At 44.8% G+C, this 202,081-nt stretch overlaps 1 protein-coding gene and 1 long non-coding RNA gene across 2 annotated transcripts; one reads left to right on the forward strand and one right to left on the reverse strand.

Annotated features, from left to right (window-relative positions):
* The first annotated feature begins 48,391 nt into the window (after positions 1-48,391).
* On the forward strand, positions 48,392-201,726 carry ELAPOR2 (endosome-lysosome associated apoptosis and autophagy regulator family member 2). Its single transcript, XM_075926150.2, has 22 exons — positions 48,392-49,654; positions 111,614-111,734; positions 135,591-135,786; positions 136,726-136,873; positions 140,815-140,901; positions 143,241-143,346; positions 147,254-147,406; positions 151,644-151,732; positions 155,802-155,982; positions 156,362-156,490; positions 160,084-160,174; positions 162,680-162,782; positions 163,306-163,443; positions 166,163-166,426; positions 167,093-167,266; positions 169,580-169,769; positions 173,679-173,775; positions 175,801-175,902; positions 186,768-186,894; positions 188,586-188,764; positions 191,069-191,234; positions 200,869-201,726. The coding sequence occupies exons 1-22, from the start codon at positions 49,478-49,480 to the stop codon at positions 200,926-200,928; spliced, it is 3,078 nt and encodes a 1,025-aa protein (XP_075782265.2). The 5' UTR covers positions 48,392-49,477; the 3' UTR covers positions 200,929-201,726.
* Positions 89,491-91,711, reverse strand: LOC112544803 (uncharacterized). The gene is made up of 3 exons (XR_003088135.3): positions 91,095-91,711; positions 90,748-90,802; positions 89,491-90,400 (listed from the first exon to the last, which is right to left on the reverse strand). It is a non-coding gene; the product is annotated as an uncharacterized LOC112544803 (long non-coding RNA).
* Positions 201,727-202,081: the final 355 nt, after the last annotated feature.

A 202,081-nucleotide genomic window follows, 5' to 3' on the forward strand; every position in this document is an offset into this window, starting at 1 on the left:
CCTATTGCACCTCTGTGTGAGTAGGTGCTAGAAATAAGGGTGCTGCCTCAGGCTTGAAAATATAGAAGGCTTATAGTTTGGTTCAATGGCTCTCAGCACCCCGCTGTACAAGTTGTCCCCTCACCATTGCCTACTATATTATGTTTACTCTTTAAAGGGAGACTGTACGCTGCTCCTCTATGGCATTGTCTACACTGCAGGGTTTTTGCGCAAGAAGTTTTTTGCGGAAGAGTTCTTCTGCAAAAACTTCTTGCGCAAAAGCACGTCCGCACCTCAAAAGCACATGCAAAAACAATGTGCTTTTGTGCAAGAGAGTGTCCATGCTGCATGGATGCTCTTGCGCAAGAAAGCTCTGATGGCAATTCACAGAATGGCCATCAAAGCGCACCTGTGTTTTTTCTGATAGGCTTTTTTGAGCAAGAAACCCCTGTGGAGTGTCCACACCTGCCTTTTTGCGCAAGAGCTGTAGTGCAAAAAGGATTTATTTCTCATGGGGAGAGGAATAACTCTACTGGCAAAAGCCCTCTGTCCTGTCAATTTACTGGGGGGAGAAAGGGGTTGTGCAAAAATGCACTTGAGATGAGGATGCTCCGTATCAGTCTTGCTGAGGGGTAGGCCCCAAACATTAAAGATCCTTCATGTTTAAAAATGAATCAAAAAGGAAAAACCTGTAATAAATCTGTAGCTCTTCATTCAGCTTGAAATGCTCACAAATTGTCCGTTGGCAAGAGGCTGCACTGAAATGCTTTTATTCTTGGCAAAAGTCCACTGTCTTTCTACTTGTTTAACTGAGATCACAATATGGCCCTTAAAATTTGCCCTTTGCTAATAAAGAGGGGGGGACCGGATGTCTGGATTTTATTGGGACAGGTGTGATATTCAGGGCTTTGTCTTATATCGGCACTTGTTGCCCCCCTGATTTTTCACAGTAGCTCTTTGGTCACCTTAGGACATTTTAGACAAATTCTCTTCTCTTTCCAGAGGGAAGATTTTCCCTGATATTATGTAAACTGGGATAATGGAAATTCTGGACTTCAGTTCTTGACAAACTCATAGAACCTGATTCTCCCCTCATACAGACTTGTATAAATTAGGACTAACTCCATTGAAATTCATAGGAATATGCTAGTGAAAAAAACTGACATATATCTATTTTCTGTCAGTGATTTTCCATTTCATAGACTCATGCATTTCCCTCTTCACACTTGTACTGTATTAGTCTCTTGAGTTACTTATCTAATACAAGAGAATGTCACTATTTGGTTTTAATGGCAGAGGACCTGATGTGGATCAGTGAATTTTGCAAGTTAGTAATTAGAATAGACATAACACAAAACCAGACATGGGACTGGTTCACAAACTGTGTTTCGTTTATTTCTTTTTTAATCTAGATAGTTTAATTACATATGAGATATTGTATAATACTTCATAATGGGCTCAGTCCTTACATCTTTGAGGACATTGGAACTATTTTTTATAAATAAAGCGTATTTGCAGCCATGAAAATTGTCCAAAGTATCCTCTAATATACTCAGTCAAAGGAAAATGGGACATCACGACGGTACTTTTTTTATTAAATCCTTGCAGAGAATGGGAGAGATCAGATTTGTTTTGTGAATTATAAAATGTGCAAATTAGACACATTCTGCTCTTCCCACTGTATCTCAGAGGGGCTTTAAAACTAAGTACTTTTACTCATCAAAGACAATTCTCTTTGTCTCCATTTACTGAATTGTAAGGTGGGGATAATACCAAGTCTTGTCTTGAAGGAATGTTACAAGGTTTTCTTAATGTTGGTTAAGCTTCACATAGCTTTGCAAGAAGAGGATCAGGAGAAGGGCTATACACTGGATACATTGTTAACTGGCTTTAGCAGTCAAGAACTAGAGGTGTCCGCTAATCCAGAAGGGAAGATTTAATTTGTAATCGTTAAGGCTTCCCACATTTCTTCAGTCATTCTTTACTTCAGTAAGGTTCTGTCTACACTGCCCCCCTTGCGTAAAAAAAATGCAAATGAGGCAAAGCATGGACTATCACCATGTCTGATTTGCATAATTAAGGAGGCTCCATTTTTGCACAAGAGGCTTTTGCACAAGAGCCATTCTTCCTGAAAAAAAGAGAAAGAACAGCTCTTGCACAAGAAAGGGTTTTTGCGCAAAATGGAGCCTAATTAATTAAGCAAATGAGGCACGGCGATAGTCCATGCTTCACCGTACTTGCATTTTTTTTTTGCGCAAGAGGGGACAGTGTAGATATAGCCTACATGTTTTTCTCTGTGAATGTTTCATGGTTATAGTAGCAGAGATAGCACTAGTTTACACTTAATGGTGCCTGACATTTCTTCTTATAAAAAAACCTGTTGACAGTTGCTTATAACTTTGCCATATTTAACAGTTCAGGCTGACGTTTTCCTTGTCAGGTGTCTGCCTCAGGATGAATAATTGGGAAATTTCATCCAAAGTTGTTCAGCTGAATATCAAAATGAGATTTGGGGAAAAATATTATTTCACGCATGTTAAAAAGTTCTTACAACAGTTTTATTGAGAAGCTTTAGTGCCTCCATAATTTGGAGTAAGGTCTTGAAATTTGCCAGAGGATTTTCACAAGTGGCAATGATGGCTTTTGCCATCCCTGTGAACATATGCCCAAAGTTAGCCAAGTTATGAGCCTCTAAACACCTCAGCTAGCACATTCTCAGTTGGGACTCTTATACTACGTCTACACTACATTCTAAACCCGAAATAAGATACACAATTTTTGCTATGCAAATTGCGTACTTATTTCGAGTTTATTTCAAAATAAAATGCTATTTCAAGACTTCCCTTAACACTCATGGAATGAGCGTTACTGGGATGCCGAAATAGCGTTCCCATTATTTTGAAAAATATTTTGAAATAACGGGTGACTTGTGACGACGCGGAATTTGCATATCCTCTTGTGACTGTTCCACATAGTCTAGATAAGCCCTCTGTGTTTAGTTATTATTTTGAGATACAGGTTTCAAGGAAAATGCTCTGAGACATCTTCTATTTTTCCAGCCAGATGCTATCTGTATTTTCAGAGATTTTTTTTTTGTTTGCTGCTCTGAATTTATCTGTTTAGCATGAGAGGCTACCTTTGTCACATTGGACTGGTTCAGTCAGATCACTGATTTGACCCTGTCATGGGGCAAGCACTTACCCCCACAGTGCCTCCTATTGGTCACCAGGGATGGCCTTACCATGAGGCGAACTGAGGCAGCCGCCTCAGGTGCCAAACTGTGTGTGTGTGTGTGGGGGGGGATGATGCCCCTAGGACTCTGAGAATTGAGACCTTTCAAAGTTTTGGCACAAGCGAGGGGGCGTTTGAGCTCCCCGCTTCAGGTGCCAAAATGTTGTGGGCCGGCCCTGTTTGTCACCTGGGGAATCAGCTCTTCAGCCCCAGAGCGCCCCCTTCCTCCTAGTACTGTCCTATGTCAATGCCCCTTCACCCTAGGGGTCCTCCTCTCCCAGGGAATCCCCAATTCCTCTATACCTACCTTGCCTCATTAACCCACTGCCAGCCGTCATCTAGCCCCTTACCTCAAAGGCAAACTGCTATGTGAAATGGCCACTCATCATTGGCAAGGGGGTATGGACCTGCTGCCTTTTCCTATCCTGGCTGTTTCCCTGCCGCCTTAGTACACTCAGGCCTTGCCTCAGACTCTGCAGCCTGGGAGTGAGGTCAGGCCAGAGTTCCCCAGCTCTGCCTGCCTTTTCCCAACACTGCTCTGTCTCAGGAAACCTCCAGCTTCCCTGGCAGCCAGATCCCTCCTGCTCCCAAGGTAGAGCAAGAGTGTCTTCTCCTTCCCTCCAGGAGCCCTTATCTGCCTCAGGCGCAGGTTCCACAACCCCAGCCCTTTCCCAGGGCTGGGTTTTAACTTTTAAAGGGCCAGTGCAGAGCAGACACCATGTCACAGACCCACAAACCGACAGTGCATCTCCATCAAATCTTTATTAACAGTGACAGATGACAGTGGTTCCATACAATAGTCCTGGCACTATTAGGTTTTTTCATTATAAAACTGATTTTTATATCAGATAACAATTTGTTCCAGGCAGAATGCAAGTCACTGTACAAGACACAGATTGCACCTGGGGATTTGTGTGTGGTCCTACCCTTTTGTGTGTGGGGGAGATAAGGATTAGTTGTTTCCAAAGATCTGTGCCTCCTTTCCCTATACCTGTGGAGGGCTCTCCCTATGGCTGGGTATCCAGGAGTAGGAAAAGAACAAGCAAGTGATGGAAGGCAAAGGGCAAGGCTAGGAGGGAAACACATCCTTCCCTCCCACCTAATCCTGTGGAGAATCTTCTCAGTATTAGGTTATTGTTATTATCTATTTGCAATTGCACTCATTCTACGTCTACACTGGCATGATTTTCCGGAAATGCTTTTAACGGAAAAGTTTTCCGTTAAAAGCATTTTCGGAAAAGCGCGTCTAGATTGGCAGGACGCTTTTCCGGAAAAGCACTTTTTGCAGAAAAGCATCTGTGGCCAATCTAGACACGCTTTTCCGCAAAAAAGCCCCGATCGCCATTTTCGCGATCGGGGCTTCTTTGCAGAAAACACTACTGTGCTGTCTACATTGGCCCTTTTGCGCAAAAGTCTTTCGGAAAAAGACTTTTGCCCGAATGGGAGCAGCATAGTATTTCCAGAAAATCACTGACGATCTTACATTAGATCGTCAGTGCTTTTCCGGAAATTCAAGCGGCCAGTGTAGACAGCTGGCAAGTTTTTCCAGAAAAGCGGCTGATTTTCCGGAAAAGCTTGCCAGTTTAGACACAGCCATTCAGTGGTAGGAACTGTGCAAACACTTTAGGATGCTTTGAGGAGCTCACAGTCTAAAGGGGAAGGGCAAGGGCAAAAGTGGATAGTGAAGTTGTATGATCTCTCCTCTGCAGCCTCGAACCTCTCTTAAAGGTTTTTTTCCAGAAAAGTGACTGTCAGATAAAACTCTTGTTAAGTTGCCTGCATGAGAGCCATGCTGCGAAGGAGCCTGGGGAGAAAGTTGTGGGTCATTTTCCATCCTATGAAGAGATTGTCCATGGTTGGTGATACCATCAGTTTCACACATGTTCCCTTACCTGCATCTCGGTGCTGTGCTAAAAGGATTGATGCTGCCAGCAATGCCCTCTGGCACTACCCTTCTAATGCTCCTTCCTGTAACTGATATCATGAGGCTGGCTGGTTATCCTCCCAGTCTGGAAGCTCAGTGCTCAGGGAAAACATTTCCATATTTCAGCATACCCAGTGAATCTCCTACTGCAGCCTGTGGAGCTGCGAGGAGGGTATATTTTGCTGGAGGGTCTAACTGAGCATGTCCACTGTATGTAGATTGCAGAAGCTGCTGCTAGTTTTATCCTCAAGTTGGACAGTATTAAATCTCAGGGTACCTGCATAGAGGTTGTCTGTATTTGTATATCTAAATAAAGAGTCGGAAGAGAGAAAACAGGAGCTGTCTGTACGGACTGGAGTTGCCAGGCACCAGTGGGAGCCATCAACAAATTGGCATCAGAAGTTTTGCAAGTGGGACTAGATCTACCCGTGGGAGAGGAACTTCCAAGGGAGACAGCAAGAAGGGAATCAGGGGGAGGGGGAGTCCATCCAAAGCAGTAAATGGAAAGGTGGGCTGGAAGGAACATCCAGGTGAGCAGGAAGAGACAGCCAGGCTGAAGAGCAGCATGAGCAGAGGGATAAGGGAACATGTGCAGTGGGAGAGGCAGGGGATGGACCAGATGGGAGAGAACCACGCAGAGAGGAGAGAAAGGAGTAGAACAGATGGGAGTGGCAGATGGAATAAAGAGCAAATGGCAGCCAGCCTGATCAATATTTTTCAAAAAAAAGGGAATATTTAGGGGCAGATTCAGACAGCCTTATTCATGTCAGGAAGTAACTTACTATTGCCACTGAAAACAAAGGGAGCAATTACAGAGTAAAGCAGTGCGCTACATGAATGGGGGGGGGGGGGCAAATCTGGCCCTTATTGCATTAAAGACAGAAAAATACATCAGTACTTTCCCCTGTAATCATCGCTGGGATTTTGCATAATTGTGCTTGGAAGGAGATGCTATATGTGCAGCTGTGTATGGGAGAGGAGTTACACCAGTGGAATGGGGCTGGATCCTCAGCTGGTGTAATTCAGCATAGGTTCAATGGAACAACAGTGATTTATACCAATTGAGGAGCTGGCCTTGTATCTCTAATAAGTTCCACGTGGAGAAAACAGTTTGAGAATACCTGCTTTAGAGCTACATGCTGACAACTGTTTAAGGTTTACCTCAGCCTAAGCAAGGCTTGGCCCTTTATCATTCAGTGACAAATGCTGCATCCAGTGAAATCAATGGCAAATTCCCATTGATTTTAAAGGGACCTGGATTTATTCTTTAGTTTCATTTACTGTGGAATTTCTCCTCTTCTGTCAGCAGGTGGTGCTGTTACATGTTCAGGATTTACAACCAAACATTCAGGAACACTGGCAAGTTTGAAATACTGTAATGCTTTTAAAAAAATACGCTTATAAATAAATTCTTAGTTTTCTAAAACAACGTCACTTTTAAAACTCTAATTTACTCATCACCATTAATGTTCCTGGCTTGGCTTTTGTTCTGCATTCAGCTTTCACAATTAAAATAGACAAGTCATTTTTATTTCTGGCTCTGATGCATTACCACAGTTCTGCAATGTTGGAGCTACAATCATTGCCAGCTGAAAATGTTTAAGTCTAAAGCCACATTTTTTCATTAGAAGAAAAGATATTCATGGCATTATTTCTGTGGATCCCAGATTTCCCTTTGCCGCCACAAAACCGGTGCTTTGGGCCTAAGCTGGCCTGAGAATGTTCCTTTAATACTGTTTATTGGAATTGTTTTCAGTGTGCGTAACAGTATTTATCTTACTTGTGATGTTGTAGATTTGCTACTTCTCACTTGTTTTTGCCACAGGATAGGATGGAGTAAAAGAGACATCCTAATGGATTTTTTTCCTGGGGAGAAAGTTATTGTAAATAATTAAAGTAAATCTTGGAGAAAACTAATTTGAATGTCTAATGAAGAATCAGACAATTCTGCAAAGTTCTGAGCACCTCTTCCATTAATTCCAACCCCCTTTAACACAATGAGAGTTGAGGATACTTAACATAAGATTGAGCCCAGTGCCAATTTTCTAACTTGGTAGTTAACTTGGAGTGTCCAAATCCCTACTGTGGGTGCTTTTATGGATTCATGTACTTTAGGCCCTTATCCTTCAATGAGCTCCATGAGTCTAGACCTATGTGTCCACTGGGTACCTTATTGACTTCAGTGGGGCCAGTGGGCACAGGAATGGAATGGAAAAGTCATTGCAGAATTGGGTCTTGAAGCACCCAGAATTTAAAACTGAGTTAACAGTCTATTGTGTCCAGAAGGAGGTGTGGCAAAGTTGGCGAGAAAGCACTTCAGAACTAAGCAAATAAGAAAAAAGCAATTAAAACACTGCAAAGCACAGCCTGAATAATCTTATACATTTTCACCTCCTGTCTGCATAAGTGACACATTTGTGCTTTATGCATTTCTATGGGTGGTTAACAGAAAGTATTTTATGCTTCAGTTTAAAATGGCAAACTGAATCAATAATGCTGCATGACAGCTGTCATATTAGTAATGATTTGGTGTTGAAAGATAAGATTGGCTGAAGAACATATGTTATGTAGAGGGCCCCACCAAATTCATGGCATTGAAAAATGTATAGTAGATTATGATATCTGATCTCCCACAGAAAACCTGGCACCCAGGTGATATGCACATGCCCCCAGCAGCTAGTTCTGGTCCGGGATGGGGAAGGACAAGGCTTGCTCTTCCACTTCAGAGGCTGCTCCTGGGGCAAGTCACACCCACCTCCAAGAAGTGCAGGAAGCTCTGTGACCTGAGCTGTCAGCTCCCCGACCAGAGCAGGAGGCCATAGCTCCAGTTGTCTCCTACTTTCTCCCACCTTGCACAGGGAGGCCATGGCTCCAGCTGTTATCTCCACTGGGCTAGGGAGGTGGTGGCTCCAGCTGTTATCCCTCCTCCGCATGGGGAGGCTGTGGCTCCAGTGGAGATTCAGCTCCAGCTGTCATGTCCTGACACAGGGAGGCCATGGCAAGAGACTGATGGGAAAATTGGACATATGATGACCCTCATTTCTGTGCTGCTGCTGGCAGTGGCAGTGGTTTTGGGCTGGGTGCCTGGCCAGCAGCCTTCATCTCTGGCTGCTCAGCTCTGAAGGCAATTCCCCTTCCAGCAGCAGGGCATGAATAAAGGTGGCAATCCCATGACCCCCGCACAATAGACTTGTGACATCCACCCCTCCGGCCACTTCTTGGGTTGGGATCCCCACAGTTAGGATTGCTAGGCATCTGGTTTATGACCAGTCTGCCTGGTTGAAAAGGGACAATGGAGGCTCCAGTTGGCAGTGCCAACCAAACCATTAAAAGTCAGGTAGGCAGCACAGCAGGGGCCTGGAGCTAAGACAGGCTCCCTACCTGCCTTGGCACCACATGGCTCCTGGAAGTAGCTGCCAGGTCCCTGCAGTCCTTATGCACAGACAGGCTCCGTCCACACACTGCCTCACTGGCACAACTCCCATGGGTCATGGTTCCTAGCCAATGGGAGCTGTGAAGCCATCACTTGGGGGAAGAGGCGGCATGTAGAGTGCCAGCTCCTATTGACTGAGAATCATGACCTATGGGAACTGTAGTTGCGAGGGCGGCACATGGATGTGCTAAGGGCTGCAGGGACATAGTAGCTGTTTTCTTTGAGTCACAGTCAGCTGCTAGGACCTTGCATCCCCAACTCTGGGAAGGAGCAAGTGAGAGGAGGCTCTGGAGAAGCAGTGGGGCAGGGGCAGGCCTGTGGAGAAGCTGAGGAAGGGCAAGAGTGTTTGTTTTGTGCAATTAAAAAGCTGGCAATCCTACCCACAGTTACAACATCATGACATTTCAGATGTAAATATCTGAGAACATGAAATTGATTAATTTTAGCTCCGCCTCTCGCAGGCCATGAAATTGACCTACATGAACTGTGAATTTGGTGGGGCCATACTAACGTATTCTGAATACCTACCATTTAGAAGAGAACAAAATAGAAATATTTTAAAGTTATAATTACAGTCATGCATTCTGTTCTTTGGACAGCATGTAAGATGATTAATGGCATCAGGAGCCTAAACTGAAGTGGCTGTATTAATAGCTTTATTGAAATAAACTTGTTTCCAATGAATTAACTGAATCAGACTCATTTGCAGAAGAGTTGGAATGAAACAGTCAAGTTAATGTAAATCTGCTTATTCAGGGCCAGCTTCTGAATTTGTTCCATAAGCAGAACTGCCACTGGCATGAATGGATTGGAGCTTCAAGTATGGGATGAGTGTAGATGTTCCTGAGCATCTACATCGTTCAGTAATGCTGTGGTTGCCTCAGAGAAAGTTTTAGCATTTCTGAAATCACCTAGCTAAGTGTATGTTCCAGCTCATTTAAAGAATTTTTCACAGTGCCTGTCACATCTGAACTCTTCACTAACTTTTGCAAACAGCTGTTGCGCAGTTTACACTCTACTTTTGCCACTGAATTAAGGTGAAATGTAATCTACTATATATTTCAGAGAGTTTGTCTGACTGTGTGTCTGTCTGTCCCCCAGCAGGGGACAAGCACTCCTCTCCCGGCTGTGCCCGCTGGAGCTGCAGCGGCCATAGAGAGACACTTTTCACCTGACTGGGGTAGTCCTCCCTTTCTGGGGCAGCCTGCATCCTAAACCCCTCATCCCCAGCCCCACCCCAGAGCAATGATTTCAATGAAGAAAAACAAAACTTATTTGAGTTAATGACCCAAGCAACACTGAGAAAATCTAGGCTCTGTAATATAGAAATACAGGTAACTGCTTCAGATCCCAAACTCATCCAGCCCTAGAAGGGGGATGAACTCAATGTGCTAATAGGTCTTTTCCCAACTCTTAGTTCAATTATCCATGCCTAAGTTCTCTGTTTTCATAAAGCCCAAGAAAATGGGTTTTGCTTACAGGTTTTCTGCGGTAGTGGGATAGGTTTTGGCTGCTTTGAAACACCCTTGTGCTGATTGAGCATAGCACTGCTGGTACTCCCTGCCTCTGTTTTCTTCTCCAAGGTGGATCTCATCAGCTCTCCAGTCTTTGGACTGTGCTAGAGATGTGGCTTAGGCTAACCATCTGGCTACATCACAGACATTCCTTTCTGGGGCAGCAAAAATCCTACTAAGACATTCTAACAAACAAAAAGTTTCTTTTGCTTCTCTTGGCTTTTCTTCAGCTAACTGATGGGCCCCTTTTCCAGCCTCTTTCTGGGCTACCTTTAAGAGCCTTTCTGGGGTTAGAGGGACTAGAGCACTCAACCCCTAATCTGGTTGCCCTGGAGTATCCAGCCTCCTACTGGCTCCAGCTCAGGTCCTGCCCAACCCCTGTGTTTCCAGTCTTGAGAATGAGATCACTCAACTCTTTCATGTGGCCCAAGCATCCATTAAGTTATCACCTGACCCTCCTTAGTCTCCCCTCACCCCAGCCTGAGAAGCAGTTAATAATGGCACAAGTTTGGCTTGCCCTATCTCCTCTTAAAAGGGGCCAATTACCATGTGGCAAGGAGTCAGAAGGATGGATCCCATTTCTCAAGCTGTGGATTAGCAACAGTGCTATTCTTGGGTTTCAGTACTCTTTACTTCTCCTGGGCCAAGTCTTCAGCTCCATTGAAGCCAATAGAATTGTTCCAGTTTACAGCAGTTAAGGATGCTGTATTTGAGGTTGTGGTGAGGAAGTTGTTCTCTCTAGATAGGCATAGAACTGCTGGCCACATCCTGCCTCCTGGTCCACCCCTGAGTTCAGCTCTGGACTGCATGGATGGAGCTCCAACAGCTCAAGGCTGTTAGATATTGTGTTATTGAATAGTTGTGTAACTGCATGAAATCTTAGCAGTTACTGGGGAGCCCCCTGCCACTCTGTGCTGCTGCCTCTGTATTGGAGCAGCAACGTGGTATGGAAGCAGCAGCCCTATCCACGGGAGTCCAGGCTCCTTGCAGACAGAGGCTGATTTGTGGCAGCCTCCCTTGCACCCCTGCATCCTGACACTGCTGTAGAGGCAGAAGTGCAGAGGAAAGGGGGTAGGCGGCACCGTAGAGCTGGTGATGGGGGGAACTGGCTTTTAAGCCAGCTCTCCCCTAACACCGGCTTCTGCCTGCTCCCACTTTGCTGCCTCTGAATCGGCTTCGTGTGTGTATCGGCTCTAGCCTATCAGAGGTAGCAGCACAGAGATGGGGAGGGGACAGGCGAATCCAGTGCTCGTGGGGACCCTGATAGAGAGGCAGCAAGGAGGGGGAGTGCTTGTAGTCAATAAGATTAACCAATAAACATAGGTTTATCAGTTAATCATGTAGTTGACTAAACATTGACATCCCTATCACAGACTGCTCTGAAGTTGCTCTCTGTAATCTGGCCCATCCTTACTTTGTGGCAGTCACATTACAGTGACACCGCACAAGACCACACAAGGCCTTTTGGAAACTATTCTCCTGCACAAATAGAGAGCAGAGGGACAGGATATGGGTGTTAATATCACATGAGTTTATTCTTAAAATTAACAAATAGATAAATTTCATACAAAAGAACTGACAATCAATTCCTCATTTACTTAGTTGCCAAGACTAGAGTCCAGCCTTTAGTGTGTAATTTCTTTGTGCTGTGATGTTACACCAAAACATTTGCAGATAATAAATAAGTCATCAGCTATTTAAGGACAGAGAGGGTATGTCTACACAGAAGTACAGCTGACATTATTTTGAAATAACAAAATGTGTATCTACACAGCAATCCATTATTTCGAAATCATGTTGAGCTGGAAGACTTCTTACTCCAACTCCTATAACCCTCATTTCACGTGGAGCAAGGGAAGTCGAAGGAAGAGTGTGTAGACAGCGCCAAAAGCCAAATTAAGCTATTTTGACTTCAGCTATGCAATTGACATAACTAATTCTACTTTAGCCCTGCAGTGTAGACATGCCCAGAGAGCTCTGAAACCAGCTTTTGGGAATAAAAATTATTTCAATTCCAGAATATACTGTGACCCTGATCCTTGGTTATGGTGAGGAAAAAGGGCACATAAATGACTTTAAAGCATAATTGCACTCTCCTGATCCTGGGGCTGTTTTTGCCGCAGTCTGGTCCTTCAGCCAAAATTTAAGCAGTCCTTGGGCTGCCAATAGCTCTTAGGGCCTTTCCAAAGGGGGATCACTAAGTCACTGGGACATCCTACCTACATTTGCTAACCATATCCTATTCCATATCCACACCCACAAGTTGTCCCACACATGGGTTAGCCTCCAAGGCTGGGTTAACATCTACAGCGTAGCCAAAAATTGCCTCAATGCAGAGCAAAACAAACCCTGTATTTTTTATTTTTAAATCCACACATGTAGATGGTTCATTATTTGGGAGGGTTTTTAAAATTCATTTATTGTGATTGCATTTACACAGACACTCAAGCCAATCGTGCTACTCTAAATGTGTTAATCTTTCAATAGCTGAGCGGAAGGGAGCATTGTGCAAGCCTGAGGGAATCAGGGAACTCTTGTCCAGATACAACCAGCAAGAATACGGTCTGCTCTACATCATGGTCACAGTGGAAAAAGAGAGAGGCTAGGGTTGCCAGGTGTCCGGTTTTGAACCAGACAGTCCAGTATTTGAGCTTTCTGTTCGGGAAATAAATTGAGAAAATATAAATGTCCAGTATTTTCTAAATAAGATGTAATGTAGATTGTGATGTAATTTCAAGTGTGTCCGATATTTTTGTTGAAACCATCTGGCAACTCTAGGAGAGACATGAAGGTCCCACTTGCAGCCATTTTGTTGCACATCTGATCACTCAGCAACCAAAGTGATTGATTTTTGCCTGCAGATGGCATAGAAGGGCAGAACCAGAGGCTGGCCTGCTGGACCTGTCATGAGACAGGCGTTGGCTATATTTGCAGCTTGTCCTTGACACTTAGTATGCTATTTGGAAGTGACTTTGATAATCTTTTAAGGAAGGGTACGTCTAGACTACAGGGTTTTGTCGACAGAAGTTTTGTCGACAGATATTGTCGACAAAGCTTCTGTCAATGAAGAGCGTCTAGACTGCATCCAGTTCTGTCGACAAAGCAAGCCGCTTTATTGACATAACAGTGTGGTCGCAAAGGACAGTGTAGATGCAATAATGCCTTCTATCGACAGAACTCTGTCAACAAAAGGCGTTATTCCTCATAGAATGAGGTTTACATACGTCGACAAAACTGCTGAGTTTTGTCGACATAACTCAAAGGCAGTGTGGACGCAGGTATAGTTTTGTCGACAAAAGTCCACTTTTGTCAACAAAACCCTGTAGTCTAGACACACCCGAATTGTCCAAACAGGGTGTCTTGAACTGAACTAGTACTAGATTGGTAGATTAGACACATCTTTAAAAAGGCATGGATGGGGCATGTCTTGCACTCTAAGGAGCAGCTTTTGCAAAGGGACTTGTCATTGCTGGACGAGAGCAGCAGCAAGTTTATGATTTTGTAGATATAGCTCTTAAAGCATTTCAGTTCACCTTAGGACCAGATTCTGCTGTTTGTTTTATGCACAGAACTTTTAGTTCAGTGGGTATTTTGTGGGGAAAAGGACTACAGAGTAGTAATTTTGTGGTACATTAGATATAATACAGAATTATATCTTAGGCCCTATTTGAATCGTGGGATGATTATCAGTTGTGGCTGAGCTGCGTACAAGAATGGAAAATTGCAGAAAAAGAATAATGAACCTTTATTAATAGTGGTAATCTGGAAAAGCCAGAGAAGGCCTATTAGTTTAAGAAACATTTGCTGGAACAATATAAACACTCAAGTATTATGTTATGCCTGCTATTTTTTTTTTTTTTTTTTGATAACCAGGCATTGTGCTGCAGCTATTTTATAATCATTAGTGGGTACGGCTGAGAGCAGAAGCACTGCTGTGTGCAGGGATGACAGCCTGAGCCCCAGCTGCTATCATCCTGGCAAAATGGGATTGTATGTTACTAGTAGGGGAAAAGTGTGTATTGCAAACCTCAAAATGTAGGGAAAATTGTGACCTGTGCAAATTAAGCTAATTTAAATCAAAGTTGCAATGGGAGCCTAATATTGCAGGATTCACAATTTTTTCAAGAGAGTAAATTAAGTAGGACCTTAATTGTATCCTAATTTGTTTAGAACCATGAAAAATGTCAACATTACCAGTAAGGCTAATCAGATCATGTCCAACCATGAAACTTTTCTTTAAATATGAAAATTATCCACTATATTATGCTTTCTCTATTAATATTTAATAATAAATTGTTTTATCATTCTACATGACTGAAACACATTAATCAATTTTTTAAGAGAAAGTAGTGATCATTCCATGATTTAAATGTAGTAGCAATATCTTTCTATTGTCTATTTATCTGCTTTCCTTTACTACCCATGGGACCAAATTCTCTTAATTTATGATGCCTTAAATCTGGAGCAATCTCACTGAAGTCAGTAGAGTTACTTTACATTTACATCTGTCCAATTTTTTTTTCAGCATGGTTTTTCACTTTAAGACTAAGGATCTAACAATAGGACTTTTGAATCATGGAATCATAGAATAATAGAGTTGGAAGGGACTTTAGGAGGTTATCTAGTCCAATCCCCTGCTGAAAGCAGGACCAACCCAAATTAAATCATCCCAGCCACGGCTTTGTTAAGAGGGGCCTTAAAAACCTTTAAGGATCAAGATTCCATGACCTCCATAGGTAACCCATTGTTAATTAATAAGCAGGAATTAGCCCTAAAATAAATGACTCATTTCCCTAGCTGTCTTGCTAACATTTTCCTAATCCCTTTTGAAATAAATTAATGGAGATTGTCTAGCTCCCCGAACTGGAAGGGACCTTGAAAAGTCATCAAGTCCAGTCCCCTGCTTTTACAGCTAAGTAGCATCCCTGCTAAGTAGCATCCCTGACAAATTTTTGCCCCAAATCTCTAAATGGTCTCCACAAGGACTGAACTCACAACCCTGGGTTTAACAGGCCAATGCTCAAACCACTGAAATATCCCTCTCCCACTATTACTCAAAATTATATAAAAATGAGTAATATTATGCTTTTGAGATCACATTTCCTGTATCATAGCAATCAGCATCAATGACAGTTAGTCACCTGTGAAGTCCAACTCCCATTCTAATTGCTTTTTTCAGCTGCTCATAAGTTTCTGAAACAAATTAATTTTTGAATGAAATTTCCCACATTCTCAAACATAAATAATTTATTTTCATTTTTAAATTTTGAAAGCATTAGTCATTTGTAGTTAGTCTATTAAAAATCATCTCTTTTTAGTTATTCCATCAAAAAACTACATTAAAGATCAGGATCCAACTCCCATGATGTCAATGAGTTTTGAATTGGGCCCTAAGGCTTTGTCTACACTATGAACTTTTTGCAGAAGAGGCAATGCAAATGAAGTGCTCATTAGCAACTTCGCGCACTTCATTTGCATAGTCTCTTCCGATCCTATTTTAGAAGCATAAGGATCTTGCGCAGAAAGGGGTTTTTGCGCAAAATGGACACGTCCACATTGCTTGCTTTTGTGCAAAAACCTCGTGCACAAAAGGGTCAGAAGAGACTATGCAAATGAAGCATGCGAAGTTGCTAACGAGCACTTCATTTGCATTGCCTCTTCCACAAAAAGTTCATAGTGTAGACATAGCTAAGAGAATATTTTGGTGAGAGCCAGACACATCATGTAGATCTAGACTTTCCTCTGACACTTATAACTTCTCTCCTTGTTAAATCCCAAAATGTACTTGAAATCTGAAAACCACCGACTTATCAAACATTGATAAAATGGAAAACATGCCAGCAAAAAATGAAGTCATTAAATCCTGAAAAAGGCAGTATTACCTGTGAAAGCATATCTAGCCTATCTTTAACAAGTGATTTTGAGCTATCTGCTTAGGAAATTCTTTTTCATCCCCACAGCTGCTGAAGAATGTCACCATGAATCAGAAAATCGGTGTTCAAGTCAAAAAGGCATATCTGGTTCCAGGACTGACAAGAAGAAAAGAAATGAAATAGGTTTTTCAAATGGAAAGTAATCCAAAGAAAATGTTCAGGCGATTTGGAAATAAAGTGGAATTTATCCTGTGTTTTGAAGGCCTCAATCCAGCAAATACTTAATACACATGCTTAACTTTGCTCATGTTACTTTTCATGTGAGCAAAATTAAGCATGTGTGTAAGTCTCTGCAGGAGCAGGGACAAACTGAGCAAAATAACCTCCTGTAAGAGGTTAAAATGAGCATATTTAGGGTCCCCTATTTGGAAACCCTTAAGCTCATGCTTAATTTTAAACATGATTAGCCCCATGAGTTCAAGGGAGCTACTCATTTGCTTGCAATGAAGCACATGTATGTTCACTGAATCAGGGGTGGCCCATGGATGTAGGCAACCTTGGCAGTTGCCTAAACGGGGTGCCCAATGATGATGTCACGCCATTGAGGGCTATGGAGGCGGGGGCGCCGATCGCGCATTCCACCTAGGGCGCTAGTTACCGGCAGCATTCCTCAAGCTGCTCCTGCGTGACAGAATCAAGGCCTAAATATACTCTCTTTTAATTAACATGTGGATGTTTAGGACCTAAGCCCAAGAATGTCAGTATCTCTACTAGTTTTAATGGGTGTTGTATCAAGTTCTTGGGCTGGAATTACCAAAGCCTTCTAAAGGAGTTTAGTTACGCAGTTCCCCTGTGGCTCCTTTGAAAATTTCAGCCTTCCAGCACTGTCCAATGTGTATCAAACAGCAGGGAGCTCTCAACAGTCTATTTAGCCATGGGATTAGAATGGAGGGTAAATTCTTATTCTTTTAAAAATAAACTTTAATTTTTGTTATACTTAAAAAAAACACAGAAAAAAATCCACCTCATGAAATAATCTAGTTTTTAACAGAAGCCATTGCATAGATCATGCAGTTCCTCAATACATTTACCTTTTGCCAAACTAAGAAGTGTGTGTGTGTGTGTGTGTGTTCTGTACCTTTAAATGTAGGAGCAGTTCTGCGTCAATGATCATGCCCTATTTCAGGTCTGATGCAATATCAGATTTACACCAGTGTCTAAGGATCAGGCCCTTTATGTTCTGGTCTTTATGTTGATGGAGCTACCTTTGTAGTAAGATGCTGCTAATCTGGAGTAATGGTATTGGAATCTTACCCTTCGAAATAGTTTGCAGATACTAATCCAGATCCAGTCTGTACTCTGTCGCAAAGTTGGAGGATATTCATATCTGAGGTTTTGGTTCAGCCATAGCAAGGGGCAGATGTGAAGTTCACACTGAAATCCAAACTTTTCCTCAAATTTTGGAGGTGTCCAGATCAGGGCATTTGGTTCAGGTTGATCTCAAAGATCAGTCAGATAAATATTTACATGAACCACTGTGTGACGCTGTGAAAGGAAGTAACTGGTTCCGCTGTCTGCATGGAGTTTTGGGAATGCAGCTGCATTCTTTCTGTATAGCCATTGTTTAACTTGACAATATGCAGTATAGAGTAGATGCATTATACATGCATGAATGGCTGAGCTGGATATGTGAATAAAAGGATTTTTATAATCCACAACACAAATAAAAGGATCACAGCCCTGAAGAAGTGACTAAGGCACTACATATCCTTCTATATCAGTTCTTGCTCTGCCACTTTATTGCATTATTTATTCTTCACTAGCACTAGAAAGACAGTTGAAGAGAGAATTGTTATTCTTTGTAGATTTTTTAAAAAACAGCTTTAAGATAGTTGATAATGAGAAGGTCTTGCATACACAGAGATTGATGTGTGGTTGCTAGAACAGTGTCGACTGTAGTGTTTATTTTTGGGAAATTAAAATATTCAAATTGGGTAAAACATTTGGGACCCTTGCGAGAGGGGAATGATGCAAGATAATGTGCTAGCACATATCTAAAGGGACAGTAAAATAACTTGTTAACACTGAAGAACATAATAATGAAATCCCAGACACTAAACTTTGTTAAAAGAATTCAGGTTGCAAGAAAGAATGTAATAGGAAAACCATTTACATGGATAACCAAAAAGGCTGGGGTTATCAGTTACTGTGAATGGGTTACATGCAGGCTCCTGCCCTGTTTCCAGGGAGCCATATGCCACTTGGCACTGTTGGCTCTGTATCAGAGCCTGCAGTGCAGGGCAGCAGCCAGTATGTGCCAGGATCCAGCTCCCTCTATCAGAGGCAGCAGCATAGGGTGGCAGCTGGCTTCCTCGGGGCAGCATCAGCAGGCAGGAGCCTGTACACATCAGGAACTGGCTTAAAACCCGGCTCACAGTGCATACTGGCACCCAGAGAGCTGGCTGCCACCCCATGCTGAAGGTGCACATAACTGTAAGGGTGTGTCTAGACTACATGCCTCCATCGATGGAGGCATGTAGATTAGACAGATAGGCAAAGGGAAATGAAGCTGCGATTTAAATAATCGCGGCTTCATTTAAATTTACATGGCTGCCGCGCTGAGCCGACAAACAGCTGATCAACTGTTTGTCGGCTCAGCACAGCAGCCATGTAAATTTAAATGAAGCCGCGATTATTTAAATCGCGGCTTCATTTCCCTTTGCCAAAAAAACAAATCTACATGGCTCCGTCGACGGAGCCATGTAGTTTAGACATACCCTAGCTGCTGAGATTTTCAGCTGAAGTCCGATAGATTCCCCTTCTCCCACCAAGAACAATGCTCTTTTGCAACAAACATTTTATGCCTTCAGAAAATCCCCAAGTTTGTTAAGCCTGGAAACCAACATTTCAGGGAACTGCCTTGTAACGGGGTGGTTACCTCTCACTGGCATATAAGGTGACAAAACTGCCCTGGGAGAGGGCTGAGACTATGAGCCAGTCAGGAGAGGCTTGAGACAGCCATACAGGGTCTGGGTGGGCAGTATAAAAAGGATGACCGGTTGGAGGGAGCTCAGTTTCTTTCCAGCTTTGAAGGGAGATGGATCTAGCTGCCTATTAGGGAAGGTACCTTGGACAGAGCAGTGCAGGGGAACTCTGGCTTGATCCATACCACTCCCAGGCTGAAAAAGTGATAGAGGCCTGAGAAGGAACGAAGGTTGCAGTGGAGCAGCCAGGACAGGAGCAGGCAACAGGTCCAACCCCCCTTTGCGAATTATAAGTGGCCGATTCAGACTACACTTTGCCCCTGAGGAAAGGGACTAGATGAAGAATCTCAGTGGGCCACTGAGGCAAGGTGGGCTTAGGGGTAATGAGGTTCCCTGGGAGTCGAGGACGCTGGATGTGTGCGCTACCAGGAGGGTAGTACTCAGAGGGAAGGAGCACTGTGGTCTGGGAGACACATGGATCCTGATGAGTGGTAGAAACAAAAGGGCAGGTTACAGCAGATAAGACACCGACTAGAAGGGGGTACTCTGGTGCCAGAGAATTGCTAATTCCTGGACTGATGAGCAAGAGATGTCTTGGCAGTGAGTCCAACCCATTACATGCCTGCATCCCTACTGTCATAACCCACCATTATTCACTATTACCAGACTTACACACTTACCATCCAACCCATCCGTAGAAGTCTGTGTCTTTGAGCGGTGTGACTGCAAAGTGTATGGAGCAGAGTGAGAACCTAAATAGGAACACTGGAGCATAGGAATTATCAGGATAGGAAAATAGAAGCCATCAATTCCATCCAGCTGGAGCTATCTGGTTTTTTTCTGACTGATCTTAAATCCACTTTCTACTTTATTGCCATGTCCTTCAACCCTCCTTATTTCCTTTTTTTTGTAACTTCATTAATGTTCTCTGCTTCAATTACCTTCCCAGGTAATTTATTCCATGTGCTTACTACATTTTGAGTGAAATAGTTCTGTCTGAATTCTTTCCTTGTTCTTGTTATTTGGTAGGAACCCCCACACTAATACGAACAGTTTATATCTCAGGAGGAAGCACAGACTAGTGGAATGAGAAAATTTTAAAGATTGCTTTTTTGCCTCTACTGGCCTCCTTTACTCTGTTTATCCAAGGTGGCATTCCTATTTGATTTTTCATATTCCTTTAGTGTGAACCTCTGTTACAGTGTTTTTAAATATTCCCCATCCTACTTTCAGGCATTTAACCCTGTGACAGCTTCTTTTAATTTCTATCAAGCATCCACATTCCTGTGTACAGGTAGGACCTCCTTGGTCTGGCACCATTGAGAACTGACTGGTCCTGAACGAGAGAATTTGCTAGACCGGGGGAGGTCTCCTGCCATCGGTTCCCAAGGCTGCCCCAGCAGGCACCCTGCTTCACCTCCCCCTTCCTCCTACCCAACCTGGCTGGGCTGCTTCCCCAGCTGCTGCCGGCTCCCTAAGCGGAAGAGGCTCCAACTCCTGCTGTGGAGCTCCAGCCCTGGGCATCCGGGAGCTGCTGTGGGGCTCTGACCCCAGCCCTGCACTCCAGTGGGCTGCTCTGGGCTCTGGCCCTGTGCTGCCATGGGGTTCAACTCCAGCCCCACGCTCCAGTGGGCTGCCATGGTGCCCTGGCCCTGTGCTCAGGGAACTACTGTGTGGCTCCGGCTGCAGCCCCATGCTCCAGAGAGCTGCTGGAGGACTCTGGTCCCATGCTATCGCAGGGCTCTGACCTCATCCCTGAGCCCCTGGGGGCTGCCACAGGGCTCCAGAGCTACCATGGGGCTCCAGCCCAGTGCCAATCTATGCTGATGGGGGACTCCTGCATGGCCCCGTACTGCCATGGGCTGCTGGAGGCTTCCACTGGGCTCTGGCTCTGGTCTCACGCTGCCCCCAGCCGGGCTACAGACCCTGTTGCCCTGTCTGTCTGGCCCTTCTGCCATTAGGCTCCCAGGCTCTCTGATCCAGGAGCATCCATGGTCCTGCCGGACGATGAATGTTGCTGGACTAGAGAGTACCAGTTTTTGGAGGCACAACCTGTAGTTCCCTTTCTTAAAGTTAAATTTTACTGTGGTGTTTTTCTTACCTGCCTTATAAAATGTTAAGTTTAATTACATTATGATCACTCTTCCTGAACTGTTTAGCTATAATCACCATTGGACCAGACCCTGGGCTGCACTTAGTACTAATCAAGAATTGCCTCTCCTTTTGTGGGTTTCAAGACCATAATAAGTCATTTGTGGTGCCTAGAAATCTCTATGTCCCTTCTCTCTGCATCTCTTCCAGAGGTGACATGTACCCAGTCAATGAGGGGATAGTTGAAACCTCTATTATTACTGAGAGTTTTTTGTTGTCTCTCTAATCTCTTTGAGCATTTCACACAATCTCTATCACCATTTTGGTCACATGATCAATAGTATATTCCTCTTCTTATGCAAGCATGGAATTTCTATCCATAGAAGATTCTATGGACTAGTTTGTTTCATGTCAGACTTTTAGTTTATTTGACTCTAGGCTTTTTAAACATTTAATGCCACTTCTAAACCAGTGCAAACTATTCAGTCATTCCTATATGTTTTGTACCGTGGCATTTCTGTAGTATTTTGTCCCATTGATCATCTTCATTCCATCAAGCTTCTTTCATGCCCTTTATATCAATATCCCAGTGTTCAGTTGCTTGTGTAACCCACACACATCCTGGGTGTGGTGTATTGTCCCATCTAGTGGCACCGAGACCACTTATATAGCGAATAATGAGTGTGCTCTACAGCCTTGTCTGATACACAGTCGGCATTTCGTTCCAGAGAGCTCAGGTCTGATTCTGCACATAGGTGACCAGTGTCTGTCGGCGTCACATTTGCCTTGATGTACTGTATTTAAATGGGAATCACTGTCATTTCAAAAAGTTTTGTATTTTACCAGCTTCTTTCCAATCCTTCATCTTATGGGTATGTTATTCTGTTAAGATATAGAGATTCCTCCTTTAATAAATTCATACCCAAGGAATGTCTCTGCCTGAACCATGTGATCCTCCACATCTGTTGTCTTTCCTACAGCCATTAGTTAAAAAAAAATCCTGTACAAACTTCTTAATTTTATGTACCAGCATTCTGATTCCATTTTGCTTTAGGTGGATCCTATCTTTCCTGTATAGGCAACTTCTTTCCCATAAAGGTTCCCCAGTGTCTATACTTAAATCCCTCCTTTCTGCACCATCATCTCATCCACTGACTGAGACATTTGCAGTTCTGCCTGTCTTACTGGCCCTGTGCATGGAACTGGAACCATTTCACAGAATGCTACTAAGGAAGTCCTAGAATTTAATCTCATTAGCAGCCTAAACGTGGTCTCCAGGACCACTTTCCTACTTTTCTCTTTGTTACTGGTACCTATTTGTACCATGACCAATGGTTCCTGCCCAGCACTACTTATAAGGCTACCTTAATATCTTGTGAGATCCGGTCCTTTGCAACTAGCGGGCAATGCACTGTTTGGTTCTCCCTCTGATGGGATGCTTCAGCCCTGTACTGTAGATCAGTCTGTGGGCTGATAAAAGCATGGTACACCTGATTCCTGCCCTATCTTGTCTAGAAAATAGATGTAACATGGTGAAATCTGGGTTTCAATAGGAGACAGTTAAGCCCATTGTTCATACATAAAGGAGAGGGGATGTTTTCAACTTGTTTTGATTTACAATAAAATATCCTTTAATATTTTGTTACAATTCTGATGCTGCACTTTTGATTTTGCTTTGTACCTGTAACCAAGTGCTGGGAAATGTGAATGTGTTGGAGGCTCTGTGGATTTGGTGTGCATTGTAGAAGACTTTTTTTAACAGAAAATCGAATTCCAGATAAACATGATTATAAAAGCCGATTTCTGATCTAAGGAACACTGGACTCAGTTCTGACTGGTATTACTCCAGATACATATAGGTGTCTCAGAGCAGAATTGGCCCTTTTGAAGTATTTGAATCTGTATCTGAAGTTTCTAAAAATTTTACGTTAAGGCACCTTCTTTGCCAACAGAACACCTCTCCTCCATTTTAGCTTTCTGCTCAGCTCTTAATTTGAGACCCCTGAGGCTTCTTTGTGTGGCTGTACCACATTCTCTTATACATATGGAGGATCATTTTTTTTTGTCTTGGTATGAGTAAAATATTACTTTTCATTCTCAATCCATTTCCATAGTAAGGGCTAATGACCAGTGATGGAACATGGACTAATCTGGTTTTGCAAAGTTGGTCTGGTAGCAGAGACAGATACTAATTTAAAGCTTTCCAAGTCACATGAAAGAGCTGATCATAGTGTTTTGGGTTCAGTTATTTCTTTAAAATAGAAACAGAGGGTGTTTCCCCAGGCAAAGACCATCAAGACTTCTTTCCCTCTGCTTTTTGCCCAAAGGAGATTCTGTTTATATGAATTCTGCACTACTTAAAGACCAGCCACCCCTCATCTTGATGCACTGAACTCTTGTGTAATAAGACATCTAAATCCATCTATGCATCATTGTAATGTACAGTACAAACATAGTGACTTGGAACTCCCTAGATATTGATTAAAATACTGGCACGAATGAACATACTGGTTCAGCAGTATGTGCTTCTTACAATTACAAAATTAGAGCAGATAGCTGACAATCCTTAAGCAGTCTGTGAGACACAAAGCAAATCTTAGTCACAAAGCACTACAAGGTTCCTTGTCTCACGGTTTTAATAATGCAGCAGGACCCTTATATCTGAGCTGGACTCAACTTCAGTCAGCAGGGTTCTGCCTGTTTAAATCCACTGCAAGCCTGGAACCTACATTTGGTGAGATGCGTATATTGTATGTATTTTTGATAAACTCTCTCTAATCAGAAGATAGCTGGAGTGCTCCTTGAGGACGACTGTTTTTCTGCTGTATGCTATTTGCTTGTGCAGTTATTTGAGTTGTGTTCCCACGCAGTAACTGTGCAAATTGGGCGTGCATTTGAAAACCTGTCATGGTTATGCTCCTGGGTTAATGCTGATGATGAATAGGGCAGTTAATGGGAATGGAAAATGAAGGACAGCCGAATATGCAAAAGGGCAGAGCTATCCAAACCATGGCTCATCTAATGAATTGTTGTCTTCTACGATAGTTCTCTGGAGGAAGAGCCTTGAGTCATTCCATGTTACCGGAAGCCATAGAGTGAATGACAAGCTTAGATGTCAACCTTTAATGCTGCTTTTCACATTTGTCATATAGAAGAAAAAAAACCAGGAACAATTCACACCTTTCTCTCTCCTTGTGCTACATCTACAGGCTATTTAAAATGCTCCTATATTGGATCCAATCTGAAATGGGATCCTGGCAAACCATGATGAGTGGAAACTAATTTTTAAAAATAAATGCAAACTTGCATCACAGGGAGCCTGACTCTTGTTGGGGCCAGTGATGAATTAAACAGGATGGCTCTGGCTCATGGGCCAGGATTTGAACATCCCAGTCTACAGCAAGATGAAAAGTGAAACTTTCCCCACAGCATTGAATGCTAAGGACTGCAGGACCTGTTAGGCTTTTACTATGACTGATACAAAATAACTCTTGAGTCTCTGGACTATTCTATCCCTGTGCATAGAGCCCTGCGTGGATACAAAACTGGTATCTGCATCTGCAAAAATGATCTGCAGATACCCATATCTGCAGATGTGGATATTCATTGATATAAAGCAGATATCCACAAATTTGCAGGGTACTACATAACAAAATTTGTAGTCATATCTGCATCCATATCCACAGAAATGAGCTGCAGATGCAGATACCTGAGGATATCTGTGGATTTCAGGGCTCTACCTATACATTTTCCATGGAGGTTGCACAAAGCTGTGCATTTCAGTGTTTAGAATGTAGATGAGGTACACATCCACTGCTCCAGAGATAGTTTCCTTTCCTGCACGTCTGAGATTTAGCATGGGCTCTGCTTTAGCTTTTCTTGCATATGATTTAACAGCAACCTGTCACTGTGCCATGACAGTTCCAAACCTTTTTACACGATCCCTATGAATTACTATTTAATAAATAGTGCATTCCTTGATGAACACAAAACTCCATTTGAAAGTAATTTAGTGCAAGTGAATACTGCTGGGATAACTGTCATAGAGAATGAACTGTATATCCACAGCATGGGCAGTAGCAGTTCAAGCTTCCTCGATGTTACCCTGCCATGATTTTTCAGCTAAAGCATCTAGGTTTGAGATGATTAATGAGTCTTCATGTTTGTATCTCCTCCTGGTTAGCCTGATGGCCAAGGTACTATGAAATGCTAATTGTGGGGCTGATTTTCATGTAGAATCGTCCTACTAAGAACTTAACTGAGGGCCTGATCCAAAGCTCATTGAATTCAAAGGTTTCTATTGGATTCAGTGGACTTTAGACTGTGCCGTGAAACCCTCAACTCATTTCATACTTACCACTATCAACTTGGTGTAATTTAGAACCTATGTGTGAAACGCTCCATAACCAATTGTCATTTTTCACCCAGCTGTTATTTATAGAGTTGCAGAAGGTAACATCGAGCTTGGAAACCAGGGTGTGATTTGCCATCAACAACTCCATTAGACAGTAGACCTGTCAACAGCAAGAGCATAAAATATTTTGGGCAATATAAGGAATAGAACAGAATGCAGTTTTCAGATCATCTACTATATATTTTAGAGTCTGTCTGTTTGACAGAACTTTTCCTGAGCAGTAAGAGCCACCAAATTTGTAAGAGTACAGCTTCCTCTTATCATAACTTAAAACAACACAAGGATTTGGTTGTGCCAGGAAAACGAGATGTGCCCGGGATGGGATTGCTTCTCATAAAACCAAATGGAAAAGAGATAGAATCACCAAATCAAGTACAGTCCTCAAAACTGACATATCTCAGTGAATGTTAAAAGAGACTGAACCAAAATGAGCCAGAAAAATAGGATGAACCTGGAACAGGATTGTTTCTCAATAAACCTTATAGAAAAGAGATAAAACAGAGACATTTAGAGTATTGTTCCTGTTTTGGCACTGCTAAATCAATGCTTGAGGTTTGAAAACTAGAAACCAAATTGACTATAGCCCCCGTTTTTGCTAAAACCTAGGGTACTTCTACACAGCAGGGCTAAAGTTGAATTAAGCTTCACAACTTCAGCTACATCAATTGTGTAGCTTAAATTGAAATAGCTTAACTTGGCTTTAGGTGATGTCTACACAGCAGGAAGTCATAGGAAGAACGCTTTTCCTTTGACTTCCCTTACTCCTCATAAAATGAGAGTTACAGGAGTTAGAGTAAAAAGTCCTCCAGGTCACCGTTATTTCGAAATAAAGGCTTGTAGTGTAGGTGCGCTTTTTGTTATTTTGGAATAACAAAATAACTGATGTTATTCTGAAATAACGCTGCTATATAGACATATCCCTAGAGAACAAGTGTTTTAGTGATGAAAAAAATACACTTGATGGAATTCCCATTTAAAAAATTACTAAAAATAATTAAATGGACAAGTTTTAACAATTCCTTTTTAAAGAAATCCAAAATAAAAATTAACTTCATAAAATAATACTATAGTTTTGAAAAATACAATTATTTAAATAAAACATGTACCTTTTTCTTTTATTTAAAAAATAATTAATTGAGAGAAGGACATGAGCACCACTGAGAAAATCTGCTTCTCGTAAAACAAAAGACAGAACTATGTAGCACTTTAAAGAGTAACAAGATGGTTTATTAGGTGATGAGTTTAATATTTCTTCCACATATTGATCTGAGGAAGTGGGTCTGGCCCACGAAAGCTCATCACCTAATAAACCATCTTGTTAGTCTTTAAAGTGCTACATAGTCCTGTCTTTTGTTTCAGCTACACCAGACTAACACGGCTGCATCTCTATCACTGCTTCTCCTAAATAACTGCCAATATAACCTTTATACCTTGTCCCACTACTATGCTTTCTGAATATTCTTAGTGAGATCTTTTCCTTTTGTATTTTTTTATTTGCAGATTGAGTCTAAATATTTTCCACTGGGGCCTGGCCTAAGTGGAAGGAGAGCAGCTGGGGTGATTCATGGTAGTGTGGATTAGCTATAGCTTCTGTATGGAGGGTCTGTGGCTCATGGCGAGACACTACAGCTTACTAGTTCTGTACTTCTGACACATTGCTTGTTTTGATTGGGTGCTATTGGACTATAAATAAGAGGCTACATGATTTGGTGCTTCATAGTGGTAAGCGATGTGGGTATGAGTTGCCCAGCTACTGCAGAAAGACCTGGTTATTACTGTCTTATTCACTAAGACCTCTCATCAGCTTTTGAATATACCTATAATATTTTCATTGCCTTGATAAATACCAAAGGTCACTTTGGTTTCCAAAGCAGAGATCACTCAGATGAGGCTGTTAACTGCAGACTGACATTATTCCTACCTTACTGTCATGACAAAGCATTTTTAGAGATTGATTCATACATACTATTTACCTTGCAAGGTTAATTTTATATGTGCAAGCCCCTGCAGTTCTGTTAGATTTTAATTACATTAGAATGTGCATTAATAAAGTGTAGGGGTAAAAGAACAATTATATTCAATCTTTCCCAGCGCCTTAGACTTGCTGAAAAGCAGCTATCTCTGGGAAATTGTTGGTTAATTTGTTATACTGACATGACCACTTCTGTTCGCTTAATAGCATGCAACTAGACCATGATAGAGCCTATTGCTTCCCTAATGTTCCAACTTGAAAGGTTTCTAAAACTGATTTGTACAAGATAGCAATGATAATTCACATTTACAAAGCACTGTGAACAAGTTGTACTTCTATTTTACGCCAGAACAATCTAGATGCTGGGTTAATGTGCACCTGCCACATTGAGTCAGCAGGACTCCAATAGCATCAAACTATAGTATTTAGCTTAGTTACTTATATGCCCCATTGTCGTAGTATCTGAGCAGCTCCTAATCTTTAATGTAGTCTTTCTCCTAACACTCCTGGAAGATGGAATAGTGGTATTATCCCCATCTCACGGATGGGGAACTAAAGCACAGAGAGACGTGGGCTACATCTATTCTGCAAGCTTCTTTTGGAAGAAGCTTTTTTTGGAAGAGATCTTCCAAAAAAACTTCTTCTGAAAGAAAGCGTCTGCACTGCAAAAGTGCATTGAAAAAAAAGGGACAATGTAGCACTTTAAAGACTAACAAGATGGTTTATTAGATGATGAGCTTTCATGGGCCAGACCCACGTCCTCAGATCAAATAGTGGAAGAAAATAGTCACAACCATATATACCAAAGGATACAATTAAAAAAAAAATGAACACATACAAGGTCTTTGTAGCAGAATGCAGGTAAAGGCCTTTTACATCTGCACTTGAAAGGGAATCCTCTGAACTGTCATTCATGTTAAAAGTCGACACTCTCCAAAAAGGAATGAACAAACACTCAAGCTATCTTACCCATTACCAAGATAGCTTCCCCAATTATCACCTCTAATACCATTAACTCACAAACATCCCACTCTCCCCACCTCTAATATCATCAATTCACAGACACTTACCTTCCTTCCTCCCCCCCCCCTTCGTCCCCCTCCTGTTCTGAAATGTGATTTGTCCTTTTCATATGTGTTCATTTTTTTTTAATTGTATCCTTTGGTATATATGGTTGTGACTATTTTCTTCCACTATTTGATCTGAGGAAGTGGGTCTGGCCCACGAAAGCTCATCATCTAATAAACCATCTTGTTAGTCTTTAAAGTGCTACATTGTCCTGCATTTTGCTTCAGCTACCCCAGACTAACACGGCTACACTTCTATCACTATTCTGCATTGAAAAAGTGATCTGTTTTTTTTTAAAGAGAGCATCCAGACTGAATGAATCTTGAATGTAAGCTGTGATTGCTATGGATGGAATGGCCATCAGGGCACCTGTGCTTTTTCTTCTTTCTCTTCTTGCAAAAAAAACTCCCTCTTCCCCGTCCACACATGCCTTTTTGTGAAAGAGCTCTTTCGCAAAAAGGCTTCTTCCTAGAAGAATGAGGATTATCAGTGTCGGAAAAAGCCGTCTGTTCTTTCAATTTTCTTGTGGATGATCGCAATTGTAGTGTGGACGTTCCTCAAGTTTTGTTGGAAAAACAGCTGTTTTTCCAGCAAAACTCTGTAGTATAGACATACCCTAAGTCTACATCTACATTGGCAGCTTCTTGCACAAGAACAGCTGTTCTTGTGCAAAAACTTGCCGGGTGTCTACACTGCATGCGTGTTCTTGCACAAATAAATTTACAGTACAGGGTCGGAAAACAAGGCTTCTTCCAGAAGAGTTATTCCTCTCCCCACTAGCAATAAGCCCTCTTGCGCAAGAGGGCAGTGTAAACAGGCAACATGAATTTCTTGTGCAAGAAACCCCTATGGCTAAAATGGCCATCAGAGCTTTCTTGTGCAAGAGAGTGTCCACACTGCCATAGATGCTCTTGCACAAAAGCACATGGCAGTGTAGACACGCTCTTGTGGAAGACTTTTTGCACAAGAACTCTTCCGCAAAACAGTTCTTGCGCAAGAAGCTGCCAGTGTAGACGTGACTTGTCCAAGGGCATGCATGAAGTCTGTGTCAGAGCAGAACTAGCTAGTCCCAAGTTAGCCTCAGAATCGCTGCACCATTCTTCCTCTTCTCTCTATATTTCTATCACCTGCTAATAGAACAGGCCAGCTGTCCCTTTAGAAATACCTTTCATCAAAATATCTGAAACTATTCTTAAAAAGTGGGTTAATATTCCCAGTTCACAGAGAAACTGAAGCACAGAAATGTGAAGCGATTTGTCCCAGGATAAAAAAATAAAAGATTTCTCCCGTAGAGGAGGCCAGAAAAGGACAATGTATTGTTAAGTCACATTTTGAGAGCTTAAATGTCATATAAGGCCTATGTATATAATGGCACTCTGCAGAAGAGAGAATTTCACCCACACTGAGTCTGTGGCCAAGCCAGGACAATAGAACATCTCTAGGGGTATGTCTACACTGCAAACTTAATGTGAAATAACAGCAGTCTAGGTGGAAAGAGCTTATTTTGCTATTTGGCACTGTGTAGACGAAATTTTAAAATGTACACCAAATTTTAAAATAAGGCACTATTCTGACAAATCCCTTAACCCTCTTGGAATGAGGTTTACAGGAATGCTGGAATAGCGCGCCTGCAATTTTGGGAACTAGCGGGAGCATGTAAAGACATAGCGTTGCTATTTCAGGATTCTTCCAGTATCCCGAAATAGAGCTGCAGTCTAGACGTACCCTCAGAGGGCTCATTCTATTCTGCACTGCTAAAGTTTGTCCACAGCCATTGAAGCTTAACCATGAAACTGGTTCACTATCTTTACAGTGTTTCAGAAACTTTTTACAGCAAGAGACAAATCCATAATATTTTCTTCAACTTTTTTAAGAGGAAAAAGGGTTATTGGGGAAATGCCGTTGGGAATTGGTTGCTGCCTCTTTAGATAAAGTCATAAATATAGCAGAAGTTTAAGTGGTCGGGATGAATCTAGTTAAGAAAAATGACATATGAAAGACAAAAGCAAAATCATGGGCAATGATTAATGCACAGAAAAGTTAATTTCAGAACTATTCTATTTTGCTCATTGCTACTATAACATACTGTGTGTTAATGTGGCAGGATATTTGTATTGAAATATATCAATGTACTCCTTAAACTGCAAATTTGCATGCTTTGTATATTACGAGGTAGTACTGGAGTGTAATGAAAGACTCCTGAAGCCAACAGAATCATCTGTTCCTCCTGTATTTAATCACTGTAATATATTGAGACTCTATGTCAAAATAATATTATCCTGAGGGCTTTGGTACATCAAACACTTGCAGCCAAAGGAGCAGTCCATGCTAAAATATTGTTACATTCTCTGTTCTTTAGTGGTTTTATACTCCTTAAAGCAGATATAATGCTTTTTAATCTATGGAACACAGAACAGCTGTTTAATTTAGTTCAGAACTCCATATGTGAAGCAATCAAAATTGATTGTGTTCTCCTGAATGTTTAGGTGGCTGATGGAAAGGAAAGACAAGGTGGGCAAGATAATATCCTCTATTGGTGCAACTTTTGTTGGCGAGAAAGACCAGCTCTGGAGCTTACACAGAGCTCCCCTTCAGGAATGGAAAGAAGTGTGTTAGAGATAAGCTTTCAAATACCACCCACGCTGCCTTGCTTTAGAAGATAAAAGCAGCATGGAAGCAGCAAAGCTGAGCTGCTCTCAGAATGTACTTGGCTCTTCTTTCAGAGTCGATGGGCAGAACTGACCAATGTAACAGAATGTGCCTTTACATGTAGCCCTGTGCCTGTGGCATGTATCTGTGCCACCCAGTAGCAGTGCATTGCTTTGGAGGAAAGTAACCTGCGATTGCCTGGACCCAGCATAGATTATATCATCCCACCTTGCAATGGCTTTGCACTGGACTTGGGCTCTGACAATTCCTCACACCACTCCAATGTGTGTCAATGTGGAAGTTCTGGGCATGCAGCCCCTGCTTCCCCCAATGTCTGTAGCAGAGATGTGGTGGGGGGGTCGTGTAGGGTCATATTATGCCTTGCTCCCCTGAGCAAGCATCTACGGGCTAGTCACACACTATCTGTAACTGAACACCACTTCTGTCCCCAAGATGAGCTTTTTCTCCCTTTCTTTCTTGTAATTGGCCCAAGCCATATAGCTTAGATCTGGAGCTGAACTTTCCCAATGCTGGCTTTTGCCTTGGACCCACCTCTCTTCTGAATGCTCAATTTCAATAAGGGCACAGAGAATCAAGTTCAATTCATTCAATTAAAATGTGCTGGAGTTTGAGAAGAGTGGAGTTTGCATATTGGCCTACAGTGAGGCAGGTGAACAGTTTTCTTTCTTTATGAATGTACTAGAAGATTTACTTGGCATTTCTTGGGTCCTTAACTCGATTAATTGTTGGTGTTTTTGGAATATAAAATGAAAATGTCCATGCTTCATTTAAATCATTGCACTGTGGTGGGTTGGGGGTGAGGGGTTCCATATGCAGGCTGCCCGGGGAGAGAGGACTACTCCAGCCCTCTCTCAATACAGAAGCTTGGGGCCACATGAGAAGTGCCTCTCCATGGGTACAGCTGGGGGAGGGTTGTATGTCCCCTGCTGGGGCAGTACAGGATCGTCTGCCCCCTGACCTCTCCAGACACCGTGAGAAATTCAGCAAACTGTGCACTTTCCCCTCACTCCCTGACCAAGGAGAACAGCCAGCAATGAACAGCCACCCTGTATGAATTGGGGGTGGGGGCAGAAGATAACTTCAGCCCCCCTCTTCCCTAAAGGGTGCCTGAGGGGAGGAGGCTCGGGGTTGGGACACTCCATGATGGGAGGGGGAGGCATGCCCCCAGCCAGCCCTTTTCACCTACCTGGTGAATCTGTCTCCTTTTTACATGGTTTTAGGAGAAGCAATCCCATTCCAGGCACATCCAATTTTCCCAGTACAATCCAACATTTACCTTGCTTTAAGTTATGATAACAGGAAGCTGAATACCAAATTTGGTGGTCCTAGCTCTTAGTGTCTAGGAAGAGTTTTTGAACAAACAAACAGATGGATAGACAGACAGGCTCTCACAACTATATAGTAGATAAAACATCATCCACCCACATCTGATGTGCTGTAAAAAATGTAATATAGAATTTAAACAAAAACTGGGCCCTGTGGCTCAAAGCACCCAGCCAGTCCCTCTAATACCGAGATACAGGACATTTTAACGGCCACCTTTGCCACATTAAGGCAGAATAACTTCCTAAATAAATGGAGTGTGTGAACAGTCAGATCTGCACATCAGTTCCTACAGCTCATATGAAATCACAGTTACATTTCTGTATTAGAGTGCAAGTTTGAAGAAGCTGATGCTTCATTTTGGGGCATCTGTTGGAGATGGAATGTGCCTTATGGACAGAGGACATTATCAATAGCACTATAAGTTCAAAGCTTCTGCTATTCATAATTAAACAAATGATTATGTAAATTATAATTATTTTTGTTCTCTTCCAGGATATCTGCATAGCTGGGGGCTTTTTAACTTTTTATTAATAAAGTCCTGATGCTGCAAACTTATCTGCATTGCTCTACTGCTGTCACTGATTTGACTGTGCCTGCGTGCGGACTTATGAGTCTACTTGTGTGCATCAGATGATAGGAATATGATATTCTGTAATACTGATTTCCCTTACCCTGGTGTAATTACACTGAATTCAGATATTCTGTACTTACCTTGGCGTAACTCAAATCAGAATGTGGGCATTCCCATGGAAAATGGCATCTTTGCCTTTTTTTCCCCCTAAAATGACTTTGCTGTAAGCTCTGAGGTTTACTTCATTCTTTTGCCATGACAAATTTTGGTGAAATTATGGGGAGCATCCCTTAGCAAAAGTTAATGCTGATGTTAATACTTCATCATTTTCTGCTATTATATGCATCCACATTATCAGTTCAGTGCAACTAATTGTATTGTCATCCAGAACCACAATATGGAAATAAATATGGTTTAGTAGGGCATCATGTAAATCTGACAAACATTTCAGGTGGGATTTTAAAAAACATTTAATATGGGCCAGGCCCACTGTCAGCAGTTCTGGGCCCCAGGGCAGAACAGTCAATGGGCCCTCTACGACAAGATCCACCTGTCATTTGGCCAGTGCTGCACCTGTGCTGCTGATGCCCTGCCCTGGCTAACCTCTTGAAGTCCCTTCCAGTTCTAATATTTTATGATTCTATGTTTCCTATTTTTTTCTCATCCTGTGAGCAATACATTTTATGCGCACCAGGGTATATGTGGATGCGCACCACCAGCAGAAACAAAAATGCCTAGTATCTACTATATATTTGAGAAAGTTTCTTTGGGAGTGAGCGAGGCTGTCTGTCTGTCTGTCCATCTATTTGTTCAAGAACTCCTCCTAAACGGTAAAAGCAAGGACCACCAAATTCAGTACATAGCTTCTTTTTATCATACCTTAAAGCAAGGTAAGGGTTCGGTTGTGTTAGGATAATGGGATGTGCCTGGAATGTGACTATTTTTCATAACACAGAAAGGGATGGGGCTGTTAGCAGGGACAGTTATACGGCATAATGACAACAGGGGGCAGCAAGGGGCCAGAGGTGGACACCAGGGCATCTATAACCCCATAGTGTCAGCAGTGGGCAGAGACAGAGGTAAGCTTCTTGTCCACTGCCTGGAAAGTGAGGTTGCCGCCATGCCCAGCCCTAGGGAGTCGCCACCCAGCTGGCGTGGCTCCTACAACAGCCAACTGCGGGGAGCCACCGTCTGGCTGCTGCGACTTATGCTGGCTTCTGCCCTCCCCACACCTCCTGCCCTGATCCCCTCTTCACCCCAAACCCTGATACCCCCCCACAGTCCCCTGCCCATAGCCCCTCCTCAGCCCCCAACTCTGATTCCAACACCTCCCATATCCCCAGCTCCCTGACCTGAGCCCCTCACACCCTCAAACCCTGACCCTGCACCACCCCCCACTTCCAGCCCCCTGCCCTGAAGGAAAGACCAATCAAAATACTAAAATAACACGTTAAAAGAATAAAATTGAGTAGCATATGTATGCATCGCAGGAAGCACCAAGAAGTAACAACAATAATACAAGTTTATGTTGGGAGATGAGTGTGAAAGAGACTGTGTGCGAGAGAGAAACAAGACTCTGTGTGTGTGTGTGTTTGTGTGTGACACACACACACACACACATATACTGTCCTGTCAGTGTGTGTGCGCAAGAGAGAGAGAGAGAGATTCACATACTCAGGACACTGTGAGATACACACAGGACAATGAGAATGTGTGTATGTGTGTGTGTGAGAGAGAGAGAGAGAGACAGAGAGGGGAAGGGACGGTGTGTGTGAGAGAGACAGACAGGACAGAGAGAGAATGTGAGCTGGCTGCTGGGAAAACCGAGTGAGGCAGGCAGACACTTTCACAGCTCATCCTAGACCGCAGGCAGTGAGCTCTGTCCAACGGGAGTCCTCCTGAGCGGCCGTGCCTATGCTCTCTTCCCTTGCAAGAGATGAGGGACAGAGGCGGGGGGACACCCTGACAGCTGCACCCTTTCCCTCACCCAGCTCTGCACAGCGTGGGTGAGGGTCCCTGGACCATCTGCAGCAGGACAGAGCAATGTGGGGGAGGGGCACCTGAACACATGCTGCCGACCGTGCTCTGCTAATCATCCAGGCAGCACTTGAATTATTCCTACATGGCTGGAGCCCCTGGGCCCCTTTAAGTGCCCTGGGCCTCTGGGCAACTGCCCCTTCCTCCTACCTTCCCCCTCTTAGGTGGGCCTGGCCATAGGCTTAACGTTACTCCTGATACAGTCAATGGGAGTGCTCATCGCTGGCCTAACTCTGTTGCTGTCCATGGGAATCTTACCGCTGAGTGCAGTGGGAGTCAAGCCAGATCAGCAAAAAGCACCTTTGAAAATCCAGTCCTTCAGTCATAAAGGGCATGCTCTGGCATTCACTGAAGTCAATGGAAAGGCCTCCATTGACTTCCAAGGGCATTGGGTCAGGCCCCAAACAGCATAGAACAAGTTCAGAGCTGTCATTACCTTTCATATGAGGGGGCTGGAGAATAGGAGAAATGTTCTAAGGACCAACCGCAAAGAAACTGAACTTGACTCTGGGTCACAGTGGCAGAGAGAACCCTTCCTGCCCAGACCACTGTGGAGGTGGGGAATCCTGTTGCCTCAGTGCCCCTGGAATGAATCTGAATAATGGTGAATCCCCCAACCTGGCATCCTTGAGCTGGGCTCCCGAGGTTCTGGAGGGAAGTGTCGGGGCAAAGGCAGAGCACTCCTGGACAGGTGGATCTCTGCCTCCAGCTGCTTCTTAGAACCAGAGATCCAGGCAGATCGTAGGTGAGCTGCAGGTTCTGAGCTTATCCAGAAGAATCATCCTCTGCAGGGACACGGAAATTACAAAAAGACTATTGGCCTCATCTCCAGGATCATTGTAACAAGAAGCCTGACCAGCCCAGATAATACCTCTGCACTGCAGAGAGACTGTCTCTGGACTAACACAATCCTGTCTTCTCCCTATCCTGGGGCTCAGACACCAGCTGGACACAATCAATCTGGTATAGCTTTGGGGTAGATCATGCCTGCATTTGAGGTCCAATACAAAAACCAAAACTGTGTCTGTCTTGTGATTCCCCTCCCCATCCTTTCCTGCTGAATTGTATATCCCTGTGGGCACAACTGTGCCAACATGGATACCGAAGGGTCATTCAACCAAGCCTTGGTTCTGCATACAAAGTCAGGGCATCATCAGTCAAACTCTGGCCAGCATTCAGTAGCAGATAAACAGGTCTGATGGGAATAATGTGTATGCCAGTGAATTGTTATGAAGCTCTATCAATAGTAAAAGGAATGTGATTACATTTGCCTACCACCATTTTTCACAAATGCTGTTCTTCTTTACAACAAAGAAACACATAGCCTTATTTCAATGCGCAATTTGCTTTTGACACTAAATGCACTAAAAGAAAAAACAGCTTAGTGATGTATCTTAAAATTGAAGTTAAATGGGATTTTTTAAACTCTGTAAACAAGTAGATGTTAAATTATAACAATTGTCTGAGACGGTCTCTTGCTATGGCTGAATTTCTTCTGCTTAGATTCCAGCAGGAAGCTTTAATTCTCTAATCTGGCTCTACAAAGCCATGGATAAAAATGATGCAGGATTTCTTGGCTCTTTTCTGACTATCATTTCATAGACAATGTTAAATTCTATACATTTATAGACCATCTTTAATATAAAAGCGGGGGATAAGGTTTACTGAAGAATGAAACAAATCACAATGGAGAGCAATGACAGACAAGCAAGTCAACTGAAAGTCTTCTGATTTAAAAAATAGTAGATTTATGAAAGGAAAAAGAGAATTTAGATGACTAAACAAATAGCATTAAGCAGAGGAAAAGAGAGGGTTTTTTAAAAAAGTGATGTTTGTCAGAAAAGCAAAAGGCAGGGGTTTCAAACGGCTGCTGTTACAATACAGGAAACACAGTATTTAGAAATCTTAACAGATGGAAGAATGTTGGTAAAACTACAAGAAGATGACGAAATGGATCAAGCAGGTTAAAAGGGCGGGGGAGGGGAGATCAGTACATGGAGAGTATTAGGAGAAATGGAGAGAATGCTGAAATGACAGTGAAAATTGAGGCTGTCTCTTCTGCAGCCAGAAGCGTGGACTCTTTCCATGGTTATGATTGTTACAGCACATTCTTGTTTGTATCAGTTATGTTACTCCACTAATACAGATCCAGTAGTGGTGGCTGCAGGCCAGGTCTAAAACTCACTGGAGCATGGGCACCAGGTTTGTATAATTTTTGGTGGTGCCCAGAAATGAGTCCAAGCAGAGCTGTCCTGTCCATAGGAGGGACCAGGGCAACTGCCCCAGGCCCCATGCTGTGTGGGACCCTGTGCTTCATGGAGATGTGGGGTTCACTGTGGCTTGGAGGGCAGTGGGGCTTGGCACCAGCAGCAGCAAGTAATCTGCCCCCAACCTGCTTCACTCTACCCTGCCCCACCCTGCTTTCACTCCATCCCTTTCCTAAACCCTGCTCCCACTCTGCTTCTTCCCACTCCTGCTCTGACCTCTCCCTGCCCCCATTCCACCTCTTCCCCTTCCCACCTCTTTCCAGTATCCTCCCTCTCCCCTTAGCGATGCGGGGAGCCCAAACATTGGTGGAGCTGGGCCCATATTCCCGAACAGTGATGGAACACCAGCACCATGGGCCCATATAACTCACTGCCTGTGCACTAGAGCAGTGGTCTCTTTTTGCATGCACGTGTTTTGAATATTACGAGGTAGTACAGGAGTGTAATGAAGGACTCCTGAAGCCAACAGAATCAGACCTCTTTGAATTTAAGTGCAATCCAGGATCTACCTCAAATCCAAATACCTTTGCCCCACCTCCTCTGTGCCCCTTCTCTAAGGCCCTGCCCTTGCTCACTCCATCCTTCCTCCCTCTAACTTCCTCCCTCCCTTACATCAGGCAGGGGCAGAGGGTTGGGGCACAGGCTGTGGTTTTGGGCTAAGGGATTTGGAGTGTGAGAAGGGCTCTGAGCTAAGCCTGGGGCAGGAGTTGGGGTATAGGAGGGGGTGCAGGGTAAGGCTCTGGAAGGGAGTTTGGGTCTAGGGATGCTCAGGAGTAAGGCAGGTCTTGGGGTGCAGAAGTGGGTACATGACTGGGAAAGGGATTCAGGATGCAGGCTCCAGCTGGACACTGCTTACCACATGTGGCTCCCGTGTGGCGGTGCAGTGGGGCTAAGGCAGGCTCACCCCTGCCCTGGCCCTGTACCACTCTCAAAAGCAGCCAGCAAACTCCCTCCATCCCAAATCCTGTTGTGTCCCCCCACCCTCATTCTGTGGAGATAGAATAAAGAGTGGGAGAAGGAAACAGCTCCAAGGCCAATGGCAGGAGCTGTGCAGATGTGGGGAAGAGGCAGCTGAAGTGCCGCACTTGATAGCCTCTTGGCCAAATCTGTCAGGGGCTCCAATATCTACCAGTAGATCCTGAGCTATTGGTTGATGGCCACTGCACTAGAGTAAGCGGAAAGACTTCCAATGATCTTTGCTGCGTTTTCAGCACATAATATAGAAGTACCTCGATAGTCCTTTGTAAAAGAGACATCTATAAAGAGGGTGCATTTGTGAGGGTGAACAAAGCCAGTGGACATGTCTATATTAGGGAGTTATTTTAAAACAAAGTGAGCGTCCACACAGCAAGTCCATTATTTTGAAATTATTTTTAACAGGCTTGTTATTTCAAAATAATAACCCCTGCTTGTAATGAGGAATAACGCTTATTTCTGAAATAATTATTTCAGGAGTTATTATTTAGAAATAACTTATTTCGAAATAATTTCCTAGTGTAGATATAGCCTGTTTGGCCTCAGGATTGTTTTGCTAGAGACTCCAACTCTTTGGGGATGTCTTAAAACTAGCTCCAAAACCTCAGAACCTTACTGCCAGCGGTGTCCTAATAACTCACGTGACATTGACCAGACTAGAGAGTCTAAGCAGGTTGCAAACAAAGCTAGTCCTTGCACCAAATTAGCTATGCTGGAGTTGGCAAATTAAGCAGAGTTGTTCCTGATTAAGCCAGGATTTAGTTTAGGCCCCCAGCAGTCTGTATTCTCACACTTGTCTGGAAGTAGGGTATGTAGATTGCAGCAAGGTAGATTTAAATTGGAATAAATTAGATTATGGAAAAACTGCCTAACTATAAGGGTAGTTAAACACTGGAGCAGATTACCACAGGGTGGAATTGGAACTCCCATCTCTGGAGATTTTAAGGAACAGATTAGACCAACACTTGTCAGGAATGGCCTAAGTATAATTGGTACTGCCAGTTTGGGGGGCTGGACTAGAGGATGTCTTGAAGTCCTTGTCGTACCTCGGTGTTTTCGTACCTCGGTACCTTCGGTGGTCTGGACTATCAGTGTCAGCGTCGTCTGGTCAGGGTTGTCCTGGCGTGCTCCTAATAGGACCTCTACTCCGTTGATAAACTTTCGGCTGCGTGCGTAACAATCGGTACTCCCTTTATCTAGAGTGTTAGACCCCGTGCACTTGGGTCAACACAAGAGATCTCTGAGAGGCCCCGGAAATGACAGATGCAGGCAAGGTTTGAAATCAATCGAGCAGGTTTATTGTCAAATGCGAAGCTCTCCCAGTTGGTAACAGAGATCAGTACAATGTTACACTACTGGGCACTATGGCCCGCGTTGACAAGGTACCAACACCAGGCAGGCCTATTGCCATATAACAGATATTAACAGCAGTTAGTCAAAGTTAAGCTACTGTGCACTCTGTAAGTTTAGGCAATGACACCTGCCGTTCAGGCGCCTAGTGCGCCCCCCCCAAGGTCGGCCGGAGAGCACCCTCTGCGGTGTCCTTTTATAGACAGGTACAAACAACTTACATCATTTCTTTACGCACCAGGTTACCACCCTCTGTTGCCTAGTTACCACCACTCACCTTATGGAAGGGGGGCTTACTTACTATCCTTCATGCTGTCAATTCCGACCTGGTCCTGAACCTAGGTCGGTATGTGCATTAGTTTTTAGGGAGTTTTTGTACCAAGACATTTCTTATTAAGATGTTCCATTACTCCCCTTTGGCTCACAGTCTGTACCCAGTGCCTCCCTGTGTCCTTCCATGCTCGACCTAACTTACACAATCACACAGTTATCATTAGGGCCTCTTTCTTGGCTCCTGTTACTGAGCCAAAGTCTTGCTCACTAGATTGCAGGCCTGTTGCTGTTTTCATGTTACAGGCCTCTATTTAGGCCTGCTGACTCCATGTTACTGACCCTCAACTTACTACAGTCCTTTCCAGCCTTGCATTTCTATGAGTCTGTGGAATGTCCTGGTATCTATCTTTAAGAAAGAAAACCAACTAAAATGTATTTGGAAAGATGTGTATATATCTACAATGATACACTTTTCAGTTTCCCATTGTAGGCAGGCATTAATGATTTTACTTACAGTATGATGTAGTACCATGCAAGGCATTCTCCATCTAGAGGCGTAATACTCAGGGTAGTTGTTAACTGTTATCACCTAAACTGAAATTGGCATCTATTTAATTTTAACTTTCAGCTGGTGTGATTCACTATTGGCAACATGACTGCCTTTTCTGCTCTAGTTCTGCTGAATATATGGAGAATCTGCAAATGCTCGTGTGCTTAACTTTAACATGTGAACAGATCCACTGACTTCATTCTGACTACTCCTGAATTTTAAGGTATGGTTGGGCAGAATTGGGCCCTCTTTAAAAGCTGACAAGTTTTAGGCATAGATTTTACTAGTGCAGCAACAAAAATACACAAACCTTTAAGAGCTTTTTTATCTTACATCCCACTAATGGATAGATTTTAAAAAGCAATTCTATTAAAGTTGTTTGTAATATTTCTCCAATAGCCATTGTTACTGACTCTGGCCACTAGGCCACACTGCCCTGGGAGAGAAGGGTGTTAGTATAGACACTGGCTATTAGGCCACTCTGTCATGAGAGAGAGGGGTGTTGTTACTGACTAGAGAGAGAGAGCGTGCTAGAAGCTTGGCCCAACAGCCCCAATGGTTGGAGAAGACCATGGATGGAACTGACACACATGGGGTTGAATACTATTTGAGAAGCATGGAAGCACACCGCCCTTCCCCCTCTTGAAGTGTGGCAAGACACCCCATGAAATATGGGTAGACCCTCAAGTCCCATGGGGTCTGCACAATAATTTTTCATGCAGGGGGGCGGGGAGGAGGACATTCCAAGAATTTGGAAAGGAGTCAAGGGCTGCGCTCTTCCGTGATATTAATGGAGGAGGTGAGGGGTCTGGGACTGAGGCTAGGTGCAGAAGGGAGCTTGCTTTAAGGGAGTTGGGTGCAGGAGGGAGTATGGGGTCGAGAGGGACTTTGAGTGAAGGAGGCAGTTGTAACCTAGGGAAAGGGATTGGGGTACAGGTTCTGGGAAGTGGTGCAGCGGTATAGGTTGTGACCTGGGGCAGGAGGGGGTGGCTGGGATCTGGGGCAGGGGATTGGGATATAGAGTTTGGGAGAGGATACGGGTGTAGGAGGGGGCAGAGGGTTTGGGTTATGTAGAGTGCATGGGGGAAACAGAGGATTGAGGGAGGGAGGGGCTAGGGTGCCAGAGGCAGACTATGGCTGGGAGACTTTTGGCCAGCAGCCCAGCATGTTTCTCAGGCAGGCTCCCTGCCTAATTGGCCATGGCAGGGGTCATGTGGGTCTGTGAATAGCTATGGGTATGTCTACACTACCACCCTAGTTCGAACTAGGGTGGTAATGTAGGCAACCGGAGTTGCAAATGAAGCCCGGGATTTGAATTTCCCGGGCTTCATTTGCATAAAGCCGGGCGCCACCATTTTTAAATGTCCGCTAGTGCGGACTCGTGAAGGAGTAACGGTAGTTCAGAATAGGAAGCCTAGTCCGAACTACATAGTCCGTGCCGCGTGTAGCCGCGCGGCACGGAGTCTGCACTAGCGGACATTTAAAAATGGCGGCACCCGGCTTTATGCAAATGAAGCCCGGGAAATTCAAATCCCGGGCTTCATTTGCAACTCCGGTTGCCTACATTACCACCCTAGTTCGAACTAGGGTGATAGTGTAGACATACCCTATGAGCCTGAAGAGAGGAGAAGGGTTGCTTCATGTGCTGCCTGGTCTTCGAACCAGCAGCTCCCGGGATTGTGCTGGGATCAGGGGCATCGTGCAAAGCCTGTCCATCCTCCCCTGGGTGTGTAGCTATTAAAAAACAAACAGGGCCCCATATCTGCTTTTCTGAGCAGCATGCAGTGGGCGGGGCAGGCATGGAGCCTGCCTCAAACTCTTTGCTGTGTCCATGGGCCAGATCCAGAGGCTTGGCGAACAAGATTCAGCTAGTGTGCTATATTTTGCCAAACCCTGCTCAAGAGACTGACCCAAGTGGCAGTAGAAAGTAATGGCTTACACCAGTGATAGTGGATTGATGGGGTAGCAAGTAGCTGGCAGAGCAGTGACTGGCTGACAGAGTGGTGAAGCCGGGGCAAGTGCTTGGATAGTGGATTGAGGAAGGTACCTTCTCCCCAGCTCCTCGCTCCCAGTATGGGAGGTGAACTCACACAGATACAACTCTCTGAACTCATGTCTAACTGGGTGTGAGGCCCCACAGGTGTACAGTGATAACAGCACCTGAAAGGGTTTGCTGCTTGTCATTAGCAAAGTATTGTAGGTGGCCGCCCAGGCTGCAGAGTTAAGAGGGCACAGTGGCACCCCAGTTCCAAGTTGCACCCCAGGGATCCTGTCACATAATTCAAGCTGGTGCCATGTTTTACTGTTGAAAAAGAATCTTTACATATTGAACTTGGTCCTGGTTGCTGCCAGCACCAGTTGGGACAAAGGTTATAAAAGTTCAAGTTGAACCAGCAACCTTAACTCTGCCTTCTTGTGTGTGTACATTGAGACACATTCTTTGTGACCACTTACTAATTCTCAAATGCAACAATGCTTTCTACAACCTCAGACTAAGCTAAGGTGATTACTTTTACAAACACTGCAGACAAATTATTGTCAAACCTCAAACTTCTAAATAAAGTATAGAAGTCCTGCCCTTATAGCTGCAGCTAAGATTTGAAGGATTGTCTTCATCCTGTCATGTTATATTTAAAGAAATCAGTAAACACTACTAGCACTAGTTTTACAGAAAAAAAACTTCAATTTTTTTTTTCTGTGAAATAAAGAGTGGCAAATTGAATTTTTTTTCTTGCTAAGAAATTAACATCTGTCATAGGGGTTTTTTAGGAATATATACCAGGCACTTGATATTAGCATTTTGATGGGTTGTCACCCCTGGAGTGCAGTTGATGAGTTGCAGGAATGCTGTGAGGATCCTCTCCCACACTATGTTGTTTCAGCCAGCCTCACAAGACTATCACCCAACACAATAGCAGGTGCTGCCACAAACCCAGCTGAGTTACCAGAGTGCTTTAACTGAGCCACTCCAGGGCAAACGGTCAATTTCCCAGATCCTCTGCCTTGTACCTTTACTGGAGTATACACCCAAAATTATACTGTATTGCACTGCACAGATATCTGTACAATGTCATAAGCTCATTAACAAAGATTGCCTTCCCTTTGATGTGTGAAAGATCTGCAACAGCATTTGTTCACAGAGCTAAGATTCTCCCCAGACACTTGACTTAAAGGCACATTGGTTTAGATAAAACATAAAACAAGTTTATTAACTACAGATAGATTTCAAATTGTTTGCAAATAGATCAAAGCAGGTTACCTAAGAAATTAAATAAAATGCTAACAGCCTAAAATATTAGATAGGATTTGAGTCCATAATCTTTCACTCTGGGGGTATGTCTACACTACCACCCTAGTTCGAACTAGGGTAATGTAGTCAACCGGAGTTGCAAATGAAGCCCGGGATTTGAATTTCCCGGGTTTCATTTGCATGTTGCCGGGCGCCACCATTTTTAAATGTCCGCTAGTTTGTTCCACAAGGCGTACAGATAGTTCGGAATAGGAAGCCTAGTCCAAACTATCTAGTTCATGCCGCGTGTAGCCACGGGCACGGAGTCCGAACTAGTGGACATTTAAAAATGGCAGTGCCCAGCAACATGCAAATGAAGCCCGGGAAATTCAAATCCCAGGCTTCATTTGCAACTCCGGTTGACTACATTACCACCCTAGTTCGAACTACGGTGGTAGTGTAGACATACCCTGACTGATGATACAAGCAATCAACCAATTTTTCATATGCAAGCTTGAAATCCCTTTAGTCTGGGATCAGAACGGCCCCCCCAGTTCAGTCTTTGTTCCTCAGGACTCTCTAGACTGGCCAGTTTTTCCGGAAAATTAGCCGCTTTTCCGGAAAAACTTGCCAGCTGTCTACACTGGCCGATTGAATTTCCGCAAAAGCACTGCCTTCCTACTGTAAGAAATCAGTGCTTCTTGTGGAAATACTATTCTGCTCCCATTCATGCAAAAGTCCCTTTTGCACAAAGCTTTTGCGCAAAAGGGCCAGTGTAGACAGCTCAGATTTGTTTTCCGCAAAAAAGCCCCGATTGCGAAAATGGCGATCGGGGCTTTTTTGCGGAAAAGCGCGTCTAGATTGGCACGGACGCTTTTCCGCAAAAAGTGCTTTTGCGGAAAACCGTCCATGCCAATCTAGATACTCTGTTCCAAAAATGTTTTTAATGGAAAACTTTGCCGTTAAAAGCATTTCCGGAAAATCATGCCAATCTAGACACAGCTCAGGTGTTTCCAGGTGTTCTCATGTGTGAGGAGTGAAGAGATGATGTCACATCCCACCTTACACAGCTTTTTCATATGGTGGAAACCTTTTGTTTCAAAGTCAGTTCCCAGTCCAGTTTGTGGAAAAATATAGGCACCAAAATGGATTTCAGGGCCATATGGTCAGGTCATAGGCCTTTAGTGAGTCACAGCAGCCACTACTCCTGAGCTGGCTGAAACATCAGAGGACAGCTCTTCCACGTTCCATTGTCTCTGCTGATGGGGCACCAGCACTATCTGGCTTCTGTATTGTTGTATCTGAAAGGCTAACTGCGGGCATCACCCAAAGTAAGCTCATTTGAAATACAGGTAGCCCTTGAACTTACAATACAATAGGTTCCTGAAAACTGTGTTGTAAGTTGAAATGTAAATCAGAATGGCATTACAATCTATTGTAGGACTGAGCTGAACCATGCCTTTGTGGATCACTACTGAGAATACCAAATTCAGTCCAAACTGCTGAGAATTAGGGCTAATATACCTCAAAATGCTATTGATTATTCTCCCATGATGTATCAAACCAGCCACAAAAATAAACTTATGGTTAACAAGCAGCCATAAAAGCAGTTTTGTGAGGTATTCCAGTGGTTTTGGTGGTGATACAAAGACTGGATTTGCAGATGAGTGGTTCTTTACAACCAGTCTTGTCAAATAAAAGGTTCTTCTGATCCCAAAGGACCAGCTACATAAGCAGGTCATCATATAACTCAGATCATACCCCAAAATGATGCTGTTGCCAATCCTTAATATGTAAAATCTAAAGGTTTATTTATAGAAAGAAAGGTGAGAGTTAAAATTGGTCAAGGAATCAAATACATATAACAGTTGCAGAGTTCTTGGTTCAGGCTTATAGAAGTGATGGAGTGAACTGCTGGTTTAAGTCAAGTCTCTGATTACTTTGAAATCATTGGAAGGACCACAGTCCCTTGATTAGAATGTTCTCATTATAAGTTCATAGTCCAGAGGCTTGAGCAGTAGAGAAACTTGAACAGGAAAAGGCAAAATGGAGGCGTTCCATTTCTTCTGTCATGTGGAGGTAATCCCATTGTTCTTACCATGGACAAGTATAGTAACAAGATGTTGTCTAGTCACATGGGCAAATCACTCGTCCATGCATGACAGGTGGAAGCTATTGCCCATGTGCTAGTTCGAACGTTCCCAGGAAGGCTCATCAGATGTGGATGGGCATTTCCAGAAGTCCATTGTAAGTTAAGTTCTCCTTGCTGGGTCATTCAATTTGAATAGTTCCTTAGCAATATGTTGGCCAAATGCTTCATTGATGCTACTCAAAATCAAACACATAACTACAGATATATCTACATATTATCTACAGATTCAGATATAGAAACAATAGATGCATACAAATAGCATAATCACAACCAGCAAATCATAACCTATCTATAGACACATCACTTGACAACCTTTGTACAAGATTTGTTGCAAATATGTAATAGTAGTTGCAACAATGATCTATAGGGTCATATTTTAAGCAGATAACATCACATGAACCAGGTAAAGTCAAAATCTATGGTCGTAAGTCAAATCAGGGTGTTAATTCAGAAATGTCATAAGTGCCGTTTTTAAGTCGAGCATCATAAAGTTGAGGACTGCCTGCACAGATCCAGTCAATATTCATAAATTCAGATAAAAAAATGATACACACAAATAGGATAATCATATTCAGCAAGTCATAACTTTTCCATAGAAATGTCACAAGACATCTTGTATAAAGTGCAGTATAATTACATTGTAATCAGAATCATACCACTATGAAGACTATAGAGTGCACCTCAAATAGTTCTCTTTATTTTCTCTAAATAATAATAAAAAACCAGCACCTGCTGTTGCTGTTGCACTGCCCCTTCCATTTCCAACAGTTATCACCAGTGCTACCAGAATAATGATGATAAGGGAGGTCTGATTCCTTGCTAGAATGGCATTCTTGCTGTGGCTATATTTAGTGACATTCATTTGTGTCCCTTCCAGTGTTCCTGTGAAGGCATTTTCTATTATTGGAAGTGAACCTCAATTTGTGGAGAGAAATCCTGCAAACAAAAAGCTCAAGAATCTTCTTTCAACTGTATAGCCCAACTAAAGATCAAGAGCTAGAGAGAGATGCACAATACCTGAGGGTGAATCTTCTTTGCATTAGTATTTGGCTTTCCGGATACAGGGGATATGTTGGATCCAACAATAGTTGTAGTCTGTATGTTTATGTTTATGGGGTTTTTTTGAGAGAGAGAGTGAGAGTGAACTTATAGTGCCTGCTGTTTCTCAAACTTTAAGAAATTAAGGGTGATATCCTGGCCTGCTTGAAGACAATGGGAAGTTTGTGAGTGCCTTAGGGACAAGATTTCACCCTAGGCTGTATCCAATACACACTGAAGCAATGCAAATGTTTGGGCTCTCCAGGCTAGACTGTTACAATCTGTTCTGAGTAAAGGATGGCACAAACCCAGGGCCCAAGAACATTAATTGTGAGTCAGCACCACAATTCCTTCCCTATTCCCAACTTGCTTTGGGGAACTCTAAGATACTTCATCCTTATGGAGGTATCGTTCCCTCCCCTGTACAATGTGGTATCTCCTGTAGCTGGAAAGTTTGTGGGTGTGGGTGGATGGAGTCAGGACTCCACTCCTTCTCCCCCTTTCCCTGGCCACTTACTGTAGCAGTAGCAGGGAGACATATAGCTTCCTATGCTCCTTTGCACAGGTGAGGAAGGGCTAACCTGGGACAATGTCATTCTTAATGAGCTGAGGTGCAGATTCTGCAAAATGGAAGGATAAAAACCAGAGGGAAAGCAAATAGCCAGTGACAGACATGGCGAGACAGTCATATGCGGGGTAGTTGCAGATGTGTGAGTGCAAGGATATTAGAAAGACAAGATGGGGGAGGACAGTAATATCTTTTAACCAGCTCAACTGCTGTTGTAAAATCTTAGGCTGTGTCTAGACTACATTCCTCTGTCGATGGAAGCATGTAGATTAGACAGATAGGCAAAGGGAAATGAAGTGGTGATTTAAATAATCGCAGCTTCATTTAAATTTACATGGCTGCCGCGCTGAGCCGACAAACAGCTGATCAGCTGTTTGTTGGCTCAGTGCGCTAGTCTGGAGCTCCCCTGCCGACATCAAAGCCCTTTGTCGGCAGCCCCATTATTCCTCGTGGGATAAGGTTTACCGGGGCTGCCGACAAAGGGCTTTGATGTCGGCAAGGGAGCGTCCAGACTAGCGCGCTGAGCCAACAAACAGCTGATCAGCTGTTTGTCGGCTCAGTGCGGCAGCCATGTAAATTTAAATGAAGCCACGATTATTTTAATCACGGCTTCATTTCCCTTTTTCGAATACACAAATCTACATGCCTCCGTTGATGGAGGCATGTAGTTTAGACGTACCCTTAGAGGTTTAGCCATGTTTAGACGGTAACTTTAAAAACAACAAATAGTCCTGTAGCACCTTAGAAACTAACAAAAATATGTATGCATATAGTATCATGAGTTTTTGTGGGAAAAACCCACTTCCTCTGATGAGCAGAGTGGAGAGAAAAAAAACTTCTGTTGGGGAGGGACAACAGGTTTTAGGTCACACAGAGCACTCTTTCAGGAGAGACTGTATCATACTTGACTCAGTTCACAGTTCCATGGGATGGGTTATTTAAAATGGGTGCCTGAACCTTATTTAAGAGCAGTAGATAGGCCAGAGCACAAAAAAATAGGTGAAGAAGCTTTTGGTACTGCAGGTGGTCGCTGCTGGCAAGGTATGAGGTACTGCTTGTCATTAAAACCAGGCCCTCAGCAAACATCAGCAGGACGTTTCTTGCAGAGGAGCGGGCCAACACCTTTTTCACGAAATGAAAACAGAACCGAAGAGCCTGTTGCTCTGCGGAACATCTCAGCCACCCGCCCTGCCAGCGTGCGCAGGAAACAAACCCTCTTCTCCTCCCAGTTCCTGGCAGAGACAAACCCCTGGGGCATAAACCCACCTCAGCAGACACGGCAGGAACAATTTGGCCTGGGCCCAGCAGCGCCACATGGCCTTGGCCTCTAGGGGCTGCCCTCGTGCAGAGAGGTAATGCTGACGGCGGAGCCCAGCCCGGGAGGGTGGCTGCACCGCGGGGAGGCAGCCGGGGGCGCTCAGCGCCCCGGGGGCAGGGCACGGTCCTGGGCTGGCCGTGTAAGGAGCCCGCTGCGGCTGCCCCGGCGGGGCTGCGGCCGAGAGGGGGTCTCCATCCCCCCGGGCGAAGGCTGCGGCCAGGGCCGCTGCAGGCGCGGAACCTCCGCGCTCCAAGCTGGGAGCCGAGCAGCTGCGCTCCCCGGGGCGGCAGCGCCTTCTCCAGGCCCGCGCCTGCGCTGCCACCGCCTCCTCCTCCTCCTCCTCCTCCTCCTCCCCGGGGCCCCTCCTCTCCGCGCGGTGCCGCTCGCCGGCTGTGTCAGCCCTGCCCTGGCGGTCCGGGAGTGAGCGGCCGCTGCCACCCGCGCCCACTGCCCGGCTGCGAGCCAGGGCGCTACCGCCGGCGGGGAGAGGAGCCCGAGCTCGGACACTCCTGCCCTCGGAGCCCAGCGAGCCAGACCCCCGGCAAGCAAAGAGCCGGCCAGGCTCAGAGCCGCTGCCAGCAGCCGGCCGGCCGCGGGGCTGGAAACCCGCAGCAAGCACCGAGGACCAGGCGCGGGGCGGGAGCGCAGGGGAGAGCTCGGCGTGCAGAAGATGCCGCGGCGGGCAGCGAAGACGAGATGGTTTTGTGGTCCCGGCTGCTGGGTGGTTCCCTGGCGCTCTTGCTTCCCCGCTTGGATTTGCTGCTGGGCTTTAATCTGCTGTCAAGCGGCTTGGACTGGGGATGCTGCGGAGACCTCCTCCGGCGTGCGGCTGCCTCAGTGCCAGGAGGTGAGATTTTCTTCTCTCCCCCCCGTGTGGCTCAGTAGGAGTTAGACCCGCTGCTTCCCTTGCGATGCAACCACTTCCCACGTTGCAGTGGGATGCACGATCCCCCGGGTTGCAGAGCAGCGGGTGGCGTGTGCGCCCCACAAACCACAGCGCCCCCGACACTTTGAATGTACCAGCGAGAGAGGCGCAATGTGTGTCTGCAGTTTGAATACTGTTCCATCCTTTTGATAATGCAGTTCCAAAGTCTCCTAAACAATTCCCTGAGCTGTCTCCTCAGTAGTTATAAATGCTGTGGCCTTCACATGATTGGTTTCGTTCTGGATCAAGTCACACTAGGTTTTGAGGTCTGGCTGCCCTGCCTGCCTAACTTAGCATCGTCATAAAACAAAATGTTTCCCTGATTGCTGAGCTTTTTCTTTTTCTTTAATGCCTGTGTTAGGTTCTCAAGGAGTTTCTGTTTTCCCTTGGCTGGTCGTGCTGTTTCCCGGGACATCACTCTGTAATAGTGGGATGGCAGAGGAAACAGGAGTGAAATGCCTTGGTTGAAACATTTGTAACCAAACCCAAGAGTGAGATGTTTTATTTTAAAAAACTCCTCAAAATGAATCCAAAATGACACAGGCTTCCTCCAAACAAGTGGGATTTGGCAGGTCTGGCAATTTATTATCACTGTGTCAAATACTTGTGGCAAATCAGCAGAAAGCGTACAAATTAGGAGGGGAGAAGTGAACGCAGCTTGAGCTGATGTTCAGTTGTTTACCCAGAGTAGCAGTAGTCCTTAGGTGTTCTAGATCAGTGTTTCTCAACAAGTGGTACAAGTACCCTTAGGGATACTTGAAAGAAGTCTGGGGAGGGGGTACGTCAACACAACTGAAATTTGGAGAAAACTGAATTTTTGTTTTAAGTTTTACAGCGCTTTATTATTTTTGTACTTTTTACACCCAAAAATTTCATTGCCTGCCAGGCTACGATTAAGTTGTTTAAACAAATGTGTTCCAATGGTAGAAAAAAATTGCGTGTCTGAAAACTGTAGGTACTGGGGATATTACACTTTTTTTTTGAAAAAGGGGTACTTTATAAATAAGGTTGCAAAACACTATTCTAGATTGAACATTCACATAGGGGAAGATACAAATTTTGGGCAACTTGTATCTTTCGCTGCTGTGTTGAGGCAGGAATGGGGGAGACTTTATTTGACTCTTAAGAAGTAACTCCTGTGTTTTCTTTCTTTAAAGTATGTTAGATAATGCTAGTTTTTTAAAAGTTGAGTCAGATTGCAAGCTCTTCAGAATAGAGATGTCCTCCCTACCTGTTTATAAGACACAATGATCACCTGTGTCTGTGTGCACATTAATGGATGGTGTGCTGCAAAATATAGTTTTGCACATTTTGGGGAAATAGGAGGAAAGAGACATCCTAATTTCGGACGCAGTGAATCAATGTGACAGATCAGATGTCCTGCATTGTCCATGCCAAAAAGTTGTGGTTTATCTAGAATTTGCCTAGATCTGGCTGATTTGCCTAAGACTCAACCCTTCATGCTTTACCATAGCTAATGGATTCAATTCTTTTGCACTTTAAATCAATGGCACAGCTCTGATTGTGATATATGTCAGTCACAGCATGATTAGGCACCATATTTCTGAATCAAAAGATTCAGACTGTCATTTGAAAAGTATTATAGTTTTTTTTCTTCATGCATGTCAGAATCGAAGGCATTATTACTGGCTATCCTATGGGCTTGAAAAGCTTGTTTTAATGTGTGGGCATGTAGTTCATTTTGAAATTTGTTCAGGATCTTTCCATTAGCTACAGACCCATTTTTTTTATTACTCCCTTTTTGTAGGACAGGAGTAACATTTTGCAATATGTCTTGGAGCTTTGGGCAAGCTCTAGAGCACTGGAAGAAAGTGAATGTTTCCCAGTTTTTAAAGAGGGTAAATGGGATGATCTGCATAATTATAAGCCTGTCAGTCTGACATTGATCTTAGGCAAGATAATGGAGTGGCTGATGTGGTACTTGGTTAATAAAGGATTAAAGGAGGATAGTGTAATTAATGCAAATCAGTATGGGTTTATGGAAAATAGATCCTGTCAAACTAACTTGATATATTTTTTATGAGATTACCAGTCTGATTGACGATAGTTTTCATATAACATACTTAGGCTTCTGTGTGACATTTGACTTGGTACCTCATTGCATTTTGATTAAAAAATTAGAATGATATAAAATTAATATGGCATACATTAAATGGATTAAATACTGGCTCCCTGATAGGTCTCAAAATGTAACTGTAAAAGAGTAATAAACATCAAGCAGGGCTGATTCCAGTGGGCTCCCGAAGGAATTGGTTAAGAACATAAGAATGGCCATCCTGGGTCATTTGGCCCAGAATCCTGTCTTTTGACCAATGAACAGAACAGGTAATCATCAAAGGCTATGTCTACACTACGAGTTTTCTCAGCAAAAATATGCTAATGAGGGGTTCATTTGCATGAGTCGCAATCTCATTTGCATATTTTCTCCTGATCCATTTTCGCGCTGGGTTTTTGCGCAAAAACAAGCAGTGTGGATGTTTTCTTTTTGCACAAAATCCCCCTTTTCTGCAAGATCAGTAAACATCCTTTTTTGAGGCATAAGTATCTTGCGGGAAAAGGGTTTTTTGCGCAAAAAAAAAATGTCCACACTGCTTGTTTTTGCGCAAAAACCTCAGAGCAAAAACGGATCGGCAGAAAATATTCAAATGAGATTGTAACTCATGCAAATGAGCCCCTCATTAGCGTATTTTTTGCCTAGAAAACTTGTAGTGTAGACATATCCCAAGTAATTCATCCCCTGTTGCTCATTCAGAGTTTCTGACAACGGGAGGCTAGCAACTCTTACTCTCCCACTGGAGTAAGTAAATATTTATTGGGTCAGATAATTGACTTGGTAGCCCAATAATTAGGGGACTTACCACACCAGAAGCAAGTCTTGTTCCTCTTTAGGCAGAACAGGGATTTTACCCTGGGTTCCACACATGCCAGGTGAGTTCCCTAACCACTGGACTATTAGATAGATCAAACTTTTTTTGCTCGGTTCTTGGCCTTATGCTATTTAGCATTTTGATCAATGACCTAGAAGAAAACATAAATCACTGATGAAGTTTACAGATGTGCAAGTGGGAAATAATGAAGAACATAGGTCACCAATTCAGAGCTATCTAGATTGTTTGGTAAAACGAATCCAAGCAAACAAAGTGCATTTTAATATAGTAAAACATAAATGTCTATGTCTCGAAACAAAGATTATAGGTCGTACTTACAGGATGGGGGACTATGTTCTTTGTCTCTGAAAAAGATTTGAGGGTTATGGTGGATAGTCTGCTGAATATGAGACCCTAGTGTAATATTGTGGCCAAAAGGGCTAATGTGACTGGGATGCATAAAGAGGGCAATCTTAAGTAAATACACATTATTTTACCTCTATATTTGACACTGGTGCAACCACCATTGGAATACTGTGTCCAGGTCTGATGCCCACAATTCAAGAAGGATGTTGGTAAATTGGAGAAGGATCGGAGAAGAGCCATGAGAATGATTAGAGGATTAGAAAACATTCCCTATAATGACAGACTCAAGGAACTCAATATATTTGCTTAATCAAGAGAAAGATAAGGCTATCAGACTGGCTGATTACCATGGTGCCATCTGGCCATGGACTCTATTAATCTGTTTAGTGGAATTGTGTCCGCTCATGCCAGGGTTGAACCAGATATCAGCATGAATACTCTCCATATTAAGTAAATGACTAATTGAGTTTTATATTTGGAAATCTAAGAGTCTCATCTTGTTCAATGGCAATGTGAAAATGTTGAGCCATCATGGAAATGTTGTGTAGGGGTATGTCTTTCATTTCTATGCTACATTATATTCCCTAGTACTTATTGTATTTAGTTTTACTTTTAAATCTCCTATGCAATGGGGCTTCTTACATTTGTGGTAATTGACATTTATTCTAAATTGACCTCTTAATGTCATACCGTCTCTCCTAGTTACTCACCTTTTCACTAGCCTAAATTATTCTTTTCCCTCATGTGTGTTTATATCTATTAAATAAGGCTACAGTATGGCCTAGGGATGTTAATTATCATGTAATTATGTAAACATGTAACCAATGGAATTTTTAGTGGTTATACGTATACAGGCGGGGAGCTGGTCCTCGCAGCGGGGGCAGCAGGTGGATCAGTGGAGCCAGCATGCATGGAGAACCAGCTTAAAAGCCAGCTCCCACCAGTGTTTTCCCTCTAAGATTTTCCATTTATGAGTGGAGTGAGTTTTGTCTTGTGCACCAATACTGAGGTCATGTGCACTTGTTTGGATGCGTGCCACTGTGGCACCCAAGTTATTAACAAATATCTTATAACTATTTTTTACAATGTTATGGAAGAAAGAATACTAAAACAGGACAAGTAACTAAGTACCTGACTTTAAAAGTTTCTTTAATGTGAAGTCAAATAAAAAGAAAATTAATACTGAAAAATTTCCAGTAGCCAACATTCTCTGTTTATAGTCCTCTCCCAGATCTACCACAGCTGGGCTTCCTTCTCTATGAAATCTGGCTCCCCTTTCAGGGATCTATGTTAATTGGCCTTTCAGACTAACATTTCTGAGCTTGTATAGGATATACTGTCTATTGCATACCTAGACAACAGTTTATTGAATATTTCTTGCTCCATCTCCTCCCTTCCTCATGCCTGCCTATCCTTTCAACCCCTCTTCTCCTGACACCCACTCCTCCTTCTTCCTTTTGCTCCTATTGCCTCTCTCCTCCACCCCTTCCCTTTCCTCTCCCAACATCACTCTGTCCCCTCCCTTCTTTCACCCCCACTGACACCTTCCATCCCCCCCCCTTCTCCTGCTCTTTCCCCTCATTGTCAATGTGACAGATCAGATGACCTGCATTGTCCATGCCAAAAAGTTGTGGTCCATGGCATTTGTCTGTCCTCCATCCTGCCCTTAGGTACCTTCCTCTTTCTTCTCCTGCTCTGGCCACCTCCTCTCCCCTCAACACAAGCCCCTTACTCTCCTCATAGGTTTGCCAGATGGTTTCAACAAAAATACTGGACACACTTGACATCACAATCTACATAACATCTTATTTAGAAAATACCAGACATTTATATTTTCTCAATTTGTTTCCCGAACAGAAAGCTCAAATACTGGACTGTCCAGTTCAAAACCGGACACCTGACAACCCTATCTCCTCACCCCACTTTCCCCTTAGTTCTCACTCTTCCCCTTCCCTTCTGCCTTCCTGACACCTGCACCCCTCACCCCCCTCTAGTCCCCTGGTGCCGGGGCAGGGCCACATGGTGGGCAGTTGCCCCATGTGCTGGGACTGGAGCCAGGGCCATGTTGCTATTTTTACTACCCTGGCCCCGGCCCAGGAGTAGTTGCACTGCGGGCCAGCTCCAGGCCTGCCATACAGGGCAGCCACTCACCACACGGCCCAGCCGCAGGAGCAGCTGAGGCCAGGGCTGCATGGTGGCTTCTGGGGCCAGGACTGTGGTACTAAAACTACCATTGTGGCCCCAGCTCCAGTCCTGGTACACGGGGTTGCGTGGCAGGCAGCTGCCCCATGTGCCGGGACTGTAGCTGTGGCCATGGTGCAGCTGTTCCTGGATCAGGGCTGTGATGCTATTTTTAGTACCACAGCCCCAGCTCCAGCTCCAGCAGCTGCCATGTGGCTCACTGTGGCCACAGCTCCAGCCCTGCAGAAGGCTGAACCTAGGGCCAGGGCCAAGTGGTGGCTGCCCAGCTGCTCCTGGAGCGGGGCAGTTGCCCACCACATGGCTCTGCCCTGGAGCAGCTGAGCAGCATTTGAGCAACTCTGCTAAGGAGGTGGGCGGGATTCAAATTGTTAGTGCGCACCTGTGCAGGTGCGCACCTTAGAGGGAAATTAGCTCCCCACGCGTATCGGCTTCCGCCTGCCCCTGTTCAGTGTTCCCTCTAAACTGCACAGGTGATTAATTAGTCCTGCCCAGTCAGAGGCTCAGGGCTTCATGCAGTTTAGAGGGAACCCTGTGAAGCTGTGTTGCCATGCAGTTTAGAGGGAACACTGCCCCCTTCTCCTGAACTGCAGCCTCTGATTCAGAGTGCATGACATGGGGCTCTGGAGCATGTGGGATGGCGACCTGGCAGCGATTGTGAAGGGCATGGGGTGCCGGATGCTGCCACTGTTGATGGGCCAGCTGCTGAAATAAAGAGATTGCATGAAAATCTCAGCTAGTGTTTGAAATAAAAGTAAATGTCTTGCCCTCATAATGGTGGAAAACCTAAAGCAACTGCACCCTAGGGGCTCAGAGACTGAAAGCAAAGGAAAAGATCCCAAAGTGTATTTACTTCCTCCTCCTTTCACATGCTCTTTAAGAATACTGCTAGTAGGCAATTAAGGAAGATTAAGACATTGCAGAGACATTAAATGACACCAGTATAAATCTTCTCAACAGAAGATGTTGGAGAGCTATCCCAAACCTGTTTTCTTCAGGAAATAAAGATGAGACACTGTTAGACATGGAAGCATCAAAAAAGGGAATGTTAAAACAAATTGTTAGTTCAACCAGCAACAAGTTACCAGAACTAGATAGTGGTGTTCATTAGGCAGTCGGATGCTATAGCAGTAATACGCATCAGAATTTAAATAGAACAGAAAATAGAGTGAAGTGTCTGTTCTGCTAACAAACACGTACAATCTCATTAAAAAACAACTGTGCTGGAGGGTGGAAAAATGTTAAACCTATCTTTAAAATAGGTGCTAAGTATGATGCTGTGAATAAACCATTTAGCCTTTCTGAAGTACCAGGTAAATTCGTTGATATGACGATTAAAGATAATCTTGAAGTTTTGTTCTGTCTCTTGATTATATCGGCACACTGAGATGATGTTTTCCTTGGAGTGTCCATAATGGTGCACCTGTCTTTAAGTCATCCTCACACAGATCATACCTTCCTTATAATGTGTACTGACAGACTTACCTGACATTGCCTGGGTCCTTTGGGGCAGAGGCCTGGTGTTGTGTGTGCGCGGGGGGTGCAGGAGTCCGGGCAGGGCCTTGAGGATATGGGGGGCAGGGCAGGAAAGTGGGGCACGGGAGGGTGTGAGAGTGAGGGTTGGGGGCTGAGGAAGGGATCAGGGTGGAGGTCCCATCAAGTGGGGCCTTCTATCATCCCCCCTGCCTCTCTGGCCAGCACAAGCCTTCTGCCTGAATGTCATTCTCATTCCCATTTACACTTTTACACAGCCAGAGCAGTGTAAACGGGCCTTGGTGTAAATGGGAATCAGGCTCCATGGTCAGCTAAGGTCAGCCTTAGTTATATAATAGCGATCTGCACAGAGAGTTGCTTGCTTGCTTTGCGCTCTGCTGTAATATCAAAAACTGGATTGTGCCAGGAATCAGGGCCCGGAGTAGAACTCATCTCCAGGCAGCCTCATCAGTACAGCTGTCACGCAAAAGGCTGCTTGAATGGCCATGCCACCTGACTGGTTGCAGGCATAAAAGAGCAGGAGTAGCTCACTGGCTCCTGCATGCTCATGTCCACCATTCTGCTTGCTCCTGAATTACCTTGTTCTGGCTGCTCCTTCCTGGAACTCTGCCTTGACTCCCCCTTGCCTGCTACTCTGCTCACTCCAGGGCCTGCCTTCCAGTTTGACCCTTGGTTTCAACTTCTGACTACTGACTCCAGCGTTGCCCCTATTCCTTGGCTCATGGCACCTGCTCTGACCATTAGACATGATGCCTACTTCAGCCACTGAGCTAGACCACCCTGGTCCCAGTTGGTGAACAGATTGAGGAGTCCTTAAAATTATGGACACTGGTCCTTGGCACTAGCATGGACCTTATCCAGGACCCTATGGGAATGGAAGATGCAGGGCCAGTAACCACCCTTCAATCACAGAATGCAGCCCTGAAGGGGCAGGTTTCTTTGCTGGCTTATTCTACTCCATCCCTCCCAGAGTCGAAGGTTCTGCTGCCCAACAAATTTGACAGAGACTTGGGCACATTTGGGAGGTTCCCGAACCAGCGTTGACTCATGTTCCTCCTACCCCCCTGATCATTCCCTACAGAGGAGGCCAGTGTGGGACATGTCCTGTTTGTTGATGGGAGAGGCCTGAGCTCCGCCTCTTTTGGAACAATCCAGCCCTCTCTAGCAACAATTGGAGGCATTCTTTCAAGCCAGGTCCCTTATCTTTGATGATCCCAACTGTGTGCAAATTGCTGAGGCAGCAGGCAGGACTTACAACAGGGAGGTGGGCCAGTTGCATCTATGCGGCTGATTTTCATCATTTGGGTTCCAACGTGGGGTGGAATGAGACACTATTTACAGCCATGGTTAGATGAGGAGATAAAGGACGAGCTTGTGTGAGTGGAGCCACTGTCTAGTTAGAACAGTCCGACATTTGCTCACTTAAACTGGTGATTGCCTCAGTTACAATCTCTTTTTCCAGTAAAAAACTTGTTTTATTTAATTTAATCCAGTGTGTTTAAATTGAAGTCTGGGAAACTCAATCTGGGGTTTATTTCTGTTACATAAATGGACTTGTGTTGTCCAGGAGAGGACTGGGCAGTATAGACCATATATTTCCAAGGAAAAATTTAAAACTGAGGTGTATGTTGGGGTCACCATGCAGTATAATCATGGTTGGCAGGAGCCAGAATGTAACCCAGTGGGTCTGGCAGGCTGCAGTTATCCATGAACACTTAGGGTTTGGCTTGCATCTTGGAAGGCTGTTTGTGTGTGCGAGCTACATCAGTAAAGCCTGGTAAGTCACCCAAAATTGCAGGGCACCGGTGGCGCAGCTACTATTAGTCTGAATTGTGCTCGAATCTGCCAGCCTGGCCCTCCTGCTTGTAGATAAGCGCTGGAAAATGTGAACCCTAAAAGCTTAAAACCAAGGTGGCAAAGAAAAGGAACCCAAACTTTATCATATTTAATAATCATGATATTTGGAATGCTTGGTGTCAGATGCTGATGGTGTGCTATGAAAAGCAAACTTTGCTGTAATTCTAGTTTAACATTTACACTGAGAATGGAATCCTCCAACAGTCACTAGCATATCAACAGCAAATTACCCCCTATTTGCCATCACTCCTTGCCTGTCTGCTCTTGAAGGGATGGAAGTGGTGCACAGAACAGAACCTGCTCACACCGGCACACCTGAACCCAAGGTCTGAGTAACATATGAGGGTGTTAGTGGGATTTCTTATTCCCCTGTGTGATCCTGTAAATCAGACATGGGCAACCTAGGCTAGTGAGTGGGCCACATGAATGGCTCTCCTTCATCTCAGTGGGCTGCAAGATTGTCATAACCTGGACAGTCTCCCGGGATAGGATAGTATTGCTAACTACGCTTGTTTTTGGTGTTACCAAAATACTGGACACACTTGATCTCAGATTTGGGGGAGGAAGGAAGAAGGAGGGGGGACCAGCTGGCAGGAAGCAGAGCTGGCCGGGAGGGGGTCGGGGGGAGCGGGGCTGGCCGGAGGAGGTGTGTGTGGGGGGGAACCGGACGACGGGAAGCAGGGCTGGCCGGGAGGGTATTGGGGAGAGCAGGGCTGGCTGGGGGGAACTGGCTGGCGGGGAGCGGGGCTGGCCCGGGAGCACGCAGATCCCGGGATGCTGCCCATCCCGTGCACGGGCAAGTCTGGCCCTGGGAATTCCATCCCACCCTGGCCCTGCCCTGCTCCTCTCTCTTGCATGGTTGCCTACTGCCTGGCTGGTAGACACGCTCACGCAGGGTGAGTGTGTCTACCAACCAGGCAGTATGCAACTACGTATTGATACCCATGATAATAATAAAACTTAATTAGAAAATACCGGACATTTATATGTCTAGTATTTTCTCAATTTGTTTCCCGGACAGAAATCTGAAATATCGGACTGTCCGGTTCAAAACTGGACACCTGGCAACCCTACTTGCGTACCTAGAATTTGCAGGGTGCACCAATTGAACAATAGTAGCTCTTTGGAGACAGAGGAAGTGCTCCGCTCTCACAGTCAGTGTGTGCAGTCAGCACGCACCTCACTTAATGGGCCCTTGCTTTACATGCATATCACTTTAGTAATATTGATAGGAAAAATATTATGTGGACAGAAACTAGCAGAATCTGGCAACCCTGCATGTGGGCAACAGTAAAAGAAAATGTCTCCCAGGCCACACACGGAACCCCGAGCTGCATGTGGCCCACGGGCTGCAAGTTGCCCACCAGTGCTGTAAACCAAGTCACAATTTAGCCAGTAGTAAGCTCTGCATTTGTTATTGTCCAAAAAACTGAGTCAGCCCGATGGCTGAGAAGAGAGAGAAGACTTAGGAGAGGGCTTCTCCTAACCTCCATTCATTCTTCTTTGCTGCTTGTTAAGCTACAAAGTACTTTTACTAGGTAGCATCCAATTTTTATTTGTGCTTTTGACTGCTTAATTTCAGGTATGTGCAGTTGTTATGCATTCACACTGGGCCAAATCCTGCTTTCAGGACATAACTGCAATTGAAGTTACTGAGCTACATTCTGCACCTGCCCATGCCTAGAGGCTGGTAGAAGAATAAAAAAATGATTTACTAATATTTGACAAATAATTCATTCCTTACATATACAGGGGGTCCTACCATACCTTGTTCATCAGTGAAAATGAAAGTCATGAAAATGTTCACAAATCTCCTGAATTTCCCAGGTTTAGCTTGAATAAATTGTATGAAAGTTTGTAGGAAATGCCTAGCTTGCTATATTATCCATTGTTTTCTTCTTTAAGTACTTTCAATCATCCAATCTGGGAGCAGACAAAATACCATGTAATGCTGGCAGTCAGACCGTTAATATGCTAAGTAGACAGTTCCCAAACAATCTGTAATCTGGCACTATTTTTTCATAAAATGCTGGTGAAAAATGACAAATAATAAAATCAGCATCCAGTCATGACCATCAGTTTTGCAAAATTGTGCTTTCACCAAACCTAAAACCAAACAAAAGACATTTGCTTGTTTTTTTAATTCCAAAAGAAATAAAAACACCAAACCACACCATTCTCATGTTATGCTGGCATCCTAAACTTGATAGCTTTGTGCTTGTGAACAGGCATCTTGGCCTGCACTCAGTCATTCTACAGGTGTAACAATAGATTGGGGTGTGATGAGTTTTTATTAGTGCAATTGTATCAGTACAACCCCTTTAAAGTGGATACTCATATATTTTATTTCCCTTTCCATACAGGAATAAGCTATACACACCTAAGCCTGCTTTGATTAGTGTAACTAAATCCCCACAAGGGGGGTTGTACTGCTGTACCTATACTGGTCAAACCACTATCCCACTCTTCTGCATGTAGACAAGGGCTGGGAGTGAAAGGAAGGAAATGTAAAACTGACTCCTCTGGTTGTATTGTGAGCTCTGGGACACACCAAAACTAAACAAAGCTGTGTAAATAGTGAGAAAGAAATTCAGGCCAGTGTCAATGAGTAGTATAATTTTTCAGTTCCATTGAAGTTAATGGAACACCAGTTTATGCTGGCAAAGATTTGGGTTTTTGACAGGCATGATTTTTGACCTGTTAGTGTTTCTCAAAGAAAAGGTGAAGAAAATGTGTATTGAAGGAAATGCTGGAAAAGAGAAGAGGGTAGGAAATGTCTCAGTATCAGGCAGGTAACTAGCATGCAGAATTGCCCTCTAGTAACAAAGTTGTTGCTTTGAAATATGTTTCTGTCTCTTGCTTCCCACAAAACAATGGGAAGCTGTCTAGCTGATGGTACAGAGATAATACTGAAACTGAAGCTTTGCAGAGCTCTCCATACAGCAAAGCACTTTAGTGAGTGCTTAAAGTTAAGCACATTGAAAGTGAGGCAAAGGTTGTATGATATTAAACTTGATTTTTCTCTAAATATTTTAGTCTTAAAACATCCTTCTCTTTTTAAATTTTTTTGAAAACTTTTTGGTTGATCCTGGATTTTTGATGAGACACTTTTTAAAAATTATTAGTACATGTAGGAGTTCTAAAACTGAGTTTGTCCCTCTAAATGCTCTTTTTAACTTAATTTGTGTAGCAGATTGGACATGATATTTCTTTGGGACTCCAGTACAATAGAGGAAATGCATTGACAAAGGCTGCATTGATTCCTCAAATCACTGCAGAATGAGACATGAGGATTGTTTGTTTGTATTTTGTGTATCAAATCCTTGGAGATGTATTTTCCCTCAGATACTGTAACTGTAGAAATAAAACTTTATTCAGAGCATTAACTGAATCATTATTTTAATGAACATATGGAAAGAGAAGCACATCTTGTCATATCATATACACACACATGCAGGCCAAAAAAGATGTTCATGTTGCCATTAATGGTTCATTCAAATTGTACAAGCCTCCTAAATAAGTGACATATATTTATTGTCACCACAGCTACTTTTGCTTTTTCTTATAAAGGGCAATATTATTCCCACTGAAGTTATAATGCAGACAGATTTTTTTGCATTTGCTGACTTTTGAAAACAAATAATTTCCCCCCTAACAACAGGGGAGAGATCAACAAGCTTGAAAGGAAAGGAGTGAATTAGATGCAGAATATTGGCATTCTGATTAAAATGATCACATTCAATATTGCCAGGCCTTTTTAATGGTAATGATAATATAGCTCTGAATAAAAAGCCAAACAGTATTTGCAGAAGAACACGAGCATCAAGCCTGTATAACAAACAAAGTGTGTTCCAGTCCTGGCATATATAAATTGTTTGTACGCTGTATTGAAACGTCCTGGGAGCATTCATCTTGTATGAAGTTGTAGTCATTGTGATCTGCAGATGACTTAGAATACTGACTGAATGTGAATAGCAGGTGCAAAAATTACTGCCCTCAGTGCAGAAGTACGCAGGTAATCTTATGTATGGAAGCTATGTTGTGGTGTGCAAGTCTGTTGGAGTTCTTGCAACTGCATGAGTAACAAAAGTACTTGCAAAGTTCTGGTGTTCTTAGCTTGCAAGAAGAAGCCTTTTCCTCGAAGCATGCTTAATTGCTTTGCTCTGTGTCTATTCATTACAGGTTGGACCATCCTGGTCCAGCACCCTCAGGAGTGTTTCTGAAACAGGGAGTTTGCTGGACCAGGGGAGATCAGGCCTAAGGCTTTCCTGGTGCTCTCCCTTCTGACTGTTGGCCTGGCCAGTGCTCTGCCCCTGGCCCATTGGCAGGCTCCACTCCGGGCTGCATCCCCACTCTGGGCGTTGGGGACTCCACACCCACAGCTGTTGGTCCACTGGCCAGGCTCCCTGCCCCCAGGCCATTGCCCCTTCAGGCTGCCTGCTGCCAGACCAGCTGAGCTCCCAGCTGCTGGCAACTTCTGTGGCTGGGGCTCTCTTTCAGCAACATCTACGGTCCTGTTGGACCACGGATGTTGCCGGACCAGAGAGTCCCAGACCACAGATGTTCAACCTGCATTACTATTATTTTTTTATTATTTGCATTGTCGTAGTGCTTTAGGGTCCACAACTAGGACTCTTTTGTGCAATATTGGCATTTGAACTGGGTGACCAGATAACAAATGGGAAAACCTGGAATGTGGAGAGGAGAAATAGGCACATATCATAGAATTCTAGAATCACAGAATATTAGAACTGGAAGGGACCTCCAGAGCTCATCAAGTCCAGTCCTCTGCCCTCATGGCAGGACCAAGCACCATCTAGATCATCCCTGATAGATATCTGGGGTGCCAGACCAAGAAGGTCCAATCGGTAATGAATAGACAAAGAGCAAAGCAATATGAGACAAAGGTCCCAAATATCAGCTCTGCCTATATATAATAGGGACATCTGGTCACCCTCCACCTTCAGTATAGAGTGTGTAAAGCTTGTGGGCTCCATTCCCTGTTGCCTCACACTTCTTGTAGTCAATTACACCTACTGCGAAGTGAGTGAAAAATGCCATGAAGTTAAAATAGTAGCATATTATATCCACTTCGCACTGGTATACACGATTATGTGAGGCGCACAGAAGCAGATGGATAGGTAAAATGGAATGAAGAGATCAGGGCATGTTATTGAGTGATTGATTCCCTATCTTCCAGTGCCAGCTTCTGGTAGTCAGAGGTTTAGAGATACACACAAAATGGGGTTGTGTCTCTAGCCACCTGGACTAATAGCCATTTATTGACCTTCCTGAACTTACCTAATTTTCATTATTTCGGTTATTTAAATCTGACATTTCACAGTACCATATTGTAACTGTAGTGGCGGTGTGTGTATGTGGGCAATGCAAGGTTATTGTGAAGGGGGTTGCGGTACTGCTACTCTTATTCTGTGCTGCTGCTGGCAGCGGTGTTGCCTTCAGTGCTGGTAGCTGGAGAGCAGTAGCTATGGGCTGGGAGCCCAACTTCAAAGGCAGAGCTATTGCCAGCAGCAGCAGCACAGAAGTAATGGCACGGTGTGGTATTGCTGCTCTTACTTCTGCACTGCTGCTGGTGAGGCACTGCCTTCATAGCTGGATACCCAGCCCACAACTGCTGCTTTCCAGCCACCCTACTCTGATGGCAGCACAGAAATAAGGGTAGCAGTACCGCTATTCCTCTAAAATAACCTATTGCAACTCCCTTTTGATCAGGACACATAGTTTGAAAAATGCTGGTCTGTCCCATGAAATCTGTATAGGAGAGGGAAAAACACACAAAGAACCAGATTTCTTGGGGGGAGGCCAGATTTCACAGTCCATGGTGCATTTTTCATGGCTGTGAATTGGGTAGGGCTTTAGTGATGCAAAGTGATAAATAATATTTCCCTATTCATTTTCTCTATACTGTTCATGATTTTATCAAGCTCTGTCACCCCCCCATCGTAGTCATCTTTTTTCCTAAGCTGAACAGTCCTAGCTTTTTAAAATAACTCCTCATATAGAAGCTGTTTCATGTCTCTCTTCATTTTTGTTGCCCTTTTCTGTATTCTTTTACATTCTAATATTTTTGGAGAAGGGGCAACCAGAACTGCACAGTGTATTCAAGGTATGGGTGCACCATGGATTTATATAGTGGCATATTTTTTGCCTTATCATCTATCCCTTTCTTAATAGATCCTAACATTATCTTAGTTCTTTTGACTGCCACTGGCTACACACTAGGCAGATGTTTTCAGAGAACTATCCATGGTGATGCCAAGATCTCTCTTTCGAGCTGTAACAGCTAATATAGACCTCATCATTTTGTTTGTATAGTTGAGATTGTGATTTGCACTGTGTCCTGGATTTCTAGAATACAACTTCACTACTGAATATGACCGTGCATAAAAGGCTCTTCCCTGTAGCAGGGCATGCAAAGGAAGAAATACATTTCACTAAGTCTGAGATTTAAATTTTGACCCAATGTAACCAAACTTATGTTTGTAGGACTGGTGAATTCCATTGCCCTACCTAGAATGAATAGTATAATGTAGGGGTTTTTTAATAACTGAGATTAATCACTGGTGAAGTTTTAGCTATATCCTTTTGTGATTTGAAAGCTACTTAATTCTAACTTGCATCCTTATCAGGTTTCCTATTTGTAAAGCTACATGAAACTATTAGACAGAAAATTGCTTTGAGTTACTACCTGTCCAGAAAAAAAAAAAAAGGTTTCTAAGGGCTTTTCTCAACTATGAGGTGGATCAACACTGCAGTGATTGATCCACCAGCAGTTGATTTAGCGAGTCCAGTAAAGACCCACTAAATAGAGGGCTGATCGTTCTCCTGTTGATTCTGGTGCTCCAGCAGAACAAGATGAGGAAAGAGAGTCAACAGGAGAGCTTTATCTGTTGACTCCCCCACCCTGAAGTGTGGACACTGCAGTAAACAGATGTAAGTTACATCAATTTGAGTTACACTACTAATGTAACTCAGAGTGCATAGCTTAGATCAGTGTTTCTTAAACTTTTTAAGACTGAAGAACACCAAACAATTTTTTTTATGAGGAACTCCAAGGATTTTTTGTTGAGGGGAAAAAAAAAACAAGTCGGAAGGGAGGAGAGAAGGGTCAGGGGAAAGTTATTGAGCATAAATAAATAAATAAATAAAGGTCGCCTGCCCCTTTGAGGGTGGCCATTTTTAATTCTGTTGTTCTCCATGGCACACCTCTGACTGCCTCGGTGTGCTGCGGAACACAGTTTAAGAAACACTGGCTTAGATTGACCTGTCCTTGTAGTGCAGCCTGATCAAAATAAGACTAATGGGTTTTAATAATCTATTAAATAATCTATTTTAGTCTTGATCGAGCACTCATTGTAGTCAGTGGGAATCTTCCCATTGACTTCATTGGAAACTAGACCTGACCCTTAATGTATTCCATCGGAGGTTCCCAAAGCAGTTGCAAAAAATCAATTAAAGGCCCAGACCTGCTAGATCTAGACATGGGGAACTTCAGTGGGAATTTTTAACCTACCATGTTTGCAAGATCATGCCTTAAGCCTCACAACATGCTGATGAAAGAGGCAAATAACTACTCCAGCACTATTACAGGCACAAAGAGATTCAATGATTCACCTATGGCCATACAATGAATCAGCAGTGGAAAGAGAAACAGAAGCTAGAAATCCCTATTTTTAGTCCCCACTTTAAACACTAAGGGGCATTCCCTCTCGCCTACTGAACTCCAAATGGCTGTCCTTATTCAGGCAGCACACTGCCAGTGGCTCCAGCATTGTCAGTGTTTTGATCTGTGTTTCTGCTGCTGAGAAAAATCGTTAGCACCAAAATCAATATTGCAAACAAGTTTAGTCAGTATTTTAGGAGCTACAATTTATTACCACAGGCTTGATTTGCTTTTCCATGCATCCATGAGCAATGACGCTAACACAATGATATGTTTTCAAGATTAGCTCTAATAGTTTCTTAGCTTCGAAGTGAAACCAATGCATAGTGAAAGGTAACTGCCAGACCTACCAATCAACCAAGAGGCTCCATCGGTGGGAAGTAGAAGTATTTCAGCTAAATGGTTGAGGCTTAATTATGAGCAGACATCTATGGAAGAGAAATCAAAATATGTAATGTATTATATGAGGTGCTGTAGCATCTGAGGGTTGGTTTATGGTGCCTTGCGCAGATACAAAATTTAAATCCGCAGAAGTGCAGGGCTCTACCAGTAACTGTAGTGATAAAAGCAGCAGCATGTCGGGTCACTGTTCGCAGGAGTCAGTGCCCACCCAGGGCAGCTCCCCCAGCATGGGTGTACCAATCCCCAACCCTGCCCACACCAATGAGCACCAGACACTTTGGCTGCTGTCTCTAGTCACACTGATGTGTGCAAGCAGTTTGCATTCTCCCAGACAGACAAGGTGGGTAAGGCAATATCTTTCATTGGACCTACTTATGTTGGTGAGCAACCAGGTTTTGAGCCATACAATGCTCTTCTCCAGATTTGAGATAGATACTCTAAACTTCAACGTTAAATGCAAGGTGCAGTAAAAAATATTTCCTCGCCCACCTTGTCTCTCTAATGTCCTGGGACCAATACGGTTGCAAGTACATTGCATACTAACTAAAAATATAAGTCATCTTAACTACAAAGCTCAGGGCTATGGAACAGTTTCCTGACCTAAGCCCCTCTATAGACACCTGCTAGGTTAATGGAAGAATTGATCCATTCACTTAGCTACTGCTATTCAGAGGGATTTCATAGAAGACACACCCTTCTGTTGCTATAGTGTCCACAATACAGCACTACAGCATCACACCTGCAAGTCTTCCACTATAACATTCACTATAACATTCCCTGTTGACATACCCGAGCAGCAGTGGGTCAATGACTCCTTAATTATTATAGTATTGGGATGTGAATGCTACGGACAAGTCTAGTAGTTTAATTTTGGCATGATAAATTCCCTTTTCTCTTCTACTATATAAAAACGAGCATCTGCTAACTCATTCACTATTGAATCTATGAGCAATGTTTCTTTCTTAATTATAAATGTCAAGGTAAAGCTATTTCTTCTGTTAATAGAGATTGTGATGCTTCTTGTCTTTAAAAACTGAGTGCTCAGTATGTGATAATACATTTTAATTAGCAAAGAGGATTTCATAGTGCAGCAAGGCTAGCTAACTACTCTAGAGAAAGATTTTTGGATGGCATTCTGGGAACGGTATGAAAAAACATTATTTTTTTTGTTTATTCATATTGACAATAATAGGTGATTAAAATATGTAATTTTCTTACTGAATTAAAATAATCTTCCCTTTAAAGTGATAAACACTTTTACACTGGATGCATCTAATTAGATGAATATTACTTCTCATTTCATGTTCTGTGTATGCATGTGTCAAAAAAATCTTATTTTACTCTAAAAGGCCAAGAGAAGATACATAGAGGCTATGTCTAGACTGGCATGATTTTGCGGAAATACTTTTAACGGAAAAGTTTTTCCGTTAAAAGTATTTCTGCAAAAGAGCGTCTAGATTGGCAAGGATGCTTTTGCTCAAAAAGTGCTTTTGCGCAAAAGCATCCGTGGCCAGTCTAGACGCGATTTTGCGCAAGAAAGCCCTGATCGCCATTTTAGCCATCGGGGCTCTTGTGCGCAAAACAATTCTTCCCTGTCTACACTGGCCCTCTTGCGCAAGAGGGCTTTTTCCCGAGTGGGAGCGTGAAAGTATTTGCGCAAGAAGCACTGATTTTGTACATTACAAAGTCAGTGCTCTTGCGCAAATTCGAGCGGCCAGTGTAGACAGCTGGCAAGTTTTTGCGCAAAAGCGGCTGCTTTTGCTCAAAATCTTTCCAGTCTAGATGCACTCATGATGTATAGGATCACTCCTAATTAATGGGATACAGCGTCTTCCTAATTGGCACTTCTGAGCACTCTTGATAACACTGTCAGCAGAAAGTTCAAGGAGTGAATGGATATGAAGTCTGAACAGCTCTGTCACCTTGCAGAGTTTCACCTTCCATTGGAGAAAAACTTGGGAGGGTATAAAAACTCAGCTGGACTTCCAAGTTTGCTGGGCATAATTGCCTCTGTTAGGATGGACTTGGGTGGCCACGGGCAAGGATGAGACTTTCAAACCATACAGATTTAGAGTAGGAGACCCCCCAGATCCATGGGGAGCACCTCTTAGCAGCAGCCCATTGATGTAAAGTGTTAATTAACATTAAGGGACTGAAATGAAACACTGGGTTAGGAAGAGGTTTCCATTATGTTTTCCTTTCGATTAGCACAGCGCCCAGAGAGCCAGTGCAAGGATCAGATCTGTGTTTTGCTGGGTGCTACTGTACATATACATGACTAGCTTGTCCTAGCCCCAAAGAGCTTACAACTTAGGTGCCAGACGCATGGCTGATGTAACTCAACATCACTCCATTGAAGTCAATGTGCAGCACTGTTGATTCCACCACAGTCTCTTTGGCAAATGGTTCAGAGGGACTGGCACTCAATGACACTGCTTTATAATTATTTAAAGTGAGCATAGGATAAAAGCCTCCTGCAGTTTACCTCTGTAAGTGACTTGCCTGTTTGAATAATCAGGTTGGTAAAGGACAGATTAGTCTTTTGAAAAAATACTTTCTTTGCATAGTCCTGTGGACCTATTGTCTTAGCTGCACCTTTTTTTCCCATTTAATTGTTTTCCCTTTTGAGGTTGATTTCATAAGACTTCTAATATTTTCAGCATAGCAAGCTGCAGTAGGTGGTTCTTAACATTCAAACGAATATGCCTTCCGTTAGCAGTTGCACATGCACCAGAATATTGTGAAAGACCCAAGGCAGCTGGCTACAATAGTTTGGTGGAGGATAGACATATAGGGAGTTGGGTGAATGCTTTTCTGTTTCCTGAATAAACTGCCAGAGACTGCTGCTACTTAATCAAGGCAGGTAGGCACCTGTGGCTAATTAAGAGCTTGCCTGAAGCAGCAGGCTAATCAGGCACCTGCAGCCAATTAAGGCCTTCTGGGTTATTTTAAAAGGTTTCCCCTCAAGAGAGGGGGAAGGAGAAGAGTGCAGGACTGAGTGGAGGAAGTATATTGTTGAAGCAGGCAAGATGCAGTCAGGTACCAGGGAGAAGGTAGTAGGGGAGTGTTTGGGGGAGGTGGCTGTTGTATTGGGGCTAGAGGAAAAACCCCATCAGTTGCTGCTACCTAGGATCCCTGGTAGTGTTGCTAGGTGTCTGGTATTCACCTGGATGGTCTGGTATTTTTGCCTCCTGTCTGGTTTAAAAAAAAATGGAAAATACCAGACACCTAAAATGTCCAGTATTTTCTGATTTCTTTTTCCCTGGCCAGGAGGTGACCTGGCCCCATGCTCACCTGGTTCTGCAAGGCTGCCAACACAAAATGGCTGCTGACCAAGGGGAAGCCCCTGGGTCTTAGTGCTCAACTACTCCCCTATTTCTATCCCTGCACTCACTCTTAAAGGGGACATGCTGTTTTATTTTATTTATTTATACTTGCCCAGCAATTTTGGTCTCCCTCTCCCCCCTTTTTCCCTTCAACAGAATTTTTTCCCTGGTGTTTTTTTTGCGGGGGGGGGGGGGAAGGAGAGGGGTGTCTGTATTTTTGTTTCAACCATCTGGCAAACCTGGGCCAGAACCTCAAGTTGTGGATGGGCCTGGGTTCCTCCAACCCTCTCCATGCCACTAAAGTCTGCTCCTGGAAAGGAAGGCCAGGATTACAGAGGGGTTTTCCCCTCAATCCTTTGACTTTGCCAATGATATGAGAGGCTCTGTAAGCAGTGACTCTGGCCTCTAGAAAAAATAAGAGGCAGTGTGGAGGTTCACAGTGAGCCTCTGATGCAAATGATAACTGTCTAGAAGTGCAGGACATACAGGATATGGCTGGAACTTTGCCACAATAAGAAGTTTTAAAATGCTTCCCAAATGTTCTGAAAGGTTGATAATGTTACATATAGTCTTTTATTTCTGGGCTAACAACACTGGGCCATAGGACCTGATTCTATTTGATGGGAGACATTCCATTGGCACCAACTGAGTTGGGCCTTTTCTTCTAGACCTGTATTCAGGAAAGCAGTTCAGTTAAAGTTATAGCTATCCCTATTCACATTCATGGCTGCAGTGCGACTTAGGCACAAATTTAAGTGCTTTATTGAGTCACTGCCTTAGTGATTATGATGTAATCAAAGGGACAGTTTCAACATTCTACTGTGGCAGAAAAAATAAAAGGAAACAAAAAAAGTCAACATGGCTTCAGAGAATATCTTGGTGGTAAAAATCATGTGCACCTGCTGCAGCAAAACTTTTGTTGTTCACAGGATGGCAGGGTTGGAGCGCCTGTGAATGACACAGATCTTGTTGAGCAAGTGCAAATGTAAACTCAGCCTAAGAGCATGAATACAACTGCTCTAGTGTAATCTCCCAAGGGAGGTGGTGCAAAACTATACTAAATGTGTCATGACAATTCTGTCCTAGCAAGAGGAAATACTAGATGACTTTACAGATCTGTTCCATCTCTATAATTTGATTGATTTTAAGACTTCTTGAGTCTGTCTGCATACACTGTAAGGAAAAGCCTGTTCCGTTTTTGGTGAGTGGTCTCTGAGATGTTCTCTTTTCCATTGGGAACAAAGGCACAGCATATCAATATCTTCCTAAAAAGCAAAGATGAATTTTTACTGTCTAATCTAGTGTAAATGACCTCAGGGAAACTGCTGATGGAACAGCTTTTGTTTGAATACTTTTACAAACAATAGCCACTCAGCAAGGCCAGATATTATTGGAATGTTTTTAACCCTGTTCCTAGCCTCTTTCATCTGATCTCATCAGAATATTTTTATCTGCCACCACTCTTTGACTCGGTCAGGTAAAGCATGCAATTGAATTTTACCTTGCATCTCGCTGTAGTCAGTTGTCACTTCATTATGAGGTAGGGATGTAAAAATCATGTTTGTTTGTTTAATGGTTAAATGTTGAGTTTAACTGATTAACTAATCAAATGAGGGTGGGTAGGGGGACCATTTCAGCCCACTCGGCTGGACACCCTGCCCATCATGGCTGGCTGACTTTCTGCATGTACCAGCTCCCGCTGCTGCCTCTGTATCAGAGGCAGAGTGGGGAGGGGTCCAGGCAGGAGGAGCTTGTAAGCACCAGGAAACCGGCTTTTAAGCCAGCGCCCCATGAGCATGTAAACGAGTAACCATTGAATTTTTTAGCAGTTACAAGTTTACACAAATACATGTTTGTTAACATCCCTACTCTGTGGCTTTAACCAGTTTGCATTATATATACAGTGTTTAGTTTGGTACAGTGGCTCTCACCATCCCCACTATACAAATTGTTCCAGCTCTCCTGCTCCAGTGAGATATGGAAGTGTTATTCCTATGATGTATCACATCTGGATTTGGAAACCGCTGGCTTTTATAAACTAGCTTCGAGTCAAGACTTTGACCTGTAAGAGAGGGGGGTGTATGCGTGCACCAGTTGATTTTTTTTAGGATCAGGTCTGAAATGAGTCAGTGGAAGAGATCTAATATTTATAAAATTTCATGGTGCATTGAGTTCTGCATCTGATTATTTCTTGCATCACTGGGTCAGATTCTGCTATTAGTTATGCTAATTGCTAACTCCATTGACTACTGTGGTGCAAATAAAATTGGACTTTGACCCTTTGAATTGTATTGACATTGGTGTGGAATGTTTTCCTGGATAATACATCTACTGGAAAAACCAGAATTGTTGCACATGTTAAAGGAGACAAACCCTGTAGACAAAATCCTCCTTTAACATGTGCAACAATTCTGGTTTTTTCCAGTAGATGTATTATCCAGGAGGAAATGAGTCGCTTTCAATGGAGAAATTAAGAAATCCTTTTTATTTTAAACTTTTTGTTGTTTACTCACTTTAGTGTAGAAGTGGAGACTTCTGAAGCCACTTTGAATTAAAGGACTACAGGGTCAGTTTACAGAACATCTTTGAGATATAAAAATACACTTAGCCATGAACTTAAGACAGGAAAACACAGAGCTAAGATACATTAAAATGGGCCAAATTCTGCTCTTAGTTACATATGGGTAAATCTGTGATCATTTCATTGGCTTAAACTGAGCCTTTTCTGGATTTATGGTTGTGTAGCAAAGTGTGAATTGAATCCTTAACATCTAAATGCAGTGGCGGTCCACCATAAAAACCAAGCCCATTGCAGCTCTTAAAATAGAAAGAAACAATATAATTCCATTTTATTTCAGGAAATAGATTATTTCTTTAGAGAACATTTTTACCAATGTTTCAAGAGTAGAGCCTAGAATTATTGAATAACCAATCCATTTTCTCTTTATGTAAATTCTGTATTACAATTAAAATAAACAGGAATATTGAAGGGCTGAAATGATCATTTGTGCATGCAATTGTTGTGGCGTTGAAACATATCACACCAGAGAAAAGCAAGGAAGGAAATAGTTGCTGTAGCAGGAAACTGATAAGAAAGCAAAAGTAAATGAAAATTAGACTAGGAATTCCTGCGAATTGGTATGTCCTTACTATTATCAGTGTGCTTCAAAGATACAGTCCTGCAAGGATCTGAATTGACGTTGATTACTACTGAAGCCGATGGGAGTTGAGAACATTCAGTATCTTGCAGGAGTGAGCCTCGAGATTTGAAAGTTTGTCACAGTATTTTTAGGTGTGTTTTTTTTTTTCAAAAATGAAATAGGCTTATTTTTCTTTTATTTAAATCCTACTCAAATAGGAGTGATCCAAAGGGGGGGGGGGTGTGTGTGTGTGTCCAACTTCAATGGCCTTTGGAATAAGCTCATATCCCTTTTCCTTCTGTAGTCCTCTTACCAAAGGGGCCTCTGTTTTATTCTGAAAAGACCCTGTGTGCTTAAATCCAGACTACAATTCGCATGAGCCCTTGGAACAAAAGAGGTAGGAGGGACTCTTGTGAGAGAGAAGAGGCTCTCTCCATGTGCCTGAAGAAGAGGCCTAGCAGTCTGGGACTCTTCCTTGCAGTTTGGAACCAAAGGGGAAGCCAGGCTGCTGCCAAGGACATTGACCCAGTGCAGGGGCTGTTGGATGCAGCTACTGGATGCCTGTTGGAACTGGGAGTTAGCAGGCTGCTTCCTATAGGCACAGCATGAGGCAGTAAATTTGGGCCTTGCTGGAAGAGTGCTGCCTGGGACAGAGCTGCTGTTTAGCCTGGACCAAATCCTCACTACAGCTGCAACATCAGCGCGCCAACGCAAGCGTCTGGGACTGAGTCTAAGGGTGTGCACACTCTGGGGTGAAGTAACTGTTGTCTAGCTATATAAGCTTCGGTTACTGTTATGTGTTTTGTAAATGCTATTCCTTGCTAATCTGTTAATCCCTGTGTAGTTAAGTAAAGATGGTTTATTTTAAAGTATTCTATTAGATGTATATGATTTGTAGTTGTTCTGGAATTAGATCCAGCTTTATGTTGGAATGAGTATATTCCTGGAGGCTCTCAAGGCACCAGTGTGTGTACAAGGCCAGCCAGGTGGAGGCACCGCCACTTTACATTCATTGCCAGCAAGGGGGTGGATAGGGCTTTCCCCACTAGACACCATCACCACTGGGGTACTCAGGATCTCTTTTGGGTTAAAACACCAGGTGCCCAGGCACACCTGTGAGTGTGTCCTGCTCCCCAGTAACCCGGGGAGGAAAAAGGGGGTTACACTTTTTTCTCCTTCATTACACGCATCACCCCTGGCATTTTTGTTACCTTTCTAGCTTATTTCTCATGTTAGACATACTGCAGCTTCTCTTCCTAGAGCTTCCTTCACAACACTGTCGCAGGGTGCTGTAAAACAAAAAATGATCACCAGCACCTAGGAAAGTGACAAGCTAGGCCAGGAGTCGGCAGCCTTTTCAAACCAAGGAGCCAAACGACATCAGATTTCAGAATAAGTGTTCAACAAAAAGCTGTATAAGAATGCCCATTTGCATGACTGAAAATATACAATGTAATATTCTTGATTTGACATAATGATTAATAATAGTATAAATGAAACCTCAGACTCTATTTAATGGGACTTCTGCTGCTGCATCTCTTCACACAATTCTTTGAAGTTTACATTGTAAGTGGTCAAATCCAGTTTCAGACACGCATTCAGGCTGTCTTCTGTCAATCTTGGGGCTGGGGATGTGGAGGTGAAGGAGTCTGGGTTGGGGTTTATGACGAGGACAGGAGTGCAGGAATGTTGATGCTGTGGCCAGATGGGGGCTTGTTGGCTAGGCTTCATTTTTAAATAAAGTAAAATATGTCCAACACAAAGGGTTTCAACATTGTATTTCTTTATGGCAGGGGTGGATCAGGAGCCACTGACTCTCAGAAAAATCAGTCACAGATCACACAAGTGAGAAGCAAAAAAAAACAAAAAACCTACCCCTCCAAAAATCTTCAACCCTCAGTGACGTGGCCCCCAACTGAGATACCTCACTCCCCTGGCACTCCAGCCCCATCGGGGAGAGGGGCAGGGAGGACTGAGGTTCAAGGCCTCAGGCCAGATTAACTCTTCTGGGAGTCCAGGGTTAGTGGATTTTGTGGGTCCCCAGGCTCTGGGGTGGGGTAGAAAATGAGGGGTCCAGTATGTGACACAGAGCGGCCAGTGAATGGGATAGGGATGATGGTACAGGATCTAGTTCAGAAGTAGGATGCAGGAGAGGGCTAGGGGTAGGGTGTCTGTCTGGGGGGGAAGGTGTATGTCTGGCTGGGGGTGGTGTCTGGCCAAGGAAGAAGGTGAAGGAGCAGGGTGTGGGTGCAGGGTCTGACTAGCAGCACTTACAGTGATTAAACCTTGTTATAGACACAGGAGGGGGAAAAAAGTAACAGATGCAAGTCACTCCCGCCTGCTCTACAAGGGCCACAAATAAGTTAGTGACCCAAGGGCTGAGTGTGGAATGGAGGCTATGCCTTGCCTGGCGCATGGAGAGTATGGCTGACAGGTCCAGGCGCTGATGGGAACTGGCCCACTCAGCTGTGCTTCTTGTACCTTTCCAGGCTGGCCAGGATCCAGGCCACTAGCAACAGGAAGAAGGGTTGCCGTGGGGCACACGGGCAGCAGAGGTGGGGGTGGAGCAGTGTGCAGAACAGCAGGCACATGGCCATGGCGCAACAGGTCCTTTGTGGGCAAGATGGTGGCCAGTCTGCTTTTTGTGCCCTGTGCTGCTCTCAGGCTCCATGTCTCAGGCATGACTTCCTGCTACTCCATTGGCCAGATTCTGAGTTCTACTATTAAAATAGTGAATGTTATCAAGACACAGCCCTCAAAGACTCTTTCCAATGCTTTGTGCAAAAATGGGAGCAGAGTATGATACTTTGCTCTTTCACTTGGAAGCCAACTGGCTATCCAGGGGGAAAGAGTTGCAACCTTTATAAACTGAGAAACAAAGTTCCATTTTTTGTAGGGAATTTGAATTTTAGCAATGTAGAGACACAGAACTCTGCTGGCTTGTGCCTTGGGCTTACCTTGCTGATATTTTTGTCAAACTGAAATCTCTAAATGTCTCATCCAAGGAGTGGAAAATACTATTTGTGACCTGTACAATAAGGTATCAACATTCAGGAGAACTGGATTGCTGGAAAACAAAGATTGAAAGTGGTTTAATCATTCCATTCTCTTTAACTCTTGCTATCGATGAAAGAGAATCTGAACTACTAAGTGTTGTGGAGCAAATCCAGAATCACTCGACTTCTTCTGGAAAAGGTTGATACAAACTGGCTCAAGAGAATATGGACCCTTAAATGACAGATTATCTCATCTTTTGCAGCTGAGGCCTCATCCCATCTCTCAATTGACATTTGGGAGAAGCTGATTGAATGTCAGAGCGATAGGACACTGGACATTCAATTTAAAAAAAAAACAGTATTTGAGGGATTTTTGGTTGAAATATGGCTCAGAATATCCAGCTTTATTGAAGTGTGCAGTTAAAGCTCTTTTACTGTTTGGTTAATCTTATTTGTGCATGATTGGATTCTGTGCACTGGCTGTGCTAAAGACAAAAACACCATTCAAAACTGCAAGAGCAGGACAACTCCAAAGTCTCAGGTAGGCTTATGAATAGGCTATGAAGCATACTTTTTGCATGTGTTTATTTTTGTTTGGGATGAGGGGGTACAACCAAAAATTGCAATTCAAAAGGAGGGGAGCAGCTCAAAACATTTGAAAACTGCTGACCTACAGTGAACATGACAGAGAAAACCTTAAAAAGTGAGGGAAGTGTCTAAAAATATGAGGCCTTCATTGCATGCAATACATGAATTTATTTAAGAAGAGAAACTGCTGAGGAGACTATTTACCCCAGCTTTCAGCTAAGAGCCAGTGTTTATGACTGAGTTACAAAGCCCAAAATTTCAGGGATCCAGGATAGAATTAGTTCCACAAGCTCAGATGCAGTGAACTGTGTTGCATGCAGCAGCTCTAATTTGCTAACAGAAAAATCAGTAATGGGTACTCCCACGGAGCTGTCACTTCAGCCGCTCCCTTTCCCAGCATGCTGAAATGGAGACAAAGGTTACAAAATCTGGCTAACAAAGAGTGACAGGCACTTAAGGCACCCACACACATATGGTCAAGCTAGAATTTCTTAGGAATCTCTCAGTGTACATATATCAGTGTGAGGTATGTGAATCTACAGAGAGCAGGCACATCACCTGTAAAGTGCAACAGTGACAGGACTGGGAATGTTATCCAAATAATTGCAACAGGGAAAGAAACTCATACTTAGAAATGAAGGGTTAGTTCATTCCAAAAGGAATTCATTAGAAGGAGGAATACTGCAGGTCATCAACCTTCCAACCATGCTCCAAGACACCCAGTGGAAGCTCTCACATGGGGCTGCTAATAATATCTAGGAACAAGCTGCGGCTTAGGGAGTATTTGGAATGTGCTGGGAATCAGAGGGGAAGGAACGAACATTATTCACTATGCTCAGAAGAGGATATGTCAAACCAAAGAGGCAGTTCACACCCTGAATTAAAACAGAGTCCATTAGGAACTCAGTACATGTGGAATCTTAATACCAGGCTTTTGGTTTGTTCAGACTTACAATCTGGTACCTATGAACATTTATTTAATTTAGTGGCAAAACACCTAGTTAAAGCCAATGGCTGGGAATTAAAGCCAGACAAATAAGTTTCTGATCCATTTTCCGAGTTGCAATGTATTATACAGTGAGTCCGTGATCCATGTGGAGCAATTTCAGACACTTTGGCTTTTCAGCCTGCCCTACTTCCAAAGGTAGGAGAGTTTCCATCCATACAGATTGTGACCAAGGTTCCTCACTTCAACTTGGAAGTTGGAAAGCATTTAAAATGTTACAGAGAGGAAGCCGTGGTAGTCTGTAACTGATTTTTTTTTTAAAGAGTGAATAGTCTTGTAGCACCTTAGAAACTAACCAAAAATGTAGATGGTATCATGAGCTTTTGTGGGCACAATCCACTTCTTCAGAAGAATGGAGTTAAGGGATCCAGGGTGTGAGAGAAAGCTCTGGACTAGGGTGGGGGTGGATTCTAGGGTGGGTACAGGTCTCATCTGGGGTAGGATGGAGATGGCGTAGGGCTAGGATGGAGCTGGTGTATGGGATGAGGAGAGGGCTCCATCTGGGTGTGCAGGCTCTGGGGTGGGGTAGGATGAGGGTTTTGGAGTATAATTGGGGTTTCCAGAGTGGGGTTTCCCAGGCTTGGGGTTTCTAGCAAATGTAATTTGCTGCTTGGAGAATCAGTTTCCCCCCATTCGTGTAAGTCTTAGACTTCACCACATCCTCTGGCAAGGAGTTCCAAAGGTTGACTGTGCACTGTACCACAGTAGGATGCATTTAAAACACTTGCAGGAGTGAACACCACATGTTTCATAGTGATTTTTCTGGGTTAATTTCTTGTACCTGTAGCTTTTTTTGAAAAAACAAACAAAAAAAAAACCACATCAAAAAACAGCCCCTCTCTTCTTTCCTACAAGATCACCATGCCTTATTTCTAAAGAGCATCTTAATCTTAATTTTGTCAGCTTCAGCCTATCGCTTGCTAAAGTTGCTGCACACACTACACCATGAGGTTCAATTTCTCCATAAACTGCAATGGAAGTAAAACCAGAATCCAAATACGCTTCACCGTATTCTTGTTTTTGCAGATTTTCCCCCTCTGTATCGATTTCAGTGTCTGCTGTTCATTTCAGATCACTACCACTTTTTCAGCAATAAGTACAAATCCATTTTTTAGCACCAAACTCACCAGCCGAATAGCACTGCATAATTGCTTGTTGTGGTGACAGTATGTACTAAACCAGTTGTTGCTATAGAAATGATCATGGCTTCCACCACAGTGTTGTCAGCCAGGCAGCTGACAGCAGTATCCCTGCCATGTGTGTGGCAGACAGTGGGAGCCCTGGCCACTAGCCTCCTGGAACCGGCTGGTGGCTGGGGTTCCTGAACCCTTCTCTGCTGTAGGTTATATAAGTCATATAGCTGGGCTGCCTGTCGGTTCTGTGTGGTTCACTTTGGTTCTATGCTTAGAAGTTGCAAGATGCCAATGTCGCAAATGCCATCATACTGAATCAAAATAGGCAGCAGGTTTAAAACAAAATAAAGGAAGTTTTTCTTCACTCAGTGCACAGTCAACCTTTGGAACTCCTTGCCAGAGGATGTGGTGAAGGCTAGGACTTTAACAGGGTTAAAAAAAGAGCTAGATAGATTCATGGAGGTTAGGTCCATCAATGGCTATTAGCCAGGATAGGTAGGAATGGTGTCCTTAGCCTCCGTTTGTCTGGAAATGAGTGACAAGGGAGGGATCATGTAAGGATTACCTGTTGGGTTCCCTCCCTCTGGGCCATCTGGTATTGGCCACTGTTGGCAGACAGGATACTGGGCTAGATGTACCTTTGGTCTGACCCAGTATGGCCATTCTTATGAAAGTGGAGCATGGATTGCTGTGTGGCAGGCAATAGTAATTTCCCTATTGTAGACTTTTTCTTGCCTGTTAAAGGAGTGCTAAATCTTCACCTGCAGAAAGGCCACATGCAAACCCAGGAGCAGGTTTGCATGAAAATCAAGTTGGTCCGGGGAGACCCTGAGCTTCCCCACCCCTTTCTTCCCCTTGTTTCCGCCTTCCAACTCCCTCCTCCCTGATTTCCCCCTCCCCTCTCCCACCCTGTCTTCTCCCCTCTCCTGCCTCCTTTCCCCAGTCTCACCAGAGTTTCATCCCCCCTGCCCAGTTTTGTTAAAGAGAGTTTGTGTACATGAAAATGACATGAGGAAGGAGGGTTAGGGAGGAGTAAGTGGAAGGACGCGCGGGAGGAATGAGGCACGGGAGGAATGAGGCACAAGCCCCCAGTGGGGCAGACCAGGGAGGCTGGTAGTGCTCCTCAGGGTGGAAGCTCTCCTGCAGGGCCTCCTGGATACTGACATCCCCCCCGATGGACCTCCTGGATGGCAGTCTGCAGAAAGTGCAGCCAGGCTTGCAGCAACGCATCCAAGAGAAGCACCAGAGTGCCCAGGGGCAGCTCTGGCTCCAAGTTGCAGAGGGCGGTGGTGTCCCGAGTGAGGGCAACCAGAGCACACAGAGACAAAATGCTTTGCTGTCCCTCATTGAGGTAGGCAAGCAAGAAGGGAAACCTGACAACTGGCTGTCCAGGGGGGTCCCTTTAAGCCCAGGCCTCAGATACTTTGTGTGGCTGCTGCATGAGGCTAACTCCTGACCTGGTGCCCTGCCAGAGCTGGTTCCGGCTGGCTTTAAATGCGATTCAGCGTCCACTCAGTGTGGATGTGATATTTTGAAATAGCAAAATGCTATTTCGAAATGCATTTTGTGTGTAGATGTGTTATTTCGAAATAACTTATTTCGAATTAACTATTTTGAAATAACATATTTTGAAATAACGCTGTAGTGTAGACATACCATTAGTCTGCATGTAAACTCAGCCCTTGGCCTCTCCAGTAAAATTGCTAGTGAAAGTGACTAGAACTTCCTAGTGTAAAATTGCAGTGTTGCCAACACTAAGAGCTTAATAGTCCTGAGGCCAGCCACCCAGAATTGGGAAACTTTGTAATGACTTCAGCTTAGGGGGCTGGCGGTTGAGATTGGGGCCTGGGTGGAAGGGGCTTGAACATGGTCAGGGTTCAGTCCAGAGGGTCAAGGGCAGAAGCTGCAGCATGTACCAGTACGATGCTGTAGGACCAGCACAATGCTGAGTCAGAGGCTATGTCTAGGCTATGTGGCTTTTCTGGGATACCTATCCTGGAAAAACTCTGCTGCATCCAGGAAACATGTTTGCTCTTCCCTTGTCTTCAGCTCTTCCAAAAGAGGAGGTTTTTCCAAAATTTGGCCCAGGGTAGCCTCTTCTGACAAAACGCAGAACGCAATTTGTGTACCTTTTTCTGCATCAGTGATTCCCAACCTTTTTCAGACGGGGGCCCATTTTGACAATTCAGGAAGACTGGGTGATCCAGGGCAATTAAAAAAAAAAGTAAATGGCTCCTTAAAAGCCACCTGGGGAGGCACCTAGCGACCCTTTTGAAATGTAATGGCGACCTATATTTGGGTCCCGAGCCATAAGTTGGAAAACCCTGGTCTAGACATAGCCAGAGCCAGGCAACTCAGCGAATGTAGGGTTAGTGGAACAGAGACATGGTGAGGAGTGAGGAGCAGAGCCAGGGACCAGGAGAGAAACTAGATACCAGGAGCCTAGCTGGGACTAGAAACAAGGAGAGGCAGCCAAGGTAGCAGGAGTGCGCAGAAGAGTCTATCTGTAGCACCAAGCCAGGATTTGCCTAGCTGCACAGACAGCTTCCAAGTGTTTCACCTACATCTGAAATACCAAATATGAGCCACCCAGGGAATATGGTGGGCTATGCTAGTCAGGATCTCTATGTGTGGGACCATCAGTTGTGCTCAAAGCCATAGGACCCATAGGCTGCTGTTTTCTACTTTGCCAAGTTTAGCAGTGTGGTTATGTCAGCAGCTCAGGAGCCAGAAAAGCTGAGTTCTTTACTTGTGGATCCTCACAGACTGGGCCAACAATCTGCAAATTAAAAAAAAAATAGATTTTAGATTCTTTTTCTTTGCCTTCTGGGTTTTGAGTCTTTGGTGTTCGTATTCTCCAACTTTACTCAGCAACTATGAAATGTGGTTTTTTTTTTTTTTTCAAAGAGGAAAGCTGAGATTCTCACATGATTGCCAAGAGCTGGGACTTGAAGAAAAAGAGCAGAGTTACAAATGTAGCTCACAGATTTTGGGGAGAGCTATTCTAATGACACTGTTTCCACTCCCCATCCCCTGTATGGCTTCCCATGCCAAACCTGTAGGTGAGATTTCAGCTGGTTGGGTTCCTGTTAGTGTCAATGAATTCATGCTGGTTTGCAGGTTCATCAGTACTGGAAATGAGACTAGCCCGACATACTAGAACTCTGATCCAGCAGGGAAAACAGAATGTTTGATTTTATAAGAGTGTTATAATCACTCAAACACAATGAAACTGCTCCTAGTAACAACTAGGGAAATTGTAGGCAAGTTGCTGCTAGTTACAGGAACCGATGCTACTTCAGACCCAGGTGCTAGGAAGGGTTTGTGTTTTAAACTGATGTAGGTGGATCAAAGAACTACTTCTCTCTCAGATATCCAATGAAAATGACATCAGCTGAGCAGAGCCTCCTGATCAGACAGGAGAATCTCAACTAGTCAGAGACACAGGAGAAATACTACACACTAAAATCCATATGTTCTGAAGCCAGATGTGATTTCTAGATAACACTCATGGGGTCTTGAGATTAGAAACCTAATATTATGAGTCTAAGAACATAAGCTGCTATCATTTACCAGTGGTCCCCAACGCGGTGCCTGTGGGTGCCATGGCACCCGCCGGGGCATTTATGTGCGCCTGCCTAGTGACCAGGGCCAGCCCGAGCCATTCTTGCGCCCTGGGCCTTGGGCGCCTGGCGCATGCGCGGTGCCACCCCCGGGCGTGCGGCGCATGAGCGGCCTCCGCTGTGGGCGTGCTGTGCACGCGTGGCTCCACCCCTAGGTACCCAGCAGCCCCAAAAGGTTGGGGACCACTGATTTAACGTATCATGATCTACTCTAGTATAGCATGTAATAGACGCTTTTACCTTCGAGCTCAACAAGTTATCTTGTGGACACAGACAATATATTAGTGTGACCTGGTCTGTTAAAACCCCAGAACAGGGATGTATGCTTGAAAGAAAAAAACAGTACTTGACTAACTTAATTTAAGAATTCACACTAATTAAGAAACACAAAATAAAAAGCCCTTATATTGGGAGTGAGACTGCAGTGACCTTGCAAAATACTGATTAGCTAATTACTCCTACACTAGCATCAATACACATAGATTTCTGTGGGAGAGTGTGAGAATTGCCTTTAATATTCCAGTTTAGCTTTGTGTGTGTGTACACTTTGAAGTGATTAGTATAGGCCCAGTCATTCCAGGTGCTGAACCATTGGCTCGTTGGAGCCAATGGGAGGTAAGACCACCCAGGAGTTTTCAGGATCCAAACCAGTGTCTGTTACAAGCTATTTGGAAGAATAAAATGAGAGAGAAACTGAGGCTTTGTTGGTAACAATGTCCCTCTGCCATCCCCTTGATGGGACAGGTAAACGGTAGTGAAGACCATCTCTGAGTGACTGGGCTTTCTGCAGCCCAGTAATGAAAGAAAATAAAGGCTCCTCACAATAACGATGTCTAAATTAAATTGAGCCAAGTTCTACACAGCCAAAGTTCAATCACCTGTCATTGGCTTCCTGTCTTGCTTCTGTGCCAAGTTAAACTGCTTGCCCTCACCTCAGTCCTCAGTGAGTCACACTCCTCCCTGGCCGGCTCCATGAAATAGGGGTGAACAGCACCTCCAGCCTTTTGTCTCTCTGTGCTGAGAAAGTGTAGGCTCTGGGAGAAGGACTCTCTTACTAGTGTGTACAGCACCTACCGTAATGGGCTCCTGATCAGGGTGGAGCCTCTACATGCTGCTGTAACTAATAATAAACAATACCATTTTAACCATTTGCCACATGCTCTCCTAGAGCAATACTCCCTTGATCTCTGTTACCCCTTTCACTAGCAGCCCAATAGCTTGTTCTGATGGACTAGGACCATATCCTCTTCCTTCATATACCACAATGAACGACTATGGCACTGCATGATCAGCGGCTGACTTCAAAAGCTCCTTTCCTGTCTCCACAAGAAGGATGCAGCTCTTAAGGCAGACAAGACCAGCTCTTAAGGCAGACAAGACCAGAGAGAGAGTCTTCCCCAAGTGCATGCTCATCTGATAGTTCCTTTGGGATTCACTGACAAACTCCAGCTGAGCCCAGCCTCATTTCCCTAATGACTGAACTCCCTGGTAATTTCTTCACTGACTGAACAGCTGTGTTTTCTGTGCTCCAGGATAACATGTTAACCCTTTCACTGCCGTCCAAAGAATGGGATGGACGTATCCTGTCCTACATTCTCTGGCTTTGCCACTACTTATATTAGTTTTGTCACAAGAGCACACTGAAGTGCTAATACCATCTGTCTGCATATGGTATTTTCAAAGCACCTGTCATGGTAGTATGGGATGATCCAGAGTAGCTCACTTCTCTGAGGCTGTCTCAGTGACTCATCATAATGTATTTCTATGGTGGAAGGAATCCGAGTTAACACTGCAGCTTACATCGATAATATTGATTTAATCCTTCTGTTTCATTTTATGCTATTTACATGTTGAATAGGGTTTGCTTTAGGTGGCATATTTCAAATCCTGCTGCACTATCATTAATAAATCGTAAAGTTAATTTGCATTTTGTTTTTAAACCCATCTGCAGTGTTCTATGGTAATTGTTCACAGCAGCACAGTGTGGAAATGGATAGGTCACTCTTGGGTTTAATTTTGCAATCATTTGCTGTTGCATTATACAGTAAAAAAAAAAAAAACTCCAGGCAGATGGTCTGTGCTCATAATCCTTCATTTTAATGGTGCCTGGTAGTGCTGTAATTGTTCTGCATTGGTCAGTGTTTTCCTTCTGCAAACAATGATTTTTCCAGGGTTTGTTAGCTGAACATATCACTTTTGTTTCAGACTAGAACATTTCACACAAAGGCCCAGTACAATATGAGGGAATTATTATTTTGTAAAAATTAAATATAATGGTGTATGTGGAGTTAATCCCTAAGTAGTTTACCTAGGAGTGGGTCCTTTGTACTCCATTATTTTTAAAAATGCCCTCCCCTTTTAATATGCAGTGTTTTCAACTCTCTCATCTAGGATGGGGCTGAAGGCCTAATATACAGCAAGCTAAATTCAGCTCAGGGAAAGCCGGGTGTAGACTTTGATAGAGACCAACTGGGGAGGTTTCAGGGAGTAGTCTTGCTCAGAAAGTGGGCAGTACTGGTTTGTAAGGGGATGTGGCCCAGACTGCTAGTAGATAATTTGATTTAGCATCTCTCCCTTCATCCGTCTTCCACATTTTGACTCCTTTGTCCAGTAAGCTGTTTGACACCCAACAGGCAAACAACCGGCATTGCCTTTAGAATCCCTCACTCCTACACGATGTGTTTAAGGGGCTGACATGTTACTCCTCACTGCATTAGGTTCTATGAATCTGTGTTTGCATGAGGACGCATATCTATGTGTATTTTTTATTTATCATGCTTGTGAAGGAGCGGTTATATTTTATTACTGTCTGTGTGTCATTAGCATTTTAACTTGCTGGAATGGGGGTGAATAGATTAATTCTAACACTTTGTTACGAACATCAAATCATGTAAAACCCCAGAGCATGGGATGGGTAATTGTTTTATCTTTTACAAGTGAAAAATAAGCAGAAAAGAATATTACACCTACACCGTAAACCTATTGGATCCAATTTTCAAATGCAATACAGAAAAGGCGGGGCATTTCTGTGACTTGATTCATAGTGCCAAAGCTCTGATTTGCAGCCATCTCCCTGGATGCTACAGAAAATCTTTAAATATTGTTGAATGTGGTTATGCATCTAATACATATTATGGTGACCAAAATTGTATTGATTATATCTCCATCCTATATGTTAATTCTTTGGCTAGCATCCCCATCTCCAGCATGGCAGTGGGACCAGAATGACAGCTTGTCGCCAGTCCTTAGTGAAAACCATCTGGACAAATTTTGAGAGATAAAATAAATTTGAGGCTGGAAAGAACCTGATAATTTATTACTACAGAGGTGGTTGAAATTTTCTGTCAAAAAAAAAAAAAAGTTTGTCAGAAAATGTAGTTTTGACTAAACCGAACATTTTTTTCATGTGAAAATGTCAGCCTTGATTAAATTTTCTGATTTTGGAGAAATTAAACAAAACACCTTGCCTTGAATTGACATTTTGACATGAAACATTGTTTTTCATTGTGAAATGAAAATATTTATGCTTTCCTTCTCCTCCTGCCTAAATATCCTGATATTCAGAATTGTGCTAGTGCTGGGAATTCTAGATTGTGTTAAACACATTGTTAAAGGTCTCCCTTGAACCTGAGTGGTGGAGAAAACTTGACACCACTTAAAAAAAAGTTATTGCTGCCAAAGTCAACTTGAAATATGCTACATCTGAGTCTAATTTTCAGAGACTACGAGCAAGTACTTCTTGAAGTGAGCACCTCTGAGAGCCAGTCCCTTTGTGGGGACTCAAAAATGAGGTGCCCAATCTTATAAAACACTTGAAAACCTCGGCCTGTTATATTGTCTAATACTTGCCTGCTACACACAATGCTGGAAGGTTTGTTTAATGTTTGTAAAGTGCACTGAGAACTTTGGCTGACAGATGCTATTTTGCACATGCTGGTATTATCCTTTGAGTGCTGAGTTAAATACTGAGGAATCTGCTGTTTTGTATGCCCACTAACTTTCTTTGTGGTGGTGTTATTTTTTTACACATCTAGACTACATTAACCTTGTGCTGGCTCCAATATGCAGATTGCTATAAGATAGATGATGATTGTTGCTATGAGTTGGGAATTGTGGTCTGCATTCCATGTGCCACCAGTACTCCCATTGACCTCAGTTGGAGGAATTTTGTTTGCACAATGAATGCCGGGTCAGTAGCAAGGTTGTGTAACTGTCCAGAGAAGTACATGGGCCTGCTTTTATAAAATGAGACTCTCGTAGATGGAAGTTAAGCATGTGCTAACGCAACCTTGGGAAACTAAAGATACAGGCCCAATGCTTGTATGGTGTAAATGTCAAGATCAAACCTGAATTAGGGATGTGAATGGTTAACCAATAAGCCCCACCCATTAAGGTGCTTGCATACCAGGGGTGAGGCTTACTGGTTAACCATTCACATCCCTAATACAGGTTTGATTAAGGGTGAGACTTACTAGTTCTGGTTAACCAGTGGAGACTGGAGCAGCCCCTGTCCACAGCAGGTCCGGCCCAGGTGCACCACAGGGGAGGATGTTCCAGCTGGGCCAGAGCAGCCTCTGTCCAGGCTGCCCACCCCTATTTAATTTAGTTAACTGGTTAAACATTACGTTTAACTCGTTAACCCATTAAACAGGATTTTACATCTCTAACGTGTATATAATTTGCTAAGGACCCAACTGAGGTTCCTGGAGCAAGAACTGCACCAGGAAATGGGGGATGGGTGAGAGGTACCAACCAGAGACCAGTGAAAATATTATACTGTAGGGCAGTGATGGGCAACTTAGTGAGTGGGTCACACAAGATGCAAGATTGCTGTAACCAAGATGGTCTCTTTGGATAGGATAGTTTTGCTAACTCTGCTTGCGGACCTAGAATTTGTGGGGTGTGCTGATTGAACTATAGCAGTGTTTTGATTGGATACAAAGGGAGCACAGGGCTCTCAGGCTGTGTCTAGACTACATGCCTCTGTCAGCGATTTAAATGATCGCGGCTTCATTTACATGGCTGCCGCGCTGAGCCGACAAACAGCTGATCAGCTGTTTGTCGGCTCGTGCGCTAGTCTGGACGTTCCCCCTGTCGACATCAAAGCCCTTTGTCAGCAGCCCCGTTATTCCTCGTGGAATGAGGTTTACCGGGGCTGCCGACAAAGGGCTTTGATGTCGACAGGGGGAACGTCCAGACTAGAGCGCGAGCCGACAAACAGCTGATTAGCTGTTTGTCGGCTCAGCGCGGCAGCCATGTAAATGTAAATGAAGCCGCGATCATTTAAATCGCGGCTTCATTTGCCTTTGCTGAACAAACAAATTTACATGCCTCTGCCGACAGAGGCATGTAGTTTAGACGTACCCTCACAGTCCTGATCCGCCTCCTGCAGAAACAGAGGTCTGGGAGAATGGATCCTGGGACACCAGGACAGAGGATACTAGGGATGTGAAGGACTAGTCGACTATCTGATAAGCAAATGCTTATTGGATAGTCAACAGGATAATTGACTAGTCGCTTCCACCCCTTGATGCCTCTATCAGATAGAGGCAGCAATGGGTGGTGGGGGGGAAGAGGGGCACTGCAAAGTTGTAGTGTTGCTTGAAGCCTGGGGCCAGACCCCGGGCTCCACGTGGCGCTGCTGCTTTGAATAGTGGTGCACAGCCCAGGGCCTCTGGGATGACCCCAGGCTGCATGTGGCATTTCAAAATGGCAGCTCTGCGTGGAGCCCAGGATCAGCTGGGGTCTCCCCAGCAGACCCTGGGCTCTGTATGGCACTGCCACTTTGAAACATTGCAGGGAGCCCGAAATCAGGTTCTTTGCGGCATTTCAAAGCGGCTGCGCCACATGGGGCCCAGGACCAGCTGGATCCTGGGGTCCGTGCGGTGCTGCCACTTTGAAATGCCACGGGGAGCCTGGCGTCGGGCTGCATGCAGCGTTTCAAAGCGGCAGTGCTGTGAGGAGCCCAGGATCAGCTGGGGACTCCCCCGCTGGCCCCGGGCTCCGTGCAGCGCTGCCACTTTGAAATGCTGTCGTGGCATTTCAAAGCGGCAGCGCCACATGGAGCCCGGGATCAGCGGGGGAGTCCCCAGCTGACTCCAGGCTCTACCCAGCGCTTTTGCCTTTGAAGTGTAGCAACCACCATACAGCTGTAGCTACACTTCAGAAATGGAGGTGCCCCATATACTAATCGAATAGTTGATGCAAAATGCATTGACTATTTGATTAGTCAGTTACCCAGTACTTAACATCCTTAGAGGATACTAGAAGCTCCCCAGGCAGAGAGGTCTGAGGAAGAAGACCCTGATCAGAATGGGTGGGATGCAGGTATAGGATGGTGAGCAGTGTCTGCCAAGCTCCATATGGGCTAAGTCCCTTCCCTCGAACTATGTGCAGAGCTCACCCCTGCCCTGCAGTGCAAGGACACCAAATTGAGAACTGTCATTGTGTGGAAGCTGGCAATTGCAGATTGATACAGGTCACCATGAGTGGCAGGAATAATGGGCCCTGGAGGCTAATCTTTCCCTGGTACAGCTACCACTGCTCAGTTGCCAGATGATCCTGCTTCTGCTCTACCTCTTTCCCTTCCTGCTTCTCCCAGCCTACCAGTTACTCCCATGGCTCATGAAGCTTTACATTGGAAACTTTGACAGCAGCAAGGAGCACTTCAACAACAGCCTCCGTGAGGGCTGAATGACTTTAGAAGAGTTGCCTTTCTGGCAGGTGAAACCTCAATGGGGAAAATAGTCCCATGGCCATAGCAGCCTGTTGTGCTCTGCATAACTTTTGTGAAGCCAACAGGAAAAAGTTTCCCTAGAGGCTGTGCATTGAGGTGAATTGAGCAGGCAGACACTAGGGCTATTAAAGAGGCTCAACCAAGGTTCCCTCCAAACTCTGTGGCCACACAGCTGCCTAATAAGCCCTATGCAGTGACTCAGGGCTGCTGCACATGGAGATGCTATGACCACGGGAGAGGCCTGTTGTCGGCAAGAGTAAGTCTCAGGTCCGACACTGGGTTTTCAAAGTACAAAGGATGCCACACAGGTATCTGTCAAACACAAGTAGTTTATTTCCTGGCAGCTAACAGCTGCACCCCTTAATTAGAAGGGCAACATAACAAAGAAGCGACATATCTTACATCCCTTTCTGGTATCTGGGGATCCCGAGTCGGCTGTGGACGAAGTGGGAGGTTGTCTCAGCTTCCGAGGCACTGGTACCCAAAGCCCATTGGTGAGGTCCAAATTGCTGTGCTTTGGTACAGCCTTAAATACAGTTCTCTTTCCTTGTTTTGCAGTTTGGAAATTTCCAGGGGTTATTCATTACGTGCTGATGTAGGGCTTAGCTGTTAGTTATCGATCTGGTTCTGATCTAGTTCTACTTGTTCTTTGGCCTTGTTTACGTGATCAGTACATTAGAGTAAACAGAATTGTTTATGCGTTCTTGCCCTTTACCCTTATCTTATACTTACTTGTTATTGCTATACTGGCAACAATGCTTATCTTAAATGGCGTATGTTCCCAAAGACTTGCTTCTGGCTCATCAGATATAGGGGAAAGGGAAAGGGGGGGAAAGAATGCAGGCCTCACCACCCCTAAACTAGCATGTACAAAGTTCTTCCGCAATTAACCCTTACAAGGCCCCTCTTCCCTGGCCTCTGCAGTTCCTACTGGGGCTGGAAGAGTGTGCTTTTCCTTGGGCCACAGCAGCTCTCTTCTGGCCTTGCTGTGGTCAGAGGAGTGCATTTCTACCCTGGCCACAGCAGTGCTCTGCTCCTGATCCTGCCTTCTCACTGGTTACCCATTTCTTGTTTCATTTTACTGTCTCCCTTCATGCTCTGTGCTCACTCTTGGCCTGATATGGTGATTGTAGCAATTCATAAAACATATCTTCCTAATTCCTCCTTCCTTGCCTTCTTATCTGACAGAGGTGCTCCAGGCTATGTAGGAGCTGGATCTTAAGGGCACATCTGCAAAAACAACAAAAACAGAACACAGAGTTAGTATCACGTGTGCATGTCCAGTCTTGAATCATAAAAGCTATATGTGCCTTTTTATTGCTTTACTATAGCAAGCATGCTACAATGCCAGAGCACTAAACATGGGGAGCTCAGCCCAGAGAGGGAAGGGATGCAAGACAGAGCAAAGGGTCTGGATGTTTTCAGAAGTGGATCAATAATGCCTGTGAACACTAGTCTGAAAACAGGCATTGCTTTCCACTGGTGAGGGTGATCAAAGCTGAAATCACGCTACTGAGGGGAACCGAAGATGTAAGGGTGCATGTGTGTGGCATCAGAATGGGATTATATCTGCTCACCTGTGAGATGCTTTAGTTCCTCCAGAAGTAATTACCAATTGTGCAGCAAAGTTTCCTGCAACAGGGGAAGAAACAAAGCCAGTCTGTGAATCCTTAGGTAGAGGATTGCAGAGCATCTGCAGGAAAGTTTCCTAGAGATCTCTAAATAGGATTCCGAGGATATCTCAGTGTGCATTAATAAACTTTTCTTCAGGGCCCCCACTGCATAACTGAACAGGGGAATGCAAAGCAGATGAAAAAAGTACCCAGAGTTGTTAATTTTGATTCCCCTTCTCCCACATGTAACAAAATAAAGAATGCCTTTGTCGCCTATAACCATGTACTATGAAAGAAAAATGAGTACTTACTGGAGCTCCCCTCTCCAAATTCAAATATGTGAGAGCTAGACTCTGGAGTAAAAAAGGGGTCCTGGCTCTCCACACCATTGGATGAGCCTGTCACCTGTCCTCCATTCTCCTCCTGCTCAACTTCTTTGTCCACTACTTCATCCTGGGGGTTGACTCCATTGTCTGCTACCTCCGGTCCCTCCCGAATTATTCCTGGTGTGCTCTGCAGCTGAGTTGGGATTACCACGGAGGATGGTGTGCAGCTCCTTGTAGAAGTGACATGCGTTCAGTACCACACAAGAGTGACAATTGGCCTTCCTTTACTTCTGGTACATCTGCCTCACCCCCTTGATCTTAGAGTCTCTCTGCTCTGTGTCCCTTTTGTGCCCCCTCCTATCAGCAGACTGCTAATGGCATGGATGAAAGTCAAAGTGCCTATGGCTGGATCAGCACTGAGTCTGCTCAGCTTCCTCTCCTCACTGACCTTACGATCCAGCAATCCCAGTGTACTCTGTGCGTGAGCTTCTTTGCCTTGGAAAGCTGGCATGGTCTTCTGGGAAGATGTGATGTGAGCTGTCCACATTGAACGGGAAGTGGAATTTCAAAAGTTCCTAGGGCTTTCAAGGAGGTGGGGGGCACGCCTGTGTCCCTGCCTGCAGGGCAACAGAGTAGAAACCGTTCATCAGAGTGGTCATAATAGGGATTATGAAGCACTTCCTGAAGGCCGCCTGTGTTGACATAAGCAAGTGCAATGTCTGCACTGACACTGTGTCGCTTTAACTTTGTCACAAAAAACGCTGTGCCACTCTGTGAGGTGGTTTTATGATGTTGGCAAAACAGGAGAGTTAAATCAGTGGGAGGGGCACTGTTATGCGTACACCTCTACTGTTTTGTTGATGAAACCTCGCTCTTGTTTGACAGAACTCTGTGGCTACGTCTACACTGGCCCCTTTTCCGGAAGGGGCATGTTAATTTCACCTATCGTAGTAGGGAAATCCGCGGGGGATTTAAATATCCCCCGTGGCATTTAAATAAAAATGTCCGCCGCTTTTTTCCGGCTTTTAAAAAAGCCGGAAAAGAGTGTCTACACTGGCCCCGATCCTCCGGAAAAAGCACCCTTTTCTGGAGGCTCTTATTCCTACTTTGAAAAGGGTGCTTTTTCCGGAGGATCGGGGCCAGTGTAGACGCTCTTTTCCGGCTTTTTTAAAAGCCGGAAAAAAGCGGCGGACATTTTTATTTAAATGCCGCGGGGGATATTTAAATCCCCCGTGGATTTCCCTACTACGATAGGTGAAATTAACATGCCCCTTCCGGAAAAGGGGCCAGTGTAGACGTAGCCTGTATGTTGAGAAACTTAACTAAAAAGACAAAGACTGTATAGGAGCAGGTCCAGCCTTTGAACAAGGTGAGCGAGCTGGTTGCCTTGGGCCCCATGCATTCAGGGCCCCACGGCCACGTGCATTCAGGGCCCTGCACTGCCCAGCTCCTGGCCCCACCCATGTGGCCGCTCACTCACTGCCCTGACTGGGAGCCACGCGGCTGTGCAGCTCAGCCAAACACAGTGTGCTGCCTTGGGCCCCACAAATTCTTTGGCTGGGCCTGGATAGGCGGGGGATGTTACACTCACTACTCTCCCCATCCCAATCTTTTCTGCAGGGGAAATAGGTGATGGGGGTATACTGGGCCTTTGCGGACATCTGCTGGAGGCCTGGCATTCCTACCACGCCTCCATCCCAGAAAAGGAACAGTAAAGATGAGTCCTCCAAACCTGCCTAGAGAGGCTGCACCAAAGAGGCCAATCAGCTCACAGCAGGCCAATGAAATGGTGCTGCAAAGCCTGAGCAGATCAGTTGCGGGTTGGGACCAGAGGAACAAGGAGAGTGCTCTTTGCTGGCTGCTGGAGCTCAAGTGAGATCTTCAGCCCCTGCGGGAAGGGCAAAGCAGAGGGGCAATGTAGGAAGTGGCCCAGGGAATAGCAATAACAATCATTGAAGGAAGCAGGCTGGATTGATATTCGTAGAGTTGCTAGTCCAGACCCAGAGTAATGCGTTGGTCTCTGTTCCCCCCGCTGGCAGAGGGTCAAAGCGCTAGAAGTAGACTAAAGTAAAGGAGTCACTCAGCTGGAGACACCGCAGAATTGTTAAAGGATTCAGTATCTGGGTCATAGGGCAGGGACAGATTGGAAGCTAGCCCAGAGACAGGGCTAAAGACCTGACTGAGAGCACAGGTCCAGACTGTTGGATCTTTCAGATCCAAGAAGAGGTTTGTTTGTGCACCCAGGCATATAGAGTATGTGTGGCTTAGCCTGATGGCTGAGTCCAAGAAGACCTGATTGACAAGGTTAACCCCCAAAGGAGAGCGGGAGAGCAAGGCAAGCAAGATGCGGGGCACAAGCTATCCAATAAGTTTCTGGACTGCATTGGTGACAACTTTCTGTTTCAGAAGGTTTAAAAAGCTACCAGAGGAGAAGCTGTTCTGGATTTGATTTTAACAAATAGGGAGGAACTAGTTGAGAACTTGAAAGTGGAAGACAGTGTGGGGGACAGTGATCATGAAATAATAGAGTTCATGATCTTAAGGAAAGGTAGAAGGGAGACCAGCACAATTGAGGTAATGGATTTCAGGAAGGCAGATTTTGATAAGCTCAGAGAACTTGTAGGTAAGGTCCCATGGGAAGCAAGACTGAAGGGAAAAACAACTGAGGAGAGTTGGAAGTATTTCAAAGGGACGTTGTTAAGGGCCCAAAAGCAAACAATTCTGCTGTGTAGGAAAGATAGAAAATATGGCAAAAGACCAGCTTGGCTTAACAAGGAGATCTTGCATGATCTCAAAATAAAAAAGTCATATAAAAATGGAAACTAGGACAAATAACAAAGGATGAATATAGGCAAGCAACACGGGAATGAAGGGGCAAGATTAGAAAGGCAAAGGCACAAAATGAGATCAAACTAGCTACAGGCATAAAGGGAAACAAGAAGACCTTTTATAAATACATTAAAAGCAAGAGGAAGACCAAGGACAGGGTAGGCCCACTGCTCAGTGAGGAGGGAGAAGCAGTAACAAGAAACTTGGAAATGGTGGAGATGCTCAATGACTTCTTTGTTTCGGTCTTCACCGAGAAGTCTGGAGGTGTGCCTAACGTAGTGAATACAAGCAGAGAGAGGGTAAGTTTAGAAGATAGGATACACAAAGAACAAGTTAAAAATCACTTAGGAAAGTTAGATGTCAGCAAGTCACCAGGTCCTGATGAAATGCATCCCAGGATACTCAAGGAGCTGATAGAGGAGGTATCTGAGCCTTTAGCTATGATCTTTGAAAAATCATGGCAGACAGGGGAGATTCCAGAAGACTGGAAAAGGGCAAATATTGTGCCCATCTATAAAAAGGGGAATAAGAACAACCCAGGAAAGTACAGACCGGTCAGTTTAACGTCTGTCCCAGGGAAGATAATGGAGCAGGTAATTAAGGAAATCATATGCAAACACTTGGAAGGTAATAAAGTGATAGGGAATAGCCAGCATGGGTTTGTGAAGAACAAGTCATGCCAAACTAATCTGATAGCTTTCTTTGATAGGATAACGAGCCTTGTGGAGAAGGGAGAAGCGGTGGATGTCATATACCTAGACTTTAGTAAGGCATTTGATACGGTCTCGCATGATATTCTTATTGATAAACTAGGCAAATATAACTTAGGGCCACGATAAGGTGGGTGCATAATTGGCTGGATAACCGTAGTCAGAGAGTTGTTGTTAACGGTGCTAAATCCTGCTGGAAAGGGATAACAAGTGGAGTTCCGCAAGGGTCTGTTTTGGGACCCGTACTGTTCAATATCTTCATCAATGACTTAGATATTGGGATAGAGAGTACGCTTATTAAGTTTGCAGATAATACCAAACTGGATGGGGTTGCAACTTCTTTGGAGGATAGGGACATAATTCAAAATGACCTTAGCAAGTTAGAGAAATGGTCAGAGGTAAACAGGATGAAGTTTAATAAAGAGAAATGCAAAGTGCTCCACTTAGGAAGGAACAATCAGTTCCATACATACAAGATGGGAAGCAACTGTCTAGGAAGGAGCATGGCGGAAAGGGATCTAGGGGTCATAGTGGACCACAAGCTGAATATGAGTCAACAGTGTGATGCTGTTGCAAAAAAAGCAAATATGATTCTAGGTTGTATCAACAGGTGTGTTGTAAGCAAAACTCGTGAAGTCATTCTGCCGCTCTACTCTGCACTAGTTAGGCCTCAGCTGGAGTACTGTGTCCAGTTCTGGGCGCCACATTTCAAGAAAGATGTGGAGAAATTGGAAAGGGTACAGAGAAGAGCGACAAGAATGATTAAAGGTTTAGAGAACATGACCTATGAAGCCAGGCTTCATGAACTGGGCTTGTTTAGTTTGGGAAAAAGAAGATTTAAGGGGGGACATGATAGCGGTTTTCAAATATCTAAAAGGGTGTCACAAGGAGGAAGGAGAAAATTTGTTCCTCTTGGTTTCTGAGGACAGGACAAGGAGTAATGGGCTTAAAGTGCAGCAAGGGAGGTTTAGATTGGACATTAGGAAAAAATTCCTAACTGTCAGGGTGGTCAAATATTGGAATAAATTGCCAAGGGAGGTGGTGGAATCTCCCTCTCTGGAGATATTTAAGAACAGGTTAGATAGTCATCTGTCAGGGATGGTGTAGACGGAGCTTGGTCCTGCCTTGAGTGCAGGGGGCTGGACTCGATGACCTCTTGAGGTCCCTTCCAGTTCTATGATTCTATGCAGGTCTGCATACACCTGATGGAGGTGCTCTCGAGAGGTGAGTGACCCTATCACAGGGTATATCTAGACTACATGGCTCTGTTGCCAGGGCCATGTAGATTAGTTTACTAGACATACCCAAATGAAGCGGCGATTTAAATAATCGATGCTTCATTTAAATTAAAATGGCTGCCACACTGTGCCGATCAACTGTTTGGCGGCACAGCGCTGTAGTTTGGACGCTCTGCGGTCGACATCAAAGGCATTTGTCAACCTCCCTGGTAAACCTCATCCCACGAGGCATACCGGGGAGGTTGACAAATGCCTTTGATGTCGACCGCGGAACGTCCAGACTACAACGCTGTGCCGCCAAACAGCTGATCGGCACAGTGCGGCAGTCATTTTAATTTAAATGAAGCGGTGTTTATTTAAATTGCCGCTTCATTTGGGTATGTCTAGTAAACTAATCTACATGGCTCTGGTGACAGAGCCATGTAGTCTAGACATACCCACAATGAGCCAGCAGGCCAGGCCCAGGAGAATATGAGCAAATCCTGCAATAGCTAGTTTGGTGTGAAGTAGTCTCTGTGCAGGGAGTCACAAGCAGGGAGTAGGAACTACTTTTCTGGCTGTATATGCAGCCTGGGAATAACCCTCTGGACAATGCACGATGATCTCTACCAACTTGAAAACTGGAATAATAGGACTGGGATAAAATTTAATGGTACAGGGTCATGCCCCATCCCAGTCCCTAAATGTATCTGCGCCACTGTCAGGGGTTCACACCCCAGTGCGCCTCAGTGCCCCCTGACTGTCTTCATATAGCCCATCTCAGGGCAGAATACAGTCTGTATGGGTTGCTCATCATAGGCATTTGGGCTTATCTCCGTGGCCCCGCTTACCTAAGCCAGGCTGCGACCTGTCTCCACGCCCGGGCCTTTCCTCCGGCCCCTCATCAGGGTAGCCTTAGCTGGCCCTCTCCCAGCTCTAGCTGGCTAGCCCCAGCGGGTCTCCCTCCTGGGAGCTCCTGCTTCCTCCACAGCCAGCCCCTCACTGGCCTCTCTCCTCCCTCTTGAGCAACCTGGGCTTCTCTATATATACGAGCCAGCTGTGCTCATACTCGCCCTAATGGGTTCAGCTGGCTGCCCCCCCAGCCACTCGGGTAGTCCTGGATCTTAGCCAGCTGGGCTCTCCCACGCCCTAATAGGTTCAGCTGGCTTCTCCCAGCCATTCGTGCAGTCCTGGGTCTTTGCCAGCTGGGCCCTCTCTAGCCCTAACTAGCTCCCGCTGGCCTCCTCTCTGCTAGCCCCGGCTCCGGGCCGGAGTCCTGGTATTAAAGGGCCAGTGCAGGGCAGGCGCCCTGTCACAGCCACACTAACCCTACAAGGGTTCAAACCAGTCTAGGGAGGCTGAGTGGCAGGCAGCTAATTAGGGCACAGCTGACTGCGATAAAAGGGCAGCTGCAGACCCCTCCTGCACCCAAGCTTTTTTAGATTCTATACCCCCCTCTGCTAATAGAGTAGAAAAGTGCACCCTCTGGCCACTTTCCAAAATTCTTGGAGTGGCCCCCCTGCAAAAATTATTAACCACCACTGTTCTGTGGCCTGCAGTGTACAGAAGGTCAGACTAGATTATCACAGTTTCTTCTGACCTTACAGCCTATGCATCTATCTCAGCCTGGAGCAGGCTGTGTTTCTTTGCAGCAAGATATTACTCTTCATCTTTCAGCTGTCTTAAAAAAAAACCCAACACCCCAGGAAGCCAGATCCTGACCTGGTTATATCACTGTAGCTCTGTTGGAGCACCTTCAAATTTCACCAGATGAGGAAGGTCTGGACTCCAAGTTAAACACTAACAAAAGACATGTAGATTGTGTGACTCAGGTTCTATGGTGGGGGAGGGCTGTTTTAGTGGCTTATGTGAATTGGCTTTGGTGTTGCCAGTTCAGCTTCCCAGTGGTTAATGTCCCATTATGAAACCAACATCCCAGTTAGCTGGCAATAACTAGCACCGATGTTCAGTCTTGGGCAGAAGAGGCAAAAGAGTGAATGAACTTAGAGAAATTTATGGAGCTTAGGTCCATCAATACTTATTAGCTAGGATGGGTATGAATGGTGTTCCTAGCCTCTGTTTGTCAGAGGAAGGGCAACAGAGGAAGGATAACTTGATGATCACCCGTTCTATTCACTCCCTCTGGGGCACCTGGTATTGGCCACTGCTGGAAGATAGGATACTGGGCTAGATAGCCTTTGGTCTGACCCACTCTGGCCATTCTTATGTTCTTAATGGATATGGAGAGTCAACTGGCAATCTTTAGAGGTGTCTTTCTCAGGGGCAGGTGACCGTTTTGCGGGGCCCTGGGCAGCATAATTCCGCGGGGCCCCCCCCCTTTGCCACGGCGCATGCGCAGTGACGCAACGCGCATGCGCAGCGGCATCCACGGCGCATGCACGGGGCTTTCTGAAGCGCGGGGCCTGGGGTGGCTGCCCCGTTCGCCCTGCCCTATATTCGCCCCTGGTATATCCGCCCCTGGTCTTTCTCTTCTCTTTCCATATGAGGACTGGTGGAGCAGTGTGAGGAGGATCCTATGCTGCTGCTGGCTAGGTAATGCCCAGCTTGTGGCTAGACAGGGTTGGTTCTCTATGGTGGCTGGTTCATCATTCTTCAGAAGCAGTAAAGCTACTCTTGAAACTCAAAGGAAAAGAGGAAAACTTCCAATAAGGATAAAGTTTGTATTTTAAACTTGATCCCTAAGGGTATGTCTACACAGCAAAGTTATTTCGAAATAGCAGCAGTTATTTCGAAATAACTTTCTTATCGTCTACACAGCCATTTTGTTATTTCGAAATTAATTCGAAATAGCAGAGGGCTTATTTTGAAATTGGTAAACCTCATTCCACGAGGAATAGCACCAATTTCAAAATTGCTATTTTGAAATAAGCGCTGTGTAGACGCTTATTTCGAAATAGGGGCCTCTAGCCCTTCCCAGGGTGCCCCGCCACAAGGTAACTTCTGACCTGATGCCCTGCTGGAACTGGCTCCAACCAGCCTTAAATGCGATTTAATGTCCACTCAGTGTGGACACGTTATTTCTAAATAGAAAAATGCTATTTTGAAATGCATTTTGTGTGTAGATGCGTTATTTCGAAATAAGCTATTTCGAATGAACTATTTTTAAATTAGATATTTCGAAATAACGCTGTAGTGTAGACATACCTGTAGAGACCTTTCCTGATACAGATCTAAACCTACTGGCAATGAGAGGGTTATAAAATACCACACAAGGAAAACAGATGTTCTGAGCTTTTGATTAACTGCTATACTGGCAACATCTGAAACATTGTAGAGTTATATTTAAATATATATCCCTTTCTCTTCATTGGTAAGGGCAGGGGATTAGGAGTCAGGATGCCTGGGTTTTATCTCTCACTTTCCTCATTTTGACTTCAGGTACGTCATAGTCCATGAAGGGACTGTAGAGAGACCATCATGGGGCCTCGTGTTTCTTTCTCCCACCTGTTTCCAGCTCATATATGCTCCAGACAGAAGTGAACATTGCCTTTTTTACATAGTCACTCTACTTTTGCATGTCAGGCTTTAACTTCCCAGTGTTATTCCCCCCACCCATGTATAAAGGAGACAACATGTACTGGTGGAAGCTTTAATCAAGGCTAGACAGAGGGCTTTTCTATATGTACAGCTAAATTGGCACAGCTGTAATTGATGCAACGGTGTTGATTTAGCAGGTCTTGTGAAGACAAGTTAAGTTGCTAGCAGAGCACTCTTCCGTCCATGTCTGTATTCCACTTCCCCAAGAGGAGGAAAGTAATTTGGCAGTAGAGTGTCTCCTGTTGACATAGGTATCTCCTTAGCTGCACTAAGTTGACCTAAGTTATGTCTACTTCCGTTATATAATTGAAGTAGCATATCTTAGATTGACTTACAGATTTAGTGTAGACCAGCCCTTAGAATAGAAGAGCCATGGTTTGTTCCCTGCTCCTCTCTGCTCTAAGGTGGTAATCTGTGCCACCTTTTTTAAAAAGGGAGTGATTACTTATCCTACTTTTATTTGTGGAGAAGCATATTTTACATGCAGCTTTTGCTCTGCCTCCGTGTCTAAGCCAACATGTGGGGAATCCATCTAGAGGAAGGGGTGATTTAATTCCCTCATACTCCCCTGTGCATCCATATCAGGGTTGGGCATTTATTCATATGATTTTCCTAGCAGTTCATTAGTATAAAACAGAGTAATATTTTCCATCTATTTGTGGAATAAATTTTATGTGCACCAAAGCATGTGCAGATGTACACCACCAATAAACATGTGCTGGAGGCTGTGGGCGCTCTTCTAATCAGCTAGGTGGCATTTGAATCTCTCCTGGGTGGCAACCTAAGAGCTTAGTTTACAGGGAACACTGAGAAGAATCAATGTCTCTTCAAAGACACAGTCTAATTGCAAGTTAAATAATTAATTCCCTAATTTTATTTTTATAGCTTGTTTTGAGTTAGCTGCAAAATTGAGTGGTTTCCTTGCTAGGGGCTAGAATATTCATTTGGGAATTTTGTTGCCATAATTTGCCAGCTACAGAGATCTGTGCCTGAGACTTTTTATTAAGGCCAATGTGAGGCTGAACAAAGCTGAAAACCCAGTATTCCTGTAAACACAAATGTGTGGCTGCTTCCCATTCCTGGACCAGAGATGACTTCCTTTTCTGGTCTAAGAACAGGATCCCTAACCACGGCTGTGAGCAGAAAAAGGCCAGACACATGGCACAAACAGGCAGGGAGAAAAGTAGGCTCCATGGTAGCCAGCACCAGACAGCCATTTCCGTATTGTGCTCAGAGGGACCCAAGCAGAGCTTGTAGCTCAGTGAATCCAGTCTTTGGGGTTCTGTGAAATGACTCTCCCTCTTCTTCCCTTTTCCTACTCCCTTATTTCCTACCTCTATCCCTCCCCCCACTAAAAATCACCTCTCCGCACTGCCCAAAGTCCAGGTAACTAACAAAGATGCACCATTCTGCAACCCCATTCTCTACCTCTCCAGGGCTGGCCCACAACATTTTGGCACCTGAGGTGGGGAGCTCAAATGATGCCCCCTCGCTTGGGCCAAAACTTTGAAAGGTCTCAATTCTGCCTCCTTCCTGTTCTACTTCTGTCATGGCACTCCACTATCTCTGTGCATCTAGATCAGAGAGAATACATATGCACCAGCAGCAGACACAATTTTCTACACTCTGGGTCCTAGTGTCGCGCCCCCACAGTCTGGCACTTGAGGCAGCCACCTTAGTTTGCCTCATGGTAAGGCCAGCCCTATACCTCTCATCCGTTTGTGGCTCCAAATGGCAAGCCCTTAGTTCAAGGTTTGTCCCTTGTCTATGTTGGTACCATGCGCAGTGCGTTGGGACCCCCAACCCTGATTATGGCCCTGGGTAGTGCGGTACATACCTCTGTACCACTATGCTTATGAATGAGGGGGAAATCCCTAAGTTTACCTGAGTGGATCCTAGCATTCATGTAGGGACCAGCCTAGGAAGATACTGAGAGATGCCCAGCATCTTCCACTCCATGTGGGAGTCCAAGCTCTCAGAAGTGCTCAGCATCTAGCAGGATCAGGTCCTGAAGGAGAGCAGGGACCTTGTGAAGAAACAGCCCCTGGCTTGAAGCAGACATAATCAGGTAGTTCAGGTTGGATATCTCTTATCCGGCACCCTCGGGACCTGACCGGGCCTGAGCCAGGGAATTTGCCGGACTAGAGAAGCTTCCCTGCCAGAGCCCCCAGCCCAAGGGGAGAGGCGGGGGAACTACCTCCAGCCCCTGCCTGCAGGGTTGCTGATCCCACTGCTGCTATTTTGGCTGGACTGCCTGCTGGACGGGCTGGTTTTGGCCCTGGTCGGGCTGCCAGGGGCAGCCTGCAGTCTCTGGCCCCGCTTCTACGGGCTGTCCAAGTCTCCGGCCCCAGCCCTGGTCCCTCTGCCACAGGTTGTCGCTGGCCTGATCCCGTGTTGCTGGGGGCTGCCTCGACCCCGTCCCAGTGCTGCAGGTTGTCAGGGACTGCTGGGGGCTGCCGCCAGCCCCAGTCCTGCTGCTTCAGCCCAGCCCTTCTTGGATTTCCCTCCTGCCACTAGGCTACCGGGGTTCTCTGATCCAGGAATATCCGTGATCCTGCTGGACCATGGATGTTGGCAGACCAGAGAATTCTAGTTTTAGGAGGTGCAACTTATAGTGGGAATTCTGATACCTTTTAGTGTTAACGTGCAGCTGCTGCCAAGCACTGAAAAATGCACCAAGGGTCACTCATCATGGAGACTCTGATACGTCACTTTTGCCACTCTAAACTGGGAATAACGCCACCAAAGTTCTTGGAGTTGTCATGTACAATACTGATGTAGATGATCCTAGGAACTTCATCCAAAACGTGCTGCTTAGGAAACCATTGTACCCTATAGGAAAAGGTGTATAGAATAGGGAGGAAACCACTGGGCTTCTGAAGAAATATAAAGAGGTTCTTTAGAAATGACTCTAAAACACACAGAGAATTTAAATAGCAAACAATAAGCTTTTGACAGGATTTTAAACCATCCTACAGAATTCTGTAATGGAGATAAGTATTGAGTTTAATAGGATGGATTTAAAGCACTTAGATAGGATTCTTATATACAAGGGTGGCGACACCCACTCTCTGTTGTGTAATATGTACTGCTGTCTTTCCATTGACTTCAGTGGGCATTGGAGTAGGCTCTAGAGCAGGGATGAGGAACCTTTTTTGGGTCGGGGGCTGCTGACCCAGAGAAAAATCAGTTGGAGGCTGCAAAAAATCCTCCACCCAAAACACCCCTCACTGACATGGCTCCTCACGAAGGAGAAAGAGACTCCCCTACATTTCCCTTGCACATCAGAGCCTTGTTTGGGGGAGGGGCAGGCTAGTAGACTTCGTGCGCTCCAGCTCCTAGTGTAATGTCGAGGGAGTGGGAAATTGGCGCGCTGATGCTAAGGGGGAGCCCTGAGCCTCGGGAGACGGATCCACACAAGCAGGGGCTGAAGGTGGGTGAGGGGAGTACATCCAGTTCCTGGGCGTTAGGTTCCCTGCCCCTGCTGGTCTCTGCTTTACTGACCATTACAGGTTGGACCTCGCTGACTGGTCCCAAACGAGGGGATTTGCTGCCTCTTCTGACCTGGGCTGCCACCAGATTAGGGCTCCAGCCTGGCCCTGCTGCTGCTCCAGCCCTCCAGGGCTCTGTAGATGCCACTCACCTTGCTGCTGCTGGGGCTGGAATGCCACGGCTGGAATTCTGAAGCTGGGGCAGAGCTCCGCAGCTGCCTGACTCCATGGCTGGGACCGGAGCTCTGCATCTGGGGCCCGAGCTCCCTGGCTGCCTCTTGGACAGGGGCCAGAGCTCCTTGGCCACCGCTGGGGCCAGAACTCCCCACTGTGCCGCCCGTCTGCACCCTCTCTCCCCCACACTGGTGCTCTCTGCTGTGTCGCCGGTGCCTTCTGTGGTGCTTTTGCCCCGCCACCAGACCTCTCTGTTCCTGTGTTACCTGGGGAACTGAGGTAAGCAATTATTGTGGGAGCTAAAGCTAATGGCAATGACTAAGCCCACGGCCTAAAGCCGGGTGTCCCCCTCCCAGAAGCCAGATTCGGCCTGGTGTTACGTATCTGATCACCGTTGGATTGGGTAACCACAAATCAGGCTAGACCAATGTTTAGGGCCAAACCATATATTTTGAACAGTAGAACATACACCACCAACAACAGTGTAAACCCACCCTATCCCAGAAGAAAAGAAGATAGATAAGCCCCGGATACAACAAAGGGGAATATACTTTACAAATCAGAGGCAGATGGCGATTGATGCCTGCGACCTTCTACCCTGTGGCTAGTGTAAAGCCTTAGGGGAGGACAGCAGGGAGTCCCTCGCTGACAGGGAAAGGTAGTCCTGTTGAACAGCCCTCCTGCAGGTGGATCTCTGCCTCCAGTGAGTCGGGTAGATTCCCTCTGGGATCGGCGCTTGGTAGCCCTTCGGCTTCCAGTCCAATCCAGCGGGCAAGGATGATGGTAACTGAGTTCAAGTCCATGTGGCAGAAGCCAATAATCCTTGAGTGGGGCGTTCCCACACTCGCGAGGCTCTCTCTCCCACACTCGAACAAATCCTTATACCAGAACCCACAACTAAAATGGATCACTACGGGAGACGAACAGACACTGACAGGACTTGGGACAGCAGACAGTGACTGACAGGCTACAATACAGACGGACAATGGCGAACCCGAACCCTTCTTTGGTCAGGGCTTATAAGCCCTTCAAGGCGGGAGAAGGGTGGTAAGGGTGGTGTGCAGCAAATGGTGCCGTGTGCAGCACTCCAGTAGGGAGGGGTGCACAGTTTCTGAGCGGTGTGCAGCTCATTTTAGTGCCTAGTGCACAGTTTTGGGCTGAGTGCACACAATAGTGTGGGGTGCACCGAGCAGGTGACTGTGTGCACTTAGGTTTTGGCGGGAAAAGGGCAACACAGGGAGAGGAAGGGAAACAAGATGGAATCTAAAGAGGCTCCATTTTGAACACAATAGCTTTAAATGACTTTTCCCTGGCAACACCTGGACCACAAAGCCAGGGAACAATCCGTGGTTGGTGCTAGACCATGGATATTGCCGGACAAGGGCATCCCGATTAAGGGAGGGTCGACCTGTACTTGTCTTTCCAGTTTTAATAATACCACTTTCAAAGATGTCTAATGCCATGTGTAGGTTCTCTGTAATGTTTTGTGGTAAAAGGAAAAGCTTTTGCTGGCTGAAAGGCCCACTGTTTAACCTGAATTTGTTTCTGCTAAAAATGGCCATGGAGAGAAAAATAAAATAAAACAAACCCAGTAGCAACTTGTGGGCTGCTGCTGAAGAAGATTTGGCAGAGGCTGAAGGTGTCACTGTGACAAATAGCAGCATCTCTGCCAAGGCAAACTATGTCTGATTATTTGGGAACTAGTCCCATGTTCATTGAGTCAATGGGAAAATTCCACTGACTTGGAACTGGTGAAACATAAATGAAGACAGTGTGCAGTGTAGACACAATGCTTCATACCTGGCTCTGTGATGCCAAGTGATGTGGAGGAGGTGATGCTCTCTAACAGATAATGGCCAAGGAGCAGAAAAGACTGTTTCCTATGGGGGCTTGTCAGGCATTCACTACCAGGCATGCACCCCTAACCTAGTGATTAGGCTGGGTGATCCATGCACATCACTATCATTTCACTGAGGTAAAAAAATGTGAGGATCGTTGTTAGTATATATTATTATTGGGATAGCACGTAGGAACCCTAATCAAGATGCAGCACCCTGTTGTATGAGATGCTGTACAGACGTGTAACAAAAGACATTTCCTGCCCCAGAAAGCTCACTATCTAAATGACCACCAGGATGTAAAAAGTGAACAAAACAGTCAGATGGGCTGCGGTTAGGTTGGGAGGATGAGGTAATGGTAAAAAGCACAGAGTTGAGCAGGAATCATCGCTTGTCATTTGTCTAACCAGTGGCTGTAGGCATCCTAGCAGAGGGATATTTTTAAGGAGAGATAGCATTATGAAGGTAGATTTACTGATTAGGGCACCAGATAAAGACTTGGGAGACTTTTCTCCTGCTCCACTTGACCCTGCTTCACTGCAGACTTTCTTTATGATCGTGGGCAAGTCTTTTAGCTTCTTTGTGCCTTGATATCTGATCTGTAAAATGGGGATAACACCACTGCCCTTCCTCCTTTGGACTTATATTGTGAGGATAAACATATTATAAGCTTATGAGATGCTCAAATACTACAGTGATGAGGGCAGTGTAGGTACATAAGGGAGAAGTTTCACAGACAGTTTGTTCTGTATCTGTGTGTCTCAACATTTCCAGACTACTGTACCCCTTTTAGGCATCTCATTTGTCTTGGGTTCCCCAAAGTCATTTAAAACCACTCGTTTACAAGATCAGACATAGAAATACAAAGGAGTCAGACCACACGACTTCTGAAAAATGTCTGACACTCATTTTCCCGGCATAATTATAAAATAAGTAGATGGACATATAAATATTATACTTGAGTTTTATAGAGCTGTTAAACCAAGTCATTGTGTCTCTGAAATTTTAGTTTGTACTGACTTTGCTTGTATTTTGTGTAGCCCTTTTTAATACTAGGCTGATACCTAGGTAAACTGATGTACCCTCTAGGGGTATGTGTACCTCTGCTTGAGAACCACTGCTCTCTATATGGTAACAAAGTTATGGGCTGGAGCCACTTCTCAAAGTTAGGGCAGTGTTTTGACCTAGTTTGTGTGAGAATGGTCTAATTATAGAGCTCTCACCATTTTATCTGGGTCAAAATATACCTTCCAATGCTTTCCTGTGAACTAGTTGTTTCTAAATACTGATAAAGACAGTCTGTCTTTGTCCTCCTGCCTACTTCTAGAGCAGCTCAAGCCTCCTTGAGTGACCCTTTCTCTCTGCAAGGGAAAGCCTAGTGCCCATTAGCCTGTTTGGACTAAACATTTATCAGCATGCATAGGCGCAGGATGTAGGGGAATGACAGTACACCCAGATTTTATGTAGGGTCTCTTGCCCAGGGCCCTGCTCCCCAGCCAATGGCTCAGCACATAAAAGCTGGGGATATATACCATGCTTATGCCCGGCTCCCAACTCTCCACCCACACTCTGCTCCTCAGCACCTCATCTTACTTGGGTCTGGGCTCCTGGTCCCATGCCCTGCCCCATCCCCTGTTTGCCGGGCCTGACCCCCTTCTGGCCCTGCTCTGGGACTCTCCCAGCTGCTGGCGCCTGTGCCTGGCTCTATGGCCAGGGCTTTGCTCTTGGACCTGCAATATGGGGTTCCAGCTGCTGGCCTCTGCCCTATGCCTGCCCCTAGCTGAGGGCTCCCCTCCTTTACCCACTTCCTAGAGTTAGAGCCCTGCTCCCAGCCTTGGTGGGGCGGGGAGAGGGGACCAGGGTGGACAGGGAGCTTTCAGTATCCCCACTATGAAAAATCTTCCAGCACCACTGTGGTCATGTCAGGGGGAGTGAATACCGGGAAGATCTCAAAGATGCTGCCTGGCACACTTGAAGTATGTGGCTGTATGAGCAATAGCTGTATCTGCTGCTTACTCATTCTGATCTGTAAACACTAATGTGTTGTATTGAATAGAAGTCCTGAGTCAGCAGAGTACTTATCCACAGTCTGTCTCATCTTCAAGTCAATGGTACTTAAGTGTGTGCTTAATGCTAACCCATGCTAAAGGGCTCTCAGTACTCCAGAAGGGTGATGGATGCTGCAGTTCGGTGGGGCTAGGTCACTACATAAAAAGTGGGGCTGTTTTTTCCCCCAGAAGTTCTGAGTAAGAACAGCTACTTTTGGCATTGCCTAGAGTGCTGGATTCAAATCTGGAAGCCAGCTTTGAGGAGTAGAGCAGAAGGGGATGGAGAGATTTACGTGGGGTAGGGGTGGTGAGGGAAAGAGACAAATACCCAAAGATGCAGATTATTGAGCCTTCCTTCAGCTGAGTAGAACTGATACATTTAAGTAATCCCATTGACTTCAGTGATTGTTTTTAGGTGCCCAAGAACTACTCCATGCGAGAAACTGCTCCAGCATCAGGCCCTAACTGTGTGGACAGCTCTAGCTAAGTGTGAACATCCCCTTGTGCACAAAAGGAATGAAAACGTTTTCTCCCTTTCGGTATGGTTAGTCTGGAGGGATCACTAGAGTGTCTGGGTCAAAGCCTCTGCTAATCCTTTCTGACTGTTCTTTCCTCCAAGAGACTTTTTTAGTACACAGCTAATCCCTGTTTAACATTTAAATATAGATAGCTCATGGGTCCCTAAAGATTATGGATGCCCCTTTTGGCAAACAGTAGCTTTGGATAGCATTGGGGGCACTTACTTTTGCTGAGCTTAGCCCAATTATTTCTGGAACCGGTAACACAAATTCACACACTAAGCAAAGGGAGGGAAGAAAAAAAAACATTGTTGGAGTGTATTGTGTTACAACAACAGTGTGGCAGGTAAGACGGGAGCTCCTTGCCCGATGTGGTCAGAAGGTAACATGGGAAAGTAGCCTGAGAATAGAGAGTGTAGCTTTCTCAATGTGAGGGTTCTGAGCAGTGTTCCCTCCAATTTTTCCTACGCATGTGTGGAATTAATTTTGTTATGTGCACCAATATGGAAGGTGCACATAACAAAATTCATGTGGTGGGGGTAATGCTCTCCCAAAAAAATACCGAACACGTGGGATAAAAATTTTTGTCGAGGGGGGGAAAAAAAAAAGATCACACGTGTCTGGCATACAAAAAAAAAAACCCCCACACCGCTTGGCTTCAGCACACAACCACAGGAGGCACCACCAGGCTTCCGTTGAGTGCCAAGCCGGAAAAACAGAAAATACCAGACATTACACATGTCTGGTATATTCTGAATTTTTTTACCGGACAGAGGGCGCAAAAACCGCAGTGATCCACCTCCTCTTGCCCATTCCCAGCATCTGGCAAACAGAGGCCAGGGACACTTCACTGCTTGACTTTTCAGGATTTTGGGGTGTCTGGCAAAGCACCCTGGGATGAAGTGGGGAATTGAGGGGGGCTCACAGGATGAGGTTGTGAGGAGGCAGGTGGCTCTTACTACATTTAAAAGCAGAGACGCAGCTGGGATAGCTTGTCCCCCACCTCCTTCTTATCGACTAATCGAGTAGTCCATGGAATTTCCATCGACTGCTCAATTAGCTGATTAATCAAAATTTAACATCCCTAGACACAACTGTCGAGAAGAAAATAAAATTCAGTATAGAGTGAAATAAATGAACACTGGAGTGAATCAGCCTATTTTTCAGTTGTGCTGCTCCAGTTGCTATTACTCTGTCAATTGAAATGTAATGCTGCTGACCTTGCATGTTGGTGCTTTTCCAAGAAACTAACCAAAATGAGTCTTCCATTTATAGTGGGTTTTCAGTAGATGCTGGGAGAAATGTTCATAACAAAACACAATCTTAATACCTGACAATCAAGCCAGTTGTTCCACTTTTTGTGCAATAAAAAGATTGGATGGAAATGACAGCTATATTGGAGGAGGGACCAGTTCAGGTCCTGGAGGTTTATCCCAGAAAAGTAACAAAGTGTCTGACTATGGAGTAAAACAAATAGGCACATGGCCAAATGTAAAGACTATAAACGTGAGAAGCGTTAAAAGCAAACAGGTAAATGTGAAATGCTGCAATATCTAGCTAGAAACTGAACAGGAAAGACAGATTAGGTTGGATTCCATAGATTCTACTGCTGAACAGATTGGATCATTGTCACGCATCCATCATGGTCACGCACTTGGGTAAGGTGCTGGCTGGGTGGGTGCTCCTGTTGAATTTGGAGCTCAGCTCGCTGGGCTCTAGGTGGTCTTTAAACCTCCTGAGCCTGGACTAGTGATGTAAAATCCTGTTTAATGAGTTAACCATTTTAACTTTGTTTAACCAGTTAACTAAACAGGGGTGGGCTTGGGGGCTGCTTCAGCCCAGCTAGGCTGGAGCTGCTCCTCTGCCTGCTGTAGCAGGGCTGGAATGCCCTTCCCCCCCTCTGCCCTCTCCCCCTGCCATGGCTGTAATGCACCTGCCTGCAGTATAAACCTCACTAGTTAAGGGTGAAGATAACCAGTTAACTTTTCACATCCCTAGCCTGCACCACCCATGACTAGGGCTGGAGTCTCACTCCGTGTTACAAAATGCAGGACAATGTAGCACTTTAAAGACTAACAAGATGGTTTATTAGATGATGAGCTTTCGTGGGCCAGACCCACTTCCTCAGATCAAATCAAGTGGGTCTGGCCCACGAAAGCTCATCATCTAATAAACCATCTTGTTAGTCTTTAAAGTGCTACATTGTCCTGCATTTTGCTTCAACTACCCCAGACTAACACGGCTACATTTCTATCACTATTCTGCCTGTTACAAGACCAACATATGGTGACTGGCACCACACTTGCTCTGTATAATTTTGCTATTGTGAAGCAAAAAATGAGAGCTGATGATGTGAGTGAGACACCATTATAGAGTTGAAATGTTCGCTTCCATTGCTTATTCCAGTCTCAGGTATCTAATATAGACTGTGAGTTTTCCGTGTATGATATAAGCCGTGAGATAGTTTCAATCCACTACCTCTAAGTTATTTAAATATTCTGATTGCTGTATGGGAAGATTTCAATAAGGAGGTGATTAAGGACTGGCCCATTTTCTTGAAGATTATATAATGAGAAGGGGAAAACTGAAAATTGAATATATTCATAGTCTAGAGATTGCAATAAAGCTATGTCTCTTGCAGCTCAGGAGATAATAGTGTCTTATTCTCCATTACTGTATAATTTAGAAGACAAACATTTTCGTGAATCTGTAGTTTCTAATGCATTGTGGTGTTTTGTTTGAAACCTCACGTTGAGTCCTAAAGATATCTGTGCTAAAGCAAATCTTTCAGCTTTGTGTACAATACTAAGCTTTAATCATGTTAAATGCAATTGGATTATTATCCAAGATTTCAGGATATTCAGAAATATGAAACCTCGGTGCTGCTTTCCCCCTCTTGCATGAACCAGGAAGGAAAGTTGCAATTCTTGTGGGTGTGACAATTTGTATATCTGGTGACTGATTTTATGTACCTCGGTGGCAGCACTGATCTGCCCTGAGAACCTGGCAACTACAAGAAGCCACTCCATCCCTTTCCTCTTCTCCTGCACCATGTGAAAAGCCAGTGCCATGAAGAATCATGGAATGCATTGGTGTGGGGGTGATTCCCCATGCGCTGCCAGCGTGCCTGGAGGAATCATCATGAGAGCAGCATGGACGAGCGTGGGTTGTTGATGGTTGGTGTGGGCTGGAATTTGTGGGCACTAAAGTGCCATTCCTCCTACAAGTACGCTTCCAATGCATTCATTAATCTGATTCACTGTCATTGATCATAGCCCACAAGATGTGAGTTATTTTGTTGGTTATTTCATTTTAAATCTGTCACTTACATCCACTTCAAAACAGAGTGATCCTGTGATCTTATTACTGTCACCTGATCTTTCCTGACCCTATTGTGTTATTTGTTGGGCCGAGTTTTCAAAGGGTCCAGAGGTCAGATTTTCAAGTGCTCAGCACACACAGCTGAGGCCTCAGGCCTGATTTTCGAGATCAGCTCCCATTTAGTCACCTATATAAGGGCCAGATTTCCAAAAGTGCTCAGTAGCCATTCCCCTTTTGATACTGATGGCCAGATTAAAAAAAAAAAGGCAGATTAGCAACAAATGGCCACTCATTTAAGTTCCTAGGTAGGAACTAAGCACTTTTGGAAATCTGGCCCTCAGGGTCATGCCTCAGAGTTTAAAGGGAAAATTTTCAAAAGTACCTAAAGGGTTTAGGAGCATAAGTCACTGACTTTCACTGTGACCTGCACCCATACTTGTGTGCTTTGAAAAATCTCCTTATAAGTTCTTCAGGGCAAGGAAAATAAGTGTGATTTTTTTTTTTTTTTCAGAAGCATTTAAGCAAGTTGGGAGCACAATTTCAGTGCGAGTTGTGTTCCTAAATCTCTAATGTGCTTTAGAGAATCCCAGCCAGTATCTTTCTGTTTGCTCTGTACACAGCCTACCACACTTGCACATGCAATATGGAATAATAAATGAAAACAGTGTGATGGGAATGATGCATGGTATATTTTTGCTTATAACAGAGATGGCTAAATACTGGATTCTTGTTTAATGATCCTGGTGAAATGGAGGAGCAATTGTTATAAGGAAACTGAGACTCTTTGTAATTATTTGCAGACAGATTACCATTATGAATACACAGAATGCGACAGCAGTGGATCCAGGTGGAGAGTGGCTGTCCCCAATCTATCGGTGGAGTGCTCTGGATTACCTGACCCCATGAAAGGAAAAGAATGCAGTAAGTTTGTCCTTTTCATTTTGCAGATCTTTATTAGTAATGCATATTTGTTCCCTGTTTAATGTTAATGTACTGATAATAACCATTGGCACTGGTTAATTACCAGTGCGGGCTACTGGAGTGGGATTCAGGAGATGGGTGCTATTTCCCTTAGCTTTGCCCATTGACTTCTTATGCAACCTTGAATAACTTGCTTACCCTCTCATTTGTTTCCCTTCTCACCCTTGTCTTGTTTATTTAGACTAAGGGTGGGGGACATAAGGCCTGGGGGCCGCATGCGACCCCTCTCCCCTGCTCGCCTGGATCTGTCCCCCGAGGTTTAGGGCTTTCCCCCAACATTGGGGAGCCCTCACTGGTTCTTCAGCCTCTCGCTGCCCCATTGTGGGGCTGGAGCACACAAAATCTACTAGCCTGGGCCTTCTAGGCTTTGGTGTGTGAGGGGAATGGGGGGAGTGTCTTTCTCCTTCTCAGTCGGGGACCGTGTCAGTGAGGGTTTCTTTTTTTTGTTTGTTTTTATTTTTTTTGCTTCTCACTTGTGTGTGGCCCCTGAATGATTTTTCTCTGGGTCAGCAGCCTCCAACCTAAAAAAGGTTCCCCACCCCCGGTTTAGACTGTAGGTTGGGGACTGTCTTTTACTGAGTGTAACACAAATGTGCGTGATCTAGAGACGATATGAATCTGTCATAGCAGCACTTGTGCAGTCACAGCTCTGTAGCTCATGCTTCTACATGGGCTCCTGTTTAACACATTTAGGAATTTTTCCCAAAGAATTATCTCCCTCCTGGGTCATTGCTGCTAGGATCATATGGCAACTGAACCATGTTGGGAACCAGCTTGATGTGCCTCTATTTTTTGCCTTTTTTCCCTCTCTGTCAAGTACTTCAATCAGTTTCAGATTTACAGGTTCATAGGATGCTACTCGATTCAGTGAGAACCGCTGGTATTGTCCAATGTTTGGGTTCATTTGGTTGTCTTTGTACTAGGTCTCCTGATTTAACTTTGATAAACTTCTGACTGCATTCTGATGGCCAAAGACTTGTTAGATTTGGCATCTCTGAGACTCACATCCTTTAAGGATAAGGCTAGTTAAGCTCTGGAATAAGCTTCCAGGACAGGTTGTGGAATTTCTGTCAGTGAAAGTCAGGAAAGGTCTAGATTTATTTGGTCCTGTCTGAGCATAAGGGGTGGACTACATGATGTTTTGAGGTCCCTTGAAGCCAGCCTTATGTTTCTATGAGTCTGTAAGTAGAACTTCAACACATAGAAAAAATAATAAATGGCTTTCAGATGGGGTGAATCTTCTCTCACACAGGTCTAGCAATGTTCTTTCTCCTACTCATAGAGGGTGAACCTCTAAAATCTGGGACTCTCTGGTCTGGCAAAATCTGTGGTCTGGAAGGACCACAGATATTGCTGGACCAGAGAGTCCTGGCTGGCCAGGTTTAGGGGCTGGGCTCATAGTGGTGAAGAGCGTGGGGCAGGCTGAGGCTGGTGACTGGGAGCTCAGCCCTGCCCCGCTGCATGCAGCGGGGCTAGCACGGTCAGGAGTGCAACCCTGTCAGCTGGGACTGGGTATGTAGCCCCAGCTGGGCCAGAGGCAGTGGGGTCAGCACCCAGGAACGCAGTCATTTGGGACTGCTCAGGTCCTGAGAGTGCCAGACCAGGATCATCCCACCTGTAGTATTTTTTTTGTCCAGGCTTTAAGAAACTCATTATGCGGTGTCTTTTTGGTTATTCTGCAAAGTTAGTGCAACCTAAATAAAGGGGGCGGTAAGTCAATTTGCTCACCAGTTCTGTGTCTCAGTACTCCTTTCTCTGACTTAAATTGTTTGCACATACCTAGAATTCAACACGTAGAAGAAATCTATTGCTAGATTTTCTATAAGAACTGTTCACATGCTAGAAGTGGCTATTATAATAGAATTCACATTCTTTTTCTTCGTAGGAAAACCTTACCATATAATGCATTTACACACAAACATTCTCTCTCTTTCAGCCTTTTCAAAAGTCTTTTTACTAAATAACATTCAAAAGAAAAAATGTTACAGTACAGCAGTTAAAACGCAGCCTAGCTAAACCAACATCACTAGCTAGAGATTTTTTTTATTTTCCTTTAAAATGGACTCTATAATACACAACATAAGCCCTGGGGATTGGAATTTCTGACAATCAGCTATTCTGTTTTCACAAAGGCTCACCATAGGTATTATTTTTAAAACTAGATTCAGAACATTTAGTGGTATCACATAACCAAATATTTCAGTACCCACAATATTGAGCATAGATACTACTTTGATTAAGAAAGAAAAAAATGTCAATTACGTAGCTGTTAGATTGCTGAGGTGTCTTTGATTCAGTGATCTCATGCAGTTAACAAAGACATTTGGTCTGCAGTCTGCAATTCCTCCTGGATGGTGTTTTCTCAGTCCCACTGAGTTTTATACAATTATGGGCAACTGTAATGAGATCCAATCTGCAGATTCAGTCTGGTTATCTTGGCAGCCCTATCTTCTCTCTGAAGGGGAAGGTTGGATCTGATTGGTGCTCAAATGACTGCCAGTTTTGTACCCTGATGAAAGCTCCTGGTCAATCAGGAGCAAGTTCAAGGTTCTAACTAAAGGGCTGCATGTGTACACACAGGAAGGTCAGCCCTTACTGAACACACAGCTTCAGCACAGCTTTTGAGCATGTGTGACCACTTTCTGCACTCCTCCTGCTAGGGTGCTGAAATAGCAACTACTTGTTTGCACTCACTCAGGCTCCAGACTGCCATCTTTTCTGGAAAAGTTTTCATTTCAACTCCGAGCAAGCGGAAGCTGCAGCTGTAATTGTAGCAATGAGGTTTTTGGCTCAACAACAGAAAGTAGAAATGAAAATGGGGTAACATTAGCATGATTCCACCTATTATTTTAGATCCTGTCGTGTGCTGGGCCGGCATATTGACATTTGGGCTCCTTTTTTGCGGAGGCCCTTCCATATCCCTTCTACTGCGTCATATTGCAAGGCCTGTGGGACTATGTTACAATTACTGCAGGTGACATTCAGCTTTGGAGAACTCACCTCCCATTGTGTGGCAGTTATGGGCTGTATTTTGAGACCCCCAATAGGTGACTGAGCCAGCTGTGTTTTATATTCTTGGAAACAGGTTACTGTTATGTATCAGTGTTATTGACTTCATTGGTTCTAAGTTCTGCAGCAGTGCTGACACTACTCAGTGTGTGCTCCTCTATCATCCCGGCTCAAATTCAGGACCACGAGGTGTCCATAGCTCAGAATATCCTGGATCAGTGTTCCCTCTACGCTGCGTGGCAGCACAGCCTCACAGGTGATTAATCAGCCCCCCCAGTCAGAGTCTCAGGGCTCCGTACATGGAGCTGACTGGCTGGGCGGAGCTGATTAATCACCCATGAAGCTGTGGATTCCCACATATGCAGAGGAGCATGGCATTATTGGATTGACTGGGAAGATTATGGGCCCAAAGAATATTCCTGGGAGCCAGTCCAGCCTGTTCATGTCCCTGCAAAACCATGGGCCTTCCACAAGGATTGCCTTGAAAAGCCTGGCCCCAAGGAACTGTCACAGACCACAGGTCTCAAATACAGGCCCAGGAAGGGTTGTAAATCAGGAGCCTTACTGTTTGTGCCACCGGACTGCAATGCCAGCCAGGGAAACTGCAGCTGTACCCTGCAAACAGAGACAACGCCCGCTGCCTCAGAGGGATCAGTTGATCAATAGCTTACTGCCAATTCTATCTCCTAATATTAAGCATCCGGTTCCTATCACACCACTTGTCTCAGCAAATATTGACTAGGCCTGCTGCTGACCGAACCCCTAAGGCCAAGTGCCTATATTGTTGCCTGGTTCGTGCTACTTGGTCCTTCTCACATTGCTCCATGTTTCTGTTTCTTCATGCTAACCCTAGTTATTGACTGCGGCTTTGATTCCTGGTGTGACTTCTGACTTTGGTTTCACCCTTCATGGGACTCGTGACCTGATTCTCTTCTCTGAGCTTCGACTGTTATGCTAGATTGTCCACAAATTGTTGTACCAAATAAAAGCAAGCAGGATCTTATGAGGGGGGATAAGGCAAAAAGCCACATTTATTGTAAAGATAATAAAAAAAAATAAAGAAAAGATAGAAGCAAACAACGTTGTTTAACTACTTATTCCTAACACTACTTAACCCTTATACACTTTTATTTATATATATATATATATATATATATATATATATATATATATATATATAATATATAAAAACCATTCATTCATACATCCATTCATTCAAGTTCTGTGTATAGTTACCAGCCTGGAAGTTGCTTGTGACAGAATACTGGCCAGGTATTCTGTACACAAGTGATGGTAGTGGGGAGCGAAGTCCTGATCAGATGCACATCTGAAGCTCCTGGTGGGCTGGCAGCAGAACCTTGGACTCTGATTCCATAGTTTTTTAGTCCAGTTCTTATAGGAATTTCTTCCCATGCCAGTCTATGGAAATTGCTGCATCATGCTGATGTCTCCAGGGTGGCTGCCAGGTGCTCGTCAGTGATCTCATCGGGTGGACCTCCAGTACTTGGTTTTCTCCACTTGACACCTTTTGGTTGCACTGGCACCTGACGCCTTCTTCAGCCCTTTGTTGCTGTATTCTCAGGCTGGCACCTCTCAGAACCATTCATACATTGTCCAAGCACTCTCCCATACAGTATTTTGTATAATAATAAAAGTTGTAGTTACAGAAAGTTTCTAGTTGGTATTGCTTAAAACATTCTCTGAGTGCTGAATAAAGTTACAATGTTTTAAAGAGAACAGGCCTCAATTAAGTAACAATGCCCTTAGTCAATTACAGGGCTTGGCTCTCATAGCAGAGTTAGTGGCTTGACAATGCATTGTTACAATGTATCTCTGCAATGTCAATTTCAAGCAGCCCCTTGCACAAGCTTGAGCATGCCCTGGAGCACGGGGGGGGGGGGCTGTTTCTGGCTACATAGGATTATATTCTTAACAGTTCTAAGTTACATGACCTAATACATTATATTCTAAAGGGGCAATAATAAAAAAATCTAAACATTTAACAATCTTAACAAATAATAATAATAAGAATTAATAATAAATCTAAACACTAAGTTGTGGGGAACAAATTATGGGGAGTCACTTCCATTTGGAGGAATCATTTTCAATACATTAATATGTTATCCCTACAAAATGGCTCCTGGCCCTCACTGCTAAGAAATGTTCCCCAGACACCCGACCCTCTACCTTCCTACTACAGCTTTAAAATTGCATAATGACTATCCTCCCAGGACTACGCATGTGTAAGGGCTTGTAGGCAAAGCTCTTTCCTTAGTAAAAATCCATTAGTTCTCTGCATATTGCTTGAATCATTCTATTTCTCCTTTTTGATAAGAAGTGTGCTCTGTTTATTTTTGGCTCCTGACTTTTAAATTATCCTAACATTTCATTATACTTAGATAATATTCTGACTCTGCAGAGTCTTCTCCCAACCGCATTCTGCCTCCTTCTGGGGGAATTAGCAGTCCATCTGCAGCCTCTATGGTCCAGTACAGCAGCAAAATCTAGCCCCTCGCTTCAGGGGCAAATTGCAGTTTGTTTCAGCCAGGTTCCTCCATGGCAAGTGTAGTGCGGGGGGGGGGGAGGATCCAGACCCGCCCACTACTGTGGGTCCCATCTACTGCCCTCCTTCACTCCCTTCTATTGCCAGTATTCTCTAGACCACTTCCTTGTAGCCCTTGCACTTACCTCCTCCCTGTATCAAAGCAACAGTCTGGCAGTTTGCCTAGAGCTGAGCCCACCCGCACTGCTCTGTCCAAGGTGCTGCTCCTTTTACGGGGAGCTAGTCCTTTGCACTTGCTGGTCAGAGCAAGACAGACCTCCTGTTTGCTCTGCAGCCACCTTATAGAGCCTGGCTTGGCCCTGATTGGCTGTCCACAGGCCCCTTTAGATTGGCAAACAACAAATAGTCTAGCAGCACCTTAAAGACTAACAAAAATGTAGATGGTATCATGAGTGTGTGGGCATAGCCCACTTACTCAGATGAATGGAGATAAGGGGTCAGGGGACAAATAAATAGCAGAGAGAGAGAGGGGTGGAGAGGAAATTAATGAGGGCTTTGCAGTTTATTTCAGTGGGAGCACAATCGGACCTTTTGCCCACTGCAACTTCATGTCATAAGTTTTTATAAAATGAATTAATTCTGAGTGTAGAGCATCTACCCATTAATCTTATATGGCTCACATCATCCTCATCATGTGAATGCTGGAACTAGACTTTAACTCGTTACTCCCCCAGTAAGCTGTAAGTGACGTGTGTAGTTCCAGAGACATACTTGTGTGAATAGCTGCTCCCCAGTGAGGGAAGACAGGGTTCACAATAGGACACTTCATTCACTTTAACATTGAACCTTTCACCCTGTAAAGCAACAAGCCCCTGTTCTGCTACCCTACATTGCAGAAGGTTGTTCTTTTTTATTGCAAGAGTAGTTCCATTGACCTCAGTGGAGCTGGATGCAGCATTAGCTTCTGTTCAGCCTAAGTAAGCATGGCAAAATGTGACCCCGTCAAAAGCAGCGGATTTCATTTTATTGAGGAAGGCAAAGCATCGTGAAGTCACTTGTCACAGCTAGCATGCAAAGGCCACTGACTGTGAACTGTTTTTTTTTCTGTTTAAAAAAAATGTGGTGCACAAACAATGTTAATTGTGCAACTGTCTGTAGTTAGACAATAGTAAAAAATATTGTAGCTCTAATGCCAAAGAAGAATTTGATCAAATGCAGTCCACTGACATTGTTGATAGGCTCACTGGCCCATATTCTGTGCTCACAACCTCAGACAGTTATTTGAGCATGTGTCTTGCTCCCTTTAATTCAATGGGTCTTCACCCCCACTTTAAAATTAGGCACATGCTCAAGAAATGTATTGAATTGTGATCAGAGGGCAAAATTTGGCCTGATTTGTTGTTGGGATTTCCAATTTTCTAATTGCAGAAAACTGAACACCCTTGTCTTGCCCCCTTCCGCAAAGCTCTGCCCCTGCCCTGCCCCTTCTCCAAGACCCCTTGGGGCTCCAGGAGGGTATTTAGGTTCAGGGAGGGGATTCTGAGATGGGATAGGCATTTAGGGTGTGGGAGAGGGTTCTGGGTGCAGGCTCTAGAGGGTGTTGAGCTCAAGTGGCCCCAACATTTCTTAAGGACAGAGGAAGTCCACTGCACTCCCGGGAAATGACAGCATGTACCTTCAGCTCCAAGATGGAAGGGTGGCCAGGGGGCTCAGCACACCAGCCCACAGGTGCTGCTTCTGTAACTCTCATTGGCTGCAGTTCCCAACCAATGGGAGCTGCAGAGCCAGGGCTCGGGGTGACGCCTGTGGATGGGGGGCAGTGCACGGAACTCTGGCCTCTGGCCACCCCTCTACTTAGGATCTGGTGGGTCATTTTGGCCACTTCCTTGGAGCCACGCTGAGCTAGGCATTGAGTCTGCCTGCCTTGCTGTGGCCAGCCAGACTTTTAGCAGGTCAATCAGACTGGAGTTGCTAAGGTTCCTCTTTGACTTGGAGTTCCAGTCAAAAACCATATGCCAGGCAACCCTATCTGTCGTGCCTTTGCTCTGTTTTTATTTGAAGAACTTATTCTGACGTGTGCAGTCTACATGCTGGCAACCATTGGAGAAGAGATACAGTGCCCTGCCAATTACAGTGTATTATAGACAATAGTTCAGATAAATGACCATTTTAGTGGTTGGGGATTTTATAACTCTTGAAGGCGAATAAATGGCAGGGACAACTTTGATTTTTAATCAGCTCTGCTTTTGGGGGTAGAAACTTGTTTATAAATTCCAAAGGTGAAGTGACTTTTGTGATCACCTGGTCTGACTTCCTGTAGTCTCCCCCAAAATAATTCCTAGAGCAGATCTTTTAGAAAAACACCCAATCTCGATTTTAAAATGGTGAGCAATGGAGAATCCATCACAACCCTGGGCAAATCGTTCTATTGGTTAATTACTCCCTGTTCAAAATGTATGTCTTATTTTCAGTCTGAATATGTCTAACTTCAACTCCCAGCCATTGGTCATGTTATGCCTTTTTCTGATAGAGTGAAAACCCCATTATTAAATATTTGTTTCCCATGTAGATACTTATAAACTATAATTAATCCATTAACTTTCTCTTTAAGCAAAACAGATTGAGCTCCTTGAGTCTATCACTGTGGCTACGGTTACACTGCCATTTTTTTCCCGGAAGAAGATATGCAAATTGCACTCGCATTTGCGTGTCTTTTTCTGATTCTTTTTGTGGAAGAGGTTTTGCTGCTATTTAGTCCTGTATAGAGGGGGACAAATGTCGGAAAAAAACCCTCTTTTGCAAGATCCTGTAAAACTCAATTTACGAGGAATAAGGGGTCTTGCAAAAGAGGGTTTTTTTTCTGACATTTGGCCCCATCTACATGGGGCCAAATAGTGGCAAAACCTCTTCTACAGAAAGAATCAGAAGAAGATATGCAAATATGAGCATTCTGCAAAAAAGCAGTGTAGCCACAGCCTATAAGACAATGTTTTTAGTGCACAAATCATATTCTTGGCTCTTCTCTGATGTGTCTCTAATTTATCAACATCCTCCTTAAATTGCGGGCACCAGAATTGGACACAGTATTCTAGGAGTGATCACATCAGTGCCAGATATAGAGATGAAATAATCTCTCTGCTCCTGTAACCCACACACCTAGGCTAAATCTACACTGCGTCCCTCTTGCGCAAAAGCCGATGTAAATGAAGCGTGGATTAACATATTGTTGCACTTCATTTGCATAATTAATTAGGGGCCATTTTTGCGCAAGAGAGATAGAATCATAGCATACTAGGACTGGAAGGGATCTCAAGAGGTCATCGAGTCTAGTCCCCTGCCCTCATGGCAGGACCAAATACTGTCTAGGCCATCTCTGATAGACATTTATCTAACCTACTCTTAAATATCTCCAGAGATGGAGATTCCACAACCTCCCTGGGCAATTTATTCCCGTGTTTGACTACTCTGACAGTTAGGAACTTTTTCCTAATGTCCAACTTAAACCTCCCTTGCTGCAGTTTAAGACCATTGCTTCTTGTTGTATCCTCAGAGGCCAAGATGAACAAGTTTTCTCCCTCCTCCTTATGACACCCTTTTAGATATCTGAAAGCTGCTATCATGTCCCCCCTCAGTCTTCTCTTTTTCTAAGCTAAACAAACCCAATTCCTTCAGTCTTCCCTCATAGGTCATGTTCTCTAGTCCTTTAATCATTCTCGTTGTTCTTCTCTGGACCCTCTTCAATTTCTCCACATCTTTCTTGAAATGCGGTTCCCAGAACTGGACACAATATTCCAACTGAGGCCTATCGAGCGCAGAGTAGAGCGGAAGAATGACTTCTTGTGTCTTGCTCACAACACACCTGTTAATGCATCCCAGAATCATGTTTGCTTTCTTTGCAATAGCATCACACTGCTGACTCATATTCAACTTGTGGTCCACTATAACCCCTAGATCCCTTTCTGCCGTACTCCTTCCCAGACAGTCGCTTCCCATTCTGTATGTATGAAAACTGATTGTTCCTTCCTAAGTGGAGCACTTTGCATTTGTCTTTATTAAACTTCATCCTATTTACCTCAGACCGTTGCTCCAATTTGTCCAGGTAATTTTGAATTATGACCCTATCCTCCAGATTAGTCACAACCCCTCCCAGCTTGGTATCATCTGCAAACTTTATAAGCGTACTTTCTATACCAATATCTAAATCGTTGATGAAGATATTGAACAGAGCCAGTCCCAAAACAGACCCCTGCGGAACCCCACTTGTTATGCCTTTCCAGCAGGATTGTGAACCATTAATAACTATTCTCTGAGTATGCTTATACAGCCAGTTATGCACCCACCTTATAGTAGCCCCATCTAAGTTGTATTTACCTAGTTTATTGATAAGAATATCATGCGACACTGTATCAAACGCCTTACTAAATTCTAGGTATACCACATCCACCACTTCTCCCTTATCCACAAGACTCGTTATCCTAGTAAAGAAAGCTATCAGATTGGTTTGACATGATTTGTACTTTACAAATCCATGCTGGCTGTTCCCTATCACCTTGCCACTTTCCAAGTGTTTACGGATAATTTCCTTAATTACTTGCTCCATTATCTTCCCTGGCACAGAAGTCAAACTAACTGGTCTGTAGTTTCCTGGGTTGTTCTTATTTCCCATTTTAGAGATGGGCACTATATTTGTCCTTTTCCAGTCCTCTGGAATCTCTCCTGTCTCCCATGATTTTCCAAAGATGATAGCTAAAGGCTCAGATACCTTCTCTATCAGCTCCTTGAGTATTCTAGGATGCATTTCATCAGGCCCTGGTGACTTTTAACTTGTTCTTTTTTTATTTTACCTTCTAAAACTACCCTCTTCCCACTAGCATTCGGTATGTTAGACGTTCCTTCAGACTTCTCAGTGAAGTAGTCATTGAGCATCTCTTCCATTTCCAAGTTTCCTGTTACTGTTTCTCCCTCCTCACTGACCAGTGGGCCTACCCTCTCCTTGGTCTTTCTCTTGCTTCTAATGTATTTATAAAAAGTCGTCTTGTTTCCCTTTATTCCCGTACCTAGTTTGAGCTCATTCTGTGCCTTTGCCTTTCTAATCTTGCCCCTGCATTCCTGTGCTGTTTGCCTATATTCATCCTTTGTAATTTGTCCTACTTTCCATTTTTTATATGACTTTCAACACTTATGTCTCCTATGTACATCTCTACCTCACTCCAAGTGTGTTCATTTTTAATGTATGAGGCAGCACCTCCTCCCTTTTTTCCCCTGTCTATCCTTCCTGAGCAAGCTGTACCCTTCTATACAAACATTTCAATTGTGTATTATCCCACCAAGTTTCTGTGATGCCAACAATGTCATAATTGTACTTATTTATTAGCACTTCCAGTTCTTCTTGCTTATTTCCCATACTTCTTGCATTTGTATATAGGCATCTAAGATCCTGATTTGACCTTGCCTCCCAGTTTTGCCCTGACCCTCCTTTCTCTCTGCCAGTGTAGCCCATGCTCCCTCCCATTTCCGACCCATCTCCCAGGTTCCCATGTTCTCCACTTACCTGTGGGCTTTGTTCACCTGTCCCCGTCGAACTTAGTTTAAAGCCCTCCTCACTAGGTTCGCCATTCTGTGTCCAAATAGGGTCTTCCCCCAACTTGAAAGGTGGACGCCATCCCTGCTTAGCAGTCCTTCCTGGAATAGCATCCCATGGTCGAGGAAGCCAAAACCCTCCTGGTGACACCATCTTCGCAGCCAGGCATTCACCTCCAGGATGCACCTGTCTCTTCCTGGGCCCCTACCTTTGACAGGAAGGATCAAAGAGAATACCATCTGTGCTCCAAACTCCTTCACCCGTACTCCCAGAGCCCTCTAATCACTCTTGATCCACTCAGTGTCACACCTCACAGTATCATAAGTGCCCACATGGATGAGTAGCATGGGGTAGTAGTCAGAGGGCCGGATAATCCTCGACAATGCCTCCATAACATCTCGGATACAGGCTCCTGGCAGGCAGCATACCTCACTAGATGAAATGTCAGGGCGACATATGGGCGCCTCCGTTCCCCTCAAGAGAGTCTCCGACCACCACTACCCTACGTTTCCTATTTGCAGTGGTGGCAGCAGACCTCCCAGCCTTGAGGATACGGGACTTCTCCTCCTCTGGTGTAGGGGGTGATTGCTTATCTCCTGTATAAAGAAGAGCATAACGGTTTTCTAGTACCATGGCAGGATGGTTCGGACCAGGGGTGGAGCAGTGCCTGCTGCCAGAAGTAACCAGCTGCCATTGTCCACCCTGAACCGTCTCCCCCTCCACCAGTGGTGTGTCCACAGTCCTGTGTACTGGGACAGCTACCTCAGCTATCTCTTCATGAACACGGTCCAGGAATTCCTCATGGATGCAGGTGCTCCTCAACCTAGCCACCTCCTCCTGTAGCTCTCCCACCTGCTACCTGAGAGATTCTACCAGCAGGCACCTTTCGCATTGGATGATCTCCCTAGCCTGGATAATAAGTGGGAATTGCAGGCCACAGTCCCTGCAAAACCACACCAGGATCTGGGAAGAGGCATTCATGCTCAGGTGCTCTGTCTGGCTACAGGCGCCAGTGGAGGAGACAGAAGCAGTGCTGGCACAGGTGTTGCGGGTCTTCCTGACCATCGTAGGCCTCCCTCTGTCAAACACCTTCTCAAATTCCCCTGTCTGCAGCTCCTATCTGCTTCGCTCCCTGGTTGCTCTGCCTCTGGCTTTTAAAGCCTGCTTGCCTAGGCCAGGCCTGCCCCCTCATGAATCACACAGGGAAGGCTGACCAGATGCAATCAAGAGAGCAATTGAGGGAACAAAGGGTCAGGCACTCAGTCCCAACTGCCACAGCAGCTGAAACTGAAACTGCAGTCACCTGAAATCAGATTCAGAATTCAACAAACAAACAGTGTAGAGGTTGCCCTAGGGTGGTTCACTGTCCCATGTAGTGGCACTTAAACCACTAATAGTGAGAGATAAGAACAAGGGAGCTCTACAACTTACACTGGGAGCCAAGTGGCTTTATAGTTCCAACTATTTCAAAATAACTACTCCCTAGAGCCATTAAAAGTAATTACTCCCCAGTGCTTCCTGGGGCTCTAACTTGAGGTAGTGCATCCACAATAAAAGACCCTGCCTCGGACTAATTTCAATGCTCTTCCATAGTGGGGACGCGCTATTTTGATTTTGTTATTTCAGGAGTTATTTCAAATTTAGTTTTGTGAAATAATTTCCTAGTGTAGACATGCCCAGAGTCTCCAGCTTGCAAAGTATCCGTCAAAATTGCAGTCCGAGTTTCTATGAGGCTGCCACCATCCTCAGGGCATTGGAACCCCAGAGCAGGTGAGAAATGGCTCTCTCTTACAAGTGTACGGGGTCCTATCTGATTCTGCTTTCATGGAAGTCAGTGGGAGTTTGGGGAATAATGTAAATTCACATCGCATTTGTATGTGTATAGAATATAAAAATGTATATTATACAACTCTTTGTATATTTGGCTCATAACATTTTATGACACATGCATTTGAGTTTATGCCATTTCCACTGGAAAAAAATCTTATTTTCATTGGTTTTATATTCCTGTGGACAAATTGTTTGCAATCTGAACATTTGTGTTTCTTCCAGTCTCAGAGATTTATCTGGAATTTATTCTTAAATTGTGCAAATGTTGGTTGAAAGAATAGTAAATTGCTTTTTATAATTTTAAGTTTCTCATATTTTTACCCTCTACGAAGCAAAATTACAAGGTATTAAATAACAAGGTATGGTTCCTTATGTAGCTTAACGTAAATAGATATTACATTAGCAAATGTTTAGTTCATGGTCATTGCTCACCCACAATAACTGCTTTTCACAAGTAGTTAAGAGAGTCAGAGTTCAAATCCTTTGGAGAGAATGTGTGAATCATAAGAAATCAATCAGCTTTTTCACCTTTTTTCCTTTTGATGCTTGCTGATTTTGTTTTCTACTCTCACTACTGCACCTTGAAATAAATAGGATTACTTTTTGCCTATGTTGCTGTGTTGGTTCCAATATATTAGCGAGACAAGGTGGGTGACATATCTTTTTTTTTTTTTTTTTTTTTTTGGTCCAACCTTTGGTGTGTGAAACAAGCTTTCAAGCTACACAGATATCTTCCTCAGGTCTCTAGTGATTACCTTGTTCACTTTCATGAATGAACACTAGCAATGAAACTGGCACAGCTCTGAGAAAAGGCCACTTGTCTATTCATGCTCCCTCTCTTGATTCTATAGCATTAGGCTTTGACTTTGCTGGCTTTGTTCCCCTAATATTTTACATCTTGGCTACAAGCAGTGTGTCTGCACCATTAGCAATAGTGCTGGGGGCACTTATGTAGCTAAGATGTACTGACGGCTCACATTTAATTACTGTATCTTCTAGAGATAACGTGTGTGTTCATATACACTGACATAAATGAATACAAACACGCATGCTTTTTGGTGTCCATATTTTAAAACATGCCACCTGCATTATAGGAAATTGGATATTTTGAGATTATTCACTAAAAATGTACTGCAGAGACAGGCCCTTTAATTCCACCTTTTCTGGAGCTGAGCACTTAACTCACTTACTACTGGTTCCTTTCTCTATTCATTGTTCCATTGACATCAGTGGCACTGCTCATGCAGTAAGGTGCAACTCAGCATGAGTAAAGATATCAGAAAATGGACCTAATGATGAACTGAGGAAGCTCCCACTGAAGACACTCAATACATAGGTTTGGTCCCTGACTCACTCTTTTGATTGTTGAATGAGGCCAACAGAATTCATTGGCCCAATCCTCCAAACCTTACTTTCATGGGATTTACTTAATAATCCAAGACATTCTATTTACTCCAAGGAGGCTTCTTGTGTATTAACATGGGCTGCAGGACTAGTTCATTGTGTAACCATCACTGGGCAGAGTCAACCCTGGGATCTCTGGAGCTTAGTGCTTAGTGTAGGAGCCGCTACAGCTTGAGCTATAGAGCCAGCTGGCTCCCAGTTTAGCCTGTAGAGCTCTTCTGTTCTTATCTCTTGCTGTAAGGGGTCTAAGTGCCACTACATGGGACAGTGAACCACATTAGGTGTGTCAGTTACAATTGCATGATCTCTGTCTTTGCTGTGGGAGGATTTTATCTGCTTTCTAAGGAAGCTTTGCTGCAGAAGCTAAAAAGAAGGATTTGCTTTTTAAGGCCCTGGTTCAGAAAAGCGCAGTAAGCAGATGCCTAATTCCATCTCTGTCTAGGGCACTAATGCGTGGTTTTAACTTTAAGCATATACATTTCATGTGTTACCTTGAATAAGGATGCTTTCTTGAACTGGGGTTCAAAGCTGTGCTTACATACAGGGGAGCAGACAGCCATGCTGGGCCCCTGTGCAAGGTGAGATGGGGCAGGTTCAGAATGAAGAGATGGGGCTGCCAGTCCTCAGTGCCAATCAGAGCATGCCATGCTGCCCCTCCCCCCAGCCCTTAAAGCTGACCGGAAAGTGCCATGTGGTGCTCTGGTGGTGATTTAAAGGGCCCTGGATTCTGTAGTAGCAGCGGCATCTAGAAGTCTTGGGCCCTTTTGAATCACCGGGCCCCAGAGCAGTTGCCTTGTTCCCTCGTCCCTGTTGGCAGGTCTGCCTTTTCACCCTAATATATATTGTTATCTGAGGCATCCCCAAAAGGATGCTGTTACATAGAATATTTAAGTGTTGGATGTAGTGATGTTGTAGCTCTGTTGGTCCCAGGATATGAGGGTATGTCTACACTACCCTCCTATTTGGAAATAGGAGGGTAATGTAGGCATACCGCAATTGCAAATGAAGCCCGGGATTTGAATGTCCCGGGCTTCATTTGCATAAGCTGGGCGCCGCCATTTTTAAATCCCGGCTGGTTCAAACCCCGTGCCGCGCGGCTATACGCGGCACGAACTAGGTAGTTCGAACTAGGCTTCCTAGTTCGAACTACCATTACTCCTCCTTCGTTTATAATACGAAGGACATTCCCTCCTAGATTAAACTACTTTTCAAGGAGATCACAGGCCTGACAGCATTCAGTCTCATCACGGATGACACGTCCAATATTAATTACTAGAAGACTTACCTTGCATTGCTTGGGTCCATCAGGGCAGGGAGCTGACTGTGTGTGTGGGGGGGGGATGGGGGGATGCAGGAGTCAAAGCAAGGAGGTTGAGTACGGGGAGGAGTCAGGGCAGGGGGCTGGTCTTGTATGGGTGGTGCAGGGTAGGTGGGGTGCAGGATTCAGGGCAGCGGTGGGGGGCTCAGGAAAGGGGTCTAATAGCTCTGGAGGGCTCAATGTAGGTGCCCATGGCAGTGAGGATGGTACCTCATCTGCTGGGTTCCCCCCCTCCCCAGCTCCTCTTGAGGGGTGGGAGTGAGCCTGCGGTGTCAGGCCCCAGCCCAGTTCGCCATGGAGCTCCACTCTTTGGGGCTGCCAATTCTTTTGCTCTCATCTCCAGCTGGCCCTCCAGCCCATAAGCCCTACAAATCTTTTAATAAGAAGCTAACTTGTGTGACTAACTCTGTGCTGCTTTTCTCCTGATATAGCCCTTTATACCCATGCAAAGTGAGCACGAAATGGTACCAAAGGGAACTGGTGGTGCTTTGCAGCCACATAGCTTAGATGTACATAATTACTTAAAGGGTGAATCAGCAGAGGAGGTGGTCCTGGCAGTACAGGTTGTTGGAGTGAGGCCGTGAGAAGTGATATGTAATAATACATAACAGTACCTTTTACCTGAGACTTCTGTACTGCAAACTACAACAACCTTTGCTTGGTTTGGGAAAGTTGATAGGATTATAACATTGAGCAGTTGGTGCCAGGCCAAGCGAGAGACCTAGGAACAAATTCTGTTTATACTGCTGTAAATCTGAAGAAATTCCAGTAGCATCAGTAGAACTACTCCAGAATTACATCAGTGTAATTGATAGCAGAATATGACCCATTGTTTTTAGTGGACAGTGAAAGTATTTTCTTAATCTAAAATACTCATGAATAGGCATGGCAGGAAAAACATTCCCTTACATACCTTTGTGCCTAGGCTTATGTAGTAGAAATACCTTCAATAGATTGATGCAAGTGGTCTCTAGATAATTCTTTGTATTCATAATCTGTGTTACTGCATATAAACTATTGCTTGTGTATATAGGTATATCCCTGGAGTTAATTCTTGAACTGTATATAGATCTGTCAGCTGCCACTGGCATTCCATACCAGGGAGAATTTGTTCTGAAGCAGGTGTTCCCAAACTTTTGCACAGTGTGAACCATGGGTAAAATTTTCAAAAGCATCTAAGTGGCTTTGGAGCTGAATTCACATTTTTAAAAGTGACTTCAGTACTTAGGCTAGGTCTAGACTGCGTTTTTTTTTTGTCAGAAAAAACTACGCAAAACACGCTCTGCATTTTGCGTAGCTTTTTCCGATATTTTTTTCAGAAGAGGCTTTTCTGAAATTTGGCCCGTCTACACTGGGCCAAATTTCGGAAAATCCCCCTGTCATGATTATGAGGGTTACCCAGCAGCCTGGGGATTAAGGGGTTAACTACACCTAGCCAGGTGGAGTGACCAGTAGGAATGTAGGTGGGACTTTCAAACTGGGACAAAGGAATTTGGGTTTTTCTTTTCTCCCTTTTGTCTCTCTGGGTGTGTTCCCTGCAGCTACAGAGAGGGACAAGCATGTCTCTCTCTCTCTCCAAGACACCATTCTTCATTTTCTGAGAGTAGGGTAAAGTTTAGGTAGTTTTGTTAGGCTTTATTGTTTTAAGGGTTGGGATCTGAGATCTGGCACTGTTTAAAAGATGTTTTGGTTTTTCTTTGTAACTAAGTTCTAGGCCCATGGAGTTTCTCCATGAGTATATTTTGTTACCTTCCTATCTAGTCATTATACTTGCAACAGGAATATTGTTGTAATAATAAAAGTCCTTTCTTTTCCTTTTATTAACCTGGAAGTGGTTAATTGTGTGCCCTGATTTTTATTTTAGGGGTGAGATTTCCCAAATGATCTTTCCCCTGATTTCTTTATCAACATTTGGGTGGTGGCAGCGGAAGTTTTATTCCCAAGATCTAGGTTTTTAAGATTTTGGGGGAAGTTTTATACCAAAGCCTGGTAGATAAGGCTTTGAGGTACACTTGCTGGCCCCACTTCTGCATTTATCATGCCAGAGTGAGGAAGGAGCCATGACACCCCCTCTTTCGGAAGATCCTTTCTTCCTCATGAAATGAGGAAGACAGGGCTTCCAAAAGAGCTCGTTTGCACGTCCACAGAAAAAAACAGAAGAGCAGACGCGTTCCCTAGATGCAGCAGAGTTTTTCCAGGATTACCTCCGGAAAACCCCCACAGTGTAGACGTAGCTTTAGAGCCCAGATTTTGAAAGGAATTGAGGCATCTCAGTCATATTGAAAGTTCACATTTAGGCTACCTCTAGCTATTCCATATCTTAAAAAGCTCTCATTATTTCTAAACAAATGTTGAAATAACAGGCGTGCTAATCCGGCATCCCTTAACTCTCATTCCACGAGGGTTAAGGGACATTTTGGAATAGCGCTTTATTTTGAAATTAGATTGAAATAAAAAACGCAATTTACATAGCTCAAATTGTATATCTTATTTTGACCTACGGGTACAGTGTAGATGCACCCTTAGTCTCCTCAATGCCTGTCACTTTTGAAAACTGGAATTCAGCTCCTAAGCCTCTTGAACGCTTTTGAAAATTTTACCCCCCAACTTAACAGTGCGATTATCTTGTGGACACTTCATTCATGCTTATGTTACATTGTTGTGGCAACTGCTGCAATTCACATGAACAAGTAAAAGAAGAAAGCACTAAGTGTACATCTATCTGTATTTTAGTGAATTTTTTAGCAGCTTGGACAAGAAGAGCCAGCAACTACAACCAATTCATTATCTCTTTGTGGACCACTAGCAGGTGTCGCATGGGCCAAGAGTTTGAGGATGTCGTCTCTACAAAACGTTCAGGGTTCTGTCAAACCCCGCCCACCATCAAAATAATCCCATAACCATAACAGCGGTCTGGGAGACAATAGATTTAAAAGGAACTCCTGCATTGGACACATGTGGCTTAGATTCAAATAAGGTGGCTTTTTTTTGGTTCTCCTTTGTTGTTAACGACTGCATGCGATAAGACCATAGCTCTGCTCATCACACAAATGCTTCTACAGCAATGTGCTTCTCATCCCAGCCCTCCCACCCCATTGCTGCTCGGTACTGACTGGAATAAACTCAAGTTATGCAGCTGTTCCAATGTCAGAAGCAGTTCACTTTGCCATTAGCCACATTCAGCCTCTAATTGAACCTGGCAAGCAGCTGGCCTGCTCAGAGCTAGTTTTGCTTGCAGACATATGTGTTTTGACAGGAAGAGCAGCCTCCTGTGGAGTAATGTACGATATGGCCAATATAAGCTAGGCAATTCGGAAACATAATTAGAGTGGGTGCAGCAAGGGGGCATAGCCTTCTTGTGGGCCTGATTAAAGGAACCACCATCCACTCCAGAGTGGGTGTGGCCAGGCAAGCCACGCACACTCTGCTCAAAATAGTGGGGAGGTACAGGAAGTATAAAAGGTGGGCCATAGCCAGCAAAGGAGGCAGTTGCCTCCTGCCCGCTGTTCGGGCTTGCACCTCTGCAGCACCAACGACCTGGAGGAACTGCCAGCCAACAAGGACATCAGAGAACCACTGGGACTGCTACTAGCTATGTACCCCGGGGAGATGGAGGACCCCTAGGAACTAAAGGTACCTAGAAAGAGGATCATAGGAAGCAGCCCAGGGACACCGGACAATACAGTTGTGTGGCCAGAATACTGGGCAGTGAGTTGTGGTGGAATCCCTGCTGGTGGAATTCCAGTGTGGGGGCTCTGGCCTGAGCCTTGGTGGAGCAGGATGGGTCCAGGTTCCCCTACCCACTATTGCCAACCTCACCCCAGTGTGACAACCTCCCTATGAAAGAGCAGCAGAAACAGACCAGTGGCTGCTGGAGGCCTTTCCCAAGTCTTTGCAGCATTGTGTGGACAGACCACCCTGGTCTGGCAGAGTATCCAGACCAATCCGGGGAAGTGGCTCGTGAGGTAATGAGACCTCTCCCACGTCACATGCAGGATGTGGTAGAGCAGGAAGACTAGGCAATGCAGAGTTACGGGACGCTGAGAAGCCACAAAGTGAGTAGTGCAGTTCCAGAGTGCTGGTTCCCAAACGAGATGGGAACCTCCTATTCTGCAGTCATTTCTGGAGGATCAACACTATCTCTAAATTCAGCCCATGTCCAGTGCCCTGGATTGATGAGCTACTTGATTGATTCAGAGACCTGCTACATCACCACCTTGGATTTGACCAGGGGGATATGCTAGTAACCCCTGGAACCTGGGTCAAAGAAAAGATGGCCTTTGCTACACTCAGCAGTCTCTACCAGTTTACCAGCATGCCCTTCAGCCTTCATGGAGCCCATGCAATCTTCTACACTAGGCTGATGGATCATCTGCTGCAGCCTCATATTGAGTATGTTGTGGCCTAATTCTATGACATAGTGATCTACAGTCACTACTGGGAGGACCACCTGAATCAGGTGGCAACCATTTTAGGGACCCTCCAGGAGCCACAACTGACTGCAAACCCTAAGAAGAGAGCAAGAGACCACATACATTGATTACACCCTCAGGCAAGATAAGATGCACTCCCCTAGTTGGGAAGATCTAGACCAGGTCTACTCAACTTTGGAAGCCCCGAGAGCACATGCCGAGGGCCGCAACTTAAGTGTGGTTGCATATTCGTGCAAATATATATGCAAATAGCTTCTTTCACACTGATGGGCATGAATACAAAGCACTTCCCACAATGCCCCGGTGCTCCCAGTACCTCTTCTCTGGGACTAAAAACGCCAACACCCTGTACCCATCTGTTCCAGCCAGCCCATCCACTTGTGTCTTTCAGTGCTCACTCCACCTGGGAGACTCCTTGCCATTGAGGAGCATGTTCCCAGTGGAGGTCATGTTGAAAGGATCCCACCCACAGGTCACATGTTGAGCCCCATGACAACACACATTGCAACGCGGGCCGCAAACAAGCGTGAAGGACTTGTCAGTGGTAGGACTTGATGCTCTCTTCTCCCAGAACATCTATGGGAGGAATATCCAGACTTCTACATCACCCAGAAGCTATTCCCACAGAAACACAACTATTCCATCATTGAGAAAGAAGCTCTAGCTGTTAAGTGAGTGATAGAAGCTCTCCATTATCTTGTGGGCAGGTCTTCCATCATAGTGAAAGACCACACATCCTTAAACTGGCAACAGGTCATGAAGGACACCAGTGCGGGTACCTTAGCCTCTAGTCTTTTGCATTTAGGATACAGCATCATGCTGGGAAGGAACATGCAAGGGTGGCCTCTTGTCATGCCTGGAGGATGGGGACCAGGCCAGGTCAGAGCCAGGAAATCATGTCCATCCCATAAGACACAGTAGAGCAGGACAGAAAGTATAAAAGGCAGGCAGGCTTTTTAGCTCAGTTGGGCTGGTGTCAGCAAAGGAGACAGCCCCCCTCCAACCCACTGCTGGGGGTTGTGCCCAAGGGGGACCTCTGCAGAGCTGAGGGTCTAAAGGGACTGCCAGAGCTGCCAGTCGACAAGGATGCTGAAGAGTTGCTGGGATTGCTGCTAGCTGTGTAACCTGAGGAAACAGAGGACCCCCATGAGCTGAAAGTACCCAGTGAGAGGATCATAGGAAGTATCCCAGGGGCACCAGACAATAATCGGTCTGTGACCAGAATCCTGGTCAGCGTGTGGAGCCCTCCAGCACTCTTGGGGACCCATGGAGTAGGGTTTGCCCCGGTCCCCAAGCCGCCCTGCTGCTCTCACACTCCTTGGGTGGCCACCTCTACCTCCCCATCTTAAGCATCTGCCTGAGGCAAGACGGGCTGACTGTTGTTGCCCTGGACTACTGCTGCACTGCCCTGTCTGAAACCCTAGACTGTTTGATGCTTCCCCCTCCCCAGGGCCTCCGAGGCTGCTAATTCTCTTTTATGTTAGTCTTTAGAGACACAGCAGCAAGGGGGAATGGTCTCCCTCTGGGCCTCGTGGGGTGGGATGGACACAACACTTTCCAGTGGTCTTTGTCTCTAGTGCTGAAGGTCAGTGTTTGAGCTCGAGCCTCCTGGACAGCAGTCTGCCTTGTCATTGAGGCTGTTCCTCTTTCAAAAGGTTGCAATGATTTTTCCTTTCCCCTCATTTGAAATTATCAGAGCAGAAGGAATTGAACAAAACTAACTCAATTAGCTCAGTCCTCTCTGGTCCCTTCCATTAGAAGCCAAACAAGAGGCTCTGAGGCTTGCCATACTGTCAGTTTGGCAGTGACTTTCTCTTGGAAACCAATCCCCTGTTTGAAGTTCACAAATTTGGAATGTGGTGTAGCAGTATTCTCCATTTATTTTTTAACAAAACCCTGTGTTTTAAATACCATTTCAGTGGCATTTAAACATTTGTTTAAAGTCCAGCCCCCTTCCTGAAAAGGGATTCTTTCCTACTTTGAGACCTAAATAGATTCCTGTTCATTTCGTGAGTATGGTATGAGATTGGATACAGTGGTTTTTTTAAATTTATGGAGGTTGCACCAATGTTACGGAGAGGAGAATTTGTCCCGTCTATTGATCTTTCATCTAGTACCTTCTAGCGGGGCCAGTCAAGTATGATTTACACAAAGGAATGCTGGTTGTGTGTCATACCTGAGTAGGAACTTGAAATTCAGGCTTAGCTGGATTTGAATAGGACCTGCAATTTCTGCTACTATATCACTCTTTTCTCAGAGTGTTTTACATCCAACAGATTCTTCTGCTGTTAGATAAACATCAGTACATGTATACAATATCACGTATTACATCCTTGGCTGGTTTGAATTGATTTATGCCAGTTTACATTAGATGAGGCTCTGGCTCCATGAGTATAAATGGTGCTTTACTAATCACATAGGATGGGGCTTGCAAAATCCATTAGTCCATGAACGAATGAATGGGTTGGAGATTGCAGAAGGCAAAAGTGGATGGTTTGGGGGCCATTGGTGGATTAGCTTGGGAATTCCTCCACTTGGCTATGGTGCCTCATCATATATTTTTAAAGAGTGGAGATATAAATCATAGTAATAATTAATTGCATCTTACTATATATTTTAGAAATGTGCATCTATCTGTCTGTCTGTGAGTCCATTTGTTCAAGAACTGCTCCTAAACAGTAAGAGCTCGGAGCACTAAATTTGGTACACAGCTTTCTCTTATCATAACTTAAAGCAATGTAAGGCTTTGATTGTGCCAAGACAATGGGATGTGCCTGGAATTTCATTGTTTCTGATAAAATGGAAAGGGAGGGGGTCTGGTAGGAGGGAGTTATATTGTAGAATGACCACAGGGGGCAGCAAAGGTACAGCGATGGGGACTGGAACAGCTATATTAAATCATGGAAGGAAATAGCTATATTGGAAGATGGTCTAGTAGTGGATCGTGCACTGGACTGGTACTCAGGAATTGTGGGTTCAGTTCCTAGCTCAGCCATTTCCATTGTAACCTTGAGTGAGTTACTTGGTTAGGAGTGCTGTGTGTACAATATTAATTAATTATTGAGAGATGTTTGGATACCACAGTGATGATGGCCATATAAATACCTAGATAGTGGGAGAGTAAAGTTGGTGGTTTTGGAATCATGGGTGGGGAAAAAATGGAGACCTTGGCCATTAAATTGTTGTTATTTGTTACATATATTGAGATACTGTATTTAGTCTACACATAGATGAAATTTATGTTTGATAGAATAAAAATAACAGCATTCACAGTAAAGGCCCACCCTATTTTATATTATACAGACATCAACAAAAGGCAGGTGCTGTTCCAAAGAGCTTGCAAGCTTAGTCCAACACAAGATGCAACTGGTGGGTGAAAGGAATTAGGCAGGTGATGACGCTGACTGTAATAACAGTGACATAAACATGTTTTTCCATAGGCAAGCTACACATGCAGTCTGTAGGTGTCGATTTTTAAAAAATTCCTCTTTGCTAATGGAGACAATCAGATCAATTGCTGTGACTTGAGATGGGGCTATCCAGTGCTGTCGGTTAAGTAGAAAAACAGAAGCCGAGTTTTACAGTGGTTTTCTGAACTGATTCATCGTGTTCCTGATTTTCATGGCTGGGACTTTCATGACTGGTTTCTTTAGTGACAGCTAACTGCTGCTGCTAATTGCCTTTATGGTTAATCAGATGTAAATGATTGTCTTCACAGCTTTTTCTTGTGCTTCCGGTGAATACCTCGAAATGAAGAATCAAGTGTGCAGTAAATGTGCTGAGGGGACGTATTCCTTGGGCAGTGGGATCAAGTTTGATGAATGGGATGAGCTGCCAGCAGGATTCTCCAATGTAGCCACTTTCATGGACACTGCTGTTGAATCAGCGGAGAATAAAGCAGACAGCTGTAACAAGTAAGAGGCGTCTGGGTTGGTCTGTGGCCACACCAGTGAAGGGGCTGGTTTAATGCTCATGGATTTCAATGGGCTATGGATCAAGCCTATAGTTTGTTGTGGGAACCAGCTGCTCCAATAGCATACTAACCTGGAATTATCACAGTAGGTGGTGATGGGTAAACTCTGCCCCTCAGCGTGGAATGCTGGTTATGTGTTAGTGGAGGCTCTTGGAACTTGGCAATGCCATTAGCTGGATAACATGGGACAATTAAGCATGCTAGGCTGTGTAAGTATAGAAAAGTATATAAAAGCAATCTCTGCACATTGCCAAAAATCACACTTTGGCAATTTTGAATGGTTGAAACTAAAGGATAAATCAAAAGGAACCTATTTGATCCTACTGATCCACTTGCACGAAGTCAGCTTCATCATCTACCTGAGCCTTTCTCTGTACGGGGGGACTCTTCAGGTGGTGTAGGACTAGCAGAGGGGCATGACCGGACAGGCTAGGTAGTCTCTACTGTCAACCAATCCCTTGCTGTCATAAAGGCCTATTAGACATCATTAACACCCAGAGAAACTTGGATCAGCCCTGAGCTGCTTTCACTTGTGCCTGAGTGGCTCCAAGATTATAGAGAAGTAAAGATAGCTTAAAGCTACTCTTACACCCTGCATGATCCATGCTGATTGCAGAAGGCCTGTTCTTAAGACTATGTCCCTCCTGTATCCTAGACAAGTGGTATGAAAGCCTTCCCAGTTAGGATGCATTGGAAGTTTCAGGAAACAACATGCTTTTGCCCCATTCAGAATTTGGATTTCCAAAAGGTAACCTGTGAAAAATATGTGGGAAACTAAAGTTTGCATCCTTTGCTGACGAATATATATTTTTAAATAAGAATGTTATAAATGTGGTTAGGCTGTCTGTGATGTAAAATAAACCTTGGTTTGTTTATCCAGCTCTTCGTGGACTCCTCATGGGAATTACATAGAGTCAAACAGAGATGACTGCACTGTTTCTCTGATCTATGCTGTACATCTGAAGAAGTCTGGTTCTGTCTTCTTTGAATACCAGTATATTGACAACAACATCTTCTTTGAGTTTTTTGTAAGGCTTTTATATTCCAAATTTAACCTCAAAGTAAAGAGATATGTTCCAGATAAAGATGTATTTTGGAATCAATTTTATTTTCTCCTCATCCATGTTATTAATGTCTCTTTGGCTTATTAAATCTGAACATATTTTAAAAATCTCATTTCTTCTCTACCATTTATGCTTCCACTTTACTATTTGCATTTCATTCATCCAGGTTGCCTATAGTTTGCCCAGTTCTGTCAGTGGCATGCCATCTGGCAATGGGGTTTATTGTGTTGCCAACTCTGTCCACACATCTATACAAGTGACACCATCACAGGACCTAAGCACATAAACCACAATATCAGGGGCTCATAAAACTATCCTCTAATGTGATCTATGCCATCAGGTGTCAGCAGTACCCCTCTGCCATGTATATTGGCCAAACTGGGCAGTTTCTACAACAAAGAACACAAGTCTGACATCAGAAATGGTAACACATAAACCTGTAGGGGAACATTTTAACCTGCTTGGGCACTCATTAATGGATTTAAAAGTAGCCGTTCTTCTACAAAGAAATTTCAGAGGCCAATTACAGAGAGAGAGAGAGAGTGCGGAATTGACCTTCATATGCAAATTTGACACACTCTCCCTAGGCTTGAACTGAACTGCACATTATAAAGCCAACCTTCTGTGCATTTAATACCTCATTTACATAAAAAACTAAGTATGGGAGCTTTCCAGCACACTCAGTTAGCCTCCAATTGACAGGTACCTTCCCCCACTCTTCTTTTTCTATGATAAATTCTTGGGTTCCTGTCATTTCTACTCCAGGTTCCATCTCTTCTGAGGAAGTGGGTTTTGCCCATGAAATCTCATGATACTATATATATTTTTTGTTATTCTCTAAGGTGCCACAGGACTACTACAGACTGACATAGTTACCCCTCTGAGAATTTTCAAATATATTAATTTTAGTTACAACACAGAACTCACTTTATATTATTTTTTAATTCAAATATTTGCACTATAAAAAGATAAACAAAATAAATAGTATTTTTCAATTCACCTCATCCAAGTACTGTAGTGCAATCTCTTTCTTGGGAAAGTGCACTTTACAAATGTAGATTTTTTTGTTACATTGTTTTCAAGTGTGGTTATGTAAAACTTTAAAGCCTACAAATCCACACAGTCCTACTTCTTGTTCAGCCAATGCTAAAACAAATGTAATCTAGTTTGGCTTGTTTGTGTAGCATTGTTTATGTTGTGAGTTATGTGAATCTGCATATGTGAATGTCCTTATGACATTCAGGAATTGAGAATCCCAATCTCATAGGTGGCAGCTTAAGCCAAAAGTTTCAGAAATGGCTAGTGATTATGGAAGCCTTGGTTTTTGGTTGTCTGATTTGAGACACCTATAAGGGGTCTGATTTTCAGAAAGAGCTGAGAACCTGCTTCCTCTGAAAGGTGTTTCAAGCAGGGCACTGAAAATCACTAGTCATCTTTGCAAATCTTGGTGTCCATCTTTGGGAAAGGCTCAGTCTGTGTCACTATCATGCAGAGAGAAGGATGAAAAGTGAGCTATTTCTGAGGCTTGCGATTGGGACTTTCAAAAGAGCCCAACACAGCTTTCATTGTCCACTTGGCATTTTCCTCAGTCATGTACCTTTTGTGCTTTCTCCCATGTGTCCTCTCCTGTTTGGGAGATGCTCCCTGTCAACAGCCACAAAGCTAACTCCTTATCCACCTTCAGATCCCACCTTAAAACTCTCCTTTGCTATGACACCCACAAAAAACTTGACAACTTTCAGAGACAGCCTATCATGCTGACCAAGACAATCTCATTGTTTACTTGTCTGTCTGTTCTCTCTTACATTCTAAGCTCCTTGTGGACAGGGAACATCTTTTTGTTCTATATTTGTACAGCATTTAGCACAGTGCCTAGTCTATGATTGTGACTCCTAGGAGCTATGGTAATCCAAATAAAAATTAATAATGATAAGAAGTTTTAGGAGCACAGATCCTATTGATTTTCAGTGGGACTTACAAGTCAGTTAAGGGCTCTGAAAGATTCCATCCTGAGCTATCTTGCTTTGCTTGTCAGTGTTGCATTTGCTGCTGAATGTTGAGAAAGAGGGCAAATGAGGACCTAAAACAGAGAGAGACTGCAGTTCACAATAAGTGTGCTGGAAATTGTCCACCTCCCCCCTTGTGTTCTCTGGCAGATGAGTCATTGCCGTCTGCAAAGCACTGTCACAGTGGTGCTAGGCCTTAATTAATATTTGTACAGTATTCTGAGATGCTGGGTTGAGAGCCTCTCTATTTAAGTGCAAAGCACCACTGCCCTTCGTAAGGGATAAGAAAGGAAGACAAAAATAACTTGAGGCACTTTATTGCTGTGTCTGCTGCTTCAATAAAATCTACTGCACTTTGATAATAGAAAGTGCATACTGTATTATTAAACCTCTTTCACTTTTTATCATAGGTCGTACCTGGTTCATAAGAAGTAAGCAGCAAAATGTGCTTTTACTGCCAGATGCATATAGTAGATTTTCCCTGTGGTTTCTTGACTAATGATTGATTTTTCTCTTATACAAAAGCAAAAATGTTTGAGCGCTAGGTCTAAAAGCTGCTTCCCACTTATTATTTGCTCTTATCAACTTAACACTGATGATTGTTCACTTCTTTAGGTTTGCCATCCCCTCTTTCTATATCAATTAGCAGGCTATCATTTTAAAAGCTGTTAACCAAATAATTGTAACTTGGCAGCTAGATTTTCATCCTGATGCTCTACTGTTTAAGGTTCCATATGTAATAAGGTTTTAAGAATGCACTTTTTCCCCAGAATGCAGGGTTAAGTAAATATTATTCATCTTTCATCAGCACCTGCCTAGAATTTAGGTATAAACTCTATCTGTCTTAAAGATGTATATGGCCCCCAGTACCTAAATACCTTATGATCTTTTCATGTGTTTAAACTCCCACATCCCTATGAGGTAGGGCAGTCCCATTAACATCATTTTAAAGATGGGGAAACCGAGGCACAGAGACACATTGGCCCAGATGCACAAAAGTACACTATTTAGGTCCTAATCCCCATTTTTAAGTGCCTTCTTTTGGGCTCCGCTATCATGCACAAAGTCCCTGCTTAGCTGCCACCCAACCCTGTTGATACTAAACTCATTCAGCACCTATTGCTTTGCAGTAGAAGTTCTCTTAATGTCCTTGTTGGTGCCTCTGGGCACATGCACTGCTGTCCCACTCTAGGTGTCTGGATTCCTGTCTCTCACCTAACCCTTGCGTGAGCCGCAAACCAGGGAAAAATAGGCATTCCTTCCCTCATTCACCTATAGAGCCTGATCTAAAGGTATGCTCAGAGCACCCCTAACTCTACCCAAAATAGCAGCAGCAAGACATGCTTCAGGAGGCTAAGCTACTCTCTGGGGGAGTGGCAGGAGGAGACCTGAGGTTCAAATCCTGCTCTGGCTGAACAGGGGAAAGGATTGGAAAAAGGATGTGCTGCTTCTCTGATTGGTGCTTTCACTGCTTGCCTACCCAGGGATTCTTGCACTTTCTCAGTTAATATTTAATTAATCAGTGTAAGTGGAACAACTTCACTGGGTGAGCTGGAGAGAGACCCACATCAGAATATCCCCGAGTGTGAGCTGACTTGTTAAGTAGGCTCAGACGCCACTTATGTCTACACAAAGCAGAAGCATGAGGAGGAGAATCTCTTTTGTATTTTCAGCTCAGTGGCTAAGGCACTCAGCTGAGAGGTGGCACATCCCTGGTCCAATCCCTTCTCCTCAGGCAGAAGACGGAATTTAGCCCTGTATTTGGAAGCCCTCTCAGAGTGTGGTGGTGATAGAAAACAGAATCACCTTGCCATTGGTCTATAGACATTCTCATGTGGTGCATCCTGCCTCAGCCTGTTAGCCTGGTGTCTCATTGTGGCTACTGTTTTTAATTGACAGATTCAAAATGATCAGTGCAAAGAGATGGACTCCACAGCCGACAAATGGGTGAAATTAACAGACAATGGCGAATGGCGTTTTCATTCCGTAAGTGCTAAGTATCACACCACAGAGCTTCTCTTATGTTCATTTATAATGATTGATTCCTATATGTGAGCAAGGGAGGGCTGCGTCCTGTGAATTCAATGAGAAGAGCACAGCTTTTCTGAGGAGCAAGTGATACACGCTCTAAACGGATGCATGTTCAAAAGGCCAGATCCAAAGCCTGTCTGTCTATGCAGGCCTTCCCACTGACTGCACTGAATCAGGTCCTTTAAGAAGTCAGGCAGATATATGGGAATTCAAATTCCTCGGGGCGCTCCCATTAATCTTGAGCCTTATCTTCCTAAACACTTGCTCATTCACTTGCATGTAGACTATTCCCCGCCAAGTGAATGAGACTGCAGTCCTCTGGTGTTGTATGTGCACATTTGAGGGTAGGTTCTAGCCTTTTAGTTTCAAGTGAATTTCTAGGGGCTAGGCTGCACTGATTTTTCTCAGCAGTTTGTAAACCAGTTGTGACTGGGGTCCCAACAGAGATTGTTCAGTTAGGGCAAACTGCAAAGAAGGGGTCAGACAACCCTCAAAACTGATGGTTATTCTGCTAATTAGATATACCAAGCCAAAACAGCTTCTACAATACCTTATTAGTTGCCCAGAAGCTAAAACCATCCTTCTTTTTAAGCAGCCCAGCTAGGGACTTTCTCCCAGCCAAGTCAAATAGAATGAAAATAGCACGGAAAGTCTTGTTCATCATACAAAAAAGTTCTACCAATCCCAATCGGACAGATTAACCCACCAAATGAATGGATATTTCAGATCTTATCCAAATACACACAGCCAAGTCTTCTTAACGAAACTACAATTTATTGAGAAAGAGAGTTGGTTAAAATATCATTATCCAATTATACATATAGTCATGAATATAGTTCTTAGCAGAGACGGTGAGCTTTAGAGTTGCAAAGTCTTTCAGAATGAGTCTATAGGTTCAATATCTGGGTGTTCCAGAATGAAACTGGAGATTTCAATCTTGTGGCTCAAACTTCCCCTGATGAAGCATGAGAAGAATTAAGATGAAAGGATCAGGTCTCAAGAACCCTTTATGCATTTTCTAGGCAGCCTCTTAACCCAATAGTGTCTTTGAAGTAACTGATTTCCTAAATATCACCATTAATTAGTGACATGGATTCACAGAAGGCAGTTTCCTATCTCACCATTTGCTGGTAATTTGCTATATACTTCAAAGAGAAATCAAAACAGTGATATGGCTACATTTACAGTTAATTTAAATATTAATATCTCCGTTTGATCTGTGAATTAAAATTATACAGTGACAGACAGGAACTCTTTGATTATATTGTTAACTTCTAACAATATATATAGAAACACACAAAAACACAAATCTTATCTACTAATATGTCTCTAAAAGTTGAATTTGGGTCAGTTAGCCTGCTAGTTGTGTAACCCTTTGTGGCCCTGTGTCACAGTTTAGCTGAATTGGTGCAAGCGTTGCACATTCAGCTCCTCTGAAATTGGACCAAAGGTCCGCAGATTGACTCATTGAACCAAATTGGTTTCTTCATAGGTTGTGTTCAGTCATGTAAACTAGCCCTGAGTTTCTTTGTGGTGAACAAATTTCATCAGCCATTAACCCCCAGACTGAGGCTTAGTCTACTCATAAACATTTTTTCTTGCGGTGTTGTACTGCTTTCACTACAGTTTAAATGGCTCACATTTTTAGTGCCCTCAAGCACTAGGTAAGCCCATTGATATCAAACATAGCAGAGATAGGCCGAGGCTGAGCGCTCTTGAAAACCCCAAGTCATAAAAGAGAACTCATGTAAAAGTAGGGCTAGTTCAAATACAGACCCTGTTTTCTTAAAAAGTGAATTGTGTGTCTTTACAAACAATCCCATTGATTATGATCCTAGATCCAGAACAGAGTCCAGAAGTAGAGTTAAAAATGACTGAGCGGATGCACCAGGGGAATGCTTAGCAACTCCTGGAGTGGTGGGCATGTCCAGCTGTTGTTTGGCTGGATGGGGGATGGGAACATGACTCTTCCCTCCCCACCCCACACTCTGCTTCCTATTGGCTCAGGGGGACTTGCAGTGCATCTCGCCAAGGGAGGTGTCAGAGCCAGGTGTCTCCCATAATAGCTGCTTCTGCCCACCATAGAGAGGGCACTGTTGCATCCTTCTTATTGATCTGTGCCTCCTACGGCCCTGGATTTACAGAGCTGTTGCCCAGAAAGTCTGCAAATGCTCCAAAGGTGTGAGGAAAATGAGTCACTGAAATGAGTGACACGCACGAGGGGATAAAAGAACAACTGCAGGCAGAGGGTCGATAGAGAGATGATGTGAAGTATCATACTTTTGTTCTCGCAGGTAGCTTTGAAATCCGGTACAAATATATTATATTGGCGAACAACAGGGATTCTCATGGGATCTAAAGTGGTGAAACCTGTTCTGGTGAAAAACATCACAATTGAAGGTATGGAATACCATACTATTAGCTATTAACTACGTCTATTGTACATTGCAATAATAATTGATGTTTTTTTCTTTTAAGGACAGATACTTTGTTTTGTGAGAAAACATTTGACATCATTGACACAATAAACTCTTCTCTTCTTTCCTTCCTTCTTTCCTTCTGTCTGCCTTATTTAAAGTAATTATTCCATGCATCCTTTTTTTACTCTTCCAAATCTTTAGGACAGTGGTCTCCAACCTATTTAACCACAAGATCACTTTTTCAATTTAAGTGCAATGTAAGATCTACCTCAAACCCAAATACCTTTGCCCCACTTCCTTCCCGCCCCTTCTTTGAGGCCCTGCTCCTCCTCCACCTGTTCTCCGAGGCCCTCCCCCTGCTCACTCCTTTCCTCTTCCTCCCCCATCCTCACTCACTTGCACCAGGCGGGGGTAGGAGGTTGGGATGCAGGTTCTGGTCTTGGGCCAAGGGGTTTGGAGTGTGGAGGGGCTCAGGCTTTAGTCCAGGGTGGGGAACTGGGATCACGGAGAGGCTTCAGGGTGCAAGCTCTGAGAAGGAGTTTGGGTGCAGGGAGACTCACGTCCGAGGCAGGAGTTTGGGTGTAGGAGGAGGTTCAGGGCTGGGATAGGGATACAGGAAGCAGGGTCTGCCTGGGCACCATTTAACTGAGACAGCTTCCGGGTGGTGGAGCAGTGGGGTAAGGGCAGGCTTACTCCTGCCCTGGCCCTGCACCCCTCCTGAAAGCAGCTGGCATGTTCAGCAGTGGCTCCATTGTGCCATGTGCTGACCCTCATCTGTAGGCACTGAGCCCACAGCTTCTACTGGCCATGTTTCCCCATTACTGATCAATGGGAGGTGCAGGAGTGGCGTCTGCAGGCAAAGACAGCATGTGGAGACCCCCCTGCTCTGCCTCTCTCAGGGGCTGCAGGGACATGCCAGCCACTTCCAGGAGCAGCAGTTACCATCGGGATAATGACTCCAGCCACGACTGGTTTGACATTTTAGAACTCACTACTCAAAGAATAAAATTTAAGCATAAGAGAGAAATGAAAATGATGAAATGCACAGACCAGTCAAAAACAAAAAATAGCACACTTTGCAAGCAGTAAAAGGAGTAAAAACAACCCCCCATGTATGTATTGGGTCAAGAGATGAGAGGGAAGGACAGTGGGTGTTTGAGAAAGACAGACACACACACAGTGTGTGAGTGACAGATTTGCATTGCAAAGCTCCCTCCATCCACATCTCTCTGGCTATATCTAGACTGCAAGCTTCTTTCGGAAGAAGCTCTTCTGAAAGACAGCGTCCACACTGCTGAAGTGCATCGAAAAAGTTATCTGCTTTTTTGAAAGAGAACATCCAGACTGAATGGATGCTATCTTGCAAGTAAGCTGTGATTACTATGGGTGGAATGGCCACAAGGGCACCTGTGCTTTTTCCTTTTTCTTCTTGCGAAAGAACTCCCTCTTTCCCGTCCACACATGCCTTTTTCCAAATAGCTCTTTTGGAAAAAGGCTTCTTTCTCGTAGAAAGAGGTTTACCAATGTCGGAAAAACCCCTCTGTTCTTTTGATTTTCTTTCAAAAGAACGTGATTACAGTGTGGACGTAATTGAAGTTTTTTCGGAAAAATGGCCGTTTTTCCAAAAAAACTCTGTAGTGTAAACATACCCTCTGTGTGGAGATAGGATACAGGAGTGGGGGGAGGAGGGACAGCCTGATATCAGCATCCCCCTTTCTCTCTTCCACACCCTGCACAACAAGTAGGAGGCTCCCAAGGGGGCAACTCGAAGGCAGCAGGACGGTGGATGGAAGGGCAACTGAAATGCTAGTGCTTGATATCTTTTTGGCCAAACCAGTCAGGATCACTGTCAGAGGCTCCAGAATCTACCAGTAAATCTCAATCTACTGGTTGGTGACCACTGCTCTAGGAAACTATCCAGGCCAGGCCACTGTTGTCCTGAGAAATACGATGCATGGAATTAATTCGTAAATCCTGACACCTGCTGGGGAAGATTGGAAACTGCAAAAAGAAAAAAACTCCGGCAGTCTCCAACAGCACAGCATAGCAGACCTTTATTACAACTGGGCTTGTCTACACTTGGAAATGTGCCAAAATAACTCTTCCAGAATCAGAGTGAGGACTAACACTGAATAACTGTTACAGAATAATTATTCTAGAATAGTGCATTACATTATAAAACACTCAGGACTTTGGTACACTTGGGAATTTTACTGTAATATTCCAGAATAGCTATGTTGGTAAATGTCCAGGTATAGGTAGGCCCTTGGTTTCTTATAATATAATGCTCATCCATTCAAATTCTTGTTAAAGGGAATGGGAGATTGGCCTGAGTGAGTACTGCAGTGCCAGTGTCTCCGCATACCCCAACTGGCTCAGACTAGCCACAATTGTTTGTGGCTATGTCTACACTGCGGGCTTCTTGCACAAGAACGGCTGTTCTTGCACAAAAACTTGCAGAGCGTCCACACTAGAAGCCTGTTCTCATGCAAGAAAGTTTAGAGTAGATCATCAGAAGAGAGGGCTTTTTACGCAAGAATTCATAGAATCATAGGACTGGAAGGGACCTCGAGAGGTCATCGAGTCCAGCCCCCCGCCCTCAAGGCAGGACCAAGCTCCGTCTACACCATCCCTGACAGATGTCTATCTAATCTGTTCTTAAATATCTCCAGAGAGGGAGATTCCACCACCTCCCTTGGCAATTTATTCCAATATTTGACCACCCTGACAGTTAGGAATTTTTTCCTAATGTCCAATCTAAACCTCCCTTGCTGCACTTTAAGCCCATTACTCCTTGTCCTGTCCTCAGAAACCAAGAGGAACAAATTTTCTCCTTCCTCCTTGTGACACCCTTTTAGATATTTGAAAACCGCTATCATGTCCCCCCTTAATGTTCTTTTTTCCAAACTAAACAAGCCCAGTTCATGAAGCCTGGCTTCATAGGTCATGTTCTCTAAACCTTTAATCATTCTTGTCGCTCTTCTCTGTACCCTTTCCAATTTCTCCACATCTTTCTTGAAATGTGGCGCCCAGAACTGGACACAGTACTCCAGCTGAGGCCTAACTAGCGCAGAGTAGAGCGGCAGAATGACTTCACGAGTTTTGCTTACAACACACCTGTTGATACAACCTAGAATCATATTTGCTTTTTTTGCAACAGCATCACACTGTTGACTCATATTCAACTTGTGGTCCACTATGACCCCTAGATCCCTTTCCGCCGTGCTCCTTCCTAGACAGTCGCTTCCCATCTTGTATGTATGGAACTGATTGTTCCTTCCTAAGTGGAGCACTTTGCATTTCTCTTTATTAAACTTCATCCTGTTTATCTCTGACCATTTCTCTAACTTGCTTAGGTCATTTTGAATTATGTCCCTATCCTCCAAAGAAGTTGCAACCCCACCCAGTTTGGTATCATCTGCAAACTTAATAAGCGTACTCTCTATCCCAATATCTACATCATTGATGAAGATATTGAACAGTACGGGTCCCAAAACAGACCCTTATTATTCCTCTCACCATGAGAAATAATCCTTTTGGTGCAAGAACTCTTGCACAAAAAGGCTAGTGTGGACAGGAACAGGGGTTTCATGTGCAACAAACCCCTATGGCTAAAATGGCCATCAGAGCTTTCTTGCACAAGAGAGCGTCCATGCTGCCATGGACACTCTTGCGCAAAAGCACATCTCTTGCGCAGAAGTACATGGTAGTGTGTATGCGCTCTTGCGCAGGAACTCTTGTGCAAAAAGTTCTTGCACAAGAAGCCTGCAGTGTAGACATAGCCTGTGACTGTTCAGTGGTGTTATACCATTTCGGTTTCCCCCAAAACAACTGAGTATATGCAGTTGCTCTCTATTTTTGTGCCTAACCTGTGCTTTGCTTTACAGGAGTTGCATATACATCTGAATGTTTTCCATGCAAACCTGGTACATTCAGTGATAGACCTGGGTCTTCCAATTGCCAAGTGTGTCCCAGAAATACCTACTCAGAGAAAGGAGCTAAGGAATGCATCAGCTGCAGCGAAGAAACACATTATGCAGGTACAGGGCATGAGCCAAAAAGAATACATGAATACATGAGTCTGCTTCAGTATTATCATCAGCTCTCCATGCCTATGCATACAGAGAAGTTACTTTGTCCACAATTGAGATGTAGTCATAAGAGATTGGGACACAAAACCAAATTAATATGGTGACCATCTGACATTGCAGAGGGAATTTATGCTGGCAATTTATAATGGCTCTCACTGGAATGTGGTCAGAATTTATCATTCTCATGCTCTTAACAGCATGAAATCTACAATGGCCCTGGTTTTAGATTGCCTCTAAATGATGGCATCAGTAGTGTGGTAACCACTGGTTCAGTACTTATTACTGACAGCTCCCCACTGCTTTCTTCCACACTCAAGTTTTTCCTGGAGGTCTCTCATCCAACAGTCACCTGGTTCACCTCTTTTTGTGATGGGAGATTTGACAGAATCCGAGCACATGGTGTATTGGCTGCAGATTGGTCATGTGATAGCCTTTGGGGCTCCTCTGTGTCCCTACCATGGGAGCAACTAGACACTAACAAGTACAATTGACTAAATTCATCCACGACAGAGCTTCATTGGACTTAAGCACAGGGTTAACTGCAGGCACGTGTGTAGTCCCTGTGGGCAGTCCCTATGGGCCTACTCTTGTCCTTGGAGTTAAGCATGTGGTAAGTACTTTTCTTACTCAGGGCCTCAGAGTGGTGCACCCACTGATCAGTCTCCTCCATGACCACTTCAGAGTTGGAGAGGGGAGATTATGCAGCTGGGATTATGTTTTCTGGAGAGTTTGAAGGTGGAGAGAGTAGGCAGGTGTTACTTGTGGTGGAATAAAACTGGTCCAATTATGGATTACTTTTAAGACTTAACCAGAGTTGCCTGAGTCCAGACTGGGACTGGGGGAGGGGGATCTGACTTGAGGCAGTGGAGGGGCATTGGGCTGGGGCTGGGGTGGGGTCATGGAGGCCTCCCAGTGGTGCTCCCCGGGTCTGGCTTGGGGGCAGAAGGGGCAGGGTGGAATGAAGGCCTCCCGCCTGGGGTGGAGTGCAGGTGGCGTGGAGACCTCCCAGTGGTGCTCCTCAGGCCTAGGCCCACAGGTGGAGGGGGGGTGGGGTAGGGTTCAGGTTAGCCCCAGTGGTGCTCCCTGGGCCTGAGAGAGAGGGGGCCTGTGTGGCCATGCAGGGCGACCTGGTGGTACTGAGGAGGGCTGCCTGTGGGTCCTGCGGGGGTGGGGTGGGGCTGGGGCTGAGCTTCCCGGTCCCAGTGGTGTTCGGGGGGGCAGGGACATGAGGCTGCAGCAGTGGGGCTGGCAGGGCTTCCCCCCACTCAGTCCGATGCTGCGGCTGAGTGCCATGGGGAGGGGTTTGGCCTGGGGGGACGCTTTCCTGGGCCAGCAAGATGATGCACCCCACCTCCAGCAGCCCCTCCCTTCCTGGTGTGGCTGCCCCCATTGGCCACTCTGCAGTATAGCTGTCCTTCACCCTCGCTGTCCTCAATGGTGACTGCAATATCTTCTCCCTTCAATCAACTCCCCCCTTTTCCATGTTATGGAAAACAATCAAATTCCAGGCACATTCTGTTTTCCTGCCACAACCAACCCTGGACCTTGCTTTAATATAGGAGTAGAGGAAGCTGCATATCAAATTTGGTCATCCTAGCTGTTACTGTTTAGGAGCTCTTGAATAAATGGACTTGCAGACAGATAGATGGACTCACAGCCAGATGCTTCTAATATATATATATATTTTCTGTGCCAATTTCTGCCTGGGATTCTGGGGTAGAATCAGGCAAGGGGTTTGTCATGTGTATATATGAAGGAAGGGATGTCAGGAAGTCCCCCATTCCAGCCCCTGAGCTGAGGTGGGACCAAATATACCAAAGCCCCATGCTTGTGGGAGCCTTGTGGCAGCTCCCGCAGCCATCCTGTGGATGGGAGAGACTTGGGAGGATTACGGGGTCCTGGCGTGGGACCACAGCAGGATTCAGCCCCTGCTTTCATCATGTGGGCAGCGGGAGCTGAAGCAGCCTGACAGTTGCCAGTCTGCTCCACCCCACCATGTCACCCTCTTGGCCCGCTGTGCTCAGCTTCGCAGCAGCAGGAATCAGAGAGTCCCAGCCCCAAAGTGCTCCTCTCACTGCTGCTGCAGAGAAGCATAAGAACATAAGAACGGCCGTACTGGGTCAGATCAAAGGTCCATCTAGCCCAGTATCCTGTCTACCGACAGTGGCCAGCACCAGGTGCCCCAGAGAGGGTGGACCGAAGACAATGATCAAGCGATTTGTCTCCTGCCATCCCTCTCCAGCCTCTGACAGACAGAGGCCAAGGACACCATTTTATCCCCTGGCTAATAGCCTTTTATGGACCTAACCTCCATGAAATTATCTAGCTTCTCTTTAAACTCTATTATAGTCCTAGCCTTCACAGCCTCCTCTGGCAAGGAGTTCCACAGGTTGACTACACGCTGTGTGAAGAAGAACTTTCTTTTATTCGTTTTAAACCTGCTCCCCATTAATTTCATTTGGTGTCCTCTAGTTCTTCTGTTTAGGGAACTAATAAATAACTTTTCTTTATCAGCCCTCTCCACACCACTCATGATTTTATAGACCTCTATCATATCCCCCCTCAGTCTCCTCTTTTCTAAACTGAAAAGTCCCAGTCGCTTTAACCTCTCCTCATATGGGACCCGTTCCAAACCCCTAATCATTTTAGTTGCCCTTTTCTGAACCCTTTCCAAGGCCAAAATATCTTTTTTGAGGTGAGGAGACCACATCTGTACACAGTATTCAAGATGTGGGCATACCATAGGAGCAGCGGGCCAGGAGAGGGCAGTGGAGGAGGCTGCTGGGTGAGTGGGGATGGGGTGGTGCCTGTTGCTGCCATGCCAGGCCCCCTGTAATCTCCTGGTCTGCATTGCTCAGGGGCAAGGTGGTGGAGGGGAAGCAGAGGAGGGGTAGAGCTTGGAGAAGGGGCAGAGCAGGGGCAGGGTGGGGACTCTGGCAGGTGGGGGTTGCCCCAGGCCTCACACACTCCTTGGGACGATCATGCCCTAGACCATCCCTGACAGGTGTTTGTCTCACCTGTTCTTAAAAATCTTCAATGATGGGGTTTCCACAATCTTCCTTGGAAGTGTGTTCCAGAGATTAACAACCCTGAGAATTAGACAGTTTTCCCCTAATATCTAACCTGAGTCTCCATTGCTACAGATTAATCCCATTTCTCATCATTTTACCTTCAGTGGTCTTGGAGAACAGTCAGTCATCCTCCCCTTTATAACAGTCCTTCACTAGCTGAAGATTGGTGTCTGGTTTCCATCCACCCCAATGCTTTTTTCTCATGGTTAAAGATGCCCGTTATTTTTAACCTTTCCTCACAGGTCAGGTTGTCTAAACTTTGTCTCATTTTTGTTGCTCTTCTCTGGATTCTCCAATTTGTCCATATTTTTCCTTATGTGTGGCACTTGGAACTGAACACAGAACTCCAGCTGCGGCCTCATACGCGTGGGCATATGAGAAATGATAGCGAGCGCGGGGATAGCTAGTATGGAAGAGAAGTCAGATTGTTTGTTTGTTGAATAGACTGTGATAAGTAGCATATTTGGGGCATGTACGCACACAATACTGTGATGCTATCCCACATACTGCCCCTTTGTGCTGTTGCTCTAGCAGGGAAGTGAGCATCTACAGTTCTTTTTCTTATAGGTAAACGTTTTGTATAAAGAACTGATTACCTGCCAGAAAGCTCTGCTATCAGTTTAACTGCTCATGTTAATACGGACACTGATTAGGGAGCTGTGCCTGCTCCCATTGACATTAAGGGGAATTTTGCAATTGACTTCAATGGGAACGCATTCTGGCCCCAGCACAGTGAAATGTTTCAGAAGGGACAGAGAAGTCATTTTTCATTTCTTGCCAGATAAGGACTCGATTACAATGCTTGCATGGCCGATGCAAATTGGGGTTTCACTTTTATCATGGAGAAAAGGGCTTAGGTGCTTGCCTGACTGTACAGATGCCAGCGCAGAGCATCAGACAGTACAATAATGGCTGAGCTTGTCACAAAGGAACACATTAGATTTCAATGGGACTGGAGTGCTTGGTTCTTTTAGGCTCCTTCAAAAATTCCAGTTAATGTAGTTTTGTTCCCGAATTAGCATTTGTCCTGTCTCATCTTGGAGTCTGGCAGGATACCTCCATTTTTGGCCCCTTGGAAATCATTTACCACTCTGTTCCTCCTCTTCTCTTTTCAGATGAAGGATCCAGTCAATGTACAGAGCGTCCTCCTTGTACGAACAAAGACTTTTTCCAGATCCACACACTGTGCGATAGGGAAGGAAAGGTAAGTCAAGTGATCACTCAGTTTCATATTATTCACTAGTTTGTGGAGTCATTTGAGATCCTAATGACCTGAGCACAGGAGAGGGAGCCAGGAATTTCTGAATTCTTATCCTGTGTCAAGTACTGATTCAGTGGCCTCGGGCAAGTCCCTTAACCACACCCTCTATCAACTCATCCATCTGTAAATGCTCGTCACTCTTCGGTTTTTCTAAGATCTCTAGCACCATGGTATGGAAGATCCTAATCTTGTAAACACTTGCATGTGTGATCAGTCTGACTAGGTCATTAGGATGACTCATGAGTGTATGTGTTTGCAGCATCAGGGCTTTGATGGAAATGACACATATGTGCCTCACTGGAGCATCTTGAGGATTCATTCACTAGGATTAGACCTGGGATGGCCAACCAGTTAGAGACTAAGAGCCAAAATAACTGTGGATAGAGCACAAAGAGCTATCTCTCTCTCTCTCTCTCTCTCTCATATATATCACACCACACAAAATGTAGTGATAAAAATAAGTAATAACAATTACAGGACATTTCAGACAAAAACCAATAAAAAAGTCTCTAGTCATTTAAAAAATTCATAGCCAGTCCATAGATCTTCAGAGAACTTGACAAGGAACAAATATCAAATAAAAAAAAATGCTTTGAAAATACAGTAATATTCTCACTCTAAAAATAAGCATCCCCACCATATATTTTAAATGTCACACTATTGCCCTATTATGGCCTGTGAGTTTTTTTAAATTAAACTGAACTGAGAAGTAAATTAGCACAATTTGAAGTGCCTGTTTCACTCCAGCTTGTTGATCTCTGGTATGGTTTCCTAGTTTTTTTTTTTTTTTTTTTTTTATGAAGATTATGGCTTTTTTATAGTTCTAAAAATTCAGGTCTGTCCCAGACTGCAAATATGACAGGTTCAAAAACAATAAAGGAGAGACTCATCTCAGAATAATTGCTTCATCCTGGCAAACAATTGCCTTTGAATTTTCCTTAAAGAAACACAGTGTAAACCAGGTAGATGTTGATTCTTTTTTTTGCTTTGGAATTGAAATATGACATCTACGTTGGCTGCCTTATTCTGCATCCATGAAGATTTTGAGTTTAAGGTGCTGTAACCCAATGCACACAGCCCTCCCCAAGAGCCAGGTACCCCCAGCCTCCCTGCTCTAACCCAATGCCTGGGTCTCACCAGAGCTGCTGCAGCCATGCACTTCTCCCTCCAGGCGCTGGGGTATGTGCGCAGAGCGGCCGTGAGCAGTCACGGGCGTGTGGCTCCAAACAAGCAAGAGCAGCATTTCTTTGAGCAAAGGGCTGCATGTGGCTTGAGAGCCGCAGGTTGGCCACCCCTGGACTAGACAGTGTAAACCAAGGGCGGCCAGATTTATTAGAGAATGAGCTGCATTTGGAATGTGCCGGTTTTGTGGCTCTACTCTCGTTCCCCTCCCCCGTAGTCTCATGGGAACTCCTTGGCCAAAGCTCTGTGGGACTGTAGATTGGATTTAGAGGTTGAAGCAGCTGTTCCTTACAGCACTTCCCACCATAGCTCCTGTATGGTCTGGGAGTTGATCCTTCAGAACTACATTGCCAAACCCTAGATGCTTTGACTCCAAGTGAGTCTCACCCACCTTAGATCTGAGAAGAGGGGGAGGGGAACAAGGGTAGCAAGGTATCTGCCTCAGCAAGTCATCAAAATCTATTTAATTGATACCCAGCTGGAGCTACACCTGCTAAAAAGATGGAGCCTTTCAGCTTACGGTTGGCTGCTGATTATTCCTCTCTTTGTAGTGTCACCTGCTTTAGCAAAAGTCCTATTGGAACATTCAGTTTCAGAACCTGGCAGCATGCGTAACCTTGACTCATCACACACACGCTTCAAGCCGCATGATACTCTGCAACCTCTTTCTAATGACTCGGCAAATTAATCACCTTTACCACTGCACCCCACGGTAGCAGGCTGTAATTGCAGTCTCTGGCAGCTTTTGCTATCATTGATCTGTGAAATTCAAGTCCCTTCTCAAGACTTACTTGCTTTGATTAGCCTACCAACGCTGAGATCCAGTCCACCACTTCTGCCCTCTTGGGCTATGTCTAGACAGTGGCACTATTTCAAGATCCTGGAAATATCCCAAAATAGCAATTCTGTGTCTTTAAACACCCCCGTTATTTCAAAATATATTTCAAAATGACAGGTATACTATTCCGGCATCCCTGTAATCCTTGTTCCATGATGGTTAAGGGACTTGTTGGAATAGCACTTTATTTTGAAATTACCTCCAAATAAGCTATGCAATTTGCATAATGCAAATTGCATAGCTTATTTTGAGATAAGGGTACTGTGTAGATACACCTTTCGTGACCTTTTTCTAAAACTACTATCAAATGAACTCATCACAACTATATTTCAGAGTATAGAGCAATATAAACATGTCATTATCTATATGAAATTTTATATTGTATTGACTTTTTGGTATTTCTTTTTATGTAGCCTGTTTTAAAACTCGGCAAATATCTAGATGAGTAGATGTACCCCTTGGAAGACTTCTGCATGCCCCCAAGAGTATGCATACCCTTGGTTGAGAAGTAATGCCCTATGGGACTGTTCCAAAGCCTATTGAAGTTAATGGAAGTCTGCCCTTCAGTGGTGCTCTGGAGATCTGAGTTCTATTCTTGGATCTGCTAGTGGCTTGCTTCATGACCTTGGACAAATCATTTTGCCTTGGTTTCCCCATTAACAAAATGGGGCTAATGATACATTTTGATATCTACAGATGGAAAACACTATATGCGAGCTAGTAGTAGTAGTAGTAATGTTTTATTTTAATGGCATGCACACCTGCTACAGATAGAACTATATGCTGGCAAGGCCATGTCAACTGCACTGCAGCTTAGAACACTAAAAGGGCTGCATATTTACCTTGGATTTTCCCTGTCACTACGTGGCAGTTGTCTTCTATTGTGGCAGTTGTCTCCAGAAAGGCAAAGAGAGACATACATGCTGTCAGTGGCTTACCATTAAAAACATTGTCAAATTGGATCCTATGTATATTTTTCCACTTTGGAACATAGCTGGTTTTCTGATATTAAGTTATTAAATCATTATGGGACTAATCCAATGCCTAATCCATTAATTTTCAAACTGTGGGGCACCCATCCCGCCTTCTTGGGGCAGCCACAAAAAGGTTAATGGGTCGGGGTGGCAAAGACTTGACCATGTAAGAATTTTTTCTGTTTCTTTAGTAATGAGGATACGTCTCATTACCTGAGTCTCCTGCTTCAACTCCAGCCAGGCTGGAAGAACTAAAAGGAAAAAAGCAGCAGAGGAAGAGGAGAGATCAGGAAGAGAGGGAGGGAAAAGAAATGGTGAGAAGGGGAATGAGAAAAGAACAACTTAGGAAGAAAGGAAAACTTAAGTTAAAAAAAAAAAAAAAAAAAAAAAAAGCCGACCGCAACAACTAATCTAAAATTAGGGCTCTGTTGGCCAAAGCATCTGGGAACCCCAAACCCTAGCCCAGCTCAGAGAGGCAAGTGGGACTTGCTGTCACATCTATTGGGGTGAGTCTAGGGGTGCTGGCTATCCTTTCCAGCCATCCCAAGGCTATGCTCTTCTAGTGACCATATGGGAACTTCTGAGAAGAGTCCAAGGGGACCACTGCTCTCATTCTCATAATGAGTAACCATCCAGCTCGGACTCACGTCTCTCCACCCTTTTTAGGCTACGACTGCCACGAATTGCAATCAGTAGTCCTGTCTGCTCTCCCATCATGGCTCTGAGAGCACAACTTTATCTCTTGCATTCCCCGGGATCAGCCTGAGCTCTACTATGGCACTCCTGTAGTAAGACTCTTAACAGCAGATTAATTCCCAGTCTGAATAACAGTCTCCTCCCATGACTACCTTGTATTCACTTAACATGTGAGTCCAAAATGTTCTGATTGGTTCTCATTTTTCATGTCTGTGCCCCACCAAAAACACTCGGCTCCTTCAGATGAATGTTAATTATGAGCTTTGTTTGAATCCTAATACTGCTTCATGTAACATGTGACTCTCATACTTTTCCATTTCAGACTCAGATAATGTACAAATGGATAGAGCCTAAAATCTGCAGAGAGGATTTTCCTGATGCATTGAAACTGCCTCCTTCTGGAGAGAAGAAGGATTGTCCGCCATGCAACCCTGGGTTTTACAACAACGGATCATCTTCCTGTGCTCCTTGCCCTCAGGGCATGTATTCAGATGGAAAACAGGGTATGAGAACATGCCTTTTCAGTAACTCATGGCAGTCAGTCACCCACAGACTTTGCTTGTTTTTCTGGGGGCTGTCATGTGTTTGTGTGTTGCCTACATTTTTTTCACATGTCCCTGTAAGTCAGTGTTCTGGTCCATAAAATAACTATTGGTTAAATGAGACTGGAGCAGGATTTGGGAGGGAGGGAGAGATGAAGAACTGAAGTGTTCCAGTTAATCCCCAAAATGCTTTGTTTTAATTATTTGCTGCCGTTATTTAACATGATGACTCCTGGATATGTCTGTTGGCTGGTATGAACATATTAAAAGTCTTAAAGCGCTGTGTTAGATATTCACTTACTGCGTGTCATTTTCTTGTCTTGCCTTTCTCTTCCTGTAGAATGTAAGCCCTGCCCTGCTGGGACTGAACCGGCTCTTGGCTTTGAATATAAATGGTGGAATGTTCTGCCGGCCAATATGAAGACTTCTTGTTTCAATGTTGGCAATTCACGGTGTGATGGAATGAATGGTAAGCCAGCCTTTCTCTCTCATTACTTGCCTGCCTTTCATGGATGCTGCTCACCACATTTGAATGTCTATCCTAGGGAATATATTTGCTTTATGCAGTTCATCCCAACTTGCAGCTTTTCTTCCTTTCACTGTGCAAGGATTAGATAACTCTACCAGATGTAAAGCTTGCTGAATAACAGAAAAGAAGAAATACACATCTGCAACTAGTGTAACCTTTTTGGCTCCATTGACTTCCCTGGAGCTACACCAATTTATACCAGATGAAGATCTGGCTCATAGTACACTGTTAGGCATCTAGAAGTCTATCTTAGAAAAAACAATCTGTCGTCTGAGTTCTCTTTTGGTTCTCTCCATGTGTGCCTTCCCTAATGCCTCATGATCACTATAAAAAACCTACAACATACAATCTAATAGAACCTTAAAGACTAACAAAACATGTAAATCTATATATTTTGTTAGTCTTTAAGGTGCTACCAGACTATTTGTTGTTTTTTAAGTTTTCCTGTTACAGACTAACTTGGCTCCTCCTCTGAAGCTTTTGAACATGATCACTATGATGTTCAAGGACATTTTATTATCATTTTTGAAAACAAACCAAGTTTTCAATCTTTGTGTCAAGCCAATCTAATGCCCTACATGTGCACTGAGATGGCAGCAGAGAGATGTCACAGAATACCTTGAAAATATTCCTGTTAAAAAATTTCCCAGTCCATCCTTCTGCTAGTGCTGTGAAGAATTTTTCCTGTTCTGTTCTGTGTAAGACCCTGGTGAACAATTGCTTTCTATTTTACACTGTCAGACTTCTAGGATGATGTAAGTCAGGCCTTGAGTCAGCAAAGCACAGAAAGAAGCACATGCTTAACTTAAAAAAAAGGTCGCGGAGGGGGGGAAAAGCATTGGGGGGGAGTTATTGAGAAAAAAGGGTCAGGGGAAAGTTATTGAGGAAAAAAAAAAGTCACCTGCCCCTTTAAGGGCTGCCATTTTGAATTCTGTTGTTCTCCACGGCACACTGATATGCCGTGGAACACAGTTTAAGAAACACTGATCTAGATAGATCTTTTGTATTACAGTTCATAGAATTTCATTTGGTTTGCTAAATCATGACTTTAGACTGATATTTACATCTTAAATTGACAATAGCTAACTTCCAGAAATTGCAGGAGGATGATAGACATTAGCTTTCACCACTCAAAAAAAGAGATCTTGGAATCAACATGGATTGTTCTCTGAAAACATCTGCTCAATCTGCAGTGGCAATCAACAAACCAAATGAATATTAGGAACCAGTAAGAAAGGGATATAGACAGAAAATACCATAATCTACACCCTTCCACACCATGAAATTTGAATGCATTTTTGGTTACTCCAGTTCCAAGACAATAGACAGTAGAACCTCAGAGTTAAAACACCAGAGTTATGAACTGACCGGTCAACCAAACACCACATTTGGAATCGGAAGTACGCAATCAGGTAGCAATCCAGTACTGTGTTAAACATGACCTACTAAATATCTAAGAGAAAGATAAAAGAAAGAGTTGACAAGGTAAAGAAACCGCTTCACTGCTTGTTTAAATTAAGATGGTTAAAAGCGGCAATTTTCTTCTGATAGTAAAGTTTCAAAGCTGCATTAAGTCATTGTTCAGATAGTAGGCAGTGGGTGAAGTTGCTGCTTGAGGAGTCAAACTGCTCCCCTGCCAGTGGCCCCATCCAAACTCCACACCTGCACCATTCCAGACCTGCCCCACTCTGCCCACGCCCTGCCCTCTTCCCCACTGTCTCCCTTTGTTCTTCCCTTCCTCTCCCCGCTCAGTCCCTCCCAGCCAAATCCTTGAATGCAAATGTAATACAGTAAACTTCCGATAATCCGGCACCTTTAGGACCCAGGGGGTGCCGGATTATCAGATATGCCGGACTATAGGAAGGGGGGGCTATGAAGAGTCTGGGGTGGAGTGGGGGGGGAGGATGCGCCCCTCAGCGCTGCGGGACCAACCCGGCAGCACCCCAACTGCTCTGCCCCAGGCGTCCCCAAGTCAGCCGCTGACTACAGGAAGCCTGGGGCAGAGCGTGCTGTGCCCCGGGCTTCCCGGAGTCAGCCACTGGTCAGTTTCAGCAGCGGCTGAATCGGAGAAGCTGGGGGCAGAGCAGCTCTAATTGTCCGGCTGCCCGGAGCACTTCCGGGTTCCAGATGGTGCCGGACTATCAGGAGCGCTGGACCATTGGATTCCGGACCACTGGAGTTTTATTGTAAATGGTATTTGAAAAACCCCCACTCTTCTAAAATTTCTTTCTAAAGAAAATTGTGGGAGCCTTCAGGAAGACTGAATAGGGATAGGAAGAGGTGAGAGGTTGGGCCTTTCCTTGCATCTTATAACTGCCACCATTGATTTAATCCTAACCTTTTGAAAAAACAACACAATGTTCTATTCAGAGTTACAAACATTTTAGAGTTCCCAACAGCCCCCATTCCTTAGGTGTTTGTAACTCAGAGGTTCTACTGTATTAGTACTGGAAAAGTTACAGAGAAAGACAACACAACTGATTGCAGCTATGAAAGTTGTTCCATCCAAGGACTTATTTAAAAAGTTTGGGACTGGTCAGCTTAGAAAAGAGACAACAAAGGGTATGTCTACACTACTACCCTAGTTTGAACTAGGGTGGTAATGTAGGCAACCGGAGTTGCAAATGAAGCCCAGGAAGGAGTAACAGTAGTTCGGAATAGGAAGCCTAGTCAGAACTACCTAGTCCGTGCCGCGTGTAGCTGCGCGGCACGGAGTCCGCACTAGCGGACATTTAAAAATGGCGGCGCCCGGCTATATGCAAATGAAGCTCGGGAAATTCAAATCCCGGGCTTCATTTGCAACTCCGGTTGCCTACATTACAACCCTAGTTCGAACTAGGGTGGTAGTGTAGACATACCCAAAGAGAGAAATGATAGGGATCTATAGAATTGTGAATGTTATGGAGAATGTGAACAGGGAATTGTTATTTAACCTTTTATGTAACATAAGAACCAGGGGTTTACCCAGTAAAGTTAATAGGCTGCAGATTTTTAAAAAAATGTTAGGAAGTACTTCTTCATACAACACACAGTCCACCAGTGGAATTTGTTGCCAGGGGAAATTGTAAAGGCCAAAATACAAGTGATTCAAAAAAAGAATTAATTAATTTCATGTATAAGAGTTCCATCAAAGGCTATTAGCCAAGAGGTCAGGAATGCATGCCCATATTCTAGGTATCCCTTAACTTCTGACTGTCAAAAGCTGAAACTGGACAACAGGAATTGGATCATTGGATAATTGACCTGTTCTGTCCATTCCCCTGAAGTGTCTGGCACTGGCCACTGCTGGAAGACAGGATATTGGGCTAGATGGACCATTGGACTGACCCAGCATGGTCTGTGTTAAGTTAGGCATTAGCTGTTCCTTATTTTCTTTCTTTTAAAACAGTTGATTAGGATTTTACAATTTCTTCTAAAGATTTGTTTTAAATAATGTATTTAATAAATAATTTTCAAAAGTACTTTATATAGCGAGACTTGAAAATTTAAATGCACTGTTTCTTGTAAAAAAAAATGGATTTTTCCCTTTGCAGGTTGGGAAGTGGCAGGTGATCACATCCGGAGTGGGGCAGGAGGCTCTGACAATGATTATCTTATCCTGAACCTGCACATCCCAGGGTTTAAGTAAGAAACCTAGTTTCTTTGTCAGCTTTTCTTCTATTCTCCTCTCTTCTCTGTTTCATATTGGCTTATGCTTGGAATGCAATGGAACGAAAGTTATAGTGGTTGAGTCTACACTAGGAGCGCTGCTGTGTTGTTGTAGTGCATCTGGTGTAGACACTTTACACTGCCAGGAGAGATCTCTTCCATCAGCGTAATAAATCTACCTCCGCGAAAGGCAGACGTTTGATCAGTGGGCAGAGCTCTCCCGTCAACATAGCGCTGTCCACAGCGGCACTTAGGCTGGTGTATCTTATTCATACCCTTGTGTGATACAAGTTACACAGGTGTAAGCAGTAGTGTCGACCAAGCCTGATTTTCCAGTACTAGATCATGCATAAGTAATTCATTATCTAGTATTTTATTGTGGTTGGGACTGTCGGCGACATGATGAATCTGCAATCAGGCTTCTTCTTACAACTGCAGGGAGTGAAATCATTGCGTGTGAAAGCAGGGTCAGGGCCTTGGCCAATGACAAAGGGCCATATTGTTCTCTCAGTTAGACTGGAACAAATCAGGTTCAAGTCCACTGAAGTCAAACCAGTGAGACCTGAATCAGGCTGTAGGCTGTGACCCTGTAGAGCAGGGGTGGGCAATAATTTTTGCCTGAGGGTCACTTCAAAAAATGTTGAAGTGGCTCTGGGCCACCCTGGAAGGGGCAGGGCCTAAACAGGAAGGGGTGGGGCTACCCTACCCCCAGACCATGATTGGTCTGGGGGTGGGGAAGCCCCTTTGCTCCTCTTCCCACTAGGCACCCATGCCCTGGAAGAGGCTTGGCACACTCCCCCACTCCCAGGCCAGTCAGAACTTGGGGGAGGGGGAGTGCGGGAAGCCTCCTCCCACCCTGACAGGAGCATGTGGCACTTAGAAGTGCTGCAGGCTCTTCGCAGGGCCAGGGCAGGGCGAAGGAAGTTTCATGCAGCTCCCCCGCCCGCAGACCCTGATTGGCCTGGGGGCAGGGAGCGCACAAAGCCTCCTCCGCTCTCCCTCCGCCCTGCGAGCAGTGTGCGGTGCTTCAAAGAGCCACATGCTCCTGGCAGGGCGGAAGGAGGCTTCGCACACTCCCCTACCCCCAGGCCTTAATTGGCCTCGGGGCGCGGGAGCAGCAGGGCCTCCACCGGCTGGATCCAGCCCACGGGGGCCCTTTTGCCCACCCCTGCTGTAGAGCTTACTTATGTAAGCAGTCCTGCAGAAGTCAGCGGTGTGGTGTATTCCTTTACACAACAGGTAGCCATATGGCTAACTTCTATTTTAGATTAAGGAAGGACAACCAACAAGTAAGGCAAAAGAAAAAGATTACAGTGTCTCTGAGTGCATGTGTCCCCTCTCTGATGTGCTCTATTAGCTCTGCTTCACTAGGGTCTGGGTTTCACAAGAAGAAAGGTGGACTACAATTCCCAGCAACCTCCTCCCTACCATACATCCCCTTTCTCCTGGCTCTGCAGGGATTGTGTTTCCCATCAGCATCCTCCCCATGCACTTTCCCTTTCCCCGGCCAGGTAAAGGGGAGAGTCCGAAACCCAAAATGGGAATTGGCCAGTCTTTTTGGAGGTGGGAGTCACATAACAGCAGGGAACTGGAGGGAGACACTGGGAATTGTGGAGAGAGATGCATGTGGGACAGAGTATGGCTGCCAGAGCTCCCAGCTGGATGCAGGCCTGTATGGGAATTATGGGGTAACAGTACCTGGGCAGGAAGTCCGTGCAAAGAAGCCCAATGAGAGATGCTAACTGAGCCTGTTTGGAAACCTGCAAATGCTTTTTTTGCTTGAATAGCAACTGGGCTGGAGAGAACATGCCAGGCATTAGGCATGACATTTGACTGGACTTCCCCAGAGATCCAGACAGGTAGAACTGTATGTTCATTATGGGAAATAAGTAAATAAAAATCACCCTCTGCATTGAATTAGTGATACCAATACAAAACTCAGTTACATTAGGATAGGTTTCATAACTGATGGCTAGTTGTCCTTATACAACCTGGCTATGTCTACACTACAGAGTGTTTTGGAAAAACTATCGTTTTTCCGGAAAAACTTCACTTATGTCCACACTGCAATTGTGTTCTTTTGAAAAAAAATTGAAAAAACAGAAGGTTTTTTTCCGACACTAGTAAATCTCTTTCTATGAGGAAGAAACCTTTTTGCGAAAGAGCTCTTTTGGAAAAAAGCGTGTGTGAACTGGGAAAAGGGAGTTCTTTCAAAAGAAGAGGAAAGAGGAAAAAGCACAGGTGCCCTGGTGGCCACTCTGTCCATAGTAATCACAGCTGAAATGCGAGATAGTATCCATTCAGTGCAGGTGCTATCTTTCGAAAACGCAGATTGTTTTTTCAATGCGCTTTGGCAGTGTGGACGCGCTTTTTCGGAAGAAGTTTTTTCGGAAGATCTCTTCTGGAAAAGCTTCTTCCAAAAGAAGCCTGCAGTCTAGATGTAGCCCCTGTGACATATTTCATTTCCTCTCTGTTAAACAGACCTCCAACATCTGTGACAGGGGCAACTGGGTCAGAACTAGGACGGATTACTTTTATTTTTGAGACCATCTGTTCAGCAGATTGCGTGATGTACTTTATGGTGGTAAGTGAGACCTCTCCCCCTGTGACAGAGGGATAGGAGCTTGGTATTCCACATACCTCTTTAATAGTTGTATATGGACATGAATTAGCCGTGCTAGGTGTATTACGACTAAGATTAAATGTGGCATTCGTTTATACCTGCAATGCCCTGCAGGGATATTTAATTGATAATCTAGCAGGTCTTCTCCATCACTCATGGTAATGAGCCTGTTCTTTTCCGTTACCAGATTATTTTAAAAGAAAATGAGAAAGGACTAAACTGAATCATTCAAGCCATTGGCAAACTCCCACTGACTTCAATATGATTAAGGGTTTGGTCCCTAAAGTATAATACTAGCATGGTTCAGGTTACAGGGCATGGGATTTGGACTCAGAAAAGTTGGGTTCTATTCCTGATTCTGCCATTCACTCACTGTGTAACTTGGAGGAGTCACTAAGTAAGGTCTTATAGCTATTCCTGTATTGCACTGACATTTAGTATTATTCCACGATACTGTTTTTAATTTTACTGTGTACATTTTTAGGATATTAATAGGAAAAACACGAATGTGGTGGAATCCTGGGGCAGGACGAAGGAGAAACAGTCTTACACTCACATTATCTCTAAAAATGCTTCCTTCACATTCACATGGGCCTTCCAGAGGACAAACCAGGGCCAAGATGTAAGTATTTGATGCTTGCTTTAAGTACAAAATTTAACAACATAGCCTCCTCTTGACATTTGCTCAAAGTGCCCAGAGTTCCTACCCCACTCCACCCTGTTTCTCTGTTCATAATCTAGAGAAAACTGGTAGATAGTAGACCTCCTGTCCGTCTTAACTTCCAGATTCTGCCATCTAGATCTGTGGCTGTGGATATATTGGACTTCCAATAGTGGTCGAATAGGAAGATGGAAAGTACCTGGGTCAAAAGGAAGAAATGACATAGAAAAATTGTGTAAATTCCTAAAAGAAAAAGATCTTGGGCTATATCCAAACAGGTTAATGATCCAGTTGATCCCCCATTATTGGAAAGGATGACCCTCATTTCAGACCCAAATTTGCTTCCATCTGATACAAATTAGGTGTAGTCTTGCCCTAGTAGTATTAGAGAGTGACATGAAATGTGCTGAATTGGGACCCCAAAGAAAGATAAAATGTTATAAATATTAAGGGAACGAATCCCACTGCATAAACTTCCTGTGCTTGCACTTCTGTGTTGTCCATCCTGTTATGTCTTTCTCAGCACCCTGCATATGGGCCATGATTCAGCAAGGTACATGCCTAAGTAGGGATGTAAACAAGTAGTCAAGTATATAATTAACCAATAAACCAAGGCTTATTGGTTAATCTTCTCAACTACTCACATTCCTCTCCCCTTGCTGTATCAGAGGCAACAAATGGGGAGGGAAGCAGGAGCCGGCATAAGAGCCAGCTCCCCCCAGCACCAGCTCTGCAGTGCTGCCTGCCTCCCTCCCTCCTCACCATGCTGCTGCAGGGGTGGGGGGGCGGGGGCAGGGAAGGCTGCCATGAAGCAGCCTCTGCCCACAGCAGACCCAGGCTTGCTGTGGACAGAGGCTGCTCTGTGGCAGCAGCCCCTGTCCACGAGGGGTCCAAGCTCCCCACAGACAGAGGCTGATCCCTATCCCACACCCCCTTCCCTCCCACAGCAGCCTCTGTCCGTGGGGAGCTCAAACCCCACATGGACAGGGGCTGCTGCCACCCTGCACTGCTGCCTCAGATACAAAGGCAGCAGCACAGGGTGGCAGGGGTCTCCCCAGGAATGGGGCCGGAGAGCACTGGCTGCTGCCCCTTCCCCAGGACTATAGAATAATCGAGTAACCGATAGGAAATAATGCTCTCACTTGACTATTCAGTTAACTGACCCTAACATCCCTAATGCCTAGCTTTGACCTTGAGAGTAGCCCCACTGGAAAATGTGAAAAGACTGTCATTGCAACTTTTCTTGTGTTGGAAATTAGGCAGGTGTTTAAGAGCCTTGCTGAACTTGGGTCTTTCATCCTTATTAGGTGTAGAAGTGTTTTGGGGAAGTTCTGACTTGTGTGAGCGGCATCTACATTGCAGTTCACTCAAAGTCTCCTTAAATCTGGCGGCGTTAGGAGGCAGTCTTTATGTACAGATGAAGTCTCCTTTTATAGTTCACCTCTGAAGGTAGCCCAGCGCTTTTCTTCATCACAGGTTCTGCTAATACCTTCACTGAGGACAGCCTAAGGGAGATATCACTATGTATTTATCTCTGAGTTTTTCTGTGTTCTTTATAGACTCTTCTGGAGTAACTAGTCAATAGCCCGTCATAAAACGGGATTTTCGTGTCTCTCCTCCATGTCCGTCTCTCTCTCTCTCTCCTCCTCCTCCTCCTGCCTCCCCCCACCCTCAGCTCGCCTCTGCCCCCTGCCTCTCTCTCAGTCTCTCTCTTTCTCTTCTCCCTCTCCTGCCTCTCACTCGGGGGACCACAGAGCCCAAACGGCTGTTTGGGCTCCACGCTCCTCATGCAGCACCCAAACGGCCTCTTGTGCTGCTTGCTCCCCCGTGGTGGCCCGGCGGAGTGGCAGAAGTCAGCCGAGCGACACGGTTGGAGGGGAAGGGGACGGGGCGGTGACGTACACGGCCAGGGAGTGGGGCCCGAGGTGCCTTCCAGTTCTAGAGTTCTGTGATTCTATGAAGACCAAGTCATCATCATCAAATGACTGCTTGGTTGCTTATGTGACATGAAGCGGTAGAGCACTTAGAAGTCTAAGTAGAGAGATCACAAAGCCACTACTGTTGTCTTGGCACCATGGTTCGTAATCTCAGTAGAGATAGGAGTAACTAAGCATGGAGACTACTTCTCCATCGAGTACCTAGATGATGTGATTGTGAGCAACTGCGCATTGCTGCTGCCTTTTCCGAGGCAAAGGACTTCACTTCCACGTTTATCAACCTAGCTCAAAATTCACTTAATCATTTCTTTAGACAGGCAAAAAAAAAAGAAGACATTTCCATGCTTGATTTCATTCCCCCTATTTTCCACCTGTCCACACATGAGTTAGCTAAACAAATGTATATACAGTTCAGGTATGATCTCCTCCCTGAGATATGAATGTAGGAGTTACATTTAGCACAGTCAGGTGCTGATAATCACGTACTGCTAGAAGCCAATTTTTGGATTTCACATGGAAACAGACTTGCACTGGTACAGGCTGTGAACTTTGTCATCTAGAATGAGGTGGAGGTGGGGAATGGCCGGGAGTTGTAGGAATTTGTCAATGGAGGGAATGCTCTGAGCGTACAATGTCAGCCAGGAACTGCTGAGTTTTAGTCATTGCTCGGAAGTTGTCTCTTTAACTATTTAAAGTGTGACTCAAGAGAAGCTCTGGGATTATTTCTTCTGCTCTTGTTTCAGAGCAGGCAATTCATACATGACGTGGCAAAGATCTACTCGATCACGGTGACCAATGTGTTAGATGGAGTTGCCTCATTTTGCCGGGCCTGTGCACTGGGGTCTGAACAGTCTGGATCATCCTGCATACCCTGTCCTGCTGGACACTACATTGAGAAGGAAACCAACCAATGCAAGGAGTGCCCAACCAACACATATCTGTCTATACATCAGGCGTACGGCAGAGAAGCTTGTATCCCATGTGGGCCTGGCAGTAAAAGCAACAAGGTACAGAGACCAAAAGTGGTTCTATCCCTGACTAAGGGCAGAATGGGAGAGTGTAATATAAACACTCAAAGGGCAGGTCTTACTGCTTCACTGTAAAAAAACCACCGGGGTACTAGTTCTACAGTGTAGTTAAAATCAATGTTTCATAGCTCTAAATTCATCCCTGTGTAACTTCCGTTTGTAAATGTGCCTTGATATTCTACATTTCTATTTTTGTGCATCCCGCAATGTGTAATGAAACCCTATCTAGTCAATCTGCACGGATTGAACCCAGGGATCTACAAGCTTCTCCTGGCTGACTCAAAACACCAGCTCACTGGTGCAAATGTAGTAATGGACTTGTAACTGCTCTATGTTATCTAGCTGCTGTAGAGGACAAAGACTGAGACTGATTTAATTGGGATTAAATAAATTTGCCACTACCTCTGCTGGCCGGAATTCTAGTCTCACTTCAGACTGTGATGTAATAACAGTAGTGTATAGCAGACAGAAACTGTGGTTCAGGTAGTTTGGAACAGGAGTGGGAGCTGTCATCTGACCAATCTAGGAGGAGGGGAAGGGATGAGCCAGAGAGATAGAAAGGACTCTTTCTTTACTTTAACAAAGGAAGGGGAGTTATTGGGGTCAGTACTGTCCAGTAATATTTACCTTCTCTCCTTCCCAAAGGATCACTCCATCTGCTTCAGTGACTGCACGCTCTCTTACCTCAAGGACAACCAGAGCCTGAATTATGACTTTACCAACCTCAGTGGGGTGGGGTCATTAATGAATGGACCCAGTTTTACATCCAAAGGGACAAAGTTCTTTCATTTCTTTAACATCAGCCTGTGTGGGAATGAGGTGAGTGTTGGCTTTTGCAGGCAGGGCTAGCTGTACACTCAGGGTATGTCTAGACTACATGCCTCTGCCGACAGAGGCAAGTAAAATAGGCTACCCGACATAGTCAATGAAGCGGGGATTTAAATATCCCCGGCTTCATTAAAATAAAAATGGCCGCCACGCTGTGCCGGCTCAGCTGATCGTCAGCACAGCGCTTGAGTCAAGACGTGGCTCAGTTGACAAAGGAAGCCTTTGTCGACCGCTCCTGTAAATCTTGTTTCATGAGGTGTAAGAGAGCAGTCGACAAAGGCTTTCCTGGTTGACCAATCCATGTCTTGACATGTGCACTGTGCCAACGATCAGCTGAGCCGGCACAGTGCGGTGGCCATTTTTATTTTAACGAAGCCGGCAATATTTAAATCCCCACTTCATTGACTATGTCGAGTAGCCTATTTTACATGCCTGTCTCGGCAGAGGCATGTAATCTAGACGTACCCTCAGAGTGTGAATTTCCTGACATCGGTATAGGGCAGCATCTCACTAGTTCGTTGCGACTTGAACTTAGTTGCAGCTAAGAGTCCTCGGCTCCCTCAGCTCCTTATGCAAATGGGCCCTGCTTAACACAACCACTTTTCATTGGGCTTTGATTGCAGCTCTGCATGAGGCTGCTGTGTATGGCAGAATGATTTTCCGGTGAGGGCACGGAAGTGCTGATGGCTGAATTGCTGTACAGAAATGGAGCTTGCTAGCTGTGCAGCCTCACTGATTTTCCTTTGTTCTCATGACAGGGGGGGTCTCCTAAATCCAGTCATAAACCTGCTGTTAATGTGGTATGCTGCTGAGCTAGCAGTCAGACTCTGCTGCTGCTATCTTTCCTCAAGGCTCCCTGGGTTTCAGTCTATGGTGCCCGGTGATGCCCAGCTATGCCACAGCCTGCACTTCCTGTGGCTTTCTGTTTTCAGGCTTTTGGAGCAGTGGTGAAAAGCATATAACCTATGTAGTTTACTGCATATGCTCCTGGTTCATTTAGAAAACCAGGGTTTCCAACAACCAGGGCTAAATCTGTGACTTGAAATGCACCAACACAATGCTAGTATGTACCCTGATCTGTCAAGGCACTGAAGGCCATGCTTAAGTGAAAGCATGTAAGTAATCCAGTGGGCCTAATTGCATGCTTAAAATGCATAGGTGCTTAATTGCTTAACTGAAGCAGATCCTCAGGGCTCAGCATCTGGTCTCTTCCTGATCTGGTCTCTTCGGGTGTGTCTAGACTACATGCCTCCTTCGACGGAGGCATGTAGATTAGCCAGATCGGAAGAGGGAAATGAAGCCGCGATTAAAATAATCGCGGCTTCATTTAAATTTAAATGGCTGCCCCGATCTGCCGATCAGCTGTTTGTCGGCAGATCGGGGCAGTCTGGACGCGATGCCCCGACAAAGAAGCCTTTCTTGATCGGCACAGGTAAGCCTCGTGAAACCAGGTTTACCTGTGTCGATGAAGAAAGGCTTCTTTGTCGGGGCATCGCGTCCAGACTGCCCCGATCTGCCGACAAACAGCTGATCGGCAGATCGGGGCAGCCATTTAAATTTAAATGAAGCCGCGATTATTTTAATCGCGGCTTCATTTCCCTCTTCCGATCTGGCTAATCTACATGCCTCCGTCGAAGGAGGCATGTAGTCTAGACACACCCTTCCTGTGTAATGTTAAGCAGCGGAGAAGTCCCCTCATTTTGGAGTGACACACATCCTTTGAGTTAAGCCTGTGCTTACATGGTTTGTTGGACCAGGAACATGGAGTGCTCATTAGCTTGCAAATTTGGGCCCTTTGTGAGTAAATTGCTTTAATGTTGTGGCTCTGCAATTTTACCATCAGTCTGTAATGAAATATACGCATGACTCCAGGACATATTAATGCAGGCTAGAACCTAATATACATTCGCTTATGCTTTATATGCATTTATACTCTTTCTTCCAGCTTAAACACAAGATAATAAGGTATTTTATAGCGTACCATTATATGGTTAAGGGAAATACAGTTTTCTTTTATATGGCATTTTATTTTGCTTTGCAAATAAACACCATGTTGTCAAGATAAAGAAATAAAGGTGCTTAGTATCACAAGTAGGAGACTGATGCTTCAGAATTTGTACCAGAGTTTAATGGAAAGCTTCATGTTGAAAAAATAATGTTGCAGTTTGTCTCTTTCTTGCTGCCAATAGCTACTTGTTTTTAAGCTGGAATGGGGAAAGTACGCTGTGTTTGCAACCCCTCCCTCCTAAGGCTGAAAATAAGGCTGAAAGTTAATACCTCCCCTTTATTATTTAATACCCTTAGGGAAAGAAGATGGCGATTTGCACAGACAATATAACAGATGTCACCGTAAAGGACATGGTGGCTGAATCAGAAGACTATTCAAGCTGGGTGGGATCTTTTGTATGCCAGTCCACGATCATCCCATCCGACAGTAAGGGGTTCAGAACAGCACTGGCTCTGCAGTCCAACAGCCTGGCTGATACATTCTTAGGTACGTGCCTTTTACTTTTTGTTCCTGAGGAAGACTCGGCAGACTGTTCTGTTCACCTGCAGCTAAGAAAAAGGGTGATATTGCTTTATGGCCTCGTCCTGCAAAGCCGGTGCACATCAGTGGGGATTGCAGCGGCTTAGTCTCTCTGTGGGGAAGGCCCACTATTTATTAGTTTGCAGGTGGTCATTGTTGTGGTCAGGGCCATTCCTAGGCGGTTGTGGGGGCTGGGACAAGCCCTTCTCTGCCCCAGGCCCTGCTTCCACTTTGCTTCTTCCTGCCCCTGCTTCACCCTCACTCCACTCTGCTTCGCCTCTTCCTGCCCTGCTCCACCCCCATTGCAACCTTTCCCCCAAGACCCTGTTCCCGAGTGATGTGGCTGGGAGATTAGCAGGGGGTCTGGCATTGGCAGCAGGGGTTGGGCCTACTTCTGCACTCACCGGCGGCGGTGGTGGGAAGTGGAGTGAACCGCCACTCTCCTGGCTCCCAGCTGCATTGCTCAAAGAAGGGGATTTGGAGGAAGGGGTGAAACCACCCTCGCCCTCCCCACTCACCAGCAATGGGAAGCCGAGGATGCAGAGCTGGCGAAGCGGGCTGTGGCCAGGTTGCTCCACTCCCCACTGCCGCCAGTGAATTTCAGGGACAGGCCTAGTCCCCTGGGCTGCCCAATGGACAGGACGGCTCTGGTTCTAGTGGTACAGTTCAGACCAGTTTGTTAAGGGTTTGTGTCGGCACATACCCTGCAACCCGGAATGCCGTATGTTGGTTTGCTGTTATCATTTCCAGGCTGGGACGCTCACTGCCAGCCTACAAGCATGCAGGTTACACCCTAAAGGTCTGTCTGCACTTAAACCATTATAGCAGCACAGCTGCTGCTGTGCCATTGTAGTACTTCAGTGTAAACACTACCTATGCTGATGGGAGGTGTTCTGCCGGTGTAGGTAATTCGCCTCCCCAGAGGCACGATCTAGGTTGATGGAAGAATTCTTTTGTGAACCTACAACTTCTATACCTGAAATTCGATCAGGATACATTGGCATAGCTATGTCTCTCAGGGGTATGGATTTTTCACATGCCTGAGACATGTAGCTATGCCAATGTATGTTCCCAATGTAGACCATCCCTGAGTGTCAGTGTGCTAAGGCCGCTCTGACCACAGCAACTTGTCTACAGCTTCACTCTGACTTCCACCAGCCTTGGTTATAACCAGCCAGGTGACCCCCTACACTCTCCCAGTCCTGAATTTCCTCAGAACCATGGGCCTTGATGTGTCCAGCTCTCATTTGGACTGCTCAGAGAAATAATAAAGTTCATTGCTCCTGTAAAGAGACAAAAGCACATTACAGCTTGTTAACTCAATGGGGGTAAATACACCATTCCCTGCAAACACAGCACTGAGTGGGTTTATAGAAAAATGAAACCAATTTATTAACAAATATACCCAGAATTCAGTGAGTTCACATATAAGAAATGAAGATAGAAACAATTATAAATGAAACAATAGAACCTATACTTTCTAATAACTATGACTTAACAACTGATGGTCTTTGTGCAGGATCGATTTCTTACCAAGGTTCACTGAGTTATTAGTTTTCCAATGACATATGATAGGAGATGTTAGTTACAGAGTATGACGTATGTGAGTTGGGGTACGCTGACCTGGTCTGGCCAGCTGAAAGCTATTGCCTGAGACCAGTGAGCCCTTCCCCTCCAACAGTGCTCTTAGGATCACACACTCCTAATGTGTTTTCACTTCTCTGATCACTGAGGCGTTGGCAGAGTAGGGATGCCCTGTGCACTAGGTGCTCCCCACGTATGGCAGGTGCTGTCATGCTTCAAGCCTAGCAGTGAACAAAGAACCACACAGAAACAAAAGCGAGAGTGTTTTGTCATCAGATTGCTTTCAGGCACCTTGGCAGGGGGAATGGAGAAGGTATTTTAGGGAAGAAACCTGTTTTCAAGGTTTCACAATATTATATTTACGACTGGCAGATTTATTCGGTATTGCTCAGGTCTGTAACTCACGTAAGTTTTTTTGAAAATAAAAAGGAAATGTACATGCATTATTAAAATGCTTTTATTTTTCAAAAATACAGTGTTATATGTACAAAGTTAATTTTTATTTCGGATTTCTTAAAAATCCAGAATTGTTAAAATTTTTCATTTGAAAATTTTTTAGTAGTTTCTTTAAAATGGGAATTCCATCAAGTGTATTTTTTTCTTCAGCCCTATAAACTCTTATTATTCACTGTGTTTTAACAAAAAAGGGCTATAGTCAGTTGGGTTTCCAATAACATTGTCTTTTAGTTTTCAAACCTTATGCACTGATTTAGCTGTGCCAAAACAGAGCACTAATCTGAATTTCTCCATTTTATCTCTCTTTTTTTGTGGTAAGGTTAATTGAAAAGCAGTCCTATTGCAGGTTCATCCTATTTTTCTGGCTCATCTTGGTTCAGTCTCTTTCAACATTTGCTCAGTTATGTCAGTTTTGAGGACTATACTTGGTTTGGTGATTCTGTTTTCTGTTTGGTTTTATGAGACACAGTCCCATTCCAGGCACATACTGTTTTCCTGGCACAAACAAACCTTGACATTGCTTTAAGTTATGATAAGAGGAAGCAGTGCACCAAATTTGGTGGTCCTAGTTCTTACCATTTAGGAGATGTTCTTGATTAAACAAATACTCTAAAATATATAGTATAGTAGTTTAAGAGTGTAGCCCAGAGTAAGGAGCAGTGAAGAGCTGCATCACCACATGAGCAAGCCAAAGATACATTAGAGTCACAATTCGATATCTGGCTCCCCATTTGCTCCAGGGGAGAGGTAAGCAGCTACTGGTCTATACCATGAACTAATTTGTTTTCCCACTGTGCTGGCCAATGAAAGAACTAAAGCTCCTCCCATTCCTTAGCTTTCTTCTTTTCACTTACTTAGGAGGTGAAGCTACAACATATGTAATTCATTGTTTCCCATACTACCCTTGGTAGGCCCCTAACCCTAAGGGTCACAGTGCAGGGAGATAAGGGAGTTGCTTAGGAATTTCATTACAGCCTAATGGCAAAACATTTATTGTAAAAGAAAGTTTGTGAATTTGACCCTTTACTTTTTACCTGTCTCTAGGGCCATCTCTTCACTCAGTGGAAGATTGACACTGCTGCAATTGATCTACTGGAGTTTGATTTAGCAGGTCTAATTAAGACCTGCTAAATGTGACTCAGAGGGCTGCCCCGTTGGCAGCCCATACTCCTGCTTCTGCAAGAAGAAAGGAAGCCAACGGGAGCGTTTGCTCCTGTCAGCCTCTTGCTTTCGGGACAATGTGAAAACTCGAATCGAGGTATGTCAACTCCAGCTACGTAATAGCTCAAATAGCTGGAGTTGCACATCTTGATCTGACCTTCCCTTTTAGTGTAGACCTGGCCTAGTTGACTAGGACCTTCCTCCTCATTGGCTGTCTCTGCAGACCTAGAATGAGCATGGAGCACAAACTTTTAACCCCTAAGAAGCAGTCCTCCCATGCATTGTGACAGGACAGCATAGAGTAGCACAGGGAAGCTCACCCTGTTAATTATTACACGATCTCTGTCGTTTGGTTAGGAATTCCACTCGCTAGGGTTGAAAACATGGAATCCTGCACAAAGTGGCCATTCCCTTTGAAAAATGTAAAACTGTCTTGGACTGTGAAGTTTAATATTAGCACTTTGTTTTACTGCTTATCCTTCAATAATAAAATTGTACCTTATGAAAGGGCTAGAAATTCACAGGATTTATTTTAAAAAAATTGTGCATAATGCAAAATTACTAGACAAATTCTTAATTAGAAATCAAATGCCTTTACTGGTAAGCACGCATTATAAAATACAAAGCACGCACCTTTCAAAAACCACATGCTTAATTTGTCACTATTATTTTTAGGAGCTACGGTTGAAACCACACTGGGAAACATTAACATTGAAACAGAAATGTTTCCATCTCCTCCAAGGACAATACCTGATGTGAATTTCTTTTTCAAGTAGGTGGAAAACTCTCTGTTGGAGGATCATCAATGGTCTTTTAATTGTTTAAAGAGAATGTAGACGTAAGGGTAAGGTCTTTGAGGCGCCCATCCAGCGCTGGGCTCAGACTGATAGGCATGCTGACGTGTAGGCTCTGAAATCAAGAAATGCAGCGGGGCTTGCACAAATCTGAGTTATTTCTGATTTACAAAAGGAGAGCTTGGATATTTCCAGGTGCCATCTTCAATTTTGTATTCTGGGTCCTGGCTGCTTCTTAGTTTCCTTTTTGAAAGTGTGCTTTACGTGTATATGCTTCCTTTTGCATTTATTTTTATTTTTACATGTTGTTACAAAATGAAACTTTCTCAGCCTGCAGTGTTCTCTTCCTAGTTTGTTCCTCCAGGTACTATCCTGACCAGCAACCCTACTTTGGATAAGATTATTGTGGTTTTAAGCCTACAGAGGGCAGATCTGTGCAGCATATGTCATCCAGGGAGTCCTGTTCAACTTTTTCACTTGCAGGGAATTGTAGTTTGCCGTGTGTGTGTGTGTGTGTGTGTGTGTGTGTGTGTGTGTGTGTGTGTGTGTGTGTGTGTGTGTGTGTGTGTGTGTGTGTGTGTGTGTGTGTGTGTGATTGTAGTATCTCTGAGAGAGAGATAAAGGACAGGACTATGCAGCACTTTAAAGACTAACAAGATGGTTTATTCGGTGATGAGCTTTCATGGGCCAGACCCACTTCCTCAGATCAAATTGTGGAAGAAAATTGGCATGACCATATATACCAAAGGGACACAATAAAAAAAAGTGAAAACATATAAAATTGACAAATCAGATTTTAGAACAGAGGAAGGGTGAGGGGGGGTCTGGCCCACAAAAGCTCATCACCTAATAAACCATCTTGTTAGTCTTTAAAGTGCTACATAGTCCTGTTTTTTGTTTCAGCAAGACCAGACTAATACGGCTGCATCTCTATTATTATTATTCTACTGAGAAAGAGAGAGAGAGAGAGAGAGAGAGAGAGGGAGAGAGAGAGAGATGATTGTAGTATCTCTGAGAGAGCGAGAGAGAGAGAGAGATGATTGTAGTATCTCTGAGAGAGAGAGAGAGAGAGAGAGAGAGAGAGAGATGATTGTAGTATCTCTGTGTTACTAAAATTTAAATTAAATTATGTACCCACTCTCCCCCAACCCAAAAATCTGTCCCTGGATACCCTGTCCATTCCATTGCTGTTGAACTTGTGATTTAAACTTGCTCACAAACATTCGTTTAATAAACTTTGCCAGTCTCTAGCAGAGTAACATTCAGCCCATGATCTCTGTGGTTATGATTTTCTAATACTGTTATTTTGGCTTAGGGGCTGACTTGGGTCAGAGTGATTCAGCACTGCTGGAAGCCAGGCAGAGTCCCCCAACTCTCTATAGCAGGGGTGGCTAAACCACAGTTCATGAGTCTCATGCACCTCTTTTACAGTTACAGTGAGACTTGAGGAGCCTCCATGCCTTCCCATTCTCTGCCTACTAGACTGGTGAGGAGGTGTGAGGAGTCATGGCCCCCCTTACACTGAGCAGACTCTCTCTGCAGCTCCCAAGAATTAGCTCCTCATGGAGAGGCAGCGACAGAGTGCTGGGAGCTGCAGGGAGGGGCTGTTGCCTTAGATCTACAGGGAGAGCCAGCTGCAAAAGCAGCAGCTCTCTCTGCAGCTCACAGCCGTTTGCCCTGGCTCTCCTGATGGCCACAGCTTGCACGCTCTAGCAGCTGCCATGCAGGGAGAGGGCCTAGCAGCATCATGTGACCAAACAGGGCCAGCAAACCCTGGTAGAAATCTGGGGGCAGGGGGGGGACATGACCTCATGTTACCTCATGTTGCCTTTGGCTTCTGCCTAGTGGGAAGGAGAGCCTAGGGGTCCGCTCCAATAGCTACAGGCAGGTACATATAAATTAGAATTGTGTGCATACATGGAAATGTACATTTACTGTGCAAGTTGTCATTTTTTAAAGTGAAATCAATGCTCATTGCAAACTATGGTCTTATTTCATATTAGGTCTTCTACAGTTACAACTTCCTGTGAAAATGGACGTGCAACTGTTGTGGTGATGAGGTGTAATCCCACCAAGCCAGGCCAAGGCGATATTTCAGTTCCCAGGTATTGAACTGAGAGTATTACAGTAGTGCCCGGTCCTCTTAACCCATCCTTGGTAAAACTCTTTTAGTTGCCTTATATTAGCAGGTAGTGAGAAGAGAGTGTCCAAAAGATCTCACACATTTCTTCCAGGTGAGTACCAGGCCACTGTGATCCATGCATAGATCACTTCCAGGTAAACTGCTGGCAGCATATTCTAGTTATTGCTGGCTATGATACCCATGATTGTAGATACCATACCCGCTCTTAGGCAATAAAGCCCGGAAAAAGTGTATGATAGGGGGTTTATTTAACCTCTCTATTTTGCACTTGTGCATCCTCTACTACAGTGGTGGGCAATCCATGGTCCAGCGAGGTTCTATGCCCATGAGACATTTTGTTTACTGTTGCCCATGCCAGATTCCCCTGGTTTCCGTCTGCATAGTGACATGCACATGAAGCAAAGGCACGTGAAGTGAAGTGCATGCACACAACATTGAGTGTACGTGCCGTGCGCTCCCTCTGCTTCCAACCAAAAAGCTGCTACAATTCAGTTGGCCCCCTCACTATCCTAGGTTGTCCAGGGCTGCTCTACTAGAATACTGTGTCCAGTTCTCATATGGTGATAAATTGGAGAGGGTTCAGGGAAGAGACATGAGAATGATTAAAGGATTGGAAAACCTGCCTTATAGTGACTGTATCCTGGAGCTCAGTCTGTTTAATTTAACAAAGAGAAGGCCTTATACTCTCTGAATCAGTGCCAATACTTTGTATGTGCCACTGACTCCCATTCATGGATCCTGTTGTGCTTGGTGTGGTACAAAGAAACAGTAGCTGTCCCAAAAAGCTTACAGTCCAAGATAAGACAAGAGGCAACAGATAGGGCAGTACAAGGAAACCATGAGGCCATGCTGGTCAGCATGACATACAGTCAATTCAGCATGACTGCAGACCAATTGTTGTCAAATGTTTTGTAGGCATCACAGCAAAGGACAGTTTTAAGGAGAGTTTTAAGGCCTGGGGGGTGAGGCTTGTGCAATAGCATGGAGGTCAACCCAGGCATGGGGCCACAGGTCAGTCCAACCTGAGTTCCATTCACTTGGGTTATAAACAAGCCCATACAAGGTTTTTTTTTTAATCTAAGTGCCCCCTTTGTTCCAGGGCCTTGTTTATTAATCACAGCCATAAGCATAAATAGGCTCTTACTCAGAAACACTTAGGCCATGCGCCCCCTCAGGCATCCTCCTTCATGGCAAAACAGCAGTGGGTTCAAAACTACTGCAGATTTAGATTAAATCTGAGGAAAGACTTCCTAATTGTCAGAACAGTAGGACAATGGAGCAGATGCCCAGATAGGTTATGGTAGCTCCATCACTGGAAGTTTTCAGCAAGAGGCTGGACAGCCATCTGTCCTGGATGGTCTAGACCAGTGGTCCCCAACCTTTTGAGGTTGTCGGGTGCCGGGGACGTGGCCGTTCGCCTGCCGGGTTGCAGGGGGCGAGGACACTTGCGCTCCCCCCCCCCCCGCCAAGCGCCGCGCGCCCGGGGCCGGCGTTCCCCCCCCCCGCCAAGCGCCGCGCGCCCAGGGCCGGCGTTCCCCCCCTGCCAAGCGCCGCACGCCTGGGGCCGGCGTTCCCCCCCCCCACCCGCCAAGCGCCCCACGCCCGGGGCCGGCGTTCCCCCCACCCGCCAAGCGCCGCACGCCCGGGGCCAGCGTTCCCCCCCCTCGCCAAGCGCCGCGCGCCCGAGCCCCGAGCACCTGGCGGGCGCATGCAAATGCCCCCACGGGTGCCATGGCGCCCGCGGGCGTCGTGTTGGGGACCACGGGTCTAGACCATGGATTCCCAAACTGGGGGGGAGGGGGGCGTGCAGAAATTCCAGGGGGCGCAAGGCAACCCCTTCCCTGTAAGTTCTGCTGCTATTTTTGTTTTTCAGCCGGGTCAGTTCCTTTTTTTTTTTTTGCTCAACAAGTTTGGCTGCTGTGGGGAAGGGAGGGCCATGAGGGTTTCTCAAAAATCAAAAAGGGGGATTGATGCTGAAAAGTTTGGGAACCACTGGTCTAGACACAACAAAGCCTGCCTCTTGGCAGGAGTTTAGCCTTGGTGACCTGAGCGGTCATCCTTCTAACCCTGTGATTTTTCCCTGCAGGAGAAATGGTCTCTGTTTCTGAATGATGGCTTTGGACTACTCCTCTTCAGATCTTCCTTAAGCAGGAGTCCCTAGCTCTCTGAAATGGGGTTGTATTAATTAATCCCTCAGGGTATGTCTATACTGCCATCCTAGTTCGAACGAGGGTGGCTAATGTAGGCATTCGAAGTTGCAAATGAAGCCCGGGGTTTAAATATCCCGGGCTTCATTTGCATCTTGCTGGGCGCCGCCATTTTAAAATCCCCGTTAGTGCGGATTCCGTGCCCGCGGCGACACGCGGCACGGAGTAGGTAGTTCGAATTAGGCTCTCTAATTCGAGGTGTACCGGTAGTTCGAATTAGAGAGCCTAATTCGAACTACTTACTCCGTGCTGCGTGTCGCCGCGAGCACGGAGTCCGCACTAACGGGGATTTTAAAATGGCGGCGCCCGGCAAGATGCAAATGAAGCCCGGGATATTTAAATCCCGGGCTTCATTTGCAACTTCGAATGCCTACATTAGCCACCCTAGTTCGAAGTAGGGTGGCGGTGTAGACATACCCTCACTCTCTCCTTAAACAGTCTCCCACTCTCCTTCTGGAGCTGGGTTCTGTTGGTCAGATCATCTTGTCCTTCTTATGCAAAGATCCTCAGCCCTCCTTCCTGGAACTGAGTGGTGCGTTAACCCGCTATAAGGCTTTTGCAGCTTCTTTCTCAGCAGATCCCTTGGCCTTAGGCTGCTCAGCAGGCCAGCTTTTACCTACTGGCAGTTCCTTGCATTTTCCTGGTCCTAAGAGAGAGGATGTTGCATTTATGTTGGACTCTGTCTCTCAGCTCATCCCCAACTGTTTGGGGGAGAGGAGAGCTTTGCCCACCCCCTCTACCATTCTCCTGGTCCTGGGCCTGTTAAAGAAACAGTAACAGGATTTCTCCCCAAACACTTCTTTCTCCCAGGTCTGCTTCCTCACTCCTCAGGAGCTCCCAGGCCCTTGCATATATAATGATCAGAGATCAAAAAGTTCTGTTCACCTTCAGGCAAAATGCAAAGCTCATATGTAATAAGAACATAAGAAGGGCCAGACTAGGTCAGACCAAAAGACCATCTAGCACAGTATCCTGTCATCCAACAGTGGCCAATGCCAGATGCCCCAGAGGGAATAAACAGAACAGGGAATCATCAAGAAATCTATCTCCTGTCACCCATTCCCAGCCTCTGATAGAGGCTAGGGGCACCATTCCTGGCCATTCTAGCTAACAGCCATTGATGGACCTAACCTCTATGAATTTATCTAGTTTTTTCTTGAACCCTGTTAATATCTTGGTCTTCACAACCTCCTTTGGCAAGGGGTTCCGTAGGCCAACCGTGCGCTGTGTGAAGAAAAACTTCCTTTTGTTTGTTTTGAACCCGCTACCTGTAGTGGATTGGACTCACTGCTGCAGCGCCTTCTGCCAGTCAGTCTGGGAATTAGCTCTGTGCAGCTTGAGTGCACAGCCTTGGCTCATGTCTTGCCCTTGTTCACGTCCCTACTTCCACCCTCTGGTTCCGGAGCTGCGTCACTCCTTGGACCGCAGTGTCTGCTTCAGGACACAGCCTCCAGCAATGCCCACCACTCCGTTCTCTCCCCTTCTGGGAGTACCAGCAGCTCAGTCCGGCCCTGCGCTACAGTGGTGAACTGCAGTCTCAAATCTATCCCCTCCCTCAGGGACAAGCTGCAGTCCTTTGCTTGGTCGCTCTCTTCAGCGGCTAGTGGGGGGAAAAGCAGTGGTACAGGCCTGCCCATTACTCTGGGTCCCAGGACCAGAACCCTTGAGTGGCAGCCTCTTACTGCCCTCCTCTGTGCCCCTTTACTACCTGCCTTCCCTGTGCCACTTCCCTGTAGCCCTGAACTCACTCCACCCTTATGTCAAGGCCTTCTGTCTGGCAGTGGCCAGAGCTCTCGCTGCACTGTTGCCCTGCCCAACACTGCTCTGTTCAGGGTGCTTCCCTCAGCAGCTAGTCCTACTCGTTTCTCAGGGAGAGACTCATCTCTGCTCTGCTGAGCTGCCTTTTATAGCAGGGTTGCCCCAGCAAGCTGTCTTCGGATTGGCTCCTAATAAGCCTATCCCTGATTGGCTGGGTTATGTGCAGTCTAGTCTTCTTTAACCCCTCTAGTCTCTAGTCTCCTTTAACCCCTCTCAGCTGGACCACTACATTGTATGTTTGTACAGGCCATCTCCTCAATTTATGGAAGAAAAGAAGATGATGATGATGAAGAAGATAGGAAGGATGATGCAGAGCTTGGGGTACTAGCTTGGAATTCAGGAGACCTTAGTTCCATTGCCACTTCCTGGACACTACAGTACAAATAAATGATGGTCACATAAACACCACCCTATACTGGAAACCTACTGACCTTTATTCTTACCTACATACCTCTAGCTTCCATCCAGGACACATCACACAATCCACTGTATACAGCCAAGCTTTAAGATACAACTGTATGTGCTCCAGTCCCTCAGACAGAGACCAACACCTACAGGGCTTATATCATATATTCTTAAAACTTAAATACCCACTTGAGAAAATGAAGAAACAGATTGATAGAGCTAGACGAGTACCCTGAAGTCACCTGCTTCATGACAAGCCCAACAAGGTAAATCACAGAACACCACTGATTATTACCTACAGCCCCAAGCTAAAACTCATCCAGTGCATCATTGACAAACTACATACAATTCTGGAAAAAGATCCCTCATGCTCACAGACTCTAGGAGACAGGTTGGTCTTAGCCTACAGGCAGCCCCCCCAACCTAAAACAAATAACTCATCATCAGCCACACATCATACCACAGAAACACATACTCAGGAACCTATCCCTGCGACAAACCCCATTGTCAACTCTGTCCACATATCTATACAAGTGACACCATCATAGAACCTAACCACTGAAGTCACAAGATCAGGGGCTCATACAACTGCATATCCACTAATGTGATCTATGACATCAAGTGCCATCAATGTATGTTGGGCAAACCAGACAGTCTCTATGCCAAAGGATAAAACAAAACAAATCAGATATCAGGAATGGTAACACGCATAAACCTGTAGGGGAACACTTTAACCTCCCTGGGCATTCAGTGATGGATTTTAAAGTAGCCAGCCTTCTACAGAAGAATTTTGAAAATTGGTTACAAAGAGAGACATCTGAACTGGAATTCATTTGCAAATTCAACACTATCAATTTAGGATTAAATAAGGATCTCCACTGATTGATGCATTACAAAGACAATTTCCCCTCTCTGTATATTCACCTCTCCACACCAATGCTGTGAATGAGCACTTCTACCTTGACTTGACTAGCTTCCTTAATACAAGCAACTTCTTCCTTATATATACTCCTGCTTCTGTAACTTCCATTCCAATTCATCTGAGGAAGTGGGTTTTACTCACAAAAGTTTAGCCCTAGTAAATCTGTTAGTTTCTAAAGTGCCACAGGACTCCTCATTACTTTGTCATGGTCTTCCTGTGTGACTTAGCCTCTGTGTGTCTCAGTTCCCCATCTATACAATGTGGCACTTTTCTAACTCACACGGGTGTTGAGAAGATAAATACATTAAAGATAGCGAGGTGCTCAGATGTATGATTCCCCTCACCTGGGACTGACTGAAGAAGATCGTAATCCAATAACAGTCCAAGCAGAGTATTTAGTATCAAAGTAAATGTCTGTACCTGTAACAAAATGTCTACATAAGCAATGCCTTCATTGTAGTTTCTTGTTGGGTTAGCCAGGGTGTGAGATGAAAGGAACATGGGAAACAGGCCTACCAGTGCTCCTGAGAGATGAAGGTGGGGAGAGGCAGAGAGAGTCACATGCCCCTCTCTAGATGCCTGGCCGGGCACATTAATGGCACTGGTGAATGAAGCATGGCAGTTCCTCTGGTGCAGCAGCAGCCCCTCCACGCAGCTGTGTCTCTTGGGGTCTGTGCAGCTCTGCCAGAGGACAGGGCTGGGGGAGGGGGCAGTACAGCCATTCGGTGCACCAGCATGGCTGCTGGGGCCAGAGCTGGGAAGGGAAGAGGCGGTGAAGCCAGATCCTCTCCCCTTCTGGCCATGCAGCCTGGTGCAGCAGTGCAGAGGCTGCACTCTCCCAAGCAGCCTCTGGCTACACTGCCGGGGAGGGGACACTGCTGGCTGCATGGGACAGAGTCCCCCCTCCCCTCCCCAGGTAACGTGGGATGGGGAAGGGATGGACAGGTAGAATGCAGGGCCCTGGGGTAGGGAGTCACATGGGGAGCTCACATGCCCTGCTTAGCTGATGCCCCCTTTGTTTTCCTTCCATGTGTTGCCCCTCATGATCCAGAGGCTGTGTTCTGAATTAGTTATATCAAGGCAAGTGAGGTTGGTTCTCTAGCTCTCTGGATTTTATTAATGCTAGGTCAGAAATGTGAGACCAGTTTCAGGGGGACATTACAGATCTCTCTTAAATCAGTTTTACTGTAGCGAGCCTGATCCAGATTTAATGAACCAATTGCATATTTTTCACTGTTGAATAGACCCAGTTACTGTCAACATTAGATCCAATCTACCTGCCGTTAACAACAACTGAGCAAGTGTCATGGAGGTGCAAATAGTGTTCTCTTCCACTAATTGATCATTAAATGGGGCTATTTAGACTTCTCAGGTTTGTGGAGAAGCTGTTACCTGTTCAGTAGGCTGGGAAACATCCTTCTGCTAATTAGCTATTATATAGCGTGTCTGCCACTTACAGAGGAAATCACCCAAAGCATCACAATTGCAGCAGCTGTAGGGGTGATTTGTGTGTGTGTGTGTGTGTGTGTGTGTGTGTGTGTGTGAGAGAGAGAGAGAGAGAGAGAGAGAGAAAAAGAGAGGGGTGTGTGTGTGGGGGGGCCCAAGGGGTCATCCAAATGCTGAGGGCAGGTGGGGCTAGCCGGCAGGAGGACTAGCAGGGGATGGGAGCTGGCCTTGCAGGAGGGTCCGGCCCCCTTGCACTTACTGGCAGCAGTGGGAGGAAGCAGAGCAAGGTGGCAGGACAGCCCCTGCACTCCCTGGCAGGAAGTGGAGCCACATGGCCAGGGGAGCAAAACAACTGGGGCTGCTTGGCTCCGTTTCCTCCACCCCAAATGCCATTGAGTATTTGGGGGTGGCAGACCTGTGCTAGTCCCCGGGGTACCTTGATTGGGGGAAGAGGTGGGGCGGGGGTAGAGCAGGGGGCAGAGCAAGAATCAGAGCAGGGGTGGTGTGGGGCAAGGGCAGGAAGAGGGCAGAGCAGAGATGGAGAGAGGTGAGGCCTCTAGCTGGATTTTCTATAGGAACTTTTCCATATACTAAAAGTGATAATTATAATAGGATTCATTTTTTTTTCTCTTCTTAAGAATCCTGTAGTAATCTGGTAGTGTAGACCTGATCTAAGCATGGTTAACAATCCCCTTAGTGTACTGAAATAGCAACTACTTCCTTGCAGTCACTCAAGGCTCTTGTCCAGGAATGTTTCCCTATCAGTTCAGAGCATATAGAAAGAGCACCTGTAATTACAGTAATAAGAGTTTTTGCCTGAACATCTTGAATAAGAAAAAGAAATGGGCTTCTGGTTTTGGGGTGGCAGCAATGGTGGGGTTACCCACAACATTAATAGAAACCTGGGGTCCTGTTTCTCATTCACACAAATATCTGTAACTGCAGGGGAAATGCTAGATATTACTAGAAAAATAGATTGGGACAAAATCTCCCCCAATCGAGGTACCCCAGGGACTAGCACAGGTCTGCCACCCCTTTTTGCTGCCAGTGGGTTTTGCCAGAGATGAACTCTTCCCAAACATATTGCATTTTTTTCTAATAATTTATAGCATTCCTCCTATAATTCTAGACATTTGCCAGTGAAATGATTAGAGTTACATAAAGGATTAATACAGCCTGCTAAATTTTGTTTCTCAGCTTCCCTCACATACAAAATGTATTCTGCAAATGTATTCTGTATCTGAGTCACTAGAGCGGATATCTATATTACCTTGCCACTTAGTGACAGATGTATAAATTATGTGGATGAAATATAGCTGTAATTTTGACAGTTTATGCAAATTCATTTGTCTTTACAGAACAGTGACATCTACATAAATTACAGACAGCTTTCATTTAGGTGAAGCAGGCAGAGACACAAAAAGTGAAAAATGCTCAAATCACAATTTTCAAAGGTGGATCCTGATTTAGGTTGGCTCAATTTTGGCATGTCCAACTTGAGACACTTCAAATCATTGACCACTTTTGAAAAATTGGCCTTTGGTGTATTACAATACATGGCAATATAGCTCAATTCATAAAACATAATTGTTTAATTTCTATAATTCATTGATTGGAGAACATCAGAAAGACACCCTTATGTACAAGGGAGATTTATAAAACACAGTTATGAAATCAGAAATTGATGTAACGTCATCTTAGAAAGTGCTTTTAAAGGATACTAGAACATATTTTCCGAGTTTAATATGGGTCAGATTTTCACCTCACATTGGTGCAAATCTGGATTAACTTCAGTGCCTTCATTGCCTGCTTCTAGTCTATATGGGTATGTCTACACTACAAAGTTAGTTCGAACAAACGGACGTTAGTTCGAACTAACTTTCCTAGGCGCTACACTAGCGCTCCGCTAGTTCGAATTTGAATCGAACTAGCGGAGCGCTTAGTTCGAACTAGGTAAACCTCATTTTACGAGGACTAACGCCTAGTTCGAACTAGCTAGTTCGAACTAAGGGCTGTGTAGCCCTTTAGTTCGAACTAGTGGGAGGCTAGCCCTCCCCAGGTTTCCCTGGTGGCCACTCTGGCCAACACCAGGGAAACTCTATGCCCCCCTCCCGGCCCCGGACCCCTTAAAGGGGCACGGGCTGGCTACGGTGCCCGTGCCAGGTGCAAGCCTGCCAGCACCCAGCTAGCAGACCCTGCACCTGGCACGGCACAGAGCCACCCACCCGATGCCCCCCAGCCCACGCCCTCTTGCCGGGACCAGGCTGGCGGCTCCCGGGAGCTTGCCCTGGACCGCAAGAGGCGGGCACCTTCCTGGGCTAGTGCGGACATCGTGGACCTCGTCCACGATCTCCGCACTAGGCACAGGAAAGTGGCCGGCTAGGGCAGGAGAGCTGCCAGCCTGGCCACCCAGGAGCAGGTGTGCATGAAAATCAAGGGGGTCCACTGAGACCCCCGACCCTGAGCCCTGAGCTTACAATGGCCGTCCTGGGTCAGACCAAAGGTCCATCTAGCCCAGTAGCCTGTCTGCTGACAGCGGCCAACCCTAGGGACCCTGGAGGGGATGGACCGAAGACAGTGACCAAGCCATTTGTCTCGTGCCATCCCTCTCCAGCCTTCCACAAACTTTGGGCAGGGACACCACTCCTACCCCCTGGCTAATACCACTCCATGGACCCAACCTCCATGACTTCATCTCACTTCCCTTTAAACTCTGTTCTAGTTGTAGCCTTCACAGCCTCCTGCAGCAAGGAGTTCCGCAGGTTAACTATTTGCTTTGTGAACAACAACTTTCTCTTACTAGTTTGAAGCCTGCTACCCATTCCTTTCCTTTGGTGTCCTCTAGTCCTTCTTTATGGGAACTCAGGAAGAACTTTTCTGAATGCACCCTCTCCACCCAACCCCTGCTTTTAGAGACCTCTAGCCTGTCCCCCCTCCGTCTCCTCTTTTCTAAGCTGAACAGTCCCAGTCTCTGTAGCCTTTCTTCATCTGGGACCTGTTCCCAACCCCTGATCATGTTAGTTGTCCTCCCTTCTCCCAGCCTTTCTCTTCCCCTCTCCCACCTCCTTTTCCCAGTCTCCCCCAGTTTTTTTCAATAAAGACAGAGTCAATGTTGGAAGAAACGTTATCTTTATTTTGTTCATCAATAAGAAGAGGGGCTAGGGAAGGGTAAGTGGAAGGAGGTGAGGGAGGAATGGGGTACGAGCCCCCGATGGGGACGACTGGGCTGGCTCTGCGGGCTTCTGGGGGTGGAAGCTCTCCTGCAGCCCCCCGATTGCCCCCTCTCCCTAGATGGCAGCCTGCGGCAAGTGCAGCCGGGCTGATGGCCGAGTGGTGTGATGTGCCCAGTGTGGGTACTCCGGGCACTCCAAGCCAGAACTTCTTTGCAAGCGGGGCACCCCTTAGAACTGTGTGTCCGGGGTGGGGGTCAGGACCCTTTAAGCGCAGCCCTCGGCTAGCCTGAGACAGCAGCTCCATGCTCTAAGTCCTCCTTTTATGCCCTGCCGGCACTGCTTCCGGCCATCCTTAAGCCCTGTTCAGAGTCCACTCAATGTGGACTTGCTAGTTCGAATTAGCAAAACGCTAATTCGAACTAGTTTTTAGTTCTAGACGCGTTAGTTCGAATTAGCTTAGTTCGAATTAACTAATTCGAACTAAGTTAGTTCGAACTAGCGCTGTAGTGTAGACGTACCCTATAAGTTTATATCCTCCTTCTCCTTACTATAGTATCAGTTGTACCTGGACTTTTATTGCCAGAAATTTTGCAAGACTAACACTTTTTACACTTGAAGCAAGATATTTCACTGATTGAAAACTCTTTCCCTCAGCTTTTTTGGTTTATTTTGGAAATGTTGAATGAATTATTGAAATCACTGATTGAAAACTCTCTGGGTTTTTTTTGGTTTATTTTGGAAAAGATAAATCAATGGATTTATCATAATTATTATTAGCAGTAGGCTGGAGGCTTAGAATCCAGACCAGTTCTCCCTTCTCTGGTATGCAACCTAACAAATTTTGCTTTTCTTCTAGCACATGCCCCGCTGGTACCTGTGATGGATGCATCTTTTACTTCTTGTGGGAAAGTGCAGAGGCTTGCCCTTTGTGCACAGAGCATGACTACCATGAGATTGAGGGAGCTTGCAAAAAAGGATTTCAGGTAGAGGGCTGATGCCTTTGAGTCAAATGAGAAGAGCTGTGTGGGGTCGGGGGTGCTGTTAAATTGCCTGTATGAGAGCTACAGGGCTAGATGGTGTCTGCACATCATGTAGTTGCACTGCTCCAAGAGCAGATCAGGGAAAGATTCACAATTCATTCCCTATACCTTCTGTACTCCTGGGAGAAGTTATCTGCCACTAGCCTTCCCCATTCCAGACCTGCTATGCTGACCCCCATGTCAGAGGCAAGTGGTACTCATTCCCCCCTCTGTTCATCCCAATCTCTGCTAGCCTGTGTGAGGAGCGCACATCCTTTCTTCTGTCCCTGTGCCTGCAGCCATGACATGGGGGGAATGCAGTCAGTCTCATCCCAAAATTATTTCTACCTTTAAATCTCAGGTTACTAGGCCAAGACATTTTGGAGACACGGGCTATATTCTGCCCTTCACAAGAACTAATCTCTGTGCAGGAGCAAGGGGTTGGGGTGTTGGTGAGCCCATTAAAATCCTTAATTATCAGGGCTGTCCCAAGCCCCTGTGTAGAGTGAAGTAGCTAACACACTGCTCTGTGAGTATGTCTACACTACAATTGGAGGTGTGATTCCAGCTCTTGTAGGTATAGCTGCACTAGCTCTAGTAGCTCGCACATAAGACACAGCAGCATGGACTAGTCAGTTGGACCAGAATCCAGGGTACGAACCCTTCAGGGCCATTCATAGACATGCATGAAATATGTGGCTGCATAGGGCACTTGAAAATGCAGGGCAACGTGTTCTTGTATGCCTGAGGATATGCCTCTTGCTAGTTCCACTCTGGCTCCTCTCCACGGATGCTCTGTCCTGTTCATTGTCAGGGCTTCTCCCTGTCCCTTCTCCCCTTCCCCACATGGTCCTTTTTCTTGGCCAGCAGCAGCCAGCTAGTGATGCCTCCTTGCTTCCAGGCTGGTGGCAGAGAGGAGCCCCTAGTCTCTGCAGCTCCGCTCTGCTTCAGGGAAGCCCACAGGCCTCACTGGAAGTTACATGAGGGTAGAGTGAGGAAAAGCAGCACAGAGGGGCAGGGTAGTAGGGAAGCCTTGAGCCCCAGGTCCCCAGCAGAAGCCACATGAGTGAGGAGAAGGAAGCCCCAGGTCCCTGGCAGAAACTGCATGGTGAAGGTGCTGCAGTTGTGTATGGCCCTGTAATTTGTAAGGATGGTCCTGGTACTCTTTCTGCAATGTGGGTTTGCATCATCTTCACTGCTATTTTTAGAGAGGAAGCTAGATTAGAACTACATAAGAACTAGCCTGGATATGCCAATCTGGGGTGCAATCACACCTCTGATTGCAATGTAGACATATGCTAAGTTGCTTCACGGGGTAGGGTGCTGAATGTCACAGCCCAGTTACACCACTCCCGCACTCAACATCTCTTGTTCAGTGCTGAATGAGGGGACTCCACAGGCAGAGACCTGGCAGAGATATCCTTGTGCCAGCAGGGAGTTCTCCCTGGCATTTACACCCAGTATACATCCTCCCAGTGCAGGGAGAAAAGGTGCAAAACCCAGTGGAGAGTCTGTCCCTAATAGGTCAAAAATAGATTTTTAAAAAAGTAAATACCACATCACTTCTCTTATAATTTCACTATCTCAAAATGTCCATGAACATTCTCTACCTTCTCTTCACTTTTCTGTTTTCTCTCTCCTTTTGTTTTTTTAAGGAAACCTTGTATGTCTGGAATGAGCCAAAGCAGTGCATTAAAGGGATTCCCTTGCCTGAGAAAAGAGTCAACACCTGTGAAACTATGGACTTTTGGTTAAAAGTAGGAGCGGGTGTTGGTGCATTCACAGCTGTTCTGCTCGTAGCCTTAACCTGCTACTTCTGGAAGAAAAATCAGAAGTGAGTTTTGTGCATTTCAAGTGACATACCAAAATGAATCAAAAGCCTGATCCAGAGCTCTGTGAAGTCACTGGAAAGTCAAGTTGCAGTGAGAGAGGTCTAGGTTGGATATTAGGAAAAACTATTTCACTAGAAAGGTGATGAAGCACTGGAATGTGTGACCTAGGGAGGTGGTTGAATCTCCATCCCTAGAGGTTTTTAAGTCCGGTTTGATAAAACCCTGGCTGGGATGATTTAGTTGGGGGTGGTCCTGCTTTGGGCAGGGGATTGAACTCAATGACCTCCTGAGGTTTCTTTCAACCCTATGATTCTATGAAAGACTCCCGAAGATTCCACTGGGCTTGAATTCAAACCCTAATACAGTGTTGGAAATGCCATACCTGGTTACTTGAGTTGTCCACTTAGCCCAATTTCCTGTCTCCAATGGAGACCATAAAAGATGCTGCAGAGAAAGGTGCAAGATACCCCGGAGAAGTGTCCTCCTAACCCCTGACATAGGTTGGCTTAAGGTCAAAAAGTGTTGTACCAAATAAAAGCAAGCAGGATCTTATGAGGGGGATAAGGCAAAAAGCCACATTTATTGTAAAGATAATAATAAAAAATAAAGAAAAGATAGAAGCAAACAACGTTGTTTAACTACTTATTCCTAACACTACTTAACCCTTATACACTTATATATATATATAAACCATTCATTCATACATCCATTCATTCAAGTTTTGTGTATAGTTACCAGCCTGGAAGTTGCTTGTGACAGAATACTGGCCAGGTATTCTGTACACAAGTGATGGTAGTGGGGAGCGAAGTCCTGATCAGATGCGCATCTGAAGCTCCTGGTAGGCTGGCAGCAGAACCTTGGACTCTGATTCCATAGTTTTTTAGTTCAGTTCTTATAGGAATTTCTTCCTATGCCAGTCTATGGAAATTGCTGTATCATGCTGATGTCTCCAGAGTGGCTGCCAGGTGCTCATCAGTGATCTCATCGGGTGGACCTCCAGTTTCTCCACTTGACACCTTTTGGTTGCACTGGCACCTGACGCCTTCTTCAGCCCTTTGTTGCTGTATTCTCAGGCTGGCACCTCTCAGAACCATTCACTCATCATCCAAGCACTCTCTCATACATTCATACAGTATTTTGTATAATAATAAAAGTTGTAGTTACAGAAAGTTTCTGGGTGGTATTGCTTAAAACATTCTCTGAGTGCTGAATAAAGTTACAATGTTTTAAAGAGAACAGGCCTCAATTAAGTAACAATGCCCTTAAGTCAATTACAGTGGCTTGACAATGCATTGTTACAATGTATCTCTGCAATGTCAATTTCAAGCAGCCCCTTGCACAAGCTTGAGTATGCCCTGGAGCGCGGGGGGGGGGGGGGGGGGCTGTTTCTGGCTACATAGGATTATATTCTTAACAGTTAGGATTATATTTTTAACAGTTCTAAGTTACATGACCTAATATATTATATTCTAAAGGGACAATAATAATAATAAATCTAAACATTTAACAATCTTAACAAATAATAATAATAATAAGAAGAAGAATTAATAATAAATCTAAACACTAAGTTGTGGGGAACAAATTATGGGGAGTCACTTCCATTTGGGGAATCACATTTTTAATACATTAATATGTTACCCCTACATACTCCCCCTTTTGACACTACGATATCTGGTATACTCGTAGTGTCACTTTCTATTTAATTTGTTTAAGAGAAGGTATTGTGAGGCAACATGTGTTTGTGATTCTAATTTAGAGAACATTGTTTTTATCCAAAAACACATGCCGCACATTGCAATTATACAAATACAATTTAATATTAAAACTATTATGAAGGGGTGTAACATTACTGATAGGACGCCTGAGAAGTGTCCTCCTAACCCCTGACATAGGTTGGCTTAAGGTCAAAAAGCAATAGCGATTTGTTAAATTCATAGATATCAAAACCAAAATGGACCATTATGACCATGTAGTCTGACCTCTTGTATAATACAAGCCACAGAATTCTGCCCACTGATTCCTGAATCATGCTAATGGTTTCTGCTTTCTCTTGAGCATATATTTTCGAAAAAGTCTAAAAAAAAGTCTTTGATTTAAAAACTTCGTGGGACAGAATTTTTTCTGTTCTAGTCTGGAAAACAGGAAATGCTTTTATACTTCTGATTCTTAAAATACAACTTCTAATTCTCAAAGAACGCCTAACAAATAACCCTACAGAATAGCTGCAGATGCTGTTCTGACCACTTTACCTATTGCAGCTAGAGCACGAGGTATTAAAAAATAACTGTCCATGTTTGTACCTTTAGGTTGGAGTATAAATATTCCAAATTAGTGATGACAGCTAATTCAAAGGAGTGTGAGCTTCCAGCTGCTGACAGCTGTGCTATAATGGAAGGAGAAGATAATGAAGAGGAAATAGTATATTCAAATAAACAGTCATTGCTGGGAAAGCTCAAGTCTTTGGCCACAAAGGTGAGCATTAATATTATTATTTTTATGGACACTGATGTAGTACTGTTCGTTTAATGTGGCTAATTAGCTAATTTTATTATATAATTGTGTTATTGTGGTGGTTATGTTATTTCATATATAATCAATGTGTGATGAATAGATAGAAGTAGGAGAGGCTTATAAGAATATAAATCTGACATGTACCTAGGAGTGATACGTGTGCATTAGCAATACCAGTAATGTAAGGAAGCAATCTAAGGCCTACAGGCTAGAAGATTTCAGCTTAGCCACACTAGGACTCAGTCTTAAAAGGAGACTTGACACAAATGGGTGACCTAAGAATGACTTTTTGGCAGTAAGGTTACAAGATTACTGTTAAGAATGTGCTAATAGGTGATGCTCTGGAAAAAGAGACCTCAACATGTCCATCTGGAGCACAAGGTACCTGATCGCAGGTCACTATGGAGACAGATTTACATACATAAATGCTAATTAGAATACGGCAGCTAAAAGAACAACCTGTGAAAAGCAGGAAACCCCAAAGCCGATGAGGTGTGGAAGAACAGAAAAGGAAAAGGAAGTTGGAACCTTCATGCATATGCATTAAGTGTTAGGTTTGGTCAGAACATCAAGATAACAGGGGGTGCCTTGAATGGATTGGTGGGAAGACCCTACGGGAAGACGGCTTTGTGACAACCCCAAGAGGAACCACTCCTCTTCTATTGATTACTGCTTGTTACAAGATCCATCAAACTCTGATCTCTTTGAGTATGTGAGTATGAACATAGCATTAGAGAGTTCATGAGATCCCTTAGAATAGCAGTTCCCAACTGCTGGTCTGCAGCAGTTTCAGCACCCAGCTGACGGGGCTGAGTGGAGGGCGGCTGCGGTGCTTGGCCGGGACCAAGTGCCACGTGGAGAGTGGCTGTGGTGCTTGACTGGGGCCAAGCGCCGCGTGAAGGGCGGCCACCCCGGCCACTTGGGAACAGCAGTGGGGAAGGGAGGACACTGGCAGCTCCTCCAGTGCCTGTAATGCTCCCAGCCCTATCCCACAGCGCAGGGAGCCTGAGCAGATGCAGCTCTCTGCAAGGTCAGGGGGCAGGGCTGGGGATTCTGCTCCTTTTCCTGCTGCAGTTCTCAGGATCCAGGAACCAGAGCAGGGAAAGGAGCAGAACGTGGGGACACTGGGTGGTCCCAGGCCTGCAGCTCCTCTGGCATTGCCACCCCGCCCCCCAACCCCAGCCCTCCACCCTGTCTCCTGGCGGGGCTGGCTGCTGTACAGACAGAGGAGACCCTATGTGGAAGGGCTGGGTACTGTCAGCATGGACCATCCAGCAGCATACATTCGGCTGCCTCTCTTCCTGGTACACTATGCCAGCTATAAATATCATGCTGGTTCAGCATTATGTACTGTACCACCAACTTTGCCCTGATGGTTAGGGGGTTATCTTTCTAGTAATAGCCACACACAATTGTAAGCTGATATGCAGCAGAACTGAGAAATTGTCTGTTTATCTCATCGGAGGAAATGCTTTTAGCAGAGATAAGCCAAACAGGCAGGAAGGTAAGGAAGTATAGTACTTAGACTTAGAAGAATGTGATTTTTATTAATAAATGTTGATAAACCTCAAGTTCATTATTCACACACAAATGAACAAAAATATTTCCAATGATTGGACTGGAATGTAGAGATCGGCAAAGTAAGACAAATACTATTTGACAGCTTATTAGAGTTGGATTTATGGATATTCACTTAGAATATTTTGCCCCCACATGATGTTAACAATTTGTGTTTTAATGGTTATAAAGCTTTAGCTTTTTGAATCTCAGTGCCTACCGTCAGTAAATTATTGTCCGACTCTTCCCATTGTCTGATCCCCAGATTTCCTGCATCTGTGAACATTTAAATCAATAAGAATAAAAAATTGCTTAAAATGATAATTTTTCACAGCCATGGACATTTAAATTAATAAAAATAAAAAGGCCAAACACTGATGATATCAGTTGAAATGATAAAAAATGCAAATTAAATCATATTAAAGACGTAGTAACTTTATAACAACAGATCACCTAGAAGAGTCATGGTTGCCACTATGCCGCACACCATGGTGTTCAAGGGACCAGACAGATGTGGTAGAGGGCTACTTGTCCATTCTCTGTTCCCCGCTTGCGTAATTGCTCAAGGAACAGAAATTCCATTTAGAAATCCATCAGGAACTAGTATCCAAAGTTCCTGGATTTCACCATTTGGATACAAAAGTATGCAATGGTGAAATGGCTCTTTTGAGTCTGTAGCTCATGCTACCTCCTTGTCATTTTCCATTTTAAAGGACTGTTCTCACGGGGGTCATTCTCTACTTCTTATGTCCTTGGCCCTTGCCTGCACTCCTTCCCACATGTCCTGTTCCTCAAGCTGCTCTTGGGGACCTGTTGGGGAAGTGGCAAGAACTACAACCAACTATATCTGGCTTGGGAGGGGAGGCTCCAAGCTTCCCCCTCGGCTGGGGGCTGGGAGCAGTACAGTCTAGTCTGAATCTGCAGAAGCGGCGAGGAGTCCTCTGGCACCTTATAGACTAACCAAAGTGTTGGAGCATAAGCTTTCGTGGGCAAAGACCCACTTCATCAGATGCATGTCTGACAAAAGGAGCGGCTGCCCCTGCAACCCCGTTCTCCTCCTTCCCTGCTTGGCAGCAGCCTCCCCCTGGCCTCCAGCTGCTCCCAGCCAGCGTGCACACGCATTATTATTATGCATTATTATGCATAATTAAGTGCATAGAAAAATATTAATGTGCTGAATGTGTCAACACTGTCAGACCTGTTAACCACTTCCTCTTTAATTCTGGTGCAGTTGAGGCCAAAGGTGTGGACTGGAGAATACCCTTTAGCAAGTATTAGCAACTATTTTATTGTTTTTTTAAAATGTGTGTGTGCAGCAGTTTTTCAAATTCTTTTTAACCATGTCCCCCCTCCTTTGATTTGCCTCATATGCCATGGGCTATGGTTACAATGACATGCATTGTATGCCTACAGATGCAATGTAAAATAACACATGGCCTCTTATAATCACCACAACGAATATGCAAATATACAAATACATTAATTACCATAATGAATGTGCAAATATTCCAGTGCTGGTCCACCAATAGTTTGAATGAGCTTGCTAGTCCGTGGTATAAAAAAGGCTGGGAACCACCACCTTAGAATTTATATCCGGGCTGGGCAAGAGCCTGTCAGCAGGCTGGATCTGGCCTGCCTAGCTTCTTTATCTGGCCCGTGTGGCAGTTCCCATCCCCGCCCCCTAACATGATGCGCGAGCCCTTTCAACTGCTTCTATTTAGCAGCTGCAGGGAAGGCACAAGCCCTTTAAATAGAAGCACTTTAAAGGGCTTTCGCCTCCCCAGCTCCTAGGCAACATGTTAGCGGCGGGGCCGGGAGCTGCGAGCCCTTTCGACTGCTTCTATTTAAAGGGCTTGTGCCTTCCCCATGAGCTTCAATTAAGGCCTGGGGCGGGGGGAGCACGTGAAGCTTCTCCGACCCACGGAGGTGGGTCCGACCCGCGGATGCCACGCTGCTTCCCCGCCCTCAGGCCAATTCGAGCCTGGGGGTGGAGGAGTGCGCGAAGCTTCCTTCCGCCCTTCCAGGAGCACGCGATGCTTTCAAGCGCCGTGCACTGCTCGCAGGACAGGGACAGAGCAGAGATGGCTTCGCACACTCCCCTGCCCCCAGGCCGTAATAGGCCTGGGGGCAGGGGAGCAGCAGGACCTCTGCAGGTTGGATCCACCCGCGTGGCAAGCCTGATCCGGCCCACGGAGGCCCTTTTGCCCACTCCTGCTCTATGGACACTAGTTTAACACAGAACTATTCATTCCATTTTAAATAGAGGCTACAATAACTAACTTGCAAACGCATACATCATAGATCCACAGGGCTCCATTAATGCCAATGGGACTGCTCACAACAGAAAATGCTGCAGGATTCTCTCTTCCCCAAAGAACTTATATCACGGATCTTCAGAGTATGGAGAACGACTGAAAAGAGTTTGTCTGATGAACACTTCTCCCTTCATGCTCACACAGGTCACCTCTCATCACTGATTGAACATCTTCCCAGGGGCTTCCATAGCAGCTTACATGGAAAATCAACATTATGAAAGTGTCAACTATCTAGTCAGCTCTCCATAGTTGATCTCCCAGTGCTCTGTGGACCACTGGAGGTCCACAGACCACAGTTTGGGAACCGCGGGCTTCCAATCTGTACATGCACATCTAATGGTTGGAGTTGCATTTATTGCCCTGAGAAATCCCATCTATAGCAAGGGAGAGCACAAAAGTAATCTGTAGTGTTTACAGACTAGGGCTCTAAATTAGATAAAGCCAAAAACAAACAACCCCGCCCTCCAAAATCACAAAAACAAAAAACAGAAGCCAAAGATGAGGGAGAGTTGGGAAATTCTAAGTGTTAAGCTATACAGATATCTTCTTCTTCTTCAAAGTGGATCAGCCCTTTGCTGAAAAATTGCATTTTTAACTGACAATTTTCATAAGCTTTTTGTTTTTAAAATTTTCCAGTTCTTCACCAAAACCCCAATTTTCAAATTTTCAGATTGATGGGCTTTTTGCCCTTCTTGTTTCAGATATTCCTTTTGGCCAGTGAATGAGACAGAATGAATGACATGGAGGGACATCTTTCCCCCCCCTTTTTTTGTCCATTTTAAATTTTTTTCCATATGAAATTTTCCCATATCTTCAACTTTGGAAAAATTAGAAGGGCCAGATGAAAAAGTGGAGAAAGGACCCCACATTTGGATCTAATTCATTGTATTGTAGTGGTAAGAACAAAAACGAGGAGGGAAATATAGCATACTGAAAATTCAACAATTTCAAAAATGATTTTTTTTTTAAAGCAAAGTGTTCCTCCTTCCTCTGGCTCTCCCCCAAAAGTCCCCCTCTCCCCCATTTTGACCCTTGCAAAAAAAGAAAATGACTCAGAAGTGCTGATTTTGTGAAATCGATCAGCTCTCTCCTGCTGAGTGTAGAGAAAAATTTTGATCGCTTCTGTTGCTAACTGTAGTGTTTACTAGCATGAATAATCTTGATGAGTTTAAATGTGTGGGTGAGGAAGTTTCTGGGCCTGGGCCTGTAATGATTGGAAGAAAAGAGGAATAATTGATGGAAGAAATAGGTTTCATACTTTAAAAATAAGGTTAGTGCTTTATATTGAAAGTAGTGATCACATGCACACCAGTGCAATGTTTTCAGACTATTCTTTTCTCAGGTTTCTATATTCATTATTACCTTTTCAAATAAGCCTGTCAGATATCTCTGACTTCTTTTTTTCATCTTCTGGATAATCAGAGGTGCCAAACTCAGCCTCGAGGATCTCGTTAGCTTGCTCAAATCTGCATCCTATATCCAGATTTGAGGATTGATGATATAGTGTCTCAAAACACATTTGATAGGCAACACATTTCATTAATGCAAAAGATGAGAAGTACAATGTCTTTTAAAAAACAGATGAGAGAGGGAAAAAATGTAAGGGACAAGGACAATGTAAAGATGTATAAACTAAGAGAGAGAAAAAAATCAGAAATATATTAAAAATAGGATTATCAGATCCTAGGGCATGTCTTTTCAGTGTTCCAAAACTTCTCTTGACATTATTGAGGTGTTTGAATAGCTAAGTCATGCACAGCTTGGCCCTGAATGTGAAAAAGGAAAATATTTACTGTATTTGCAGTATTATTGTAATGGCAACACCAAATGGAGGAATTTCTATGCTGGAAAAGACTAAGTACAGGCAGTCCCCGGGTTACGTACAAGATAGGGACTGTAGGTTTGTTCTTAAGTTGAATCTGTATGTAAGTTGGAACTGGCGTCCAGATTCAGTGGCTGCTGAAACTGACCGCCAGTTCTGACTTACATACAGAATCAACTTAAGAACCCCAGGTCCCAAGTTAGCTGCTGCTGAAACTGATCAGCAGCTGATTCCAGGAAGCCCGGGGCAGAGCAACTCTGCCTCGGGCTTCCTGTAGTCAGCGCTGGTCAGTTTCAGCAGAAGCTGACTTGGGGACACCTGGGGCAGAGCAGCTGGGGTGCTGCTGGGTTGCTCCAGTAGCACTGCTCCTTGGTGCTACTGGGCCAACCCAGCAGCACCCCATCTGCTCTGCCCCAGGCGTCCTGATTCAGCCGCTGCTGAAACTGACCAGCAGCGGCTGACTCAGGACCTGGGGCAGAGCAGCTGGGGTGCTGCTGGGTTGGTCCAGTAGTGCCCAGAGCGGCGCTGCAGGACCAATTGGCAGCGCCCCAGCTGCTCTGCCCCAGGGTCCAAAACAAAAGCCTGGTCTGCTGGGGGGGGGGGCACACTAGCTGCGCCCCCCCCCCCCCCAGCAGACCAGGGACACGGGGAGCAGAGCCGCAGCGGGGTGCCGCGCCTCTGAGGCTTTGCTCTGGCAAAGCCTCAGAGGTGCGGGACCCGCCGCGGCTGCCGCTTCAGTCCCGGTGCCTGTGGTCTGCTGGGGACGGTCCCCAGCAGACCACAGGCACCGGGACAGAAGCGGCAGCAGCAGCGGTTCCCCGCGCTTCTGAGGCTTTGCCAGAGCAAAGTCTCCAGCAGACCAGGGGCACCAGAGGCTCTGGCAAAGCCTCAGAAGCGCGGGAACCCGCCGCGGCTGCCGCTTCAGTCCCGGTGCCTGTGGTCTGCTGGGGACCGTCCCCAGCAGACCACAGGCACCGGGACTGAAGCGGCAGCCGCGCGGGTTCCCGCGCTTCTGAGGCTTTGCTCTAGCAAAGCCTCAGAAGCGCGGGAACCTGCCCGGTGCCCCTGGTCTGCTGGAGACAGTCTCCAGCAGACCAGGGGCACCGGAGCAGCTTACGAACGGGGCTTTCTCGCCCCGGAGCTCGCAGGTAGCAATCCGCCACCTCGACCTCCGGGGCGAGAAAGCCCCGTTCGTAAGTGCGGATCCGACATAAGTCGGATCCGCGTAAGTTGGGGACTGCCTGTACAGAGGAATGTGCAAGAAACTCTCCAATGTGCAGCTATGGAAAAGTCTGACCCTGCACATGCATCAGGTCATAATAGTTTAAGATTGGTTTTAAACTCCAAAGTGTGAATTCAGATTCATCTCGTTCCAAAATATTTTTTAGTATTAACTAGTACAGCTGTGGATGTTCTTGCCTGCCGTATAAATGCTCAGTCTCTTATGAAAGCTTAATTTCATCAGTGTGTTGAGTCACAAAGCTTTAAGTAGCTACAGGGATTCTCAGCCTTTACACACCAATAGTCTCAAAACCAGCCAATATTTTCCTCTGTCCAGTATCCTGGAGTTCTTAGCCTCAGTAGCCTCCTGTGGCAATGAGATCCACACTCTACACAAAATGAAAACGTATTTCCTCATCTGTTTAGAGTTTGCCACCTTTACATCAGTGTTTCACTTTGCACCAGCTACAATCATTTACAGTGTTGTCAGTGCAATACTCTGCAGGAGACTCAACTTGGGTGTATCCACAATGTCCTGGAGAGGTACATTTTAGGGAAGGCTAGAAAATAACAATTCCTTTTCAGGACATATTTTGAGGTTTTGAGATTTGTTTTCGTTCTGATGTGGAACATTTGATGTTCATAAACAAGAGACTGACATGTCATAGACAAGCCTGGTGATTAGGACACTCACCCAGACTGTGGGAGATCTTTCTTTTAATGCTTCCTTTGCAAGAGGGACTTGAATTTGTGTTACCTGCATTTCAGCTAAGCTCCCTAACCACTGGGCTGCAGATGCAGGCTCTTTCTTTGACCCAGTGCATATTTAAATATTTGTACATTGTGGAACAGTGCCCACAGGAGTAATTGGACTCGAAACTGGCTCTGCAGGCTGGTGCCTAGTGCTCTCACCTAGATTCGGAGCAGAGGTTTGCACCTGGGTTTCTCACAGCCCAGCTGAGTGCCATTGTCTGGCAATGATGAACCATGTCTAAGGACACCTAGATAAACAAAATGTCATGGGCCCACCAGCGGTTTACCTGGGTGAGCCTGAGACATAATTATGAAAACCACTGACTTAGGGCATGTCTACATGTATGGAGTAGGGATGTAAAAAATGGGGAGGGGGAAATATTAACCATGTAACCGATAGAAATTTCTGTCAGTTGCACCATTAACTCTGGGGCTGCTGCAGCTCCTGGCCCTGTAGGGCTGCCAGGACTAGTGTGACTCCCCTGTAGGTGCTCCCAGGCCCACAGGACTGCCAGGGTTCCTGGTCTCATTGACGGGGCTCGTGCTCTGGGACCCATTGGGCTGCTGCAGCTCCTGTGGGGCGGCCGGTGCTCTCAGCCCCGTTGGGCTGCCAGCAGTCCTATGAGGAGTTTAACCAGTGCTGATCACTGATAAGCATAAACGTATCAGTTAATTGGTTAAACAATTACATCCCTAGTACAAAACTGCACCAGTGCAGTCCTGTCAATGCACCTGCACTGCCCATCAGCATAATAAAACCAGCTCCGCAAACAGCTGGGTCTACCTCAGTGACACAGTGCTGTGCACACGAGCACTTACATGAGTGTAGCGTATGTTGTTCAAGGTTGGCTTATTTACACCCCCAAGTGCCATAGTTTAGTGCTGAGGTAAACTGGTGTAGACGTAGCCCTCGGAAAGGGGGCAATTCATGCGCAGAAAGGTCAACGCCTGTTAAGTATGGTAAGTGTTCTGTTGAACGGAGGCCTAATGGGTCAAGCCTACCAAAGGAATTCGGGTCAGTGTTGGGATTAGATTTCAGGAGTTTCTCATTCTCGGTTTTTTGCTCAATCTGCTCTCACTCTTGACTGTTTTGTGTTTTTGTGCAGCAATGCATAATGCTTCCTTTGTCATTCGGTCATAAAATCCGTAACCTTGATTTCTCTGTCACTGCCGTGCATTTGTGTATGTACCTAAGGGCCTATCAGTTTAATCCTATAAAGGAGACACTACTATTTTCTATCCTTTCTACCTCACAGTGGAATTTTGAAGTTTATGAATTTTTATATCTAGAAATGTTACAGTTAGTTCAGAATTAAAGGCTATCTTCTGCTCTCATTTAGGGTATGTCTAGACTGCATCCCTCTGTCGACAGAGGGATGCAGATTAGGCAGGTCGACATTGCAAATGAGGCAGGGATTTAAATATTCTGTGCCTAATTTGCATAAAAATGTCCACCACTTTTTGCCAACTCAGCACTTTGTCGGCAAAAAGCAGCAGTCTAGAGGCTGATCTGTCGAGAAAGAAAGCCTTTTTCGACAGATCCTTTAAACCTCCTTGCAGGAGGCATAAGGGATCTGTCGAAAAAGGCTTTCTTTCTCGGCAGATCCCCCTCTAGACTGCCGCTTTTTGCCGACAAAGTGCTGAGTCGGCAAAACGTGGTGGACATTTTTATGCAAATTAGGCATGGGATATTTAAATCCCTGCCTCATTTGCACTGTCAACTTGCCTAATCTGCATCACTCTGCCGACAGAGGGATGCAGTCTAGACATACCCTTACTGTGGCACTATCTCAATAAAGTTTCACTCAAGCTACTGAGACCAGAAATTTGGTGCCTGACTTTTTATACCAAGTGAAGAGATGTTAGTACACTTCGGAGTGAATCTGAGAAATCATGATTGATGGGAACTTGTCTCTTTTCATTGCAGGAAAAACAAGATCGTTTTGAATCTGTGCAGCTGAAATCTTCAAGATCACAAAATATATGAGGATTAAATGCTACCTTCAAAGAAACAAACCTGATTTCTATTTTTACAGGACCACATTTTAAACACATTGCTGCAGATAGCAGAGTGATGATCCCAGTGAGAAATGCTGAGCCATTTAAGGGGAGGGAGGGAAAAGAGGGTGGAAATCAAAACAAAAGATTGGGTAGCCTTATCTTGTGGTCAAGTACCTTGCCAAAACAAGAGCAGACGGCTTGGATTCCAAACTAGGAATGAAACTTAACTCAGGAAGAGATATACATACTGCAACTGACTTAAATTTTACATTCACCTGTGCATTCCTCAGGCATGTCATGTGATTTATGGGTATCTTTTCAGTTCATAATCACTTTGTCCATATACATCTCAAGAACTGATTTTCTGAGAGGTTCGAATCTTTCTGCAAAGGTTCTGTCCTATCCTTTTTGTAGCATGGCTTCAAGTCTCTCTCAAACCAAAATTGTGAATGGTACTTGAAACAGATCCGGGGCTGAGTTTTGATCCTTAGAGATAATATTGCTTTTGGGGTTAAGGGCTGGATGTCCTGCAACAGCCCTTAAGCGTAGCAGGGCCAATTTACACTCACAGATTGAACCCATTTAGGTGCCATTGTAATGACCAGTTGTAATGGGTTGGCTTGAACCTTGCACTCCTGAACCTTAGGCTATACCTCTCCCTACAGCTAAGGGTATGATTCCCAGCTTACGTAGACTCGCATTTGCTGTCATAAGCCCAGCACACGGGGGCTGTGTCTACACTGGCCACATATCCCGTAATAGCTATGGAAATGAGAGAAGTCAGAATAGGGAAATGCACGGGGGATTTAAATATCCCCCGCGGGATTTAAATAAACATGGCTGCCGCTTTTTCCGGCTTGGGGAAAAGCCGGAAAAGAGCGTCCAGACTGGCGCAATCCTCCGGAATAAAGCCCTAAGAGGATCTCTTATTCCTACTTGCAAGTAGGGGGCTCTTTTCCGGCTTTTCCCCAAGCTGGAAAAAAGCGGCGGCCATGTTTATTTAAATCCTGCGGGGGATATTTAAATCCCCCGCGCATTTCCCTATTCTGACTTCTTTCATTTCCATAGTTATTACGGGTTATGTGGCCAGTGTAGACACAGCCTAAGAATTGTAATGTAGCCATGGTAGCACAAACAGG

The sequence above is a fragment of the Pelodiscus sinensis genome, chromosome 1 (genome assembly GCF_052426305.1).
Source record: "Pelodiscus sinensis isolate ZL-2025 chromosome 1, ASM5242630v1, whole genome shotgun sequence".
NCBI lineage: Eukaryota > Metazoa > Chordata > Testudines > Trionychidae > Pelodiscus > Pelodiscus sinensis.

Bases quoted from the DNA above. Each gene is read 5' to 3' on its own strand.
- ELAPOR2 (XM_075926150.2), top strand. From the start codon at position 49,478: ATGCCGCGGCGGGCAGCGAAGACGAGATGGTTTTGTGGTCCCGGCTGC. The intron at 156,491-160,083 runs GTAAGCCAGCCT...TTCCCTTTGCAG, and splicing joins ACGGTGTGATGGAATGAATG to GTTGGGAAGTGGCAGGTGAT. The intron at 163,444-166,162 runs GTAAGTATTTGA...CTCTTGTTTCAG, and splicing joins GGACAAACCAGGGCCAAGAT to AGCAGGCAATTCATACATGA.